The sequence below is a fragment of the Haliotis cracherodii genome, unplaced genomic scaffold (assembly GCF_022045235.1).
Source record: "Haliotis cracherodii isolate W230 unplaced genomic scaffold, xgHalCrac1.p SCAF_18, whole genome shotgun sequence".
Lineage (NCBI taxonomy): Eukaryota > Metazoa > Mollusca > Gastropoda > Lepetellida > Haliotidae > Haliotis > Haliotis cracherodii.
Genome location: NW_027266273.1, coordinates 7841358 through 8081382, shown reverse-complemented (window position 1 = coordinate 8081382; position 240025 = coordinate 7841358). Strand labels below are relative to the sequence as shown.

Sequence of the window (240025 nt, the reverse complement as noted above, 5' to 3'; positions counted from 1 at the left end):
TCTGTAATGTCGATGTTTAGTGGATTAGGTTTCTCTGTAATCTCTGTAATGTCTCTGTAATGTCGATGTTTAGTAGGGTAGGTTTATCTGTAATGTCTGTAATGTCTCTGTAATGTCGATGTTTAGTAGGGTAGGTTTATCTGTAATCTCTGTAATGTCTCTGTAATGTCGATGTTTAGTAGATTAGGTTTCTCTGTAATCTCTTAAATGTCTCTGTGATGTCGATATTTAGTAGATTAGGTTTCTCTGTAATGTCTCTGTAATGTCGATGTTTAGTGGATTAGGTTTCTCTGTAATCTCTGTAATGTCTCTGTAATGTCGATGTTTAGTGGATAAGGTTTCTCTGTAATGTCTGTAGTATCTATGTAATGTCGATGTTTAGTAGATTAGGTTTCTCTGTAATCTCTTAAATGTCTCTGTGATGTCGATATTTAGTAGGGTAGGTTTCTCTGTAATGTCTGTAATGTCTCTGTAATGTCGATGTTTAGTGGATAAGGTTTCTCTGTAACTCTGTAATGTCTCTGTAATGTCGATGTTTAGTGGATAAGGTTTCTCTGTAATCTCTGTAATGGCTCTGTAATGTCGATGTTTAGTGGATAAGGTTTTTCTGTAATCTCTGTAATGTCTCTGTAATGTCGATGTTTAGTAGATTAGGTTTCTCTGTAATGTCTCTGTAATATCTCTGTAATGTCGATGTTTAGTGGATAAGGTTTCTCTGTAATCTCTGTAATATCTCTGTAATGTCGGTGTTTAGTAGATAAGGTTTCTCTGTGATGTATGTAATGTCTCTGTGATGTCGATGTTTAGAAGGGTAGGTTTCTCTGTAATATCTCTGTAATGTCGATGTTTACCAGGGTAGGTTTCTCTGTAATGTCTCTGTAATATCTCTGTAATGTCGATGTTTAGTAGGGTAGGTTTCTCTGTAATCTCTGTAATGTCTCTGTAATGTCGATGTTTAGTAGGGTAGGTTTCTCTGTAATGTCTCTGTAATATCTCTGTAATGTCGATGTTTAGTGGATAAGGTTTCTCTGTAATCTCTGTAATGTCTCTGTAATGTCGATGTTTAGTAGATTAGGTTTATCTGTAATGTCTGTAATGTCTCTGTAATGTCGATGTTTAGTGGATAAGGTTTCTCTGTAATCTCTGTAATGTCGATGTTTAGTACATTAGGTTTCTCTGTAATCTCTGTAATGTCGATGTTTAGTGGATTAGGTTTCTCTGTAATCTCTGTAATGTCGATGTTTAGTAGATTAGGTTTCTCTGTAATCTCTGTAATGTCTCTGTAATGTCAATGTCTAGTAGATTAGGTTTCTCTGTAATATCTCTGTAATGTCGGTGTTCAGTAGATTACTAGGTTTCTCTGTAACCTCTGTAATGTCTCTGTAATGTCGATGTTTAGTAGATTAGGTTTCTCTGTGATGTCAATGCTGGACGTGACAGCGTGTGGCTGCCGTTTGTAAGTTGCAGTGAATCTACGTTATAAAAAGATTGACAAGTCATACCCAGTGTAAGTTAGTTATTAGTAGATTGCCACGCCCACACAAGGTCAATACGTATCGGCTGACACTTGATTTTCGGGGAATTGGCTTGCGTCCTTGAGAGCAGACAGATGAATCTCGGGTCAAGATGACATGGCGGTGAACAGTGTGTAAACAGCAATAACTAAATAAACAACACTTGCTTATAGTATGCCACTTGAGAACACAGCTTTTTGAAAAGTAGGGCTGCGTTTTGTTAATCGTAAAATTTCAGGGATTTCTTAATCATGTAATTTTGTGTACAATAACCACCAAATGAGTTAGTCATGAAGGGTTTGTAGTACTTTTCCTTTTCGCAAAACCCGATCACCGTTAAAGCTTCCGACCGCATAAATGTTAATAACACCCCCACCCCACCCCCCACCCGACTATGCGTATGTGCCGTCAACTGCCTAAAATTAGAGTAGTTAATCGGTTCTTGTCTGAAAATTCTAGATTAAAAATTCAGACGTTTAAGATTTATGATATTTCACCGCCTCCCCTCCTGTTAAGACAAGTCAATCGACATGTAGCACGAATACTTAGACATGTAAGAAAGAACTGTTTCCGATATAGCTTACATTTTCGGTCACATGACATGAATTACAGCATAACTCACCCGGCTTTGGGGTTCAGTCTTGGTACGTGTTTAAGAATTTTTGCCGGGGTCAATTAGTTGATCCGTAACAGGTGCAATCAGATCATTCCCTCGCTGAAAACAAATTCCAGTTATCGGTACAGGTGTAGATTGCATGTAGACATGACAGGTGAGTTGTCAATATAAATAGCATCTAGGATAAACTGGTCTGAACTGGTACTGACTGTTCATTGAAAATGTACGTAAAATGTTATGCAGTGTACACACTTCATAGTCAAACTTCCGCGTGATGCGGGTCTTAGACCTTTACCTCTTTGACGAAGCCAGAGGTATGCTACTGAATAACCTAGAAGTATAATCAGGGATTTGAATCTCGATCATAGGTTACTGTCGGCCTAAGGGACGCAACTCCACACAGCGAATTGCGGCGCCTTAGACCACTGGGCCCCGAAACCACAAGCATGGGCACTGGCGACCTAAACATTAATGTGTCACGTGAATGCGATAACTTACTTCATTTTAAGGGCGCAATGCGTGTTGACAACGGTCCCGTTTATGGTAATAACACTCAGAAGGAAAGCAAGTGACATTAATAGGGCGTTAATGCACAAGTCTTGACTATATAACATATATAGTTTTACGCGGTAACAGTACAATTTAGGCAGTCAAATCTTGAGGAACTACTCCATAGATCGACGAATGTGGATGTAATCCAACTGAAAATACCATTTGAAAGTATTTTGTCCATTTTTACCCCGACGCATCAAATCTGAAGACCCCTTACTTCGTTTGAGGTAATGCGTGTCGTAAAAGGCGACTATGCTCGTCGTGAGAGGCGACTATGCTTGTCGTGAGAGGCGACTATGCTTGTCGTAAAAGGTGACTATGCTTGTCGTAAAAGGCGACTATGCTTGTCGTAAGAGGCGACTATGCTTGTCGTGAGAGGCGACTATGCTTGTCGTAAAAGGTGACTATGCTTGTCGTAAAAGGTGACTATGCTTGTCGTGAGAGGCGACTATGCTTGTCGTGAGAGGCGACTATGCTTGTCGTAAAAGGTTACTATGCTTGTCGTAAAAAGGTGACTATGCTTGTCGTGGGAGGCGACTATGCTTGTCGTTAAAGGTGACTATGCTTGTCGTGAGAGGCGACTATGCTTGTCGTAAAAGGTGACTATGCTTGTCGTAAGAGTTGACTATGCTTGTCGTAAAAGGTACTATGCTTGTCGTAAAAGGCGACTATGCTTGTCGTGAGAGGCGACTATGCTTGTCGTAAAAGGTGACTATGCGTGTAGCGAGAGGCGACTATGCTTGTCGTAAAAGGTGACGATGCTTGTCGTAAGAGTTGACTATGCTTGTCGTTAAAGGCGACTATGCTTGTTGTAACAGTTTACTATGCTTGTCGTAAAAGGTACTATGCTTGTCGTAAAAGGCGACTATGCTTGTCGTGAGGGGCGACTATGCTTGTCGTAAAAGGTGACTATGCGTGTAGCGAGAGGCGACTATGCTTGTCGTGAGACGCGACTATGCTTGTCGTAAAAGGTGACTATGCTTGTCGTAAAAAGGTGACTATGCTTGTCGTGGGAGGCGACTATGCTTGTCGTTAAAGGTGACTATGCTTGTCGTGAGAGGCGACTATGCTTGTCGTAAAAGGTGACTATGCTTGTCGTAAGAGTTGACTATGCTTGTCGTAAAAGGTACTATGCTTGTCGTAAAAGGCGACTATGCTTGTCGTGAGAGGCGACTATGCTTGTCGTAAAAGGTGACTATGCGTGTAGCGAGAGGCGACTATGCTTGTCGTAAAAGGTGACGATGCTTGTCGTAAGAGTTGACTATGCTTGTCGTAAAAGGCGACTATGCTTGTCGTAACAGTTTACTATGCTTTTCTTAAAAGGTGACTATGCTTGTCGTAATAGGCGACTATGCTTGTCGTAAGAGGCGACTATGCTTGTCGTAAAAGGCGACTACCGGGATCGGATGGTCAGGCTCTGACTTGGTTGATGCACGTCATCGTATCCAAATGGCGTTGATCGATGCCCATGATGGTAATCACTGAACTGTCTGGTCCAGACTTGATTATTTACGGACAGCCGACATATAGCGGGAATATTGCTGAGTGCGGCGTTAAACAACAATCAACAAGTAAATTGTATATTAAGATATCGACACGTCACTGATAAGAGTCAATATCAACCCTCTGTTGCAACACTGTGGGATGAATTCGAAAGACACCAAGCAAGGCGAGAAAGTTAGAACTGAAAGAAATGTTTGTTTGAACTTTTGGTGAATCTATATTGGAAAGTTGCGCAAATTAATTATTTTCAATAAGTACGTACTGCAAATACTTGTTAATAGAGAACCATGTATTTAACTTTGATCGGAGAGAAGGTAATCAAGAAGAGGAAAGCATCACTGTTTACATTTCATTTCTAGCCCCTTGTACGTCCGAATGGACTAAAAAACTGATCAAAATATGTTTTTGGAAACATTGATTCCAATGAAATAGTCTACTGTCATTTGTTTGTTAAATTATTTACGTTTATGAAAAGCATTTTATGCATTTTATTTTGCTAAACAAACCTGGTCAAGAGTATTTTAGATCTAAACTTTGTCTTTGATCATAATAGATGGCAATTTAAAAAAAGATATACATTTTACCTACCTTGATTGTAGATTGACATCTGTCAGTTTCACCAGTAGGTCCAAACTATCCAACATCGGACACAAACAGTAACGGTAGCATTCGTGAGAAACACGGCTGAAAGGTCAATAGGTCATGTAGTCCTGAAGTGCTAAAATGTCTCACTTGACCATGAGATGTGAGGCCCCAGACTTAGCAGGTATTAAGGTCCCTCTCTTCCGGACCTTTGTCATTGTCATCCGTTACTTCCGAATAATACTCGGAAGGATTAAGTGTGATAATGGCACTTTTTAGCCCATACGACATCCATTATTTAAAAAATGAGGAAAACCTGAAATTATGATGACTGTCATCAGATATGTTCATATGAATAAACATAAGACTTCACTAGTTTCAATATACATTGAAGCTACTGTAAGTACATGTGTGTCAAAAAGGTTAATTTAAGAAGTTGTTTACCCAAACTGACTTTATCACGAGATTTATATCAAAACAGTACACATATATGATAAAGAAACAATCATTTGTCAGGAGCCAGTTGTCAAACCCGTGAAGATCCGGGGTAGAATAGGTCTTCACCAACACATGCTTGCCGTAAGAGGCGACTATGCTTGTCGTAAGAGGCGACTAACGGGATCGGGTGGTCAGGATTGGACTTGGTTGATGCCCGTTATCGTATCCCAATTGCGTAGATCGATGTTCCTTGTGTCAATCACTGGATTGTCTGGTCCAGATTCGATTATTTACAGACCGCCGTCAAATAGCTGGAATATTGTTGAGTGCGGCGTTAAACAACAAACAAAGTTGTCATACAATTGAAGTGTATTTACGTACCAATATAACGTAAATATTTGCCATTTCCAGAGGGCCTTTATCGTATACTGCGTCTCGAACTGAAATACTTACCTAACATGTGTGACCACCACTATGACTGTCCCCAGCCTAAACTTGGATGAACCTAGAGGACGTGACTTTAGGACCCCCGTCATTTGTGCGTTGCGCATAATTGAGGCATTGTGTCTATGTAAATTAGTACTCGGTTGCTCCTGAATTACAACACTGCAGCTTGAAGAGAGTCGTCTACATCAGCTGTGGACGGAGTGGTGGACGCAGAAAAAAGACATTACCGTATTCGACGTTATAAGCGACCAGGACGCTCTCAAAATTAAAAATAGGGGGCTCTTACTAGAATATTATTTTGGTGAAAAAACTGAGTTGAAAGATAAATATCGTTATTTATGCTGAAATATTTATGTACGACAGATATATTTTCCATAATTCATTTACCCATAATTAAAGGTGCATATAACACATGAGTTCTTATTATACGCAAATAAATAAATCTTGTGTATATTGATCAATCGGAAGGGGTGCTAATTGGGATTGTTCACTGGCCAATATCTTAGCGAATATCACCGTGGGCGCTTATTAAAGCGGGGCGCTTATTACGTCGAATACGGTATGTCATTAAAACATTAATGCACAATTATCAGAGATGCACAGTACACCCTCAACTCAAGACATTCTGTTGTAACTGCAGCACAACAAATTGAGGCCGATAGGTAGGTGAGGTGAGGTGAGGTGAGGTGAAATGGGGTTTAACGTCGCGTCCAAGATTATTGCACTTATATAGCGACGTGCATGTACGTGTGTGTGTTTGTGTGGCTGCTTGTACTAGTCCGGACTGATGCCGATTTATAGTGCTAGCTCACTGAGATACCATGCAGCAGTTTAACATGAATACCCCACTCAGACACAGTATACTGACTCCGAGCCGACCAGTCCTTGATTTAGCCCCTTAATGCCGAGTTCCAGACAGGGTAACAACAAGTACCATCTTTTAACGTCTTTTGGTATGACGCGGCCGGGGATCGAACCCCGGACCTTCCGACTCAGGGCGGACGCTCTACCACTGGACCACGGAGGCGGTCCTGATAGGATAGCCTAGTGGTTAAAGCGTTCGCTCGGCACGTCGAAGGCTCGGGTTTTCTTTCTGGTGTCATTCATCCTGACATTACTGAGATATTTCTCATAAGGCGTTAACCCAAACTCGTTCACAACATATTGATGATATCAAGGAACAGATATTGTACTATCTTAGTAAACATTGTAAAACACACACACATAAACTGAATGAAATGTGGCTTTCAACATTACCCCGAATACCCTTAAATAGAAGAGTTCAGTTGCATGTCTTTCTTGTTGTTTTGTTTACTAGGTGAGGTTAAATGGGGTTTGACGTCGCATGCAAGATTATTGCACTTCGCTCCGTGCGTGCGTGCGTGCGTGCGTGTGTGCGTTTGTCCGAACTTATACCGGTTTTATAATGCTAGCTCACTGAGATACCATGCCGCAGTTTAACATGAATACCCCACTCAGACACAGTATACTGACTCCGAGCCGACCAGTCCTTGTTTTAGCCCCTTGAAGCCGAGCGCAAGACAGGAACATTTTCTCCGTAATCATGATTCGTTTAGGGCCTGTAGAAGGGTCATTTTCGTCCTGTGGTAAAAAAAAAGAGTAATATAATATTATTCAAAGCACGGAATTAAAAAAACTTGTTACACTGTCACCATGGCACGCTTAATTTTGATATTAGTTCCTTGAGCGACGTTACTACCAGTACTACATAACGTCTTTGAGGCGCATTTAGAAGTTGGAGTACTAAGTAAGAATAAGATATAAGGATGAACAATCTGATTAAAATCAGATCTTTGTTCTCACTACCGCTGAACAAAGATCTGAGGACATCCCATTAAGGGTCATGTCAGAACGACCTATCATCCAACCAATCAGAGCGTCGCTTACCTGATCATGAAAGTGACAGACGGAATGTGTTTTTTAATCATGCAACCACGAAATATTTAACACGGGGTATTCCGAACGACAGTTACGGGTTTTATGATCATATCCATACAATCTAGAATGTTCTTTTTAACAGTTTTATTTTTTTAAATCGAGAATACGTCAAAATATGTTTCGAAGCGTAGTGGCCAGTTTGAAACTAGCGCCGTAAAGCTCGAAAAAACTGCCTTCTGATTGTCTAATGTCGATTTCGTGTCAGTCATTGCAAACTTCGCGAAAGGTCGTTCTGACGTGACCCTTAATGGGATGTCTAAGATCTGATTTTAATTAGATTGTATGCATGAACAACTTCTATATTTGCACTTGCTTTTTAGAGGTGTTAGATCCTACACAGAAACGTCGCTCCTAGTTGTAATAAAGAAGTTGTTCATCCATGTATCTTATCCTTACTTACCGGCACTACAGCTGTGAAAGAATAACGACAGCAATGTGCTCTGCTTTTATTATCCGAATATCATTTTTTAACTGCCGACCATCCATACAAAGTAGATATGTCTACATATTGGAGAGCACTTGATTCCAGAACTAAAAACATACTTCCACAACTTATGGTCAACTTTTGATTTTGAGATTAAAAGTTTGTTTTCGCATCTTCAACTGCGAAAGAAACGTAAGGAAATCCCCACCGGACATTTGAAACCCGGAACGGTATAATTCGTGCAGCCGATCTCAAGAGCAGGGGTGCAAGATTTGCTCGTGGTCGTATTGATAGATGAACTCCACGTGCACATCAAAATGCACTGCAGTCCCCTGGTTTGGTGTTCATCCGTTGTACGCGGGTTTCCTTCACACGCACGCACGCACGCACGCGTGCAAGTCTCTAAGCTAAGTAGTTAAACCCCATAAATCACCTCACCTCTGTAATACAACACTTACTTTTTCAGGCGGACTATATTCACAACGCCTGCTGGGTGAAGAATACCTACGACGCCCCTCTGACTCATCCCCTCCCCGTGGAGGAGAAGGAGCGTCTGAAGGGGGAACTCAAGTACTACCAATGGCTTCCGCTCATCCTCTTAGTCCAGGTGAGTCACGAGGCTTCCCAAAACAGTCTTTACCCTCTGTCTCTTTAATATGTCATCATACTCGTCGACATATCTCTCATTCCCGACCACTTACGTACCTGCTAAATCAAGGTTCCATCAAGGCTAGATTTGACGTTGACGGCCAACGTGATACTAAACACGTCAAAGGGTTATTTATCTCTGTCATAGTTAATAAGGTTACCTAAGGCCTAAATTAAAATTTAGCGATGAAACAAAGGACCTAAGCTACATATAGCACCAATCGTAAAACATTCTAGGTATTTTATAATACAAATTGATACGAGGATGAGGACATGGGGGCGAATAAAAATTGTGTTATATTGCGTAATATAGACACAGACACAGAGTCACTCAGACACACAGAGACACACACACAGGAAGACACGCACGGACACACACACACAGACAAACACACACACACACACACACACACACACACGCACACACACACACACACACACACACACACAAACACGCATATCTTTAACAACATACAGTAAACTACGGTTATAACGAATTCAAAGGGACCACTAATTTTAGTTCGTAATAACCGTAGTTCGTTATCAGCATGTATAAAGCACACATACAACAAATGGCCGGGACTGAAAAAAAATTCGTTATATCGGTCAGTTTTTTATAAGCGTGTTTGTTATAAACGTAGTTTACTGTACATAGTTACTCCTGCATAGACACATGGGTGCTGACATTTGTGACATGGATTACCACTAGACATATTAACCATCAAGTAGGGCATGGCTGATTTGGATGTGACTATTGAAGAGTCGGTGTAAACAGCTCGATTGTTTTACACTATGTGACATAGCTGCCGACGGTGACATTCGATCTCATTCTATAACCTTCACATTCGTTTGCAAAACACGTGGGGAGTGTGTGTATGTATATGCACAATTACTTAATCGTAACATCGCTAATGCAAGCATATATTCAAAAACATCGAAAGCGGCACGTAAATAAGGTTTATTTACATATTATTCCTGTTTATCAATTTCAAAGGCTGAAACGAAAATACAGCGGAGGCGGAGCCTATATATACAGAGGCTCCATATATGGTCATGTTGAAGGAGTTGACCTCTCAAATTACACGCTTGATATCACAAGTCCCGCCCTCTGTTCACGGTCATGGGCGGCTGCACGCGTCCTCGGCAAAAAAACCTATTCTTCACCCATTTTAACCCTTAGACATTCTCCTATCCACAATTAAACATTGGTCTTTTCTACGCTGTACTTTCCTTCGTGTGAGTGGTATTAAAGGATTTAAACATTCACCTCTATATTTCAACAATGAAAATGTGACAAAGGTGAATTATCACAAACTGATTTTACTTTTCGGTGAGAAAACGATGAGCAAAACATGCCATTTCTTCAGTTGTGTTTTTTGTTCGCGTTTCGGTGTTGTCATAAGTGTGTCGTGAGGATTGTGTTGTTAAAAATATGCGCAGATCTGATTGGAATGGTGATGCGTCGATCGTGCTACTCCCATTGAATCTATAATATAAAGATGATAGCAGGAAATAGTATCGTTCTAAGAACGAACAACAAGTCCGTTGGTGAAAATATTTGGCAAGACAAAAACACCCGAGATGAAGCCCTATCTTGGATTGATCCCTCACTAAAGGCTTCTGGGATATTAGGTGAGGTGAGGTGAAATTGGGTTTAACGTCGCGCGCGCGTGCGTGCGTGCGTGCGTGTGTGTGTGTGTGTCTCATCGTACTAGTCCGGACTCTGGGATATTAGAGCAACACATGCGAGGACACACTTGTGATGGCATTCAGTCACCAAAAAGTCACTACAAAGGCTCACACCCTCCCTGGACTTTAAAAAACTCCCAAAGTCGACACTGCTTTAACATCAGAAGTCACTAAAAAAGAAAGGCAACCCTTCTACGATCAGTAGCTATCACTTAAAGTCAAACTACCTGGGACATGTGGGTCAATATCTATACGGTCTCCTAGGTGAGACACACAGACCTCACCCACGCGATATCTTCTAGGTGAGATACATATACCTCTACCAAGCGATATCTCCTAGGTGAGATACATAGACCTCACCCACGCGATATCTCCTAGGTGAGACACACAGACCTCACCCACGCGATATCTTCTAGGTGAGATACATATACCTCTACCAAGCGATATCTCCTAGGTGAGATACATAGACCTCACCCACGCGATATCTCCTAGGTGAGACACACAGACCTCACCCACGCGATATCTTCTAGGTGAGATACATATACCTCTACCAAGCGATATCTCCTAGGTGAGATACATAGACCTCACCCACGCGATATCTCCTAGGTGAGATACATAGACCTCACCCACGCGATATCTCCTAGGTGAGATACATCGACCTCACTCAAGCGATGTCTCCAAGGCGAGATATATAGACCTTACCCAAGCGATGTCTCCTAGGTGAGACACACAGACCTCACCCACGCGATATCTCCTAGGTGAGATACCTAGACCTCACCCACGCGATGTCTCCTAGGTACGTGAGATACATAGACCTCACCCACGCGATGTCTCCCAGGTTAGATACAAGGACCTCACCCACACGATATCTCCTAGGTGAGATACACAGACCTCACCCACGCGATGTCTCCCAGGTTAGATACATGGACCTCTACCAAGCGATATCTCCTAGGTGAGATACATAGACCTCACCCACGCGATATCTCCTAGGTGAGATACATAGACCTCACCCACGCGATGCCTCCTAGGTGAGATACATCGACCTCACTCAAGCGATGTCTCCCAGGCGAGATACATAGACCTCCCACGCGATATCTGCTAGGTGAGATACATCGACCTCACTCAAGCGATGTCTCCAAGGCGAGATACATAGACCTTACCCAAGCGATGTCTCCTAGGTGAGACACACAGACCTCACCCACGCGATGTCTCCTAGGTACGTGAGATACATCGACCTCACCCACGCGATATCTCCCAGGTGAGATACATAGACCTCACCAAAGCGATATCTCCTAGGTGAGATACATCGACCTCACCCAAGCGATTTCTACCCTGGAGACAAGTTTTGGATGATAAAAGTCGTTTCAGTGATAAGTGTTTATTCGGGTCCGCCTATCCAAAATCGCACACAAATCTCATAAACATATATTATTTTATTCTACATTTCGAGTCGGTTAAGTAATATCAGTAGCACATTACTTCGTGTCATTCTAAAAAGCATGCATTCTTTAACTTGACCCCTCCAACCATATACTTTAAACACATCAAATTCATATCTTTGGTAGTTTTATTTTTTTAATTAAGGATCTTTACAAGATATTGATTACGGCAACATTTTGTATTTAACTGCAGGAAGGAGGGAAAATATTAAACAGTTGAGTTTGGCTAATTTTATCAAATATCCTCTTTGTTTCATAGAGTTGATATTTTCACGAGTGACACGCCCACGACTGAACATGTGAGAGAAGATAGACTTGTTATTTCATGAAAAAAGTGAAATTTCTATATAATTTATATTGTGTCGATGAGGCAGACTGAAAGTTAAGTAAAGAAGTGTTGATTAACAAGATATCGATTTCGATTTTCAGATGAGATGTGTGGGCAGAGATCAGATAGGAAGATATTAGGTGGCCATGGGTGGACAAAGATCGAAAGAACAGATCAGGTGGGTGGACAAAGGTCGAAAGAACAGATCAGGTGGGTGGACAAAGATCGAAAGAACAGATCTGGTGGGTGGACAAAGATCGAAAGAACCGAACTGGTGGGTGGACAAAGATCGAAAGAACAGATCTGGTGGGTGGACAAAGATCGAAAGAACATAGATCAGATGGGTGGACAGAAATCATTAAAACAGGGATCAGATGGGTGGACAGAAATCATTAAAACAGAGATCAGATGGGTTGATAGAAATCATTAAAACAGAGATCAGATGGGTGGACAGAAATCATTAAAACTGGGATCAGATGGGTTGACAGAAATCTGAAGAAGGGAGATCAGATAGGTTGACTGAGATCAGAAAAATCAGAGATCAAATGGGTTGACAGAAATCATAAAAGATAGAGATCAGATGGGTGGACAGAAATCATTAAAACAGAGATTAGATGGGTTGACAGAAATCATATAAACATAGATTAGATGGGATGACAGAAATCAGAAGAACAAAGATCAGATGGGTTGACAGAGATCATAAAAACAGAGATCAGGTGATTGGACAGAGATCATGCGTACGGAGATGAGGTTGGAGGGTAGATGTGACATGGGTAGACAGAGAACAGGTGGTTAGAGGTCAGATGAATGGGCAGAGATCATGCGTACGGAGATGAGGTTGGAGGGTAGATGTGACATGGGTAGACAGAGAACAGGTGGTTAGAGGTCAGATGAATGGGCAGAGATCAGGCGTACGGAGATGAGGTTGGAGGGTAGATGTGACATGGGTAGACAGAGAACAGGTGGTTAGAGGTCAGATGAATGGGCAGAGATCAGGCGCACGGAGATGAGGTTGGAGGGTAGATGTGACATGGGTAGACAGAGAACAGGTGCTTAGAGGTCAGATGAATGGGCAGAGATCAGGCGCACGGAGATGAGGTTGGAGGGTAGATGTGACATGGGTAGACAGAGAACAGGTGGTTAGAGATCAGATGAATGGGCAAAGATCAGGTGGGTGAACAGAAATCAGGCGAACACAGATCGGGTGAGTGGACAGGGATTGGCTCGACAGAGCACAAGTTGTAAAACCAGGTATGAAGAGATCAAGAGAATAGTAACAACGCGAGCTTCACTACCCTAGGTAGATCCTTATGATTAGGATGGTTACAACTGGCAACAATACCCAACGGTTGATAACGAGTTGTCCGACCGCGTCTAAATGTTTATAGGAATCCGAACGTGTGTCGATACGTCCCGATTGTCGCCGTCAATAGTTGTTTATGGGGTGTTCTACTCAAACAAACGTTTAAAATGGTAATTTTTCTTCATAGAATGTTTGATCCGTGGTCGAAATATTAAACATAAATGTATATTTGTCAATAAAACTGTTTTGTTATTGTAAGAATCTTGCGTCGACATAATGATGAAAAACATTTGACATTTCAAATTCTCAATTTTCCTTTTTTGTTATTAAATATTTATTGATGTAATTTTTTTATAGCGTGTACTGTGGAACAAGATGAGGTCAGGTGACAAGGAGTTTAAGCTCGAGTTGAATATCATTGTACTTACATGTAAATTCATGTGGTTAGGGGGGAATGCGGAAGGTATCCTATGTACATATGTGCTTATAAGCGTGTAGTTACTTATTGGTACAGAATTTTACATTTGCCTGAAAATTAGTTAAGAAATGTTATAGATTATTAGTACTTGATGTTTATAATGGTAAGATCAACTGGGTCTCTAAAATCAAACACATTCTCTGTTCGTTTGGTTTTGGCTACATATGGGAGATTCAATTTAGTAATGATAGTAGAAGTTCTATTTCGGAAATTGTAAACCGTTTAAAAGCCTAATCTGATCAAGATTGGCATGCAGCGGTTTCATCTAGCACTAAATCTCTTTACACAATTTCATTTGGCTTAGAAAGCTATATCAATGAAGTAAATGTTTCAAAGTTCAGAGCTGCACTTGCTCAGCTGAGATGCTCCTCCCATCGGCTGCGAATTGAGACCGGTCGATATATTAAAGCAATTAGAGAACAGAGACTGTGTTTGATTTGTAACCAGAATTTTATTGAGGACGAATATCATTCTGTGTTTATGTGCAATGCTTATAGTGATTTAAGAGCTGAATATATTCCTCCTAAATATTTTACAATCCCTTCTAAAAATAAATTTAATGCTCTTATGTCATCCACTAACTTTAAAATCATACGAAATCTAGCAGTCTACGTTTACAAAGCTTTTCGACTTCGTTCATTGCATACAGTCTAAATATTTATTTGTATATATGCATGTGTATGTGTATGAATGCGTATGGATATGGATATGTATGTAAAATAGTGGTAATTCTTTTTTCTCCCTCTCTCTGTAAATAGTTCTGTGTAATAGGCCTACGGCCTAACACTTTTTGTGAATAAACAATTTAATGTAAATTGCGATGCACTATGAAAGAAATCTTGAATGAATAAATGAGTGAGTTGTGTTTCGTGCCATTTAGAGCATTATTCCATTGATAACAGGGAGGGAATCACCTGGTATGGGTTTCACACATTTTACCCATGTTGGACTTCGGCACGACGAGCGAAACCTTTAACCACTAGGCTACCTCATCCCCCGTGTAGATCTTCAGTGGATGTAGTGAGAGAGTTGGAATTATCACTGCCTTTAAAAGGTATCTCAGCCAGTGAGCAAGTTGAGTTTATCGCTGCATTCAACAATATTCTCTAGTAGTCATGCGCCTGTCAGTATTTTGATACCAGCTGGGTGTTGGGGGACCTGACGGTGTGATCCATGTCTTAGACGTTTACCATCATTATGCAAGTTGATTGTGGCAACTATCATGATCGATCCGATACCACGATTCTAATGTACCATCTTCGGATCCTTATGCGACTAAGGGATGCAATCAATCACAGATTATTCTTGTACCTGGGCAACTGGGTTACCGAGGTTGACGAGTCGATGTCAAAGACACATATATAAAAATTCAACACTTGTTCGGGTTGGTTTCTCGTTTTGATAGAAATCGCTTCCAGGAAGGGACAAAAATATGCTGATCAGAAACGATGTCGGAATCTGTTTCGTCAGATAATCGCGACTGGTTATTCTCTGGCGTTGATGTTGTATATCACGTCAGTACAGCACATCATCATACTTGGCAACACTGTTAGCAAGCAAAGATTAAAAAAGGTGTTTATCTGGATACCGTCCAACCAACGTTGCCGTTATCTAAGGGGCACAACTCTGCAAAGCGCGTTAAAGAATTGATCATCCGTCCCAGTTCAGAACTTTTTTTATATTCTGTGGGCAGGATATATATATACCAACCACATAAAGAAACTGTGCACGGAGAAAATATAGATATAAGGGCACACCGTCCATATATGAAATATAGGTTTGAACACAGCAATTATTGGAGACATTCAAACGCTCATGCACGTGCCATGCGATATGACGCCATTGATGGGGGCCTATGGACGTGCAATGTGTTACTGCACGTGCATCCTGTGCAGCTGTACACAGCAACTCAAAATTCGCTGTCACTTTGGAAAGCATGATCTGTGGTCATTCAAAAATACGAAACTTCTCAGGCGCAGACACAAGCATATCACAAGCAAATCATGCCAAGATTGACAGCTGCACAGCGTCACGAAGCCATGGGAATGATCCGAGCGGGAATGAGGCAACAACAGGTGGCAACACATTTCCAATGCCATCGTAACACGATGTTCGCCAACCTCGAATATGGTGGAGAAATGTTGTCTTTACAGATGAATCGAGGTTCAACATTTCCCACAGTGACGGGCGCCAACGTGTCTTCCGGCGTTTGGGAGAACGTTATGCACGCAACTGTATTGTTGAGAGGAATCGTTTTGGAGGTGGCTCTGTGATGATTTGGGATGGGATAACAGCACGGCACCGAACCCCTTTGGTGGTTGTTCAGGGCAATCTCACCGGTGTTGGCTACAGAGATCAGATTCTGAGGCCTGTGGTCATTCCTTTCCTGCAACGTCATGGTCCGTGATTGACATTTCAACAGGACAACGTTCGTCCTCACACGGCTAGGGTCGCAATGGATTTCCTTCACCATAACAATGTCATGTTACTGCCATGGCCTGCAAATTCTCCAGATCTCTTCCCAATAGAGCATGTGTGGGATGAAATGGAGCGCCGTCTGCGTCGTCTTCCACATCCTCCAGATAACGTCTGTGACTTGGCACAGGATTTGAGAAGGATATGACAGGCCATTCCCCAGGCCTTCCATGCCCATTTGGTGGACTCCATGCGTCGCCGATGCACTGCTGTGATTCACGAATAGGGTGGTCATACCCGTTATTGACTTTGTGACTTTGTCGTTTGACCCCCTACTCCATTTTGATCTTCTGACGTCATCGTAACAGATGTTGTTCAGGTCCCGTTGACACTTTCTTATGGTCCGATCATTCAGCTGCTACAGCGTCTGCATCATTTTGTTCTTGCTGTGTTGTATTTCAATCCAGAATATATTTTCTCCGTGCACAGTTTCTTTATGTGGCTAGTATATATTTTAAATTGTTCCTGAAAATACTTGAAACAAATATAACTTCTAAAACAAAGAATGTTTTTTTCTGCCCCTTAATGAGTGAATATGGTTTAAGCCGCTTTTAGCAATATGACGGCAGGGGGCACCATACATGGACTTCACACAGTGTAACCTTGTAGGGAAATCGAACCTGAGACCTCAGCATAACGAGCTAATGCTATAACCACAAGGCTATCCCACCACACCGCTCCTTATTGACAGAGAGTAATGAAGGAATTAGAACCTGAAAAGTTATACCACTATTCAACTTCCACGTTCTGTTCAGTATTTGTACAAACCATGTACATCGATTGCTGGAACCATGCACTGAAAGCATCTCCTTTGACAAGATGATTGTATTCCGTCTAAACATAATGAATCACTCATCTTAAGTGCACCCCCATACAGAAAAAGTTGCACCGAAAGAGTAATATACAAATATAATATCTTGCATCGTTGTTCAAGTTAAGATGGACGTTGATGCTTAAACAATTAGATGTCTATATTGCATCGATTAAATCATGCCATACGTTCACAAACTTTCAACCACTTGATCTTTGATGTATCGAAACAATTTAGCATAAGAGCGTGCACTTAAGGTTATGTGCATCAGCATTATATTAGATGTAGTTAATTGATTTGTGTTTCTTCAAGACAATGTATTAACGGATGCAATCGATACTACTGATGTCAACTCATCGTATCACAGTGTTCTTTGCGAGCTGATCGATATTCGATGAATGCAATGATCTTTATATCTGAAGTTGCCCCGACCTTTAAACATCCACCAGACCACGCACTACACATTGACAAACAGAGCACTCTTTAACTGGTAATGGCAGTAAATAAAACTTCAACAATTGTTGAATTTGTAGTGAGTGAGTGAGTGAGTATGGTTTTACGCCGCTTTTAGCAATATTCCAGCAATATCACGGCGGGGGACACCAGAAATGGGCTTCCCACATTGTACCCATGTCGAGAATCCAACCCGGGTCTTCGGCGTGGCGAGCGAACGCTTTAACCACTAGGCTACCCGACCGCCCCGTTGAATTTGTAATAATGCGACTTAATACACGATGTTATAATGGGAAGATGGGATGTCTTTTATTGACCAAACCGATGTGATGACGTCACCACTTTTACAATGCGACAATGTCCCTTCCAGGTTTTCATTCTCCACACCCGGCATGTTTGTTTGTTTGTTTGTTGTTTCACGCAGCACAATATTCCAGCTGCATGACGGCGGTCTGTAAATAATCGAGTCTAGAACAGACAATCCAGTGATCGACATTATGAGCATTGATCCACGCAATTGGGATCGACGACATGCATCACACCAAGTCAACGAGCCTGACCACCCGATCCCGTTAGTCGCCTTTTACGACAAGCATAGTCGCCTTTTGGGGCAAGGGTGGGTAGTTGAAGACCTATTCTATCCCAGATCTTCACGGGTCTGCCCGGCATGTAAAGAAAGAAGACATCATCAGGTACGTCCGTAATTCGCAGAAAAAAATAATTATTATTTCTTCTTGCTGAACTTTGTATTTTGGTAGTTATGAATTCAACCGTGCAGGTGAAGTGTGTCATTAGGTTTTTCAAGAACCCCGAGAAGATCCGGGTTGGAATCGATCTCACAAACCCATGCTTAGAAAAAGGCGACTAACGGGACCGGGTGATCCCACACAGGACCCATGCTGTCAGTTGTGGTTCCAGCAAATTGACTGTGTATTATTAATGCCATTCATATTGAAAGCGCTTTTACCATACTCCACGGTGTGGATAAAGCGATACATATATGATCTTATTATTACTACTACTACTGTATAATTATTTTTTACAAATTAAAATAAATAAATGCAGCAAAGGGGGTTCGGGTGATACTGGCACAGTCAGACTGGTTAGGCTCATCATCAGCTCAGGGCCCTTGCCCCATCCACACGTAGCCCAGACAGCGAATGATGGGACTTCTCCCAGGAAGCGCTGCTTAGTCAAACCCACCAAGATCTTTTCGGAGAATGTGAAGACTCCCCAACAATTCAACCTTCTGCATTACCCAGATTGTCGGAAGGGCTGTATTCCTGGTAGCAAACCCGGGTACTCTCCCAATGTCAGTCAACAGATTGTGAGGTACCAAACCTAAGACACCGAGAACAAGTTAACGGTTTCGTGTGGGAAGTGACTGGTCCTGAACCGCAAACAGAAAGCCTTCTGCTTCACTTTTCAGCCCAGCTGACTTCATCCGAATAAAGGACTCTGCAGGGTTGCTGATCTTCTCAACATACTGCACATGAACTCGATCTAGTGGTTTATGTTTTGATTTTTCTAAATTTACAGATAGATAGATAGATAGATAGATAGATAGATAGATATCAGTCGTGTCGCGATCGTTGTTTAAGATCATGTATCCCTTAAAGTTGCGCCAAAGGTGGGACAGATCACGCTTATCTTTTCGTGAACTCCTGGTTTGTTTGTTGTTTAACGCCATACCCAGCATAGTTCAGCTTTATGACGATAGTCTGTAAATAATCGAGTCTGGACCAGACAATCCAGTGATTGACCTCATGAGCATCGATCTACGGATTTTGTGATACGATGACAAGCATAAACCAAGTCACTGAGTCTGACCACCCGAGTCGCCCCTAACGACAAGCATGGATTGCTGAAGACCCGTTCTTACCCGGATCTTTACGTCGGCGAACACCTGGTGTCATCACTATTTGATTTTGTTTCATAAACACATGTTTATGACATAGTCGGATGGATTCTGCTCTTTGAACGAGATTTCTTATGATTATAGAAAGAGCTGGGTGCTTTTATTGACCATTAGATGACACATTTTAAAAATATAGAAAATACGACAATGTCGATATTGCATTGCATGTATTATATGATATTGTCCTTTTGTAACTGTGTCCGACGGTCCCGATTGAACAAACATTACAAAATGGTTTCATTTTGGAATCTACTAGTTCATTAACTGTACAAACATCTACGATATTTGCCTTCCGCCATTTGAAATTGTTTCAGAACATTGTCTGTTGTTGCTCAATTGGAATAATATACTTAAGGAACAATCAATATTTATACGATCAACATCAATACGTTAAAAAGCCATTTACAAATTCAGAATTGGTTCGATATTACTATCCTGAACAGACAGTTCGAACAAATCAAACGTGTCTTATTTGCTTCAAAATATACATACACGTATACTCTAAAAGAAAGGAGTAGGGAATATTCGAAATAAAAAGATGATAACAGAAATTGAAAGAGGTATCGAGTGATGGTATTGAGTGAGTGAGTGAGTTGGGTTTAACGCCGCTTTTAACAGACTTAATGTGTGAGGAAAGCCCGAAGTGATGCAGGTCTCAGACGTTTACCACTTTGGTGAAACCCACGAGCACGGGTATGGTGCTGACAAACCTAGAAACGGGATTCGAACCTACAATCATAGGTTTCTGGCGTGCCAAAGGGACGCAACTCTGCACAGCGAATCGCGGCGCCTTACACGACTGGGCCACCAATGCCCACCTAGTGATGGCAATGGATATTTAAGAAAGAGGAAGGACAAGGTGTAAGGTGGCAATCTACAGTCCATATTGCTGCGAGGGAATGTAGTAAAAAAAGAGCATTTGAGATGACACAATGATGCTCGGAGTCAGTCTCCCAATGACAACTTGAGGAAATCTTTTCCAATCGTCCACCAACGCCTGACCCAGTTCGCCTAACTTAGCGGGTGGCCTTTTGGCGTCTCATGTCCCAGACGTGATCTATCCGTGAATGATCAGGACTCATGGCTGGCAATTGCTTTCGGGTCATGTTTTTCTGCATGAGGTAGTCAGTTACACTAGGAGCACTGTGGGCACGGGTGTTTGGGGGCGTTCTATCTCTGGCAGTTATGTTTCTTATGAAAACTTATCTTTCCTCTGACGACCGATTATAACATTTATATTTGGGTTTTTTTATTTTCAGAATAATTATTCATGTGATTTTCACAGTTGTTCTCCAATTCCTGAGTGATTTACATCTTCGATCGAAATCAACACCGTGCATAGTACATCAATATTAGTGTTTTTCCACAATTCACAGGCTGGTCGATTGTTTTGGTCCGACCGAAGACTGACCAATTAGATTCAAGGTCAAATTCCATTCAAACTTGTCAAGGTCTTTAGCTAATAAATCTTATATTGCAAATCGAAAATTATTTTCATTTTTTTGTTGCACTGTATATGTGTTCAGATATCTACTATGGTGACTGTAAGCCTAAATGGATTTATAACCAGCCGAATGAGCCTATCAAAATCCATGCCAGAGAATTCCATTGTGACGTTATTTGGTCACGTGTCATATAAGGTCTAACAGACACTGAGTATAGTTCGATGGCTTCCTTTAAGTAGGTGTGAGTGAGTGAGTGTGGTTTTACGTACCTTTAGCAATATATTCCAGGAAGGGGACATCGAACCGGGTTTCAGAGTGACGAGCGAACGCTTTAACTACAAGGCTGCCTTACCGTTCCTGGGTAGGAGTTAACCATTAGAAACAACAGATAATAAAATGTTAGTGCATATACTTAGAGCATGCGCTCTGCTTATTAACTCACACTCATAACAATGAGGGGTGGTCGGGTAGCCTAGTGGTCAAAGCGTTCGCTCGTCACGCAGAAGACCCGGGTTCGATTCCCGACATGGGTAGAATGTGTGAAGCCCATTTCTGGTGTCCCCCGCCGTGATATTGCTGGAATAGTGCTAACTCACTCACTCACTCATAACAATGAGATTATGATTTCTTATCTTCATCTCCTTATATGAAACTGATCAAATAATTAAGTACAGTAAACTACGGTTATAACGAACTGACGGATTTAACGAACTTACTTTTTTGTCCCGACTATTTGCTGTAGTTATACTGTATATATGCTTATAACGAACTACGGTTATAACGAACAGAAATTAGTAGTCCCTTTAAGTTCGTTATAACCGTACTTCACTGTATTCACAAGCACGTCAAGTTCCTGTGGTTACGCGCATTCGGAAAGGCGACGCCAGTATTTCCAGTTATGACCAGCATGAACACGATGCTTTTGTTTAGATTTTGTTGTTTGTATCCATGGAAACACAATTCTTAGGCTCAACCGATCCTCTTTAGATTTCGTTATCGGTGGCATTTTTAATAGTTTGTAATAATTACTTCAGGTTGTGATTACAGTTGTGTTACACTCTTAATCTGATTAGATTTTATTCTTTTTAAATCTGTGATAGTTCGTTAATGATATTACGTTATGCGCTGACAAACATTCGTGATTCTAATAATGGAAGTTGTTTGCGTTTGATCTTTGTTTAAAAAAAATAACCTGTAATTCCATTAATCCTTGAATGTGTCAATGTGTCATGTATACTACTTAGAGGGAGCACCGGAGTTTTTCATATGACCATAGTTCATATGTCATGGATGGTGGTATTGTACCACATTTCGTTCCAATTGTGGGAGCTCAGTGTGAGTACCATGGCAATGTAAAGCATTTATTCAACAACAGTATATATATATATATATATATATATATATATATATATATATATATATATATATATATATATATATATATATCGAACTGTTTTTTAATAAATGTTTGACCTTGAAAAATACCCGGTATAGGCATATGTTATTTACACATGTTATTTCATATACCCGTTTAGATCTTGGGCAGAATAGGTCTTTAGGAACCCATGCTTGCCGTAAAAGGCGACTAAGTTTTTCGTAAGAGGCGACTAGTCGGATCGGCTGGTCAAACTCACTGACTTGGTTCATGCATGTCATCGTATCCCATTTGCGTAGGTCGATGCCCATGATGTCAATCAATGGATTGTCTGGCCCAGACTCGTTAATTTACAAACTGCCGTCATATAGCTGGAATATTGCTAAGTGCGGTGTTGTTTTAATTAACGGTGGTAAACATAATTTGTTCCAAGCACCTACGGTAATCGGTAATAACATCAACAGTCATAACAACAAATCATAAGTCACAAGCACGAGAATCTGATGGCACACAAGTTCAGTAGCGTGTATGGCCACCATGTGCCTTCGACATATGGTACAAGTCAAAATAGGGAATTGCATCGGACATAACTTTTTACAGTATGCGTCAAATTTGGAAATGTTCTCCACATTTCTACCATGAAACTTTATGAAAGCTTTGTTGAGGCCTTGGGTGTTATCTTGATCAAACAACTTCTTTCTTGGTAGAAAGAGCATGTGGCTCAAAGGATGTAAAACCAAAGGCTGGAGCTGCTGGAATATTGCTCGGCATGAAGGGAAAGTTGACTGTTGGTGAGTTGAAGTCATCTCTCATACAGTCTTATTGAGAGTGTTTAGTGAGTCTGAATCTTAAAATAATTATCATCAATTCGATCCCTCCCAAAATGAGGTGAGGTGAAATTGGATTTAACGTCGCGTCCAAGATTATTGCACTTATATAGCGTCGTGCATGCACGTGTGTGTGTGTGTGTGTGTGTGTGTGTGTGTGTGTGTGTGTGTGGCTGCTTGTACTAGAACGGACTGATGCCGATTTATAGTGCCAGCCCACTGAGATACCATGCAGCAGTTTAACATGAATACCCCACTCAGACACAGTATACTGACTCCGAGCCGACCAGTCCTTGCTTTAACCCCTTAATGCCGAGCGCCAGACAGGGTAACCACAAGTTCCATCTTTTAACGTCTTTTGGTATGACGCGGCCGGGGAACGAACCCCTCACCTTCCGCTCTCCGGGCGGACGCTCTACCACTAGACCATGGATGCGGTCCCTCCCAAAATGAAGAATTAAAATATATTCATAGTTTAATTTGTCATTTCTGGTCACCAAGCCGTATAGAGAATCTGTATGTCATAGATCTAAATTTGAAACAGATGAGGGGGTCTCACTGGTCTCTTTGCCTGAATTACCTTGTTTTGACTGTGCCAATCAAAGCAGATAGTCTTGCTAACTGTCTTACACCAAATGCATACTTAGAAGTTCTCACTGAGGTATTCCAGCATTTCATATATTATTTTCTCAGTAAACATCAGAGGGCATTTGCTTTCATTTTTAAGTCACCATCTTGTATTTTATATGCAATTCAAACCGTATAGCCATGCATGCCCCTATGATATCCATATTGATTCATTTATAGACGCGCGTTGGTTTCTTGCTGAGATTATCGAGTCGCGTAAAGCATTGTTCGGCACATCATCAAACCAGATCCATCCCGAGAACGGCTAGAGACAGTTGTACACGAACCCGCTGGTGGACTGCCCGGAACCTACCTGTGTCTGTGATGCTTCTTCTGGTTTTGCTTCAGTTTGTCGCTGTCTATGGCCAAGAGGGCATCAGTTCCAACTCTTTTGTGGAAGTGGACATATGTTCGGTCGTACCTACCGTGGTTATTGAAACAAAACTGACAAAATCTAAGCTAGGCTGTGCCTCCTTTTGTGTGGTTACGGAAAACTGTAAATCGTTCAGCGTCAGTAGAACGCTGCCGAGGATGTGTCATCTGAATACTGACATCCTGGTCGACACCGGGTGTTCGTCCATGACGCATTCACACTACAACATAATATCGGTAAGTTAGATATTATCATGAACAATTTTACTGCCCCATTTCGTCAGACACTATGTAAAATGTATTGTCAATGCTGAATAACTGATACGTTACCGGTAAATGGTATAATAATTGTATTTCAAAAGTACAATGTGATTTTTGTTTTGGTTACATTGTGTGTTCATTACACATGTATGCAAGTAAAAATATTTTATTACACTTTTGTGATATTTTTCAAATATCGCATGAAGCGCTCCCAAATCCAGTAGGCACTCCCGACCAACTTCTTGACCAATTTCCTTTTGTATCACATCAGTGTACAAAGAGTATGTAACTGTCTATTTACTATTATCAAGAACGTTTTAGTTTGATGGACGTTTGAAGTAATTATGTTGTCGACCATGTCCACCTCTCGATCTCTGACAATAAATGTAGGTCTTCAGCAACCCATGCTTGCCGTAAAAGGCGACTATGCTTTTCATAACAGGCGACAAACGGGATCGGGTTGTCAGGCTCGCTGACTTGGTCGATGCATGTCATCGTATCCCAATTGCGTGAATTGCGCTCATGATGTCAATCACTGGATTGTCTGGTCAAGACTCGATTATTTACAGACCGCCGTCATGTGGCTGGAATATTGCTGAGTTTCATGTTTCCCCTCTTTATTCTCCACTACGAAGTCTCAGTTGTTGTTCGTCAATTCTACCATTCTAACAAACACAGTTCACAAAATATAACACATTGCAATCAAACTTGATGCTTCACTTTGGAGTTTACCGAATCAGATTAAAGCCATTTCAAAAGTTAAAGATTGAGATTGGCACAGTGGCACCTCTAGCAGCTGTGCAAAGTTGCGTCCCTTAGTTGTATCAGGATCCGTTGCTCCAAGGTTTGTCAGCACCATACCAATGATCGTACACTCAATTGAATCTGTTTCGTCGGATACTCTATACTGATTAAAATTAAAAACTTCACATTTTTAAAAGTAATTCCATAAATGATATACAACGGACAAATGTATCAGAGAAGGTAATTTTATAACATTAATGTCCAAAGAAGGATTTTAATTAACGGTGGTAACCATAATTTGTTCCAAGCACCTACGGTAATCGGTAATAACATCAACAGTCATAACAACAAATCATAAGTCACAAGCACGAGAATCTGATGGCACACAAGTTCAGTAGCGTGTATGGCCACCATGTGCGTCGACAACTGCCACACAACGCCTCCGCATGGACCTTCTGATGCTCGTGAACACATGATTGGGAAGACGACGCCATTGTTGCTGCAAAATGGTGTCAAGATCTTGCAAATTCTGTGGTTGGTTCTGGAGAGTGGGCAGACTTCTGCCAAGAGCATCCCAGACGTGTTCGATGGGATTGAGTTCGGGAGACCTTGACGGTCAGTCCATGACGTTGACTCCCGCATTCTGAAGGAAATTCCTTGTCAAAATTGCTGTGTGTGGTCTGGCATTGTCGTGTTGGAAGATCAACCTGGGTCCATGTGCTGCCATAAAAAGCAGAAGTTCTGGTGCCAGTACCTGATCGCAGTAAGCAGCAGCGTTGAGGTTGCCACGGATGTCAAGAAGCCTGGAACATGCATTGCCACAGAAAGCACCCCACACCATGACACTTCCGCCTCGAAATCTGTCAACTTCCTGGACACAACACTGGGCGTAACGTTCATGACGGCGCCCCCACACCCTCGCCCTACCATCAGCAAATCGAAGATTAAATCGGAATTCATTACTGAAGACGACTGAATTCCAATTCCTCTGAGTCCATCGTAAGTGTCGCTGTGCCCACAATTGACGTTGAAGTCTGTGTAATTGAGTCAGAATCGGCCCGCAGTATGGCCGTCGTGCTTAAAGGTGAGCAGTTCTCAGACGGTTTCGAACAGTTTGCGCACTCAGTCTACCCCTAAACAGTTCATTTCTGGTTGATGTCAAAAATCGGTTACGGAGGTGACGTAAGACAATCTGACGATCCTCTGCATGTGATGTCACACGTGGTCGACCTGGCCGAGGGCAATCAGCGGTGGTACCCGTTTGCTGTAGACGCGTCTGGAAATCATAAACAGTCCATCGTCTACAACCAATCGTCCTTGCGACATGCCGATGACACGTTCACGTTGCACATTTGAAAGGCGTGGCATGACAAATGGCCGTAATGTTTCTTATGTTTTTCTTTTTTTGTTAATGACTGCTGTTAATGACGTGTACGGCTGAAAACACGTGCGGTATTATGGTCACGTGACCAGTTGCACGTGAAAAACCGGTTTTGCCACTGTGCACGATTTTGATCGATTTTGATCGATTCGCCGGCACAAAAAACGGGTGTTATCTGAAGACAATACGTGGCCATTACTGTTTAAATACACAATAAGGGCCCACAATGATAAAATTTTACGATTGGGAAGTTTTCAATTTGGTTCAGTATAGATTAATGTTTTGTTAAAATCTCGACCCACAACAGACGAGCATAGCGCTGCAGTAGCGTTCGGGATAAAGCGACGTCGTAGGTAGGTGACTGCTATTTACTCAGTGTCCTCACAAACTAATAAGCTGTTGAGGCGGTCGAAGTGAGTAGTTCATGTTTTTTAACTCCTTCAGTGGAATAAAACAGTAATAATGGAACTAATTAAGACCTTTTAACGTTTTTTGTAGGACAGCCCTTGTCTCCATGGTGGGGTTTATAACACCGCTGCACAGAAATGTCGCTGTTACAATGGCTTCGTGGGAAAATACTGTGAGAGGCTTATGTCCGGTGAGTGAGTGAGTGAGTGAGTGAGTGAGTGAGCGAGGTTTCTTCAAGATGATCTCTGTCCCAGCTTAATCTCGGATAAAATACAGTTATTGTTTACTACTTTGTCGAAGAAGATCCGGGTTAGAATTGGTCTTCACCAACTCAAAAAAATTTCCCTGGGAAAACGGCCGGCCGGATAATCCGGCTTCTATATGGACTTGTAGTAGGGTCATTTTCGCCCTGTGGTAAATAAGTAATATAATATTATTCAAAGCATGGAAATACGAAATTGGTTAAACTGTCGCCATACCATTTTGTCATTTTTATTCTTGGGCGACGTGACTACCAGCACTACAGCTGCGAAACAACGTTAGGAGTGTGCTCTGCTTTTATTATCCGATTTTTATATTTATCTGTCGACCATCCATACAAAGTAGATATGTCTACGACCCGTGAAGATCCGGGGTAGAATATGTCTCTAGCAACCCATGTTTGCCCCAAAAGGCGACTATGCTTGTTGTAAGAGGCGACTAACGGGATCAGGTAGTCAGACTCGCTTATATGGTTGATGCATGTCATCGTATCCAAATTGCTTAGATCGATGTACTTGATGTCAATCACTGGTTTGTCTGGTCCAGACACAGGTATGGCCCTCACACACCAAGGATGTTGAATCATATTGGTCGGCCACAATATATTCTTTGTACTCGACTGTACATGGGTGATTGTATATCATGGATTCTCGACATGGATGTTCACATTATCGACCACTGGTTCAGACACGAATGCTATTTGCTGATCACCTTGTTATAAACTGACACTATTGTTTATCCTGATTTAATTGTTTACAGGGGCCATAGGGTGGCCTAGTCAAAGCGTTCGCTCGTCGCGCAGATGACCCAGGTTCAATTAACATGTGTGAAGCCCATTTTCTGCTGTCCCCCGCCGTGACATTGCTGGAATTGTGCGAAAAGCAGCGTAAAATCATAGTCACTCACTAATTGTTTACTACGTACTGTCTACCATTTGAACTACGATGCAAGGAAATTGAATATTTACATATTTTACTATTTCAGACTGTTACGAGGGCCTTCAATCTGGACATTACGATGAGCAGGAGGGTGGATTTTATATCCACCCCTCTACTTCACCCTCGCCATTCAGGGTGTTTTGCAGTATGAAGTATAATGGTGCGCTTTATATAATGAGAACAGCGGCGTGGTACAGCCCTGAAGACTTCAACCGCGACTGGGATGCGTACAAGGTCGGCTTCGGGAACCTGGAATCTGGCGAAAACTTCTGGCTTGGCAATGAGAAACTATACTTAGCTTCAAACAGTCGGAATATGACGTTAAATATCGAAATAATCCACGGGGACAGCTTTAATTTCAGACAACATTACTACAGGAGATTTAAGGTAATCAGTTAGCATGTGTGTGTTTGTATATTCCACCAATAGTACGGCATGAATAAATCGAATCTGGATCAGATAAACCAGTGAATAATATTATGAGAAACGTTCAACGCCGTCAGTGTACAACGATCCATTAAGTCACCTCCTTCGACCAACACAGGTCCTTTGGGACCACTTCTAACCCTGAATTCCTTCTTATCTGAGACCGCTTGATCCATTATTTTCAAGGTTAAACGTGTAATGGTTCGAATGTACTCATTAACTCTTTGCTGAAAGTTTAAGTTTATCCACAGAATAATTTACACCAAAAAGGAATTATTAAGAATGAAACTAGTTGATAATGATATTTGCTCCTTTTGTGACTTAAATGGCGAAAACCTTATGCATGTATATTGGGAATGTGAATATGTTAAACACTTTTGGAGCAAACTGGAAACCTTTTTAAACCTTGACACAAATACTAGGATCTCACTTACCAAATACTCAGTTACTTTTGGATTCGACAAAAATAAACTTTTACTTAATCATATTATAATATCCAGTAAAAGATATATATATATATCAAGTATAAAGGGTGAGAAACCAATTTTTGATAATTTTAGAAAAATACTAAAAGAGACAGCGATGATTGAAAAATTCATTGCCACCAAAAACAATGGTCTATTACAATTTGAACGAAAATGGGGAAAAATCCTACACAAATTAATATAATAATCATGCCCTGTACAATAAGGCTATAGATCAGTTACGCCTCAAATAGCAATACTACCATAATTGTTTTAGTTATATCTGACTATCGACACAACTTTTCATGCTCTACTTGAGGCATATCGTGTGTGTGTGTGTGGGTGTGTGTGTGCGTGTGCGTGTGCGTGTGCGTGTGCGTGTTTCAATTATGCATGCTATATTTATATCACAACAAATGTACATCTATGTAACGTATTATCACTACAATTGACTAAACCTACTGTGTAACCTCTGAACCTGATGTACAACTCTTCGAAAGGAATAAAAAATGTCAAAAAAAAAAAAAAAACTCTTTGCTGAAAACAATTTTAAAGTGGCTTAAACGTCTTTCAAAAACAGAAAGCCTGGGCTCCGGTCCATGAAGCGATCTTAGCGCTAAGGTTATCGTACGTCTTTGTTCAAGAATGTTTTGTTCAAGCGCTGAAGTCGATTTGTGGAACAGGATCTTCAGCCTTTGCGAAAATGAAGCTGACTATAAGTAAATACCTATACAGATTGTATGTATTTCGGGATTCAATTTATACATATTGTCTTGGACAAGTGTGCTCAATCAATCAATCAATCAGTTTACTCGGCAATAAGGCCTCAGATGCACGTATAGATATATACAATTTAGTTTCACATCAAGTGCTGCATGAAATAATATTTACAGGTAAGAGGAACGAAGACAGATAGCATCTTTAACATAATCGTCTAAGTTCTCATGGCGGTTTACATCAGAAGAGTTTAACATTCTAACCAGTGTATCTTTACGATTATTACCAGTAATGATGTCTAAATATGGGAAATATTTTGAGCGAATATCTTCATAAATAGGGCAAATAAGAATGAAATGAATTTCATTTTCAACTGCCCTTAACTTGCACAATGGACAAAAGCGGAGTGTTTTATCGATGCCACCCCTCCTTCCTGTGTTATGCATAATTCCCAGTTCGCCAATACGTAAAAGGGTGAACATACGTCGCTTTTCTTTTGATAATACATTTAATAGATACGGTTCAAGTGATAATGATGTCTTACATAATGAATACAGTTCTAATTTCGAGCATCCAGACACTTCAGAATACCATGTTTGTGCATGACAGTCCTTAACCCTCAGTATAAACTCACTTATAAAATAATCAGGATCCCCAGCACCTTGAAATCCCCACACATGTCCGAAGCCATGATAATATAACATAATCTTAATAGCAGGAACCCATGTATTCCTATCTATGACATCAAAACCTAATTATAACTAACACATCGTAACACCGTTTGGGAAATTTCCTTGAGACATATTAAGAAGCTTAAACCAGTATCTTAAACATCTTGTGTTAGTGACCTAGAAAAATTGATGTCATTGTACGGAACAAAAACAAAATTCTTTCAGGTTTTAATAATTGTATTTTTTTACAATCCCAGAGACCAGAAACTTCAAAGAATAATGAGGAGAAGAAATATTCTATTTGAATTGTTTGAGGCCCATGATGTGTTATTCGACATAGAATCTCGTAAACTAATTTGTCATGACTGTTGACATATGTCCTCGCGTCTATTTTGAAATGATGTCCACGTGAATTAATTATAGCACCACATCCTTCTGTGAACTACCTATAAATATGCATACTTGTATTCTATTTTTTTAAGATATTTATTTTACGAAGTATCATAGGATAGGATGTATTCCTAGAGTCGGAGACAAATGTTTGTTTGAGAAGTAAGATATTCACTATGATTGGTCACAGATCGCTTGGGTAAAAACATTGACTGAAATGTTTGGGTGCATTGTCCGTACTGTCTTCCTGACGTTCAGGTTTGAACCACTTAATATATTAACTGGTTCTATTTTTAGAATACTCACTCGCTTGTATCTATTCCTCAATCTTTGCCTTAAGGAACTCCATTGTCACAACAACACATTATGTCAATAGATTTTTCATTAATGCTGAACAAAAGTGATATTCTCGTAGAGATGCCAGCGAAGTATTCTATACATCAGCGGGTAATTATCCCGGTGTTGTGTATTTAAGAAATAAACTTTGCTCTACCCTCGTGTGTAGTGTAATAAAGTACAGCTTTCCTCTAAACTATTATAGTTCAGCTTTGACGCTATAATGTTATAATGCCGTATTTAAGATTAACCTGATGTTTTCTTGGAGCTGGGTTCAATCCATAATGTTTCTTCCCAATGTAATACTATTCCAATATTTGGCGATAGATAGATTAAAGAAACTATTTCACTGAAATAGATGTGGATGCGCCATCCTGCTTGACGATATTGAAAGAACGATGTTACCAAGGATACCTTAGATCACGGGGGAGGTTATTTGAACAGCACCATGACGTCAGTCCATTATGACGTAAGTCAAAACGCGTACTTTACCGCAGGATAAAGAGGTGAGGTGAAATTGGGTTTAACGTTGCTTCCAAGATTATTGCACTTTTGATAGCGACGTGCATGTGTATGTGTTTGTGTGGCTGCTTGTACTAGTACTGATGCCGATTTATAGTGCAAGCTCACTGAGATGCCATGCCGCAGGTTAACATGAATACCCCACTCAGACACAGTATACTGACTCCGAGCCGACCAGTCCTTGTTTTTGCCCCTTAATGCTGAGCGCCAGACAGGGTAACAACAAGTACCATCTTTTAACGTCTTTTGGTATGACGCGGCCCGGGATCGAACCCCGGACCTTCCGCTCTCCGGGCGGGCGGGCGGGCGGGCGCTCTACCACAAGACCACGGAAGAAAACACATGCAAAGGGGAGTCAATTGTTCACCTGAAAAAACATGTGGTACAAGTCAAATAGAGAATTGCATCAGACATCATTTTGGTCACTCAGACGCCAAACTTGGAAATGTTCTCCACATATCTACCACAAAACGTTTTGAAAGATTTACCTAAAACTTGGATTTTGTAACCGTGTTCAAATAACTTTATTATATTCTGGGACGCGACGTTCAACTTCAAACAACCTCACCTCAAACAACCTCACCTCAAACAACGTTTGGTCAAGAATCGTATGCTTTTTGAAAGCAACTTCGAATGAGCATGCTCGATCGTTTTGCATGAGTGAGTGAGTGAGTTGGGTTTAACGCCGCTTTTAACAGTATTACAATTATATCAAGGCGTGTCAGATTAATGTGGGAGGAAAGCCCGAAGTGATGCAGGTCTCAGGCGTTTACCACTTTGGTGAAACCCACGAGCACGGGTATGGTGCTGGCAAACCTAGAAACCAAATCGGGGCGAACCGGGATTCGAAACCACAATCTTAGGTTTCTGGCTTACCCAAGGGACGCAACTCTGCACATCGAATCGCGGCCCCTCAGACGACTAGGTCACCCGTGTCCGCGATCGTTTTGAAATCTGGACACCAAAGACTGGAGCTGTTGGTTTATTGCTCGACATAAAGGCTGGACCATTTGGATTATTGCTCGACATTAAGGCTGGACCATTTGGATTATTGCTCGACATAAAGGCTGGACCATTTGGATTATTGCTCGACATAAAGGCTTGACCAGTTTGATTATTGCTCGACATAAAGGCTTGACTAGTTTGATTATTGCTCGACATAAAGGCTGGACCAGTTGGATTATTGCTCGACATTAAGGCTGGAACATTTGGATTATTGCTCGACATAAAGGCTGGACCAGTTGGATTATTGCTCGTCATTAAGGCTGGACCATTTGGATTATTGCTCGACATAAAGGCTGGAACAGTTGGATTATTGCTCGACATAAAGGCTGGACCAGTTGGATTATTGCTCGACATAAAGGCTGGACCATGCAGTTGGATTATTGCTCGACATAAAGGCTGGAGCAGCTGGATTATTGCTCGACATAAAGGCTGGGCCAGCTGGATTATTGCTCGACATAAAGCCTGGACCAGTTGGATTATTGCTCGACATTAAGGCTGGACCAGTTGGATTATTGTTCGGCATTAAGGCTGGACCAGTTGGATTATTGCTCGACATAAAGGCTGGAGCAGTTGGATTTATTGCTCGACATAAATGCTGGAGTAGTTGAATTATTGCTCGACATAAAGGCTGGGCCAGCTGGATATTTGATCGACATAAAGGCTGGACCAGTTGGATTATTGCTCGACATAAAGGCTGGGCCAGCTGGATATTTGCTCGACATAAAGGCTGGAGCAGTTGGATTATTGCTCGACATAAAGGCTGGACCAGTTGGATTATTGCTCGACATAAAGGCTGGAGCAGTTGGATTATTGCTCGACATAAAGGGGAACATGCCTATCGGAGAGTTGAAGTCATTCCTCTTCGTGTCGTGTTGGAAGTTTTTTGTCACGTTTAATCATTATGCATACACGTACATCTAAAAACGAAACAGCTTCCACTGGTCCCTTTTTATTTCTGGTTCATGTGAGGAAATCAAAGGAACGGAAAATGTTCTTTGATCTAGATTGACCGCGTTATTGGAGTTACTGACTACATTGCACCTGCAACATCAGATGTCAATAGAATGCTCATTAATGCTAAAGAAAAGTGTCAGCACAAGCAGAATTCTATATATCAACTGGTAATTATCGTGGTGTTGTGTATTTAAGAACTATACTTTGCTAAAGTCTTGGATGTTGCATCCCTGATCAAGCAACTTTAGAGCAAGAAAAAACAATGCCTATTATAAAGTGATAATATTAAGTAGTTCTCATTGTTTGGGATTTCACCTTCTTAATAAAGTACAAATCCGGGATTCGAACCCACACTTCCAGAATAAGGTACATAATCGCCAGCACGCAAAGACCTTACCCACTCAGCCACAAAGGCTGCCACAAAATGGACAACTGGTCGTCTCCATCGCGTAGGTTGTACACCCCTCCGACGAGGCTGATTCCATTGGGCGTAAAAGGCAAAACAGCGGTGGAAACTGTCCGAATGGGTCACTGAAAATCAGTGACGACACCAGGTGTTAGCACGACTGGCCTGCCCTACCGGTAGCACCTACCACTCACACAATCAAGTGATGGACCAGACATCCAGGCACACGATAGTACAGTTACTGATTTAGTTGACACTAAAAACGGTGTGTTAATAATGAATCACGTCTTTTCATCAAGGTTGATCAATTATAGGAACGTGTTGGACTTGGCAGCGCATGGTGTCAATTCCACTACTTGCGTCTGCTAAAACCCATCATTCTGCTATCAATCTGTAGGTCTTATAATAACAGGTGACTTCTGTCAAGGCTCCACATTTCGTCATTCCGACTTTTGTATAACTTCCGGCGTACCGGAAGTATGGTTTTTGAGAGTACGAATAAATGGCGACGAAATAAGCATGTGTTGGTGTCGTTCTCAGTAATACGGCGAATTAACAACTTCTCTATTATTGTTGACAACAACCTGCGTCAGTTACCAATTGGGATCACAGCTTTAAAAAAGGAAACGGAATTGGAATAAACCCATTCTGTTACAGCCAGCTGTCGTCCAAAGTCGGGCTGCCCTACAGGAAAAGTTTGAAGTTGTTCCAACTGACAAGGACTCAAATAACATAACCATTATATGAAAGCATCACTACATTAATTGTTTGATCAAAGAACTGGGTATAAATAGCTTATCAAATAATGCCACATATCAGGCCAGTATGTTAACTGAGGAAGAAATCTGCCAAATCCATGCATCAGTACTGTCAACATTTGACTTGACTCTAAAACCTGAAGTCATGTCCATTCCTCTTTTGTACTGGATGCCAAAGCTCTGCCTGCAATTAATATATGGATTCACAAAAACTCAAAGGATTTGCTTGATGTTTTACAATCTCAGAAAAGAATCAACTTCCATTCTGTCAAAACAGTTGATTTTTCAACTTTGTACACAACTAGCCCTCATGACAAACTTCAGGAGAAAACTTCATTCCTTGATCCACGGGGCTTTTGATACAAAACGCGGTTAACACAGACGAAGTTGCTTGTCTATATTCAGAGGTTCAGGACAAGTCAAAACAGGGTAACTTCATGGTTTTCCCATGATCGATGATCGAATATCGTTCAATGACCATCAAATAGCCAATTCCCTTCCACTGATTTACCAACCTGAACTAGAAATGAGACCAGTGAGACCGCCTCGTCTGTTTCATATTTTGATTTATGCATAAAGTTATAGAGTGGCAAACACTCCCCACAAGATTGTATGACAAGAGGGATAACTTCTACTTTCCAATAGTCAACTTTCCCTTCATGTCGAGCAATATTCCAGCAGATCCAGCCTTTTGTTTTTACATTTCACAACTTCTGAGATACAATAGAGCATGCTCTTTCTACCAAGATTTCAAACAGCGTCAGACGACTCTTGCTTAGAAGAAGTTGATCAAGGTTACAACACTCAAGGCCACAGTGGAGCTTTCAGAAAGTTTTATGGTGGACATTTGGAGGACATTTCCCAATTTGACGCGTCAGTGACAAAAATGTGATGTCCGGTGCAATTCCCCATTTTAACTTGTTCCGCGTTTTTCAGGTGAACAATTGACTTACCTTTGCATGTGTTTGTGACGGGTGCCACATGTGGGGCATGATACGCTCACTTTTCGTGAACACCTGGTACGAACACTAGTTGATACTGATTCATAATAACATGCTTAGGATATAGTTAGAATCGTACAATCGACTCTGCTTTTAGCAGAGATTTCCATTGAATATGGAAAGGGTCGCTTATATTTATTCTGTGTACAAGTGCAGAGATATGCTGGTTATAAGTGCAGAAGAAGCGTTTAAAATTATGTTGGTTTTTCAATACAGTGGAGCCAGTTTTAATGTCTCAGCCAAAATATTTATTTTGTAGTTCAGTGGATATGAGAATGATTTCATATCACATATAAGGCCCGTGAAGATCCGGGGTAGAATACGTCTTCAGCAACCCATGCTTGCCATAAAAGCGGATTATGCTTGTCGAAAGAGGTGACTAACGGGATCGGGTGGTCAGTCGCGCTGACATGGTTTATGCATGTCATCGTATCCCATTTGCGTGGATTGATGCTCATGATGTTAATCACTGGATTGTTTGGTCCAGATTCGATTATTTACAGACCGCCGTCACATAGCTGGAATATTGCTGAGTGCGACGTAAAACAACAAACCATCCAACCAACTCATACTACAAAATCTCTGATTACGCTCCAGATATCTGACGAAGCTAGTGGCTACAAGTCTTCCTATGAGAGTTCCTACACACACAACGCTGTCCCTCATGAACTCGGCAACTGCATGGAGCATCAGGGAGAAATGTTGTTCACCACCATCGACCGCGACAACGACCTCAACGCCGGCGGAAACTGCGCACAAATACATCAGTCTGGCTGGTGGTACAACGACTGCGGCGGTTGTAACCCGACGGGGAAAGTGCAACCCCAGACCGAGTATTACCAGAACTCGGATCCGACTTATGTGAAAGTACCCGTCGTAAACAACTATGCGCCTCGACTTGTAAAGGTAGCACTTGAGGTTTTCCCATGATCGTGGGGTAGCCGTGTAGATAAAGCGTTCGTTCGTCACGGCGAAAGGACGAGTTCGATTCCCGGCTTGGGTACTATGTGTGAAGTTCATTTGTGCTTTTTTACTGGGTGATCGATTGGTAGATTTCTTTAAACAAATGTTTGATTATATTTTCAAAACAGTTCTACTTGTCATAAATATGTGAGATTTTGTGAAATAGATTTAACGTCGTTTAATATGGAATGCTGTGAGGGACATTCTCGGGATCGCGTATTATCGCCATGACGACCTTTGGAAGCAAGCTAAATATGCCCAAAGTGTGAACTTGCGAGATCGCGAGAATGTCCCTTTAAGTATTCCACAGTTTATTAGAGCTTTATCGCGATGTGTCAGGGTATTGTGTGAGGGAAGCCCAAATTGACGCATGCGCAGCTTGTCGACTGCTGCTATTTTTCTCTGAATTCTATGGGTTTGTAACAAAGAGGTCATTTACATACTATTATATGCAGATATGTAGAAATTCATTATGTTCCATTGGACACATAAAATATATAATGGTAGTCATCACCTTGGTCAAGACAAATACATAGTGTACAGTACGACTACTGTTTATCGATAGCTATGTTATTCCATGTTCCTTTCTCAGTTATAATGTTTTTTTATTTTAACATGTTCAAGTAAATTAACCTTGGCAGTTTTAATTAACATTCATAAGTTAATGAATCTTTTCCAAATAACTTATTAAATAGATTCCAAATTCGCAGTAAATATGCATGTTTTCAAAGTGAATGGATTTAAATGGTCAATCGTAAGAAAAATCATTCTGTTGATGGTTATTTCTTGGCGTTCGACTGCAAAGTGCGGAGACAGAGCAACAGATTCTGTTTGACATTGGCATGATTAAATAAGTTCTTTTCTACTCAAATTTGCCTTGTTTTTCTTGTGTGGGGTGAACAGTGGAATGTTAGTATCATGTGCACATCACTTCGACCCTGGTTATGAGTGTGACTATGTCCACAGCCATTGGGCTGGGAAAAGTTTGCAAACATCAAAGATGTCTTCGGTTCATCCTTTAGGTTCTCTCGCTTGTTCCAACTCACACATGATAGAGTAGTAATAGTTTCAGTCGTGGTCATTATTGCTTAACTCTCATGAATGAGAGTTTTCAAGACCACAACTGGCCAACCCTGTCATTTCTGTGATTTCTGCCATTGTACCTCCACGCCGTCGAAGGAATATCATTCTGAGAGGATTTTCAACAGTTCCGATTAGTTCTTTATTCATACAAGACTTGAATTGAGTAACACTATTTGATACATATCATCTGGTGCCATTTATGAAGTTGAACTTTGCTTTGTATATTCAGTTATAATGTACATTAAAATGCTGACATAATACCATTCTGAAGATTGCCGAAATGTTAATCTATACATGTTGAACTAACCATGCATGTAGATACAGCATTCATGAAGGTAAACTGTATGTGCATTGACCTGATGATCGTGTAACTGAAACGTACTCACCTTACTCGTTGATACAATTTGTCTTTCATAATACAGTTGGCAGCCTTTTGTCTGAGGACGTATCTTTGTCCAAAACCATTGATCTTTACCTTGATCTAAATCAAATTAAGAACACCTGGGCCTCGGTTACTTCTATTTTTCGGAACAACTAGGTGACTTTGATTTAAAGATATATATATATATTCTCAAAAGTGTGAAAATGGATTGGTAAACAAGCGAAGCGCTTATGTTAATACCGCTCCTAGGTGACTTTAATTCTCTCATTCGAAAATTTGGTGTACGTCTTTCCACGTTTGTCAGTTAGAAACTTTATGAACTTACTTTGAGATCGAATCTTGTGAATGTTTTTTGTTGAAAACACAAATGTCAGTTTCAAGATAACTCATTTTTTGCAGAAGAAAATTAATTAATTAGAGCGACTATCTGAGTTCAATACATATTGCAGTGCATAAGCCAATCAAATAATTAGTCCAAAATATCACACGTCATTTTGTTACCTTTAATTAACATTTGGATTTTGGACCATGTTCAGACAAATGTATTTACGTCTTTAAACATATTAATTTTCAGGGCGAGATTCCAAACCAACTGTCCATAGTTATGAAGCGTTCATAAAATATTTTTTCTACTTCCAACAATGTATGCAGGCTTTCCATTAAAAGTGTTTTTATTATGTCTTTTACCTCGATTAAAAGACATAATCTATATATTTGTTAACATGGACTTGGAAATGGAATAAAATCTATTTAAAAATGAATCAACAGAAGTTTGAAGAGTGATCTGTACCATCGACCATCAAGGTACCGTCATCAGGCACGACTCATCTAGAGAAGAAGACCTTCCCATAAACAGGAGAATAGTTCTCAGATCTCCTTGACAACCTTTATCCCACCTTTCCTCAGACGGTATCATCAGACTCATCAGTTCCTGCATCAACCCAACCTACCTCACATGGCGTCCCCATGACATCGCCTCTCTCCCCATAAACGTCGATGTACACAAGACTGACATCACCTATCGCCGCTCTCTACTGGATCGGAAAGGTCGATGATCATTCTCAAAGCTTTTCAACACCTAGTCATCCTCCTCAACCACCTAAATGCCCAATACCCACGGATGCAGTTCACAATTGTGTGAAAACAAATTTCGTTTCCTAGTTGTAAAAGTTCAGAACGATCAGAACGAGTTCCAGATCAGTGTCAACCGAAGCCAAGTTGAACCCATACCGACCAGTATCTTCACTATTCATCAAACCATCCACCACAAGTCAAGCAATGCATTATGAGCCAGGAACATCTGCTCCATGCCCCAAACCTTTGAAGCTGCTGTTGTGCAAAGGCACACCCGTCACACTGCAAATATATGGGGTCGTGCATCTCATTCAAATGCATTTCGTCCATTCCATTAAGATATAACTGACCAAAGTCACCCGAGGTTACTACATTTCTGGCAACCTGGGTTGACTAGATTCCACCTGAGGTAGGTAATCAATGTTAACCAAGCAGTATCCGAAATAAAATTATTTAAATGTAAGCTTAGATATATTACCAGGAGAAAGAGAAACACAACCACCATGTGAATTGCTATAACTCATAACTATGAGAGGTAACACGTGTTTCATTACTTGATAAAGCTGCCATTGTACCTTTTCTATCAAATGCAAGTAAAACGACAAGAAAACTGATAATTGTGCGTATAACATCAAACAAACTAAAATTATACACAAAGTTGCATTAGTGAAACTAAAGTATTTATATCAACAATCGAAAGTTAAATTTTCATAACGCATAGCAGAATACATACATGTTCTATCCATAACTAGTTAATAATATTCATAAAAATGAATAATGATTGGATCAATAAATGTACTAGCCACATAAAGAAACTGTGCACGGAGAAAATATATTCTGGATTGAAATACAACACAGCAAGAACAAAATGATGCAGACGCTGTAGCAGCTGAATGATCGGACCATAAGAAAATGTCAACGGGACCTGAACAACATCTGTTACGATGACGTCAGAAGATCAAAATGGAGTAGGGGGTCAAACGACAAAGTCACAAAGTCAATAACGGGTATGACCACCCTGTGCGTGAATCACAGCAGTGCATCGGCGACGCATGGAGTCCACCAAATGGGCATGGAAGGCCTGGGGAATGGCCTGTCATATCCTTCTCAAATCCTGTGCCAAGTCACGGACGTTATCTGGAGGATGTGGAAGACGACGAGGACGGCGCTCCATTTCATCCCACACATGCTCTATTGGGAAGAGATCTGGAGAATTTGCAGGCCATGGCAGTAACATGACATTGTTATGGTGAAGGAAATCCATTGCGACCCTAGCCGTGTGAGGATGAGCGTTGTCCTGTTGAAATGTCAATCCCGGGCCATGACGTTGCAGGAAAGGAATGACCACAGGCCTCAGAATCTGATCTCTGTAGCCAACACCGGTGAGATTGCCCTGAACAACCACCAAAGGGGTTCGGTGCCGTGCTGTTATCCCACCCCAAATCATCACAGAGCCACCTCCAAAACGATTCCTCTCCACAATACAGTTGCGTGCATAACGTTCTCCCAAACGCCGGAAGACACGTTGGCGCCCGTCACTGTGGGAAATGTTGAACCTCGATTCATCTGTAAAGACAACATTTCCCCACCATATTCGAGGTTGGCGAACATGATTTCGACACCATCTTAGACGGTTGACTCAATGACGGTGTGTCAGGATGGGACGTATGGCAGGGCGTCGTGGTCGAATCCCGTACTGACGTAAACGATTGCTGACAGTGTTGGTATGGATACGGCGCAGTCCAGGAATTGTCTGGGACATCGTTACTGCCGTTTGGAACCTGTGTCGGAGATGTGTAACTCGAATCCATCTGTCCTGTCTTGGTGTCGTTACTCGGGGACGTCCTGAACGTGGGTGGTCGGCAACGTCATTTGTGTTCTGATAACGCCTCACCAATACCGATATAGTGATACGATGGCACTGGAAATGTGTTGCCACCTGTTGTTGCCTCATTCCCGCTCGGATCATTCCAATGGCTTCGTGACGCTGTGCAGCTGTCAATCTTGGCATGATTTGCTTGTGATATGCTTGTGTCTGCGCCTGAGAAGTTTTGAATTTTTGAATGGCCACAGATCATGCTTTCCAAAGTGACAGCGAATTTTGAGTTGCACATGCTGTGTACAGCTGCACAGGTTGCACGTGCAGTAACAAATTGCCCGTCCATAAGCCCCCATCAATATGTCATATCGCATGGCACGTGCATGAGCGTTTGAATGTCTCCAATAATTGCTGTGTTCAAACCTATATTTCATATGCTTACTTACTTACTTACTTTGGAGATTTAACGTGCGCTTTCCGACTGATGCGTATTTCGCACACGGGCCCGGCCAGGCCATTTAATGTGTTTCCGAAAGGGGCGAGGGTGGTCTGTGCAACCCAAGAGGGGGCTTTAGGGGTTGCTTATATAGAATTTGGGAATTTTGAGATTTGGAATAGATGCCGATGGGGTTGGGGAGGAGAACTAAGGGAGCTGGGTATGGTGGATGATTGTTTGTTTATGTGATTTTGATTTGGTAGGTTATTATGGTTTTAGATGCGTTTTATTAGTTCCGTTTTTATTAAGAATACGCCTAAGGCCTTGAAGTTTTCTAGTTTATTTTGTGGGTTTAGTATTGCTTCTAGAGTGAGAGCCTTGTTTAGATTGAGGGTGGTTTGTAATGCGGTTTGTATAATATAATTTCATATGTGGACGGTGTGCCCTTATATCTATAATTTCTCCGTGCACAGTTTCTTTATGTGGCTAGTATAATTAACTCGAACAATGAAGTCACGTGGAATATAGCATCAACGATGCTCCATCGAAATGGGCAATTAAGGTCAATCAGAGTAAGACGTAAATCAGTTATTATGTTCTAACATTGGTCAAGCAAGGTTTCCTTGGTTTTACTTTGGTGAACACGGATTCACTTTTGTCTTCCAGAGTTTTGAAAACCGGAAGCAAGCAGTGACAACGCCTCATCTCTTCAGTGTTTACCAGTAGTGCAATAGTGTAGTGATAGGAACTCACAATTTCAAACTAGTGTCACGAGTGTCAAACTAGATGTCCAACTTGTGCAATAGTGTCGTAATAGAGCTCTGCGTCGTGCAGTAGTGTAGTGATAGGAACTCACAATTTCAAGAGTGTCAAACTAGATGTCCAACTTGTGCAATAGAGTCGTTATAGAGCTCTGCGTCGTGCAATAGTGTAGTGATAGGAACTCACAATTTCAATAGTGTCATAATAGAGGTCCAACTTGTGCAACAGAGCGTTTTTTGGTGTTTTGTGGTGGCGAGTTAGCTGGTTTGGTTGGGGTGGTGTATGTCGTGTTTTCGCCATACTCGGTCGGGACGATGTTTTCGAGTGACCTCCCAGAAGTGTTGTGCGCTTCCGCAGGCGTGGGTGAGTAAGGAGCTGGAATGTCTGCGAGTGTGGCGTTGCGGGTGTCAGTCATATTGTTTGGGTGTTGTGTTGGAGAGCGTGTGTTGTGGTGAGTGGTGGTGGTTTTGGGGAGGTGAGTTGGTTTGTTGTTTTTACTTGGTGATTTGTGTTTAGGAGGCGGAGGAGGTTGCGGTGGTTATTTGTTGTTGGTTTTAGTAGGAGGGTTTGGGAAATGGATTATTTATTGAAGATTAAGTTTGATTCTGGAAGGCTGGGATAAGGTGAGACAAGTGGAAAGCGGGGATTAAGAGATATTTAGTCGAAGGAGTGGAGGTATGTGAGTGGTGGGCGTGGGTGGTGAGTAGGAAAGAGCGAGAAAAAACGCAAACTCGACACATCCACTCCACCTCCATCGCCAACACCCTCCCCGGCCGCCTTCCTCACCACCTTCGCCCTCTACTTCTTCTCAGCAGGCTCAGGCACCACTCTCTCACTAGAACTTTCGGCAGACAAAATAGGACTTTGGTTCAAAAGACAAAAAATAAATTACAACAATATTAAAAAAGCCAACAAAGGATACCAGATAATCTTTCCTAACCGAGAATCTTACAACGCAGCAAATAAAATAACTCAAATATTCCACGTCACGGTAATCAAACAAACACCTAATTGGCAACAATATACACGAGGCGTAATAAGGGTTAACCCAAGGGAAACAACTGAGGACTTACAATTATACTCTCTAGAAGCTAACATAAACCAAGACCAAAACCCTCAACCCCTAATCACCAGCACGCGCAGAATAACCTCAACTAGAAACGGAAAAACGGTCCCAACCTCCATTGTCATAATCAACTTTAAAAAAACCGCTAAATTCCCTGAAGCCCCCAAACACATATCCTTCGGAGCCCACACAAACTTAGAAGTCAAACCCTATATAAAGCAGGTTAAGCAATGTTCAAAGTGCCTCAAATACAACCACACTGCTTCCCAATGCACCTACCCTAAAACTAAATGTAAAAAATGCGCACAAACAGACTGCCCAGGCACATGCACACCCTGGTGCATCCACTGCAAATCCACCCAACACACTTCACTTTCAAACCAATGCCCACACAGACACACACTCACCCAGCAGGCCAACAAACACATAAACATAGAAACGGCTAAAATCCAAACACGAAAATTTGCTACACCTGCATCTAAACCACTCCTCCCTACACCACACCCAAACACCATCCCACAAACAAACACCACACCCATAACCGACAGCTCTGTCTGGGACCCCTACCGAGAAACCGCACCCACCTCACACACACAAGCAGCCACTCAACCAACCACGAACCCTCCCAAAACATCAACCCCCGCATGCAAAACAAACCTCAAAATGACCACCACAACACGACCCTCATCCAAGCACCCTACAGCCCATATGGCAACAACGCTCTCCCACAAGCAAGCACAACAACAAAACACAAACACTAAGAAAACATCAGCTACACCCATCCCGCCAACACCTTCACAACCCTCCACATCACATGCCTCCCCCATGGAAACTCAACCAGCTAAACCTAATCCAACCCATGACGAAGATTTCTCCACTACTGAGGAAACAATAGACACTACTCCAACTAAAACAAACCAAACTTCCCAACCAGCCAACACCCCAAACCTAAATAACCTCACCTTACTCCTAGCATATATGCATAGTCAAAACTCACCAAAAGCTAGTATGGAATCCTTCCACAAAGTAGCTTTCAATCTAAAATTAACCGATCTTCCCTTCTTCCTCTTTAACCTCCATCTAAAAGAACTCACCGAATAAAATAAAAACTAAAAACTAAATCACCAATCACCCGAACCCAATATTCGAAGGACTAAATATTTTTCAGTGGAACGCCAACGGACTCACCTCCCACGGCCATGAACTAAAAACTAAATTTAAACTAAATAAAGGCCCTCACATTGCTTGTATACAGGAAACCAAATTCTCAAAAAAAATCGAAATTCACACTACCTAACTACAACTCAGTTAGAACTGACAGAGCTAAACCGAAAACAAGAAGAGCCGCAGGAGGACTAATCATATTTATCAGGGAAGATATAAATTACGAAGAAATAAAAATAGACACGCCAAACCTAGAAGCCAACGGCATTAAAATCACATTAAATAACCGAAACATAAACATCATAAATATTTACCACTGGGCGGAACAAAAAGTCCAACCTGAGGATCTAAACAAACTACTCAAAATAAGCGATAAATCTACTATATTCCTAGGAGACTTTAACGCTCACCATCCTACATGGAGCATAGATGATAAAATAGATACTCATGGCAAATTAATCTCCGAATGGATAGAAACAAACGACCTAGTACTCCTTAATAGCAACCAACCCACGAGGTACGATAAGATAAACCAAAAAATGTCGGCTATCGACCTAACCATATGCACCGCAGATCTAGCCCAAAGCACTCAATGGGAAGTGCACGACGTCCCGCTAGGTAGCGACCACTTCCCCATAAACATAACCATAGGAAATACAAACGTACCAATCCAAACAGAAAACCAAGAACCAAAATTCCATTACAACAAAGCTAACTGGGACCAATTCCAAGATATCTGCAACGAAGCTAACTTAAACGAAATAGAAAATAATGATCCAGAAACCTATTGTAAAAACCTAACAGACTATATAATAAACGCAGCCAAAACCTCCATCCCCTTCAAAGTATCTAAGACAGGCAAACCGACGGTACCATGGTGGAATGAGGAAATAGAACAGACTAGACGAAAACGTAAATCAGCCTTCAATAAAGCAAAACGCGACTACAAATATTTAAACATAGCCCACGAACTAAACCACCAGGTTCAAAAACTAGTCCAAATAGCCAAAAGTAGAGACTGGAAAAAATTCTGCGAAGGTATAAATAACCGTACAGATGCCAGAACGGTCTGGCGCAAAATCCACGCCATTAGAGGCTTAAAACGACATAAAAAAAACCCTAACATTAACAACTCAACCAACCCCGCCCAAAAAGCAAATAATCTCGCCAACCACTTTTCGGCCGTTAGCAGTAACAGCAACTTCAGCCAAAAATTCCAAGATAAACTTAAAACAGAAAACAAACCCACAAAAGAACCAAACAATAACAATCTAGAAATAAATCAACCCTACACAATGGAGGAGCTCCTCTACGTAATCCAAAACAGGAAAAAGGGCACAGCCCCAGGATTAGACCTAACCTCTTACCAAATAATTAAAAAACTCCCCCTAAAACTGCTCCAGGCACTACTCAAACTATACAATCTCATCTACCTAAACGGACAGGTTCCTACACCCTGGAAACAGGCCCTAGTCATACCAATCCCTAAACCTAATAAACCAGCTAATCAAGCTAACTCATATAGACCAATATCCCTAACTTCAAACTTATGTAAAGTAATGGAATCAATGGCTAAAAATAGATTACAACATTACTTAACCCAAAATAACACCATAAACCCAGATCAAAGCGGTTTCACTCCTGGCCGCTCAACCCTAGATAACCTCGCCCGACTAGAACAAGATATTAAGACAGGACAACTAAATAAACAATATACCACAGGCATCTTCTTAGACTTCGCTAAAGCTTTCGACATGGTATGGCACGATGGGCTAATACAAAAACTTAAAAAAATAGGACTCAAAGGTCAGATAATAAACTACATCCAGGACTTCCTAAACAATCGTAAAATAACCGTGTGTATAGACCAAACTCTATCGGACCAATGTCCCCTAGAAAATGGCACTCCACAGGGCAGTATCCTCAGCCCCACCCTCTTCAATATAATGATAAACGATCTATTCGAGGGTCTATCCCCTAAAGTAAACACATCAAAATTCGCGGATGATGGAGCCATCTGGATCCGCACTAAAAGCATGAAAATGGCCACAAATCTACTCCAAAAATCTCTTAATAAAATACAACAATGGGCTGACAAATGGGGCTTCTCCCTTAACTCAGAAAAAACAACAGGAATAGTATTCAAACATAAAAACATGAAACCCGCCTCCCCAATCCTCCAGCTAAACAACCAAACAATCAAATTTCAAAAACAAACCAAATTCTTAGGACTTATTTTCGATGAACATCTCACCTGGGATGCTCACATCCAAAACCTAACAACTAAATGCAGTAAAGACCTAAACACCCTAAGATGCCTAACTGGCTCTAACTGGGGAGCCTCCAAAGATACTCTCCTCTCTCTCTACATATCCCTAATTAGATCAAAACTAGACTACGGCTGCGCCATATACAACACCCTAAACAACTCTCTATCCAAAAAACTTGACTCAATACAATATCAGGCTCTCAAACTCATTACACACACCCAACATGGCACCTCCTACACCTCACTTCAGGCCCTTACAGGAGAAATGCCACTAAATCTACGCAGGGAACATCTAAGCCTTAATTTCTGGGCCGCGTCCCAATCAAACCCTCTCATCCAAAACTTAATAAACCAAAACATCAGCCCAAGAAACCAAACTCTAGCTCGTAAACACCCCTTACTCACCCCAATATCCCAAAGAATAACAAACTACCTAAATGAACACCAAATTAAAAATCTTAAACAAAACTGCAAAAAATCAAATATCTTCACCCCTAAACTCAAAATACCCCAAATAGACACAACGCTAGCTAACCAAATAAATAAACAAACCGACCCAAACATAGCTAAAACCACCACACTTGCATACATACACGAAAATTGGCCAAACTGGTGTCACATATACACTGACGGATCTTCAGACCCGATCTCCAACCACACAGGTTTCGGAGTCCATACCACACAACCAGTTATATCCACACAATCTTACCGACTCCCAAACAACCAATCTATATTCACGGCCGAACTTATGGGCATGGCCTCAGCCCTGCATAACCAACAATCTAAAAACAACAAAAAAATCCTAATTCTCACTGACTCCCTTAGTGGACTACAAGCCCTTCAAAACAAAAATACCAAAAAACGACCTAAATTAATAAACCAAATACTTAAAAGCTCCAACGACCTAACAAAAGCAGGCAAACAAATAACCTTCTTGTGGATCCCCGCCCACGTAGGAATTTACGGCAATGAAAGCGCCGATAAAGCAGCTAAATTATCTCTCAAAATACCAGAAATAAGCCTAAACCTACCCATCTCAAAATCAGAAATTAAAAGTGTACACAAACAAAAAATAACCAAAAAATGGCATAATCAATATCAAAACTCAAATAGCCAAATCAAAAAAGTGCTCAGAAAACCACTAGCCAAACCTAAAATCCTACACCCCTCTAAAAAAATTGACAGATTAATTACAAAACTCCAAACAGGACACACCAACCTAAATAACCACCTAAAACAACTTAAAAGACACACCACAGGCAACTGCCCCCACTGCAAACAACCCGAAACCACAGAACACGCACTCATTCACTGCACCCACTATCAAACACACAGAACCACACTACAAACCGCCCTCAATCTAAATAAGGTTCCTACTCCAGATGAAATACTAAACCCTCAAAATAAACTAGAAAACTTCAAGGCCCTAGGCGTATTCCTAATCAAAACAGACCTAATTAAGCGCATCTAAAAATTAATTAATCTACCAATCCAAAATCCAATAAACATACAAACACCCACCTCTCCCGGCTCCCTTAGTTCCCTCCTCCACCCACCTCGGCATTTATTCCAAATTTAAAAATTTCAAAAAATCAATATAAGCAACCCCTAAAAGCCCACTCTTGGGTTGCACACACCACTTTCACCCTTCTCGGAATACACTAAATGGTCCGACCAGGCCCGTGTGCGAAATACGCTGTAGTCGGAAAGCGCACGTTAAATCTTTTATATCAGTCAGTCAGTCAGTCAGCAACAGAGCTCTGCGGAGTGCAAAAGCGTTGAAAGAGAGCTGCTGCAACCATTGGGATTTCTCTCGTAATACAGATGTCACTATTGCAACAGTATAGTGATAGACATCATACTATTCCAATCGTGGCGAAATACACATCTCACCATTGCAACAGTGTCCAAAGAAATTCCTTTGCGAAAACTGTTAATGAATCAGAACAGAATAAGGTATTTAATAGCAAAATCAACAGCCTTCTACTTGATGACACAGCAAATATTGTCAACCACTATCTTACCCACTCTATTTTCTATATGTTATGGGAGTTGCTGTAGCATTATCTGAACGAAGGCGCTGTTACAAACAACAGCAGAACCACGACGGTATATCGTCAAAAACCAAATTGTTAAAACGAATGAGAGTACAGTTTCAGTTATCCCGGAAGCATAACTCGTATCACGACGTCAAGCATTCCGCCACGTCTGTTTCACAAGTGTGAAAGTTCACACAGGATTGCCAAGAAAATTAATGATCATTTTTGTATCTTATATTCTCGATAAACAAGGTTGAATTGGAATTGCGGGTGTTGTTGAGTGCTCAATGCATGACATTTTAATATGTAAAATCTCCGGCTTACGCCGTTGGTTCCAAATACAATTTCCGGCGTCGAATCTATTTTAGATCGTGATTTTGTTAATGTTTGCATCATCAATGAGATAGAAAACATTTTTTAACAGCACTTCCTTCATAAAACAGACTGTTACCAATTGCAAATGCCTGTTAACTGTTAATAACATGGCTGTCGGAATGCAGTCAAAGAGCCGAATCTTTTCTGCCTGAAACATCACTTGCTTCTCGATCCCAAACCTTCCAGACCTTTATTGCTGTGAGTCACGCAAACAATATCAGTCATCAAAATTGAATTTGGCAATGATGAGATTCTACAAACACAATGGAGCGCCCATGTGATCCCTCTAATATATGATTAGGACAAATTCAATTTAATATAGTATTGTTAAGCTTTGTCCTGTACACCAGCGAACAAACTGGGCATACAGCTGAACAAAGAATGCACCATATCACCCGAAAGCACACACAATAGCACAGACGTGCTATATGACACCATTCAAAGGGTCCCAAGGGCAGGACAGATTTGAAGTAAGCAAAAACTGTTATTTGTTAAAGCAACTGATCTGTGAATAATATAAACTGTTGATACGCTTTGTCAATTACTCTGGGTGACAAACTTCACAATCAGCTGAACAATGAACCGTGCCATCCAGAGAACACACAACACAACACAACACAACACAACACCACAGAAAAAGAGCTATGTGTGACCATTGTTAGTGCAGAGCTTGACAGATTTGATATTACCGCCAGGAGCAATAAAGGAACTTTATTTTGGAATTACTTTTGGCATTGCTTGATAATCGACCCCGATATGACATTCAACACAGAATACTTTTTCATTATTTTTGACATTAGTCCATTATAAATCACTATTTCACGCAACTATATTCTCAACATTAAAAAAATTGTGAATCTATTTAGTTTCATATGTTGTAACAGAAATTCATCAAGGCTTTCAAATGACTTAAAGCGCTGGTCGCACTAAAACGACACATAAGCGTGTTCATGAGGTCTTTGGAATTATCTTGATGCGCACGTCCGACTGTCTACCTCGTCATGAGATGGGTACTGATTGTACCGCTATGGGTCTTCCTGGACCAAAGCGTTACCGTTGAAGAAAGGGGCTATAGTCAAGTGAACACATGCGTTGATTTACCAACCTTCAACTACAAGCAGAAACCGACGACTTCAAGGGTGCAGTGTGCAGTCGCTTGCTCTCAAGAACCTAACTGCATGTCGTTCAGCATTCCAATGACTGGTCCAAGCTTGTGCTATTTGAACAACGCCACATTTAAACATACCGGGTGTTCCTACGGGACATTCAAACACTTCAGTTTGGAAAAGGTAAGTTTGAACAGCAGAACCAGAACAAGAACCAGACATGGTGGGTACACTGAATGGTGAGTGTCTTAAAACGCCGCTCAGCAATATTCCAGCTGTATCTCGCAGGCCTGAAAATAATGGAATGAGGATCGGGCAAATCAATGGTTGATATTAATTATAAGCAACGACCCACTCTGTCAAGGTACGCTATAAGCCAAGTCAGCGAGCCTTGACCAACTGGCCTTGGCGAATTGAGTCGCCTCTGAATCTGGGGGCTTTATCTTACCCGGCTCCCCACGGGGCTGTTGCGAGAAATGACTATCAGTCATTTGTAGAATAAAACACCAGGCCAAGGCTATGTTTGAGGATGTAAGATCCAAGTCGAGGCGGGAGAGGTTATGTAAGACCGATAGCAAGATTTGTTGTGCGGCGTCAGGCAACAAACAAACACTTAGTTTCTCATGCAAATTGTGTGAAATACCGGTAGAGCCGTTGTCGTGAAAACTTGCTGTCATCACTGATTTTCAGTGATCCAAAATTTGCTTTGAGGCCCAATGGAATCTGTTTCCGCAGGTAATCGAGATTGCAAATTGTGTGAAATACCGGTAGAGCCGTTGTCGTGAAAACTTGATGTCATCGCTGATTTTCAGTGATCCGTAATTCGCTTTTTAGGCTCAATGGAATCGGTTTCCGCGGGTTATCGAGATTGTTCTCTAGCTTTTAGGTTCTATAGTAAACATCGCGTTTGCGATTTTTGGACTTTTGGTATAACGCCACTAGGGGGTCGCACCACCGACCCTACCCTGAGCAGACGGCGTATCCAGTACACCACGGAGGCGGTTTCACGATACGTGCCTACAGCAATAGATGATCTGGTACACCCTGATTTTGTTTCTATGTTTGACAGCACACACCCTGTTCATGGTAAACACTCTGGGCTTTCCTCTTACATTAAGCTGACGACACACCATGATGTGACTGAAAAACTTATAACGGCGTTATACAAAACCCACCAAGTCATATCGGAGATAGCACGTGTTCCACTTTGCCGAAATCCACGTTTTGTATGAGAAACCGGAAAGTAAATCAAGAAATACGTATAATTCAATTTTAGAAGATTTTCAGAATATTTATTCAGACAGTGCAATACGGACACCGCCTTATTTGTTGCAGTCCCCAGAACGACCTTGTTGGCACGGCGGCAGCTACAACACAACGACGTCAGACTGCATCTGTTACAATGGCTACATAGGTAACTGGTGCCAGACACTCATGCAAGGTAATTACAGTTCTCAGCCTGGGGAACGGATGGCCCAGTCGTCGAAGTGGCGCAATTCGCTGTGCAGAGTTGCATCCCTTAGTTTTTCCTTAAATACGACGGTGATGGGTTCGAATCCAAGATTCGCTCAGATTATTATTCTTAATTTGTCCGCACCATACTCCTGGGTTATTTCTAAGTCGTACACCTCGAAGGATTTACTAAATGACACATCATAAATTGGTCATGCTTCTGCGCGTAGCTCAACAGTGAACATGTGCTACAAATGAAAATGCAGAATATCCTTAACACAATTTAGATGCAGCTCACACAGGTTAGTGGTTGACGTTGGCAGGCACACAAAAAATACCCAAATGTTTAAGATTATGTAGACAATGTTCTTTAAATGTTGTCTAAGATGAATTTCATTTTCTACTTGTATGTTGTAAATATGATAATTTAAGGAAAAAATGTATTGAACAAAAAATACTATGTACATCCAAATAAATACAAGTTTATCTCTTTAATATCACATGTGAGCATAACGGCTATACAAAATCTCTCTCTCTCTCCCTCTCTCTCTCTCTCTCTCTCTCTCTCTCTCTCTCTCTATATATATATATATATATATATATATATATATATATATATATATATATCATGACATGTTATTAAGAAATGAATCCTTGTAACATTTCTAACCGCATCAACATTGTCATGTATTCTGTACTATGGACCTGTGGCCTCACAGTTATATATGAATATACTGATTGAAGAAAATATGGTTGCAAAATCCATTAAACACATAAAACCAGGAGAGTAGCTCTTCTTAATACAGAGAAGACAAGCATTCTATGTATTAATTATAGATAGGACTTTTATTGTGGTTGGTTAGAGGTTGGCATGCTCATGAATCTATGTCGGCTTTCGGGCAAAACGTCTCAATACAATGCGTTAAAGTCTTATGGCCCTGTCACACTACAACGTATAGCAGCAACGTATGGCGACGTGTGAGAATTTTTGCCAAAACGCCGGCAACGTTGAAACAAGCTATGGATAAGTTAGGTGTAAGTCGTTTACGTTAAAAGCACGCTGGTATACGTTGTAGTACGCCGAGGCTTAAAAACATTTTTGTGCATGCACGGAATTTTCGGTGTATGGGAACGTATGAAGGTATGAATTATACGTTAGGCATACGTTAGAGGTATGCTCTTCATACGTTTACATACCAGATATACGTTTCCCATACAGCCCGTTTTAGTCACCTTTCCCCTACGCTGAGCGTGCTAGTCATGCGTTACTCATACGCTAGGCATTCGCTGGCCATACGTTGATCACGCCAGACAAACGCTGGTAATACGCTTTTATACGCAGTCATAAGTTATGTATAAGTCAGTGATACGCTACTAATACGTTTGACATGCGTTACATATACGGTAAACTCTCGTTATGTATACGCTATGAATACGCCAAACCCATGGTTTTTCGAAGAAAGCTCGACGTATGACAGCGTACTAACTGGCTTTTCCACGCTAGGTGCAAGTTACTCTAAAACGTTAAAGTGTGACAGGGCCATAACTGACTTTGTAGTTATGGTGTTGATCTAGTCATACTCCATTAAATTTCAGTTTGACAGAAAAGAAACTTTTATTTTCAGTCCATAATGATACGACAGGCCTGACTTGCTTACGTCGATCGTTCGCAACAATTAGATCGAATTGTGTACGGCTATATAAAATTCTATCTGTGTTCCCACACCTCGTTAGGAATCCAAAGCTTACCAGGCCTCCAATACTCTATTTTGGTGGTCAGTGAAGATCGGGGGCATGGTCACAATAAGTGACCTGAATAATTGTGTGTCATCTCGGCCAAAGGGCGACTTGGCCAGATATATATAATTGGCAGGTGACTGCTTGTCGTAAAAGGCGACTAACGGGATCGGGTGGTCAGGCTCGCTGACTTGGTTAATGCATGCCATCGATCCACATTGTGTGGATCGATGCTCATGATATTAATCACTGGATTGTCTGGTCCAGACTCGATTATTTACAGACCGCCGTCATATAGCTGGAATATTGCTGAGTGCGGCGTTAAACAACAAACAAACAAACCAGAATTGGTGTGTTCCTCGGACAGGAGCTTATGCATGTTTCCTCTTGTTTCTAGATTGCAGCGAAGGCTGGAACCTACCTTATTACAACAAACTAAAGGCGGTGTTCAGCATCCATCCCATCACATCGCCCTACCCCTTCAAGGTCTTCTGCGAGATGGTCCACAAGGGCAAGCTTGTCATCCTACGAAACACGCCAGATGCCCTTAATGTGGACTTTAACAGAACCTTCACGGAGTACAAAGATGGATTCGGTGACCTTGAGGGCAATGTTTGGATGGGGTTGCAGAGGTTCCACTATCTGACCAACCACCGCAACATGACCTTTAAGGTTGTCGTGAAGACCAGTGGGGTTGCAATTAAGATGACTGACTTCAGGCAGCGTTTCTACAATGATTTTCGGGTGAGATAGCACGTAAAGGTGAGGTGAAATTGGGTTTAACGTCGCGTCCAAGATTATTGCACTTATATAGCGACGTGCATGTACGTGTGTGTGTGTGGCTTTGGCTGCTTGTACTAGTCGGGACAGATTCCGATTTATAGTGCTAGCTCACTGAGATACCATGCCGTAGGTTAACATGAATACCTCACTCAGACACAGTATACTGACTCCGAGCCGACCAGTCCTTGTTTTAGCCCCTTAATGCCGAGCGCCAGACAGGGTAACAACAAGTACCATCTTTTAACGTCTTTTGGTATGACGCGGTCGGGGATCGAACCCCGGACCTTCCGCTCTCCGGGCGGACGCTCTACCACAAGACCACGGAGGTGGTCCAGCACGTAAAGAAGTTCAGCTTAGTCATACTGTAGGCATATTATGCGTCTTTTTTAATTGGAAATAACTAAATCATTAATAAATAAATAGAATAGTTATCATTATTGAGAATCACTTCAATTCAAGTCACGAAGAGTCTTGTTCTAATGGCGGACTTCTGAATTGATATAAAAGACAATCTGGGAGGTTTAAAAGTAGTCAAATCCGTCTCACCATGGTAATGAACATTGAACACAACTCTAAAATTTATGTTACAAATAACATGACCACTGACACATTTAACTCAGCCTCATATTTTTCAAAACTGAAATTGAAACTTACAAGGATATATTTTTAAGGGCTCATGAAGTGGCATCTCTTGCATTGCAGGTGTCCAATGAAACTGACGGTTATCGTTTCACTTTCTCAGCAAGTGAAATTAAACCAGGAACGAGTGCTCTCGGAGACTGTCTAACAGATATGGTAGGACTCCCTTTCTCCACAATCGACAATGACAGAGACACCAAGGTCGGCAACTGCGCCAAGATCCACCTCTCCGGTTGGTGGTACAAGAAATGCGGGCCGTGCAATCCGATGGGAAAACTACAACCCACGTCCGAGCGGATCCAGAATGATGATCCGTGGTACATACACATGCCAATCGACGGAGATTTAGCGGCCCTCGAGGTGAAGCTTATGCTGTCGTATCATGGGTAGCCAAGACTCAACGCATGTCACGTCGCATGGTCACCAGGTTGACACATGATCAACTTATCCGCAATATGGTTCCAAGACCACACACCCTCACTGACTCCTGCATGTAACATTCTGTACCTTTAAAACTTTAACAGGGAATCCCATCCATCCATCTGACGGGCGTTGGGGTAACCTAGTTGTTAAAGCGTTCGCTCGTGGCACCAGGCTCGATTCCCCACGTGGGTACAAAGTGTGAAGCCCAATTCTGGTGTCCCCCGCTGTGATATTGCTAGGATATTGCTAAACGCTGGGTAAAACCATACTCACTCACTCATTCACAATCCATCTGTCATCTATCAACGCTTACAGCAAATTGGTGTTAGGTGTAGCCTAGTTATTAAGGGTTTGCCCGTCACGCCGATGGCCCGGGTTCGATTCCCAACATGGTTACAATATATGAAGTCCAGTTCTATCGTAACCTGCCGTACCCTGTCGTGTTATTGTTGTCATATTGTAAAAAGCGGCATATTGAAACTGAAACAGAACCTACTGATCCGGAGTACATACACATGCAAATTGACGGAGATTTAGCGGCCCTTGAGGTGGAGCTCCTGCTGTCGTATTCAATATACCAAGTACCAATGTTTGTCACCTCTCATCGGCATCAAGATGACATACTCGCATCATGAGCGGATCCGAAAAATGTTGGTTTGTTTGTTGTTTAACGCCGCACTCTGCAATATTCCATCTATATGACGGCGGTGATGACATGCAACGACCAAGTCAGCAAGCCTGCCCACCCGATCCCGGTAGTCGCCTCTTACAGCCAGCATAGGTCGCCTTTTAGGGCAGGCATGGGTTGCTGAAGACCTATTCTACCCCGGATCTTTGTACATTTGCACAAAGGGACATACTCCCGTCCCTTTATCCCGAATTTGTGGAAAGATTTTGTGTAGAGTTGACTTATTTATTCACATGAAAAGACATATATTTACCCAATAATATTTTTAATTCATTTAATGGTCTGTTTTGTAAAAGAATAATTAGAATGATTGATTGATACCTTGTTTAAATAACTGACCTTTTGGAATACATTTCATTATAGTGAATGAGTGAGTTTGGTTTAACGCCGCTTTTAACAGTATTACAGTTATATCAAGGTGTGTCAGTTTAATGTGGGAGGAAAGCCCGAAGTGATGCAGGTCTCAGACGTATACCACTTCGGGGAAGGAACACAACTCTGCACCGCGAGGCGACTGGGCCATCCGTGCCCCCTCATTTCAGTATAGAAGTATTACGTACATATATAACGTATTGCGTTTATTCACGTTATAGTACCTCTGTACATCTTACAACTATATAAATGGGGTATTTCACGGATTTCAATTTATTGGTTGATGCAACTGTTCACCTAATTATCAACCGAATGATAATTCTCAGAAAGCAAAACTCTCTCCACAAATGCTGACAAACATCAAATCAATTTGATAGTGACTACGGCATTGAAAACAACATATCTTTGGTTCTCATTGATTGCTATATTTCCCATGTGTACAATTTGATTTAAGCAGTGTTGAAATTCTATATACAAAGAACCGTCGATTTGATCTTTGTAATGAGCAACATGGACAGCATTACATCTTCGTGTTGACACACCTTGTCGAATACAATCGATTTCACAAGCAGTTAAACAAAGAACGATATCAGGAGTGAGTGACTGAGTTTGGTTTTAGATATATTCCAGCAATATTACGGCGGGGGACACCAGAAATGGGCTTCACACATTGTACCCATGTCGGGATTCGAACCCGGGTCTTCGGCGCGACGAGCGAGCGCTTTAACCACTAGGCTACCCGACCGCCCCCAACACAACAAGACAAACATGCTGAATAACGCCATTTGTCGACTCTGGGACAAGTACAACATTAAGAATTTACCTACACATTCCACTATTTATAATATTTATGAAATCAAAGCTTGAAAAATAAACCCAGTTGCAATCCTGATGTATAGTTTCTTTTTTTAAGAGTATATTTCAGTAATCATATTTATGATACAAATATGTACCTTTAGTCCGGGTATAGGCCGTTTGGACGATTTTTGCTTCGGACAAATTCTTAATTAACAAAGTACTTACTCAATACCCCTGATTCGTAAATCCTGTTTGTTAATCAACACGATTTCACTGGTGATGGTACCGGCCGGAGGTACACGGTGTCACTGTTTGTTGATTTATAATCAAACCATGAAAAATTTAGCCTCGGGCTCGGAAATATAGAGTGATGAGGCATCGATTGATTCGACATGGAACACCAGATCCCTTGGTTTGTAAAGCATAACGGCCGTTTTTTGGTGGTCGATTCAAGTGTTTTTAAAAATATTTCGATAAGAACCACCTGATCACTAATAATAGTCCTTAATGACAGTTTGATGTTGCAAACATTTAATCCGTGGACACTCACTATTGCTTCAGTCTGAGGAATGAGAGGTTCCAAACTACTGTTTGTCCGGAGGACTGATGTAGGAACCATCAACATTGTACAAAGAGACATTAATCCGTACCCTTATTCGGATATCCGGATTAACTGACAAAATGATTATTTTGTACAAGTACTTTCAAATATGAGAATAAAATTGTGTCCCATTCTTGTTTGGGAGATAATCATCATTTAAAAACACACTTTGAAAATTGTGTTTGGTTTCTTATTCCACAATTTTCTAACAAAACGTCTGTTGATAGAAATGTACTGATCTATATACAAAAATCATTATACTTACTAAATAATCTTGATAATTCATTCAATGGACCTTTTGCAAAACATTGCAATATAGACATATAATGTACACGTATTAAGTATATCCAGTAGAACCTTTGTACATCTTAGAACTATATAATTGGATTACCTTATTTCATGGATTTCAATTCATTCCTTCATACTACCGTTTACGCATTTATCGATTAAATGATAATTTTTAGAAAGTAAAGCTCTTGTATTCAACGCCGACAGACGTCAAATTAATCATTTTATTTGAAATGACTACGATATATTGAAACAATATTTCATTGGTTTTCATTGCTATATTTCCAAAGTTTATAAATTGAAATTGGCAATGATGAGATTCTACACACAGAATCGACCATTTTAACTCTGTAATATGTAACATGAACAAAATTAATTTTGCGTCGCTATGACGTTAATACGCTGTGTCGATTGCACTGGGTGACAAACTTCACAAGCAGCTGAACAAAGAAGCGTATCACCCAAGAGCATATACAACACAACACAACACAAACGTATTATAGGACGCCATTGATAGTACAGGGTCGGACAGATTTGATATAACAATGACTGCTAATTGCACAAGCAACCAATCAGTTAATAATACCGTCAGGGGAAATATAAGAACGCTTGTTGTTTATTCAAAAGTTGGTGTTACTCTAGATCTAGATGCGCACGTCCGACTGTCTACCTCGTCATGAGATGGGTACTGATTGTACCGCTATGGGTCTTCCTGGACCAAAGCGTTACCGTTGAAGAAAGGGGCTATAGTCAAGTGAACACATGCGTTGATTTACCAACCTTCAACTACAAGCAGAAACCGACGACTTCAAGGGTGCAGTGTGCAGTCGCTTGCTCTCAAGAACCTAACTGCATGTCGTTCAGCATTCCAATGACTGGTCCAAGTTTGTGCTATTTGAACAACGCCACATTTAAACATACCGGGTGTTCCTGCGGGACATTCAAACACTTCAGTTTGGGAAAGGTAAGTTCAGAATGATGAATTTCTTTGCACGCAACATTTCGGCTGTATCATGGTGACTGGAGTATAATAGAGGCAAAGCAGTGGTTGATACGACCTGGGAACCTGGTTAGTAAATACCCCATTAAACATATTAATAAAATATCAATTTATCATTGTATTTCTTCACTTAATTCAAGTTTGGGTCATAATCCGGATCCAATGACCTGTACATTTTGACTCGATTTGCAACACCATGGTATAAGTTGTATAACTGCCAATTTGATTGTTTTTGAACGATATCAGATCATCGATATAACTGAAGCTTAAGTTAAACCTCTTGGCCAAATTACCTTGTGCCAATCAGAGCAGAAATTCTGATTCATATGCATTAAGAAACAGATCAGCACAATTGGTGCCCATGGGAATGCCTACTTCTTGTCTAAATGGCCCCCAAATGTTACGTAGATGTTATCGATAAGGAAGTCAGGTATTTCACATATTGTTTTCTCATTAAACTTCATATAGCACTTGCTTTCAATTTTTACAAATTGTCCTGAACCTCTGAAGACAGATATGTAACAATATCTATGGTCACCACATTTTGTAACAAAAGTCCCATGGATCAAGTTTGACATGTGGGTTAGTGGTGTACCAAGTTGAAAGATCAAAATGTTTTGACAGAATTGAATTTCTGAGATTGGGGCGTTCAAAGCGATGTTAAACCTTACTCCCTAAACTCATCCGTCACTAACAAGGAAACCGATCTATATGTTTCTATTACAGCTACACCACAGCCATCCCAGGACATGCCAATGCATGTGGAAAGAACAGGTCAAACTTACTTTACAACGATACATACACTTGAAGTAGATCGTGTACCACTTTGACTTAATCCATGTTTCGTATGAGACACCGTAGAGCAAATCAACAAAAACGTATAATTCAATTTCATAGTCAACATATATGCAATCCTATACTGATACCGTCTACTTTGTTGCAGTCCCCAGAACGACCTTGTTGGCACGGCGGCAGCTACAACACAACGACGTCAGACTGCATCTGTTACCATGGCTACATAGGTAACTGGTGCCAGAAACTCATGCAAGGTAATTACAGTTTCAGCCTGGGGAACGGATTGCCCAGGCGTCCAAGTGGCGCAATTCGCAGAGCAGAGTTGATTCCTTTAGTTTTTCCATGAATAACATGGTCATGCGTTCGAATCCAAGATTGGCCCACCAGATAATTATCCTTAATTTGTCCGCACTATACCCGTGTCCCTGGGTTTTATCAAAGTGTACACCTCGAATACCTTCACTCACTTGTTCATCGGCCAATCTACAAGAGGACTATTAAATTCCGTTTTTGATAACTCTATTCCGTTATGGCTTTCCTCAACTAAACAATCACGAGGTTGTTTGAATATCACGCATAATTCAACCGTTAAAATGTGCTTTCAAAAAACATAGGGTTGCCGAATTAAATTAAATTGAAATTAAGCCATAAGAAAGACAAGGTCATGGTGTTGTTCTAATCATACCTTATCAGCATTCAGTTTAACAGAAAAAAACTCTCACAAAAGACCATAGATAAGCAATGTCTGATTACAACAATCAACAGTCTATTATAGTACACTATACAGCTAAGATCGAATTGTAAATCGTTGCTCCCCACACCTGTTGGGATTACAAAGCAAACAGTGAGAGAGTGAGTGAGTATGGTTTTACGCCGCTTGTAGCAATATTCAAGCAATATTCACACATTGTAACCATGTCGGGAATCGAACCAAGGTCCTCGGCATGACGAGCGAACGTTATAACCACTAGGCTACCCGGCCGCCTCCAAAGCAAACAGGTCTTCACTACTCCGAACAGGTGGTGACAGCCGATCAATGACTCAATTATTTACTGGCTGTTATTATATAAATATAAAGTTATAACTGGAATGTTGTTGACTGAGGCGTGAAAAGAACCCCACTCACTTGGGGGCGGTGGGGTAGCCTAGTGGTTAATGCGTTCGCTCGTGATGCTGAAGGTCGGGGTTCGACTTCAAACATGGGTACAATGTGTGAACCTCACTTCTGGTGTCCACCGCCATGACATTGCTGGAATTTGCCTAAAGCGGCATAAACCATACTCACTCTTTTACTCACTCACCCGATCCACTATATAGATAAGATCTCGTTATGCAGATAGAACTCATGAGTGCTTTTGTGTGTAGATTGTAGTGAAGGCTTTAACCTACCATATTACAAGAAACAAAAGGCGGTGTTCAGCATCCATCCCATCACATCGCCCTACCCCTTCAAGGTCTTCTGCGAGATGGTCCACAAGGGCAAGCTTGTCATCCTACGAAACACGCCAGATGCCCTTAATGTGGACTTTAACAGAACCTTCACAGAGTACAAAGATGGATTCGGTGACCTTGAGGGCAATGTTTGGATGGGGTTACAGAGGTTCCACTATCTGACAAACCACCGCAGCATGACCTTGAAGGTTGTCGTGAAGACCAATGGGGATGCAAAGCCAATATTCTTCAGGCAGCGTTTCTACGATGGTTTTGAGGTAAGCACAGTCGAGGTGAGGTTAGGTAAAATTGGGTTTTTCGTCACGATCAAGAGTTTTGCACGTATATTGCGTCGTGCATGCACGTGCGTTGTGTCAAAGAACATCGGGTTAGAACGATACATGTCTACTCTGCGTCCTTGAGGGGGCAACCAAGCACTCGGAAACGTGTTTTAGATCTATGCATAAAGATTCAGGGGGACAAAACAAATTCCACAAGACTGAATGTCAAGAGGGATGACTTAAACTTTCCCGTACAATAAAGTACGGGACAATATTCCAGTCGTACAATATTCCAGCATCCCCAGCCTTAGGTTTAGAGTCTACATTTAACAACTTTTTGGGTATATTATTATCGAGCATGTCTTTTCCACGAAGATTACTACTTACTATACCACTCTTACTAAAAGGTTGTTTCATCAAGGTTACATCATCAAATGCCTTAGTTAAACATTCAAAAGGTTTTATGGTAGACCTGTAAAGGACGTTTCCAAATTTGACGCATCAGTGGCCGATGCAATTCCCTATTTTGACTTATACTATATGTACCAATGAACAATTGACTTGCCTTAGCATGTGTTTGTGACGGGTGCTACCGATGGGACAGCATACGCCCAACTTGGTATCACCTGGTATCATCACTATTTAATAGTGATTCATAAACACCTGCGTATGACATCGGAATCGTACAATGGACTGTGAGGAACTTGTAATTCCTAAGATGTTCTTGTATACAGCTATTTAAAAAAACATAATTCCAAACCAATTTGAAATGACCAGATCAGTGTTCAATAAAGAAAATATTAAAATGATCATTATTGATCAATCTGAGAAGTTTCAAAACTATAAAATCAATATCAGCCAAACTAAGAGCTATGTCACAAATGACGCTGACGCCAATATATCTAGAGAATTAGAGATCATATTCATCATCCAAACGCAATCTTCAAACTGTTTCGGTTTATAAACCTTAATAACCAGTGTCCAGAAGTGTAAAAAGGGCAGTTAGATTCAGTGGCAGAGAAAATAGCGATTTCATTTCATTGTGACGTCATTGTATTCGATGACATATCACAATGGGCTGCAAAGCATTGTGATGCAATTTCATCTCCTTGGAGGTATCGCTTGATACCACTTGTTCGTCACGATATAGCTGAAATATTGCCGATGTGACGTTAAGCTTTAACTCACTCACTCACTGATACCACTTGCATAAATAATTGATATACTGTTCAAGAGCGGCGTTAACAGAACTAAACTCACCCATTAGAAGGATTGGAAGAGCCCACAGCGAGACTGAAGAACAATAACCTTTCATTTCTTAAGTAGGAACGTATAGGCGACATTATTTCTGTTGCACGCACAAAGCTGACAAGACACGGAAAGAATTTGACCGTGTCGCAAAATTTAAAAAAAATGAAAATGAAGCAGAGGACACAGGGACGTATAAACTTGCATCTCTTCCATTGCAGGTGTCCAATGAAACGGACGGTTATCGTTTCACCTTCTTATCACATGGGACGAAACCAGGAGAGGAGGCACTTGGAGACTGTCTAACAAACGTAATAGGACTCCCTTTCTCCACAATCGACAATGACAGAGACACCAAGGTCGGCAACTGCGCCAAGATCCACCTCTCCGGTTGGTGGTACAAGAAATGCGGGCCGTGCAATCCGATGGGAAAACTACAACCTACGTCCGAGCTGATCCAGAATGCTGATCAGTGGTACATACACATGCCAATCGACGGAGATTTAGCGGCCCTCGAGGTGAAGCTTATGCTGTCGTATCATGGGTAGCCAAGACTCAACGCATGTCACGTCGCATGGTCACCAGGTTGACACATGATCAACTTATCCGAAATATGGTTCCAAGACGACGCACCCTCACTAATACTTTGTTTCATGACCGATTGGCTTCTCATTTGAAGCATAATACATGTTCTTTTCCAAACCGGATGTGACATCATTGAACCGGAAGTACTTATTATTGCAGTAACATTGGGACTGGAAAGTGAGGAAGCTGCTTCTACTTACAGACCTTATTCTATATTTGTCTGGCACTGCTTCAAGACATTTTCCCTCCGACAGGAAGACCCGAAAAACAAAATAGTAAAACCGTATTCTGGAACAATTAGTTTGTTTCTCGGGAGTAGTTCGAAAACACCAGGTGTCTTCACTGAATTTTTTTCAGTGGTCCTTTCATCCACTTTTTACAACTCTTTTCCAGTTTAAGTCAAATGAAATCGGTGTCGGTGTATATTCAAGACTGGTTGTTCTCTTAAGTTGTCGTTTTTATATACAGTCAATATCCCCATCATCGCTGAACTGGAACCACCTTTTTCCCCTTGTAATATTATACAGCATATGCAGAGACAATGCGGACAAGGGCGAAACTAACCAAAACCACATGAAATTGAGTGAGTGAGTTGGGCTTAACGCCGTTTTTGAACAGAATTCCAGTTATATCACGGTGTGTCCGAATAAGCCCAAAGCCCAAAGTTCTGCACACACAACTCTTTACTGTGTCTAGCCAAAGTTAATCCAATACACCAACGAAAATCCAAGGCAGATACAGTTCTGTTACGAGAAACAAAATCATGATATAAACAAAAGCCATTTTGTTGAAAGGTAGTTTGCTATATGATGTAAAATACCGTGACAAAGAAGCAAACATTTCTCCATCCGCAGGTAGTCTTTTGATTCAGTTGGAATCAAAGCTCAATCAGCTCCACTAATCACTAATCCTCGCTAAATCAGTGTGTGTTGTTAATCGAGTATAGCGACATTTGGACCTGACAAAATTAGTACAGTAAACTACTGTTATAACGAACTAAAAGGGACCATTTATTTTAGTTCCTTATAACCGTTGTTCTTTATCAACATAAATACAGTATAATTACAGCAAATGGACGGTGCCAAAACAGTTCGTAATATCCGTCAGTTCGTTATAAGCATGTTCGTTATAAACGTAGTTTACTGTATGTTATGTTGACATTTTTTCAGCATGTACATTTAATTATCTTTTCAATCTTGTTCGTAATATGGGCCTGGGGCCTAAAGTACAGAATAAAGTCTGTCTGTCTGTCTGTCTGTCTGTCTGTCTGTCTGTCTGTCTGAATATAGAAGAATTTATGGATGCATTGAGAACAGAAGCTAGCGGGTGAATGTTTAACGCAGTCAGCAATATACAAGCTACCATTATGGCACTGCGGCCTGAATATAGTCGAGTCTGCTCCACACAAAACATTAATTGACAGTTTGAGAAACGATCCACGTCATCGGGGAGGGATCGGTTTCAACAGTATGGGTCAACACGTGATCGGCCAAGGTCGGGACGACGAAGAGTAACCGACCCCTTGGTGACTATATATTATGGTTTCGCGCCCTCGTAACATTGGTGTTGCTTACACTTTAAATTAGCCTAGTTGCTCCCCTGTACAGCCATCAAGTACGAAAAAGCGGCGTTAAACCCAACTCACTCACTCACTCACTCATCAAGTACGAATAATGTGGCTGTTTTTAAAATGTAGTTTGTCTGATGGAGACAGTAAGAAATTAATACATTAATTTTTCATTGATATGACAACAAACATTCATATAAAAATATCACGGCATTTTGTAAAGCAGTTTTGAGATAATGTAAGATGTATTTTCGCTACATCGGTAACAATAACCAAAGTTATATTCATATCATGATCTCTAAACGTATGGGGGCGGTCGGGTAGCCTAGTGGTTAAAGCCTTCGCTCGTCACGCAAAAGACCCGGGTTCGATTCCCGACATGGGTACAATGTGTGAAGCCCATTTCTGGTGTACCCCGCCGTGATATTGCTGGAATATTGCTAAAAGCGGCGTAAAACCATGCTCACTCACTCACTCTAAACGTATGATCAGTTTCTTCACTCAACGAGAGATACCTGGATTGTAAGGGGTGGGTTAGGGGAGCACAATTATTATATAAAGGTCATTATTTCTCCATGACTACATTAAAGCGTTCAGTCTAATACATCCGCTCTCTGAAACTTTTAGTTTCTGAGCAGAGGATGCCGTAACCTTTTTACGGTTTGTTTTAATAAATTACAAAAATATATCATGTTTAATTCCAATCATATTATACTTCTACGCATTATCGGGGCGGTCGGGAAGCCAAGTGGTTTTAAGTGTTTGCTCGTCACGCCGAAGACCCGGGTTCGATTCCCGACATGGGTACATTGTGTGAAGCCCATTTCTGGTGTAGCCCGCCGTGATATTGCTGGAATATTGCTAAAAGCGGCGTAAAACCATAATCACTCGCTCACTCTACGCATTGTGAGGACTTTTTAGCTCCCCCATGTCTTAAGCTTGTGGTCTCTGATACGTTTCACGATTTATCGTACTAAACAGTTTTAAATACTTGTTTGTTCCCATTGGGGTGATATATATGATATAAATCCTTTTGAGTTTTATACCGTGTGATGATCGAGAAAAGGATTGTTCAAGATTTTCGTAGTTTGAATTTTTGTTTCATTTTATTAAATTCTAAAGGATATAAATAAACCTAGGCCCCATAATGGTGCTAGAGATCTTCCTCTCTTGGTCTTGTAGTTAAGGGGGACAAGTTATATATCTATCAATAGTTTTTATGTTTTTCTTTATTTACAAGATATAAGCTCATCTGAACCCTTTTGATAAGATGCCACGGTGATGACAAACCAAGGTTAGTAAACAGGCCGAATCGTGGATGCAAACTAGTGAATATTAGTTTATGAATATTTAGGAAAGCCATGACAAGATACATAATATAACACAAGACACAGACGGGTTTCAAAGGTAACCTGGAACAGCCTTGTGACATAATGAGTCAGTAGACCTCGCAGTTACAGGATAACATGTAACCAGGACGTAACCCGGATTCTCAGACAGTGTAACAATATGAAACAAATCGTAATATTATACTGACGCTTCTTGTAATATTTCAAAAGGGAGATAATTCTTCATGGGTTATTTGTTGAAATAACGTGTTAGTTTCTACTGTTCGTCCATTCGTGGTTGGCTGTCATTTTCTATTTTTCAATATTGATTTATAATTGCATGATGAATTGAACATTATGCGCATTGTATTGACAATACACGAATGAATGAATGAACCACTTTGAACAGTAAATCAGTTTTATCACGGCGTGATGTGGGAGGCAAGCCCGAAGTGATGCAGATATCTCCATTTATCATATAATGGGTAGCTTTCTCGACAGGATAAAGCCAAGGGATAAAAACGATATCCGTTGGGGTCATATGCGGATAGAGATGCAAATATCAAAGGTCAAGTAGGGACTACTTTCAGCGTTTATAAACAAACATGGCGCCGCACTTGTCATTCGGCGATCGAGTCATCCTGAATGTGGATAAACTACAGGGATAATTGCTATAATTACTATATAAAAAAACAAACAGTCTTATCTACTGAAAATCAGTGTCTATCTGCGACGTAACTAAGGCATTTTATAAGTTTTGGCAACTTTGGAGATATAAATTTCGAAACAATTTTGCGAGGGCACTAGGCCTAGTCAAGCGGGATCAGTAGCCATATCTGTGCTTGTAGACCTCTGCGGCTTGAAACCTTTTCCCCAAATAAAAATAGTTGGATTTAGGCGAAATATGTATGAATTGTTACCTCGTTTCGTTCTGGCGCTGTGTGTACATCTGACTGAACTTCTTAACGTTTTGACAGAACAGGCCGACTGTCAACAACGTCTGAACGTGGTCGTGACGTCTCATAGACTAGGGTTAGAGTAGCTTCCCTTTGACAAAGGGCAACTACTCTAGCGGACAGACCGATGGATTGCCGCGAAAGGCAAGTAAAAACAATTGTTGTTTTGCGTATATGTTTCTTCGCCACTGTATAAGAAACAGATTTTACTTGGAACTATATTGGCTACTGTCATTGTCCGACTGACACATCACTTACCCTGTGACGTAATAAATATTAATGCGTGCATTCCAGGAAAACTCGCAATGTTTAGGTAATGTTTGTGAGTGAGGGGGGGGGGGGGGGCGATTTTCAAGAACAGAATTGAAGAATGACATTATATAGTAAAGAGGTTATCACGCTTGTGTGTTTAGGGATGGTAAATATCCTGTATTAGGAATAAACACCATGTATTTAGCTCGCTAAGGCTCGCTAAATACAATGTTTATTCCTAATGCAGGATATTTACCATCCCCAAACACACTCGCGTGATAACCTCTATGTACCAATTTGTTGAAATCCAAGAGCACGGATGCGTTGCTGACACAGCTAGAATCAGTATCAGGTACCCGAATGATAGAAATGCGGTCTTCATGCGATGTTTATCAAAAATAATACAGAACACTCTCGGTACTGACATGGTGCATTCTGTCGAGGATACTGAGTGTATATAAGTCGCGCTTTATGCACTATAAAATTGGTAATGCTTCAACACAGCAACCGAATATCAAACTGTTTAACATAAATAAGTATATTCACACTGGATTAAATATAAAGGGCAATTCATTTGCAGACTACTCAAAGGCTAATGCAAATAACCTTCAGTTGCCATCTAAAACTGTTATCTTGAAATCAAAAGTCCAATTTGATGAGCCCCGCATGACCACCCATGCAAAAATATTCATTTTGTACTGTAGAGTTATCTCCCTTGTGATTTGAAAATCTGTCATGCTTTTGAAATCTGGAAACAAGATTTCACATTGGGGGTTAAGACTCTTGATGGTTTCACAATAAGCTGAACAATCGAAACACTCACAGCGCCTTATATTACTATGTGTTTCGTGTTCAAGAGATAACGAATTACACTCTGAGTAAATACGGGAAGATCGTACGAGTACACACATATTAACACAACAATAATGAATTATGATACATATTATATTTTATTATTTATTTCTGATTATAACATAATGGGAAGTTTTGATTTCGTTCGCAGCCAACTTCATGATCATTGATCATGTGATGTATTATGTATGTAAATGTGATATGCCCAGAATAAGCAGCATGTGATGTGGTTTGTTTGTTGTTTAACAGAACAGCATTAACAAAAGGGCCACGGACCTGCACGTACTGCACGTGCAGCAGCACTATGAACAGTATTAAAGGGTTTTTGATTGCCTGGCATCTACGTCAATCGAACAGTGACAGTTCCACAACATGCCAAGATTAACGGAAGTGCAAAGAAACTACGTCATAGGCCGCTTGCAGGCAGGGGAATCCCGATCAGCTGTAGCCAGGGTTTTCAATGTAGCGCCGAGTGCATCGGCATATGAAGTACAAACAGTATGTTACATTGCGGTGGACAGAGGTTAACCGATGTCTTTACAATTTGAATTATAATGTTAACAAATTTAAATACTATTAGTTTCTTTTTGACAGACATCTTATGGCAGTTAAATAATTGCTGGAGTTGTAACATAGCTGGTCTTTTCGAATAGTGTTTTGGAATGTACATATCCCTTTGTTCATTGAAATATTTACATTTGACGATGGAGTGGAATTCATTTCAAATGTCAAAACTAACGCCGCTCTCAGCAATATTCAAACTATATGACGGCGGTCTGTAAAAAATCAACTATGGACCAGACAATCCAGTGATAGACATCATGAACATCGATGTGCGCAATTAACATACGATGATACGAAAAGAATTATAAACACAATCCATATATTTATACTATGTATACATCGGAGAATTCACAATGCGCAACTACGTAACATGTTCAAACATGGCCGTCCGAACGCTTCCGACCTTTAAGAAGACCAAACGTGGGCGACCACCCACAGCTTTGCTTTTTTGCATACATGCAAAGGTTGGCAGTTACATTGGATAATTTAAGTTGGAGTAACATTTACGTAAGATGATCCAGATAAAACTATTACCGAGACAGGAAATGTTGCATAAATCGTCGATAACGAGAGTGTCACATTTACCTTAATACTCATAATACATTATCAGTCCGACAATCCTGTAAGACAATAAGTGTATGTCTGCTACTGCTATGCTTTTATTTTGAAATATGTATGCATTAATTAAACACGTCTGCATCAAATTTGTCATTATTCACTGCGATGTCACGTCAATTGTCAGCCATTTGGAGGTTTCGCGTTTCTCATTTGACATGCTTTTATTGAAATAGCTTTGCATGCCGCGTTGAAACATCACGCATTTTAAAGGGACAGGGATGGTCTGTAATCTGGGGCTCTGTAGTTCTTTATCCAGAGTTGTGCCCCTTAATCCTTGCAGGATCCGTTGATCATGCGTTTGAATCTCAGACTGCATTGATCGCGATCCTTGGTCTGTCACCACAATACCTATGGGTTTGACCAAATTTGTAAACGTCTAAGACCTGCATGCATGATACCACGATATAACTGATGCTCCCCTTCTCAAATTGGCGTTAAACTCATTCACTCACTCATTAATATTAACACACACACAGTACAATTATAATTTACATACATGAAGCATCACTAGGTATTTCACTGTGAAAATTGTAATTGTTTCATTTTTTAGGTCTGAGATATATCAAATTTACCAGTGCTGTGTTTTTTTTATTGAACACTACCGGAAGTAATCGATTTCTCAGAGTTGAACGAATGCCATAAGAGACCAATGCTGATATGGGGAAATTCACCGCACTGATCCGATTCTACACGCAATGCCGTCAGCGCACCTATTCTCATGGCACAGTACAATAGTCTGTCACATCAGCGTGTATGACCCTCATCTTAATTATCCGGCTTAAGTCCAGTTGTAGCAACTGGATCTACGCTTCCCCGGGCGTTGGGGTAGCCTAGTGGTTAAAGCGTTCGCTTTTCGCGCCGAAGACCCACGTTCGATTACCCACATGGGTACAACATGTGAAGCCCATTTTTAAGTCCCCCCGCTGTGATATTGCTGGAATATTGCTAAAAGCTGCGTAAATCCATACCCGTTTACTTTTCGAGCAGTTGTTAAATCAAGAGAGCTGTACATTAAATTGCGACTTTACCAAGTGCTCTGGAATGCAAACAAATGCGAGCTGACGTGAATTCGTATTTCTTATAGAAAGTTCGCAGTTGCTTCCCGACATTTAATGAAAAGTTTAACGCGAGTCAAACAATTATTCAACGGCTTTATAATAATACTTCATTTCAAAACGTTTTCGCCATGGAAGGAAAATACAACATAAAAAAAAAATAATAGGAACATATTGTCACTTCATAACCCTATAGCATAGCAATATTGCACCGTTAACACAAATCACACAACAAAGGTTCAACGGGTGCGACACAACATGCAAAATAACGCTCAAACAACCAGTTCTAGGACAGCATACCTAAAGTCTATAGTCATAAATAACAGTAGTCAATAATACGATCCAACACCAAAACCACACCCCAATTGAAATGTATAGTGAAAAAAAGTATATCCCTCTCAACACAAATGCAGGTATGTAAATTTAAGTTACCCCTAAGCCCTTATGTATTTTACTATCAAGAAAGTGCCATCAAAACTCACACAATTGTAAAACCACACCTGCACAATAAACATATGCTATTAATATTACACTTGTAAAAGGCATGTCGTGAAAACCCCGCCCATATCCCCTTCTACATGCTGCGAACACACCTGTGTGACGTCATAGCCTGGTGAACGCTACAGGTAGTTTTGGTGTTAATATCGATCGTGGATACATAACGGTGAGGAGCGGTCGGGTAGCCTAGTGGTTAAAGCGTTAGCTCGTCACGCCGACGACCCGGGTTCGATTCCCGACATGGGTACAATGTGTGAAGCCCATGTCTGGTGTCCCCCGCCGTGATGTTGCTGGAATAATTGCTAAAAGCGGCGTAAAACCTCACTCACTCACTCACTCACATAACGGTGAATAAAGTTAACATGCAGCTGATGACTTAGGTAGATGATAGTAGTGGATTATATATTATTGGCGTGGTGGTACCAGTGATACATATATTCATATATATATAAATGTGTTACGCGATGTATGTTTTAGACATTGTGAAACTCTGTTACTCCGGAAACACCGCCTTCCTTCCGTCTATATACAATTCAGAGAACGGTAGTGCGTGTCCATTATTCGTTAGTACGGACACTTGTCAACCCGGACGATTCACTGGGAACGAGGCCGTCAGGAGTGATGAGGTTTTCTATCAAACTGCCGGGCTAAAGTAAGTATATGCCTATGTTTGAAAATGAAACAAACATGAAAAGTCTATTCGATGGTGATGTATTTAATACGATTATCATAGTTGTGTTTAGGACATTAAGTTTGCAGTGCTTTGGCGACGGTTTTCAGCCTCGTGACGTTTTGATAATGTTTGTAATGTTTTGGTCAAATCCAGTTTTCAAGTGCATACTTTCTTTTGCCATTCAGTATAGTTCACAGTTCAAAACATCGCTTTAATGTTTTGTGATTTCCTGATGTTTTTGCTATGTAGTGTATTGTTCTTCAGTGCTGTGACGCACTTTTCATTGCAAAAACAGAACAACGATTGTAAAAAAAGTATAGAACCATTTCATTATACGTATAGCAAAGGGAAATATATTTTTTACGTTAAATACCGTCAACGTGTATCAAGTCATCACGTTGTGCATATACGTTCAATCAACTGCCTCTCTGTTTAGAGATATAGATATCACGCTAACTTGGGATGTCTTAATTACGTGAACAATGGGGTGTACATTACGTGAACAAACGGCGTGCTTCGTATATCATATTTAATTGCAGTAAACTACGGTTATAACGAACTCGAAGGGACTACTATTTTTAGTTCGTTATAACCGTAGCTCGTTATAAGCATATATACAGCATAACTACAGCAAATAATCGGGACTTAAAAGTAAGTTCGTTATATCCGTCAGTTCGTTATAAGCGTGTTCGTTATAACCGTAGTTAACTTTGCTTATGTGGGTAATAAAGTCAGCTATGCCACGCCACTCAGGACGTTGGGTCTGACTGGCTAAATACACTTACCTTATTAAAGTTCTTCTCAAAAAGAATATAATACAAAATCTAAATATAACTTTGATTGGCCCAGCAAACATAATCGATTGCATTTTAGGCTTTATTTAGCTCACCTGGGCTAGTGTCGTATTTAGGAAGGTAAACGAAGTCACGGGTCGTCCCGCTACTGGAAAGGACCATTTCCTCAGTATAGAGGTACTCGAGAGTGGCTTCTGAACCAGGCTCATTGTTGACGTCTTCCAAGAGACGATTCCTCGCATTGTGTCTCGCCACTTTTTAAATTCGTGAGTGTATGCCGCTGAATAGCACGGTTTGTTTGTTTGTTTGTTGTTTAACGCCGCAATCAGCAATATCCCAGGTATTTGACCGCGGTAAACAATCTAGTCTGGACCAGACACTCATTGACATCATGGGCATCCATCCACATAATTAGGATCGATGACATACATCAACCAAGTCAGCGAGCCTGACCACCCGATCCCGTTAGTCGCCTCATACGACGAGCATGGATTGCTGAAGATCGATTCTAACCCGGATCCTCACGGGCGAGACAAGCACTGACACTGGTTTAAAGCTTATTGTTTGGCATAGGTATACCTTCATTCATAATCGATTACCCAGTATATTTTTTTCCATTCTAGCATGATAAATACCCTTGATTCGCCACTACAGATACATAGTATGTATGATAATTTTATGGATATAAAATACACTGTAAAATCGAAAAAAACATTAATACTTCGTCAAAGTCTGGTACGGGCGTGAAGTTGTGCCGATAGTCTGACTATCTCAAAGATAAAGGAGCGTGTTAATTATTTGGCTAATGATTATACGCGTGGTTTTCTTTGTTTATTGAAACCATCGATAGACAATATTGTATCGATTTCAACAATCGATATTTCAACCTGTCGTCGATGTATAGTTATCGCACCCAGGGACAATCGCAATATGAATTGATCGTTCTATCAATCGTTACAGCCCTGCAGATGATGTCTTGTCATCTTAATTAATGGCCGAGAAAGTGGCGAATATCGAACGAGGTCACTTCACTTCAGTTATGCCTGTTTGGTTTTTTTAAATCCGCAATATTCCAGACATGACGACGGTCTGTAACTAACTGAATCCAGGCCAGAAATAAACAGTGGTTGATATTATGAGTAACGATCCATGTCGTCGGGGTATACGATGACACACAACCTAGTACCCGAACCTGATCAACCAATTCAAGAGGTCTCCTCGTACGACGCGAGCGTTTGTGCGTGCGTGCGTTTATGCGTGCATGCGTGTTTGTATCTATGTGTGTGTCTGCTTGTACTAGTCCGGATTAATGCCGGTTTCACAGCGCTACCATGCAATAAACACAGCGTACTTCCTCCGAGCCAACTTGTCCTTGTTTTAACACCAGGCAGTGTTTCGTTTTTTGGTATGCGACGCGTCGGGGGCCAAACCTGATCACCCGTTTCATTAGGTCCCCTCGTACGACAAGCACGGGTTTCTGGGGACATATTCTAACTCGGAATCCCTAAGGAGTGCTCACTTTGGTGCGGAACAGCCAATGGTAGCGTAGTTTTGAACGCCACCATAATATCAGAGAATGTCTCTCTAACATGGTAAGGCATTTTTAGCGTCGTATCAGTCGATACAGACTCAAAACGAAGATCTGGTGGCGAATCGGTCTCCCCTGGGTTTAGGCCATGCTGGCCCGGTTCCACAAAGCGATCTTAGCGCTTAGGCGATCGTAACTCCCATACTTTAACATAGTCTTACGAAATCGTAGCGCTTTGTGGACACGTTCCCAGTGGTTTGATTCTTGGCCATTTGTCTACTTGTTCCAAGTCTAAATTTGCCGTCGTAATGTAACTGGGTGTCGTGACGTCGATGTGACCCGCTGTCACGGAAGGCGGTCGGGTCGTACACAGCCCGGATGCAAAGTTGCGTATCAATTTACAACAAACAAACACCTATACGCGACATGTGCAGGTATGAAAACCGAGGGACAATGCACATCCAGGGACTGTTTGAAACTCCATGCATCGAGGATCCGATTTCAATTTACATAGTATTGCAATGCTTAAATAAATACTATATTTGTTTAGATATGTTCAGAGTTCGGGGCCGAGTGTCCAGAAATACTGATGAGCTATACACAGATAAAAACGTCTACAAATATACAAACTATTATCGCTTGTGAATTCTGTTTTTTTATAGTACATCGAAATGAAGGTCATCTGTGGGGTTAGCATGTCCGTGGTTTAACAGTACACGCACACTGATTTACCGGCGGGTTTGGAATGAAAATATTTATAAAAAAACATCATTTATCCAATAACATGTTTTAATATTATTTTTGTATCTTCAAAGTTTGACTTAAAGGACATGGCCTTTCAAGGAATCATGAAAGACACAACACTGAAGTCAAACTGTTGGAGGCGTTTTTCTATATCTGATTTTATAAGAACCTTTTAAGACTACCAGCGTTCGAGAAAAAAATGAGAGTAAATGTGTTTGCACCCGATTCCGAGAAACCAAACGTGATTAAGATATTTTTTTCGAATGAGTAAATACGAGCACATTTCTTGTTGTTGGCTGCTCAGAGTTGTTGTGTTTTCCCAACTGAGATACGATTGAAAAAAAATATTTAAAAAGTAAGACACCGGACTAAATATTCAGTAGAGCGCTCAAACTTGCAGTTGCCCTATATTTACAAATTACATGTGAAACGGAGCGAGATGTACCTTGGAGACCTGACCATAAACATGAGCAGTGTACCCTCAAAACAGAGGGATTATAATCACCTACATTGCATCTACACACTTTAAAGGGGATCTGCTGTTAGGAATATTTTTAAGTCAGAAAAACCATAAAAGAATTCTATAACTGTTGATATTTTTGTGCATATGCATTTTGTCTTTCCATATATTTTCATCCATTTTTATGCTATTTCTGTTTAATCAGTAACTTAATTCATGACTGTGTGCATAGATTTATTATACGTTTGTTGTGTGTTGAATGAAATGTATTCTGTATAATTTTATGTATCAATTTTAAGATCCTTATGCATTTTGACATTAATAGTAATCGGTCTATTTTGTTTTGATATATGTCCATTACGCTTTATACTATTTAGTCAGTCTAGTATTGTAATTCTTAATCTGATATGTAAAACGTGGAAAAAAAGTCCATGGTAAATTTATGTTCCTTGTAACTAGCACAAATAAACCAATATACATACCAATGACCCAGTTATAACTTCGCATACCGATGACCGAAAACGCGCGAAACGGCGCGTGTTGACAGTCGTCCAATCAAAACACGGGAAAGTAATATTGGATGACGTCAACATTATGGCAGACTGTGGGATGTGACTTGCGAGGTGAGTTTCAACTTGTTGTTTTCGCAGGGGATTCGTTTCTTTGACGTGTGTTTCAAGGGTGTCCCCAACATTTTTGGAGACCCGCATATGGATACGTAAGGTTCCCGGTGTCTTTCGATAACTGCAGTCGGCGTTTTAGCCGTAGTCGACACAGTTCATCGAGTACTACACACTGTCCTGTTGATAAACGATGTTATATCATGGTATGGTAACATGGCATTTATAGGCACCGTCTCGTGTTGTCTTTGCGATCATATTGTTTTTTAATGTAATGGTACACGTTATGTTTCTTATATGTGATGATAGTTTAGACATAATGTTGTTTTTAAGGACCTGTGGTCGTGTCAAATACTTTGAGGTGATAACTAGGTCAGGTGGGATGGTATTGTGCTGACTCAGCTTTTAGTACTCCTGTCAGAAAGTTCCGGGGGATATAGTTTTCTTGTGATATTTTGTATCTGGCAAGGCATTGCACATACAAGTATTTATAAATAATCCTTTTTATAGTCAAGGAATAATGGATATTAAATGGATAATGGAAATATAATTTGAGGTAAGGTGAAATGTGTTTTAATGTCGCATCCAGGATATTGCACTTATATAGACTGTCTTAAATTTAAGGAAAACTATGTAACGTATAAACACATTTTACTTAAAGTTGAATGAAATGATTAATCATGAATTCCCTTTTCCTGAATGACAGTGTGAGACATAAACATTTCACGTCTGTTCCTGAGACAACTATGTAAACCAAACGGTATTAATCCGTTTCATTTATGTTTGAAAGAAATCCCATGAGACTAAAGTGATTGTACAAATAGACCAATGGGTTGACACAAATATAAACAAGCTGATGTGATCTTTCTGGAATTGATGACTGCACTGATAAATACCACTCTCTCACTCAAAAATATAAACACAAGGAACTGAACTGAAGCTTTTGGCACATAGACAATTTGACAAATACACAACTGAAGCTTTTGGCACATAGACAATTTGACAAATACACAACTGAAGCTTTTGGCACATAGACAATTTGACAAATACACAACTGAAGCTTTTGGCACACAGACAATTTGACAAATACACAACTGAAGCTTTTTGGCACATAGACAATTTGACAAATACACAACTGAAGCTTTTGGCACATCGACAATTTGACAAATACACAACTGAAGCTTTTGGCACATAGACAATTTGACAAATACACAACTGAAGCTTTTGGCACACAGACAATTTGACAAATACATAACTGAAGGTTTTGGCACATAGACAATTTGACAAATACACAACTGAAGCTTTTGGCACATAGACAATTTGACAAATACACAACTGAAGCTTTTGGCACATAGACAATTTGACAAATACACAACTGAAGCTTTTGGCACATAGACAATTTGACAAATACACAACTGAAGCTTTTGGCACACAGACAATTTGACAAATACATAACTGAAGGTTTTGGCACATAGACAATTTGACAAATACACAACTGAAGCTTTTGGCACATAGACAATTTGACAAATACACAACTGAAGCTTTTGGCACATAGACAATTTGACAAATACACAACTGAAGCTTTTGGCACATAGACAATTTGACAAATACACAACTGAAGGTTTTGGCACATAGACAATTTGACAAATACACAACTGAAGCTTTTGGCACATAGACAATTTGACAAATACACAACTGAAGCTTTTGGCACATAGACAATTTGACAAATACACAACTGAAGCTTTTGGCACACAGACAATTTGACAAATACACAGGTCAAATTGCTATAGGTGTCTAAGAGAAGGTTCTCGGTTGTTTTGTTTTTCTCTCTCACATTTTTACAATAATATGCCAAGGTTTATACCTATTTCCTGTTACAATCTACCATGCCACCATGCATGTACTGGGGCCGTAATATTATGTTATTAAATGGCTGTTTTCGTATTGGCCCTCCTATACCGTATTGGCCGTGCTGGACTGTACGTATGATGCGAGCCGACTATAGTTCTATATATATAGACTATATCGATGTCTGTCCAAACGTCACTCTATAAGTATTACTCCAAAACAACAAATGTACTGAAAAATAAATATTTATATGACCTAGTGGGTTTCAATGTGACGATAACTTGAAGTTTTTGATAAGACCGTTAGCCATCAGATTGTCTCTCCTTGACGTAAATACACCCACATAATCATGATAATAATTTCCTAACCAATGACTGAAGTGTCAGTAAAACATTCCGTCACACTCAATCTTTGCAATTATGGTTTTTCTGACAATCATAGGACCATTATTTAATGATTGCCTTGCACAGGATTCCACCATGTTTATTTTGTCATCACCAGGGATATACATCAGATCTGTCTTTGCCTCTGAGTCCATTAATTAGATTTTAAATATTTATGTTGAATTAAGACCATGAAGCATGTGACCTAGTTCTGTAATAAGAATTTGGATTGTTTGAGGAGAATCTTGCCGTGTCACTATACAAGGGTTACTCATGATATGTTGAATTTTACAGCTGTCTTTTGTGACTGTTAATATGGCAGATTTGTACATAGGTCTTCATCATGTTCATGTGGTATTTTGTGTAGTTTTCAATATTTGATTTTAACACATACACATGATATAAGATGAGTGGTTGGTGTGTTTGTGTTTGTGGCTGTGCGAAACCACCACCACCACAACCAATCACACCCACACCCACACCCACACCTACCAATCCTGAATACCATCTCATTTCTTCACACCCACCAATCCTGAAGACAACAGCACGTGCCAGAATTCACTCTACAAAGGAAGAATGTTGATCACAGCTGAAAACTTATAGAACATGTTTCTAGGTCATAAGATGGTGAAATAAGAAGTTAAATTACTGAAAAAATTGTGAAAAAATATTATATTTTATGGAAATATTACATACACTAATATTTTTTAAGATGTTGAATCTGCATACCAAATACAATTTCTTTTGCATGTCCAGAATACCCTCTGAATAAACCCCCAAATCCTGCGCACCAAAACGAGGTTGCAGCCTCTGAAATATGACAGGCTTATTGGATGTGGTTATGATATTGCTGATTCTGCATAAAACCCCATTCATCCAACTTTGATGAATAATTGCTTCAGATGATACACGCATACAGCATGGAAGTTTTTTTCATCTTAGTGTTTATCACATGTGTGTACAGGGCCGATTTAGCTACATCATGTGTGCATAAAACTTGCAAAAGTGCAACCTTTTTTTGAAAAATGCAGCCTCATAGTAATATTTATATATCTCATGCACCTAGTGTATGTCTAAATATGTCAAATATGAGTTTTAAAAATGTCTGACTAACCCACACAAAATCAAACTTTGAACACATCACTAATACGTGTGTTATATGTAATTTGTCATGCTTTCTTAGTCTTGACGTCATGTGATCTAACTGTGGGTATACAAGACTATGTGCACATGTTCCTATGTTCCAAACTACAGACAAGCAGCCTATTGCATATAATTTATTTTAATATCACAACAAATTATTTTTTTGTGACAACCGTCATGTCAACCATCACGAAACAGTTTTATTTTTGGGCGCAATATATGTAACACCTGAAGACATAGTCTTGTCACAGTCCCTGTACCATACTATTTTCCATTCCGCCGAGCTCTCACTGTCATGTTATGGGTCCTAAATGAAGAAAGACTAGATTTTCCACAGTCCGATCTCACTGGGGTTTATTTTTAATATATATAATTGGAGCGCTTCCGTGGCCTAGTGGAAGAGCAGAAGGTTGTGGGTTTGATCCCTGGACGCATCATACCAAGAGACGTGAATAGATGATGCTTGGTGTTTACTTGCCTGGCGCTCACAAGTCACTACATTGTGTCTGAGTTGGGTATTCATGTTAAACTGCGGCATAGTACCTCAGTGGGCTTACACTATAAAATCAACATGAGTCTGGACTAGTACAAGCAACCACACACTCAGATGCACACATCGCTATATAAGTGAAATAATCATGGACGCAATGTTAAACCCCATTCCCCAGTGTAAACGACTAAATGTAGTAGTTTCCATCAAACTTAGACCCTGTGAAGATCCAGGGTAGAAGATCCACAGGACTTCAGCAACCCATGCTTGCTGAAAAAGGCAACTATGCTTGTTGTTGAAGATCCAGGGTAGAAGATCCATAGGACTTCAGCAACCCATGCTTGCTGAAAAAGGCAACTATGCTTGTTGCAAGCGGCGACTAACGGGATCGGGTGGTGAGGCTCACTGACTTGGCTGATGCATGTCATCGAATCCCAATTGCATGGGTCGATGCTCATGATGTCTATTACTGGATTGTCTACTCCAGACTCGATTATTTACAGACTGCCGTCATATAGCTGGAATATTCCTTAGTGCATCTTAAACAACAAACTAAACCAAACCAAATGCTTCTAGACTTTACCATTCCTGTCCTCGTGGGTTTCACTGAAGTGGTAAACTTTGGGCTTTCCTCCCACATTAACCTGTTAACAATGATTGGGATTAAGCTGACACACCGCGATATAACTGGAATGCTGTTAAAAGAGGCGTTAAACCCAACTCACTCACTCACTCCTATTTATGCTGAGTGAATACGCTTTGGGGTTATCTCAATATCTCGAGTAAAAAGTGGAAAAATGTAAATCCATTGTGAAGTATTAGGATTAATAAAGAGAGCTTGTTTACTGAAGTCACTTGAAGTAAACATGACACTAGATGCGTGGTTTATCGTGTAATGGCCTTGCAGTAAATGAGCCGGTTAAACATGTTTGCATGTTTACATTGCTTCATCAAGATGTTTTGTGTAATTTGATACAAAGAAATATGGCAGTAGTTACGATAATAAAAACACATATTTAAAAAAGCTGTTTGTGGTACATCATGTACAAATTACATGGCAGGTCTTTTGCCGAAAAGTCTGAATAATCATGATAATCATGATTAGATTTGATTTCATTATCAAGATTATTGACTTATTGATTTTTTGTTTCCTTTTCATCAACTGAATCATACCATCGCCGTGATTTGTCAGAGTGACCTTGTTTGTGCAGCTTTTCAAGGGTTCAGTTTCCACAACTCTCTTGGAATTCAATGGAGCATTTCAGATCTGATTTTTTTCACATTTTCTGCCCTTTTTGTTATCAAGAAGTGCAAATTCACCTTAAGAAAGACATAAATAGTTATTTATATTCATGATAATTGCGATTATTTCATTTTGAAAAAACAATAACAGTAGCCAGGAATCGGTAAAGACCTCATAGATCGGTGGTACCTTTACAAAGGCATGCCCAATTATTTTGTGACCTTGCTCAAGAATGAGAAAGACCAGGGTTTGTAGTTGGAATTACATGTCCACGTGTTTCAAGAGGCCACCGGACGGATAATTGTCAGTAGAGAAGTAAGATTGTTCTACTCTGTATCCTCATAGTATGTTTGTTTGTTGTTTTACGCCATGCTCAGCAATATTCCAGCTATTTGATGGCGGTCTGTACATAATTGAGTTCTGAACCAGACAATCCAGTGATTGACATCATGAGCATCGATCCATGCAAATGGTATAAGATGACATGCACATCAGCCAAGTCAGCGAGTCTGACCACCTGATCCCGGTAGTCGCTTCTTATGACTAGCATAGTCGCCTTTTATGGCAAGCATGGGTTGCCGAAGACCTATTCTACCCCAGATCTTCCCAGGTACTTTGTGTCATTATCGTGGATTGTTACTCAAACTTGACATCATTGGATTGACTGATCCAGATGTGATTCAATAATTATCTACCCCGGATTATCCTCATATAATGTGTGTCGACACAGTACTGTATGATGAATAGCCATAATCACCATTGCCCTTTTCTAAATACTCCCACTCCCAGTACCGTGCTACGAAGATATGCTCCTGGGATCCCGTCCACATGATATAGCAAGGGTTTATCTCGGATTCCAAACTAGGTGGCCTTCCAGGCAAATTGAGAAAAAATTGTGACATTGTTCAAAATTGGATTTTTTAAATGTGATTTCGGAGGAATTGGGAAAGTTTAAATTCAAATTGGGGATTTGTACCGTCATTTGCTTCAGACTTGGGGCCAACTATCGGCCTTGTATGATGTTGACTCCTGTCATTTGTAAGTCACTCTGAAAAGAAGATTTTATGGTTTGTTTTCTGAATGAGTAACCGAACCCAATTATTTCTCGTCTCACTGTCTCCTGCTATCAGCGTTAGATATTTGTGATTTTAAGACTAGACCAGATGGTGTTTCAAGGCTACTTCTTGCTCCTTCATTGGGCATATACTGATGGGGGATTTTTTACAAGAATAATTAGTTAATCCATAAAAAAGTGTCATATATTCATGTCCTTCAACTTCTAAATGCCTATCAAAGACTTAGTCCAGAAGACAAGTGCAAGTCTTGTATTTTTAAACTCACACTATGCATTTCTTTTTATTCTTCGATCCAAGAACGGAGTTTCCAGCTTTAAAAAACAAACCACCCCAACACATCTCATACATCACAAGTCCTCAGGGTTCGTAGCTGTTCAACCAGACAGAATTGTTTACAATGTTTACAGTTTCTATTGGTTTTGTTCAGTAACAGTTTGTAGCAAAATTAAAGTATTAAGTACTGGTTCAGAATTATAGCCCTCAACTGCTACTGATCATAAGGACTCTCTTCTTTGAATAGTTTCTTCCCCTCGGCAGAGTTTCGCTGTCTCATGCTAGCTGACTAGCGTGATTTGGCTACATCATTGTTGCAATCTTGCTGTGTAGATTACTTAACATCACAAAGCCACTTCAAAGCTCTTTAACATATTTTCAAGTTCCAAAGATATGTGTCATTCTTTGTGCACTTATGCCATTTTTTTCTTGGTATACACGTGGTATAAGAGTCTTTAAATTCTTTTTAGTTTTAAGACTATAGGTGGGAAACTAAAACATATACCATTTCCATTTGGTCATGTTTATCTGTGTTTATAACAGAACTCCAGATAGGTTTTTGAGCAATTGAGCTTTACTCTTGGGTTTCTATTTTAATTGGTGTATTACATTTTTTATTGGGTAGCCAATAATCTTTCACTCATATATTCATCACTCAATTGGGTTTCTCCCAAAATTAGTGAACTTTTAAGATTTAAAAAGATAAAATAATGTTCTAAATACTTATAAGGATAGAATTGGAAACTAAATTAGCTCATAATTGTGTTTTGGAAATTAGGTCCTTTTATACACATGCTGAAAAAGGTTCATTGTGTATTTACCGTTACCATGGTTATGCAAGCTGTTTTTATACATTTGAGTTTTTCATTTAATGTATGCCTTTCTGTACGCATGTTAATTCAAAGTAATTGGGTTTTTAATATTTTTGGGGGTGGTGGGGGGTGGGGTATTTTAGACAAATACGCTGCTTATCTGTAGCTCTGTTATAATGATGAGAAATGTGGATATGTGGAATAGAATTAGACATGATAGGAGACATAAAATAATATTGTTGTAATTGGACTTGCATTGGCACTTACAGCAACTTTACTCCCATTTAATGCCTCACATTGTTTAATGTCGCGAAGCCGTCCTCCCTTTACAGTCACAGATAGAAGGATCACGGATGTTGCGTGTGATTGTAAAAAACCCTCACTCCCACATAATTGTACATGTTCTGAGTAATGATAAAAACATGTTTAAATGTAGCTCTTTACTGAAGCCCATGAGAAGAGAATCTTTGTTGATGTATCGCCATAGCAACAGGGACACTAGGCTAGAAGAGAGAGACGAAATCTGACCCAACATTCCTCAGGTTCGTTGATAGGGGGCGCTGTTTGTGTCTACAGAAACCTCCACGGTTTGGGGTAGTAGGTTTTTTTTGCCTTACTCCCACTCGTAGAGTTTGTAGGTCATGTCAGTGAATTGGTCCAGCCAACACAGGCTGAACACATGTCGTGCATGTGTTATGAGAGGTTCGTAATGCTGTGGAAGAGATAGTGTGCAGTTCTCCACATGGGATAACTGGTTTGACTGAGTGTTTTAGTGGTAATTTTCCAGGGATTACGTTAGTGGGAAGTTTACACATTCTTGTAAGCATGTGGATGTGTCCGTGGACCCTGGATAAAGCAAGGCCAGACAAGAGCAAGTAAGTAGCTGTAGTTTGTGGCTTGTTTATGGCTAACCTGGTATGGAACATAAAGTTTAGATTTGCATTTCAATAAACAAGATAAGTAATACTCTTAATATATCATTTGTTCAGCATTGGACTTTGCTTTATAAGTTGATCTAAAATGTCATCTGGTTGATTTGATCTTTTGGTGAATTAATTTGTATTCAGCATTATGCAGTTTTATATTGAAGTTAAATTTTTGATCTGGACGTCAGGAGAAATTATTTCAATTTACGTTTTATAAATTGGTGATTTGTAACTCAATTATTTTTACCCTGAATTCAGAGTTAACCTATAAATGACATAAAAGGGACCATTTGTGTTCTGAAGTAATATCCTGGTTGAAATATTGATCGTGTAATTACAAAACTGTTTTTGTGAATGTATACTTTAATAACCTAACACTACAGTCAATAGAGTGCTGCCATGGTATGGTTATGATATATTGATGTGAAACCAGCTAATGATTTTGTTTTGTTGATCTTGTTTTACTATCTAGTGGATGCATTGAGTAAATGATTAGCATTTGCAGCAATTATGAGTTATCATGGTGGCACTTTGTCAATATCTCTGCAGCCATGTTTACCATCTTGTTCACAGTTGATGCCAGCTCATATCATGTTTAATCAAGAGCTGAAAGATTATTATCTGATTATTTCTGAATAGTTGGACAGAATGCACAGAACTTTTTAACTTTTTAATGATTATGATATCATTAACTTATTATATTGGGAATCGGTAATGAATAATATTGTAATAAATGTATTATTAATATCTGTTTTTTTTTCTCATAACTGTTTATGTAATGAACAATTGTTAAGAAATGTCGTCAGCTGGTTATACACAGTGTGTGCCAAAAACATTTGAGTCTCCATACATGCCATACCTGAATGTGTCTTATATGACATATGAACCTTTGTGCTTTAGACAGCTCATCTTGATCATAGACTCAAATATTTGTACCGTAACTAGATCTGGTCTTGGATTAGAGACTCTTGTCACTGATTGTGTATAGGACTAATCCGCTAATGGACACACGATTTAGCTTTCCAGCTCTATTGAAATATTAAGTTTTTTTGCTCTTGATTATCATGATTATGTGGTATACAAATGAGCATTCTTAATTATACATCACCATGATGACAGAAGACCTTTATGTGTCCTTTTAAACATTCAAAACTTCAAAATTGAATTGAATACTTTTAAATGTTAAGCCAGTGGTATGTGGTACAAGATTGTGCTTGTAATGTGTCCTCTTTTTCCCAGTTTAAGGAGAAGAATAAATACTGGATGTTTCCGTAACAGCAGAGTGTGATATGAACATGTCATAAATCCTTTATGGATCATCCAATACAAATCATAGGGCCAGAATCAACACTCATAATTGTGTATTGAAATACATTGTTGCACATGTCAGCACTGATACATTATCAAGTTGAACAGTGTAAATGATTGTGCAAATGTGCACAAGTGTAACCATAACATAAGACATACATGTAGTTTTACAATATTACATTTCATTTTTAATGGTCTTTATTAGAAGGAAATTAGTATAGCAACTTAACATGTTTCAGACAACATTTTTTTATGTTTACTTATTCAACTGACTAGAGCCAAAAGCCACATTTAGAACAATCATGTTATTAAAATCATGATAATGGATAAATTGCATCTGACCACTGGCAGCCTCTGAAGAAAGCCTCCTCGGTAGTAAACATAGTAAAGTATAATACACATACATGTTACCATACAACTACTAAACGTCATTCAATTTTAACAGTATTAGGAGATGTTTACTTTTCCCCATTCACCATTAATGTAAACAACTTAATACCCAATAAAAAGAAAATATATTCATCGACACAAATCTATTTTTATTTTAATTCGATTGATCCAAATGTTAAAAATCCACCCTCTATATAATAAAAATCATTTGGACAATAGCATAATGGCACAAACCAAAATACATCAATGGTAACTATTATTAGAGGGAAGAAACATGCTGATGTTGGACAAAAGACCATTTGCAAAATAAAAAGTAAATGTCAAGTTTGATATTCTGTAATAAAATCTGGGAGAATTGAGTAGAGAGGTCGATGAACAACATAGCTGGTATTTTGAATGATGACCTCTATATTATAGAGGAGTAGTTATATGTAGTTTGATATTCTTGCAAAGATCCATTTTAGCCGAACTAGGATGTATATTTACGAGAACATTGTTTGAGACTTGTAATATCCTGCTAGTGAAATAAGTCGGCTGTGCCCACAAGGATATGGTCCCCTCTTAAAAGAGGCTTCCGTCTTTAGCGATAACAGTGCTTTGAGCACATAAGAGTGTAATATTTGCCTAATAATCTTTTCCCCACAAGTTGTTGAAATTTTATTCTTGTTTCAGTTGGAATGAATTTCTTGAAATTATGATTTTAATATTTTGAATAAACTGTTAATTATTGTTAAATATAAAAACAATTATAACAAATACCAATGCCAATGTGGAATTCCTGCCACTTTGCTAACAACTTTATGTACAATCAATACGACACAATGACTTTCTGTATTTTAGGAGGAGAAATGAAATGATAATTACAAACAATTAGGTATTAGACATGATTGGAAATGAAGATCGAAAAAACACATCCATCATTTGCTGACTACGTGGAATAAGGAGCTACTTGACGTTAACGGCTGTGTTTTACAATCAATGCTCAATACAAAAGTGACTGTTAGTCAGAAAATTAATAATAATTGTTGAAAACCATGTGTTGAATCTGTCGTGTTTGTTTTATTGACGCTTAAAGATGCTCGATTAGGAAACATGTTGAGGTTATTGAATTAATAGTTTTGGGCTGATGTTCAGGTTTAAGCAAATAGGAACATGTGTGTTTTTGTTAGCCTTCAAGGATATCAAGAGGATGAATTCTGTTCGTTATCTCTCATGTCTGTTGGAAGTAACACTGCTTATATCATTTATTATATTACATTATTATTTTCTATACCAAAATGTACATGAAAAAATAATCAAGTGTGTTGTGGATTTCGGCTTACTTTACATAAGATAAGAAAGGTCTTTAAATGTGCTGAAAGTCGATGGGTCAGTTGGATATTTGTAATCACTATGAAGTGCAGTTGGGTAACCGACTTGATAAGGCATCCACTCAAAGACTCGGGATTTATTCCTGATACACCCATGAAGATCCAGGTTAGAATTGGTCTTCAGCAACCCATGCTTGTCATAAGAGGTGACTAACTGGATCGGGTGGTCAGGCTTGCTGACTTGGTTGATGCATGTCATCGTATCCTAATTGCGTAGATCTAGGCTCAGGATGTAAATTGCTGGATTGTCTGGTCCAGACTTGATTATTTACAGACCGCCGTCATATAACTGGAATATTGCTTGGAGTGGCGTTAAACTACAAATAAACTCATACACATATGAGTTTGTGACTTTATAATTTCACTTGTCCCAAGTCTGAGTCTAGTAACATTCTGTTTGGGTTAACAAGCTCTGATGAGAGTCCCTGTTGGCAGCTGATTATATCGCAAAATGCAAAAGTCTTCCTTCCTCTTCTTTATCCAGTGACAAATACAATTATATGCATTTTTAATGTTTAAGTATGTTGTACTACAGTTTTCATATCCCTTAAATCATAAGAAAATGTGTAAAGTCATTGGAAATTATTCACCACAGATTTAGGACTGATTCATTGATTGGAACCTGAAACTTATCAATTATCAAGGGAACCAATCAATTATTGATGAATCCAGTCAAACACTCTTCTGACAAGCAGTCCAAGGATAGTGTTCCTCAAGCAATGGATGGCCCATCCCTTTCTGTTTCTGTGTAGCCAACAATATTTCATGGGTTAGATTAACATGTTCATTGTTGCATTTACCGATTCACGGTATGAATAGTAATCGTGTTCATGGTATCATTACCTCCTCTTCGCTGTGTGAATAGTTAATGTCTTCACAGTATGAACAGATGCAACAATTTCCAATTTCACATTGGCGAAGATGTTCTGTGGTTGGAGATGTGCGTTTACCTGTGAGTTAATGCAACGCAGATGCACTGCAATGTTCACTGTGGTGTAGGGTTATCCTGACCTGCCCTATTTCACAGGAACATCGGTTTCCGATACTTATACATACTTACAACACGCACAAGTGGGAAGCATGCTGTACATGGCTTTAATGCATAACTTATCAGTTTTGTATGACTGCTGCACTTAACTGAATAATTGATTGGTTTAACAGATTAGGAATGAAAGAGGGAGGAAGTGGACATCGGAGGAAGAGGGTCAAGGAGGAAGAGGTCTAGCTTACACAGTAAACTACGTTTATACTGAACACGCTTATAACGAACTGATGGATATAATGAACTTTTTGGTCCCGACTATTTGCTGTAGTTATGCTGTATATGAGCTTATAATGAACTATGGTTATAAAGAACTAAAATTAGTGGTCCCTTTGAGTTCGTTATAACCGTAGTTTACTGTGTATTGACTGGAGTGAGTCAGTGAATGTTTGAGATGGAGTGAAGAAAGTAAATGATGTGGACGAATGATGTAATATTGTGAATGACGAAGAACATGATACTAAGTGTGGGAAGGATAGTTCAGCGATAGAAATTGGAACTAGTCCTAAAATACTTGCCAAACTGCGGAATACTTACATCATAAGGACTGGTAAAAATGCTCCCTTTTTAAGGGTTTTGCTATATTTTATAATTGTCAGGACCAGTGGACTAAAAATATTAGTTTCTGTTGCTGCAGGAATGAAACAGGATGGTATGACTATGAGGGACAGTGGACCAGGCTGCCATTGCACAAAGCAATCTTAACGCTAAGCTGATTGTAACTCCTTACCTTTCCATAGAAGTATGACAGGTGTAATGTTAAGGATGTTTTGTACAGTAGCACCCAGGATATTAGTGAACAAAGGATTGAAGGAATGAGTGAATGACTGATCATGCTAATGGTCATGTGAGCATTGTGAATGAATGAGCAAAGAAGGTATTCAAGTGTTGAGACACTCAAGAGAATAAAAATGAAAAGAACGAAGATGTAATGAAATGGGTGAATGAAAGAACATAAATGACCTCTTGTAAGCCTGATAGATATACTTAATATATGAAAGTGGGGATTGAGAGAAGAATGGAGGAATATTGTTAACTGACTGCTGACTGATAAACGACTGTTGTCATGTAACGAAGGAACACGAGGTCAGGTCAGAGATGGAGCACCTTGTGCTTTCAAAGAATCTTCATCAGTTAATATGCACAATATCATAGGATCATTCAGGCTCTACACCACTTGACATAAGGGGGCACGGGTGGCCCAGTCGTCTAAGGCACCGTGATTCGCTGTGCAGACCTATGATTGTGGGTTCGAATCCCGGTTCGCCCCGATTATGTTTCTAGGTTTGTCAGCACCATACCCGTGCTCGTGGGTTTCACCGAAGTGGTAAACGTCTTAGACCTGCATCACTTGGGGCTTTCCTCCCACATAAAGCTGACACGCCGCGATATAACTGGAATATTGTTAAAAGTGGCGTTAAACCCAACTCACTCACACTCACCAATTGACATAATGATGCACTGATGCATGGATTATTTTGTAAGAACAATAAAATGGATATGCACAGACACATTGTTTTCGTTACATTGCAGATAAGCCCCTCAATGTTTGTTTTGGATCCCCATCCTATATTTTTGTCAGGACAAACATGACAGAGTCTGGTAGTACGTATGGGTCATCATGACAATTTGTATGACAACAACATCAGTATCACGACATACATTTGGAAACATGTAAGAAAAAAAAGAACTGTGTCTGTTATATCTGTAGTACACTTTCTCTACCTAGAGCACAGTTTACAAATATGGCAAATAAGCATTATATGTGTATTTCTTATTGCGACATCCAAATGTTTGTGGAATCATTTTTATCCCCGTCCTCACAATCTCACCATTTGAAAACCTGCAATTCAAAATTCAGTAGTTGTGCGTCCACAAGTATATTAAGAAAAGAAAAGTTATATTTACAAAGATCGATAAGGCCCCCTCCAAGGATTATTGTCCTATTGTCTGCCCGCATCATTTTCAGACTCCTACCTCGTGCATTTTTATTTTCCAGATTTTTAACCAAGGGCAGGTCACTCTAACCTGCTTTCCCCCAAATTAACGTACAAACTGCACTTGATGCAAGATAAATCTTATATTTATGCAGGTTGTGCGTAGGGGGGAGATTATAAGGCCTTTAAGGATTGTCGAGTGCAGTTTTGACATCACTCTAGTGAACTTTTATGAATCCCTGCGATAAGGGCATTTTAATACTGAAGACCCCTACAGTTTTCCTTCAGCGTGTAGCATGCCCCCCCAAAACAGTTGTCAAGTCATTGTAGGTCAAACAAAAACACCAGGGCCCCGTTCCTCAAAGCGATCTTAGCGCTACGATGATCGTAAGCCTATGTTAAAGTATGGGACTTATGATCACCTTAGTGCTAAGATCGCTTTGAGGAACGGGGCCCAGAAACATAAAACATTTTTTGGACCTTACAGGTACATGGTAGACAGTTAATTAGTAAGTTTACCATGATTACAAAAAAACAGAAGTTACTATGTGGTTACTATGACGATAGTTTGTATATCAGTGAGTATCACCCTTGCACTCAACAAGTGACAGCTGACAAAGTTGAAAGGTCATCTGGTTTGTGACAAGTGACGTTTGTCACAGAATTTCCTGGTTTCAATGTCATAAATGTTTCCTACAGTTGATATTTGACATGTTCAGAGGACGTGCATGTGGAGTATAGTTTGTGAAAATGGTTGATGCAGATAAAAAAATATGTTGAATAACTTTGTAACAGTTTACCAAAGATGAAAGCCTTAAACTTTTCTAATATCATCGTTATGTATACGTGTTATGTATCATAATGTGGAGGAAATACTCCTCATAACGATTAAAGCATGACCTATATAGAAATAATAAAACAACGTTGTGTAAGTTTGCGTCGGAGAAACTCGCACGTATCCTTCTTCTAATGGGACATCAAGTTAATATTTTATATCCAAGGATTGTATGTTTATTTGTGCCTCGGGCTGTTTGCGCTTGTCAAAGCACAAAGGCTACCTATGCTTATGACCGATCCTTCTGACCTAGGAGAAAAGGTCACTGTGTGGTCCAAAAAGCTAGCTGCCACCCCCAATTTGTTGATTAGCATGACCCATATCAAAGAATGGAATATGCTATTTAATCATCAGGGGAGGGTGTGTTGACATATAACTAGGTGTGTGTGAGGTGCAGTTTTTGGAAATATCGTAAGCAGATCGGAAATCTTACATCACACATGTTCGGCTGACGTCATAGCCATTATCTTGTTTTGGGAATGAACATGATGAATGACATCATTTGAATTTTGTGTGATAAAAAAAATTTAAGAACACTAGAGACAAATAATTGAAGGTGTTTTGGATATTTCATTCAGCATTTCGTAAATCAGGTAAATATTTAGCCAAAAATTATTTGTGCAGGTTCATAAAAATCATGTTGTGTGTGTCTCATGACGAAATCATGAGAATTTGTTGATTATGAAGTAAAATCTACGAGCCAGCGAGGGGGTGATTTGATTCTACTTCTGCAATCAACATTTGGGTAAATTTTTACCACTAAACCATTTGTGAAGAGTGAGTGGGTGAGTGAATGTTATTTACAGCAAAATTCCAATTATTTCATCGTGCATGTAATTAATCAACCCTGGCAGCCAGATTGCACATTATAATCAACCAATCCTCACCATTTGACTATAGACAGGGGGTGCTGGGGACCCATCCGCCCCCAAAAATCCTCACCGGGTCTGTAGGGGACACAGGTGACCTCAGCCCAGTCGTCTAAGGCACTGCAATTCACTTGTGGAGTTGTGTCCCTTGTGCACGCCAGAATCCTATGACAGTGAGATAGAAACCTGGTTTGCCCTGATTATGTTTGTAGATTTTTCATTATGTTGTATATGTCCGTAAGGTAGAAATCATGAGAATTTGTTGATTCTGAAGTAAAATCTACGAGCCCGTGAGGGGGTGATTTGATTTTACCTCCAGAATCAACAATTGGGTGATTTTTACGACTAAACCATGTTATGGTTGATATATGATTTTGCTATGATTTTGTATAACATACCTATAGTTGCATCAGTTTTACTTGTTAAAGTGCACGTTCAGAAAGGCCAGCGAGTTACTGGCAACAACATTAGCATGATGTCGTCATATGGTCGCCAGTGGTGATTCGGGGTTAAAATAGTGCCCTGAACGTCTAAACAGATCGGCTGGTCAGATTCGGTGATTTGTTTGATTGCATGTCATCGTACCTGGACAGCATGGGACGCTGCTCATAATTGAACTCACTGGATTGTCTGGTCCAGACTCGATTGTTCACAGGCCACTGTTGCACTGATGGACTATTGCTAAGTGTGGCGTTAAAGAACAAACAAACGTGTGTTTCCAAATGTTGTTTATAGGGCCACAACTTGTTTTATAATTAATGTTCATAGCATCATCATCATCATGTGTACCAGGTAGTTAGCTAGGTATTGTAATTTGATTTCCCACATACACATTTGTAAGTGTTGGTAGTGGCCGAGTGGTTATAACGTTTGCACATCACTCGGAAGTCCTGGAGTTGAGTCCAGTCATTATATTCCATCAGACGAAAAACCTACCTAAAGATGCGGGGTAGAATAGGCCTTCAGCAACCCATGCTTGGCATTACAGGTGACTATGCTTGTCGTAAAAGGTGACTAACGAGATTGGGTGGTCAGGCTCGCTGACTTGGTTGATGCATGTCATCGGTCCCAATTGCGTAGATCAATGCTCATGATATCAATCACTGGATTGTCTGGTACAGATTCGATTATGTACAGACAGCCATCATATAGCTGGAATATTGCTGAGTGCCGCGTTAAACAACAAACAAACAAACAAACAAACAGTGCAACAAACTTTTTATCATTAATGTAGTTTTGTAGGATCTTGGCTTCTTTCCCCAACCAATTAAGATATGGTGAACCAGTTACTAGAAGATATTTGGGTACTTATTTACCATGTCTATCTATGTTTTTGAAAAGGACACAAAACAAGCAAAGGATTATTCATGGTAATAGACTTACCTATGGCTTAGCAGCAGGAAAAATTGTAAAATCAAGGATCAATAAATCAATAATATCTAATCATTCGTACTTCAGTTTAGGTCATAAGCACTAGAATTCTAGGAACTCCCAACTCTAAATATCCCAATAAACTTGCCACCAGCAAAGGATTTTTGAGTAGTGTAGCAATGGGGCAATCAAAGAAAATAATATGAATACTTCCGTTTGAACAAGACCCAAGTACCTCCTGTTGATTCTAAGACAACTTGGGGGCCATGGGTGGCCCAGTCGTCTAATGCGCTGCAATTTACTCTGTTGCGTGTCTTGGGCTCGCCAGAAACAAATGATTGTGGGTTCGAATCCCGGTTCGCCCTCATTACGTTTCTAGGTTTGTCAGCACCATACCCCTGCGCGTGGATTTCACCAAAGTGGTAAGCTTCTGACAATGGCTTCACTTCGGGCTTTCCTCCCAGATTAGGCTGACACGCCGCGACATAACTGGAATATGTTAAAAGCAGCATTTAACCCAACTCACTCACTCTAAGACAACTTGGACAAAATTAATTCCTGGAAACAGACTCCATCGGGCAGAAAAAGGCGAAACAGCTGTTAGTGTGAGTACTAAACGAATATACGACACCAGGTGCCCCAAAAAGGACAAGCATGTCCAGCCTGACACACAATTTGAATAAAAAAGTATGTTTGTTGACTGACACAGCTCTCAAGCTTGTTATTGGTAAGATGGGATTAGCAGTGCCATTAACGTTTAACCTGGGCTTTTCTCTCATATGGAGCTGACTGTTCAAAGTGGCATTAACCACAACTCACTCACTCACTCATTGGGTCTGTAATTTAAAGCATGATGTATTTATTGTCATAGATCAAATCGTCATTATTTATTTTTATCTGACTGATTATCCTTTATAGTTGACAGATTTGAGATACAGTGGTCTTCAGAATAAAATCAGGTTCACTCGCACCTAGTCTACTAAAAATGTCTAGTACAGTAAGAACTCTCTGAGCTGTGATTGTTAGCCATGTTAGCTGCCTTCGCAGGTGAGGTCGCCTCAGAGGTAAGCAGGTACGCTTCTCAAAGGTCAGTCATCATGCACACCAGTGTGAAAGTCAGTCTTTACACTTTGAATTCCGTGTCTAAGTTTAGTCACACATCCATTGTCACTGGTGGTTAATTAATCAGTGAGAGTTTTCCTGATATGGGAGTTTTCCAGTGTGTTTCTGTTCAGCAGATCAACTTTTATTGAGTTATACACCATCAATGATTGTTGTACATTGTGCATGTTAAATTCATCTGAAAAAGGGCGGTTTTAATAGGTTCAGTAATATCTTAATTTATTTAGTAGGCTCTCTTTAACAACGTTCCCTTATTACAAAAATAGTGATTTTAATCAGTGTCTGAATGTTAGTAATTTTGTGCATTTTTTCTTATGTGAAAATATGAAGATATACAATTGAAAATATAGATAAATTATTGGAAAATTGACTCATGTTTTTGAAACCATCGCAATTTATTTCGCTTTCATTTTTTAACATAATCTTCTTAAGGGTTCACCCAAAAGCAAGTTTATTGTTGTAAAAGTCCTTATTTTACATGCGCATTTCAAACTGTCTTTGTCATGGTTACTTTTTCTGATAACTATGGTATTAAAGTAACTTTTTGTTCTAGGGTATGTTGACTAGTAACAGTATCCTTGTCTTTATAAAATTCAAATTAGAAAAGGTATCCACTTTAGTGTAGGTTTTAAGCACTTATTTGAATGAGTGAGTGAGTTGGGTTTAATGCTGCTTTTAACAGTATTCCAGACGTTTCGCGACATGTCAGCTTAGTGTGGGAAGAAAGCCCGAAATGATGCAGATCCTAGATGTTGGTGAAACCCACGAGATGTTGGTGAAACCCACGAGCACGGGTATGATCATGACAAACTTAGAAACATAATCGGGGTGAACCAGGATTCAAAGTCACAATCATCGGCTTCTGGCGCACCCAAGGGAGGTTACTCATGGGCCACCCATGCCCTTCACTGATTTGAACAATGAGACCCATAAATAGCTGATCCACCCTTACAGAATTTTTTGTATGTCAGGAATTTCAAAACTTTAGCCTTGAGATTATCTCGGAATTCTGATGTCGTTAACATCACTTCAAATATATTTTATCTTCTTGACATCTTGGGTTCAAATTTCACCCACCTAGGGGTATTATTGTGAGGGTATTTGGGTCGATCGTGTCCCATTATTGATAGCACAAAAGCTCATACTCTATATATAGATGTTTTGAGATGATGCAGCAATTCCGAGTGCAGAAATAACACAGTTTTTGTTCTTTAATTGCAGTGTAAGGACGTTTCATTTCTTCTTCTCCGTCCTTGTAGAATTATGACATAAACTATTTGAGCCTTGTGTTCCATTAAGCAACAGTGGAGCTCTCAGCTGGATCCACTTGCTCGCTAAACAGGATCATTAACCAACTGTGAAATCTTTTTCAAAGTATAGAAATGTGTTATGAACTATCACAACCCTGTACATAATATGGTATGATATTATGGAGGAGCGATTGTAGTAATGGAAGTTGCTGGATTTTGCACTTGAGCGAGCATGGTGAGAATTGTTATTACAATAAAAGGGAAAGGGGACATTTTTGCAGGTGTCATTTCTTTTCAGTTGGCAAGCTTACAAACTGTTTCCATTTATCATGTTTATTAGGAAATGACAAACAGATATTTTCCAGCATTGGAAACTTGTGATTGCGATCACCTATTTTTTAAAAATTGAATAGAGAGAGTTGCCTCTATCATGCCTATATTGTGCTGTTATTAGTCCAGTACCATGGCTGCGTAATATATTTATTTTTATGAATCCAAGCCAGTCTCGATTTATTTGAAAGCAATACTAGCCAGCTTTAACAAGCTCTTGCCAGCTCTAGCCAGCTATATTCCACAGCATCAGGAAAATATTTGTTTTAATTTTAGAGGTGAGAAATGATTTGTGTAATAAAAGATTTCATGTACAATATGTTAGTCTATGCTGTCATCCATGGCTTGTTATAATACAGAAGGACTTAAAATTTCCACTTCTGCCACTTGCTACTAACCTTATTCTATTCCACAAACTGATAATTTTCGTCAGGCATTGCCTTTGTTGAGATTAGGGTACTTGGCTTGCTGTGTTTCTCAGGTGCTGCAATTGGCTGTGTTGGGTTTCTTCCCTTAGATGTGCCAGGAACCAATGATCTTGGGTTTGAATCCTGTTTCGCCCTTATTATGTTTCTTGGTTTTGTAAGCTTGTGCTTTTGTTAAAAAGTCTAAGTCTAAGTAAAAGTCTAAGACCTGTATCACTTAGGACCTGTATCACTTTCCTTCCACACGATGTGATACATGTGAAATACTGTTGAAAACGACTGTTGAAAGCTAGTTATTTTATGGGAGACTAGACCCAGACGAATTGGCACGTTTGACTGGAGTTGTTGACCCACTCTGAAATCTGCCACTCATGTGATGATGTATGTTAATTAGCTGTTGATGATTGCTGTTGCTAGACGATGTCCCAGTTTCACACACAGGACTGTTACAGTGTCTAGACCTAGAACTGCCTCTACGGTGTAGTAGGGGCGGTCGGGTAGCCCAGTGGTTAAAGCGCTCCCTCTCCACGCCGAAGACCCGGGTTCAATGTGTGAAGCCTGTTTCTGGTGTCCGTCACCGTGATATTGCTGGAATATTGCCAAACACTGCGAAAACCATACCTACTCACTCACTCCATTATGTAGTGGATAGAACGTCTGCCTGGAGAGCAGGTTGGTGGTTTGTTCCCCTGGCTCCTGTTCCTCAAAGCAATCTTAGCGCTATGACTGTTGTAATCTAATGTTAAAGTATGGGAGTTAGGATTACCTTAGTGCTAAGATAGCTTTGTGGAACAGGGTCCTGTCCATGTTATACCAAAAGAAGTTAAAAGATTATACTTGTTGTTATCCTGTCGCCATTAACATTGATTAAGGGGACATAAACAAGGCCTGGTCAGCTCAGAGTCAGTATACTTTGTCTGCGTGGGGTATTCATGTTAAACACGTTAAACTGCGACATGGTATTTCAGTGGGCTAGCACTACAAAACACGCATAAGTCCAGACCAGTACAAGCAGCAACACAGACACATGCGTGCGTGCACTTCACAATTTTAGTGCAATAATTATAAACATGTATGTTGCGAAAGTAAGTGTTAAAGTTTCCAGTGCTATAGTGCTAGTTGGATAGAGCATACTGTGTAAGAGCTAGGTGTGGTCACTGGTCCTGACTAGTCTCGCCTTCAGACCCTGAAACAGAACTATCCATAACTCTCATGCTAGTCTAGATTTCTTCAGTTTCTTCAGATGAAGACATTTTCTGGGCTCTTTTGTGTAATTTATATTGACATTTTTGCATGTTTAACAATTTCTTAGGAAAACAATTTTTTAAGTCTTTTCATTCTAGTCCACTTTCTCACTAGTGCACATCTTCCCAAGGCAAGGGAGTTAACAGACTAATAAAGTCTAGTTTTGACCCTTGCCGAACTAGGCTGGAATTATTGTGTTATATTTTGGCTGGACTAACGACTCGATGCATAGTCCAATCGAAATTGAGTCACAAAATCGACATCCAGTTTGCACTCTGCCGTGCAGATTTTGGTCAATTGCAGGATTTGCCAAGCATGTGTACCGCCAACTTGGTATCAACAGATAGTTTCCAATATTTTTCAAGTTTTTAATCAAGGTGCTCAAGTGATTAGATGCACTTTGCGAATCAAGAACCGTTTTATTACAACATCGATTTTGATAATCAATCAGATCATCTTGACTGCACGCCGCCATTTGTTTGAAGCAAACGCAAATGATATGAGACGTGGAATCTGATTGGTTAGGAGCGACATAGAATGGACATAACTCGTAGTAGCCACTTGTGCTATGATAGAGCCCAGAAATTTACAGTCAGTTAACTACCTTGCCTCAGGAGGATGATTTGTGCATTAACACATGGCTGACTTGGTAGACCTTGAGGCCTATTTAGTAGACGTAATTATGTTAGGTTAAGTTCAGACATTGTCTCTGTCTGTGTGAGCACTCATTTACATCACAAAATTAGAGATAGCAGACAAATAATTCTTTGCACTAAACTAGAACTACCATTTGCTTTGCTCCGATGACATACAAAAAGAAATTAATTGTTTGAAGTGAGGTGAGGTGAGGTGGAATAGAAATGGAGTTTAATATCACGTTAAAAATTATTGCACTAAGTGACTTATAGAGTGACGTGTGTGTCTCTGTATGTGGTTGCTTGTTCCAGTCGAGACCTATACCGGTTTTATAGTGCTCTTACTCTTACTCTGAGATATGATGCCATAATTTAACATGGATACCCAAGTGTGGAGTCCCAGCCAACCTGTCCTTGATTTATCCCCTTAATTTCTGAGCACCAGGCAGAATAAGTACAAGTACCAGCGTTTAATATCTTTCGGTCGACATGGCCAGGACCAGTTGAGCAGATGCTCTATCAGCTACACTGTTGACACATGATGGAGGCAGTCTACTCATCTGACTGTTATCATTACAATGTACCTTGTAATTTAGTGAGTGAGTATGGTTTTACCACGCTTTTAGCAATATTCCAGCAATATCATGGCGGGGGACACCAGAAATGGGCTTCACACATTGTACCCATGTCGGGAATCGAACCTGGGTCTTTGGCATGAGGAGCGAACGCTTTAACCACAGGGCTAACCTTGTAAATTAATTTTAAACACTAATACCAAATACATAATATATAAATAAAATTGTTAATCACAATAGTCGGCATATATAGTTAAAATTGTGTGTGGAATTCTCAGGACTTCGAAGTCAGTACAAATGCAAGTTATATACAGCTGTGTGTTTTCTGATGATGAATTATAAATAGATTATAAACAATGTGGTGTTTGAATAAGTTTGTTATGACATTTTCATAATTTAGCAATTGAGAAAATATGTTATAGTATTGATTTCAGTTAAAAGGAAAATCCCCCAATGTACTTGACATTGTATGAAACCTGAGCAAGGTAAGGCTATAGATTATTGGTAATCAATGACTGACCTAAAGCCTGGTTGGGACAAAGTAGGTTAGTGTCGTATATATCACATGAATGGTTTTGATAAACAGCTGGTGGTGTACATTACGTGTGTATTGCATGGCTGATCAAATGTATATTTTCTTGCAGACTCGAAATGATATGCTAGATACTTAGTTTGAGGAACGATTGCCATAATTAAAATTTGTTTTATATATTTTTGTGGTGTAAAATTATGAATTCAGAAATTTAATCACTATTAGCATGATTAGGATGATTATCTTTCTTACAAAGTTATTCTTTCACATGTTTGAAAAAGGTAATAAATTATAAATATTATTTATTTTTAAATTTTTGCCCCAAAAATTGTTTCAAAGTTCAATGGGAAACAATGATTTTAGGAACACTTTTAGGGGAAACTGGATTATTTATCCAAGAATTTAGAGCATTTATACGCTTAAGATATATTAAGGAAATAGTAACAATTATTTTTCTGTTTCTACAGACTGTATACCAATTTAGCTATAATAGACATGCACAAGTATCAGCTATTATTGAAAAATGCAACCTTATGTTTATGTCTGCATGCACCAAGCGCATATCAAAAGATTTCATATTTGACTCTGACTAACCCTTACTTGTCCACAAAATATCGCTCTTTGAACACACTCAGTACTTTTAAAGTTTATTTATCATACTACATCTCTACCATGTCTACTGTGACAAGTATAATTTGTCATGCTTTCTTCGGCTTGACAATTACATCATTAAAGCATGATTACTTCAAGATTATGGGGGAATGGTGTGGTAGCCTAGTGGTTAAGGTGTACACACGTCAATCCGACATGGGTACAATGTGTGAAGCCCATTTCTGGTGTCCCCCGCGGTGATATTGCTGGAATAGAGCTAAAAGTGGCGTAAAACCATACTCACTCACTCAAAATTATGTGTAATTGTTCCTCGAATGTTTTACAGCAATTAATTAATGTGACACTGGCCGCAGACCAGCCTATGTTTTGACGGTGAAAAGTATGGGACAATGGTGCAACCTGTTTTTTGTCTGGGTCGACTAGGTTTTCATGTCAGCATTCGCCTATTGCAAGTTAAATCAAGTTCCTGAAATCAAGCCCTGCATCATGCTTACCACCGTCCCAGTTAGGTCTCTTTGGAAGATGGTAGTCATTATCATGGAAGGAAGTTAAAAAATGAAACACAGTTTGCCAATTTATGCTTCCGGAAGTTGCAGTGGAGGATTCTTAGATTGGAAGATTGTCTGTTTATCTGTACTTCAATAAGCTGCCGAGGATACCGCGGTGTAATCATGTTTTCACTATCACTCAGTGCTGAGGGAAGCTTCCTTAATGGTTATACGTCTTTCATCTATCCAGAACGGAGGAAAAAACGAAAACAATTTTCATTTGTTATGGATAGGCATAACAGCAAACAGGTTTCTGTTACATTTGATTATTTTTGTTGTTTGTTGAAGACTTCTTGTCAGTGTGGATGGTAATGACATTGTTACGTTGCAACAGATTCTTTTTGGTGTCTACCTGGTATAGGCATATTGGTTGTTTGTGTGTATTAAGTGTGGTTTTTGTGGTCATTATGGCTATTGGTGGTGGATATTTTGATATGTGTCCACTAGGGTCAAAATTTCAGCTTTCTCAATGGTTTGTGTCCGTGTAACAAATTGAAAAATTGCATGCCTATTCAATTGTCAGCAGGGGCGGTCGGGTAGCCTAGTGGTTAAAGCGTTAGCTCGTCACGCCGAAGACCCGGGTTCGATTCCCGACATGGGTACAATGTGTGAAGCCCATTTCTGGTGTCCCCCGCCGTGATATTGCTGGAATATTGCTAAAAGCGGTGCAAAAAACTTACTCACTCACTCAATTGTCGGCTGATGTGTGTCATTGTTTTCTGATATTGTGGGTCATTGCTCACACTATCAACCACTGGTTTGTCTGGTGCAGACTTAGTCATTACAGGGGATATAACACAGATTGATCTAGGCCACACGATTACAAGATTTACTAAATATCACTGTATATTCATTCAAAATGGCTATGCTTGTCATAAGAGGCAACTATTAGGATCGGGCGGTCAGGCTTGCTAACTGGTGGATACATGTCATTGTATCCCATTTGTGTACCGGTACATTGATACTCATGATATTAATCACTGGATTTTCTGGTCCAGATTCGACCGCAGTCATATAGCTGGAATATTGCTGAGTGGCACAACAAACAAAATACTTTAAAATCATGTTTTTGACAGGGAATCATTCACTCACAGGCTGTCACACCTTTTTATTGTGTAGTTGAAGTGCATATTCCCATTAACAAGACTGCATTGTAATTGTTAAAATTGTCTTTTGCAGCCCTAATTTATAAGTGAGTGCAGACAGTAAGCTATTCCAAAACAGGCAAATAAGTATCACTTAAAATTCATACTATGTATACAAGATCTAAACAAATAGAAATAAAGTCCCTTTCCTTTCGTACGATGGTAATTTGTGACCAATGGTCATTCAATAAATTCTCTAACATATCTAAGGAAACCAAATGTTTCTGACATGTAAACATCCACCATTAAAATCAATGTGGAAAATGAAGTTATGAAAGTACCCTTTGACAGATGTCATTAGATCCTTTTTGTGATTATCATCGTTCAATACGGTTTGTGTTTCAAATCAGAATATCCCGCAGCAAGTGTCGCGCTGCTTTTGTTTTCATGTCCGTGAATGTCAGAAAGTAATTTATGCAAGTGGGTCATCATTAGTGCATCTATGGAATATAGATGACCACATGTATATTTATGTGCCTCTACTCTGATATACTCTAACATTGCTGCAGGGTAAAATTGCATTCACCCCTTTAGTATCAGTTTTTGAATTTGTGTTAAATTGCCAACATGATCAAACAAGGTTTTCTTCTGTAATTCACACTAATGACAGTGAAGGAGAAACATCTCCTTAGTGTACTCTCTTTTGAGTTTCAAGTTTAGCGTATTTTTCTGTTAATTGACAGCGATTTTGGAGCATAGGCTGTTGGTATGATTCAGCCTGTCATAGTATATATACAATCTGTGTTTGCTTCTGAAGAAAATGTTTTTCGTTTGTTAGTTCAGTTGTAGGAAAAAAGCCTGTTGCTGCCTGTGTGGGCCTGAAGTTTATGTTAATGTTTTCAATTTGTCAGGTCTGTTTTTAGTATAAGGTGAACAGGTTCGTATTTGAGGATTTCATTAAAAGTGTGTATGTGAAAACTCACTAATAAAAGCCATCTGATCCGATTATCCAGTCCTTGTATGGAGTTGTTTTAGAAGTAACGAATAAAATTTGCCTGAAAATGTGTTTTTTTATTTAACACAGTTGTTTTTGTGGTTTGGCATTTGCAGTCGGTATGTGTGTCATCTGAACCGGTGATCTTTGATTTGTGTTAAATGTTTCTAACACTGTGGAGAGATGTTGGTATACTGAATGTCAAACCAGTGTATATCATGTTCATATCGATGGAGATGTTTTCTATACACAGCGATTTTTCTCTTAATGTTGCAGTAATAATACATCATGTTTTTTTTTGTAACAGGTGTCACTATTCACATGTGTATTAATGCGCCATGACGTTTACAGCTGAAGATATGATACATCTATCCATACATTGATCTCAGGTTTTTTTTGAGAACCTGACCTCAGCTTGCCTTACCTCACTGCATATCAGGAAACAAAATGTTATATCGGATTGCATAATACTCTAAGAACAAGCCTAACTAGACATGTTTGTTTATTTGTTTGTTTGTTGTTTAATGCTTGACTCAGCAATATTCCAGCTATATGAAGGCGGTCTGTAAATAGATTTACTCTGGACCAGACAATCAAGTGATTGACATCATGAGCATCGATCAGCGCAATAGGGATATGATGACATGCATCAGCCAAGTCAGCGAGCCAGACCACTACCTCTCATTAGCTGAGCCACACGGAACTGGGTGTATTTCACATAATAACAGTTCGTTGGTTAACGGGTTCGCTCATCAAACTAGCGGCCTGGGTTTGATTTCCATTTCTCATATAATATTGGGCATATTTATAATGGGCCAAATCCACATCCTAGTGTATGCTCAAAGTGCAACATTATTACCTGTTCAATGGATCGGTGTACACTTGATTTTCAGTCTCAGCGCCTTGGGAGTATATGCCCTAAGCTACCTGTGATTTTGCTGAGATATTGCTAGACATGCTAGAAGTGGCATAAAACCATACTCACTCATTTAGATAACAGTGCAAAATAAACATTGTGTTATATATGTATGATATCGTGACTGAAGTAGAGAAACATGTATTCACGAGGAGGCGTATCGGTAAACCCACTACAGATTGTACCCATGAGTAATTTTGACCCTCTGACGGGAACACTAAACTGCTACACTCCGCCCTTTATTGTTGGAAAATGAAGTTTTGGAAAATAGATTGCTGGCAGAGATGTACATACAGAGAAATGGAAGTAAGGGAACAAAAACAAGATCACTAGAATAATTTCAATAATTCATATGAACAAACAAGATGAAATTGAAAGGGTACCTAGCTTCGGGGATGGGTATTGTTGGTTAAATTTGTATTGAGATGTACTTGGTGGCTGTGGTCTGTATGTGTACTACTAAAGAAGCCTTGACATTAACTATAGTGATAGGAAATAATCGTGTTCCTTAACTTCTTTTGAGTGGTATATGCTGGCAGCATGATGACTCATGATTCACAATGATCATGATGACACACAGTGTTATTCTATTGGGTTTTTGAAATTAGAATAGGTCTTCATCAGCCCATGCTTGTCGTGAGAGGGGACTAACGTGATAGTTTGGTCAGACTCACAGTCTTAATGCAAGTCATCTTATCCCAACTGCGTAGATCAATGCTCATGCGCTCAGTCACTGGATTGTCTGATCCAGACTCGATTATTTACAGACCACTGTCATATAGCTTGAATATTGCTGAGTGTGGTGTTTAACAACAAACAAACAACAACATTAAGTAAAACCCTGTTAGTCTAGAAACATGACTATAAGCTTATTTCTATCATGAGCACATGTATTGAAAGGATATTTAGCCCTGCAACTGTGCTACAAATTGTCATGGGACTTGTGTCAAACAGGTTCTTCCTTGCCATCACAGATTTATAAACTATAGTAATATGAAAGAATGAGGTGTTCTTTAACTTCTTTTGAGCTGTATATTTGTTCCCTTATTTCTGTCCCTGAGTATATCATGTATATTGGCTCATTGCGAAATGTTAGTTCATTCTGCACAACCACGAATAAAGATGCTTTGGTGATGTGTGATCCTGGCAACTTGTGAACATGTGGTTAATCGTAATGTGTAATATGTCGAGACATGTGGAACTCGTATGCGAGGAACATACTTAGAATATTTTCTATAGAAATAAAGAACACATGTGGTTTAGTCACTGAAATGGGAATATTTTCTTAATGATGAAATGGTGTATAATGCCTGTTTGACAATGTTTTGTGAATGGAATGTTGGCGAGAATATGAGGATATGCTTGACATTTTTAGAGTTTGATGCAGATTGCAGAATTTTTCGAGATGATATGCATTATAATATTCGCTATATGCTGTGTGAATGTCTTGAGTGTTTTCATTCAAAATCAGTGATGCCAGATGGTTCTGTACAGATTTTTTTTCCAAAATAGGCATCCTCCAGAGGGGGTGCGCATTATACTAGAGTGCTCACTATACTCAAGAAAATATGGTACTTTTTAGTTTATTGATTATCTATGATTATTAAAAAATGGGCAGTTTATCATGTTTATTTCTAACAAAGGTGACATTACAATAAAAAGGTTGTATATTCTTGGCAGGCTGTTAGGTAAACCCCAGTATGGTCATAGCCTCTGCTTGCAGCTGAATGTGTAATAGTACCGCAGTCAGCAGTTTGTGAAGCTATTGATAACAGATGGATTGAATATCAGAATCATTCAAGCTTAGGTCAATAAATCACCTTATCGAACCTTCATCAGTGTGAAGTCTTTGTCATGAAATGAATACCTATTGTCATGGAGCGCTACGTCTGGCGTTGCTGACTCGGTAGTCAAGGTAGTACAATGGTAGTATAGTCAGGACGATGGGTGGATGTCTCAAAATTAAACGGTTGTGTCATGTGGGATGCCACACTACAGAGTTCTGAAAAACACCATTAATATTCAACGTCTTTATTTAATCTGGGCACATTAAAAAAAAAAATTGAAAAAGAATTTTGTAATTGCCCACTACTCCGTGTCTAATATTAAAGGTATCCTGGGAGCTAGAACAATCCAGCATTCCCCTTTATTTCAAACATTTACCCAGGATGCAAACTGGCTTATTGCACGCTAGCCTATCATGAGTTTGTCTAATGTTAATATGTCCTGAGGGTTTGCAGAATGTTAGGCTTTTAAAGTGGGTTCCCTTATATGTTATCACTAGACCATGTAGACAGGCTAGTAAATGTTTAATGTTAAGGTACATCGCTGCTAACCGAGCTACATCTTAAATTCAGTGTGGCTTTAGGTACGCAATTCACTTTGCAGAGTTGCATCCCTTGGCCAGGCAAGTATCTGCTGTTTGTGGGGTACCAAATTTCAGGACTGTACCTTTATGGTGTTGACAGAGTGGTAAACAGCACAACTTTCACGACTTCTTCATGCATTTGGCATCTGGGATAAATAGAGGTTATCACGTGAGTGTGTTTTGGGGTGGTAAATATCCTGTATTAGGAATAAGCTTTGTATATAGCGAGACTTGTTATTCCTAAATTCTATTGTTGAAAAAAGTTTTCTTCTCACTTACAAACGATACCTAAATATTGCAATTTTTCCTGAAATGTGTGCAATGTTACATCACAAAGTCAGTGATTACTCAGTCAGTCAGTCAGTCAGTCAGTGAATATAGTGCCATGCGAAATATGTTTTTTAGCTATGTCGGTGATCAGCTTTCACGGCAATCCATTGGTCCAACCAAACAACCTTGTGAGTAATTGCCCTTTGACAAAATAAAGCTACTCCATGCTTGCTGTAAAAGGAGACCATGCCTGTTGTAAGAGGCGACTAACGGGATCAGGTGGTCAGGCTCACTGACTTGGTTGATGCATGTCCTCGCTGATCGATGCTCATGATATTAATCACTGGATTGTCTGGTCAAGACTCGATTATTAACAGACCGCCATCATATAGCTGGAATATTGCTGAGTGCGGCGTTAAACAACAAACAAACCAACCACATATGTTTAGAGTCTGCCAGTCCTTTCATAATGTTACGAATGCAGTCAGATGTCACACAGAAGCAAGATAAAACAAGGTCAAATATTTCGGCCAAAAATAATCCAACTGTTTCAAATTCTCGAAAAGACCTAACATCCTTGCGATGTTTGTTTCCAAAGCTGTCACTTACAAGAGACCTCAGCGTAATAATATCGTCCCTGTTTCATATTGATTTTTGGTATCATAGGATAATGATAGCAATTATTACAATAATTTGTCCCAAACCTCAATGGTCAATTGATAGAAAAAGATTGACACCATGTTTGTTTGTAAACACAGAAATGAGTATCCACCGGACCTTTTATATTTGCTTTTCTTCCATAAAGGACTCCCTACAGATGCTGTTTTTATCTGTTGGCTCTATCCTGATGAGAAACCTGCCCTATATTATAAACTTGGTTTTCATGTGAGAGCTAAACACACTGCATTATTGAATGCTTTCATCAGTTCTTGCTAGTGTAGGTGAAAGACGTTGTATGTTTTTGATATCCATGTGTGACAGGCTTTGTGTCGGGACAAGTTGATACTGACAACAACATCGTTTGGTGTAACTGACTCCATGATTGGCACAAGTTGTCATTGAGCTGACGTTCATGTTTCAAGGTTTTATTCACATGCATGTGAAGCCAGGGAACAAAGCTGTTATATTCTCCATATAACAGTGCGTGCCGATTGTTTTGGTCAGCTTTTAATGTGCTTATTTGTTTTAGTTACTGCAGCTGAGTATGTCGGAAAACAACATTCACTCACGACTGTTAATCTATGATAGTAATGATAAACATGGAGTTGCATAAATCAATCTCATTAAAATCAGATCTTAGTTTTTGCTACTGCTACACAAAGATCTGAGGACATCCTGTTACAGGTCATGTCAGAACGACCTTTCACGAATTTTGACCGACCGATGAAATGACTGACAAGAAATGGACATTAGCCAATCAGAAGGCAGCTCTCTCGAGCTTTAAGACACTAGTTTCAAACTGGCGACTACGCTTCGAAACATATTTTAACGTATTCTTGATTAAAAAAATTAAAACTGATAAGAAGAACATTCTAGAATGGCTTATAGATGGCTTAGATTGTATGGATATAATCATAAAACCTGTAACTGTCGTTCGGAATACCCTGTCGTTAATATTTCGTGGTTGCATGATTAGAAAACACATTCCGACTGTTGCTTTCATGATCTGTAAGCGACACTCTGATTGGTTGGATGAAAGGTTGTTCTGACATGACCCTTAATGGGATGTCCTCAGATCTTTGTTTAGCATAGCGAGATTGGGCTTAAATATGCTTTGTCACCTTCAGGTTAGGCTAAACAAAATAAGTCTTGGTTCTAAGGCACTGCACACATCATCATAAAGTTCATTGCATGTTTTGTTTTTGTTTCCATTTTCAATTTTTTGTGTGCATTGTGTTAAAGTATTATGATTTTTTTTTTTAAATGGAACTAAAAACAAAATGTGCGTGGTGCCTGAGAACCAAGACTATTATTTTTTAGCCTTTTCACTTATCAAAGGAGTTTTTCTGAAAATGGTGCCAAAAGATAGGTTCATGCTATTATAGGTCAGAAAAATATTTCATTACTTACGTTCGCAGATAACACTTAAAAGCCAATGATCTTTTGATTTTGAGCAACTTTAAGGCCTAGAAGGAACTCCCTTACCAACCCTTATTTAAGATGCCAATCTTGATGTTTTTCAATGGTACAATACATAAAAATATATACCAAACATGTTAAACTTGCATTGTCTATCCAACAAAGTTTTGTTTCAAACAATATATTTTCTTACCTACCTTTCTTTGAATTAAATGTAAATAGAAGGATCACATTATTTATATTGAGCCTGATAGTTAGGTAATGGCAAGAGGTCTAGGTAAGGATTGGATCCCAGAAGCATGCTGCTTCTTCAGCCTTGGTATTGTGTTTCACTGTTATTTTGTCATGTTTATGTTGGGAAGATAATAAGGTATTGCAGTGTGTTCATCCCTAGTCTGACTATATGTCTGTGCACACTGTGATAAGAAGAGTATTATATACTGTCCATCACGACCGCTATCTCCATCGGACAGCTCAGTGCGAATCCCTGTGATGTTACCGCTACGTGACTAGGGGCACGATTGGGTTTCTTAGCGAACAAATTGCTCTTTTCAACCATTGTCGTTTGTTGTCAGTATTTTTATATCAAATATACATTAATGTAGACTGTATTTACATAAACAAATGAGTATATTTCTACCATCTTGAACATATTGTACATGGTGTGTTAGCTGTATGATCACCTGCAGTGTGTACCACCTGGCTGTTCTGTGTACAGGGCCTACTTGCACAGAGCGATCTTAGCGCTAAGACTACGTTAAAGTATGGGAGTTAAGATCATTTTAGCGCTACGATCGCTTTATGCAAGTGGGCCCTGGTCATTGCGGACATCATGCTTGTGCCCATGAAGATTCGGGTTAGAATCATGAGAATTGGTCTTCAATTGTCTTCACTAACCTATGTCGTAAGAGGCAACTAACAGATTATTTTTCAGGGCATCCAGCATGTCCATTTAAAAGGTCTGGCTATCGATACAGATCATAGAGATTGATAATCGTTAACTCAGCATCAGTCAATGGTCGATAAATTTCGGAGAAGTGATTTTGAGCAAATATGAAAAAACGTCCGAAAGAAATCAACATACTTCGCGTCACTAGTAAGTGGTGACATATTTAGGCATTAACAAAACTGTAACAAAAATAGTTGTTTTCTATCAGGAATTAACATGATGGACAAGAACAAGTCTGTTTCGATAAACTTAGACTTTATTTCATCACAATAGTTTATTTAAAATATTATCGATAACACAATTTTCATATCAATAATCTTTAATATTCCTTCCCATTGACGATAATGCCAATTATTGATCATTTAAGCCAGCTCTATCATTTAACAGTATCTTTGTTTGTACATACAACCTGAAGAAAAACTATGGTGGTCTAGAACTTTTAAATATTATAGATCTCTCTCTCTCTCTCTCTCTCTCTCTCTCTCTCTCTCTCTCTCTCCCCCCCCCCCCCCCCCCCCACACACACACACACACACACATAACATCAAATGGTCAGCCCCTTTGTAATGATATGTATGTATATATATAGTGTTTGAAATCTAAAACTGTTCTAAATAAAAATTTAACCTGTCTATGAATTGTCAGTGTTTTTAGTTCTTGTTCAAACAGATATGAATTCACATGCACTTGATGCCATTTGTCTGTCTACTTTCTTTATCAATATGATAATATGATATGTTGCCTTTAAACTGGCAACTGCATAGGACAGTTGTTTAACTCCATAAATACCAGTAGACGATGTCCTTTCATTGGCCCACTCCTTGTGATTGGGACAGGTATTTCTGTAGAGAAATGCTGTACATTCATTGTTGAAGCTGTTCAATGGTGTGACTTTTCATTCAGGCAAATATTGAGGGTTATGAGAGAAGGAAGCATATTTTGTTTGGCTATGAGCTGCTCTGAGATCCGTTTCATTGAAGAGAAATGTGGAGCAAGTGGGATCTTGTTTTAGACTGCATTTTAACACCTGATCCAATTGTAATAATTTTGTGTCGACTCATTTTAAGCATGTTAAGGCAATTAATAAAAGGGATCTTGGTGCTGAGACACTTGTAGGTGTTTGTTAATGCTGGGGTACGTATGCCAGTCGTTGTGACAGGTATGTCTTTTTGTGAAACTGCTATACTCTTGAATTCTTGAGAACTGACCATTTGATATTCTGGAGGGGTAGAGGTGGCTAGGAAAAAAACAGATAATTTTATAATCAAAACTGAGCCTAAATATTTTCAGAAAAGACTCTTGCAGTAATCATGATAATTCTTTTTTTGTGACTTCTAAGTGTTAGAATCATAAATATTTTTTCACAGAATATCAATGGTCTGACCCTTATGCTCATGGGGTCATTTTAGTGATCACTATGACGTTTTTTGTCGTTAAGTATTGTAATAAACAGTATGCTTCTTCTTACCTTTACTAATTTCAGATGACCAATTTAGCACAATTGTCCGAAGTAACAAACCTTAAATGTTGAGTATCTAATACCTTATTAGTATTACCGTATTCGACGTAATAAGCGCCCCTATCTAATAAGCGTCCACACCGATATTTGGTAATATAGTGGCTAGTGAACAATCCCAATTTGCACTCCTACCAATTGATCCTTTTAATTAACACAGACTTTTCTTTTGTATCATTTCAGGCTGTTAGCATAAACCACAAAATTTACGTTCTTTCAACTCACCAAAATTATATTCTAATAAGAGCCCCCTATTTCTAATTTGGAGAGCGCCCTGGGCATTTATTACGTCAAATACGGTATGCTGGATCGGGGATTTTGCTGGAGACAAGTTTATCAGGACATTTTTATTAATTTATCAACTTTTGATAGAGCATTCTTCATTATTAGTGCATTTGAAAACCATCTGACACTGAGGATGACTTTCAGTCAATGTCCTTGACAATAAGTCGATCTGAACCCTGCTGTATACTTCTGACATGTTTGATATTAATGGTTTTCTTGGACAGGTAGAAATGAAGTAAAAGACTTCATGACACGGAGCTGTGTTAAGTGTACCTATGTGGAAATATTCACGGGCCATTTGCACACTGAATTACCTCAAGTGTTCTTTGAAGTTGTAACTAATGTTAGTTCAGATAGACTAATGTTTTGAAGAACAAATGAGTGTGTTTCTTACAGTTTATCAGAAAGGCTTACAAGTCTGCTAATGATACAGTTCGCTTGGCAGACTTCCAATTTGAGATTACAGTACAGGGCCCCGTTCATCGAAGCGATCCTAGCGCTACGATGATCGTAAGCCTATGTTAAAGTATGGGACTTATGATCACCTTAGCGCTAAGATCGCTTTGAGGAACGGGGCCCTGGTTATAGTACAGTTTTGAGGTTAACTTTTGAAGTTCTGCGAGACTAGTTTGTAAAGCAAGGCCAACATGTGGAGACTGGTTGGGTTGACCAGTAGTCAAAGTGTTTGCCATTTCGACCACTTGGGTTTGATTCCCCAGTTTGTGAAACTCTTTCCTAGTGTCCCTTCTACCTCTAAATGATTCCTGGTCAGCGTTGAGCCCTAACAACCTATTCTGGTTGCAAGAGGCGATTTGATGGATCTGGCGGTTAGATTCGTTGATGGTGTGTCATCGTACCCTGATTCACAATATCAATCACTGGATTCTCTGGTCAAGACTCCATTAGACAGGCTGATGCTGTAAACTGAAATATTTCAGTTGGGTGTTAAACAGTAAAGAAACCAAACATCTAAATCATGTAAATGATTGATAGAATCTGACCCACTCACTCACTCTTTAAATTACACTGCAGAGTTAAGTCCCTTAGTCACACAAGGATCTACTTGTCTCACCGGACCATAGCTGTGCTTGTTGGTGTCACCAAAGGCATTAATGTCTGCGCCTGGCTTCACCAATATAGCTGAAGTACTCCCAAACTCACACAAGGCTGTCGGATCCCTGTACCTAAAGCATATCATGACAACTGGCAAAAACTAGTATTGGGTTGTTGTAATGTGTGACCTAACTTATGCTATTAATCACCAGGTTGACTGTCAGACAATTTTACTGGATGGTATGATACAGCTTTGATATTTCTGTGCGCTAAACAATATTCACTCATTCATTGAATGCTTCCACTTATCAAGTGTACCCTTGTCTTGTGAGGGGGCACGGGTGGCCCAGTCGTCTAAGGCGCCGTGATTCGCTGTGCAGAGTTGCGTCCCTTAGGCACGCCAGAAACCTATGATTGTGGGTTCGAATCCCGGTTCACCCCGATTATGTTTCTAGGTTTGTCAGCACCATACCCGTGCTCGTGGGTTTCACCGAAGTGGTAAACGTCTGAGACCTGCATCACTTCGGGCTTTCCTCCCACATTAAGCTGACACGCCGTGATATAACTGGAATACTGTTAAAAGCGGCGTTAAACCCAACTCACTCACTCACTTGTCTTGTGAAGAATCATCTTCAGGCAGGTTTGTTTAACAACACAGATTTTCCTTGTGAATGAGAACCTGCTCTGCCATAGAAGAGATTCTGCAACGTAGAGATACTTAGATAATATCCCCTTAAAACACAAAACATACCATGAATGTTCTCATTTTATGCTTTTAAATAATGTCAAACTGACAGGGAAATAGTTAGTGTCAAAGTTTTTCCCTATGTTGTCTGGTCTGTTTTGCCATGCTCATGGTCTTAAGCATGATAGGACAGCAAGAAGAAAGGTATTATGCAATGCAATGTTTCCCTGATCGTTTTTCAATTCCCAAGTGATGTTATCTAGATATTTTGAGTCATTTATGGCTGTTGGTTTCTTCATGTGCTGTTGTCGCTGTTGTGCTTGTCAAACGCATCAGTCAAACAAACAGCCACTGTGGGGACGGGTAGTTTATTCCAGCATGTAACTGGAAACCAAACTGTTTTTATTCTAAAAATGTTTGTGGCGTGTATGGTTTCTCCTGTCTGTGTTGACAGCTGATTTTGTTCGAGTTTCAAAGACAGGGTTTTGTTTCCTCCAAATCCTGGCCCAGCATGTGTTAATTAAATCCAAGATATTCACATGTGAGGTTCATCAGTGTTAGGGCTTGTTGTCAGGAGCATTCCTTAGTCCATGAAATAGCTCTTATGTCCATGAACTAACTATGATGTCCATGAATTGTCCTTCGTGTCCATGAAATAGCTTTTATGTCCATTATCTCCCTCTGAAATCTATTAACTGTCCTTCCAAGTCCATGAAATAGCTCTTATGTCCATGAACTAACTATGATGTCCATGAATTGTCCTTCAAGTCCATGAAATAGCTCTTATGTCCATTATCTCCCTCTGAAATCTATTAACAGTCCTTCCAAGTCCATGAAATAGCTCTTATGTCCATGAACTAACTATGATGTCCATGAACTGTCCTTCATGTCCATGAAATTAACAGTAACCTTCAATAATTACCTGATGTATTTTGTTTTGTTCAGCAGTAACTGGTACAGCAAGTTCACAGTTCTTGGTTGTGACAATTGATAATAAATCATGTCACAGTCTGCTGTTGCGTTCATGTACCTGCATTTAAAGAGAACAGAATTTATTGTTACTTGCCAGATTAAGATTATTTTCCATTGAGACTTTGCCAACTATCAGCACTACGCTAGCCCGTTTACAATGCAATCTCATTAAAATCAGATCTTAGTTCTCGTTGCCGCTAAACAAAGATCTGAGGACATCCCATTACGGGTCACGTCAGACCGACCTTTCGCAAACTCTGACAGACCAATGGAATTATTGACAAGACGTCCACATAAGCCAATCAGAAGGCAGCTTTCTTGTGCTTTACGGCACTAATTTCATATTGGCGATTACGCCTCGAAACATATTTTGACAAATTCTCACTTAAAAATTGAAACCTGAACAAAAGAAAGTTCTAGAATGGCTAATATATGGTCTAGATTGTATAGATTCAGTCGTTAAGCCCGTAACTATCGTTCAGAATACCCCGTGTTAAATATTTTGAGGCTGCATGATTAGAAATCACATTCCGACTGTCACTTTCACAATGTGGTAAGCAACGCTCTGATCTGTCGGATGAAATGTCGTTCTGACGTGACCCTTAATGGGATGTCCTCAGATCTTTGTTTAGCGGTAGCGAGAACTAAGATCTGATTTTAATGAGATTAGTTTACAATGTTACTAGCCATGGACTGGGGTTTATGTATAATTTATATATCAATATATATGTCCGGTTTGAATTCCAACCATGTCGTTTTAAAAAATGTCCTGTCTGAATTCTGTGTTATCCAATTCTTGGATTATGTTTTTCACACATGGTAATCATACGTCCAGTTGCATACCAATTATAACTTCATATATACTGTTCAAAGCTGTGTTAAACCCAACTCACTCACTCGTTCACTGTTTGCTAAAACATCACCTGTTAAGAAACATCTTCCTTCCCCCAGTTGAGAAACTGAATGTATTCTGTGGTGTCGCTCTACACACAAAACAAATACTTACCATTTCGGGGTCACATGTTTCTCACTGATGTGCCGAAGTAGGTCAGTTCCTGGCTTCGCCATCTCAGGGGTCAGAGAGTATAGGTGAAAGCAGGTAATAGGGAATATAGTCAATATGGCATTTTTTACACATCTGTCACAAGAACAGTGACTAAAGCCACATGCATTTGTCATACGTTCAAGTCAGGCTATCGATTCTCTTTCATCAAACAATTCCCTGCAGTCTACCCTTGTGCTATTTATAGGAGAACATTATTGTTGTTAAATGATCCAATAGATTCTTATGCATTATTTCATTATTGTTAAGTGTTTAAGTCTCTTGTGTTTGAGCTTTAATTGAACTATGAATGTTTTTTTCAGCCAAGTATGAAATATGTCATGTCTCCGGGTATAACACCTTTTAGAACAGAGTGTGGTGTCTGTTAGTGTCGTGCACATTTCACTACTGTCGTGTTCCTATGCAATTTGTCAGAATAATATTACAAACATTTCTGTATTTTCATGTGATTACTCACCTAGTTTGATTTGAAACAAAAGTAATTTTATTAATTATTCTCACATAAGGACCATGAAACAAAAATATCTGAAAAATCCCAAGCAAAAAATGTTTGGCATGTCATAATTCCTTTAACATAAAGATATTTTCTGGGCTCCTAACTATTATATGTTAAAAGACAATATAACCCAGAAATATATTCATTTTAGAGACTGTATGTTAGTCTAGTCTGCTATCTGTGATCAGTCTTTAGTCTGCTCGTTCAGCTCTGTGAAGGAACACTCTTTCTCTGTCTGCTAGGTTTGTGAATTGGGTTAACACAAGGCAGACATATCTGTCCCTACCTCTCTATAACACGATCAGAATTTATAAAACATCCACTTGTGTTTCATGTGGTCAAATATATTTTCACTCTTTCATTATTCAAGAAAAATGTTTTGTATATAAGAAAATTCAAAAGAAAGGAAGATATTTTGTAATGCAGTTTGCTTTATAACGAGGTGTTTATCAGTCGTGGCTATATAGGTATGGCAGGTTTAGGTCAGGTGAAGCAAGCTGCTAAAATGGTTGTCATCAATGGGGCATGTGCCTTCATGGATTGTCTTGAGTGGGGTTGTATCTTAATTAGCATTGCCTGATGAAGCCAACATGAGGCTGATAGGGATGATTATATTACAAGTTTTGGAAAAAATGTTAATTTCAATTAGGTAGATAGTTTCGAATTTGAAAACATAAAGTTACATCTTGTATATGTCTAATGTTTATTATTTTTGGTTATGTGTTTTTGTTTTTAACAAATATGTATCTGACTTATGGATTGTGAAATAAATGAATAGAATTAAAGTCTAACAAACACATTGTATGGTCTCTGACCACGGTAATGCCCTAACAGAGAGTTCAAATATTATCAAGCAAATTTTTTCCCGTGGGGATTCCAGGTTTGTTTGTTTGTTTGTTTGTTTGTTTGTTGTTTAACGCCACACTCAGCAATATTCCAGCTATATGGCGGTGGTCTGTAAAATAATCGAGTCTGGACCAGACAATCCAGTGATCATGAGCATCGATCCACGTAATTGGGATACGATGACATGCATCAACCAAGTCAGCGAGTCTGACCGCCCGATCCCGGGGATTCCAGGTAAGATTGTAGGTTCCCAGCAACTTACGCTTGTCGTCCTAAATGGGGGGTCAGGTGGGGTGACTTGGTTGCATATCATGGTATGTCACATTGAATGGATCAATACTCATCAATCACAGGATTATCTGGTTCAGATTTGATTATTTACAGCCAGCCATCATAAAGCTGGAATATTGTTGCATGCTGTGTTAAATGCCAAACGAACAAAACAATTTGTAAGTATACAAATCTGAAATAAGTGGGGAAAAAAAATGGCCCCAGGTGTAAGCGAAGAAATGAAACTAATGATGATTATCCTGTTGAAGATAACCCGCTTGACTGATGAGACTGATGTGATTCTCTGTATCACTTCATGAGCAAATGTTGATAAAGTGATGCTTGCATGTACACAGTGGTTTCAAAGACGTCAGAATTGTTGGTTATCACTGCTTTCCCGATAAAGTGTTGAGTTTGAGACGTACCAGATATCCCATATCTGCCAGGGTCATGTGGTCTCATACCCAAACACATCATTAACGCAACTTGAAACTGGTGTTACACTACATCTTAGCAGACTTGGATAGAGAAATGTTACCACTGATATAAAGATTACAAGAACCACATATTTTAGTCTTATAATGTGCTGTAAACTGTCATTTTTTCATCCCATATTATTAGTTGCTATAGTTTGATAAAAAAAGAAGTTTGAGTTGACACAGTTTCGCTGTTTTTGATTGATGTTATTTGACTAACGACCTGCCAAATGTAGGTCAGGATAATGTGTGTATATGACATAAATAACTAGTGTGTTAGCCGTTAGAGCACTACACGATTACCCGTTAAATTTTAGCAACAAGGCAAGCAGTTAAGACTTAACATGCTTAATGCAAACAATTTTTATTTCTTAAAGCGTTAATGAAAAAGACTGTTACTAAGTAGATCACGAGGTAGAAATAACATTTTGAAGAAGTGCATTTGTAATAATAACATGAAAGTAATAATACGAAAATAAATAACAGTAAGAAATGTCTCCTTCACCTACCCTTCAGGCTACCTTCACCTTGAAACATTTCAGTGGCTAAGAGTCACTTAGATTGAAAGCAGCTATCATAACAGAGGAGGTTCATGACATTTTCAAAGAGTTATTAAAATGAACTCACAAATATTTCCTGTTTTTGGAATAACCATTGTGAAGCAGTCATCGTGATCATAATAAGGATAATGCTATTACCATATGAGTATAGTGTCCAGAAAACTGTAAAATGAATTTACAAATGTGTACCACTTGACAAAAGCTTGATAACAATGAGTGAGTGAGATGGGTTTAACACCACTTTCTAACAGTATTCCTGTTATATCACGCCGTGTCAGCTCAATGTTGGAGGAAAGCGATGCAGGTCTCAGACGTTTACCACTTCGGTGAAACCCACAAGCACGGTTATGGTGCTGACAACCCTAGAAACATATTTATAGGGATTCGAACCCACAATCATAGGTTTCTGGTGTGCCCAAGGGATGCAACTCTACACAGCGAATTGTAATGCCTAAGATGATTGGGCCCCCCCCCCCCCCCCCCCCCCCTGTGCCCCCTGATAACAATGATAAATCAGTGTAAAAAGCATTGTTTGTAAATGCAGGTGAGCAACTGAACCTCAGAATGACATCAGAAAGCCTGTGGAAATCAGATAGTATTTATACCCTTATTCTTTCATTCCCAATGTGTCGTTCTAACAGTTATTTTCTTTCTTTCAGATAAAGAACCTTTGTACTATGTAGGATAATGATAAGCCAGCACCCATGACCCGGCCGACAGGAAGGTTCCGGTTGATTCCCCTCTTGTTAAACAGGTACCATGGGTGAGTACCCCTTGTTATTTAACAAAAGTACTTCAGACCCATCGCCATGGCAACACTGAGCTCAATTTTCAAACATTAACAAGCACTAGATACTGAAGGCCATGGCGGTTCTTGTGACATGTGTTTTGGATGAGATGCTCTCGGCAACAGGCTGATTACCTCAAAATATAAACAAAACGGACAAAACTTCACTGTGATGGTGCATGTGTCAGATCAACAGCTTTCTCCTCAGTTTGGTCGTCAACTTGTTAACTCGTTCAAGGACACGCCTATCCGACAATATTTCCTCTGTAGGATTTTCTTCACATATGAAGTCCTCAGTATCCTATTCTTGTTTATGAGATGAGAGTAATTAGCATGATAAGGAGATAAACATATTGTGTTTTCAATGTAGGGCAAGGTTACCTGTCGATTTAACCACGCTAAATTGAATTTGGAACCGAACGCACAGTGTTTTACACAGCACGTCATTATTATGACGTCATATCACTCATTGTGACGCAAAAGTTATGATGTCACAGTCGTTTACAGAAAAGCGCCAAATTCCAAATCCCCAAAACTTAAAATACATCTTTGTAGATTTTGATCTTGTTTTCTGCACAAAATGTATTGCCACACATCCTTTGAATTTTGAAGTAACCACAACTTTGATTTTGTAACATATGATTGTTGATTAAATTATTTAAATATGCCTACCGACAATGACAGAAAAAGTAATATTCCATGAATATTAGCTTCCGCAGTGATGCGGCTGTCAAATCGGCTGTTTCAATCAGAGGGGGTTTATTCTGATTTGACAACCTGTGATTGACCAATCAGAATTGAGTAATTTTCAAATTCATGAATTGGGATTTGGTGAAAATAACTGCTGAGTGAGGATTGACTTAGATTGTGGACGATCTTAAAGGGATTTACCTTGACCTGTTCATTGGCTGATATTCGGCCCCAAGACAGTAAACATGAGAATTAAAGATTTCCCCAATTCCTCAGAATTTATGAAATCAAGAACATTAATATAATCCTGTTTTGAATAATATCACAACAATTTCCCAAGGCACTTGAGTTTTGAATCTTTGATAAAACTAACATTGGATGTAATATGTTGGTTGGCTGGTTTGTTGTTTAACGCGCACTCCGCATTCCAGCTATATGACGGCGGTCTGTAATTAATCGAGTCTGGACCAGACAATCCAGTGATTTATATCATGAGCTTCGATCCACGCAATTTGGATCAATGATGTAATATGTCAGTGTATCCAAAGTGACTATAGTGTTTGGTGCTCGCACCATCAACCACTGGTTTGTCTACATCTTTCCAGGATCCTGTTCCACTGAGCCTTCGTAGAGCTCACATAAACACACACTGATTACAGTCATAGAGATCATGAACTGGGCCTTCATCCTGATTTTCAGGCTGTTTTAATAAAGATTGAATTATGCTTACAATGATATGAAACCCTATTATCTCTTATATTATGTAAACATCTGTTCAAGCCATATAATCCTGAGTGACAGGTTATATTGATGAGCCTTGTATAGTTGTCTCCCAGGAGCTATCGATACAAACCCCCGATAGCCCTAGCTTTGATAGCATAATACACATGCTTGATGGGCTTCATCAAAATGGTAAAATTTGAGTCTTCGACCTGTTTCACCTTGGGCTTTATTCCCACATTAAGCGACCCGTGATGATCCAGGGTACAATAGGTCTTCAGCAACCCATGCTTGCCGTAAAAGGCGACTATGCCTGTTGTAAAAGGCGACTTACGGGATCGGGTGGTCCGGCTCGCTAACTTGGTTGATGCATGTCATCGTATCGATGCTCATGATGTCAATCACTGGATTGTCTGGGCTAGACTTGATTCTTTACAGACCGCCGTCATATAGCTGGAATATTGCCGAGTGCTGTGTTAGAAAATAAACAAACAAACAAACATGAAGCTGATATGACTGAGATAATGTTGAAAGCAACTCAGAAGAGGGATGTCATCGTATATTGCGATATGTCGGTGAATCCATACTTTTTTTGTTGATACTGTATCAATACAAATTTATGAAATTAATAATTTACTGCCACAGATTGGTTAAGATGAATAATATGAAGGCAGAAAAAATTATTTTGTTATTCATATACAAATCTGTATATTGTGATGCTTTTGAGTCTATATATCAATACTAAACTTTCCAATCAATGACGGAGGCACGGGTTGCCCTACCGTCTAAGGTGTAGCAGTTCTCTGTGCAGAGTTGCATCCCTTGGGCATGCCAGAAACCTATGATTGTGGGTTCGAATCTCAGTTCCTCCTGATTATGTTTCTAGGTTTGTCAGCACCATGCACATGCTTGTGGGTTTCACTAAAGTGTTAAACGCCTGAGATCTGCATCACTTCAGGCTTTCCTCCTACACCAAGCTGACACTCCATGATATAACTGGAATACTGTTAAAGGGGTGTTAAACCCAACTCACTCACTCACTCAAATCAATGACACCCCAAGCTCTAAAACAAGATCACTCCCTCCTTCTGTGGGAAGTCACTGTCCTGATGTTAAGTAGCTTGCTGGATTAAATATGGACTGACTTTGTATCGTATTGTAACTATCAGTTCCAGAAATTTATCCAAAGCTGAATTTATGGAATTTCTTTCAGCAATGGACAGAGAAATATGAAACTACAATAGATTGCGTTATTTCTTTCAATTGTGTGTAAATGGTTCACAATTATTTGAACCGTGATCCCCCCTTACTTTAATGCAGAGACATTCTATAGTCATACCCTTATCATGGTAAATCCCTCAAACAGCATTGGCAACAATGCAGGGCCTACTATTTTGGTCAATGCATTATCCACTAAACTTTTTATCCAAGGACAGTAATGAACCTCCTTCAACATGTTCAAGTTTATGACATCTAGTCAATGGAGATCAGAGGACTTGTGAACTTCACCTGACCAGCACATGACCTGGCATGACCTCTAAACTCCCTTAGATATTGACCTCAATGTTCAGTCACTTGACCAGTGCCCCCACATGACCTCTCATCCCCGATTATTAACCGGGATCTTTAGTCTGGCCTGGTTCAATAAATTCTGACCAATATTGACCAGTCCGGTGACCCTTGCTGACCGTCAGACAGTTTTTACCCCATGATGTCAATATTAACACCAAAACTGATATGAAAGCTTTTGAAAAGGCCAGCTGCAGCCTGTATTATGTTTTATCTGTTGTGAATATGAGGCCATTTATGGCCTATTTATCAATGCTATCAAATGAGTAGAGGCTTACTAGGAATGATATCGGATTCCATAATGACCTTGAGTGATACCAAGGTCATTAGGTCACTTGTTGTGTTCCATTGAGATAAACCTCTGTATGCGCTTCCCAGACTTATTTTTTGTGGGAAAAAATTGTGAAATGACTCTTTAGAAATGGATTTGTCAGTCTTTTATGTTTAAGTTGGCATTCAAACAACTTCCTACAGTTGTGTTTGAATTGTCCCTTTTCAACAAGGCTGCTCAGCTGACATTTTATCTGATATAATGTCTACCTACGATATCTTGTTAAAAACTTGACACCTTTGAAAGACATGAAGCTGGGAAGGTTAGAGGTTGCCATGGATGGAATAATTTGTGGCAAAAATGTGACACATGTCATTTGGAGTGTCATTCGGAGCATGCTCGCACAACTTAATGAGAACTAACGACTGGGCTCTGTCTTTGACTGGGTCTGTCAGGAGTGATCTCTGACCTGCAAACCAGAGACATAAGTAGGCAATAATTGCATCACCCAACAGCATGGAGGAAGCTGTTAGTCTAAATTGGAACTTCCGTTATCAACTTTATTTATCTTCCCTTCATAAATTTGGATAATTTTTGGTGGAATTGGATGCAATATTTGATTTCCAAATTTTTGAGCATTATTTTCTAAATAATTTGTCTGCCTTTTCAGTTAATGACGAGTATGTGATTTGTGTTATTTTGAATTAATATGGTGCCGCACGTTTTTTTTTGTGTGTGAAACTTGTAGTGTTTCTCTGGGTGGTTGTCTGTAGCATTTGTTTGTTTATGAGAAATATGATTTGTCATCAGATATCAGCTCTAAATTGAAGTTATGGTTTTGAAGCAAATGATCAGAAAATATTTTTGCTCACATAACCGTCGCATGAGGTGAGATATTGTAAACATGATCTATCCTACATCGAGTGATGTGAAAAATTGCTTAGAAACCTGTTCACCATGATTATACGTTTACGTTTGGCATCACCATACCTGTGCATCTTATCAAGCATTCTGGGTGATTACAGCGTTAGACTCAATTGAGTGGTAGTTGTTTATCATACAGTAAAACACTGCAGGGAGAATAATTGAGGTGCGCAGCCCTGAGTGGTTTATTCTCCCTGCAGAGTTTTACTGTATGATAAACGACCACAAGTCATTTTTATCAACATTATGTACAACCGAAAGGATGTTAGTGAAAAGTTCACACTTTATAAACATTTCCCCATATTTAAATAATGATGACTCACTGAATAGAATCCGACCATGGCAATGTCGCATATTCTCACATTTTTCACAATTGTCAAATCTCTTCCACTTTTGGAAGCAAATGTCGGCCGTTACTTTTATCTACATTGCCCAGCTACATCTATGGGGAACAATTCACTGGACACTTCCTGTAAAAATTAATGTTGCCCAATTTACGATGTCATCAAGTTGCGAGCGCATGTTCAAATCTCCAGACATGACATCATGTTAGAACAATGTTTCATCATGAAAATCAACCAGGCTTTTGTTCTTCATTGTTCTTTGTGATTTGTTGCATAGATATCATATTTGCTGTTTGAATGGAGGCACCTCTTATACATGAACTCTTTATAGTATGATTAGAAGTCTTATAGGATTAGATGTAAGGTCAGAGAACTGGATGTTTTTAAAAGATAGGGGCCTTCAGTTGGTTTTGAAGGGAATTTTACACACAGTTCAGCAATGATGAAGAGATTGTATATTGTTGAACAAATCCAGGTGATTCTAGATATCCATTGGTGGTAGACACCTCATGTTTGGGTAATGTTCAAGACCTTTGATACCCTTCAAGCAGGCTTTGTAAGGGGAAATTGAGAAGACGACTTGCTTATAAAGGCTGTTATTGGACTCTGAAGGGTTGACATGACCCCTTATGGGTGTCATTGTTTGGAAAATCCTGAAGGTGAACTGGTTCATACACCAGGTTGTGTTAGTGATGGGAGGCATGTCTGTCAAACAGTTCTGTATGTTTACCATCTATATATCTCAGGGTACTTTTTCATGTTTCCTTTTAAGATGATGTTAGTTTTTTTTATATAGTTTTTTATGTTCAAAAATATTTGAAAGGTACCCGGTACCATTAAGTCAACAATGATCAAATATTTTTTGAATAAAATATTCAATAGCCTTATGTATTCCAAATAAGTTTTCACAGAGAATGTTAAAATCTTTTCTTTCTTTTTTAGAAAATGTTCGTAAAAAATATTTTTGATACTTACAAAAGAATATTTATTTTGGACTTTTTAAAGTCTATTTGTGTAGTCATACCAAAAAAGCAGTTAAAAGGTTAATTTTGACAAAAAACGTTTTTTCGTCTATTTTTGGTATGATTAATGGGGTAGTCATACCATGAAATTCAGTTGAAAGGTTAAGAGGATAGAAAAAACAAGGTGGTTATTACCGGCAATGGTGGCAATAGTGTCATACGGCCCGGCTTGACAGAGGACATCCGTCTTAAGAACCTGACATTTTACTGGAACTAAGTAGAGGCAAGAAAGACCAAGAGTCATTGTACACTGTAGTTAACTTACTTTTACAATTATTCTTGTATGTTTTGAGTCCTATTTCCTATACAACTTATTGTCATGTCAACAACTGCTTGAGATGACTTGGGTACTGGTTCCGATTATTTGTATTTAGTTGCTGTGTTGTTGTGTTTTGGTCAACAATTATCTGAGTGAAGAAAGTTACTGTTTCAGAAAATGAATGTTGGGGACGAGTCACTTTGTTGGGTTTTATGTCAAGAGCATTTTTTGATTACTTGGCGAGGGCTCTGATTATTTGTATCGAGGGTGAGTTTCTCTTTTGTGTTAATGTCAACAACTACTTGAGTGGAGAAAGTTACTGTTTCAGGACATTTGTTTTGTTTGTTTTCATGTCAACATCCTTTTGAGAGGAGAAACACTGTCTCTGACTTTATTGAAGATGATTCACTTGTTACAGAAGGCCCTGCTTTGACTGTTCCTCAGTTCATTCAGTGTACATGGGTTATTGGATATTGTGTTTTGTGTCAGGCTGTGGTGGCAAGAAGAAAGCCGCTGATCGGCACAAGAGGGTTTTGTTAGTGCTTGCTTACCAGAAAGCTTAGCTTCCTTGAACCCGTCAAGTTTGACTGAAAGGAATCCTGACCTCAAGCGTTAACTGGAATCTTATGGAAACAGCCTTGTTGCTAGGAAAATATTGAAAGTGCCACATTTAGAGTGAAATGGCTTTAGCTGTGTTATATTTAAGTTGAAATTAAAAAGGTATTTGAAGGTCAGGGTAGCCTGTATTGTGTTATTGTATTATGATGTTGAGTCTGTGGATGGTATTGCTAGTCAGAAGGTTTTATTTACAAACCATTTGATTGATTCTCATGAATGATCAATCATTAATCATGCTGATTGATCCCTGATTGCTTTCTCTAGTTAGATCAGTCTTGTAATACACCCAGTTCCCAGCACGACATACTGTAGATACCTTGCAGGTTTATTTTATTGTTTGATTCAAGAGGAAGTCAATCCATGCTACAAACCACTAGTGATCAAAGATCCAAAAGCATTTTTTGACATCTGATTCAACTGGCGATGTCATTTGAGCTATTTAAAGAATAAAAACTTCAAATTTTATTACCTCAATACAAGTCCGCCTTTGAAGCAGAACTTTGTTTGAAAAAAATAGCCATTTTGGTTGCTGATAAAAACGCTTGAAGAACTCAAGTGGCCACACTGTTATGTCTTGTTAGAAAATTTCGCTGTTAAAGACATCTGGGTTTGTTGAAAGTTTGAAACTGAGAAGGTATAAAAACACCACTGAAATAGGACCAGCTCTGATTTCAGTATAAATAGAACATTCTGGTAGCTTGGGATTTAACATAGGACTGGTCTTATAGAAAAGGGACACCCAGGCCTGCTATTTTTAATCTTGGCTGAACTTCAAACATATTTTTGTAAATATGGCATGATTGTGAAAATGGATTCACTGGTGGTGTCACAATACAGCTTGATCCCAAACATAAGTGGTACCAGTCTTCCAAGAGAGCTTGAAGTTCAAGCCATTGGAACAATAATTTTGTTCTGGCATTTGGGTGTTTTAGTGGTGCTCTTCTGGAGTCCAATCAAGGCCTGTTTATTGACTGGAGTCAGTTGTGCTGATCAGTATCTGTGGTTTGGTTAGATCAGTCAAGAGCCTCCTGAGTGGAGAAAGATATCTTTTATTGCCTCTGTGCTATGCAGAGCTAACAAAGTATCTGACTGCTTACCTCATTAAGATGAAGTTTTCTCACAACCATTAAGTTCAGACACATTCATGTACTCGTCCTGGGTATACATGTATGTAAATATATCTGATGCTGTGGTGAGTGGTTAGTAGGGTTGGTTTTGAAGTATTTCAAAGTGGATAAATCTAGACGAATGGTAATCTCGGTTATCTACTTTTGATAGTCTGTGCGTTTTAGAAACTGTTTTACCAGCAAGACTCAAGACACCACTTGGTATACCAGGGCAGAACAGTTCCCAGAAGTATAGTTTGTGGTAAGAGCTGAAATGTGGATTGGGTGGTGATGGGTGACTGGCTGATTGGGTGATAGCTTTTGCTATCAATCACTGGTTTTTCCCGTCTCCATGTGTAATGGTGTAGTGGACTGAGTGTCAGCCTGGAAAGCGAGAAAGATGTGGTTCGATCCTCTGTCCGCGACACATCATAGGACATCATACTTGTTACCCTCCCTGGCGCTAGGCATTAAGGGGCTAAAACAAGGACTGGTCAGCTCGGAGTCAGTATACTGTGACTGAGTTGGGTATCCAAGTTAAACTGTGGCATGGTATCTCAGTGGGCCACACACGTGTATTCACGCTGCTATATAAGTACATTAATCTTAACATGATGTTCACCTTGCAGGTGACACGAAAATATGGCATGAAATACAACTCAGCCTCCATATCCCAATATCAAATAAATGACATTCCTAACAACTGCTAACAGTAATATTAGAACCACGGACGCTCATTAGCGGGATCTCATGACAGTTGAGTGGCCATTTCTATTTCTCGCATATGTGTCTTCACACAATAAGGGAATATCATTGTTTGAATATAAGGCTAGCTGTCTCTTTACAGAGAAAGGAAGTATCTTCAATGGGCCATGGCACATTAGCCTTGGGATTCCTTCTTTCTGATTGCTTTCCTGACAGGGACCTGAGGTGACCTGTCCTCTAGGTGACAATGTACAGCCATGCTGTTGTATGACATGGTTAGAAAAGAAACTTGAAAAGAGGAGTCCAATTACCCAAGCAATTATAAATTGTGTTGTCAAGCTGTTAAAGAACAGCTTAATTTGATAGGATGTTTGAAAAAGAGTTGACCTTACAGAGAGTTCTATCTGTAAGATTATAGTAATATTCTATTTGTTTCTGATCATTGTGATGGTTATTATAATGACATTATATTTATTCTTTTATGGATTCTTTTCTATCAGTAGGGAGACCCCCAATCTCTCTTCCAGGGCCTAGAGAATATAAAATGAATCCAACTCAAGTCTAGAATAATTTGGCAAGTCTAGATTCACTCAGCTCTAGATCTGGAATTAAGCATTGTTCTGGGCGCCATTTGGATTTTATTTTTTAATTTCTAGATTTGATTTTTTTAAATGAGATAACTTTGTTTCTTGGATGAAATTTTAGTCTAGCAGACCCTGTCTGAGTTACTGCAATTTGCTGGGCAGAGTTGTGTCCCTTAGCAATGACATTAACCTATGATTGTGGTTTTGTATCCAAGATCCAACTGATGACTTCTTAAATCTGTCAGATGGGTGCATCTGGGTATTACCAAAGTGGTAAAAGTCTAAAACCTACATCACATTGAGTTCCCCAGTTAAACATCAAGCTGACACAACGTGATATAACTGAAATAATGTTCAAAGGAGAATTAAAACAAATTCACTGGCTCGCTCCCTCACTCCCTCACTCAGTCACTCACTCACTCACTCGACTATTTTCTCTGTCGTCCAGCCCTTACTGTTATGCTATAGCCCTAAATGAAGCAAGGCTAGATTTCCCACAGGTTCTCATCTCATGAGGGCTCTTTTTCCATTTACATGGAGTTGCTAAATATTTCTATCAAATTTATATGTTTTCTGCGGCTAAGTGTTAGTCTATGAGACAGTGATGCAGGTCAACTGTACTGGTGTCACATTTGATGAATGAATCATAATCTTTTGTTGAGAGTGTTAGTCATTCAGAGAGTTTCCTTACGTTATTCACTGGACAGAACACAGATGAAGTACATCCTTGTTGCGAGACTTGTGAAGCGTTTGTTGTGAGTTATCAGATGGCATTCAGCTGCGGGAGGATAGGTGTGAAATGTAGTGTAAAGTTTTGAAGTCAGATATGTAGATGTTTACTTCACTATCTGAGATATACCAGTCCATGCATTATCATTAGCTCTGTTTTTTGTGGCAGGTGATGAAAAGGGGTATTGACAGGTGACTTGTTTGTCTGCCTTCGACATTATATTTCTGAAATTGCACCTTCCAACAGCATGACTGGATGGCTGACTACTGACTTATTAGGCATCCATGACTTTCAAGGGGGAAACAGCTTGTTGAGGTCCTAGATGGTGTAAGGTCCCTGTGTGGTCTGGGGTCTTGAGTGGTCTAGTAGGTCACTGAGTGGTTTATTAGATTGCTGAATGGTCTATTAGGCCCTTGAGTGGTCCATTAGGTCCTTGAGCGGTCTATGAGATCCCTGAGTGATCTATTAGGTCCCTCAAAAGGTCCATTAGGTCCCTGAGTGGTCTGTTATGTCCCTGAGTGGTCTGTTATGTCCCTGAGTGGTCTGTTATGTCCCTGAGTGGTCCATTGGGTCCCTGAGCGGTCTATGAGATCCCTGAGTGATCTATTAGGTCCCTCAAAAGGTCCATTAGGTCCCTGAGTGGTCTGTTATGTCCCTGAGTGGTCTGTTATGTCCCTGAGTGGTCCATTAGGTCCTTGAGCCGTCTATGAGATCCCTGAGTGATCTATTAGGTCCCTCAAAAGGTCCATTAGGTCCCTGAGTGGTCTGTTATGTCCCTGCGTGGTCTGTTATGTCCCTGAGTGGTCCATTAGGTCCTTGAGCTGTCTACGAGATCCCTGAATGATCTATTAGGTCCTCCAAAAGGTCCATTTGGTCCCTGAGTGGTCTTTTAGGTCCCCAAATGGTCGATTAGGTCCCAGAATGGTCTGTGAGGTCTCTGAGCGGTCTATCAGGTCCCAGAGTGGTCTAAGGAAACCCCAGAATCTTATGGATAGTCAGAAAGCTGATGTGGTGACAGTTGACCTGACCTGTTGACTGTGGTGTGTGCATATGTGTGTTTTTTTCAAACTTGTTCCTGGACCTCTATTTTCTCTCTCTACACGTCCCTGTCCTTTCATTGAACATGTATACTTAGCACGAAGCACCGTGTCTCACTGTGTACAAGCGCCACCTGGAAGGATGTAGGTGTTTGATTTTACGTAGCCTACCTTTAGCTACATTGTGGACTCCAAGTCAGATGTTCACCTCCACTGAAGCATGGCACGGAGAAGAATGAACTTCACCTAGCATTTATACCTCTGTTGAAGGTGTCAGGGTCAATTGTGGTGGAATTGTGGGAACGATAGATAGGAACTGTACAAATTGGGAGAGGTTGAAAAGGGGGTAAAGCAGAGTTTACTTAGTAAGATGGTTACATTTGAATGAAGACATAGTGAGTTGTAGTTTTCAAAAGTAAATGTTATTTGTTTGAATTTAAAAGGAAGAATTTAAGATTGCACTTTGATTTTAAGCTGGTTGTTTGATAGTGTGTTCAGTGCTACAGTAAATGTACGAGTATTTTATGTACTTACATTGGGCACTTCTTGAGAAACTTTGTCCAAATTTTACACATTATGATTTTTATGGGACGATTGAAAAGTGAGCGAATGCTGTGTAAATGCTGTCAAAAAAAGGTTATCACTGAATTTATTCAAAACTGAAAGTTCCCTGTTAAACACTTTACACCAACTGTATGACGGCGGGATGTAAATAATCAAGTATGGGGCAACCATACAAGTTTTGTTTGTTTGTTTGTTTGTTTGTTTGTTTGTTGTTTAACACCACAGTCAGCAATATTCCGGTTATATGACAGACCGCCATCATATAGCTTGAATATTGCTGAGTTCGGCATAAAACAAACAAACATTTTATTTGTTTAGTGCACACTTTTAGAAAAGCTGTGTAGAAGGTTTTTTTTCGAACTGATGGCAAATTGCAGATTATATAAATAAGCATAGTTTGTGAAATGTGTATGTTTGTAAATGCATAAGTTTATCCAAGTAAACATATGAAAACTTTTGAAATACATCTCTATACCTATCATGATGAAAACTCCAAAACACTGTATTATTGATGACCATATTGATCTTGATGCGAGTGGAGTAACAATAGCAGGATCATTTGTAGAAGGTTTCTCTGTACACAAAACACAGACAGTAGAAATGTAGGTACATGTCAATATCAGTTGATAGACAGATTGCATTAGATGACACAGGTGAGAGAGTGCAAGTGAGTGAGAATGATGCATCGCTTTACACACAGCTTCTGTCATGGAGTGACCTGTCCTCAAATTTGTCCTTAATCCATTTGGAAATTAAGAGACATATGTTTTACCAGAGACAGGAAAGATTGTCAAACATCCATTGTGTGGCTTAGATCTTGTCTATGTCCCTAGCCACAACAGGATATGTATGGAACATCAGATTGATGTGAGTGTCACGTTGGTCAGCAGTGATATATTGCTTGTAAGTAATGGGCAAGATGTGAGAAACATAGGACCAGGGGGGACCAGGGCTGAGACTGGGGGGACCAGTGCCGGGGTTGGACCGGGTGTGGATCAGGGATTCTATTTTCTTCAGAAATGGATCATTTAATAATTTTGGCAGGTGTCATTGACCTGATCTCTGTCAATTTGAAATTCTGTAGGGGTGAAACGATACAGCAAGGTAACGATACGATACATATCCCGATACATAGGTAACGATACGATACATATCGCGATACACATATTACGGTCAGATTGTGTGGAAACTTCTTGACAATTAATATTTTGAAGCATGTTCTGAAAGAAAAGGTAGTTGTAGATACATGTTCATTGCGGCTACTTTTAGTAGTGAACATGGAATGCTATTTACAAAACATTTGGCTATATTTGACTGACAACATTGCTGGGGGTAGGGTAGGGTGGGGTGGGAGGGTCATTAGATGAGTAGTACGTACTATATTTCAGCAAGTGTTTCGTCTTGTATCGATACAGAAGAAAATGTGTCGTGTATCGTATCATAGCATGCAAACTTACGATGCACCACTGCACCAATGTATCACCCCTAGTATGAAGACTCAAAACAATTTCTTGCAAGATACAAATTTATGGGTTTCCGTCCATCCTCTTTTATCCAGGGTACCTTTACTGCTGCCCTGTTTGTTACCATAACTTCATTTGAGAAGTGACAACCCCATTACCTTCTCTCTTACCAGGGGCGCTCGGGTAGCCTAGTGGTTTAAGCATTCGCTCGTCACGCTAAAGACCTGACATGGGTACAATATGTGAAGCCCATTTCTGGTGTCCCCCGCCGTGATATTGCTGGAATATTGCTAAAAGTGGCGTAAAACCATACTCACTCACTCACTCACTCACTCACTCACTCACTCACTCACTCACTCACTCACTCTTACCAGCAGCAATACCTGTGCTTGTGGCTTTCATCAAAGTGGTAAGTGAATGAGGCCTGCATCACTTCGGGCTTTCCTCCAACATTAAGCTGACATGCCGTGATATGCCTGGAATACTGTTAAAAGCGGAGTCAAACCCAACTCACTCACTCCCTAGCAGCCCTGTAAAATAGAAATAGCACTGAAAAACTAATTGCAAGACACAGGTGTCTTATTGATGTAAATACAGCACTGCTATAAGTTAATCATTTTATCAGGATAAGGGTCAGATAAGCTGTGAACAAATACATTCTTATGAAGAGATAAGAGGTGTCAGTGTTGACATAGACACATCTATTGTAGGGAAGCCGCTGCCTCAAATTGACATATATTTGATATGGACATATGGACATAGTCAATAACAACAGGGGAACAGAGACATAGCTGTTGAAAGGGGTCGTGAAAAACAAGCCTGCGCGTGAGATGCGGGGAGAAGTTGTTTGTTTTGAGAAGTAGGGCACGCATATTGTATTAAAAAATGGTTTATGTGTTTCTTTGAAATTCGCATGAGGTTGCAGGTGTTTATCTTGATATGCTCCGGGGGCACGGGTGGCCCAGTCGTCTAAGGTGCCGCAATTCGCTGTGGAGAGTTGTGTCCCTTGGGCACGCCAGAAACCTATGATTGTGGGTTCGATTCCCGGTTCGCCCCAATTATGTTTAGAGGTTTGTGAGCACCATCAGCACCGAACTGGTAAACGTCTGAGACCTGCATCACTTCGGGCTTTCCTCCCACATTAAGCTGACACGCTGTGATATAACTGGAATACTGTTAAAAGCGGCGTTAACCAAACTCACTCACTTGATATGCTCCACATGTTCTATGGGAATATACACAAGGATTTATAGGTCCTTCTCACCTCGTTGGTACTTTGAAATACAAATAGGTCAAGTCACTATGTGTATATATCTATGTAAGGAAATGCATTTTGAGAGAAGTGCAATGTGTCAAAGTGCAAATGTCAAATCAGGCTCAAAATATAAGATTAATAGCGCTTAGATCAGATCCAAAATGCAATTTCATTAAAAATATGCGGAATTACGTTGAATTATTATCCATAATAAATTCTGTTAACAGAAACTAGTTGCACACATGAGGTTACAGTCTAAAGTTGTTACATGTTTGCCGTAAAAGGCGAGTATGCTTGTCGTAAAAAGGCGACTTACGGGATCGGGTGGTCAGGCTCGCTGACTTGGTTGATGCATGTCATCGATCCCAATTGCGTGGATCGATGCTCATGATATTAATCACTGGATTGTCTGGTCCAGACTCGATTATTTACAGACCGTCGTCATATAGCTGGAATATTGCTGAGTGTGGTGTTAAACAACAAACCAACCTAAAGTTGTTGACGTGAAATGGACGGCGGTCTATGAACTCAATGGGACTTCGATTTTTAAAGTTATAACAGTGCATGCTTTGTTGATAATACTGTCTCTTTATATGTACACACAACATTGATAATACTGTATGCACTTTCTTTCGCAGGGTGGTATATTGCCCTCCATACGTTTCAATATAAGCTTATAGAAAGAGACTTTCCAGTCAGAACTAAATATGTCTAATAGAAGTGCAGCTCATTCAACAGAATGAACAGGCTTTGATAGAATAGTGCACAGACAATTTTTGAAAGTCCCTGCATGCTTTGGACTAAAGTATCTCTCAACAGTGTGGATGTCTGATCAATAAGTAACAATGGCCTTTACACGCTGAAAAGTTATTTTACTTTCAGTGGGTAATTCATTGTTACCTTTGTCTTTTTTATACATGTTTGTATAACATGGACATTAACAGCAACTGCACATTATTAGATGACTATTTATAGCCATGATGTTGTTGGTAACAACCAAGGGAAACAGCAAGGGTTGTGTTCTTTATCAGGGATGATTCTTGTTATTGTCGTAATAATTGTTTCTCTCTGAATACTTTTGCTTTTGGTAATTTATTAGATGATTGAAATATAATGCAGCAACCGCATGACAGTGATTTACCAGAGTTCATCCAGATTTGTAAAAAAAGTTATTAGAAAATTGAAAACATCCAGACTTATGATTGGTCACAGAAACTGGTGAGTGTAGTTTTTATTAAAATGAGGACAAGTGGTCCAAGAGTCCAAGACTGGTAACAATCTAGACGGATAGTTGTTTTATTCCCATATCTAGTTATTTATACAAAGATGTGTCCGAAATCAGCTGCGGACTTGTTGGATATGACAGCACTTATGCATGGTGTTGGTGACCTGGCATCATTGCTGTAATCTGTTGACGGTTCTCGCATGGACAATAAAATCATTGGCGACCAATCGTGCAATCTGGCCAGCATGCAGTCGTCCTAAAGCCTGTTTTCTCTGATTCTTCGTAAATTTTGATTTCATGGAAAGCATTCGGAACTTTGTACCTTGGTTGTTTAAGCTGCGTTTTGGCAACCCATTAATTATATCCATATTTGTGTCACCTTTTGGCTGTTAACATTAAATTTGGTTACAGACTACTGTCAAGAACGCGGTACTCCCCAAAAAAGCAGTGATATTTCAATGGGAATTTTTTCATGAATTATTTTCATGAAGTGACATTTCTTTTGCAGTTCAGTATATTAATTAAACAGGATATTAAACACAATGTTATTACACAAACTGCTGATGTGTAACTGTATGATACTGCTAAAGAAAAACACAGTCATGCCATTCAAGAATCATCCGTCCATTGACTATATATGTGTCTCCATGCAACAGGAACCAGATGAAAGAGACTCACAAAGCAAGACTTGATACAAGCCCTCAGGGAATGTGTCTCAGTGATATCTCATTTATACTGCTGTCGTGTGATATAGTGAGACATATCCATTTTACCATCACCTTAAACAAACCATGTCCCTTCTAAAAAGGAAAAGGCATTAGCTAGAGTGGACAGGATTGGACAGGCAACAAACAGGATTGTCTGTGTGTCTGCTTCTGGTAGATTGATGCAGACACATGGATGGATTGTTTTGTGTTTGTTTGTTGTTTAGAGCCGCACTCAGCTGTAAGACGACAGTGTGTAGTACGTAAAAAACAGTAACAATGTAGTCGTTGATGCAACCGTTGTAAGAACAATATATGACATATGATAAAATAAAGGTTTATGTCTTAGTCCTGTTAATCGTAGCCATTTTGTAGCGGTTGTAATGTTTGTTTGTTTGTTGTTTATTGTTTGTTGTTTAGTGCTACACTCAGATACATTCCAGCTATATGACGTCTGTAAATAATCAAGTCTAGACCAGACAATCTAGTGATTGACATCATGAGCATCAAACTATGCATTTGGGTTACGATGACATCCATCAACCACCTCAGCGACCACTTGACCCCATAAGTTGCCTCCTACAATAAGCATAGTCGCCTGTTGCAGCAAGCATGGGTTGTTGAAGACCTATTCTCCAGATCTTTACGGGTCTGATTGTTTTGTGAAGATTATACATATTGCTGGTTGTGAAGTTGGGCTGTTGCCATTGGACTGTTGTCACTATCAGCTGATATTTACTGGCTTTGAGGTTGGTTGTTGGGATTAAACAATATGTTTTGTTGAGGTGGAAAAATAATTTACTGCAAAGATCAGCTGAAACATAGTTAAGTTTATTTTAGTGAAGCACACGTGGGTCAGTGGGTTTGAAGTTGCTATTCACTGTAAAGCTGCATCCCCCATCCCAGGAAAGGGATCATGGGTTTGAATCCCAGATTTTCACCGATAATGATGTTCAGTTTGTTAACACCATACCCATGCTTGTGGGTTTCACAAATACTGTTAACACTTTCGACTTGTGTCACTTTGGGCGCTCTTCCCAAATTCAGCTGACATGCCGTGATATAACTAAAATATTGTTCAAATCTATGTTGAACACAACTCATTTTCTTCTCAAATCAATGTTTGCATGTTCATTATCTTGGTTTTGATACACGTTTACTTTGTGTATGCTAGAATGGGCCACCATTAAAGTTGACTCTCTCTCTCTCTCTCTCTCTCTCTCTCTCTCTCTCTCTCTCTCTCTCTCACACAGACACACAGACACACACACACATACAGACACACACACACACACACACACACACACACACACACTCCAAATCCACTAGCTGTGGATATTTTTTATGAATGTGTCTGAAAAATATTTAAAACTCCTCAAAGGATGCACGCGAAGTTGTTCATGTTGATAAAAATGGAAGAGGCTCACATATGAATTCAGTAAATGATTCAATATATAATGTCTGAATTAACAAAAAACAAATTAACACTTAGTCATTGTGCATATCTCTTGTGATAATATTAAGTTTAGAGATGCTTTCTTGACCCTGTATAAAAATAAGACTATGTATATAACTTGAAACTTTCCCTCAATGAGTAGATCAAGCGAAGCTGAAATAACCTTCTCATATCGTCAATAGCTGTGCGCATGAACAACCGCGCTGAAAGCCCCGTGTTAAAAGGTATAATATGAGATCAAGAGACACGTAGTAAATGTAATAGCTACTTGTATTCACAGGTGACTTCCCAGATATCTAGCCTGTAGACTACGCTTAAACATACCACAGTTTTCATGTGACAAATGTTTCTTCGCAGTGAGCTATTTTTAGCAACCGACCAATCGACTAGTCATGTCCCATAAGGCTGGGGATCCCGAGGACAGGTTGTTGGATATAGGATACCTCGAGGATTATGTTGAAGCTTAAATATTACCATAAGAAGGTGTAGATGTCTGTAAATTTGCCTTGACAATCTGTGCAGAGGGAATTGGACTTTCCTAGAATCGGATGTGTTCTGAAGTTGCATGTCTCGGTGTGGAGTAGATCTGCAGGTGTTGTAAACAACCACAACAGGATATGTGCGGAGAAGATTGAGTTACGGAAATTCAGAAAGATTTTGTCTACCTTGCCATGTTGTGTATTTGTAACCTGGTTTTTGTGGATAGATGTGTATGACTTCTAAACAGGGACTGCTCACCTGTTTGGTATTCAGAATCATAGGCTGTTTGTGAATCTGTAATTGCTTGTGTAGGATTGGGTCTTGGCAGTACCATGAACTGTCTGCAAATTTGGAGCAGCAGACGGTGTGTGGAGTTTGTAGACATTGGAGCAGACGGCACTTTGATTTCTGCCACATGTTGTGTTCCTGTGTGTTAGATGAAGTGGATGTCGGACTGTTTCTGTGGATGTGCAGTGACAGATATGTCGCTATCATGATTCACCAGGGACAAGATTAGGAGTTATTGCTGCATTAATACTGCGTGGACTTTCTTGCGTCAGATGGCCTCAAAATCATTGGTAAGATTGGATGTAAACATGGTACCATATCATGATGAATATATGAACTGGTTGAATAAGTAATTATTCAGGAATTTAGGGTATGAATATTGTGGATGTGTGAATAAAGTTCTGAGTACATTTCAGTGTGTGAAAATGCACCTTTCAAAGGCAATTTCAAAGGCTTAGTACACAAACTGTACCCATTTGGGAATTAAACTGGCATCCTTAGTAGGATGTATAAACACATTAACCAAAATGGCTCCAAAATGGCTCCAAAATGTTATTACCTCCCTTTGTTTTTTTTTAAAAACGTGTGTTTGATAATCATTAATTTTTTGTCATCTATTCACAGTTTATTTGTCCATTTATTGAAGACATAAAAAGGAATTTGATTCTTTTATGATATAGTTTAATTATCAAATTCGGATGTGAAGTATTACTTCAAGCTTGGAAACTATTTACACATAATTATTTTATAAAATGCTCCATGGCATATTTGTCTTTGGCACTATGACCAAAATATTCATAGATTGGTTGTGATCTATTATGATATATCACAACAAATAGAATAATTCATATTTCTGGAGAAAATATGTTCACAACAGCAAAGGACAACGGAAAAAGCTCAGTTTGACCTTTTGTTTAAAAAGCCTCACTTGTTGTCCCGAAGATGTGACCCAGAATGTGTGTGTTTTGCTGCTTGTATTACGCATCTCATTTAGGGATGGCAATACCTTCATCGCCAGGTAACTATCAAGAAGAGATAGTCGCCCTGTTGATTCAAACAATCAACAGGGCATGGCGATCACCTTAATAGTCGTTGGTCTGGACACATATTCAAGGTATTGATGAATGGGACTTAATAACATGTCATGCAGAAACTTCATTTTTCTTTATGTGAAGTTTCCTGAAATTTGGTTATAGTAAGCTGAATACTTGCCAAATAGATCAAGGCTTCTCAGAGAAACTATGGTTATAAATAGCGATTAGTTAGATAGCACCTTGCCTGTGGGTAGTGAGATAGGAAATTGGGTTATCGAAGGAAAGAAATAAACTTTCTTTGATTAGATATCTGTGACTTGAATGTTTCCAGTTTTAATATCAGATGATAAGTTTGATTGGCTTCTTCATTTCCAGAAAATTAGAAATCAAAAGATTTTAGACTCTGTTTACTCAATTTGGAAGATGATAATTCAAGATGAAATAGTTTTTTATGGTTTATTTACACAAATGTTCCTTCTGATATAGCTTGAGTAATGAGAGTGTCATCGGGGTCTTTGTGGTGAGCCTCTGGTTAGTTTTTGAAGATGGTTTGAGTATTTAAGGTTAGATATAATAAATAAAACAGGGAAGAAAGAACCAAACCTTGAAATATACAAGGGTGGTATATACGAAAGAAGATGAATCCCTACATAGTCAAACATTAGAAACTTTTTTGAATATTCAATGGCATATTCAATCCATTCATAGACAAATCAATGCAGTTTTACCTTGCTTCTAATAAGATATTGTATCCAAATTTTGAATTCTTTAGTATAAATATTTTAGTGGGCACAGGTGGCCCAGCGGACTAGGCCCCCACAATATGATATTCTGAACTGTGATCTTGCACTGCCAGGGGAGTTCAAATCCCAGATTTATCCAGATTATATGATCCTGTTGTTGTCTGTGGTATTCATCTGAAATCTGATCTGTCCGGACCACTTGCACAAAGCGATCTTAGCGCTAAGATGATCAGAACTCCCATACTTTAACATAGGCTTCGAAAGTTGTAGTGCTAAGATTGCTTTGTGCAAGGAAGCCATGGTGTGCTATCACTAAAGTACCCCTCTCCCTGTGACGATCCAGGTTAGAATTGGTCTTCAGCAACCCATGCTTGTTACAGGTTACTAACAGGATCGGGTGGACAGGCTCGCTGACTTGGTTGATGCATGTTGTATCCCAATTGCATAGATTTATGCTCATGATGTCAATCACTGGATTGTCTAGTCCAGATGATTATTTACCTTGCTCCGTCATATAGCTAGAATATGACTTAGAGCAGCATTATACAACAAACAAACATAAATATTGGCCAAAACATGTTTAAGCCAACTCACTCACTCATACATCTACAGATTAAGCAGGAGGACACAGTTCAAACTTTTAATGGTTTTCAGTTTCGTCCTATCAGGAATTCTTGGTTTGAATTGTTCTGCAGCAACCTATTTGTGTTGGATGTTCAAGCATGTGTCGCACTGTGGCTTAGAACATTGCTCATTATATCGATCACTTGTATGGTAGACCCGTGAAGATCCGGGATAGAATAGGTCTTCAGCAACCCTTGCTTGCCTTAGAGGACGACCATGCTTATCGTAAGAGGCGACTAATAGGATTATGTGATCAGTGTCGCTGACTTGGTTGATGCATGTCATTGTATCCCTATTGGGTGGATCGATGCTCATGATGTCAATCACTGGATTGTCTGGTCCAGACTCAAATATTTACAGACCACCGTCGTATAGCTGGAATATTGCTGAGTGCAGCGTTAAACAACAAACAAACAAACAAACAAAACTTGTATGGTTGTCCCATACTTGATTATTTACATCCTGCTGTCATACAGTTGGTGTATAGTGTTTAACAGGGAACTTTCAGTTTTGAATAAATTCAGTGATAACCTTTTTTTGACAGCATTTACACAGCATTCGCTCACTATTCAATTGTCCCATGAAGATACAAACGTCCTACCACACTCTTATCACTGCAGTTAAACTTTCATGCAAATATATCAAACAGGTCCCTGTCATCAACCGCTTTTAAATTTATTGCTGTCGTTGCTGGCTGAATATATTATGAAGAACTTCTTCGTCGCTGTCTCCACGCCAGGAATGTTTTGTAACCGTGGACAGCACGACTATCGTGTACAGACACTGTGTGGAATGTGAACCCCCAACTTTTATTGATAAGGTTTCGATCAATCAGATGCCCACCTGAGCTGTGAATCTCAGTGAACAATGACAAGCCCTGGATTTCAAGTAGATAAGAATTTCAAGTGTGTTAGTTCACTTTTTGCCACAGTGTTGTACAAGTAGGCATTTTAAAGATGTCTGATTTATTTATGACAAGTTGACTTCAGTTAAGTTTCCTCCCAACTTAAGACGATTTGTCGTGATCCTTGTGATTTTCTTGGCTGATGGAATAAGTTCATTCGTACACATGGATGGATTTTAATGTTATTATTATTAATATTATGCTGTTTCTATGCATAATTTAGAATGAGTCATTGCCTATGAAGGAGTTTGTTCAATAGTTGTTGCCTTTTATGACATGGAACACCATTGAAATTCAGTTTATATTTCTTTAACAGCTGACGTCAGTGAAATAGATTTTCTGAACAAGATGTATTAGTTACAGCATTTATTCAAATTAAGGTCACTGCCCTTACATTCATTTCATATGATTGAATATACCACATTTCCCCTATTAGACGCCCGGGCTTCTATTTATTTCGGACAAGCCTTTGACCCGCGGTCAATTACAGGCCCGGCGTCTATTAGAGGCCCGGCTTCTATTAATACCCCCATTTCGCTATGAAAGGGATCATTAATTGTATCAATTGATCGACCCGGTGTCTTTTAGGGGCCTGGTGTCTAATAGAGGGAATACGGTATATGTTAGCTGGCAGAAATGGCAATCCACTGTATTAGAACACCTGTGAGGTGTGAATTCATTATATTTGAAGGAGAGGCGTTAGGGTGGCCGAGTGGTTGAAGTGTTTGTTCGTCTTATGTTCAACTCCCAACATGGTAACAATGATCGAAGCTCATTATTGGTTCTTCTACTGAAAAATTGCTTAAGGAGACGTAATAACTCGATCATTCACGCTCACATACTTTGAAAGAAACTATTCTATCTTGCAACACAACAGTCTTTCATTTTAGCAGTTCTGTAAAATCAAATAAGGTTTGGGTGGCTTTTTCATGTAAGGCACCACCATTCGCTGTGCAGAGTTGTGTCCCTTGAGTAAACATCTCAGACATGCATCACTTCCGGCTTCCCTCCCAAATCCAACTGACAAGCTGTCATAGATCTGGAATACTGTTCAAAGCAGGGATAGGCAGAACTCACTCACTATAAAGTCAAATTCTTGTGAGGGTGGTTACCCTAATGAATGAATACTTGAAACTCCATACAATTCAAGGCTGCCGATTTGATCTCTTCCGTCAATATATCCACAACTTTTATATGTTTGTTTAATTGTTGTTTAACGCCACACTCAGCAATATTCCAGCTCATTTGATGGCGGTCTGTAAATAATTGACTCTGGACCAGACAATCTGGTGATTGACATCAAGAGATTGATCCACACAATTGAGATCGATGACAGGACCAACCATGTCAGTGAGTCTGTCCACCCAATCCCGTTAGTCCCCTCTCACGACAAGCGTAGTCGCCTTTGATGGCAAGTATGGGTTGCCGAAGACCTGTTCTACCCCGGATCTTCACGGGTCATATACACAAGTACAACCAGATAAAGTGTGCTTGTTTCTACATCAATAAATATACATAGGTACCATAAAAAATGAATCTAGATGAGTGCATCTATTATGTACCTGTTGCCATGGAAATTAATCTGATGACAAATATATGGTGTGTTTGGCTCTGTGATAGCTCATGCTCATCAAACCAGAGCCATGAACATGTAACTCTTCAGTATGCTGAAACTGGGGGTAATGTACCTGTATTGAAACCATTGGCAATCAACTGGAAAGCTTCAAAGAATCCGTAGAAAGGTGTAAGACCTTTGGGAGACCAATATTGAGTGTCTACATAAACGCAACTGACCATGCAAGATGGTGTCCAGTCAAGCAGGAGTGCTTTTGTGGTCACCTATGTTCCCTGATTGGATAGTTTTCCAAATTTGTTCCAGGCCATAGGATTTAACAAACTGGTATAGATCTGTATGGATGGTGTTGGCTTAGAGGTGACAGGTGTGTGTCTGGTGGTATTTGTAATAAAACTAGCTGTTGCATTAAAGGTATATCCTGATGATGCTTGATAGATTTTTTGTCTTGTTCTCTCCTGCGTTCAAGTTTTTAATAGATGTTTTTAATTTTATGGTTTTCAAATGTGACTCAACATCAAAAGTTTTGTTCTAAAGGAGACTATTCTCTTCATGTGTGCCTGGCTGGGATTTGGAGATGTTTTCCAGCTCAGATTTTTTAGGTTACTTTTTGTTACTCTTGAGGTACTTAGGGGTTATGTAAGTATAGTAAGTGATCGTTACACAGCTACTATATGCTGTGTACACAGCTGGCATGTAATGCTGTAACCAAATCACTAAATGCACACTCACAGATATCCTTGCTCCGAGTCTGTACTGAATGATAAGTCCATGGGTGTAATGTAATTCTATGAAATCATGATTTAAACTCATATTTTTTTCCTAAGAGACTTGTGCAAGTCTATTACAATGACACTAACTAGGTGCTCACAAGGGTTATGTAGGACAGTAACTGAATGTTCACAGGGGTTATTAAGTACAGTGGGAGCGGTCGGGTAGCCTGGTGGTTCGCTCGTTCCGGGTTCGATTCCCGACATGGGTACAATGTGTGAAGCCAATTTCTGGTGTCCCCTGCCGTGATATTGCTGGAATATTGCTAAAAGCGGCGTAAAACCATACTCACTCACTCACTCACTATTAAGTACAGTGAGACAGCTCTTAAAGTACACAGTGACAGTAGAAATTACAATCCAATTTATTGCATTTTATTGTTAAAGAATCTTGCAGTACACAATTAAGACCTTTCATCTTTACTTGACTTCTCTATCCATTAAGATCCGGGGTAGACTAGGTCTTCAACAACCCATGCTTGCCGTAACAGATGACTGTTCTTGTAGTAAAAGGCGACTTACAGGATCGGGTGGTCAGCCTTGCTGACTTGGTTGATAGATGTCATTGTATCCCAATTGTGTAGATTGATGCTGTAGATGTCAATCACTGGATTCTTGGGTCCAGACTTAATTAATTACAGATATTGCTGAAATATTGCTGAAATATTGCTGAGTGCATGTTAAACAAAAAAAAGTGTTTGCTCATCAAGCCAAAGTAGAGGGTTTGATTCCCAATATGGGTACAATGTGTGAAGCCATTTCTGGTGTCCCCAGCCATGATTTTTGTGGCATATTGCTAAAACAGGTGTAAACCCTCACTCACTCACTCACTCACTGTGCTGAAATACCTTGTAGCCATATCAACAAGAGGTGGATTATTTTGCTGATAAGTATCACTATTGTGTTACACTTATGAAGACACATTGACACAATCTGACACAACATCTGCTTGCCTGCTGGCAACACCTGTGACTTGAGGTAGATATATAGAAAAGTACTTAGTGATGTGCCAGGTGTTATTTACATGATAAATGTCACTGTCTGAGTAGCGTGATAATTCCATTGGATAATACAGACGTAAAAAATAGTCTCATTTAGGATAAATACTGATCATTAATTTGATTTATTTCTGAAACAATTAAGCATATTATGAGATTACAGAATGTGCATCTAATGAAGGTTTGTACTTTGATTCTGATATGTGATTCAATATTGCTTGTATTTTATGTAAAAAAGATAAAATATATAGTAAAATTTTGTTATTGCTGTTTCATTATGAATATCATGCAGAAGTAGATTAGATGTGGCGCACCATTTGTCTGGTTAATTTTGAAAATTGTCATTGTTTTTATTGTTTCGATGTAGATGCTAACATGTTAGTAAAAAGAAGTCACATTATTAAATATTAAATAGTTGTGGGGAGAGTTTCCGGAATACTAAATGGAAATGGATGATGTGCCAATGTAAGACCACATCTACTTCCAATAAGTTCCAGGGGGCCCGGGTGGCCCAGTCGTGTAAGATGCCGCGATTAGCTGTGCAGAGTTGCGTCCCTTGGGCACGCCAGAAACCTATGATTGTGGGTTCGAATCCCGGTTCGCCCCGATTATGTTTCTAGGTTTGTCAGCACCATCACCGTGTTCGTGGGTTTCACCGAAGTGGTAAACATTTGAGACCTGCATCACTTCGGGCTTTCCTCCCACATGAAGCTGACACGCCGTGATATAACTGGAATACTGTTAAAAGCGGCGTTAAACTGAACTCACTCACTTACTCCAATAATTTCCTCTGTTATGTCATGCTGACCTGTTACGATATGTTAAAGTAAGCGTTAGATTTATCCTCACTAGTAACAGATATATGTGAGGTAGTTGTGTCAATCAGTATATCGTCAGCTTGTAGTTTAATAGATACCTTTACAATTTTTTATTTTTTTTAACAATGCAGATCAATTTGGTTATACAATAATGTTTTGATGGGGTTTAATCAATGTGTATATATGAATCAATACTTGTTACACATGTAGCAAATTCAGGAAGACTACAATTGTGATGGTTTAAATTTGGAAAAATAAAATCAATTTATGAAGTAATTGGGTACATTTTGATATGAAAAGATTGAATGTAAATGTCTGCAGTTTAGTTGTGCATTGTGTCAGAGTGGCTTTTCATTTGAAGAAGGGGGCGGTTGGGTAGCCTAGTGGTTAAAGCGTTTGCTCGTCACGCCGAAGGCTGGGGTTCGATTTCCGACATGGGTACAATGTGTGAAGCCCATTTCTGGTGTCTCCTGCTGTGATATTGCTGTAATATTGCTAAAAGCGGCGTAAAACCACACTCACTCACTCACTCACTCACTCACAGTCTCTGAACCATATTATTTTCCTTTCTCCCCAGCCCATACTATAATTTGTAGCCTTGAAGGAAGCAAGTCTAGTTTTCAGGTAATGAATCTCCCATCTTAATGGGGCTCCTTTTCACTTTAAATGTCTCCACTTTTACGGTTTAGCGTCAGTCTGATGTAGATCGGTGCTATAGAGTGTGCAATAGAGTGTGAGTGACAGCATACAGGGCTCCATAGAATTTGTAGTGTCAGTGAGTATTTACTTACAAGTTATCATTCATTGTGGGTATTGACAGTTTTCTTTGGGTATTCAAAACTATCTCCCTCCCCTGGGTTAAGTTTGTTGGGTATTTATGAACCAATAATAGCCAGATTTAAAATAATTTTTCTTAAAACGTTGTTTCAGTTGACACTTTGTGTATTGTTTACTGCAGCACGATTCATGTAGATGTGATGATACCTGCACTCAATCAGCAAATATGCTTGCCGTAAAAGGCAACTAACAGGATCAGGCTTGCTGACTTGGTTGATGCATGTCAACGATCCCAATTGCGTGGATCGATGCTCATGATATTAATCACTGGATTGTCTGGTCCAGACTCGATTTATTACAGACCACCGTCATATAGCTGGAATATTGCTGAGTGCGGCGTTAAACAACAAACAAACCAAACCAATCAGCAAATAAAGATCAGTAAAGAAATATAGGCCAACTGAAAATGCTACATTGGGTACTTCAACACCTAGCTATACAATTTCTTTTTTGACATTTTTCATGCGTGTTTGCACGTAAGCAATTCAAAATTAATTGGATAATGTTGAAATATTTGTAGCAGCTTATCTGGAGCACTGAGCATATATATAATCACTGAAAAGAAACGTGAATACCATACATGTTGTTAATATTTGAAGACTTACTCATATTCAAAAGATTGGAACATATCGTATTCGACGTAATAAGCGCCCAGGGCGCTCTCAAAATTAGAAATAGAGGGCACTTATTAGAATATTATTTTGGTAGAAAAAAGAGAGTTGAAAGATACATTTCGTGGTTTATGCTGACACACTGAAATGTTTATATACGACAGATACATTTTTCCAGATTTTAATTGCCCATAATTAAGAATGCATATAACACACGAGTGCGTATTATACTCGAATAAATAAGTCTTGTGTACATTGATCGATCGGAAGGAGTGCTTATTGGGATTGTTCACTAGCCAATATATCAGCAAATATCGCTGTGGGCTCTTATTAGAGCGGGGCGCTTATTACGTCGAATACAATACTCGTATATGATGTCATAGATCCATGATTCGCGATGCACCATTTACCTCGTGCAGGATTAGCATGTAAAGTTTGGAAATCACATACAGAATATCGTGATAAGAATAGAGTCACTCTGTGGTAACACTTGACTGATTGTTAGTTTTGTCATTAATTGGTGTACATTTTTATACATCTCTTCTTAACTCTGTCGAGGGCACGGGTGGCCTAGTGTCTAAGGCTCTGCGATTCGCTGTGTAGAGTTGCGTCCCTTAGGCACGCCAGAAACCTATGATTGTGGGTTCGAATCCCTGTTCGCCCCGACTATGTTTCTAGGTTTGTCAGCACCATACCCGTGTTGTAGGTTTAACGGAAGTGGTAAACGTCTGAGACCTGCATCACTTTGGGCTTTCCTCCCACATTAAGCTGACACACCGTGATATGACTGGAATACTGTTAAAAGCGACGTTAATCCCAACTCACTCACTCACTCACTCACTCACTCACTCACTCACTCTTAACTCTGTTTGTTATGGTTTGTATTCTCTTGGTGGTGAGTAAGTATATAACAATCACCGTCCTGCAGTGATATCACTGTGAGAATACGTAGACTGGTCGTAGAAGGGCTCTGTGACTTAGTTTCTTGTGTGTCATCGTACCCCAAATATGAATTGTTGTTCATGATATCAATCACTGGCTTATCTGGTTCAGTGCAAGTATTTATGAGCTGCTGTCACACAGCTGGAATATTGCCGAGTATGGTATTAAATAAACAACCAAGTCAAACACTCTTCATTCTCTTCAAGTATGAGTGTGCAGTGAGTTTGCTTGCTATTCATCAATGGCAAAACCTGTCATTCAGTGTGCTCTGATCTGATCACTTTCCATAAGTCCATATAGATCAGGCGGGAGCTGACTGTCAATAGCTCCAGTGTCAAACAGGGCTTGATTGTAATGCCATGTCATGTTGGTGCACCTAAGGCAAATATAATGACCATGTTATTATTGGCCAGACAAGGTCATGTGTTGAATAGATAGACAGACAGTGAGTATAATCAGTGACAGGTTGTGGATTCTTTGTATCCGATGAATAATAAGAAAGAGTCTTTTGGATTTTTGAGGAATCCTGATTTACCTCAATACACCTCCCAAGTACCCTTATGCTTGTTCCCAGACTGGATTCTGTTGAAAATAGGTCCCCAGCACCCCATGCCTGTCTCCTGACTGGATTGTGGTGGAGATAGGTCCCCAGCACCCCATGCCTGTCTCCTGACTGGATTGTGGTGGAGATAGGTCCCCAGTACCCCATGCTTGTCTCCTGACTGGATTGTGGTGGAGATAGGTCCCCAGTACCCCATGCCTGTCTCCTGACTGGATTGTGGTGGAGATAGGTCCCCAGTACCCCATGCTTGTCTCCCAGACTGGATTGTGGAGATAGGTCCCCAGTACCCCATGCTTGTCTCCTGACTGGATTGTGGTGGAGATAGGTCCCCAGTACCCCATGCCTGTCTCCTGACTGGATTGTGGTGGAGATAGGTCCCCAGTACCCCATGCTTGTCTCCCAGACTGGATTGTGGAGATAGGTCCCCAGTACCCCATGCTTGTCTCCCTGACTGGATTGTGGTGGAGATAGGTCCCCAGTACCCCATGCTTGTCTCCCAGACTGGATTGTGGAGATAGGCCCCCAGTACCCCATGCTTGTCTCCCTGACTGGATTGTGGAGATAGGTCCCCAGTACCTCATGCTTGTCTCCAGACTGGATTGTGGTGGAGATAGGTCCCCAGTACCCCATGCTTGTCTCCCTGACTGGATTGTGGTGGAGATAGGTCCCCAGTACCCCATGCTTGCCTCCCAGACTGGATTGTGGTGGAGATAGGTCCCCAGTACCTCATGCTTGTCTCCAGACTGGATTGTGGTGGAGATAGGTCCCCAGTACCCCATGCTTGTCTCCCTGACTGGATTGTGGTGGAGATAGGTCCCCAGTACCCCATGCTTGTCTCCTGATAGGATTGTGGTGGAGATGGGTCCCCAGTACCCCATGCTTGTCTCCCACACTGGATTGTGGTCCCCAGTACCCCTTGCTTGTCTCTCTGACTGGATTGTGGTGGGGATAGGTCCCCAGTACCCCATGCTTGTCTCCCTGAGTGAGTTCTGATGGTTACAGTAAACAACAAACAAACTTAGCCACATGAGTAATGATGACCAAGATCAGGTGTAGGACCAGTATTATGACTGAGATCTTTAAAAAGTAGCGTTAAAAAAAGTCAACTTACTCACCAGTTGCTTAGAAAGCCACAAAAATGTAAAAAAGGTCCAGCTTTGGAAACCATTAGTCTTACAAAAATGCCCAAAGTCTTATCATGGTGAACCCAGCTGAAAGATCTTTTGCCATAGAAAAAAATCCATCATTGTATCTTTGCTGACTTGGCACTTAATTTGTCATCACGGATAGACATGTAGGACTAATGAATCTTGATTGGTTGTGCTTGTGTAGGTTTGTACCCTAATGACATGAATATCAGGTGGTTCTTTAAGCACTGTGAGCTTACATTTTGTAACTAGTTTTATTTATGTATTGTGGATATTGAAAATTTCCTCCTTTGTAAAACAAACCAAGGTCATGCTGAAACAAAGCGATAAGAGCTAAAAACTGTTATTCATGGCTGATTTTTCTGATATTTAGAAGGAACCTGATATGGGTGTTGGGAGAGTAAGTTACGTGATTTATGCGATGTGAAAACTTGTGTAACACATAGTGTATGGACGGGTTGCGCAAGACATGCCGTTTTCAGTCCTGCTGGGATATGAAGTCATCAGTGGGGATGATTCAGATTCGACCTGGATGACGCATACTGTATTCAACGTAATAAGCACCCAGTGTGCTCTCAAAATTAGAAATAGGGGTCTCTTATAAGAATATTATTTTGGTGAAAAAAAAGTTGAAAGATAAATTCTGTGCTTTATGCTGACAGCCTGAAATGTTTATATACGAGAGAGATATTTTTCCAGAATTAAATTGCCCATACTTAAAGGTGCATATAACACACAAGTGCATATTATATGAGAATAAACAAGTCTTGTGTACATTGATCAATCGGAAGGGGTGCTAATTTGGATTGTTCACTAGCCAGTATATTAGCAAATATCGCCATAGGCGCATATTAGAGCGGGGCGCTTATTACGTCGAATACGGTAACTTAACTCCATAAACATTATACTGCAAAGATTGGACACTGAAATTCAGCAACAGCGACAAGGGCTGTGAAACTAATTTACTGCATCATGCATTGTAGATTTGATTCTTCTGAGGAGGTTTAAGATATCCAATGTTTTTCTGGTGTTGTTGACGGCTGAAGTCTTATCTGATTTTGGAAAATTGTTATTCTGAAAAAATGTTAAAAATATGCAGTACGTCAGGGTGTATGCGTGACTTAAGAGAAATATTTTGTTTTAAATGTTCGCTAGATCTGTAGATAGAAGCCTTGTTGCTTGATGCTGGTAATGAAATGAGATTACCCTGCCAATTGGTTGTGACATTTCTTTGAAGTAGTTGTCCCAGATAATGGGGAAATAGGATCTGTAGGATTGGTTTGGTTTTAAGAAGTGATGAATTGTCAGCAGTTGCATGATGTTGCTGACAGAGTGCCTGTGTCTATGAAGTTTCCAATATTTCCTATATGTTACTGATATGTATTTGCCTCGAGTATTGGAATGTTCTCCTATTCAGCTGAGTATTGGATATTTTTTTTAGCTCTCATATTCAACAGAGTTCATTCAGTGTAAATATCATGAATGTCTTGGCAATTCCTGTTGTAAATTCCTATCAGTTTTGCACATTTGTTTACTGATCATACAATTCTTGTGTAAATATGCTTCCTGATGTTAAAGGGTGCCGGGGTAGTAGAGTGGTGGAAGCACTTGCTCATCATGCCCTTGACCTTGGTCGGAGTCCCTGCATGGGTACAGCGCATTCCCCTCTATTATAAAAAAATGCTAAAATGGTAAAGATTGAATGGAAAGATTTACTTGTGTTTACATGGAAATTAAACTGAAAATATGATGCAATAAGTCTGCAAATATGATGCAAAAAGTCTGCAAATATGTTGCAATAAGTCTGCAAATATGCTGCAATAAGTCTGCAAATATGCTGCAATAAGTCTGCAAATATGTTGCAATAAGTCTGCAAATATGCTGCAATAAATCTACAAATATGCTGCAATAAGTCTGCAAATGTGCTGCAATAAGTCTGCAAATATGCTGAAAGTATGTCAATTCCACAGCAACATAATATTCGAATGATAAGATCTCCAAGCAGTCAATCATATTCAGACCTCACCTGGACACTACCCCTATCAAAAGTTGAGAAGTATGTATTGAGATATCCCCTCAGTATTATCATGATGCTGTATATCACATTCAAAGCCTCATCACTTTCCATTCAGTTTGTTGACATTGGTGGTACCAAAGACTTTCCTTCCACAAGAAACTGACATGTCGTGCTATAACTGAAATACAGTTCCAAGTGGCATTAAACATAACTCAATCACAATGAACTAGAAATATTCCAATAAAAGTGACAAAATCATATACCGTATTTTCTTGAGTATAGTGCGCACTTTTTTACGAAAAAACACAGCTGTGTAGAAGGGGGTGCGCATTATACACGAATTATGAGTTTGGATGTTTTTATCCCCCATGGAAAGACATTACCGTGAGCACATAACACCGGAAATACCATGTCAACAAATCCATACTGAAGTAGGCAAAATAATTATGTAATTACACTGTCTTTCTATAAAAAGTGTTCTTTGTATTTCTGGACTTATATTTGTAACCTACTTCATTAATTAGGGTAAGCTAGGCATAATTCTCCCCAATTGTTCAGCTTTAAAATGACAAAGTAAATTTTACTTTTCCAAAAGTACTTTTCCTGTGGAAAAAAGTCCTATTTGGACAAGTATGACTGCAAGTAAATATTGAAGAAGATCGCGGATGGAAAAGAGGATGTTTGTAGTTAAAATGAGATCATTGTGACTATAGGTTTAAAGTGGGTCAATCGTCTTTTCATTCAGTATGGGCTATATGGACTGAATAAGTGTTTGACAGTGTCAGGTTAGACATGGTGCTAAATCCATACAGTCTATTGAAATTGGGTTTCCAAATATAGCAAGTTAAATACATGTTCACAAGAGTATTCAACTCAAGCTTTTTAAACCTTCCTTGAAAGAGAGAAAACAACAGTTCAAACCTCCTTCATGAAAAACAAGTCTTAAAAATGTTTGAAAAAGCATTGAACGCATGTGATTGCAAAACATTGAACGCATGTGATTGCAAACCCTGTTGGTCTTTAATATATGATTGTAATTCAAGAACATGTTTTGGTTTATTTTTGAAGTTGTTTTTCTTGTTATACACACACAGTCAGTACGTAGGTGAACTTTTGTCCGTGTTGTTTACATTATTAATATATGTACGTACTGTTAGGTGAAATAACATCCTTGAAAAGTCGCCTTGAAAAAGAAAAAAATCTGAATTCTGTTCATGTGATAACTATATCAAGTCACCCGTGAGAGATGTAACAATGAGGCTATTTGCATAGCAGTACAGTCATGCTGCACCAGTCTTACAGTTTAGCAAACAGTTTATTAATTTTTTTTAAATTTATGTGTTAGATAAGATTTTCACTCTCGTTGACCTTCACCTTTCCAACATATGAAAGTAACTATTAGGGCCAGGACGAGTCCAAGTTTACTACCAGGGTACCCGGTCCCCTATTACCCCACCCATTCCACGTACCCGGTACCCGCCGTAGATCTCAAGAGATGGGTACAAAATGTCCCATTGGGAATTGTTTGACCAGACCCAGGCAAAAAGTATTTAGATACGCCTTTAAAACGATCTGGTCATGCATACACTGAAGTTGACTAAAGCTTTATCTTCATTTGAACATAAAATGCGTTAATAGTCAGAAAGAAATGCAAACATTTATGACTTTTAGCGTAACCATGGAGTTCTAGATAATTTTTGTCATCAAACAATATATCACGGGTCCAGGTACCACGATTCAAGGTAGTCCTTTCCTTTTCCATATCTACCCGAGTTACCTAGCCTTAGTAACTAAGGGACATTGCCATAAGGAATATTATGCTGTGTGTGTTGAGAAAGAAAATAAAAGTGAGCCATCAGCCACTGATTTAGTGAGTTAGAAATTATCTGGAGTTAATTATCTCTCCTTGTTGACCTTCACATTATCTTCCCATGTTGACCTTCACTGTTGACCTTAACCTTTTGCTAAAGGGAGATTACCTGGAAATAAGGCTATGTGAGATAATTGATTGTTGACCAACTTTTGATATTTATTTTGTTGTTGTATTAATCATCAATCAATACCAAATGAACATTCTGGGAATGACCACTTTGCTTGCCCTCAGAGCTGACTAAACAAAATAGTAGTATGATCTGCGACCATGACTGATTGCATTTCATAGAATCCAAACACTGTTGCTACTGTTTTCAGTCACCAGTCTTATTTCTTTACTAACCTAAAAGGCGACTATGCTTGTCGTAAAAGGCGACTAATGGGATTGGGTGGTCAGGCTCGCTGACTTGGTTGATACATGTCATCGATCCCAATTGCGTGGATCGATGCTCATGATATTAATCACTGGATTGTCTGGTCCAGACTTGATTATTTTACAGACCGCTGTCATATAGCTGGAATATTGCTGAGTGCGGCGTTAAACAACAAACAAACAAAATCTTTACTAACCACTGTGATATAGCTGGAATATTGGTGACTTTGTCATGAAACAACATGCATGCACTCACTCATTCAGTCAATGATCATGTGTTGATCTGACATTTTGGAGCCTTGGTTAGACAGTAGAAGAAAACTTTACACTTCTTTAATAAGAAGATGTGGAGTGTAATCTCAAACTGAAGTGCGTATTTGATGACACTTGAATTTTATGTTTTCCAGATTCGCCTGAAATGGATGATAAAAATCCATCAGCTGAAATCGAAAAATACCTAGCCCAGGGATTAAGAGTTAGCAATCGAGAAGCTCGGAGAGTAGCGTATTCCAATCTCCAGGTAATGACATTCTTTTTCTTTTCACTTACAATATTTTTCTATCTATTTTATTTTGAAATTCTCATAGTCATACAGATTGAAGTGCACTGTATTTCTTGTATACAAATATAATCTGGATTCCTGTTCTTGATTTACAGAAAAGAAGTGAGCTTAAGGTCAAGTGTGAATATAATGGGGAGAAAAGGTGAGTGACAATACATGCTGTTTGTGTTGACTGTATCAAGTGCCCTGTTGTTTAAGTGCCTCCTGACAACTTCTAGGTCAATTTGTAAGTATAATCTTTGTAAGTGCTCCCTAGTATCATCATACATTTACATGACAGTCCATATTTTCATAGGCGACTATGTTTGTCGTAAAAGGCGACTATGCTTGTCGTAAGAGGCGACTAACGGGATTGGGTGGTCAGGCTCGCTGACTTGGTTGATGCATGTCATCGATCCCAACTGCGTGGATCGATGCTCATGATGTCAATCACTGGTTTGTCTAGTCCAGAGTCGATTATTTACAAACCACTGTCATATAGCTGGAATATTGCTTAGTGCGACGTTAAACAACAAACCAACCAACCATATTTTCGTTGATAAGATTACAGATTTCCCATTGCAAAGACAAACTATTATCAAAAAGGTTATAGTTTCATCGATGTTTAAACTGAGTTTGTTCATTGCTGCTGTTTCATTGACAACAAATATTGTTTTGATAAGTGCCGACCACCACCGTGGTCTAGTGGTAGAGCGTCTGCCCAGAGAGCGGAAGGTCCAGGGATTAGTCCCCGGCTGCCGCGTCATACCAAAAGACGTTGAAATATGGTACTTGTTGTTACCCTGCCTGTCACACGATCTTAAGGGGCTAAAGCAAGGACTGGTCGGCTTGGAGTCAGTATACTGTGTCTGAGTGTGGTATTCATGTAAAACTGTGGTATGGTTTCTCAGTGTGCTAGCACTATAAATCGGCATCAGTCCGGACTAATACAAACAGCCACACACACACATATGCATGCACGTCGCTATATAAGTGCAATAATTTTGAATGCAACGTTAAACCCCATTTCACCACCTTTAATAAGTGCCCAGGGTGCTTATTGCGATTAATACCTTTGGTACATTTAAGGAAGAAAGAAATTAACAACCATCTTCAATAACCAAGGGTATTATAAATACTTAATATTTTGATAATTAGTACCCGTGGGAATTCCAGGTTAAAATTATTCCCAATTTTAGAGTCATGTAAATTGAATCTGGTTCAAGACTAAGCTTTTGTAGATATGCGTCGAAGGTATTTATCAATATAGAATAAAGATATGATACCCTGGATTATGAAAAATAAGTAACAGCATGAGATCCTTTAATGTTGGTCTCTTGATAATCCTACTTGGACCTATTGCCTTTGAATTGTGAAAAATTGCAAGTTGTATACATGTATGTTCAACTGTGGGAAAAAGCAAAAATTCAAACAACTCTCAACAAACGAAATGTTTGTATAACAAAATTGACACCAGTTTCAAAGTCAAATTTAAACGATTCAGGGGTTTTGAACGCTTTTGATGTTAGCTTAATAAACAAAACCAATTTTAACATCTGATGTGACAAAAGTTCAGTTTGCACATTATTCCTGCTTTTGAATTAATAGTCGTGCCCTTTTCAATAAAGCAAATCTTTTCAAGGCTTGATGAAAAATATGTATTTTTAGCCACACAGACTTTGTAGAAGTGGAAAATAAACTGTTTTATTGTAATGCCAGTGGGCTGGTTTATGAGATGAAGACATCAAAACTAGTTTGAAGAATATACTCGTACATCCTCTGAAACATTAAATTTAAGTTTTGGAAGCTTTTGCGCTATATGCAAGACCCCCATTTGTAGAAGAGATAGATTTCTCATAAGACACCCACTTGCAAGACGGCAGGAAAAAAAATTATGGTGTGCGTTTGGAAGTCTTGTGTGGTCTAGCTATACCAAACAGCTAGGAAAATACACTGTTTGCACTTCTTAATGTATGTATATCCTAAAGGTTTTGTAAAGAAACCTCTAATATTCCTTTATGGTGTTAAGCACCTAATGGATTAATGGACAGAAACGTAATGTAAAATAGGATTAATTTGCTTTTAATTTGAAGTAAAACATTGCATTATTGTAGCTTGTTTGTACAATAATGCACTGATTCCAGTTAAAAAAAATCCCAACTTGATAAACATGCCAGTGTTATCGCTGTGGGACGGCCATGACTGGTTTTACAGGTTTTGTTTCCTGAATTGTTTACCGGGAAGATGATTGAAACACCACAGTGGATTCTTGGAAATCCATTGATAAAATTGTCAAGTGTTGTCATAGAGGACAGGATAAGACCTGCTTACCGTATATAACCTTGTAAATATTAGCATTCTATTCATTGCTGTTTTGAATGATTGATTTTACTTCTAAGCTGGTCATTTATCAAATTTCGGGTAATTTTTCATTTTTATTATACACAGATATGAATGATTTGATACCACTAAATAAGTTTTTGAATCGCAAACTAAATTATTAATTCTCCAGACCTACTAAACGGCATATTTTGATTTATGACATGAATAATGTGTAATTGATAAAATATTTAAAGTAAGCCCTTTATCATTCTGTTAGATATGTGACCTCGAAGTCATCTGGTGCAATCTGTTGGAGGTTTGTCAATATGAATACAAGCCTTTCACAATTCCCCAGATATGATCTGTTCAATGTAAAACATCAACAACAGAGAATAACTTACTACGAAACAGATTCGTTTGGGTATAAAAGGCACAATAAAAAGTATATGGATGGACCACAGAACATCAGTAAAAAGTATCCTTTGAGCAATTTATGTTTTTTTAAGGTATGGATGTAAGTGTGTATAAATGCCAAGTGCTGACAAAAAATCCCTCTTCCTCTAGATGGGTCAGAAAAAATCTTTTGTTTCTCATGCTAGTCAAGGTGGTTGAGATCAGCTTTTCAGGCTCTGTGACGTGTTTGATTGCTACCAATCCGATGTTAGTGTCATTATCGATTGTTTTGTTTGTTTGTATAATGTCGCACTCAGCAATATTCCAGCTATATGACGGCAGTCTGTAAAATATCGAGTCTGGACCAGACAATCCAGTGATAGACATCATGAGCATCGAACAATCAATTATTGAATCACATCTGGATCAGCCAAACCAATGATGTCAAGTTTGAGTAACAATCCACGATAATGACACAAAGTACCTGGGAAGATCTGGGGTAGAATAGGTCTTCGGCAACCCATGCTTGCTGTAAAAGGCGACTACCCGGTATGCTTGTCATAAGAGGCGACTAACGGGTTCGGGTGGTCAGGCTCGCTGACTTGGTTGATGCATTTCATCGCATCCCAATTGCATGGATCGATGCACATGATGTCAATCACTGGATTGTCTAGTCCAGACGGCTGTCATATAGCTGAATATTGGTGAGTGCGGCATTAACAACAAACAAACAATAATCACACAAAGATCGGATTGCCAGCAATCAAACACGTCTCAGAGCCTGACCAGCAGATCTCAGTCAGCTTGACAAGTAAGAGAAACAAAGGATGTGATATTGCTGGAATGTTATTTATGGCAGTGTTACAACTATCACACATTTGGGAGTATGGACCTGCCACTTGACCTAGTGTCGTGAGTGTTACGGTACACCAGTGATTGATGGCCATGTCATTGACGGTTATTAAATAGCTGTCATTATGTTGATGCGCTGTAATCTGTCTGTGATGAGAATAGGAATTCAGCATCAAGTACACCACGATGTGACTACAGAGCGAAGACATCTGCTGTCCTTCTCATAATGATCACAGAACTATGTACAACGGCCTAAAATGTACCCACATCAGGCCACACTTATTATTTGGGAATTATCCCAGGGTACTAATTATAGCTGTTATGTTAGCATTAATAATTGTATATATGGGCATCGATATCATTTCATCATAATCTATAGTTAGAGTTATTATTGAAACGATGAAAAATGGCAGAAAATTATGATACCTCTGAAAAATAATAATAAGTTTTAAAAATCTAAATTTTTATTTGCAAAATAATTATTGTTTTCCCAATTTGCCTACCAAGGCACTTAGTTTTAAATAAATACTAGATAAGTTCCTGATTGTTTGAGAGGTGGTAATTTAGATGGCCAATATGTTAAGGCGGGTGCTTATTTCACCTAAGACACCAGTTCTACTCAAACATGGGTATGTAGTGTGAAACCATTCCTTGATGCCCTTACCAACATTTTGTTTCTACAAAACCGATATGTCAATCGTGGATGTAAAACCAGAGCCCTCAACAACCTTAATTTGCATATATTGATAGACGAACTTGTTTGGTGCTTCGAAAGCGGATACCAAGATATGGGCTTTGTGTTACAACACACATTAACTGAATGTTTGGTTCAGTGTATATTCACTATTCCAAATTCCTTGTGTATTTGAATGCAAATGGCCCAGTTAAAATTGTAATGGCACGGTTAAAATAAGGTCCCTCTTAGAACCATATTTTCTTTTACTAAAAAGAATCTGAGACAATGTTATTACATAATCACATGTAAACTGAACAAGCATGTTCTAAATAATAAGCATATGAATACACTTAATGAACAACATGATTCATAAAATATATCTGGCATTCAGATGTTTATGGTCCACCGCTATGACCGTGGAATTTATGATATTTTAAATGTTTTTACTAGCTTTGGCAAGTCTAGATCAAACTAAACCAAGTCTAGTTTCCTATGGAATATATGAGAGCTATAACTGTGGAATTTATGATATTTTAAATGTTTTTACTAGCTTTGGCAAGTCTAGATCAAACTAAACCAAGTCTAGTTTCCTGTGGAATATATATATTTTTTATATTATATTTTACTTAAAGCCTAAGCAAGTCTAGATCAAACTTAACCAAGTCTACTTGCCTTGGTTCCACAAAGTTTCCATGTGAAAACACCAGAGGAAGAAAAGGTTCTTTTGAAAAAAATTAATTACAATTATTATAAAGTTATGTTTTCTTAGACTATGTGGTCATATATGTTTAAAGACTCACAAATTATCAACCCATATGAAAGGGAAGGGACATATTTTCTAAACTACAAGTGTTTAGTAAATACCTGAAATGACGTTCACAGAAAGCGAAATTATTCTTTTTGGAAAACTTAAATTCCAAAGGTCCATCTATATATCTTTATGAGGGCCCTGTGGCACATTTGAAAAAAATGACATGTCTATTTGTGAATGTTCAAATTCTGGCTCTTCAGTTGATGAATCGTTTGTAGTTATGATCGAAAAGTTTCTTTCTCTCAGTACAGTAAAGGGGCGAAAAAGTAAGCTGGTGTTTCTTTGGATGAAATGTTTATAACTGTATGGAAGAGTTACTTCCCTTGCACAGAAAATATCTTACGAAGTATTGCCACCTAGTAGAGTTACTGCCCCTTACTACTAGATGGCGTCCTCCACATATAACGCAGGCAACAAGCCCATTTAGTGCTTGCTAGCACATTTTTGTGTCTTAGTTTTTAACAAAGAAAATTACCTATGGTCATATTACAGACAGATACTAATCACTATACAGCCAATAATGTGTTCAGAAAATTGTACAGTCTGAAAAAGAAAATTTTGTTTGTGTTTCCAGTTGTTGTAGAGAAATCATTTGGAACCATCTGTATTTTTAATGTAAAAATGTAATTTGGGATTGAGGAAAAAAGATATTATCAAAAAAAAATTCTGTGCAGTGAATAGTGGAGGTGATTTTTGGGCTAGAAATTCCCATTTAATCCTGTTTATCAACAAATAGCAGCACTTACTCCCATCCGTTTCACGACTAGTATTACATTAGTGGTCTATTGTTGATAAATATGGCCACGAAGTTCAGCTTAATGATTATCTTGGTGTTATTCAATATTTTAATAATGAACCATATAAATCAAAGCTTCTTATTTCGTGATCAATAATCCATCGCTAATTCTTTTTCAACTTAATTGCATTGAAAGGAAATTCATTTAAGTGCATCAAAACAAAATCGTTCGATGTATTGTGTATGGATAAATGAGACTAATGTCAATATGTGTCCTCAAAATCCTTATTAAAGAAGAAGACGAATAAGTGAAAGTTTGTTTAGTTGTCATGGCTTCATGTACAGACAAATCTCACTGGACATTAACAAAACAATCACCATAATCGTATTTAAGACCTGAGCAATAATAAAAACACTTTTGTGTCACTTGATAACAGTTGAAGTGGTTTGTAGCGTTGAATTGTCCTGTCGATCAGGTCCCAGATTTCTGGTAACGGATGATAGTGTTCTTCACTTTGTCTTTGCCATGGTTGTTTAAGAGGAGATCAAAGATTAGGACTCTCAATCGCTTGAGTCAGAAACTCACTGTCTTAATTGAAACTGTAAAGAATGAATACAAGCTTTTGCTACTGGTTTAATGTGCAGTTATTTCAGAGATTGGCATGAATTAGATTCCATATACTGGACACTGACCACATTCTGGACACTGACCACATACCAATGAAAAATCCTGTTTATTTAAAAAAAGAAATTTGACCAATTCCCATCCCCAGCAAGTTTGATTTCAGTCATTCCTAAGTTGCTTTTCCTGTCTGCAAGCTAAAGTTTCAATCTACAATGGTCGCGTTAGTGCTAAGAAAATCGTAACTCCCATACAGTCAGGAAATCAAGATGTCCATTTGTGGTTGATGATAGGGTAAAATGGTGGCAGAGTACACCCTGGGTAGAGAGATGCCTGGGACTCTGGTAAACCCATACTAATGTAGACTTGCAACAGTCATAGCTCGAAGATTTCTTTGTGGAACGGGCACCAATAATTATGACCCTAGTCACTCCTGAGAGTCTGTCATGGGATTCCGTGTTCACAGATGGTACAGATTACAGTGTCTAGACCTCGCCTGGAAAGTTGGCACCACACCATAGAGCATAGTTCTACAAGCGATTTGTGTAAATGTGTGCAGGGTTGTCTCCCTCAGCAGTGCAGGATCCTCTAATAGTGGCTCCAAATCCCACATTTGCAGTATCTATGTTCCATGGCCTTTCAAGACCATTCCCATACTCATGGTGAAAGTCGGCCATACATAACATTCAATATACACGTACAAATATATTTTACAGTTTGTAATTTATCTCAAATTATCGTATTTTGCGTATCAGGTCTGTAATATGATAATTTTGTTTGGATCATTTTCAGAGAAAGTTTTAAATCTGTATAATAACACTTAAACTTGCGTGGGCCACCTTAAAGACGCTGACAGTATCACTCATTGAAACACAGGCATATTTTGAGTTCCTAAAAATGAAAACAGTCCTACACTATTCCTGTCAACAACATTCTCAAGGCACATGTAGACCACGAGGATGTCAGCCAAGTCAATAAACATGTTGATACTTTCACATGTCGACATTCAAACTATTCACAGGCATGCAACCAACAGCTGTGCTGCAGGCTCTGAATCCTCGCAGGTTTCAAGGCATCTTTATCTCTGATTCGATTTCATGTCAGAACCTACCGAGGTTGTTCGAATTTCACAAACTAGGATTTGAGCTAAGTTCAAAATTGTCATATGAGCGAGGGGGGATTGTGTTATTTTTTTAGCTAGTGTTATCGTGCCACCCTTCTCGGGGAGGAGTCCGAGTGGAAGTGTTTGGATGTTGTCTGAATGACACTCGCAAATCGGTTTATATTTTTTAGGCTAGAGTGTGGGAGGTAGGAGGCATGTGGTCGAAAATAGAAAATGGAATTTTGATGACTGTGCATACAAACTTGAAAGGTTATCCTGTCATTAAAGTGGGAAACCGATGGGGTAAAAATTGCTTTCAAGTTTGATTATTTAAGTAAGCTCGAGGCTGATCTAAATTTATCCTGTGTGGAGTATGGCGCATTTAAGTTGCCATTCATTCAATGGGGATTGAGTTTGTGTGTTGATGATGTAAAGTTGTGAGGCTAATATTTGATTATTATCGCCACCATATATCAGACTCCCGACATGTTTATTCAGTTTATAGGCCACATGGCCAAAGTACAAATATTTGACGACACGTTAAAACTTCTTGAGAAAATTTATATTACATTAAAACATACATGAAATGCCTTGTGTCTGAGCTACCATATTTCACTATGTCAGATATAGGATTTATGTGGAGGTTGGAAACAAACTGAATGTGAATTTGTTAAGAAACAGTTGAGTACCATGTTCAAAATATTTGTTTAGGTACTCAGGGCATATGATATAGGACAGGTAGGACATTTAAAATACATTTCAGCTATTAGTAGGGTAAGACCTATGTTATTATGATCCAGGGACTAGGGTTGTCTTAGGCGACTCAATTCACGGTACAGAGTTGCGTCCCTTTGTCCCTTGGGAGTGTCATGATCTGATGATCATGGGTTCGAATCCTGGTTCATCCTGATTATGTTTCTAGGTCTGTTGGCACCATACCTGTACTTGTGGGTTTCAGCAAAATGGTAAACATCTGAAACCTGCATCACTTTGGGCTTTCCTCCAGATTAAACTGACACGCCGCGATATAACTGGAATGGTGTTCAAAGTGACGTTAAATCTAATTCACTTACTTGTCTGTTGATGTTGAACACCATGATGACAGAGATAATAAAGGATATGTCACGTATGGTACATCCACTATTTCATATCTGATGGTCCATAAGTATGATATGAGTGTTAGTATTACACATATTCATGCATGACACAGAATGTCATATTTTTTCTTGCATTATTTGTCTTTGTTTACAGAGCAATGACGATTCCGCGTCCGGTTGTGTACGACCAGCTGACGTCTCGCCTCCGGGAGATGTATCAGATGACCTTGAACATCTTCTATACTCAGAGTAATGGCGAGGTACGTACAGCACTGTCAGCAAAACATGGTCCTCATGATGCCATCCAGGACCAACACATTTAGTGACGGAACTTTTCAGACACCAGGGCCCACTTGCACAAAACGATCTTAGCGCTAAGACTATTGTAAGCCTATGCTAAAGTATGGGGGTTACGATCATCTTAGCGCTAAGACTATTGTAAGCCTATGCTAAAGTATGGGGGTTACGATCATCTTAGCGCTAAGACTATTGTAAGTCTATGCTAAAGTATGGGGGTAACGATCATCTTAGCGCTAAATTTATTGTAAGCCTATGCTAAAGTATGGGGGTAACGATCATCTTAGCGCTAAGACTATTGTAAGCCTATGCTAAAGTATGGGGGTAACGATCATCTTAGCGCTTAGACTATTGTAAGCCTATGCTAAAGTATGGGGGTTACGATCATCTTAGCGCTAAGACTATTGTAAGCCTATGCTAAAGTATGGGGGTAACGATCATCTTAGCGCTAAGACTATTGTAAGCCTATGCTAAAGTATGGGAGTTACGATCATCTTAGCGCTAAGATCACTTTGTGCAAGTGGGCCCAGGCCTGTAACTGTGGAATACCCTACCTTTACCCATTTTCTCAATTCAGGAATTTGCAACCTTTATGAATAAACTGAAAACATCTTTTTGAGCAGGCCTAGGTATGGAGACCTGATCGATTAGTCTGTCATGACATTGCTCACACTTAAAGTGCTTTTAAGCAGAAGTTTACTGGATAATAGTGTAATACAAATGTATAGTAATATTATGAATATTATTGGGAGAAGAGGGGGTAGCCTGTTGTTTGAAATGTTAGCTCATACTATGAAAGATCTAATCACTGTATGGTCGAAATATTGCTAATGTTAATATATATAAATTTCACTTACTATTTCTATGCATTATATAACGTATAATATATACTTGGTGTATGTTTACATGTTAAAGATGGCAATGGTTAAAACTTTGACTGAAGACAAGGAGTCAATTCCCTCCAATCTCATTATGATTAAGGCTGAAAAAAATAATAGTCTTGGTTCTCAGGCACAGCCCGCATCTTCATAAAGCCACCCGCCCGCACTACATTTTCAAAAACCGTTGCCTGAGAACCAATTCTTAAATTTTTTTAAAGCCTAAAATGAAATCTTTCTCTCTGATACCTCTCTGCATGAAGATATGAAGACAGCTCTGTAGGAGGAGACTTTGACTGTCTATATGTTTGTATGTCTGTACTTCTATACTTCTATATGTATGTATGTGTGTATGACTATTTGTTGGTATGTCTGTATATGTCTGTATGGTTCCTGCAGATCTATGTGCCGTTGCTGACACAGAAGGACTTGGACTCTGCAGTTCAGCTTGTCGAGCAGAATGAACATGCCAACAGCCTGAGGCTCTACCTCACCTACGCTGGGAACACCAACCATCGCAACTCCGGCGTTGATGACAACTACTCATGCAGTCCGCAGAATACACATGTACGCCACTGACACCATCGTAATCACCATGGCACAAATGAAATCTCCTCAGTTACCAAATTTCCAGATCAACGATATAGTAACGGAGTAATTTCCTTATGTTGAATTTATATGTTGACTTCCAGAAGAAATTTTCAATACAGTAATTTTTTGTTTAAGCGCTGGAAGTCATTGTGCATGCATTCCATATCCTTTGATTGTGGGTTTGAATCCCAGTTTCGGTCAGAGGTCTTTGTGTACATATCTTAAGTTAGGCCTGTTCACTTATAGTATGGTGTTGTGTGTGTTCCAGGTGCGTGACACACCCAGCCCACCTCCCGGTTCTCTACCCCCCAGCGAGAAGCACTTCCGTACGGGGTCATACAGTTCCCTGGGGGAGGGGCAGTTCATCCCCGAACATGAAGGGGTAAGTTCAGAAGCGAGTCAAGGTTTCAACAGTACTGGTAATATCACAGCAGACATCAAGTTAGGCTTTACACGTACCGATTCCAGGATTTGTTTGTTTGTTGTTTAGTGCCACAATATTCCAGCTATATGACGACAGTCTGTAAATAGTTGTGTCTGGACCAGACAGTCCAGTTATTGACATCATGAGCATGGATCCATGCAATAGGGATACAGTGACATGCATCCACCAAGTCAGCGAGCCTTACTACCCGTTAGTTGCCTCTTACGACAAGCATAGTCGCCTTTTGCAGCCATGACAGCAGCCATGGGTTGCTGAAGACCTATTCTACCCCGGATCTTCACGGGTCCCAATTCCTGGAATCAAACCCTGGTCTTCAGTCAAACAAGTGAACACTTTTATCGCTCTCCTACTTGAGGGGACAGGGTATTCCAGCAGCAGGCTGATCCCATGATGCCAAGTCGCCAATGATGCCATACAAGGCTACCATGAGGGGGACTAGATGGCCAAGTATGAATTAACTTTGAACTATTGGTTTTCCTTGTTGGATTCTGGGTTAGAATTGGTCACCAGCAGCCTGTGTTTGATTTAAACCATATTGGTTTGGATTGAAGGCTTGAGGATAAACATTTGATCTTAACAATGTGGATTGTTGGTCATTTTATCAATCATTGGTTTGCCTTGTCCAGACTTGATTATTTACAGGCCGCTGTCATATAGCGGGAATAGTGCGGAGTGCCATGTGCCTATATACAAGAACACATGGTTCAATGTCTTACTATACAGTGTGGCCCCATCATGGGACAATGTGTGAAGCCTATTTGTAGTGTTATCTGCCACAATATGGTTGGATAAGTGCTGAAATCAGCATAAAATTCACTCGCTCACTCACTCACTCACTCACTCACTCAACAAACTGGGATATATGAAGTCATCAAGACACAAAGTAGCTGTGTGCAGGGTTGTTGGAACAAAGTGGCCACTTATGTCAACATGTGATCTAAATATAGCTGAAATAGTTTATTACTGTGCAAATTTTCTGTATTTTCCTGAATTCACAAGGAAATGTAAACTTACCGGGTGTAGTCAATATGCTGTATGAAGTCAACTGTCACTGTTTCTGTTTGAATTTATTTTTGTGTTTATAGATTTAAGCTGTATTATCTATTTATCAGAGGTGTGGGGTAGCCTAGTATTAAAGCGTTTGATTCCCCACATATGCCCCATTTCTGGTGTCTCCCAACTGTGATAGTATTGCTAAAAGTGACACTCACTCACTCACTCACTGTGCAGAGCTGCATTCTTTGGGCACACCAAAAACCTTTGATCGTTGGTTCGAATCCCAGTTCGTCCTGATCATGTCTCTAGGTTTGTCAGCACCATACCCATACTGGTAGTTTTCACCAAAGTGGTAAACGTCTGAGACCTGCATCACTTCGAGCTTTCCTCGGGAAAAACTGGAAAACTGTTAAAAACAACATTAAACCCAACTCACACACTCACTCAGTCTATCTACATAAACATGTGATATTTTATTATAGGGTTCATATTGAGGGTCCTACAAAGTTAAGAAATATGTTTACCTTATCACATCTGTATATTTCTGTAATACTGCAAGGCATGTTGATGCCCTGGGAAAGTTTTTGGTCTGTTTATTTATATATACGTTTTACTGGTGTAGTGAGAGCTGATGTAAATCTTGGTCAAGTATATCTGTTTCCCTCTGAACATTGTTCTTTTGTATGGCTCTGATTGTTCCTGAGCAATAGCTTCCTTGTTTCCTGTTGGGTCTCCAGTTTCAGGATGGAAGGATGTGGAATAGATGGGATGAATAAATAATACCTCTGTGATATAAAAGCCAAAAAATACATGTACAGTAAAGTACGGTTATAACGAACTCAAAGGGACTACTAATTTTAGTTCGTTATAACCGTAGTTCGTTATAAGCATATATACAGCGTAACTACAGCAAATAGTCGGGACCAAAAAGTAAGTTTGTTATATCCGTCAGTTCGTTATAAGCGTGTTCGTTATAACCGTAGTTTACTGTAATATGAAAATTCATAATTGAATAAGTAAATATGTGTAATATATTTGTCAGAAGATGAAATAAACTAAACTGATTACTTGATAAAATTAGGCATTGCTAGATTATAATTGTGGCTTTAATATAGATAATCTGAACTTGAAACAGCAAAGATACATCTGATATGGAATATTTCAGAGTATAAAAGTTGATACACTGTATTTCATGACGAACCACATGTAATGAAAAAAACTATATATAGCATCACATTATTTTCAAATTTATGTCAGGGAGGAAAGTCATATATATATATGACTTATCATACATGGCAAAATTGTCAGTTTTTGTTAATATATGCCTGGCATTTTACCTCATCAGTAAACAGATGTCTGATTGGTGTCAGCAAGTGCAGATTATGATTACAATACTCAGGTCTGGTTAGATGCAAACATTTGCACAAAGTAAGTTATTTAGCTATTTGCAGCCTCATGAAATGAAAAATACTTGTATATGTTAGAGTGAGTGAGTATGGTGTTTCCTGCAATATCGCAGTGGGGGGGGACACAAGAAATGGGTTGGTATATCGTAGAAGATGTACCAGTCACATAAACAGATGATTGATTATCTGTTTGGGAGACATGTGATGTTCTTTTTGTCATTGCTGGCATGAAATACTGTAATGTTAATGATTTTTCATTAATCCTGCAGTGTGACAGGGAACATACTGTTACTGTTTTCATCTGATCGCTATTTGTATGTGGTGGTTCAGGAAAGGTTACTCATGTTGGACAAGTTTGTTTGTCTTCTGAATATATTATTATTATTATTATTATTATTATTATTATTATTATTATTATTATTATTATTCAGGTTTATTATTATTATTATTCAGCTAAATAAGTCTGTAGTGTGGTATAAGGAAGTGTACAACAGTGGAGCAGTTATGTAAACAGTGGTTGGTACTTTCTTGGCTTCATATCAGGTTTATCAGCCTTATGATAATATCTATGATACGTAATTAACATACAACAACAACAATAATAATGACATTGGGAGAGTACCCATGTTTGCTACTAAGGCAATGGCAATTTGGGCAATGCAGAGGGCTGCAGTGTTGGGAAGTCTTCACATTCTCCATGGGTTTGACTAGGCAGCGCTTCCTGGGAGAAGTCCCATTTGCTGTCTGGGATGCATGTAGAGGGGGGCAAGGGCCCTGAGCTGATGATGAGCCTAACCATCCTGACTGTGCCAGGATCACCCAAACCCTCTTTGTGACATTTTTTATTTTAATAATAATAATAATAATAATAATTGGCAATGTGTGACCAGCTGTATTAATAAATGTATTATGAACTTGGTGTACAGCCAGTTTAAACATTAATCAAAGCTTTATGAAGACTGTATTCCACGAATGAATCAAGATATATGTCATTATGTTAATGAAAATGATGATGATAATATTAAGTGGCTCTCCTTGTCAGATGATTTTTATATCTGTTACCTAGTGATTGAAATTGACATGTTTTTTTGCAGATCGCGTACCCCAGTCATGTAGGCTCAACGGACAGTATATCCTCAATAGATAGTAGCTACATCAGTGGCCAGTGAGTATATCAGCTGTTTACTTCAGATGTACATGTGCTTGTGTGATGTGTGGGGAGTGTGTGTGGGGTGGTGTGTGTGTGTGTGTGTGTGTGTGTGTGTGTGTGTGTGTGTGGTGTGTGAGATGTGTGTGTGAGAGATGTGTGGTGTGAGTTGTGTGGTGTGGTGTGTGGTTTGTGTGTGAGATGAGTGGGTGTGGTGTGTGAGATGTGTGTATGTGGTGTGGTGTGATGTGTGAGATGTGTGGTGTGGTGTGTGTATGTGGTGTGATGTGTGTATGTGGTGTGTGAGATGTGTGGTGTGGTGAGATGTGTGTGTGTGTATGTGTGATGTTAGATCTGTGTGTGTGTGATGTTAGATCTGTGTGTGTGTGATGTTAGATCTGTGTGTGTGATGTTAGATCTGTGTGTGTGTGTGTGTGTGTGTGTGTGTGTGTGATGTTAGATCTGTGTGTGTGTGATGTTAGATCTGTGTGTGTGATGATAGATCTGTGTGTGTGTGATGTTAGATCTGTGTGTGTGTGATGTTAGATCTGTGTGTGTGATGTTAGATCTGTGTGTGTGATGTTAGATCTGTGTGTGCGATGTTAGATGTGTCTGTATCCATCGATCAGGGAAGGTGCACCAGTTAATGCAGTGTATGTAGGAAGGGATGTATCTGTAATAATATACATGCAGTTATTATGGGATGCAATGCTTTGGCTGCTACAATGGATTCAGTATCAGTAGGTAGTATGCACTAGGCTCAATAAGTGATGCAATACATACAATATGAGTTTCAAGGAGGAATGTACATAATGTTATTGATAAAAAAATGGAATTGTTTTAATTACATTTTGTGACATCTCATTGCAGTAGTAATGACACGTACCCGTTTCGGGGACGGCGGGACTCCCGGAGAAGTGTGCTTTCTGATGGCTGCAAGGACGACCCCAGTCAAGGTGAGTGTTCCTTCACTGAGGACCTTCATTGGATTAAACTGTTGACTTACTCTGTTTCATATGCTGTGAAAACTTTACATTATTTGTGTAAAGCTCACGGTTTCTGCGTTGGGGTGTTTTTACAGTTGGGACATTAAATTCAAAATTTGGATATCTGGCTGAAACATTTAGTCATTCGTTACAGAGCAGCCATTTCCTCCTGCCTGTTTAAATTATTATCTGAGCTTTGTGACAGTGGAACATTTCAGTATTGTAGTTCTACTGGATATTTTCAGCAGGGAGACGGCAGTTTGGAACGTTTCCTCGTGGCTATGATGCTGTGAATCACCCAAATGTAGAAGGTACGTCAAACACATCCAACTTGAAACACGTTCTCAAAACAATTCTGTTGATGTAACACTGTGTTATGATTGTTTTATTATGTTGTTGATCTTTAGAGAACCATGAATATTGTCTCTGTGAAGCTATTCTGATTTGGTGCATATCAATATGGATAATGATGAGGACAATTTACAGTTTTTGTCCTTTTGTCCTTGTGTTTTTTATACAGTTTTTGTCCTTTTGTAAAATGGTACATAATTTCAGTTAAAATATCAAAAGCTTGATGGATAAACATTCAGAACAGCATTGTAAAGAGAATGGTGATTTCATTAGTGATGATGATGATGATGTCTCATTTATTTTCCCAGGTCACCAGACATTTCCTCGCTCCACGATCCGACCGAAGGGTCCGGAACACGACACGATGTCGTTACGTTCGATCGTGTCCCAGGGCAGCGAGGGGACGATGAGCACGTGCAGTAGCAGCAGTAGCGGCCTTCCCCCTGAGGAAGACTCCCCTTCCATGTACAGCTTCTACAGTCTACAGTTCTCTAAATGTAGGTGCTTTACTTACCTGCTTCATTTGAACCATTATGGGACAAGCCCAAGTGGTATGTAAGGCACTGCTAAGTGCTGTGCACAGTTGTGTCCCTTTGGTGTGTCATGATCTGCCGATCCTGAATCCCAGGTTTGCTGAGATTTTGTTTCTTGGTCTGTCACCAATGGTCATTGTGTTAAGAGTATTAATAGTGTATGAGCTGCATCACCTTGTATTTCCCTCCCACCTTGACACATGAGACACTGAAATACTAGACCCCAGTACACTATTAAGCTCCATGTATCATTTGTGTTACTGTGGGGGCACAGGTGTCCCAGTCGTCCCAGTCGTCTAAGGCGCCATGATTCGCTGTGCAGAGTTGCATCCCTTGGGCACCTTGGGGCACGCCAGAAACCTATGATTGTGGGTTCAAATCCCAGTTCACCCTGATTATGTTTCTAGGTTTGTCAGCACTATACCCATGCTCGTGGGTTTCACCGAAGTGGTAAACATCTGAGACCTGCATCACTTCGGGCTTTCCTCCCACATTAAGTTGACACACCCAAAATAACTGGAATACTGTTAAAAGCGGCGTTAAACCCAACTCACTCACTTGTTTAAAGTTGTTTTACTGTATTTCACATGGTTTGCACCCTAACAGACACCCATAAATATTGTTTTGATCGACAGCTCCTAGAGCGCCCTCTAACTGGAAGAGGGGGAAGCAACTTGGTGTTGGAGCATTCGGAGAAGTGTTTGTGTGTTACGATGAGGATGCTGGAACAGAGCTTGCTGTCAAACAAGTGCAGCTTGGGAATGTCAATGCAGAAACCTCTAAAGTAAGAATGGTTGAGTTTTATTTTATCCCTTTTTTTCATTGTGTTGTTTATGCATGTTTTTCTGGTGAACTGTAACAGGAGTAACAATTAGAGAACCCAAACCTTCACTCCGTGAATGAGGTCATACTATGGACTTATAAATGTTTTGTTTGTTTGTTGTTCAACGCCGCACTCAATATTCCAGGTATATGACGGCAATCTGAAAAATAATCAAGTCTGGACCAGACAATCCAATGAGTGACATCATGAGCATCAATCCATGAAATTGGGATACGATGACATGCATCAACCAAGTCAGCAAGCCTGACCACCCGATCCTGTTAGTCGATTAATAAATGTATTCTATTGTTGGATGTTGTGTTGGAAATGCTGAGTGTTGTGTTGTTTTACAGGAAGTCCGTGCCTTGGAGAACGAGTTGCAGTTGTTACGGAACTTCCACCATGAACACATCGTCCAGTACTACGGCTGTCAGCAGGATCGTAAAGTCTTGTCTATATTCATGGAGCTGATGCCGGGGGTATGTGAGCTTCTTGTCTGCAGTTTGTTTGTTTGTTTGTTTGTTTGTTTGTTGTTTAACGCCGCACTCAGCAATATTCCAGCTATATGACGGCGGTCTGTAAATAATCGAGTCTGGACCAGACAATCCAGTGATCGACACCATGAGCATCGATCGATGTAATTGGGATCGTTGACATGCATCAACCAAGTCAGCGAGCCTGACCACCCGATCCCGTTAGTGGCATCTTACGACAAGCATAGTCGCCTTTTACGGCAAGCATGGGTTGCTGAAGACCTATTCTACCCCGGAATCTTCACGGGGAATCTGCAGTTGAAGTCTCATTCCAAACACCCATCCTATGTGTTGATGAAAAGTCCACAATATTTCTGTGATCCAATCTCATTTCATGTTTTTAAACCAATCAGATCACAGCACACAGCCCCATTCTATTCACAGTTGTGTTTCTCACCGGAGATGTTGTTCGGCTTCTGATGTCTGTGTTGTTTTGATGTTTGTGTTGTTCTGATGTTTATGTTGTTCTGATGTTTTCGTTGTTCTGATGTTTTTGTTGTTCTGATGTTTTCGTTGTTCTGATGTTTACTAGGGCTGTTACGATTCACTCGCGTATTCGGTGAATCGAACCGTAACTATTCATGAATTGCCACTCAAATCGAATATTTATGAATATGCTATCATGTATATTTACATACCCTGTACCTAAAAATATCCATAACAACATATTATATGCATAGATTTCTTTCAATGACAACACTCTGATAATATTTAATTTGATAGTATTGATTTCACTGGTCATTGTCGCATTTGAGCAGATACTAGTACCTGGATAAGTGCAGTATATAAATGTATAATTTAGTGATAATTAACAAACCAGGTCAAATAAATTATGTTGTTATTGTTTCACTGAATATGATAAATAAAACATAAACTGCAGACTTGTTATTGTAATTGTGAATTAATATTCGTATTCGTTACCCTATATTCGTGATATGAATCGTATTTGCCTCATAGTGTATTCGTTGCAGCCCTAATGTTTACGTTGTTCTGATGTTTGTGTTGTTCTAATGATTGTGTTCTGTTACAGGGATCTGTGAAAGACCAGATCAACAATTACGGCGCTCTGAAGGAGCAGGTTGTCAGGAAATACACCCGCCAGGTCTTGGAGGGGCTCGCCTACCTGCACAAAAATGTCATCGTTCATAGAGATATTAAAGGTAACCAAAGAAGGGACAAGTACAAATTCAAAGTAAACACCACAATTTCTTACCATGCTGCTACGACAGTCTACAATTGCTTCCAATCACCTGAAACCACCATGGACTTTCACTGGCGTGGAGTTACTTGCCCTTGATATCCTTTTAGCATTTTGGTGACTCTTTGAGAAATCCTCCATTAATATTTTTTTTTTAGGTTTGGTAGGCATTGTTTGTATATATTTACATCAGTTTATTAAATATATGTTTCCGTATAGTCCGGTAGTCAAAATTCGTGAAAGGTCGTTCTTACGTGACCTGTAACGGGATGTCCTCAGATCTTTGTTTAGCAGTAGCAAGAACTAAGACCTGATTTTAATGAGATTGGTATTTTTGTACTCGTATTAGTAGGGTGTGTGAAGTGTAGTCATGCAGTATGTAGCTTTTCCCAGTAAAGAAAGGAGCATCTATTGATGCATACAGAACTTAGTGTAATTCTAGAATAATTTATTTTCAAATATGTAAGTATGGACGTTGTCAATACAATGATGAATTGGATACTCCTGTATAATTTCCGCATTCAAATTTATTTCATAAGGGTAATTTGTTTTGTATTTTTTAAAAGAGAGTACTGTCCATTATTATTTGGGTTGAAAAGTGCAATTCATCTGTTTTGTGTAGTTTATGGTTATAGTGGAGTCATTTATTTAGCCCAGTTCATTGTATCTTGCAATGACTTCATTCTGGGTTTTGAAATGACATGTTGACATCCTTGAGAATTTCTTTAATACTGACTATGTTCTCTTCAGCTGCGAATGTTCTTCGCGACAGTAACGGAAACGTCAAGGTTGGTGATTTTGGTGCATCCAAGCGGTTACAAACAATATGTAGTGCGACGGGCATCAAGTCAGCCGTGGGTACACCTCATTGGATGGCCCCAGAGGTGATCAATGGCGAGGGTTATGGAAGAAAGGCGGACGTGTGGTACGTATACACCCATGTCACAAACATGTCATAGTCTAGTGGGTACTGCTCTCCTTATGTTGAACACGTAGTTCAGCTCCCATGGGTTCAGCTTGTAAGTGGGGGGTTAGTGTCATGGGATTTACTATAATTGAAGATTATGGGCTACCAAAGAAAGGACAGCTACAAGTTCCTTGTTGTAAGAATTATGATCGGTTGAAGCAGAAGGCTCAAATTTGAAGTCTGAGTGGTTAAATCAAAGGGAGGTAAATCTGTTTGGTTAAATCAAAGGGAGGTTACTCTAGATAAAGTAAGAATATTGAAAGGAATTCAGGTGGACTGTAAGTTACCTGACATTTTCATCAGTCTGCATTTAAGGTTTGTCAGACAAGTTTCTTATAAGCATTACCTTCTCTTTAAATGCCATGCTGTGATATATAACTGAAATACTATTCAAAGATGCTCACTCAGTCTAAACATTTACATTGTAATGCTTTCTTGTTGCAGGAGTGTTGCGTGCACTGTTGTAGAAATGTTAACGAAGAAGCCACCATTTGCAGAATATGAAGCATTCGCCGCCATGTTCCAGATTGCCACGTGTAAACACCCAAAATATGATCTTCCAAAAGAAACTTCTGCTGTGGGGAGAGATTTTCTGATATATATGTTCAATCGAAAACCAGCAGATCGGCCTTCTGCTGAGGACTTGTTTTCACATAGATTTTTCCGGGAACTGACATAGCATGTGGCCTTGACCTTTAGGAATTTTCTGATCATGAGACCCGTCTTTCAAGCATTTGGCTGCAGAATGATATTTATGTGTTTGGAGGACGAAGGAAGGTTGCTCTGTTGCGTTGGAGGACGGATATATACCAGTGTTGCGATGTCTCCGAAAGTACATCTGACATCGGAGGTCTCGACAGATCTTTGTTTACTCCAGTCATGAATGTTGCAAAGACATCATCAGATATTGTGTTTTGTGTTCTGCAAGTGCTCATTCTCTCGCTCCGAAGTCTGATTATGCAGAAACACCGTTATTGTACACATATACATGCATTGTATGATGATGTACTTGTGTAACTCTCCGCAAATCCAGAAGTACGAAAATATCTAAAGCATTTATATATTCAACATCTATGCATTGCTTCCCGGACCCAAAACTGCAGGCAGTGGAGGAAGGGACAATATTCCCTCCATAATTGGAGATCTCTTGTAGGGAGTAGTCTCCCCTTTTGAGGTAAATAATGCAACTTCCTGTGGATATATTGGCCCATAATGTACATGCATATATGCTAATGTATTTTCAGTTCAGATGGTAACAGGTCCTGATGAAGGATTATCAACAATTATTGTTACTAAACTTACTAACAAATGACCGAGATAAGAAAATGAGCTTGTCGCTACAAGTCGGCTTGAGGTCTTCAAGATGCTTGTGGTGTTGATTGGGAGACCGGATAAGTCGGAGATTAAGAAGATGATCGAGTGACCTTGACCTATATCCCAGATCAAAAATATGTCGATACATGTTCACAATCACTAGACCCATTACTATCTTCATACATGGTGTCAATTTCTAAATCTGATTGACGTGGTCAACACATTTCATGGATACATTTTACGCATGGATTTGAATTAGCTGAAGACAAGCCCACCGAAACTGGGGGTGTGCACTCGTCAAATAGTGTGTTCAGGAATACTTTGTTACAGAATGTTCATCATTGTCCTGTTTGAAGTTTCCAATTCCTCAAGAGGATCCTTGCGACGATGATACTGTGAAGTATTTTGAAAAGGTTTCTTTGACAGGATGTCGGAAAACTGTGATGTAACTGTCTCAGCAGTGTTATTGCAGCTATGATTGGTTGAGTTTGTTACATCAGCTGTGATTGGTCATGATGCATAGGTTGTTAGAAAAGTTTCGCAGACATACTATTTTCCGGCCCATGAGATCTCCCTCGATTGTAACTGTGACGCAGGACATCATATTCTTACAAAATGGCCACTGTTTTGTATCTGGTGCGGAAAGACTCGGCAAGACCTATTGCAACCTGGAGTCTGTCAGTAGCCAGTTGGTACTTGGGGGATGAAAGACTGTGTAAGCTGTCACCATGTTATACTCATTAATAAGGAATTTGACTGTAGCCATTTGTCACATGATCACCAAATTGAGCCAAAAATACAGTATTGGTAGATTATGCAAATTTAAAAAATGCAGGCAATTCTTCATTATGATTTATTTATTAGTTAGGATCGTCTAAACCTAATTAATTATTGCTGTTTTGTGAAAAAAGGATTATTTCAAATGAAAATGCATAATTCAAGGTCGATAGATTTGCATAAGGGATGTTCCCAAAATGGGTAAATTAGGAAGCATGAAGGCAGGGAACATACTGCATTCCCCAACAGCATAATACATTATCTAACCTTGAAGCATCTCGTTGTTCTGTTAATGGCTACACTTGTTACACTGACAACGTTATTGTAAATATTTCTAGTGGTTACATTTCACAAACCAGGGTCAGGCAGTTCTCAACCAGCTGATGTGGATAAACCTATTTTATTTCTTGTTTTTAAAGTGGGAAATTTATGGTAGGTCACTATATACCAACCAGTAGAAAGGCCACAACAAATTCATTACACTGACAGCAAATTTTATCAGAAAAGTTGTCATTTGAAATCTACACTTTCATACACGATGCTTTAAAACATTGATATCCTCAATGTGTTGGACATTATCCACACAAGATCTCCACCTGGTCGGCTTTCAGTGAATTGGAAATCAATTTGTTGTGACCTGAAGATTTTAGATGCAACCCGTAGAAATACCCTGTTTTGTTTGATAATCAAAATATTGTTGTTGGATATGTACCAGTGTTAAGTTGCAAAGTCATTGTAAATTATTTAAAATGGTGCCAAATGTTTAGATAGTAATATATGAAGAAAACCTTCTGGCTTGATTATTGATGGGAAATAATACAAATTTGACATGTTTAATCATAATGATGTTATCTTTTCACGCATCTCCATGACTTGATTGTTAAATCGCATAATAATTGGAGACTTGAAAAACTGGAAGTTGTGTAGACTTGGAGAAGAAAGTAAATCTAATACATTGTACTAACCCAATGGCGTTTAAAGGCTAAAGATGTCAATAAGAATGTATTGATGCTAGTTTGTGTTGTTCATACAACTTATGATTTACATGTTCCTCTATGGGACAAGCCCATCTCAAGGCTAATTTGCACTAAACCATCTTAGCATTAAGCCTACCTTAATGCCAAGATCTTCTGTGCAAGTGGGCCCAGTGCATGTTTTCATCATCTAAAAGTGCTAAGAAGATTAGGAACAGGGATGCTGTTCATGAAAGTCTATTTTCATATTTTTACCCCAAATTTGTGTGAATATGCATATGAAGTGCAATCATCCCCGCTCTGTATATAGTGTAAAATTATATCAAAGATATTCCCCATGAAAGGCTGTGTTGACCTTGAAAGGTCACTTGTTGATCCGACCTGCTAAGCACCTAGTGACCTTGCTGTTAAAATATGAACCCTTAAGTGTCCATTGTGATAAGGAATTTATCCCCCACAACTTAAGGCTTAAAAAAAATTAAAGAATTGGTTCTCAGGCAATGATTTTTGAAAATATGGGGTGGACGGGCAGTGTTTTTGTTTTTGCGTATTCAAACTCGTATGTAACCAAATAAACAGTTATGTACCATCAACATGATCAACCTGGGAAAGGGCCCCCAACATAAACAAGCATACAAACTCCTACTGTCGCCATAACCACAAAACAAGATGCGCAGTAAAGCAGTGGGCATGTCGAGGGAAGTAACTCTACTTATATTGGATCGCATTGTTTATTAGGATTCTTTTTTGGTTTTTGGAAATAAAAAAGAAACGTGCGGCAGACTTTATGATGATGTTGGTGGTGCCTGAGAACCAAAGTTAATTTTTTTTAGCCCAATTCATATTTTCGGCATAGTAAAAATGAAAACTGATTATGCAATAATAAATGTGCCTTATTCTCTTGTTCTGGATGAAGATGGGATGTACACATTGGCAGATGTTGTTTGAAGTTTATCTTCGGAAATTACATAGAAATTAAATTGTCTCAAAGCATCCCATCTTTGCCCAACAATAAATATTCTCCATCCAACTTCTGGCGCAGTTACCTCCCCTTTCACTGTCAAGGTGGTAGTTGTCTCCCTTACTGTGATTGTAGGCAATACTGTGTTTCTAGAGACAGTTGATTCACTTTTATATATTATATATCATACACCATTTAACTCACGGAGTTTGATGGCTTCACCTAAGATAACGATCATCTTATCCTACATAATTTAGCATTTTATATATTTTAGTAAGTCATTCCATTACTCATCTTGTACAGTCCTTTTGTATAAAGGCAAGGAAAAATAAAAAACATGAAACATTACGTTATGACATAATTGTTATATTTCGCCTTGGGCAACATCACGTCGGGGGACACACAGGATGGACAACTCGTGTCGAGCCTCAATCTGGACAAGGCAGGGTGTGGAAAATCATGCGGAACTTGTTACATGAGATCGCCAGACAAAAGAACAAAACAAAAACAGCTTCAGTTGTCTGCCAACAACCTTGAAATTTAGAAGACCTTTAGTCAATTTTGATAAAATACTCACAACATGTACTAAATATTGTTTTGGGACGTTAGAGGACAGGCTTCCCTTAATAGAGTACCACATAGCACAACATATTTTCAGAAGTCCTGTCAGAATCGTACTCGCCGCTCAATACACGTTTTTTGTTTGATTACATGTTTGGCCTTGCAATGGATGAAAAGCCACCTGCGGAGATACAAAAACTTTTTCATCAATGTCAAAACGAAAATCAAGGGCATTAATAGACCGATTTTGAGATCAAAACTCCAAACAGGTGACTTCAAGTTTCACACCCTGCAAAGTCAAGCTTAGGAAGGAAATGACCTTCCTCTCAGAATGCTTTAACTTGAAGTTCATTCTGCAGGAAACATCTCACATGCATACTAATTATTTAGATTATTATTCATGCAACATGGTTCTTGTTTGGTAATACCAAAAAAGTTACAATATGTTAAAACATTGCTGAAATATCAGCGTAAAACAAGGTATTCTTCAGCCATAAAATTACTCTCAGTTCCATTCTCCCAATACAAAGATACAAGGTGATATGAACAGCCCACTTGTGCATCCATCGACTGTTGGTTTAACTAGAGACCATATAAAAGATTATTAGATCTATTATATGGTCTCTGGTTTAACCTGACCATACCACAACACAGCATGGATCAACCTTCGTGGTTACACACACGGCAGTCAGATACACACTAGCCTGGGGTGTCCTAGTTATCATACAACAGTAGGAAAAGATCAAGTTAAATTTGTATGTAAGAACTGAAACAGTAAGAGCTGACCCCATTTTTTAGACCCAATAACCCTGACCAAAGGGAGATAATTCAGAGTTGGCCACTTTCACAGAAAAAAAGCATCTTTAAACATCCGAAGCAGTAGTGAGGTTTATTGTTGAATGCAAGATTTCTTTGTGTGTGTGTGTGTGTGTGTGTTTGTGTGTGAGTCTGTGTGCTTGTACTTGTCTAGACGAAAGCCTGTTTTGTTGTGCTAGCTCACTGAGATACCATGCCAACATGGATACCCCACTCAGACAAAGTATACTGACCCAGGGCCAACCAGTCCTTGTTTTATCCTCTTAATGTCCTTCTTTTAACGTTTTATGGTATGACGAGGCCTGGGGATCAAACCACCGACCTTCCATTGTCTCGAACAGATGCCTAAAGCAGTAGTATATTCTGACACTAACCAAGCATGTATATACCGAAAGTCAACAAACATGCATCTCCTTTACCATAACTAACCATGTAAAAGATCTGAGCATACAATAAGAACAATCACAAAAATTCACTGACCATTGATCAGTCCAAACCAGTCCACTAAACTGGGCTACCCCACTGCACCTATTAAGGGTGAAACGATACACCGATATTCCGATGCATCGCGATACTTGACCCACGATACGATATACGATACACGTGGGCCCATTTATCGATACGCCACGATACGGAACGCAAATCTCAAGTAAAGCGTTTCCTCGCTATTGTGCCTTTCAATAAACCGCTAAATTGGTTATAGCGCGCGGTAACGCATGGCTCCCCAAAACGTACTTACATTTTTAATAAGCTCAGGTTTTACACCGATATGTTTTTCCCCATCTCAAAAAACATCAGCTGATCCCCGCAAGCACATAACACCGGAAATACCTGTCAGCAAATCCGAACTGAAGTACGCAATTAAATACCATTACTATACTATCTTGTTATTAAAACGTGTTCATTATATATCTGGACATGTGTTTGTAATATATTTTATTAATTTTATTCAAAATTTCATTTAATATTTTTTTCATTAAGTTATGCGAAATCGTGTGTGAAGAGATACTGCAACCACGGTCAGATTACCACTTTTGACGTATTGAAACGAACTTTAGTTGCTAGAGAATGGATACATATATTAAAAATGCCATACTTTGACTCCTTAAAAGTCATGTGTGTGGCAATTTGGCGAATATATGTCAACATAAGGTTTTCGCAATCGAAATACATGTAGCACGGGAAGTCCATAGGGTGACTGATCAAATTGTTCCATACGTAAAAATATCCTGCATTAATTATTTTCTGGTGTTTGAACTTTGAATTGTTTTTAAGGAAAGTTAGAGAAAGCTCCAACTTCAGTAGTCTTGTTATTATAAAATAATTTTGACTGTTCCAAAATCATGAAAGGTTCAATCTTGACATGCTTTAAGTCTTGTTTTATTTATCATTGCGTATCGAGATACGTATCGTATCGTGACCAGAATATCGAGATGCGTATCGTATCGTGACCTTCCTGTATCGTTGCAGCCCTAGCACCTATAGCTTGTACTAGAATGTATAGTAAGTATATAAACATGTATCAAACATGTATCACTGTCAAGAAAAAACCATACTTGTGTTTCAAGCAACATCCCAGTGGATATGGACTGGTAGGTAGGGGCTTTTTTTTTTAATATTTAAAAAACCCATAAAACGGCCTCTATATAACTGATGTTAGTCTCAATGTTTGAAGGTCTAAATATGCTGAAACATTTGTGGTTTTTTTCCAAAATGCAAAATATGGGTTTCTTGACAGCCTTTTCAAGCTGTGCTAACAACATTTCAGTGTGGAACAACGGGTCAGTCAGGTCATGCAAGTAGTTTTTTTGCTTTGCTTTAAACAATGTTAAAGGAACTGCAACAAATATTGCAATACAAAGCAAACTCACACAACTTGTACAATGTGAAAATATAGCCTTTTCCTGTGATTGGTGAAAAAAACACACTTAAAAGATCATGCTCTACAATTCACTTCACAATGCTGCTGGCTAAGTTCTTAAGTTCCTCAATCAAACCACAACCTTCATCAACTCACTACATGTGTGAAAGTAAGGGGTTCTATACCTCATGTTGTACCCAGATAGGGAATCTATCCCTGTTTTTCATGGTGACTGGTAAATATATTAAACATAAGGCTGTGCCACTCCTCAACAAATAGGAAGCTGCATAATCAGGGATTCTTGTCTTCTATCAATAATCATAATTTGAAACAACTTGATTATCTCAGAAGCTAGAAACTAAAAGGCAAAAATGACTCACAAATGATTGATAATCTCTATGAAGCACATCACCAATGATTGATCATCTCTATGAAGCACATCACCAATGATTGATCATCACTATGAAGCACATCACCAATGATTGATCATCTCTATGAAGCACATCACCAATGATTGATCATCACTATGAAGCACATCACCAATGATTGATCATCACTATGAAGCACATCACCAATGACTGATCATAACTATGAAGCACATCACCAATGATTGATCATCACTATGAAGCACATCACCAATGATTGATAATCTCTATGAAGCACATCACCAATGATTGATCATCACTATGAAGCACATCACAAATGATTGATCATCACTATGAAGCACATCACCAATGATTGATAATCTCTATGAAGCACATCACCAATGATTGATCATCTCTATGAAGCACATCACCAATGATTGATCATCACTATGAAGCACATCACCAATGATTGATCATCACTATGAAGCACATCACCAATGATTGATCATCACTATGAAGCACATCACCAATGATTGATCATCACTATGAAGCACATCACCAATGATTGATAATCTCTATGAAGCACATCACCAATGATTGATCATCACTATGAAGCACATCACAAATGATTGATCATCACTATGAAGCACATCACCAATGATTGATAATCTCTATGAAGCACATCACCAATGATTGATCATCTCTATGAAGCACATCACCAATGACTGACCATTGTGGCTACTTGTACGAGTCCGGACTGATGCTGATTTTACAGTGCAAGCCCACTGAGATACCATGCCGCAGTTTAACATGAATACCCCACTCAGACACAGTATACTCCAAGCCGACCAGTCCTTGTTTTAGCCCCTCAATGCCGAGCGCCAGACAGGGTAACAAATGGGGTTACAACAAGTACCATCTTTTAACGTCTTTTGGTATGACGCAGCCAGGGATCGAACCCCGGACCTTCAGCTCTTTGGGAGGACGCTCTACCACCAGACCACGGAGGCAGTCAATGGTCGCAAGGACTAGGTCGTATCATGTGCAAAGAAGCAGAGGAAGCAATGGAAATGGGAGTCAAATTACAATTGCTAAAGAATAGTTCATTTGGTTTTACTAATTTCAGTTTCCATATTTCAATGTGAGTAAGTCGCTTCGTAAATCAAAACAAATGTATTTTGTCAGAGATCACAGAATAGAATTTGTAATAATGCGCTATGTCATATAGATATATTTCATTGGTCATGTTGGTGGACCTAAATTTTAGTTTCCAACTGTAAATCTGTGTCATAGAAACTGTTGAACAAGGTCCTTTGAAGAAATGGATTCCTTAACAAATTTAACCAGGTAATGCCATGACCAAGGGATAGAACCACCGACATTCCTCTCCCTGGGCAGCAGCTCTATCCACTACACCATTGTGGCGTAAAGGATGCAACAACAATAACATAGGCGACTCCCTAGGAGTGGCAGAATTGACAGACATGACAAATTTGGTTTGCACTGATAAAAACTCACTGTCTGCTAAGACAGATTTTATGATGAAGCATTCCAGCAGATGATTACTACCCTAATACACAGAGGCTATGTCATGGTATCACACAGGGCACCAGTTACAGCATCTAGATCTTCCCTGGAACTGGAGCCAGGCCATTGAGGAAAGATGTCATGCATATCTTTTGAATGTCATTTGTCATAAAAAGTCGGCCAAGAACAGTGACCTAGCATAGATCGAGTCCAACATATATACAGCAATAGATGCACAATGTCACAATACATTCTCCAATGTCTGTAAGTACAAGTTGTCTCCTCAACTGAAAGGCCATAGTTTCATTTGGCCATGACGTGGACTAGGTTGAAGAGAGGCAGGTGTATTTGTGGCTGACAAATATCTAACCATGTTATTGAAACATAAAGCCAAGTACCTCATTTGCAATCACCATACATTATTGTCTACTCAGAAAGCATCTTCATTCAGAATTGTGTTAATCTTTATCACTTGAATATCCTTGACCTTTTCACCCAAACAAAGGTCATGACACAGAAGGTTCAAGCTGTCCTTTCACCTTGTCAGCAAAATACGGCTTGGCTTCATCTTGTAAATCGCCAAACTCTGCAACTTCCTCTTCAAAGTCTTCATCATAAGCAGGTTTCTCATGAATTCGGGCAAATATGGCCTCAAATTTTTTGTCTCCATCTGACAAGTACTCCAGCTTAACATCCTCAAAACCACTTTCTTCCAGCATCCACATAAACCTCACGGGATCCGGGGAACCATATTTCATGAATCCTTTACTCTGTGCCCTACGGATCCTGTCAAGGCTAATGGTCGTCACCATTGTTGACCCTGGCTTCATTACTCGGTAGAGCTCCTGACTGGCGACCTTCAGGTTGGGCCAGAAGTAGTAGCTGTTGCAGTGGAAGACGCTGTCAAACATATCTGTGTTGTAAGGCAGCTGGCTCACAGAGCCCATGCACAGGTCGACCTTCCCGTGCTGAATCTCCTGCTTCATCCGACGACTTGCCTTCTTCAGCATCAATTCAGAATACTCAATGCCATATATCATCCCTGTGCCATCTGAAAAAGGGAGTATTTCGGTTTATTTGTTTGTTTGTTGTTTAACGCCACTCTCAGCAATATTCCAGCTATATGACGGTAGTCTGTAAATAATTTGAATCTGGACCAGACAATCCAGTCGATGACATCATGAGCATTGATCCATGCAATTTGGATATGAATACATGCATCAACCAAGTCAGGGAGCCTGACCACCCGATTCTGTTAGTTGCCTCTCACGACAAGCATAGTCGCCTTTTACAGCAAGCATTACAGCAAGCATGGGTTGCTGAAGACCGATTCTAACAGGATCTTTACGGGTCAGTAGTCGGGTTTAACCACAGGACTTTTGAGAGAAATTCATGGCTCTTCATAGTCCAAACCTACCTTCAAGGCCGAAGGATTGTTTGATCCATGACTAGGCATGAACTCTGAGGCCTTCTGTTCTCCAGGAAAACACTATGTACAAGACCACGGAGGCTGTCTTACTCCTAAAAGACTAAAAGACCATGCTAAAAGTGTAAATGAAAGACACACCTTTGATATACTTGTAGGCCTCCTGCAAACCATGTCCGGGTCCGAACCCAACCTCCAGCACTTTGTGATGTGGCTGAATACGACTCAGGCGGGCAGCGTTCTGCTCCAGGTACACGTTGTTCTTGTCAAACACCAACTTCTGCAGGTACAATATGGCCAGATGTAATACGCATCAACAAAGGCAGATCCAGAGGGTCCGGACCCCTTTTGAAAACCATATGTAGCATGTTGTAGGCAGTAGAGATGACTGAGTGAGGATTGTGATATTTTGGACCCGTCCCTTTCAACATGCTGGATCCAACCTTGCATCAACACTATGCTGAATCATTAATGCTTAATGCAGCTCTGAACAGTATTCAGAGATATATTTAGGATTCCAAATTAAGTGTCCTTGGCAGGCAAATTTAAAAAAAAAAAAAATATGTATTACTTTTAAGTTCCTACAGTTATTTTTCTAAATTCATATATATTTTAACATTGAATCTTAACAATGCATTCAATGCAATAATGTTAAACCAAGCATAAAAGCCTCTTCTTTGATATTGTTCCTCTTTCATGCCTTGACATTAGTTGTAAATATGATAATGATAAACATGCTTCTGATAGACATGCAATTGGAATCCTACAATGGAAGTACATGTATTGAACATTTATTTTGAGATTGTATTCAATACAATAACATCAAACTAAGCATCAGGTGAAAAAATAAAACAATGTTGCTATCCATAAATAGTGTCATGTATTCATGTTCTCCTAACTTCTAAATGCCAATGAAAGACTTCATTGGTCCTGTTATCAATGAAATTTCAGGTTATCTACACCACTAAAAAAAGGTAAAATATATTTAAAAGAATTGGGAATTTCATTGTAACAGAATGTGCCATCCTGAACATGTCTATTTATATAAGCAATGTCTGTCGGAAATGACCTACTGTTATACTAGATGAGATATGGCAGAAAAATTCCCAATACAAATAACTCAGGTATGATGAATTACTGTTGATATCACCATGGTGTCCCTCAGTTCCCTTATCCAGCAAACACACACATTCCTCTCACATCCAGACAAGGAGGGAGATTTTATTTCACTTCACATGGTATGGTTAAGATGTGGAAATCTTTTAGTCAGCACACATTGCCTCACAAATTGAAACCACCCAATTCTCATTCTCGTCAGCTTACAAATTGAAATCATCCAATCTTCATTTTTGTCAGCTCAGCATGTGGTCCTTTTCTGCCTCCAAATCAAACAGATCAATGTTCCAATAGTATATATTGTAGTTGAACCTTCACTGCCATGAATTCTAAGTACCAATCAACACTCACCGAAACAAGATTCCCCACTAGTCCTTTCTGTGGGCGCCTTAAATTCTCCGCCATGATGTTTCTTAGTCTTGACGTCATACTGACCTGAAACAAATCAATCACGATGATGATTCCTGTAACATAACCAGACAACAAAGATCAGTCAGAACTCCACAAGCACATTTTTCATCCATGAGTGTTTTGTTTCTTGTTCAATGATGAACTTGGCAATAATGAGCTATATGATGGCGGTATGTATCTTACAATCCAGTGATTGATATTATGAGCAACAATCCACACCGTCGGGATATAAAGACATGCAATGAAACAAGTCACAGAGGCTGACAACCCGATCCATTTGGTTCCCTATTACAACCCGAACAGGCTAATGGGGGCCTATCATGTATTCCAACCCGGAATCCCCATGGGGTGTCATCAATCAACCCACTTAACAGACAACTCCACCCTTAAAATGAAAAATCTAGGTTGTTGCCAAATTGCCAGTTGAAGCTTTAGCCATTTGAAACTGTTAGTTGCAATGAGATTTTCACAAAGTTCAAAGTTTACCATTGTTCAACATGTTCAAGTTAATAGTAGTGTGATGGATCAAAATGGCATACTTCATTCTGAAATACAGATTTATTGAAATTTCATTTTCGTTGTTATGTTTGTGTTAATGTTTTCATTCATTCTGTGTGTAAGTCTATGAGTATGTACACACCCTCTACACTGCTGTATATTGGGGGATAAAGTGTACATTGTACACAGGAAAATACAGTATTTACCTCAGGACATAGGTAGGCGGAAGTGAGGAAGGCTGACATCTCAGCCACTTGTTTATAAACATGTCAAACATTGGTAGAAAGCCCACAATGATGTTAAAATAACAACTCTAGTGTCTGCCTCTTTTGAAGAAAAATGCTCAGAATAACTGCTCAATCACTACCTTAAAAGTTAAATGTGAAGTTTCCATACCAAACAAAATATTTGCAAATAATTCCCTGCACTCCATATTTGAAACAACAAAGAAATATTATGCTTATGAAAGGTGTACATTTCAAAGCCTTTCTTTACCGATTGAAAAAAGATATCTGTCCTCTCATTTCATGTGACTTTTAGCGGCCTTGACCTAATGTCGAGGTCATCCAAAAATTTCATACGATTGGGACACACACACACATGCTAGGGATCATATGAATACAATTTTGTCAAATTCAAATAATTTATACAACTTATTGTGTGCACAATCTTCTTTAAAATCTTGCTTACACAAAGCAAGGATGCAACTGAGCATGAGCCAGCATGAGTTGAATGGTTTCATATTAAAGATAACCTAAGGGCCAGAATTAGTAAGGTCTTCTACAGTGTTTAGGGTATGTCTAAAATGTTATCACCATCTTCGGATTAGGTTAGGCACACGATCTGTGAAGTTAGACTAGAGCCACAGCTGGCAGTCTGAGCCAGTTAGCATGGTTAATGCCATGTTGCCCAATCTTTACTATTAATTGGTATGCACACATCATACAAAATATACCATAGAATACAGTTCTCACTAGGTTTCACAAATTATATATCACTGTTCATGCTGTTTCAAGAGCAACACTCCAACTTCAAAAGTATCGAAATATGGTCATCATTAATGGTTTTTTCTTCGTGGATTCAGCATTTTCTTATTTAATATGGACTGCAATGCAGACTGGTTTGACTATTGTTCTGGCGATTATGCGGCCTAATTAAATCAGCGCCAGCGAGACATCTAAGGGTTGGAGTATTGTTGCATTTACTGATTTAGCATGTTCTAGACTGATGTGTGGTGGAGCTCCAATGTGTTTTTATGATCCTTCCATATAATGTCATGCACTATATTGCACATAGCAAGTACGGATTTGAAGGAGTTATTTATTTTGTGTGCGGGCGATGTACGGGTGAACAGCTGGGGAATCGTTCATTTGTTTACATGAGGGGGGGCACTTTCTTCTTGGTCGAACAGCTTATCAACAGACTGAACAGATCAAGAATCTTCCCGAACACAAATAAAGCTTCATATAATGAATGACTCCCTAAAACAAAGAATTGGCTCTCTTAGACGTGCATAAACTTACTCTCGCAAATCAACGACAATAGGAATCTGAGTTTCGAAATAAAACATACTCAATGTCAAATGCAAAGTTACTTGTATCACATGGAGGCAGCCATGTTTTCCCCGTGCAAATCACGTGATCTCGGGATAACATTTACTCACAGAGATAATATTTCAAACCATAACCTTTAATCAGGGTTTACACACCCATACACGCGCGTAAACACTGACACTCCCACAAGCACTCACGCGCGCGTGCACATATACTAGCGGGGAAAAGTAACTTCATATAAAGTGGTTTGTAAATGTTATTTTATATTGATTATAATAGTCACTGACACAACTCTAAACAGGTAACAGAAGACATAGCAACACACCCCTAAAAGAGGAGTAAAAGTTGTCGTCTAACAACTCAATACAATCTCAATATTGGGTGCGATCACCACTTGCGTTGATATAGGCGAGGAAGCGCATTGAAGACACCAGATGAATGAAAACCGCCTGTGGGTGCTGTTCCAAATGTCAACCAAAGATTGGTACAACTGAGCTAGTGTTACCGGTTGGTTCTAGTCCTGTAGTAGGCGTCGCTGAATCTCATCCCAGGCATGTTCTGTGAGGGACAGGCCTGGAGAAACGGCCAGCCTGGCAGTACAGCAATTTGTAATGCTGCCTCATTAAGGCCGATACAACACGTGCAGGGGGCACGGGTGTCGCAGTCACCTAAGGCGCCGCGATTCGCTGTCCAGAGTTACATCCCTTGGGCACGCCAGAAACCTATGATTGTGGGTTCGAATCCAGGTTCGCCCCGATTATGTTTCTAGGTCTGTCAGCACCATACCCGTGCTCTAGGGTTTCACCGAAGTGGTCAACGTCCGAGGCCTGCATCACTTTGGGCTTTCCTCCCACATCAAGCTGACACGCCGTGATATAACTGGAATACTGTTAAAAGCGGCGTTAAACCCAACTCACTCACTACACTGCACGTGCAGCATGTGGGACGGCATTATCCTTACGTCCTCCATTTGCACAGTGGGCAGAACATGATACGCAGAACAAGGTAGGCAATTCAAGTTGCCATTAACTGGTGTGTTGGGTCATCCCATGCGTTGTGATGCCACCCCATGCCATTTCACTTCCACCCCATAACAAACGATGTAGAGAAACGCAAGCGTCGCTATAACGTTGCCCTGGACGCCTTAAGACCCTTGCATCAGAGCTGTCCAGATGAAACCTGGAGTCATCTGTAAACAGTATACTGCCACAGTCTTGTCTTCTGAACCTCAGATGACTGTCTTCACCAAGCTAGGCGTGCCTGACCTTGACGTAGAAGCAATAGAGGGCTTATCGCCGGATGTTGTGCTCCCTTAACCGGTTGCGTACGATTCTGCCACTAACTGGCCTTAACCCAGGAATTGTCCAAACTGTTAATGTGGCAGTTTGGTATCGATTCGTAGATGCACCAACCGAATATGGTTGTCTTGTTGACGCGACGGTTAAGCAAAGTGTTTATGTGAGCACCTGACAGCTAAACAATCATCGCGTGCTGTTCACATTAAAAAAATACGTGTGGGGGATCCTGCTCTCAACAAACACGAAAACATTCAAATTGAACATGCACGTTCGAAATGTGAATCACGACCTTAAAGTCGGGTTTTGTCTTCATGAATATGTATTCAGGGCTGATGCATTATTAATTTCAAAATAATATTTTTGTTGAACTGTACATGCAGCACATTCACTTTGTCCGTTAATATCAAATCAATATATTGTCTGAATGTATGGTACTACAGTCAGTGATACTTGCAGAATGTAAGAAGGATTAATGTTTTATCAGGAAGTCAAGATTCTCTGGTATTAGGGTAAGCAAATACTTAGCATGTCCGAGGGTCAGGCGCGTTTCTTTTGCGACCAAGTCTCCATGTGTAGGAGTCCACAATAACCCGTGTGACAGTCGTGTGCAGAAAGATGGCTTCCCTCAAATTGAGCTGTGTTTAGTGCTGTTATTATTCAACACTACTGCAGTGCACACATATTAATACCTATTGTAGTCGAAATAATTTTACTCACCCACTATTGCTACCACTGTACTGGGCTCTTGGTTCCCTACAACTTTAACAGCACACCGACGCATCAATCTCAAGTATTAGATCCCGTTCCACAATGCGCGTTTAGCTTAATTAGGATTTATATATATATCGCAACTTACATACTGAAATAAAGGCTTACGGCGGTTGCAGGGGTTTGATCGGGGCGGAGGCAAGGAGGGAAATTGTATTACACTTCATATGGTTTCGATTAAGATGCGCAAATTCAGCCAAATATATACATGTGTACTCTTCCAAAAACGAAGCACCGCTGTCTGATTCTGTCTGAAGGCACATACCTGCTGTCTCACAATCGGGGTAATCCATCCCTTGTCTCCCTTAATTAATGGCAGCACTACCGGCACATATATGTGTTAATTAAATCAAGAATATATTTCAACCTTTCACATTTTAACCACATTGTGATCCTGGTGTACAGTGTGTTACCTGGCTGACTCCGCTTGACGTCATACTCCAAGGACTTGAATTGTTGTTCAGACGAGTTATTTTTGCAATTTCAGCAGCATTTTATTTTAATGTCAGGAACAACATTCACTCACTCTCTCTGTGGTATCTGCTGTAATTGTGTGCGTGAAGCAGAGAAGATTTGTTTGATTGTTGTTTAACGCCGCTCAGCTATATGACGGGGTCTCTAGATAATCGAGTCTGGACCAGACAATCCAGTAATTGATATCATGGGAATCGATGCACACAACTGAGATACGATGACATGCAAGCCGGACCACCCAATCACGTTTGTCGCCTCTTACGACAAGCATGGGTTGCTGAAGACCTATTCCAACCCTGGTCTTCACGGGTCCAAAGAAGCACTTTAACATCGTCAAACAAATAAACACTGTACCTACCATATGTAGTCGGTTCATAAACGTCAGAAGCAATTTACTTCATAAACATAAATCATGGCATTATTATTGACTTCCTCCATAAAGTGACGCGATGGTCGTGTCTTTAAAATACGTTTTCTTTTGATCGACCTTCGAAAGGAATCGTACCTGTTCGAAAGTTTAAAAAAAAATCAATTTATTCTAATTTTAACACAAATTCGACTATCGAGGGCTTTAAAAGTTGTGGCATTCCATCTTGTTCGTTTTACGTTTATGACGAAAGAGTTAGTTCTGTAGTTTAATACCACTGCCTACACACAAACTTCCGGTTGTTAAAACTGCGAACTGTTGATTATGAATCACTGAAATATTTGTCAAAGAGTCACATAATAGCGTAGACAAGAAGCATTCTATCATTGCTTGAAATTCTAATATACCGAGGATTGTAATGAGTGCCAATTTTGAAGCGATCAAGGGATTGATTTCGTAGAGATGTAAGTGCTCCTTCCATCAAATTTTCGATTTTCTGCTCAGCTGTGTAGGAAGATGCTCATTTATTTACGATTAAGCAAGATCGGAGATAATGCAAGATTTCCAATATCGTATTCATAGATATGTGAATTCCATCCAAGAAATGACATGCAAATATCACGCTAGTATCACCCTCCTTACATTCTAAGATTCGTATTTAGGAATGCACAAATGTAAACAATCGAACGCATGAGCTAATTAACATGTTTAAATAATAAATTGGAACATTACTTGATATAGTAATGGCTGTGCTACATGTACTAGTATTACTACATTATGACAACAACGTGATATTCATTTGCCATGTCATCCTTGCAACTACAACCTGACAATTATTAGAGCGATGTAGGGTATAACTGAACAAGTGGTTATTACAGAGCAACATCTCATTTCCATTTTCTTCTCAAATTGCTGATTGTGACAGCTGTTTCTATGGAATTATTTGAAAGAAGAACTTCCTCTTCTGGCATGAACAGTTTGCTTCTGCCATGTAAATTCAAACTGGAAGAAAAGAAAACTGAGAAAACGACAAACAACAGGCATCACATCCGTACACGTGGTGCATATATATATCAGCGATAAAAAGGCTATGCCAGCAAGTCTGACCAAAACTATGATACCCCTTTTTAAAAAGTAATGTCATATCTATTTTAGTACATTACGCAATTCTAGGCCATAATGCAAGTTTTTTTTTGCCATATATGGAATGTATAGTCTGATCAACACTAACCCATCACTAATTCGCACTGTCGTCCTTTCCAAACAAGTCGCATTGGCCTTAACATTATGATGATTGGTTGTGTGGATTATGAGATTGGACATGTTGATAATGTAACAAACGCTAATAATTCATTCTTATGAGGTTTATAAAGTGTCAAAAGAAACAAAAAACATGATGTGCATTTTTCTTTTCTATATTCGTTGGTGTCACACCCTAATTAGTCTCACAAATATCAATATATCATAACCATTGTTCATCCTGATGTATACACTAATTTAATCATAGTGCATATATGCAGTCAGACAATAAATGTTTCCAATAAAAAGCCAGTATGGTTAATGTTGGAAACATGTCCTGCTGTAAACATGGTAAAAATGTGATCATTATTTCATAAGGAATGAGTCACATTGTCCCCGATATCTAGTTCGCAAAAAATAATTAGTAAATAAAAGAGACAATAACTCCAAACATTAGTTTGCGGAACAACTTCCATTTTCATCTGGAAAATGTCAGTCGGGCATGTTGATGAACTTTCGAAATGTCCGACCGTGACCTAAAATATATGTCAAGGGCAGGGATGAGAGTGCTTTCCCCTTCAATGTGCCCACTGTTGACCGATGGGCATCTTGCTCATCATGTATCAGACATGACAATGTTATGTAATCTCTCACAATTCCAGTCTTGTAATTGTATCTTTTCTCGTCAGCCAATACTTAGTGAGTGAGTGAGTATTGTTTTACGCATCTTTTAGCAATATTCCAGCAATATCACGGCGGGGGACACCAGAAATGGGCTTCACACAATGTACCCATGTCGGGAATCGAACCCCGGGTCTTCGGCGTGACGAGCGAACGCTTTAACCACTGGGCTACCCGACCGCCCCCCCCAATGCTTAGAGCATGTAGAGTAGAATGAATGGCCAAATGATATTAAGTCTTTTAAGACTGTGTATGCTTGGCAGTATAATACCATAAATAAAAATAATTTTAAATGACAGCTGTCTTTGATTACTATCATGACTGTCCATGATGAAGTAAGTAATTCCAGTAATTCCATGAGTAATTACTTGCCCTCCAATGTTTCTTCCATGACATTACACTCCGCTCAAAATACACACCTTTTATTGGATTGTAAGTTATGAATTGGCACAGGGGAACTGTGTTGTAACGTGATTGTAGAGGGACACTGTTTTTGAATTTCTCATTGTTTTGTGACCGTTATGTGATAGACCCACGTACATAAGAACTGCACACCACCAATATGTGAAGAACATATCGATATTGGTAAAGTGTTGCAATTTTAATTTTATCAAAACAAAATAATATACAAATCGTGTAAAAGCTTGCATTAACTTCTATCAATAAATATTACTGAGAATGTCCATAAAATTGCATCAATGTAAGTTTGTATGTTTTGAAGGTAACAAATAATGTCTTCAAACAAATGATGAAAAGTTCTTCGATTGTCAGTATCATTTATTCTAGCAAGAATAATCTTAAACATGCTAAAATGCATCTTTTTTCAATATAAATTTTCATGTATTGTAGTATTTGGCAAAACAAGGAAGAAGTACTAATCATGTTTGTAGTTTTTTATATAGGCTTTGAATTACACTGATCATCAGGGTTGTCTTGAGTAGACTGTAAGTTCTTGTTACCAATCAGATAAACGTTACCCTGCTATGTCCTTATTTTGAATTTGGCATGATATCAAAACTCTTATTTTAGAATATTGATGTTGAAATAAATTGATACTTACATTATAATGTTTGAAAACAGAGCTATCAATAGAGTCCAAATTTAATTGAAATGGGATACAAAAATTCAAATTGCTCACCAACTGTTGGTTCGGAATAGCCTGACACAGGTGTTTGACTGAGCCGACAACAGAACAAAATATAAAGTAAGTTAACTAAGTCAAATATCTATCTGCAACAGGTTTGCTGGATGGCATTTACTCGTCTTTGACCATGAAAATGATTCACATTGAAAGGTTTGTTTAATGCATTATTCATTGTTTCATGTAATCGCAGCAGAAATTAGACTGGATGTAGTGTTAGCTGGTCGGCAATACCCAACACCGCTCTACTCATGCAACTATCAAGAAACAATTGCCATCATGGACAATAACAGTCTACTAATGTATTCTCTTGTAACATATTGCTTTATTGCATTATTAAAAAAATTGGCTGTCAGCATCAGTTACAATGATAACTATTGTGGTGCACATTATTCTAGACAAGGTTCTTGTCTGACAAATGTTATTTTTGGGATAACACTTTCTTAGTAAAGTACAGATTCTCATACTTTTTTGGGTTGAGTCCCGTCAGGGATTCGAACCCACACTTGCCAGAGTGAGGCACCTAATCGCCAGCACACAAAGTCAGTGATCAAACCCACTCAGCCACCGAGGCTTCACCTAAAAATGAAAGTCTGACAACTGGTAGTCTAGATCACGTACTTTGTGTACCCCTCCGACCAGTGTAAATCGGTATGGCTCCCTGGCCAAAAGCTATGAATACACAATACACAGTAGCTTTCAGCCATAGGAGCTGTGCCAATTTACACTTGTCAGAGGGATACACAAAGTACGTGATCTAGACTACCTCACTAGTGGTGATAACAAAAGAAATGATTCACAATTTCATGCTTCACACATTTTACTGAGTGGGAAGGAAATAACCTTAGGAGCCAATGTTTTAACCACACAGCTAACCCACCGCCTCACCCATAGAAACGACGACCAGACCTGTGAAGATCCGGGGTAGAATAGGTCTTCAGCAACACATGCTTGCTGTAAAAGGCGACTATGCTGGTCGTAAGAGGCGACTAACAGGATCGGGGGGTCAGGCTCGGTGACTTGGTTGATGCATGTCATCGTATCCCAATTGCGTGGATCGATGTTCATGATGTCAATCACTGGATTGTCTGGTCCAGACTCAATTGTTTACAGGCCGCCGCCATATAGCTGGAACATTGCTGAGTGCGGCTTTAAACAACAAACAAACACTGGCTGGCTGGCTGCAGTCACATGTATGGATGCTGTAATAATGAGATGTGAACTTGTAACATTGTTCTCTGTAATCAGTTGACCTAGAACCTAGGTAATAACCCACACTCTGCAATTGTCGACTGCAACTGCTGTATGACAAGGCTATGCATGTAGAAGCCAGTAGTAATAACAGCTGAGGCAGGTATGATTCACCATTGTACACAGTCTGCTACTTTAGCCACTGGTCCCAAGTCTGTCTAGTAAAATAATGTTGGGTCTAGTGAGTTCAGCTAATAAAGTACCATATGACACCTTAATGTACAAAATATGATGCTAAGAGCTAAGTCCGGGCAAGCAAACTTAAAAGTTGTTTTGACCATATTATTCTCAATGACATGATACATGTAGCTACGCCTCCTTCTGTTTGGACATGTATATCATATATATATCATATATGTATCTTTTCATGAAGTGTTCGGGGGCAGGGGTGGCCCAGTCGTCTAAGGTGCCGCGATTCGCTGTGCAGAGTTGCATCCCATGGGCACGCCAGAAACCTATGATTGTGGGTTCGAATCCAGGTTCTCCCCGATTATGTTTCTAGGTTTGTCAGCACCATACCTGTGCTTGTGGGTTTCACTGAAGCGGTTAAACGTCTCAGACCTGCATCACTTCGGGCTTTCCTCCCACATTAAGCTGACACGCAGCGATATAACTGGAATACTGTATAAAGCGGCGTTAAACCCAACTCACACACTCAAGAAGTGTTCTGATGATCAGGACCTTGGACAATGTTGGATAGACTTCAAACTGACTCATCAACATCATGGTCATATCCTTGCTATACAATCATCTTAAATTAACTTAAAGTTTGTCTTAAGATAACAGAATGTGATTTTAAGAGTGATTTCGGTAATATGTTGTACCCCTTGTGGAATCCAACCAGGGTCTTTGGCGTAACTAGGGCTGGCTATCGATACAGATCGAAAATCATTAACTAAATATTGATAAATTACCGAGAAATGTCAGAGAACTTACTTTGAGCAAATATGCTAAAAAATACCCGAAAGAAATCAAATTATTTCCCTCCACTGGAATACTTTGTGGACATTTAAGATAAAACAAAAACAGTTACTTTCCATCTTTAGCAATTGACATTTGTTACATTAACATGTCTGTTTTTTAAATTAAAGCATTATTTCATCACAATAGTTTATGCAAGTTATTATCGAGGACAACAATTTCATATTGATAATTGGTAATATTTCTTCCCATCGACGATAATTCTGATTATCAATCTTTTTTGCCATCCCTAGGTGTGACGAGTGAAAGCTTTGACCACCAGGCAAAACCTCTGCCCTAGATCCATACAGTGTATCCTGAACAAAGTATCTTTAATGTCTGCTTCAGGTTGTCAGATAAGTTTTATCCCTATCCCCGACCATAATGACCTGTAGACTTGAATGTGGTCTAGTGAAAAGAGCGTCTGCCTAGAGAGCAGAAGATGGGTAGTTCAGTCCCTGGCGCATCATCCCAAAAGATGTTAAAAGATGGTACTTGTTGTTACCCTGCTTGGCGCTAGACATTACGGGGATAAAACAAGGACTGGTTGGCTCGGAGTCAGTATACCATGCCTCATGGGGAAGTACAACATGTATTGCACAGAGATGTTTCCAGACTGTTGGATAGCTTGAATAACATAATGTAATAATATGGTAATAACTAGCAGTGTGAAACCAGCTGTGCATCGTTCTGATGAAAAGGACCGCCTCCGTAGTCTAGTGGTGGAGCGTCCGCCCGGAGAGCGGAAGGTCCAGGGTTTGATCCCTGGCCTCATCATACCAAAACGATGTTAAAATATGGTCCTTGTTGTTACCCTGTCTGGTGCATCAGCATGAAGGGGCTCAAACAAGAACTGGTCGGCTTAGTGTCTGTGTCTGTGTCTGAGTGGGGTATTCATGTTGGTATTCATGGGCATGGTAGGTCAGTGGGCTAGCACTATAAGTCGGTATCAGTCCGGATTAGTACAAGCAGCCACACTCACGTGCATGCAGGTCACTATAGAAGTGCAAAAATCTTGAACACGACGTTAAACCCAATTTCATCTCACCTCACCTCTGATGACAGAAACAGGGTAACAGGTTTCACCCATAAACCACTCTGGTTTATCAAACAATGTTCAAATGTGTACAACTTAAGATGAAAGAGATGATGTGACAGTATTTCCTGTTAAGTAAAATAAAAACATCCCAATCCCTATCAATAGGTTTATCACTGCCTTTTCCAGTATGTATGGAAGTGGAACAAAGCTGCTGTTAGCATTGTAGGTAGTTGGGGGTCCTACCATGCCTACAAGTTGACTTAAGACCCTAGAAGATGACAGGCAGGGGTGTGGCTTGCTGATTGTTTGGATCTAGATGTACGCTGATATAGATATGTGTGCGTGTGTGTATACACTTTGTGACCTGAGCCTGACCATATAACACAGAAATCTATTATGCTGTGCACTTCTAACCCCATGTTTTTCACATAAATAGCATGAACAGGGTGAACTAATTCTAAGATCAGACCATTTTGTAATTTTGCTTTACGTATTTTCAAGATGCAGTATGAAAGCGTGTAAATCTACACAAGCACCTAGGCATTGTAATATTCCGAGGCAAGCGTGTCCATTAGCCAATATCAAAGTCTAGTTTCCAACCAAGCCTACTTTTCTTGGCTCGATTGTGCTGCCACCTGTGTAGAACATGAGTTGTGTCCCTTGTGATAAAAACGCAATATCCAATCACATCGCTGTTCTTATTTCAAATGGCTTCACAAAGATGACTACCATAGCAGACGACCTGGGCACTCAGATAACAAAACGATTCGAGATTTCATCCATGACAGACAAGCAATATGACATTTCCACTGTAGAGATCCTTATTACCATGATTACTGCTGCATTTCCATGTTACCTGTAACAAATGCAGGTGACATGAAACACTCAGCAGGGGTCATCTAAAAATAGCACTGCATGTCTGTCACTGCGATATATGGTGATCATGGGGATATGTGAAGAACGTGATTACATGACCCTTTTATGGACATCAACTTAATATATATTATGTATGAAGTTGGTCAGGGGGGGCTTATTGGAACAGATGAATGATAGGGAGTTTACATGATACATTGAACATAGGAGGTCATCGGGGATTTGCCTGGGTCTAACTATTTGATGTATTTGGGATTCTTCCTAGGCATGAGAGTCCTAGATTGACAAGTGTGGCTTCTTGACATCTTTAGACTCGTGACATGTGCTGCACTTCACTTGACTTTCAAGGGTTTTTTGGACAGTAAAACATGCACAATACCTGCGACACTGCACTAGTTATTCATGATGATTTCTTCCCATATGAAGAAATTGAAAAAGAAAAGTCTTGATTGTATTTCTTGTGAGAATAGACACGTCAGTTAGATTGAACACACGTTCTAGTAGTTTTACAAAAATCAAATTCATTTTTGATATCAACCAGCCATACTTAACAGTTGGATGTCGTGGCTATGTTAGCATTGTTACCTTGCAAAACAAAGTAATGTCTGAAAGTGACAGACTGTCAATTAATGAATCACTGGCCATGCTCGCAGCTCCATGATTCATAATGACCACAGACTCTGTGAGAATGAGCTTGTTGGTTTACTCCATGTTAAATGCTTGAAACTCCACAGTAATAAAAACTCCAAGTCTAATTGAAAATATGCATTTGACTTATTTTGGTACATATGATGTCTTCCTAATCATGATAATGTTATTAATATTAGTTATTATGGTTGCGTGCCTGCCTGGTTGATAGGGTAGCCTGGTGGTTGAAGTGTTTGCTCATCACTTTGCTGGTTTTATTCCCCTCTTGGGTACAATGTATGAAACCATTCTTGGTGTCCTTACAATGCAGCAGTGTAAAAGTTACCGGAACCATATGATGATTACCATAGTAACCAGGTAATGTGTTATAAAATATATTTAATATACATGACGAAAAAAGACTTATCAGCACTAATTGAAAACTCAGGATTGAAGCTCATCTTGTGTGGCAGTACATCGTCCATTTTCCCATCTCAGCTGAAACTTCAAGTATGGAGTTGAAACTTTGTATGCATGATCCCAGCTATTGTGTCTCCAAACCATGCTAACACAGTACCCATACTGCAATGGCAGCCATATTGAAAATGTCATATTTACCTATTACTCAGCCATTTCTGCATATCTCTTTTTTTTCTCTAGTCTGCAAAAATGCCATCTACCTATTGGTAAAAGTGGTAGTCCACAAGGAGATGTCACTAGTCCTTCCTGAAATTTACTAGTCTTGGATGAAGGGACTCAATTTTAGCAATTCTTCCTTTTTGTTTCAGATGTGATAAGAAGAACGAGAGTTGTGAAGTTTTTTAGCTGTAGAATCAGCCGTGGCAGTCATGATTTAGCCCTGTCCGTTCTGCTCAAGTCAGTTAAAGTTATGCTGGGTTTAAGCGGCCTATCTAAAGTACAGAGACTTGTACTGGGCATTGTGGTGCTGCTTATTGTGGATCTAATATGGGTAGCATCATCAGAGTTGACAGAGGTAAGTACTATCCACACACAGCCTTCTGCTTGGGAGTCAGCAATAGCAATATTTGGCAGGCAAATTCTACGTTTGCAATGTTTGTCTCATAGGCAACAGTATCAAGTCAATTTTTGTCAGGCACCCTGCCCAACCCTGCCAAATTACCCTGTGAAAAATGTTTTTTCCAGCTTTTATTGTTCTTGTATCAGTGTATCCTACATCAAATAGCAAAACACCACAACAAACATTCTCACCTATCTATCCTCGAAACAAATATTTTAGATTGTTCATTACCTGTTGTCTGTCATGCATGATAATCATCTTCTCCCCAGAAACCACTGGACTAATGAAGCTAAAACTTCCCCACCATTGATGACAACCCAATTTGTTCAGGAGGATTGAATTTGATTTTGAAAGTTATTTATCATGTTTACGGTCTTTAACTCATTACTCATTTATTTACAAAATGGAATGAATTTTGATACACGTGTAGTTGGTAGTGGCGCTGAACTCCATTCTATCATGTCTATACATGGTTAACAAAATTGTGTTGATAATATTAGGACCAAATGAAATGTAATGATGTGGTTCCCATGACTCAACCGGGGGCACGAGTGGGCCAGTCATCCCAGGCGCCGCGATTTGCTGTGCAGAGTTGCGTCCCTTTGGCATGCCAGAAACCTATGATTGTTGGTTCGAATCCCGGTTCGCCCCGATTATGTTTATAGGTTTGTCAGCACCATACCAGTGCGCGTTGGTGTCAACAAGGTGGTAAACGTCTGAGACCTGCATCACTTGGGGCTTTCCTCCCACATTAAGCTGACACACCGTGATATCACCACATGATAACTGTAATACTGTTAAAAGCGGCATTAAACCCAACTCACTCACTCACTCATGACTCAACCGACCAACCCTAGTTTATGATGCTGACCATTTCATGCAGTAATACTCATTTGTCTCAAACCAAAGATCAAACATGAAGATGTACCAAAGACAGCAAACTTTACATTAGTTTTTACATCAAACATTTTCTTGCAGTACATATTCAAGAACACAGATTTCAAGAAGCCCTTCTTTACGTCATACTTCAAGACCGCCATGTTTGTCGTTTACTTGTCGGGCTTCATACTATGGCGACCTTGGCGAGAGCAGTGCAGGCGGGGGTCAAAGGTCAGTTTCCTTAAGTTCATAAAGTGTTGTCATGAGGTTAACAATGTCTAAGATTTGGTTTTTCATTCTTCATTTACCAAATGGGTAATGCAAAATGGTCATAATAGAGTGGCACATGCTTTAAATTCAAACATTGTCAAAGAAATGGATCAGAATCACCAAATGACTGTAATGTAAACATGATCAATGATTAAGAATAAATCTGTGTTTATTGATTACAGATTATATAATGGCACATGCCAATGTCACAACGTGTTAGAAAACATGAGAAATGTGAACTTTACATTGGTGTCATTTTTTTGCCTATATTTTTGTGCAAGAATATTTATTGCAGGGATTCAGATTGCTTCATTTTCTCATTGACTGGTACTCATCCAACATGTCCTAAAGATGCTTTGCAAAGTTGGTGTAAGGAAACAGTAGGATGTCCTATCAAAAGTTGATAAAATTTTGAAAATGTGTCATTTGACAAAATTACTGTGTTCGCTAATGAGTGTTTCTATCTGATAATCAGAATTTTTTATTGCCCGCCTTATTTTATCCTATCCGACTATTGGATTGCCTGACAATAAAATGCATTGCAATGTTATTTTCTTAACATTCTAAGCTAAACATATAATGTTATGTCTATCTTTTAGGCCGAGAGTGGTATGTGAAAAATTTATGACAAGTATTATGATGATAAGTAACTCTCCATATCATTAAACTGTAATATCCAATATAAGAATATGATTGGTCATTGAAATCATAATTATCGACATTATCATAAAATGGTGCCATGACATCTGTCACTAGTCAGTGGATCGAAGATAAAAATCACAAGTATGTGTACGATTGAACAGTTCATTTTCTTCAAGGACCACACAACTTGCTGCAAGAAATCCCAGATGCAGCACTTGTTGTGCATGACACACAAGTCAATTTGGGGGGACCCCCAGGGCATGCTTGCAAAATTGCTGAAATCATACTAAACATGCTAAAACACACTTCCTGCTAATGACTTATAGCTGACAACTATGGGTGAGCTTTTCTCATTATTTCTTATTAATAATTTTTTATTTTTCAGAAAACGGTCGAGGAACACCATATTGAGAGTCCTCCAGCGGTGGATAATATGTTGGTGAGTCAAAAATATCTGATTTTGTCATAGGACTCTAGCACTGGAAGTGTGTTACCCCACTCTCCCCAAGGGCCAGTGAGAGACTGCTTGCTCTGCTGGGTACTTCATTTGAAACTTTGTTTGTTTGTTTGTCTGTTGTTTAAAGCCTCACTCAGCAATATTCAAGCTATATGACGGCGGTCTGTACAAAAATAGAGTCTGGACCAGACAATCCAGTTATTGACATCATGAGCATTGATCAACTTAATTGAGATGAACATAAAGAATCTCAACCCAATTCTCTGTTTCAGGGTGATCCAATATATGTGCCTGTGAAGAATGAAGACAAGAATAGCGGTACTGAATCCGATGATGCAGGGAGTGAGTAGAATTGTACCAATATCACAACCTTCGAACATTCAGGCTAGTCTGCTAGCAACACTATATGGATGGATTAATGCCAATGCAGCGCTAAATTTAACTCACTTTCTGCCTAGTTGTACTGAGATCAAGTAAAAATCCAAAGATGGTAGTCCTCATTGACTAGTAGTATTTAAGGGCTATAATTCTGAACCAGTTCTCAATGCTTCAAGTTTGCTACAAACGGGAACTGTTGTCTCTTACAAGCCGAACTCAGCAATATTCCAGCTATATGTTGGCAGTCTGTAAATAATCGACACAATTGGGATACAATGACAGGCATCAACCAAATCAGCGAGTGTGACCGTCTGATCCCATTAGTCACCTCTTATGACAAGCATGGGTTTCTGAAGACCAATTCTAACCTGAATCATTGCTAAAAACATCATGGTCATGTGAAGAAAACAGTCCGTCCCATTTGTTGAAACAATAATATTCCAGATTATTCTAGAGCATTGTCTCTTGCAGGTATTTCATCAAACAAGTCTGTCAGATTCAACAACCTATCAGAAGTACGACAGCTATCTGAAACCTATGCAGAGGAACATTTATTGGCGCGGCTGTCGTACCAGGCGTCGCTGCGAGCTGAGGAGGCTAGGATCCGATCTATGAGCAAACTGACAATACGTCAGGTTATCAAGTTATCTGTATTTTTCTGTGTCTTGGTAAGTTTGGGATTTCTGCTGCTTAAGAATTGTCATCAGGAAAAGTATATTCTTCAAGTTAAATAAGTGATCAGCAGAATGTATTTTTGCCTTAGGTAAGGATGCGAAAGCAACATTCTCTTCTTTTTAATGACCGTAGAAATTATTTTTGTAGATTGAAATGAATGGATTTTATGTTTTGGCAGTTATTTAATTCCTGTCTACCGATGTCAGCATGGTTTCCCAACTGTAGAATATATATTCTTTGTATGTAGATGTCAAGTAACACCCTATCCTTCTCATGAGTACTCTTCCAGACTTAGCTGGGGTTTGGTGGTGAGAACTGCCAATCCTGGATAGTACTTCCATACTTGCTGACTGTTTCACTGTAGCCCAGGGACATGGATGTGAGTTCTCACCCATCTGTGATGGACTGCTTTGTCCAGATCCCTATCACATGAATGCAGATTCCAGACTGCTCAGTGGCCCAATTCAGTCTGACAGAGTGATGTCCCTTATAGAATTCTGTCCCTTTGTAGAACTGTGCCCATATCAATTTCTTTCACAAGAAATATCAATCTCATTAAAATTAGATCTTACTTCTCGCTACCGCTAAACAAAGATCTGAGGACATCCCATTACGGGTCACGTCAGACCAACCTTGCACGAACTTTGACCAACCAAAGGAATGACCAATCAGAAGGCAGCTTTCTCGTACTTTACGGCACTAATTTCAAATTGGCGACTACATTTAGAAACATATTTTGACAAATTCTCGATTACGAATTTGAAACCTGAACATAAGAACATTCTGGAATTGCTAATAGATGGTCTAGATTGTAAGGAATCAGTCATTCAACCCGTAACTATCGTTCGGAGTTAAAGTTTTCGAGGTTGCATGATTAGAAATCACATTCCGACTGTCACTTTCATAAACTGGTAAGCGATGCTCTGATTGGTCGGATGAAAGGTCGTTCTGACGTGACCCCTAATGGGATGTCCTCAGATCTTTGTTTAGCGGTAGCGAGAACTAAGATCTGATTTTAATGAGATTGAAGAAATATCAATATCTTTATGATAGCCAAAATATGCGAATTGAAAGAAAGGTATGTTGCCCTTTCATATTTTATGAACATGCTAAAGGCAGAGAATGAAGTAATAACAGTGAAGAAAAATAATGATGATTATTATCGACTCAAGGCAGGCTAGTTACATGTATGAGTCACTAGCCTACCTGGCTTTTGGGGAGTAAAAGTTTTCAGACACTAGTTCTAGACCCAGTGGGATTCAGGGAAATAATTGGCTCCAGATACCACTTGCTTTTGTACAATTTTTGCTGACTACAATTGTGATTGGTGACTTGATCCTTGTGTATTTTCACTTGAGATCAAAAAGGGAAAAGTCAACACTCTTATATTGTCAGGTCACCTTTCAGATTTCCATTGCCCCCAAATGAGTTATTGGCAATATTTTACTGAAGAGCAAGGTCAGAATCCCCCGAATAACCTCTAAAATGCTGAAAGAAGAAAATTACATGTAGTTGATGTTGGCTTCACTGAAATGTGAAATAACAATCTTAAATATATCCCAGGTGACCTCACTGTGATTATGGTGGCATATCATTACGCCGAGCCCAATATTGTTCTGCTAACCTAATATGACACCGTATACAGCAACTAAAGACACCATAACCATAAGGAATTTATAATGCCGAAAAGTTAAACTATTTGTTATCTATATTGCACAAGTCATGTCAAAATGAAAACCTGACACTTACAACTGGTATAGACGACAGGACCAGTACATGTTTCTGATACAAGGCTTCAATGTAAACATAAACGTTAACAATGCAATATGTAATGTACTAAATGTATTACCGTATTCGACGTAATAAGCGCCCAGGGCGCTCTCAATATTAAAACTAGGGAGCCCTCATTAGAATATTATTTTGTTAAAAAAAACAGTTGAGAGATTGTAAATTTCGTGGTTTATGCTGACAACCTGACATGATACAAAAGAAAAGTCTGTGCGTATTATACATGACAGATCTATTTTCTGGAATTAAATGCCCATAAAAAAGGGTGCATACGAGTAACACATGAGTGCGTATTATACCCGAATAAATATGTCTTATGTACATTGATAAATCGGAAGGGGTGCTGATTGGGATTGTTCACTAGCCAATATAGTAGCAAATATTGCCATGGGAGCTTATTAGAGCGGGGCGCTTATTACGTCGAATACGGTATAGCTAAAATGGATAGGATTGTCATAATGCCCAAATGTTGTCAGAAAACTACGGTAACTTGAAAGCAGTTCGCTTTCCCCTAACAATGGGCTGCAATCTATATTCTATTGCTACGTGACATCAATTGCGTCACATTTCATGTTTGTGACGTTATCCTATATTATGTTCTATGACGTTGCTACTTGTAACTCTTTGATCTCTGTTGTAAGGTTATTTTCTCTATAATTTTTATTAATAAAGTCACGAACATGATTTCTTTAAAAATTAATGTCTTTGCACATCACAATTTATACTATAACACAAAACAGTGTCGAAACAAATTTCTGTACCAGAATCTTCATTCGAAATATGTGAGGTGGCTGTTGGAAAATCCAAAATGGCTGTTACTGATGGTTTGCAGTCTAATATTAGGTCAGTAACAACCATCTTGGATTTTTTACTCACGGTGTACTATTAGTTATGGTGTCTTTAGTTGCCGTATACTTTGTCATTTTAGGTTGGCAGAAAAATATTGGTGGCATATTATCACGTCGAGCCCTATAATTTTCTCATGTCAAAACTTAAAACTCAAAACTTAACACTTACAACCTAAGATATTAAGGGTCAAAGGGAGACTACTCTTCAAACCTCAGAGGCCAAACCTTGTTGATAAATTTGACTTTATACAATCTTTATTGAAGTCACGAACGTGATCAAAAAAACTTTAACGTCCTTGCACATCAAAATTAATGATATTAAAACCCCAAACAGTGTCGAATAACGAATTTCTGTTCAAGAATTTTCATGTGAAATATGTGATTTGAGTGTTGGAAAATCCAAAATGGCTGTTACTGACGGTATACCGTCTCATATTAGATCAGTAAGAACCATCTTGGATTTTTACTGACGGTATACGGGCTCATATGGGGTTAGTATTTCTACCCTCTGATTGGTCAATCTCACTTTGAGGCATAATAATGCTTCCTGTGGCTTTTTTAACAGGAACTTGAAATGTGGTTGGCTTTCATTGTGGATTCTTTACACTTTTCATTTTTCTTTTCAGTGGTTTTTTGCCCAGTATTTTTATCAGAAGGCCCTGGTCGAGACAGAGGCTGGTATGGTCAATGTGTTGTCATCGACGTCAGGACTCTTTACTCTTGTCTGTGCAGCTGTTTACCCAAGTTCAGGAGCAGACAAGTTTACACTATCCAAATTAGTATCTGTTTTAGTCAGGTACTGTCAACTTTTCTCTACTTTCTTTTTGTATCTATTACTTTCAGTTACTGTTACTAGGCAGGTCAGAACTAAAATCAGGTCATGGTCATTAAGGTAGTAATTCAGGATAAGTATCCAAATGTCAAAAATATTTAGATTTGACTAAGTCTGTAAGTATTGGTAAGGGAGCGACAATTTAGTCTCCAGCTGTGGGGTTTATAAACAGCAATCAAACCAGCCTTAACACTAAAACATATTTGGCGCCACTGTTGATAAAATCAGTAAACTTGCAAAATGGTATAAAAGATAACTTGTGTTACTTTTGGAAGGTTTCTCTTAAATACATTAGGAGACATTTTAGAATTGTTATTGTTTTTGAGACCAGAGTCACAATGTCACTTTGAAGTAATACAGGTTAGCTGAAATGGGGTTTGGCGTCGCGTTCAAGATTATTGCACTTACCGTATATTGCTGTGTATAAGGCAGGGGTTTTTTTGTACCTAGAATTAGGGGGCTTTCAAGGGGGTGGGGGGTGGGCGTCTTATACACAGGGTTGAACAGTTTTGATGTTTTTTTCCCCAACACAAAGGCACTGCTGTGAGCACTTAACTCTGGAAATACCATGTCAACAAATCCATACTGAAGTACACATACTTATCATGTAATTACACTATCTAGTTATAAAAAGAGTTCATTATATATCTGGAATATGTTTGTTATCTATTTTATTTTACAGCGACCTTATAGTGATACAGTATGATGAAACTAATCATTATCCTTTGTACATAAACATCCAGTTGAATATTCAATAATTTTCGATTTTGATTCCATTTTGAACTATACATCATGATACATAAAACATTTGTCTATCCGTGTATTGTTTGCCAAGATATTTTATAATTTAAACTTGTTACATATATTAACATATGAAAAAACCCTATGTGTAATTCATACTCAATAAACACCACTTAGTTTAAGGTTTGGCCTAATGTCGCTTGAGTTCTGAGACTAACTTTGAAGGGCGTGTGTGTAGTACACCCTCAACAGTGGGCATGTGTCAAGTACAGTACTTTCCCTGCTTACAGGCTGCATTGGAGCCAAATATATAGCCAGGCAGCATAGTTCTGCAGGCATCAAAGTGGCTCGGTATTCTCTGATGATAAAAATGGGCAATAAGCAACCACGCTGTCATTAAGTACCTCCATCTGACATGGGGTCATCTTTAAGGCATGATGCTCCTTTGTTTGCCACTATTGCCGCAAATGTCATTGTATCCCAATTGCGTGGATCGATGCTCATGATATCAATCACTGGATTGTGTGGTCCAGGCTCGATTATTTACAGATCGCAGTCATATAGCTGGAATATTGCTGAGTGCGGCATAAAACAAACAAACAAACACTCACTCACATGACAACACTGGCTGTCCCTATTTCAATGTCTCTTTGTATTTCTAGTATTGCAGGTGTGGTGCTAGTGAGTATATCCGATATCAAACTGGAGAATGGTATTCCAGCGGGGGCACTGTGGGCCCTTGGAAGTGCGATATGCTATGCCCTGTACCTCGTGTCGCTGAGGCGGAAAGTTGACCACGAGGATAAGATGGATATTCCCATGTTTTTCGGTAAGTTTGGGTACATAATATCATGTTCATGTAATACCTTCTTGGTGGGAAGTTAATCATACTGATAATGCTTCTATGATTTTGTCAGGTTTCAGCATTTTTCGTTTGGTGTATTTACATGATTTGAGACACAATAAATATTATGTTTATCAGTGGTATCATACATTGAGACTCTTTTCATCATAATTTCAAGTTGTTAGATAATTCTATCATATTGCATTAGTAAAAACAATATAAATTAGTTACACATATTTGATTAATCAGTTAATGATAGCTTTCTCTTTGTGTACTTCTTTCAAGCGTTTTTGTCAACATGATTAGAAAAGTTATCTCAAATCAAGCTAGAGAATGTTATTATTTAGCCTCCAGCCTCTTAAATGTTGGTATGTTGACCAAGAAAATATTTGAAACAAGACATTAAATTTGTCTGGCCTTAAAACCTAATGGTGAAGCTTTATTTGTTATTTAACATGTCCATTGTGCCTGTTAATAATCACAAGAAGATCATATGTCTGTGTGCCTTGTTGTGCTTGACAAGAAGTGATAATGTATCAGGGACTTTTGTGCCACTGTGACATGGCCTCCATTGTTGTCCAGGCTTTGTGGGACTATTCTGTACACTCCTGTTGTGGCCTGGCTTCTTCATCATCCACTATTCCAAGTCCGAGGTGTTTGAGTGGCCTGACAAGAGACAGTGGCTGCTGATAGCTGTCAACGGCCTTGTGGGAACAGTCTTCTCCGAGTTCCTGTGGCTGTGGTAAGTTGGTCACACCAGTCAGTCCTCAATAATTTCACCATGTGCGACATCATTTTTGCCCAGTTCTATCCCCAATTTAACACTAAATTTTCAAGTTTACAATCATAAGCTGAATATTTCAAAGACACATGCCATATGCTTTTAAACCAGCAGTATTCTACACCACAGCGTAAATACTTCCCTGGAAATATGTGCCATTCTGTAGTCATAGTGTGAGTGAATGAGTTGGGTTTAACGCCGCTTTTAACAATATTCCAGTTATGTGTCAGCTTAATGTGGGAGGAAAGCCCGAAGTGATGCCAGTCTCAGACGTTTACCACTTCGGTGAAACCCACGAGCACGGGTATGGTGCTGACAAACGTAGAAACATAATTGGGGCGAACCGGGATTCGAACCCGCAATCATAGGTTTCTGGCGTGCCCAAGGGAAGCAACTCTGCACAGCGAATCGCGGCGCCTTAGACGAATGGGCCACCCTGTACTCATAGTAATATGACATGTAACATGAAAAAATCTAAGATTGTATCCGTGTACAGGCATTCTGATGAGATCTGTCTATTCTTAGGGGTTCCTCGTCATACTCTTCATGACAACACTAGTGATGTGATACCCTCTGCTTGACCAATGAGTCTCTGGTGTTGTCCCAGCTTACATAAACATGACTAATGCCTAAACTGATGGGTGACCTGCTATCAATGCTCATCATGGAACTGTTAGCTTTTTATGGTACTTCTACAAGAACAACATATATCATGTATATATACCATACAGAATTATGACCACACAGACCCCCAATGTATTTACAAGCCAAATTCTGCCTAGGTTTTTCTGAAATATTGTCTTATGAAATACCATGATGGTAATACAGTACTAGAGCACCTAGATTAACTGACATGACGGTTCACTTATGACATCGCCTTGTCTGTCTGTCTGTCTTGTCTGTCTTGTCTGTCTGTCTTGTCTGTCAGTTAGTTTAAAAATTGATGTCTCCAAACCAGTGAGGATGAGCCTGACGCTGAAGGAGGATGTCTTGCACCATAGTGGCACTCATGTTTCTGTATGGTCTTAAAATCAGATTGGAAACATCTTTAAGAATCTTCTCAGACACAAGGTCATGGAATCTGAAAGATTGAATTCATGTATAGCAATACAACATGCACAATAGGATTCATATCTGTTTATGAGTAAAAAAATGGTAAAAGTTAACTGAAAATCTTTAATAATCTTTGTGGAGGAGTATAATGTGACTTTCAGTCAAGGAAAATGTGAACACGTCATCAAAAGCATGGCACAGAGATGATATTTTGTTCGACATGGAGCACTACATTTGGGTTCAGATTTGACCTCATGGCATTTAGATTCAGAAGTAGGCTTTTTACCTTAAAATGAGATGAAATAATATTTAATTGATTCCTTTTAGGTGTGGTTGGGAACCTTACAGTTAAAACATTTTCTTGTCATGCCGAAGCCCTGGGTTTTGATTCTTCACATGGGTAAATTGTGTGAAGCCCGTTCTTGGTAACTCCTGTCAAGATTTTGAAAAATTGCTGCATATAATGTAAACATACACTTGCTCACTCACTTTGATTTCCACTGTCATTGGGAGTTAGTTGTTCAGACAATATTGTAAAATATTGTATATCTGTTGTTTTTAAGGGGCTGTTTTCTGACGTCATCTCTCATTGCAACCCTTGCCTTAAGTCTCACAATACCTCTCACCATGATGGCCGACGTGATCATGAAAGGGGTAAGTAAAGAACTGGTGCTAAAATACTGTAATAAAGTAAAGAGAGTGAGATGACATGTTAAATCTGATATAATGCCCTTTCCTGCAATACATGCTTGGGAAGAAATATTCAAGGCCACAAATACCCTCTTCCAAAGACAATAGGCCTGCTCAAGATGTCCTGTTCTTGTATAAACAGTGCTAAGAAGTCTTAACTTCTTGAAGAAAAGGATTGTTGACATGTTTGAAGTTGTAAGTCACAGCGGAGTTAGCATTCTTTCTCAATATGTTTCATAACAAACGATTACAGTGCAAAAGTCTCAAAGTTGAATGATACTCCTCAACACAAGCAGTTCTTGTGAAGTTCCGGGGTAGAATAGGTCTTCAGCAACCCATGCTTGCCATAAAAGGCGACTATGTGTCGTAAGAGGCAACTAACAGTATCGGGTGGTCGGGCTCGCTGACTTGGTTGATGCATGTCATCGTATCCCAATTGCGGGAATCGATGTTCATGATGTCAATTACGAGACTGTCTGGTCCAGGCTCGATTATTAACAGACCACCGTCATACAGCTGGAATATTGCTGACTGCGGCATTAAACAACAAACAAAAAAACAAACAAACAACACAAGCAGATTTACTTGGAATATTGGAACACAACAGACTTTGAAACAACTGACCTTCAAACCCGAGTCTGACATACTTTTCCCACACAGAATCAACAAAAATGAAAAAATAGAACTGGAAAATAGCCGATTACAGTTTTCATGATCAGTTCCTCGGTTAAAAACTGAAACTAATCAAGAATGATCCATTGATGATGCAACTGATTACTTGCAACAAGTTATAAGGCATGTTGATCGTGTTCCAGGTTCAATACTCCTGGATGTTCTACCTGGGATCTGTGCCTGTCTTTGTTGCGTTCTTTGCTGTTAGCTTTTTAACCCACTATGAGAACTGGGATCCGGTTCTCATCGCTGTCAAAAAACTTATACACTGCCTCTGCCGGCGCAGACTAAAATCAAGGTAAGATTGGAATTGTTCAAAGATTTGATACTTGGATCATGATACATACGTCTAGTCAAATCCCACTTTATGAAACTGTCTCAGGAAATATGGATGACCAGTTAATGGAAGAACTAGAATGTCCAAACTAAGAAGTCTCAATGACAACAATTTTCTGTGCGAGTCCACAGCATGCTGGTCAATACCTATGATTCAATTCAATTCATAGATTACATTATTCTAGATGTCAAATAAAGATTCAGTGACCTAGTTGATTGTCTGTCCATATGCCCAGTTTTTTTCAGGGTGCTGTGATATAGCTGGAATATTGCTGACTGTTGCATAAAACAATACTCACCCACTGAGGCTCACTCAAACTCGCTTGAATTATTTTCTCCCAGTCTTGCCCTCTTTGGTACTTTTATAATCATTCTGAAAACGCTTAACCTGATTTCATATCTATGAAACATAAATTTGAATGTTACTTACAGTTAAAATCACTTCACTGAAAGATAATACTAATAGAAAGGTATCTTTTTCCAGGACACGTGAGTTGGATCGTGAACAAACAGAGAGTTTGATTGGAGTGTCTGACGTCATGCAGTGAATTCAACATACAGAATCTTTTTCTCCAAATAATTTTGTACATCAGGCATATTGTGATATTGTCTTCTGAGCATTCAAACAGAACCAGGGTGCAAGTGTTCCTCATTCATGACTGTCTTTCCTCCACTGTTTATTCATATACAATACAGACTGTTTGTACAATCATTTCATTTGTTAGGTGTTGGCATATTCAAGGCAGACAGTGAAAGATTCCAGTTTAGTTGACCCTAGATAGAATATTACATATGGTATCTGTAAACTGAAGAGTCATTTCATGTTTGAAGATTATCATTGAATGAATCATGAATATAAATACATCCCATATGAAGCTTATTTTGTTTTCAGAACAGCTTTGCTATGTTAGAGAAAGTTAGTATTAACTAGAGGTAGTTATTCTTAACTAGAGGTAGTTATTCTTAACATGCTTTGAAGTAATTTTCCATCAAGCTCTTATACATATTTATGAAATATTTGATGAATTTTCTCAGAATGCTCTTCACAGTGCAGAATAATACATCATTTATTTTTGGGATTTGTCTTTTTCCATATTATACAAAACTCAGGTAGAAACAGACAAATATACGACAATCTGATCTACCCTTTAGTGGGACAGGTACATTTCCTGAAAACATTTCCAGTAACATACTGTCAGACAATATTTCAGGACACTTGTCAGTAAATAAACAGTTGACCTTTCAGTCAGATAATTTATTGGCTTGTCTGTGGCTTATGAGACTTCATATTTCTCAATGGATATATTTGTCAATATTATCACTGATATTGAAAAGCTAAAAAACTACCAATTGCTACAAAAAGCTGTACAATGAGAAACATGTTAGTGGTAGAGAGTTGGGCTACCAGTTGTCTTCACTGGAATACAGTTTAGCAAGTTGATAAGCTCATCAGGGAATCAGATCTTTCCTTTTATTTGTCTTGTCACTTGTCAGTATGTGAGAGAATGACACTCTTTGACAATGTTGGAACAAGTATATTTAGTCAATCAGCAATAAATTAGCCTATACATGGTTCTTCACTGACGCTTATTAAACTCGTGTTTGTATAGAACAAGTACCGGTAAGTACAACTGTCTCTTTCTTCATCTGTCTGTCAACAGTGAATGCTAAATAGTCAATTTAAAACAGACAGTTTTAATTTTATTACTTGAGTTATAGATCTGTTACCTCAAAATTCACAAATTTTGGATAAAATTTAATTTCATATACTGACTTTTTTTAAGGGAGGTAACTCTTTGACTTCAATTATAGACAAGTATGGTCTGTATTATTTTAATTTTATTATTATTTTTTTGTTTTAGAAAAATGTAAAACCATCAGTTTTGAAAACAAATCACTAACCCAAGTAAACCAGACAAAGGCTAACTGTATGAACCGTATTTGACGTAATAAGCGCCCAGGGCGCTCTTAAAATTAGAAATAGGGGGCTCTTATTAGAATGGTATTTTGGTGGAAAAAAACAGAGTTGAATGATAAATTTCGTGGTTAATGCTGACAGCCTGAAATGTTTATATACGACAGATATATTTTTTCAGAATTTAATTGCCCATAATTAAGGGTGCATATAACACATGAGTGCGTATTATAAACGAATAAATAAGTCTTGTGTACATTACTCAATCAGAAGGGGTGCTAATTGGGATTTTTCACTAGCCTATATATTAACAAATATCGCCGTGGTATTAATAATAATACGGTATTAGTATTTCACCAATGCCTATCATGTTGATGTCTGGCTGCTCAGTGTGTTCAGTCAGGAAGGAACAGATGCTGTGATAGTGGGGCTATTTTAGTTATAGTGAACATGTTGGAGATAAGTAGTTTGGGATTAATTAATTAGACGTTGAATCCTACATTCAGGAAGAAACAGAAGTGATAGTTTTCATGTATAAAGTAAAATGCTGTGGCAATTAGATATCTAAATGGAAACGGTCATTATTGTATTAATATGAAAAATTAGTTGCTTGAAACTGATGTTTTACATAAATCTATCTCAAACTGAAAATGTAGCTCATAATATGTTTGTTACATATATAATCTTGAATGTAATCTATCAGTGTAGTAAAGTCCCAATCTTACTTAAGTGGTGATAAACTGATGTCACATACTGAAATATGTAAACATGTTATTTCTAACAAACTGAACTGTTAACATGATAACCATGATATGAACTTCAACAAGGGATAAGGGTTCTTTTGGCCCACATAAATTGTGTAAGTTAGGAAAAGCAAAACTAATTGAAATCAATATGAAGGTTATCAATATCATATGTGCTCATATGAATCAGAATTCAACATTTTCCTTTCCAACACTAACCTTTATGGCTATGATGTGCCCAAAAGGCTGTTTTGGATTTGGGCGCTTGTTCAAACAAGAATTTAACCAAATAAGCAATTGTGTACCATCAACCTTTTTTTTTTAACGTGTGGCAGACTTTCTGATGTTGCGGGCGGTGCCTGAGAACCAAGACTTTTTTAGAAAAAGTTTGATAAGTTTCATAACATTATTCAAATGTTTTGCGTAACTTACTGTTTGAAATTTCCACAGCACTGTAAAGGTCCATATCCTACCTCATTCTTTGTGTTTCACATGTCAAGGGTGGATGGGCCAAGCACTTGATAAAAGTCCCAAGTTCAAACCCAATATTGTCAAATTATGTTGTGTGAGATGTTGGTTTACAGAACCTAATTGGCAATACTACTTGGCCAGTATATGTGTCTGGACAGTCAGAGTGACCTCTTGTTTTTGCAGCTTTTCAAAGGGTCAATTTCCATAACTCTCTGTTGGAATTCAATTAGAGCATTTCAGACCTGTTTGTGAAACAGCTTACATTCCCTTTTTGTAATCAAAGTGCAAATTAACCCTTAGAAAGACATAAATCCTAGGTTAAACGATGTACTGAGTTTTTACATTTAGTTGAATTTACAAGGTCTACTGTAATCAGGTGGCAACTTAAAAATGTGGATTTTTAGTTCAAACTACAAAAAATTCCATTTGTTTTTTTGTATATTTGGTCAAAGTGACTATAGTGCACATCAAATGTCATTGTTTACCCTGTATGGAGGAGTCACCGATCTGTGATAGCTTAACTCATTCCCTGCTTCTGCTGTTTTCTAAATGAAATAACTACAATTACCATGAATATACTTTTGTTTAAGGTCCCCCGGAGTCTGTGTCTGCACAGTCTTTATTTTGTGCTCTAGTTTGTAACGTCACAGTTTCACTGAACTGTTCTTGATGACTAGACTATATAATGCTGTAGTTTTAACTGATGTGCAGTAAATATGTTTATTGAATAATATTAGTCATCTCTTTTATGTGTGTGCCATGCTAGTTTATTGGTTTACTTACCACTACTACTTCATTCTGTGGCAAGTCATTTCAAACAGGGACTCATCCATTCTCACAAAATAAGATTTAATTTCTTAGATGAAATAGAAGACATATATACATGAAAACATGAACCTGGTGTTGGAACGGAGATGATTAGACAGTGTAAATGTATCATTGGCCCTATCTTATGAAGCAATTACAGCACTAGGACTGTTGTAACTCCTGCTCTCTGACATACACTTACAACATGGCTACACTGAGAAACGCCATGATCACTCTGTGATAAAGGGCCTGCACTAAATATGGGTGATGTTATTATGTTTTTAGATCAACATAAGATGATACATAGATACGATAAGGCTGTGGTTCAATTGTATGGTGATGAATGGTATATATTTATGTCCTCATGGTCAAGGGCTGGATAAGTTAATCAGAAAATTGATCAGCTCTTGAAATCTCATTGGCTCGACGTGTCTCTAGTCATTCACTGTGGGTTGAACACAGGCTTGTGTGTCTATGATGGTGTATTAAGATCATCCTAGATTTGCTGTGATAGGAGATAGTGCTGCTGTACTGATGACTAGCCATTTTAGTCCTTACATGAACTCACTGAATTCTAATGAAGCTCAACTACTGAGAGTTACTGCAATCCTATTTTCAGGGTCACATGGGCCATACGAAAGTTTTCACATGGTTTCATATGACATGAAACACAAATGCTAAGGTTGTTTGAAATGCAATATTTATTAGTGATGTCATAATCAGTGTCCCACAAAGTGTTATTAGCACTATCGTAACTAATTCACATAGACTTACGCAGGTCATAACACTACAGACTCTTTGTGGATCGGGCTTGCGGACCCCAGGATGTCCACAGTTAGGAATATCTAAACATTTACTGCAGTCATTAATCTGTCACAATGACTAGTGTATCTGAAAATGATCCTAACGATTTCAATGGCAACAGCACTCTCCAGATTAACAAGGTTTCACTGTATACAAGGTTGTACCAATAGTATTAATGAGAGTTGATTTATAAGTTCATTTGCAATTACTGTTTCAGGAAACAGTTCACTCAGTTGTATGAATATGGTTGTGTAATATTAATTACATCTTACAAAATTCTACACATTCAGTTTCTTATAATGTTCTGTAAGAAAATGGTATACTCAACCTTTTTCCTGATCAATATTGGAGCTTGGCACCAAACTGACAGTTGGTCAGCTGATCTTGTAAGTATAAGTCTATATACTCTTAATAGCTCTGATGTCTTTGTCTTTTTATTTATTGATTGTATGTTTGTCTGTAATGTGATTTCAAAGATGATCTGGTGCACAAAAGAGGAAATGTTTTTCCTTTTTAGGTCATACTTTCGTTCTTTTGGGGTTTCACCGTTTTTTGGCCCCAAAATTCAGGTTGGTTAGTCGAAAAATATAAATAAGAAATTCCAGTTTCAAACATAATTTTGATTTCATCAAAATATTAAGTACCCGGTAGTTAGAAAAAATAAGGGGGGCTGGGAGGAATAGGGATCCATCAATACTCATAATTAACTGTTTTGAAGTTTTATAGTTGAACTTTCAACAGGTTTTAATTATAATAGTTAAATTTTTTATTTGTATAACAACAGTAACTGAGTTTGGGTTTTTTATCATTTAACTTATTTCTTGTTGGTGGAATAAAAGACCCACTGCTTTTCATATTTTCATATTTTTCACGTTGCCATTTGTTTGAGTTGGCAAATTTGTAAACCAAGTTTTTCAAAAATTCTGGCTTCTGACCCTTTCCAAATATTTGTTCTTTATAAATGATTTTTTTTTTCATGTTTGTATAGGCGGTTGATATAGTTGCACATAATTGAGAAAGAATGTTGAAATATTATATGTTGTATGATTTCATAGTATATATGTGTTCAGAATTTACGTTTATTATTTATGGATGATGAAATATATATTTGCAGTTTTGTCATGGATTGAGGTTATGACTGTTTAAACATTTTGTGTGTCAGCATTAGAAGGGGCAAAGGGGATTGCAAAATGCAGTTGGCCACAATACCTGCTGTCTTGTTCAATCTCGCAGAAAAATAATTGCAAGGTGAATGTCAGTTATTTCCAGTCTAATTTCAAATTTCAAACCTGCCTCATCTTTGAACAGAAGGCCCAGTTCACAAGTTATGGACTAGCAAATTGTGCATTTTATCACATTTGTTTTGTGTAGCATGATCGCTTCCAACTGTCCAAATATTAAAGCAAGAGATATACAAAGTATTTTCATAAAATAATAGATACACATGTTGTGTTATTGACGATAGAAATCAATCTCAAATATGGACAGTGTTATCAATGATAATACCTGCCTGGGGACATTCCAGGTAAGAATATAGGCCCCCTGCAACCTATGCTTTTAGAAAGAGACAACTGTGTTCTGTGGGATGGTTTATATGTGTCTGAGGAATGGCCATTATTATCGTTATTATTTCAATGTCCATATTTTTGTCTTTACAATTCATATAAAGTTTATCTGAAAAATTATGATACACAGGATTAATATATTTCATTATAATCTTGTCAAATACCCATACATTGGCACTGTGCGAAATACCTAAGATATACTTGACATTTCCAAATATATATTATGCCATTGTTACATTTATCAATGAATGTGTGTTTTTGGTATCAAAGCAATGAAATGTGTTTGCACTGGTATTTGTATCATATTTTGTTACATCAGCTAAATCTACTGTGAAACAGTTCTTATCACCATGTATATGAATGTTTTACTGTATGCACACCAATATTGTACATAAACTACCCCTCAATTTACATTTGTAATACTTACAGCAAAAGGTAAATATACAAGAATCCAATATGTTAATATATCATTTAAAACATGCCACATTCCGGGCTAGAATAGGTCCCTTGCAAATGATGGTTGTCTAATGAAGTGATTTTATGGATCAAGTGGTCAGGCTGTGCGACTTGGTTGATAGTGTGTCATTGTACCCTGACGGTGTATCGTGCTCATAATATCCGTCACTGGATTGTCTGATCCAGATTTGATTATCTACAGGCCTCCATTGTATAGCTGGAATTTTGCTGAGTGATTGGAAGTATGATTTGATATAGGCACACTGCATATCTATGGGTAATGTGATGTAACTTTGATAGTCCCAGATGCTTCAAGTTAATGAGTTTCACAGTCCTGTTTCTTAAACAGCATTTTCATGTAGATGACCCTAAGACTCATTTGAGTTGGAAAAGTTGGTGAAGGAGCTTGCGTTATTTCAGCAAATTACAGGTGTATCTCGTCTAAGGAGCTCAGTTCGCTCAGACTCAGACTGAGATTATGGCAGGCGTAGTTGTATTTTTGACAGTTACCGGTACCCCATTCCTACTCTCAGAAGGGGGGGTCAGGTTCCTAGTGGTTAAAGCGTTTGCTTGTCACGCTGAAGACCCGGGTTCGATTCCCGACATGGGTACAATGTGTGAAAACCAATTTCTGGTGTCCCCTGCCGTGATATTGCTCGAATATTGCTAAAATCATACTAACACCCTGCCCTCAGAATGCTCAGTAAATCTCTCATATCCCTGGCATTAGTAGGGTTGACACAAAACTAGAGTTTCTACAATTGTCCATCACACCCAACCCCCACATATTCCAACTGCACACTCTGTCTGTCTGCCTGTACCTATGCATTGTACCTATAGAATAAAATATGACATCAGAAATCGTTATTGAAATGTCCTATTGGTGTGTCAATATGGAGATGGATGAACCTACGACAGAAATATGCATGTGAACATCAGTTTTTGAGAATTATACTATGTACTCATTTGTTTCAAGAAGAGTTCTCATATTCTAGACAATTGACCTGCAGTAAATATGTCACAGACCTTGCAGTCCTTGTGTGAATTCATACTCTACATGCCTACACAGATCTATGTTGTGTGCTGGAGCTTGCATGGCATGTATTGGTTAAACAGTAAATCCCTCATTAAGCTGAGAAGAAGAATTAATTTCAATTTTCTGTTATCAGTGTACTACTTGTTTCCTATGATTTAAGATGTGAAGTGAGGTGAGGTGAAATGGGGTTTAACCTTGCGTTCAAGATTATTGCACTTATATAGCAACGTATGTGTAGCTGCTTGTACCAGTCCGGACTAATGCAGAATTTATAGTGCCAGCCCACTGAGATACCACTTGACAAGCCATATCACCCCTCCAGGGGTGTAATACAGGTCTGATTATTAGACCCCCTGTGATATGACCATCTGATTGATCGGTATTTGATATAGTGATTTGTTGCTTTGAAATGATTTGAAATTAGACAGATTTCCCATTCTTTTAGTTCATAGCTATTCAGAACATGATTTACATAAGCAAACTGGGGGCACGGTGGCCCAGTCGTCTAAGGCACCGCGATTTGCTGTGCAGAGTTGCATCCCTTGGTCACACCAGAAACCTATGATTGTGGGTTCAAATCCCAGTTCTCCCCGATTATGTTTCTAGGTTTGTCAGCACCATACTGTACTCGTTGGTTTCACAGAAGTGGTAAAGGTCGGAGACCTGCATCACTTCAGGCTTTCCTCCCACATTAAGCTGACAGGCTGTAATACAACTGGAATACTGTTAAAAGCAGCGTTAAACCCAACTCACTCACTCACATAAGCAATCTGAAACCTTCTTCTGGATATTAAGGATTTTATGATTTTAATAGAAATTATAAACACATTTATTCAGTAAGTGTATGTATTTGTGTGCATACATCTTCATGTGAGTGTACATTGATTTATGTGAGAATTCCTCATTCACTGAGGGCCTACCTATGCAGAAAGGTATGGGATGTAATGCAGGTATGTTTGTGTTGAAAATTGTTACTCAGGCCATAGCAAAATGATGATTTTTTGCCAGACTTCTCTCCATTTTAAACGAAAGAATAGAATGTCCTTTAGGCCAAACCAATATCTTTCCTGTTTTAAAGAGGAGCCGTCTCCACAGTTTGCAAAAAGGAGTTTTTTGATATGCAACATTTGATTGAAAATATGCTCTTTCAAAATAAAGTTTATTTGTGTGTGTTTTTTAAAAGATAACATCTAATATTGTGACAGTATAACTTATAGTTTGATGTTCAAACAGACTTATGTATGTATGTCCTGATTTTATGGTTGATGAAAATACTGCCCAAATGTTAGTAAAATTCAGCAAGTAACTCTACCTGTAAACAAATTATTTTCACAGATATTTTCAATGTCATTCTTGGTACATGTTTATGAATAATAATGTCCTATGAATATGAAAGCTGTGTTGTGAATGTATGTGTTCTGATATATTCATGCTATGTATTGTTGATACTTAATATGTAACTATTGTTCATCTTACACTTAAATGTTACTCAATATGTATTCATGCCAGGGAATGTGCATGTATAAATTTATTTGTGTTTTGTGGGGTAATACTTTGTGAAATACTGTAAATAAAATTCAGTATAATAAATTAAGTTTTACAGATTTGTCTGCAGTTTCTTTTTGGATACACATCTCCTGAATTACGTTGAACTCAGTGAGTATAATATGTGCCAGTCTTTCAGCATCAGTAACTATACTCCTGCATTGTACATTAATCACTGGATTGTCTGGTCCAGACTCGATTTTATTTACAGACCGCCGTCATATAGCTGGAATATTGCCGTTTGCAGCGTTAAACAACAAACCAACAACAACATCATGAAATGACCTGTATTGTAAGCAGTCAGGAGTAGGGTATTCCAGTGGTTAAGACATCCACTTGTCACTCTGAAAATAAAACGTCACCACCAGAGAATAACTAGATTGACATGCCGAAAACAGATTCCACTGGGTGTTAAAGGCAAAGTAGCGGTGGAAATGATATGAATGGAGCACTGAAAATCAGTGATGACCGACGAAGGCATGGCATAATTCCCCCACATGGGTACAATATGTTGTTCTGGCGAAACTGTGAGTTTGCTGGCATATTGCTGAACACAGCCTAAAACCAAACTCTGCCAGACACTCAGAAGTCGACCAAGTAATTATAAGGTATTGGCACACTCTAACAAGAAATTTCTACTTGCCCAAATAGTGCCTGTTGCACGAGGCATACCGCCAAATATTCTCCCTGCATATGCTGGCCTGGGGAAATCCTTAGGCCACTAGCTGATTTTTTGTTGTTCTAAATTTATTTTTAACAAATACATATGGAAAATAATTTTTTGAAATGATATTTTGTAGACTGACATTTTGCTTGGGAAAACGATTGACTCATAAAGGAAAGAGATATCAATAATTAGATATTGATTTACAGATTTTATCCCCCTATGAACTCAACATCAGAGCCATCTTCAAACCTGATCAGAATTATATGAGTGTTTTTAGAGACATCATTGTTGGGATCATATATACAACATTTCATCTTCATTTACCTAGATGTTTACAGAAGAGATGTAAATGTGCAATGTATTGTGCACAGATGAGTCTCGTTGGCGTGCCAGAAACCCATGATCGTCAGTTCGATCATTTCATGATGTCAATCACTGGATTGTCTGGTCCAGACTGGATTATTTACAGACCGCCGTCATATAGCTGGAATATTGCTGAATGCGGCGTTAAACAACAAACAAACAAACAATTCGATTATAATATCCCTGATTATGTTTCTTGGTTTGCCTGCGCCAAATGGATAAACGTCTGGAGTTTGTTTGTTTGTTGGTTGATCTGACTGATCTACTGATCAAAGCTGGGTTAAACCAGACTCCCTCTTCGTTTTTACCCTACACTCACACACCAACATATTACATGTATTCCGGAAGAAGTAATCTCTGATTTCATTGCGTTATGGAAGCTCTCAACATTCAGCCCTTCATCTGCGGAACTCACCTTCTTGTCCGTAGAAATGAAGAACTCAGTTTTCTAGGTGTTATAAATGTTCACTCGACGTACATTCGACTCTTTCGAAAGAATAAATGTAATATCAAAGTTAATATTAATCTGGGCCACGGCAGAAAACATGAACTTCAATCTTGTAATCGAGTGATTTTTCTCAGAACACTTACACTGGTTGCACATTCCTCTTTGTGCAAAAAGCATGTCATGCATTTTGAAATGGGACTGCCCCATATATACGCCACGCGAACTGTTGATAAAACTGTGTGTCCCTATGTCCAGGGGTACTGTATGAGGGTATAAAGACTTCCTTCTACGCCACAATCAGGCTGTGAAAATGAAACAATGTAGAGATGTCGTTCCCGTGCCACTGTAATCGCCACATCATAATTACCTACTACGCGAAATAATCACTCACCCCTTCTGAAAGATACGCAGGACGATATTTTGAGGTATAAAGAAACATAATTATATTCGGCCTTCAGGGTCATTAATTGATATTACTTCCCTATTAAATGAAGATTATGTGGAGACAAAGAGGTTATATCGTTTTAAACTAATAACAGATGTCGGTTTGGTAAGCTTTCGTTGTCTAGCACACATAACACCCCTGTTCAAAGTGTGAGGACGAACCAAGATTGTTGCACTTTCATTTTCTCTACATCCAGCCTAGCTCTTTCGTATCTACCAGTGTGAACCAAGGTATCAGGCTTCCGGAGGACCCCAGCTGATACTGTTATAAGGTAAAAATGCATCCCCCAAAACCTTAGAAAATTATACCAAAGTCGACCTTTAATTTGATGCTTATATCTTTAAAAGCGATGGTGACAGAAAGTCGGAGTGACGACGCAAACACGCAGGAAATCAATAGGGCGATGACAGTGGCAGGATATTTCGGGATAGCTTCGGTGGTGTTGTCGTCAATTAATCAATAGACATCTTTTAATCGATCAGTAGGTTCCGGTAATTTGCTCATCACGACACAAAGACGAGATCACGGTATGATATTGTTCTTAACCAATTAAATAATCTATGAGGGCATGTGACAAAGACAGGCCCGAATGATACCGTCAACATTAGGAGAGGAGAGCGCGGTTTGCAGTCGATCGAGTCGAACCTCGATTGTTCTAAGTTCACCCCCACTTTGTGACGACCCCAGTGTGAGCATAAAGCTGGTGTTGCGTTTCTTTATTTGCGAGTATAAATGCTGATGGAGACAATTCGGAGTAAGCGTCGTTAGACCAATCAATCCTTGACTGGGCTGAGCCGATGCTGACAGGGCGAGTTGCAAAGTCATGACTTAACTGACCATGATCACAAGGAACGGCAATACCTTTCAGGTGACTGCAGTAGGGTCCCACTTGACACCCGAAAGCAGTTACGACAATACTACAACTGCCTTTCTATGGTAACTGGGGTATCTTTGGGTGTGGACAGCGCCCGCAACTCATTCTTACACTTCACCATGAATGCGGAAGGTTATGCTTTCCCCACTATTCGGAACATTCTGACCAGCAATATACACCCCTATATCTACTGACCATATTCTTCACTGGGACAGTCCAGCTTTCCGAAACCACGTACAGTTATATATAGGGTGTAACCCATGTCCAGGCACCTTGGTCGTCTAGGTATAACCCTACCAGAGTAGAAGGGCATGTTTACAATTCATCACAGTTGCTGTGACTGTACTGTGCTATATATATCGCGTGAAGGAAGTACCGATTTAACACCAAAGTCCCTATCCTGTTGGGACAATACAACTGTATCGTCTTAAGTGATATATCATTGAATTAATGAATATCTATTTGACACGGTTTCACCAGAATGGCCTATATTCAATTTGGCTATTTTGAGCCACTGTGTATTTTCTCACATGTTATCATTCGCACTGGATATCGATAGTTGTCTTCTCGTATTCAATATATCTTTACAGCTTGGGTCACTTACATTTTGTAGATCTGTTCAAAACTACTCCTGCTTAAAATGCTGCTTCTTGTGATTTGCAACGTTAGTTATAAAGCATTCGATTGAAATAAATATCTGTAACGTCATACGGATACTCCAGCTGCAACGTCTGCAGTGTGTAAATAACACAGTGTTGTTATACTTTGTTTTTTTGTTTTTTTAAATCAAGAGAATTTGTACGAAGTGAGTTATTCAGGTATATTTTGAATTCTTTCTGCAAATACGGAGCTTATCGGGTGCTCTATATGTGAATTGGAGTTTACACCCAAGCTTTGTGTCCTAAATTGCACCCGCATATTTACCTGACAGTGGTGAAGGGAATTTATCACGATAGTGCACTTGAGAGCGATCGTTTTACTATTTCACCAGCTATTGTTTGTTTAGATGTTGTTTAAAGAATATTACCCCTACCTGTAAATAGGCTGCACAGTAAGAATAACAAATAGCACACAGGTAATGAAGTCAGCTGTACAGTAAGGATAAGGATTATCATGATTAATGAGTTGTGACAAGCTGATTGGATACCATTACGAAAGTCTTTTGTTAGATTAGCTCTTCATAGGCAACATATTAAACAAACTTCATCTGTGCATTTGAGCAGATGTTTACAAAACATGCAACATGGATTATTTTTATATTGAAGCATGGCCAAATAGGTATTATAATACCCTCTAAAGAGAAGGCTACAGTGTTGTCAGCGTCTTGTCCAAATGTTGACTGATAACGATGTTCCACCAAATCAAATCTTGCAGATAACATCCATCCTGGGTATAATTATTGTCAATTAAATCCTAATTGGCACAAACAAATATGCAATGTAATTACTGGAAACACCCCATCCTACACAGTGATATGTTTTGTTTAACGCCGCACTCAGCAATATAGTCATATGATGGCGGTCTGTAAATCAGCTCTGGACCAAATAATCCAGTGACTGATATCATGAACATCGACCTACGCAACTGAGATACGATGACATGCATCAACCAAGTCAGCTAGACTTTATCGGCTAATGAATGTTGCCGAGATGATTTAAAGGATTGTTTCATTTGTTGCTCCTGGTTTAGTAACAAAATAACTGTCAATGCTATACCGTAAGCTTGCAACAATTGAGGAAACGTTGCAATTGATAAATAAAATGCCCCACTCGTCATTATTTTTTATGATCATCCTCGTCTCTTTATTCGGTAACACCTCACGAACGGCTCGAAAAATACCGAGTGACAAAAACTTCTTCAAATGTGTATTATTGTTTGTGTGTTGTTTAACTCCGCACTCAGCAATATTCCAGCTATATGATGGCGGTCTGTAAATAATTGTGCCTGGACCAGACAGTCCAGTGATTGGCATCATGATCTACGCAATAGAGACACGATGACATTCATAAGTAAAGTCAGCGAGCCCGTTTGTCGCCTCCAACGACAAGCATTGTCGCCTTTATTGATTTAACCTCCAAGCTTCTTCGTCGCATCTTTATTAATAGTTATTTAAACAACAGCAAGTAGTTTCGTTCTAATATCTGTCGGAATTGAATTTATGCATTATGACCTAAATTCAAATCCTAAGAACAAGTCGTCGCGCCATTTGGCATGTTCTAAGACGTTGGGCCATTGTTTGTTTGTTTGTTGCAATATTCCAGCCATACCTCTTGGGACTGTAAATAATCGACTCTGACACAGAAATACCAATGGTTGATATTGCGAGCAACGTCCCAAGTCATCAGAGTACGGTGGCAGCAATCAGCCAAATTATAGAACCTGACCACCCGGTCGTTTTAGTTTTTTTTTACCACAGGCATAGGTTATTGTGAGTCAAAATAAACGCAGGGCAAAACTACAAGTTGAGTGAGTTGGGTTTAACCCCGCTTTTAACAGTATTCAAGTCATATCACGGCGTGTCAGCTTGATGTGGGAGGAAAGCCCCAAGTGATGCAGGTCTCAGACGTTTACCACTTCGATGAAACCCATGAGCACGGGTATGGTGCTGACAAACCTAGAAACATAATCAGGGCGAACCGGGATTCGAACCCACAATCATAGGTTTCTGGTGTGCCTAAATGACGCAACTCTGCACAGCAAATCGCGGCGCCTTAGACGACTGGGAAAAACGGGCCCCCAACTACAAGTTGAAAAGCCACCACACTACGCATCACAAGACAAAACTTCCAAAGGCACAATCACAATGATGATTAAGATATCAATGCTAATTGTCAAATATAATGCATATTTTGATTGTAAATCAAAACTCACCAGTTTTTTGGAATTAATTTGACACGCACCAGTGCAGATGTAAATAAATGGCTCGTCTGCTATCATTCATGGTGTCTTGATTTAACGCGCATCAATAACTCGTGCAGCGGAAGTGAGCCCCGATTGGATAAACTTGTAACCATGACATCACGCGACCACACTGGCGAACACCTGTGTGAAATATCTGGTCGATAAACTCAGCTCACCCACTATGCTATGCTACAATTTCAGGTTTGGCCTAGACGTTGTAATTGCCAAGTGCCTCGTGTGGTCTAACGTCCTAACTAGCATGTTAATTGATTTTCAGTTTGAAATAATGCATGATATTGATCATGCGATTTCAGTTGGCAAAACAACGAGCTGTCTTCGAATTATTTAAACGAAACTAAACTGTACAGAGCCTCGTATCACAAAATCATTAACACGCGTACGTGAATTATTTGTTTTATATTGTGTGATTATAATACGTACAGTTTTTTATGCAATAACCAGCGTAAGACTGTATGATATTGTTCTATTGAACGTGGCATTAGACACAGCGGAGAGAAAGCGTGGAAAACAGAATGTCATGTTTCTTTCTACAGCACAATCCATGTATTCCTGGTGGACAGCAATATTTCGCTGAGAGAGGAGGCATTGATTCAGTTAGTCCAATTCCGAAAATGATATTGTAATTCGGTGAGCAAAACTTACACTGACCGTTATATGTAAGCTTTGGGTATTGAATGTTTTGCCACCATCCAAGAGATATTAGGGAGAGTGCGTGCGTGCATGCGTGGGTGCGTGCGTGCGTGCATGCGTGGGTGCGTGCGTGCGTGCGTGCGTGCGTGCGTGCGGGATATGTTGAAAAAAATTGTACCTGAAGAAAAAAGGATAGACTCCCAGGTCCTCCTGGTATATCAATTGGTCCGTCCCTTTTTTTTAAAAGTAATCAAATAGAGCAATTACTGGGAGGTTTGTTAGAGAACGTCAGTAAAGCCGGGGACAATATGGCCAGTAAAGCCGGGGATCATGTGGTTAGTAAAGCCGGGGACCATGTTGTCAGTAAAGCCGGGGACCATGTGGTCAGTAAAGGCGGGGACCATGTGGCCAGTAAAGCCATGGACAATATGACCAGTAATGCCGGGGATCATGTGGTTAGTAAAGCCGGGGACCATGTGGCCAGTAAAGCCGGGGACCATGTGGTCAGTAAAGGCGGGGACCATGTGGCCAGTAAATCCGGGGACAGTATGGTTAGTTAAAACCGGGGTGGTCAGTAAAGGCGGGGACCATGTGGTCAGTAAAGGCGGGGACCATGTGGTCAGTAAATCCGGGGACCATGTGGTCAAATAAGACGGGGACAGTATGGCCAGAGCTGGGAACTATGTGGTCAGTAAATCCATGTGGCCAGTAAAGCCGGGGACCATGTGGTCAGTAACGGCGGGGGGACAGTATGGCCAGTTAAAACCGACGACCATGTTGTAAGTAAAGGCGGCGACCACGTGGTCAGTCAAGGCGGGGACAGTATGGCCAGTAAAGTCGGCGACCGTGTGGTCAGTAAAGCCGGGGACCATGTGGTCAGTAAAGCTGGGCACCATGCGATCAGTAAAGCCGGGGACCATGTGGTCAGTAACAGTGGGGACAGAATGGCCAGTTAAAGCCGACGACCATGTGGCCAGTAAAGCCGGGAACCATCTGGTCAGTAACGGCGGGGACAGTATGGCCAGTCAAAGCCGGGGACCATGTGATCAGTAAAGACGGGGATTCTGTGGCCAGTAAAGCCGGGGACATTATAGCCATTTAAGCCAGGGGCCAAATGGCCAGTTAAGCTGAGGAGCTTATGGTCAGTAAAGCCGGGGACTATGAGACCAGTAAGGCCGGGGACCATGCGGCCAGTAAAGCCAACGACCATGTGGTCAATAAACAGGGTGACCATGGGGTCAGTAAAGCCGGGGACCATGAGGGCAGTAAAGCCAACGACTATGTGGCCAGTAAAGCCAACGACCATGTGGTCAGTAAAACCGGGGACAGTATGGCCCGTTAAAGTCGACGACTATGTGGCCAGTAAATCCGGGGACCATGTGGTCAGTCAAAGCCGGGGACCATGTGGTCAGTAAAGCCGGGGACCATGTGGCCAGTAAAGCCGGGGACCATGTGGTCAGTAAAGCCGGGTACCGTGTGGCCAGTAAAACCGGGGACCATGTGGCCAGTAAAGCCGGGGACCATGTGGTCAGAAAAGCCGGGTATCGTGTGGCCAGTTAGGCCGGGGATCATGTGGCCAGTTAGGCCGGGGATCATGTGGACAGTAAAGCCGGGGACCATGTGGCCAGTAAAGCCGGGGACCATGTGGCCAGTAAAGCCGGGGACCATGTGGTCAGTAAAGCCGGGGACCATGTGGCCAGTCAAAGCCGACGACAATGTTGCCAGTTAAGCCGACGACGATTTGGTTAGTAAAGCCGGGGACCATGTGGCCAGAAATGGTATGGGATGTCCTCAGATCTTTGATTAAGGTAGCGGTTGTAATGATTGTAATGAGTGAGTGAGTTGGGTTTAACGCCGCTTTTAACAGTATTCCAGTTATATCAGGGCGTTACAGCTTAATGTGGGAGGAAAGCCCGGAGTGATGCAGGTCTCAGACGTTTACCACTTCGGTGAAACCCACGAGCACGGGTATGGTGCTGACAAACCTAGAAACATAATCGGGGCGAACCGGGATTCGAACCCACAAACATAGGTTTCTGGCGTGCCCAAGGGACGCAACTCTGCACAGCGAATCGCGGCGCCTTAGACGACTGGGCCACCCGTGCCCCCATAATGACTGTAATGAGATTGGTAAAGCCGGAGATAATAAGTGTAGTCAAACAAAACATTAAGGCTTATTTCGTTTCTTCGCCGGTTTGCAATCTTTCATCTAGATCATTTAGACCCTTTAATCCTGAACTTTGAGTTTCAGCATACATTGGGATATGTCAAAGGCTGTGATTGCATGCCCGCTGAAAGATATCCTCGCTACGACCAATCCTAACAAAACGAAGAAATGCACAACCAAACTATCGTGGTATATATCGACTCATCTCTAGACTCATATTGACAGTCTGTAGCAATCTATGAATTTACCTTAGTATCTATTTGACACATCTTTACAATAATTGGCCAATTGATCAGTGACTGTTGTATGGCTTTTACTGTAAAAACATGTGTCAAATAGATACTAAGGTAATCTTTCAACGTGTCTCTACACTGCTTGTGCACAAACGTATCAAGCACAATGTCCACATCGGTTACCAGTTTGTTGACATCTACAGACAACTATGGAATACAGATGTCATATACATATCTTACATTAAAACCCTTCACGGATATTTTTGTTTGATTACCTTTTCCAACCATTCGTGACCAACTCGTGTTATTCCGGGACAAGCCGAATAGCGACTCGTGCCACTCTCGTGGCCATTTTTGTGACCGGTTTCCGTCTTAGCGCAAAACGGGCATACCTAAAACAGTTGTCAACTCGTTGTGTAATGGTTCACATATATTTCCCCATATATTATATATATTTCAGATGCAATTTAAGGCACATCGGGACAAGCGGAATTATACAGTATGACTGAACACATTTAACTATTCTTGGGTATAATTTTAGATGCAAGACATATGTAAAATCAAAATTATTTCTGAGGGATTCTTTGACGAAGAACTTGAAATCATACGCTCTCTGATTGGTTTGTCGTATTTTCGAACATAACATTCATCGATAGGGGGACGAGTCTTCTTTCAGGTTACGGAAAGGGTTGAGTGGTGACGAATGCTTTTCCAAGGTCAGTTTTGGAACTTTGGATCCACGTTTTGAACGAAAACCGCAAACCAACATGAATGTCCACATTGTTCTGATACGCAGTGACGTTGAAGCGTCTTTGTGATCACAACGTTGGCCTCGGCTACTGAGACCCGTGAAGATTCCGGGGGGGGAATAGGTCTTCAACAACCCATGCTTGCCGTAAAAGGTGACTTACATGTCGTAAAAGGCGACTAACGGGATCGGGTGGTCAGGCTCGCTGACTTGGTTGATGCATGTCATCGATCCCAATTGCGTGGATCGGTGCTCATGATATCAATCACTGGATTGTCTGGTCCAGATTCGATTATTTACAGACCGCCGTCATATAGCTGGATTATTGCTGAGTGCGGCGTTAAACAACAAACTAACCAACTGATATCTTCATCTTATGGAGAAGAAAATATTATATTTGCAAAAACTGGCAAATAGTTTTTTTTATATTTTTTTTATATATAATCCAGCAACGTGTACAGAAAAAGGCATGGCATGTGAATCTATATATTGTTGGCACCATGTAATACGATCAGTTGCAAAATGTTTTCCTGTTACAACATGGTTGGGTGTTGTTTTATGCCAGATATATACTCAAACTTTATAATCTGTTCCTCAGGTTTTGCCGCTTTTTGTGGAATGGGAATGTTATTATTCTTTATCAAATGTATTTTCCAATCCTGAATATATCCTTCAGGGTGTTTGTAAATGGTTCCAACCATGGAACTTGTGCTTTTATACTAGATATATAGATATATATCTTGGCCGCCGGGTTGTATGATTAATCATGGTATGTTTTGATTTAACTCCAAACAATACAGACAATATGGCAGAACTGGTGAAAAGAAACATTTTGCTCACATAATGTGTTCAGGTCAGTCCAGAACTTTTGTATATGTAGACAGTACATAAATAATTGCATGACAGTTTCTTGATCTTTGTTACAGACACTGAAGATATCATCATCTGTAAATTTAATCTTAACAGTGCTGACGTTGTGCAAATAATATGGTGAATGAATCTTTATTGAAAGTCTCTCAATTTTGCATTGTTCGCACATTTTCTAGATTGCATAAACATATTTCTCCAAGGGGTGTTTACCTCAGTTATATTTTCCCATCTCTTTATTGCTATGGGAGAACGTTTGGAATATATAAACTTGTTGTAAAAAGCCTTAGAGCCCTTTGTAAAGCTGACAATAGATCCAAACGTTATATTAATACCATGGTCAAATATACTACTCAAAAGAAGTTAAGGATCACCCGATGCTTTCATATTGGTAAAGTTAATCTGTCATGGCATGAGAGATTAACTATTGTAATATGAAGGAATCCGATGATCCTTAACTTCTTTTTAGTATTTTTGTAATCTTATGATCCCAAGATTCAGGAATATTGAGCAGAAGCTGGTTATAATCTAATATTGTTCCCTGAATATGACATCTTAATTTAAGGGAATCAAAAGGTATGAAGCTGTCTTTATTACAGATATCTTTGATTAGATGAATACCATCATAAGCCCACTTTACGATTGTTAAGTTATGTTTATGTAAAGATTTGTAAAATAAAGTTCAACCAAAGGGGTTCTAATAATATATCTTGCAAACTGTTTTCATTTACAAGGTAAATCTTATAGTATTTATCATATACACCCAAGACATCTTCCCAGTATGGGTTATGTATATGAATATACTAGTTAATATATGACCCCAGGTTTGAGTGTGAAGAGCAGGGGAAGCGACTTGGAATACTTTAGCTGTCTTTCTTCAGATATCTTAACTGCTATTTTCATCGAATCATGTTAAGCATTGAGATCCGTCATTTTGAGACCTCAATCCTCATAGCTTTCATTTAAGATTACTGGTTTATCAATCCAAATAAATCTAAAACATATCTTATTCAAGTCCTTAATAAACGAACTTGAGGGGGAGGTTTGTTAATGTGTTCTCGTCTTTCTGGTATTGATCACCCAAAGGTCTGATATCGAAGTATTAAATGCCAATCTAAAGGGAAGCTTTTGCATTGTTTATAAGGACTACCAGTCATAGTACAGGTCGAAATTGCTTTACTCTTATCTATGTTAATATCAAATCCAGACATTTTGTGAAAAGGATTTAAAGTAAAGTTAAAGTTGTATTTCTGTGCCATCTGGAAACAACTGAGTGTCGTCCACGTATTGACCTAATTTGTGTTTAAAATGTTATAAAATATCATTTGATAAGAGTGATGTACATACATTGAATATAGAATACGTACTAACACGTATCGTATTGGGATACGATGGCATGCGTGAACCAAGTCAGCGACTCACCACCCGATCCCGTTAGTCGCCCCTTACGACAAGCATAGTCGCCTTTTACGACAAGCATGGGTTGCTGAAGACCAATTCAGACCTGAATGTTAAAGGGTCGAGATACAAGTTTAAAGTCAGATAATATGCACATTAACATATTCAATTGGCTTAGGCATACAGCTTACAAGTTTCCACATACGTTCATGTCACGTGACGCTGATTCATTTTAAAGATAAACAGGCAAAATTGTAATACACAACATCTGTTCTGAAATCAGGAATCACGACAAGCTACTGTGAGGCAGGCACCCTTTTCACTGTGACATTGTTACGTCGGGTGGGTGAGTGAGCTTGATGTGGGAGAAAAGTTCGAAGTGATGCAGGTCTCCGACGTTTACTACTTTCGTGAAACCAAGGAACACAGGTATGGTGCTGATAAAACTAGAAACTCAATCGGAGCGAATCGGGATTCGAAACCAACGTCACAGAAAATTGCGGCGACTTAGACGACAGTGCCACCATTGGTTCCCGATGAAGACCACGAAGACTTATTATATACTACTCAAAAGAGGCTGAAGAACACCCGATTCTTTTGTGTGACATAATGCTATGTTCAAAAGTAATGCGTAAGGATCGGCGTTCTTTAACTTCTTCATAATAAGTCTCGTTTCTCAATTTCATCGTGGCCCAGTCGTCTGCAAATGGTCCAGAGGAGTGAGCCGAATATGCGCTGTCAACGCTATGTCTACAGAGGTAACATTTCTTTAAATTTGTCTGATTAATGATGTCTCCCCCCCCCCCACCCCCCCCCTCCCAACCCCCGGCTGGCTACGGCACTATGAACGCAATGGTGGTTATATCCCGGTGCATCAGCTTGAAGTGTCAGGTAAGCCCGAAGTGATGCAGTTTTAGCCCTCGATACTAAACGGTTCCTTACACGTTGGGTACGTAGCCCCAGAAAGTCGAGGTTCAAAACTCGGATCAATTTCAAGCTGAAAGCCGTAATCATATACCCCCTCTCCTGTATCTTTACACAGTGTGCACCCACCCATACAATCACCCGTAATGATCAAACCGTTCGCGCTTTGTTGTAACTCCACTCTGCCACCCTCGCCCATCCAATCGACGTTTGACGCCGCTCTAAAACCGGTTCCGGTTGTGTTGATCCGGAATGACCCTTCTCCAGATGTACCCAGGGATTGGGGACATTCCCGACAGTCCCCTGCATACCCAAGCGGAGCACGATTGCAATCAGAACGTGCAAACGTATAGTCTCTTCTGTGCGCCACGAGATCCCAGTGATTCAGTCTAATCTTCTCAAAGACGGTCGTGCCGCAGTGTTCATATTGCCACGACGCCCAACACGCTGCATTTGTTGTTGCGTCGGCATAGATGCTGTACGTGTTTTCTACAGTTATAAATTCAGTTGGAGTCCCATGCATGCCATGACAGTAGACCTTCATGATTGTGGACGCGTCGCCCGCTTTGTGGATCAAATACTCGCCGTCATTGTAAGAGGGGTTGCATGCCTTCACGTGAGAGCACGACTCAAGCGGGAGACACTCGAAGCCCTCATCCCAGGATCCGTCGGGACGACATGTGGTCCTGCCCCGGGGCACGAACCCCACGGTGCAGGTGTAGTTCACGCTTTTGTTGAAATCCACGAAGCGACTCGTCGACGTCAACTGTGGATAGAGAATTTTATAATTACTGCTAAACACGAACAACACAAAGTGATTGGTCGGTCACTGTCTTGTAGAAAAACCCATTATGGACATCACGACGATATACTGTATGATCTTACGTCACTTAGGGACCGACCATTTGGTATTCGGGGTGGGGATTAGGGTGGTGGGAGACTAGATATTTTTACAGTTACAGATTTTTCTTTTTAAAAACCCACCTTGCAACACTGTTTTGTTTTGTGGTGGCAGACATCTTAGTTTTCCAACAGTCTGAAATATCATTATTTTTTTCTTGGGCAATGGTTTTTTTATACGCACACAGTTGCTATAATAAGAGCAATACTGTTGAACCTTGAACGCGAAGTTAAACCACATTTCACCTCAACTCTTCTGATTTAAGGAAAGCTTTTTTTCAACTCTTATTTACCCCATAGACATCGCAACCCATACCATCACGAGAAAACTAAAATGTTGATTTAGAGTTTGAGAGTTCGCGTGAAACAAAAATAATTATCGCATATCCTTTCAACAATCATTTTCAGAATATAGGGCGCCATGGGCGACGACGATATATAATGCCCTGGACAATCGAGGATGGTGCCAAACAAGAAACTGAATAATCGTTCTCACAAAAATACTTCTCCTTACCTGGACGTCACGTGATTGGATATGGCTTAACTCGACTTTTTAAAACATCACATGAAACAAATTCGTGATGGGCTATATTTCAGTTAAACCCCGCCAGAGACCTACCGTATAATGTTTTTTTTTCAAAGGAGGAACCGAGAAATGTTTTCAGGACAACCGGCGATCCTTTCGTTTTTGTACAATTTGAGGCAATAATATTAATATCAACTTTTTTATCCTTTAGTCCAGTAAACTGTTAGTGCTGCCTATAAGCTATATGTGAATGTGAACTATAAAATATTGATTCGTTACTAAACTGCCGGGCAATAGAAAGTATTCACCCATGTTTGATGGTTGCTTAATAGCATGTTTGATGGTGGCTTAATATGATGTTTGATGGTGGCTTAATAGGAGACAAACAGGAAATGGTCTTTCGATGGTGACGTACTTGATACGGGTATCATAGTTGTGTTTTTGACCTGAACTTTGCAGTGTTTCGCCGACTGTTTTATGCCTGGTAACGTTTTGATAACGTTTGTAATTCTTTGGTCAAATCCATTGTTCAAATGCTTACTATCTTTTGCCCGTCAGTGTATGATTTATTTATCCGGGAGACAACTGACAACTGCCCCGTCCTTAACAGGGTTTCTTTGTATATGAAATGCAACGGTTAAAAACTTTTAAAAACTGTATTTACATGTCATATTGTTTATTCCGAATCTGAAGTCCAATATATCTAATGTAACAAATACACATACCTCCCCATCATCCACATCAGGTGGATCAACGCAAGAAGAAACATCACAGTCGAAATCTCCGGAATCTGTTTCACGGCACTCGGCATTTTCCGGACAGGTGTGTGACGCGCATGCGCCAGCAAGACGGCTCGGCCAAGACCGTATATCGCTGTACACGCTGTTGCTAAACGGGACCACTCGGCTACTGCTGTCAGTGGATATTTTCTCGTTAAGGAAGCACTTTCCCGACGTAACGTTGAAGTTGAATGACGTACACCGTCTGCGTAACTGACATTGTTTGACACAGCCTATGACGGTGGTTTTCGCGAATTCACGAAATTCTGAGCTCTGTACGTACCCATAACGCAGACTGGAAAAGTTGTCAATACTGGTACACGTGGTTTCCTGTGGTTTCACGGGATTGGTAAGACACCACAATATGCTGAAGACGATGATTTGCGTCGACTGAATTAAGAACATCTTGAGGCTGATACGATTTAAAATGAACATGCACGTAAGGCTATGTCTGCGTTGTTCGGCATACAGATTTGTCACTTTTCCCTCAATGAATTCTCCCTCTGCTGGCTTTCACGATGAAAACGATTTGATGATCTTCAAGTGAGTGAACGCTTTTGCCATTTATCTTTTCCTGGTGTTGTATGCATGCAATAAGCAATAGCTTGCTATAGTTCTGCTGCTTCTTCAACAACAGAGAGCGTGGGAGGGATATCACAACCGTCTTTACACAGGGACCAGTCCGCGAACCAACCACAGAAAAGATTCGATTACAAAAGGTAAGTTTTTAAGAATCCCGGAGAACACAGTGAAATAATCATTGGAGACGGTGTTCATTGGAATAACATTTTGTCTTCAGACACGTGAATAGGAAATCTATCAAAGTCTTTATGTTCACACCGAAGAATAGTGTTCTATCGCCATCGATAGGTATCCCAGTATCAAATTGATCGGTATCATCGACTATTGAGGTATTTGTTGAAACACATCTTACCATCAAACTGAATCGTTTTCTATTTCAGATAATTATAGGGGTGGATTGTTGTTTCAACCCAAACCTTTATCTAAGAGCAATAGCGTCACCAATATGATAAAGATTCTCATCTTTGCACTCATATGACACGCTATTCAATAGTACTGTCCTTTTTGTAGCTTTATTTGTCTATTTCACCGCAAGTTCAGACTCCACTGTCAAAGGCCAAAGAACGCCTAGTAATTACGTAACTTAAGTATAGGTATAGTCTACGTTTCTTTTTGATGCATTTATGACCCAAAGCATATATCTGTAAAATCTTCTGCTTAAATTTCAGATAATAACAAAGTGATATATACTAGTAGTTACGATGTGGTTTCCACACTGAAGGTAAAGGCTAACCTAGAAATCAAGACGTACAAAACTAAATTGTGAAACCAGTTACTGTAACAAAACACTTAAGGTCAAAGAACAGTCAACAAATTATATTCAAAAACACAGTTTCAGGGTTACAATATAAAAGAAATGTAATTGAACGAATAGGAGGCAGCAGCGGTACGTAACAGCCCTGTGGTCATTGTCAGTGCCTTCACGAATGTACAGAATGTCGTCACTGTCTAATGTCTTTAAAAAGGACCCCGTGAGGATCCGAGGTAGAATAGGTCTTCTGCAACCCATACTTGCCGTAAAAGGCGCCAATGCTTGTCGTAAAAGGCGACTAACGGGATCGGGTGGTCAGGCTCGCTGACTTGGTTGATACATGTCATCGATGCCAATTGATTAGATCGATGCTCATGAAGTCAATCACTGGATTGTCTGGTCCATACTCGATTATTTTACAGACCGCCGTCATATAGCTGGGATATTGCTAAGTGCGGCGTTAAACAACAAACAAAATCTTGAAGAAGGCCTGTCCACGTTCTTGAATCCTGGCAGGAATTCGATGTTTATCACCAGGTACCAAATCTGTTCCTGGCAGGTAGATAAGACACAACTCGGGTCGAAAAGGGCATCGAATCTCCCTCTGCACTATTACATATGTACATCCATCCTTTTGGAAACTGTCCTATCCAGAAACGTCTCGAACGAACAAGCCTGCATGTTCATGTTTACACAAGGGCGATAACTCCAAATTCCACTCGATGCCTCCGGTCTCAGTTCAAATCTTGCCACATGGTATATTATACTAGTATTTCAAGCACTGACTGCCACTGATAATTTCTATCAATATAATTACATTTTCCACATCCACTAATTTTACTTACATAAAACAATATATCACGACATTCAGCAAAGGCAATTGAAGAACACAATACTACACCATCCATTGATGTACGTGTGCAATTCGTTTTCGTTTTTTAAAACCAATTCCAAGGGGCGGTCGGGTAGCCTAGTGGTTAAAGCGTTCGCTCGTCACGCCGAAGACCCGGGTTCGATTCCCGACATGGGTACAATGTGTGAAGCCCATTTCTGGTGTCCCCCGCCATGATATTGCTGGAATATTGCTAAAAGCGGCGTAAAACCATACTCGCTCACTCACTAAAACCAATTCCAACCCATCCCGCCCCTAGAATAGAACATGGGCGTTCCCTAAGCAGATATCCATCCACTCTGTAATTTCCACACTTCCTTTGCTTGTAATTGAAGGAAAAAGATAAGTCCTTTGTCCTGTTACAGTGTTAATATGGACGATTTCCCTCAGAAAGGTACTGTGAGGATAAACGAAGTTTCACTTTATTCCCTAGGGCAAGTTCAATAGTCAGAAGACAATAGTTTAATGGACATGGGATACATGTATGCTGCTAAGCAACGATTCTTTAGTCTCGAGGATGCCTTCAATATGAGCTGTCGTCTGCCCTGTAGGAGGTACATTGTTTCCTCATAGGGATAATCATTGTTTGAGAAACGTTCCGATACGGCCCCTATTAATTTACGTTCAATAACCAGCAACCTATGTAACGGTCAACAATAGCACGAGTTAAAAACAGTAATCCTTTGGTGGTCTACGATATCCAATTCAATCAACCAAGGAGTGGTAGATACATATTCTAGTTGGTAAATGTCATTCAACATTGATTTTGTTTTGAGAAGGTTATGGAAATACATCATGGTACAGGGAAAACTATAGCTTGAAATCGAAAATGTATGTGGACAGAATACAAATGCACAGGATGCTAGCATCATAACGCCTATCCCTGTGTAAACAGAGTGAGTGCTTAAAACGCCTTTAGGATTTTCGAATTCTTGGCTCCCTAGACTCAACACTGTCTCTTTACCATCTCATCCGGGTACTTACTAATAGTGTGTAGGGGGGCACGGGTGGCCCAGTCGTCTAAGGCGCCGCGATTCGCTGTGCAGAGTTGCGTTCCTTGGGCGCGCCAGAAAACCTATGATTGTGGGTTCGAATCCCGGTTCGCCCCGAATATGTTTCTAGGTTTGTCAACACCATACCCGTGCTCATGGGTTTCACCGAAGTGGTAAACGTCTGAGACCTGCATCACTTCGGGCTTTCCTCCCACATTAAACAGACACGCCGTGATATAACTGTAATACTGTTAAAAGCTCGTTAAACCCAACTCACTCACTCACTCACTCACTCCTCCACTCAGGTGACAACCTATTTCAGAGATCCTATGGTCAGTCCATGGGGCATTACACATGAATAGACATTAAAGGTTAATAAAACTTATGCTATTAGTTTGACTTTGTATAAAACTATTTCTCACTCACTCACTCATTCACTCACTCCTCCACTCAGGTGACAACCTATTTCAGAGATCCTATGGTCAGTCCATGGGGCATTACACATGAATAGACATTAAAGGTTAATAAAACTTATGCTATTAGTTTGACTTTGTCCATTATCTGATTTTCATATGGGATTGGGTGAAGGTGAAGACACGAGTACCCAGTGTTCAATCTTTGAAATGTTTAGATGAAGCCCTGAGGCCATTTCACCAAATATAGACACCAGGGATTAGAATGGTGTAACTTAATTTAAAACATGGCAAAAGAACCTCAGCACCTAACACGTTGAAACAAGACTTTTTGGTAGCTGTCAATTAAGTTTATACCAGATCTTAATGCTCGTTTCACTAAACAAAGAGTGTGTGAGTGAGTTGGGTTTAACGTCGCTTTTAACAGTATTCCAGTCATATCGCGGCGTGTCAGCTTAATGTGGGAGGAAAGTCAGAAGTGATGCAGGTCCCATTTACCACTTCGATGAAACCCATGAAAATGGTTATGGTGCTGACAAACCTAGAAACATAATCGGGTTGAACTGGGATTCGAACCCACAATCATAGGTTTCTGGCGTGCCCAAGGGACGCAACACTGCACAGCGAATCGCAGCACCTTAGATGACTGGGCCACCCGTGACCCCGAAGTAAGGTTGACTACAGCTCCTTATAGCTGCAGAGAAGTCGGCATGGTACCATAGGCGAGAGTCTTAGAGCTATGTTCGTAACCTATGATCGTGTGGTTCTGCCGCAGTGATTAGTCATTAGTTGGTGTGTATTTAACTGAAGTTTGTGTGTTCTGAAAAACATTCCATCACGTTTGATAAGCTGTTGTTGATATCGTACGTACTCAATATTAATGGGTTATCGGCAGTCATTGTTATATGCATCGATGCTTTCATATGCAAGGGTTTTGTGTGAAAAGGCAAAAAGGCATGTTAATTTTGAGGTATCGAATGGCATTAAATACCTAATTTTAATATCATTTTAATCTTATTATTTCAGAATCAAGAATTCTTAACTGTCACTTATCAGCGTATATTTATACCTTATAGGTCAATAAAGATCATTCAAATTTTGTCTAACTAGTGGATTAAGCTTATGTAATAAAATCGATAAAAGATCGTTTTCGCAGAAACTAGTGAATTGAGTGTGATGTCCGAATGTGTGGATATTATGCATCTTCCCGAGGCAAGAGAGTTCACTGACTTTAAAAGTCCAGTTTCCACCCTTGCCGAACGAGGCTGGAATTCCTGGGCTCGATCGTAGCGCCACCAGCGGCTATTACCAGTTATGTCCCTTCTAAGCCTCTCCTATGGACCAATCAGATTCCACCTGTCGTACCACTTGCGTTTGCTGCACACAAAATGGTGGCGCCCAGTCAGGACGATCTGATCGATAATCAAGTTGTATATCGTGATAAAACGGGTCTTAAATCGCAAAATGCATCAAATCACGTGAGCACCTTAATTAAAAACATGAAACGATTTGGAAAATATCTGCTGACAACGAGTTGGCGGTGTACATGCTTTGCAAATCCTGCAATCGACCGAAATCTGCACAACAGTTTATGAACCGGATTTCGATTTCGGTGCGCGAATTTGATTGGACTATGCATATACTCGTTAGTCCAGCCAAAATGTAACTCCATAATACCTGCCTATTTCGGCAAGGGTGGAAACTGGAATTGTATAGTCAGTTTACTCTCTTGCCTCGGGAAGATGATATTATGTTGCCTGGAGTTTGGAGTGAAAGCTTTGTTGCAGGTGCTGAGTGTTAGAGTAGGGCACAGAAGAGACTGTCAATCGGTTATCAGTTCAGTCGTTCGTGAAATCTAACATAGTTTAGACGGGTTGGGTGTATGGATATTTGTGCAATCATATACATGGTAAAATATACCT

The 240025-nt window shown here is 39.4% G+C and overlaps 5 protein-coding genes across 9 annotated transcripts; 4 read left to right on the top strand and 1 right to left on the bottom strand.

Annotated features, from left to right (window-relative positions):
• Nucleotides 1-28374: 28374 nt before the first annotated feature.
• Nucleotides 28375-36796, top strand: LOC139466024 (fibrinogen-like protein 1). The gene is made up of 2 exons (XM_071248039.1): nucleotides 28375-28603; nucleotides 36464-36796. Exons 1-2 carry the CDS (start codon nucleotides 28391-28393, stop codon nucleotides 36794-36796), a joined length of 546 nt encoding a protein of 181 aa, XP_071104140.1. The 5' UTR covers nucleotides 28375-28390.
• Nucleotides 36797-50285: 13489 nt separating this feature from the next.
• On the top strand, nucleotides 50286-55886 carry LOC139465217 (microfibril-associated glycoprotein 4-like). The gene is made up of 4 exons (XM_071246888.1): nucleotides 50286-50587; nucleotides 51740-51845; nucleotides 53991-54337; nucleotides 55079-55886. The coding sequence occupies exons 1-4, from the start codon at nucleotides 50300-50302 to the stop codon at nucleotides 55403-55405; spliced, it is 1068 nt and encodes a 355-aa protein (XP_071102989.1). The 5' UTR covers nucleotides 50286-50299; the 3' UTR covers nucleotides 55406-55886.
• Nucleotides 55887-75984: 20098 nt separating this feature from the next.
• Nucleotides 75985-176093, top strand: LOC139465737 (mitogen-activated protein kinase kinase kinase 2-like). Of its 4 annotated transcripts, none has more exons than XM_071247569.1 (16): nucleotides 75985-76037; nucleotides 118167-118270; nucleotides 152542-152654; nucleotides 152792-152838; nucleotides 161441-161546; nucleotides 162861-163028; nucleotides 163321-163434; nucleotides 166994-167064; nucleotides 167917-168002; nucleotides 168278-168343; nucleotides 168692-168880; nucleotides 169552-169700; nucleotides 170093-170218; nucleotides 171303-171432; nucleotides 172221-172395; nucleotides 172882-176093. In XM_071247569.1, the coding sequence occupies exons 2-16, from the start codon at nucleotides 118267-118269 to the stop codon at nucleotides 173114-173116; spliced, it is 1779 nt and encodes a 592-aa protein (XP_071103670.1). In that variant the 5' UTR covers nucleotides 75985-76037; nucleotides 118167-118266; the 3' UTR covers nucleotides 173117-176093. The 4 variants fall into 4 exon arrangements, with proteins under 4 accessions (XP_071103670.1, XP_071103671.1, XP_071103672.1 ...); XM_071247570.1 differs by lacking the exon at nucleotides 75985-76037 and adding an exon at nucleotides 83959-84177; XM_071247571.1 differs by lacking the exon at nucleotides 75985-76037 and adding an exon at nucleotides 110424-110444.
• Nucleotides 176094-181319: 5226 nt separating this feature from the next.
• On the bottom strand, nucleotides 181320-186682 carry LOC139465216 (uncharacterized methyltransferase YdaC-like). Of its 2 annotated transcripts, none has more exons than XM_071246886.1 (4): nucleotides 186617-186682; nucleotides 184487-184570; nucleotides 183161-183299; nucleotides 181320-182644 (listed from the first exon to the last, which is right to left on the bottom strand). In XM_071246886.1, the coding sequence occupies exons 2-4, from the start codon at nucleotides 184562-184564 to the stop codon at nucleotides 182100-182102; spliced, it is 762 nt and encodes a 253-aa protein (XP_071102987.1). In that variant the 5' UTR covers nucleotides 184565-184570; nucleotides 186617-186682; the 3' UTR covers nucleotides 181320-182099. The 2 variants fall into 2 exon arrangements, with proteins under 2 accessions (XP_071102987.1, XP_071102988.1); XM_071246887.1 differs by having other exon boundaries at nucleotides 186568-186662.
• A 3116-nt stretch (nucleotides 186683-189798) lies between these two features.
• LOC139465736 (solute carrier family 35 member F5-like) lies at nucleotides 189799-214005 on the top strand. Its single transcript, XM_071247568.1, has 12 exons — nucleotides 189799-189968; nucleotides 198104-198309; nucleotides 199333-199464; nucleotides 200531-200584; nucleotides 200875-200944; nucleotides 201452-201648; nucleotides 204918-205087; nucleotides 206527-206693; nucleotides 207291-207450; nucleotides 209106-209196; nucleotides 210048-210202; nucleotides 210725-214005. The coding sequence occupies exons 2-12, from the start codon at nucleotides 198205-198207 to the stop codon at nucleotides 210786-210788; spliced, it is 1365 nt and encodes a 454-aa protein (XP_071103669.1). The 5' UTR covers nucleotides 189799-189968; nucleotides 198104-198204; the 3' UTR covers nucleotides 210789-214005.
• Nucleotides 214006-240025: the final 26020 nt, after the last annotated feature.

Coding starts and splice junctions, on each gene's coding strand:
- LOC139466024 (XM_071248039.1), top strand. CDS start 28,391: ATGAGAACAGCGGCGTGGTACAGCCCTGAAGACTTCAACCGCGACTGG. Junction 28,604..36,463: donor ATTACTACAGGAGATTTAAG/GTAATCAGTTAG, acceptor ATTACGCTCCAG/ATATCTGACGAAGCTAGTGG.
- LOC139465217 (XM_071246888.1), top strand. CDS start 50,300: ATGAGATGGGTACTGATTGTACCGCTATGGGTCTTCCTGGACCAAAGC. Junction 50,588..51,739: donor AACACTTCAGTTTGGAAAAG/GTAAGTTTGAAC, acceptor TATTTGTTGCAG/TCCCCAGAACGACCTTGTTG. Junction 54,338..55,078: donor GTTTCTACAATGATTTTCGG/GTGAGATAGCAC, acceptor CTTGCATTGCAG/GTGTCCAATGAAACTGACGG.
- LOC139465737 (XM_071247569.1), top strand. Junction 152,839..161,440: donor GAATATAATGGGGAGAAAAG/GTGAGTGACAAT, acceptor CTTTGTTTACAG/AGCAATGACGATTCCGCGTC. Junction 169,701..170,092: donor TCAATGCAGAAACCTCTAAA/GTAAGAATGGTT, acceptor GTTGTTTTACAG/GAAGTCCGTGCCTTGGAGAA.
- LOC139465216 (XM_071246886.1), bottom strand. CDS start 184,564: ATGACGTCAAGACTAAGAAACATCATGGCGGAGAATTTAAGGCGCCCA. Junction 183,300..184,486: donor TAGTGGGGAATCTTGTTTCG/GTGAGTGTTGAT, acceptor TTGTACCTGCAG/AAGTTGGTGTTTGACAAGAA. Junction 182,645..183,160: donor GGCCTACAAGTATATCAAAG/GTGTGTCTTTCA, acceptor TCCCTTTTTCAG/ATGGCACAGGGATGATATAT.
- LOC139465736 (XM_071247568.1), top strand. CDS start 198,205: ATGCTGGGTTTAAGCGGCCTATCTAAAGTACAGAGACTTGTACTGGGC. Junction 198,310..199,332: donor CATCATCAGAGTTGACAGAG/GTAAGTACTATC, acceptor ATTTTCTTGCAG/TACATATTCAAGAACACAGA. Junction 201,649..204,917: donor CTGTATTTTTCTGTGTCTTG/GTAAGTTTGGGA, acceptor TTTTCTTTTCAG/TGGTTTTTTGCCCAGTATTT.